The sequence below is a fragment of the Castor canadensis genome, chromosome X (assembly GCF_047511655.1).
Source record: "Castor canadensis chromosome X, mCasCan1.hap1v2, whole genome shotgun sequence".
In the NCBI taxonomy this organism is placed as follows: Eukaryota; Metazoa; Chordata; class Mammalia; order Rodentia; family Castoridae; genus Castor; species Castor canadensis.
In genome coordinates, this window is record NC_133405.1 from 84803149 (window position 1) to 85091506 (window position 288358).

At 38.0% G+C, this 288358-nt stretch overlaps 1 protein-coding gene and 1 non-coding gene across 2 annotated transcripts; both read right to left on the minus strand.

Annotated features, from left to right (window-relative positions):
* Positions 1-65891: 65891 nt before the first annotated feature.
* Positions 65892-232781, minus strand: LOC109675617 (androgen receptor). The gene is made up of 8 exons (XM_074064294.1): positions 230953-232781; positions 141691-141842; positions 100997-101113; positions 83939-84226; positions 78238-78382; positions 74304-74434; positions 73304-73461; positions 65892-72566 (listed from the first exon to the last, which is right to left on the minus strand). The coding sequence occupies exons 1-8, from the start codon at positions 232473-232475 to the stop codon at positions 72411-72413; spliced, it is 2670 nt and encodes an 889-aa protein (XP_073920395.1). The 5' UTR covers positions 232476-232781; the 3' UTR covers positions 65892-72410.
* On the minus strand, positions 189026-189101 carry Trnat-agu (transfer RNA threonine (anticodon AGU)). Its single transcript has one exon. It is a non-coding gene; the product is annotated as a tRNA-Thr (tRNA).
* Positions 232782-288358: the final 55577 nt, after the last annotated feature.

A 288358-nucleotide genomic window follows, 5' to 3' on the forward strand; every position in this document is an offset into this window, starting at 1 on the left:
TTTACTGCACCTTCCCCACAAGTTCTAGGTTTACTTGCTTCACTGAGATGAAGATTGTAGATGGGAGCTTTCCTGAGATTCAGGAAAATTTTAGAACTGTTTTTTTTTTTGGTGATACTGGGGTTTGAACCAGGGTCTCATGCTTGCTAGGCAGGGGCTCTTACCACTTGAGCCACTCTGCTAGCCAATCCCCATGAACTCTTGAATAAAACTCACATCTATACTTCAGAATAAGATCATTGCTAGAAGCCTACATTACTTATGCTCTGCCCGTTTATTCAACAGTTGTATAATCCCCTAATGTTTATATTAAAACCCTTCACACTTGATGTGTAGGTTACTTTTGTATAGTTGTGATAAAAGTACCTGACAGAACAACTTGAGAGGGGAAAGATTTCTCTTGGCTCATGGTTTTAGAGGGTTCAGTCCATGATTATTTGGCTCCTTCCCCGTGGGCCAAACACCATGATGGGCAGAGTGGATGGCACTGTAGAAGTTTTCACCTCATGGAACATGGGAACCAGAGCAAGACAGGAAGGGGCCAGAAACAAGATACCCCCAAAGTCCTACCCCCAGTGACTTATTTCCTCCAGCTAGGTCCTACTACCTGAAGTTTCCAGAATATTCCAAAATAGCATCAAGAACAGGGGTCCAAGAGTTCTAGACATGAGTCTATGGTGAACATTTCATATTCAAGTCATAACACTTAGAATCCATGGAGTGGCTTCATTTTCCTGACCAAACTCTAGTTGGTACTCATGCACCACCATCACATACTCTCTTTCATATTAATACTAATCATATATTTATTTACTATTAACTGATAATTTCTTGTTTATTTTTAGCTCATCTACCAGAATTGAAATTTTAAGAAAATAGGGACTTTTTTGTTTTCTACAGTACTGTATCCCCTAAATTAGAAGACAGCCCAAAACATAGTATGCTTTTACTAAATGTTTTTGAATGATTGAATAAATAATAGATAAACCTAGAAAATAATTTCTTCCATTTTTAAAACACATTAGGTTTCATTATTTTTTAAAGCACTTTCCTTCAGTTACCTCATTTCATCCACACAATAGTCCTGTGAGTTAGAAAGTGATCCTTATCCTCATTTTATAGGTGGGACAGTAAATCTTTGCAATGTATTCTCTAAACAATTTCTTCATGTTACAACAAGTGAGTGTCAGAGTTAGAAATTGAACACAGTCTCTTGACTCCTCTTCTAGTCTTCCTTTTCCAACTAAAAAGAAATACTAATCATGACAATGGGAAGAGTGAGGACAAGTTTTATCAGTGGATCAGAGAGCAGGGCATGATACCAGAATCTGATAAACTTATTGGGGCCTATATGTTCCCAAATTGGCTTAAAAGTAAGATCATGAGGACTCTCCAGGTCCATTCCAAACTAAAAGAGTAAAGAGGGTGCTAGTCTTTATCTTCACTCTGGGCTTCTTGCACTCAACATGTGGGTGCCCGCCATTATAAAGCTGTATTAGGCTTTGGACTTTCTCAATCTACATCCCCACCTTGTCATAAGTGCTTCCACCCCATTCTTTCATGGCATACCTGCTGGCTCACATTTTCAGTTGTGTTGATAATGCAAATAGCTTAACAGACCAACCTGCTGTCCACTCCAAAGTGGTATACTGGTATTTTAACCCAGAGACAATGCTCAAGAAAATAAGCAGAAACTATTTACATTGCAGAAACTATTCCACCACTAGTTGACAAAATCTTAACAGGTTAGTTTTTGTTTTATTTTATTATTTATATTTAGGAATGTTTAAGCACCTTGAAAATTCCTTAAGAAATGACATGTAGGCAGAAACCTCATTGGGGAGCTCCAACCTGGGACTCTTGCTCTTGAATACCCTCCTAACGGGCCAGAATGACTTTGACTTCATCTACCAACTGAACTTTTCTCACTCAGGTTAATCACTCACACTTACTGAGCAGCTCTTCTATGCCAAATTGGTGGTATGTTTAAAATCTTCCATATACACTTTTGTGATAGATACTGCCAGTTGTCTCATCTCTATATATTCTCCTTCTTTACATAATCATGATTTTGTTTGGGAAAATAATGTATCCATTTAAAATTCTCTCCTTTACAAGGAATGGCCATGTGAGCCATTGAGGCCAATGAAATATAAATGAAAAGTCCCTAAATGGGACTTCCAGGATAATTTTTTCCTTGATGAAAAAAACATTAAATGGGGACTGTGGAGGGTAGAGCAGCAACATGGTGGCAGCAGGAGCTGGTGACCATCTAGATGTGAAGAAAGGAAAGGCCCAGGAGCATTTCCTTGATGGGCTGGAAGATGAAGCCAAAGCCACCAAGCCTGAGCTCTAGCAATGGTGTCAGGACCCTGAACTGGATGGGCATTGAATATCTTCAGCTTACTTGAGCTCCCTCCCATGGTGGATGATGCCCCATGACCTTGCAGAAATTGATGCCTGCTCAGCATCACTGGCCTACTAACATCAGACCATGATCAAACCCCGGGAGCCACAGACTGTGCATTTGGCTACTGTCAATGGAATATTGACCACTTCACATGCACTGTGTCCACTTACTGAGCCCTTTGTGATTGTTTCCTTGTTTAAGAGGTATGCAACCTTGACTTTTCCCAAACTTTCTGATTTTGTAGTTTACCCCTTCACTTCTTAGGAGCCTAACTATAATGGGGGTGGGCGTGGTAGCTCTGTGAAGTGCTGGAGCATAAAGTGCGAAAGATGGGGTCAAATTAAGAATAATAAACTGAGTCATCTCTTCTGACAAAAACATTAAATGCACCTGGCACTCATCCTATGCTTTTTGTTTTTCTCCATTTCATGCTTAATGCTTAGAATGTGATGCCAACTTGATAGCATAGGAAGAAATGAAGGATGGTGGAAACAAAAACCACAAGAACTTGATGCATTACAACTTTGTGGAACCTCTGTTATAATCCCTTATGGCCTGCTTCCAGGCCTTTGTTAGTGATGTAAATAAAGTCCTTATATATTTAAGTCACTTTAGCTGAATTTCTGTTACACACAGACAACCCAATCTCCCTTTTTTTTAGTATAAATACAATTTTTATTGTAGTTGCTTGTATCCATGGGTTTGGAATCCATGAATAAGAATGACAAACTGTATAGAATATATATAAATATATATACATGTACTTATATTTATGCAAACTAAATTAACAAATAATTTCAAATAAATTATCAAATGAAGAGACTTAACATCTAAAAAAGTATGGAAAAAGTATGATCAAAGTTTTTTAAATTTTATTTTATTGTTTTTTACACTTACTTACATGTGTATACATTATTTGGGCCACCCTATCCCCCCACCTCTGGGCAGAACCTGTTCCACCCTCTTGTTCTCCAATTTTGTTGAAGAAAAAACATATAAGATAAAAAGAAAAACATGACGTTCTTGCTAGTTTGAGATGAAGATAGCTATACAGGGAGATTCCTTGTGCTGCTTCCATGCATATATGTATTACAACCCAAACTGTTTCATCTCTACCAGTCCTCTTCATTCTTCCCTAGTCCCCTTCCCGTAGAGACCTCTGCCTGTTTAAGATTACTATATTTGCTTTTCTACAGTGAGCATATCAACTACGTTCAAGTTTTTGATTTCCTTCCCTTTCCCTCTCCTTCCCATGTGCAGTCTCCAGACAATACAATCTTAACTAATAAAAAATCATTTAATTTAATCTTCCCAACAATAACGTGTGGTAAATTTTATTATTCCAATTGGACAGATGAGAAAGCAGAGGCTGAAAGAGGTTAAGAGATTTCTCTAAATTGCACAGCTTGTGTCAGAGCCTGGATCTAAACCTAGATCTGTCTGACTCCAGTTCCTGTGCTCTTTTTCTATACCATTGTATTCCAGTTTTCTTATGGGGTGTCCTACTTCTTAGAGGAAGAAAGTCTGTGTGGTAATGTGGGTATAGGAGGGAGAAAAGAGAGAGGAAAAGACACAGAGAGACTGAGAGGAGAGAGAGAGAGAAAGAGAGAGAGAGAGAGAGAGAGAGAGAGAGAGAGAGAGAGAGAGAGAGAGCATTGATTGGGTCATATACAAATCTGATATGTATACCAGGAAACCTCATTCTTGCCTTCCAACAGCTTCTTTTCTGAGATTAATACCCCTGTCCTACACATTTCTCTCCATTCCTACAGCACTGTCAGAAGCACTTGTGGCCATCATGTAGGTGTAACATTCATCTGTTTATCTATTCATTTAAAGAACATTTGTCAGGCACATTTTACCAGCCTGCCTCACTAGAAGCAGTTTGCTTTCAAGCTGAGTCTAAGACCTGAATCCTAGTCCTGGTGCCACCACTAACTTACTGTATGAATTCTGGGTATTAGTCTCCCTATTCGTATAAGAAAGACATTAGACTGGGAGGTCTCTGAGGAAACTGCACAGTGATAGGCTTGTTTCCTTTTAATTGACTCAGGTTTAGCAAGAAAGGTTTTAAGCCAGATCACAATAGATCTTATAGATTTTGATTATCTTTTGAAATGTCTGGGCTTTTCTGATAGGCAATAAGAAGCTGTAGACATTGCATGCACATACTAAAAGTTCATAATAAAATTCCTTTAAAATCATAAGAAAGTTTTAAAGAGGGGATTGAGGATGGGGGATAAAAAGGAGCAGTAGAGGGGGTGAATATCATCAAAAAGTATGTCATATGCGTGTATAGAAATACCACAACGAAACTCCTCACTTTGTACAACTAATACATACTAACAAAGAAGTTGTGGAAGTTCTTTGAGAATACACTAGGGTAAAGTTTCTCAGTTAAGATCGCAACTTTCAGTTTCCTGGTTGGGTGATTTGTGGAAAGTCCCTTAACATCTTTGTCAGTTTCTATAAAATGGGAACACCAATTGTACTTATGGCAAAGAATTCTTTGTAGTATAAATGAGAAATGAGCATTAAAAGCCCACAGTACAGTGCCTGGGAAATAGAAAATGATTAATTCATGACAATCATGACTACTATTGTTACTAGTTTTTTGCCTTCTAGACACTACCTCTATTTTCTAGTCAGGGCCTCTCTTGCTCCTTTTCCTGACCTGATACAAAGAAAACAACCTCACTTGTTAAAAGGGACCTCATAAAGCTAAAAAGCTTCTGTTCATCAAAAGAAATGGTCTCTAAACTTAAGAGAACACCCACAGAGTGGGAGAAAATATTTGCCAGCTACACATCAGACAAAGGACTGATAACCAGAATATATAGGGAACTTAAAAAACTAAATTCTCCCAAAACCAATGAACCAATAAAGAAATGGGCAAGTGAACTAAACAGAACTTTCTCAAAAGAAGAAATTCAAATGGCCAAAAAACACATGAAAAAATGCTCACCATCTCTAGCAATAAAGGAAATGCAAATTAAAACCACACTAAGATTCCACCTCACCCCTGTTAGAATAGCCATAATTAGCAACACCACCAACAACAGGTGTTGGCGAGGATGCGGGGAAAAAGGAACCCTCTTACACTGTTGGTGGGGATGTAGACTAGTACAACCACTCTGGAAAAAAATTTGGAGGCTACTTAAAAAGCTAAACATTGATCTACCATTTGATCCAGCAATACCACTCTTGGGGATATACCCAAAAGACAGCGACACAGGTTACTCCAGAGGCACCTGCACACCCATGTTTATTGCGGCACTATTCACAATAGCCAAGTTATGGAAACAGCCAAGATGCCCCACCACTGACGAATGGATTAAGAAAATGTGGTATCTATACACAATGGAATTTTAGGCAGCCATGAAGAAGAACGAAATGTTATCATTCGCTGGTAAATGGATGGAATTGGAGAACATCATTCTGAGTGAGGTTAGCCTGGCCCAAAAGACCAAAAATCGTATGTTCTCCCTCATATGTGGACATTAGATCAAGGGCAAACACAACAATGGGATTAGACTATGAGCACATAATAAAAGCGAGAGCACACAAGGGAGGGATGAGGATAGGTAAGACACCTAAAAAAGTAGCTACCATTTGTTGCCCTTAACGCAGAGAAACTAAAGCAGATACCTTAAAGCAACTGAGGCCAATAGGAAAAGGGGAACAGGTACTAGAGAAAAGGTGAGATCAAAAAGAATTAACCTAGAAGGTAACACCCACGCACAGGAAATCAATGTGAGTCAATGCCCTGTATAGCTATCCTTATCTCAACCAGCAAAAACCCTTGTCCCTTCCTATTATTGCTTATACTCTCTCTACAACAAAATTAGAAATAAGGGCAAAATAGTTTCTGCTGGGTATTGAGGGGGTGGGGAGGAGAGGGAGGGGGTGGAGTGGGTGGTAAGGGAGGGGGTGGGGGCAAGGGGGAGAAATGAAGCAAGCGTTGTATGCACATATGAATAATAAAAGAAAAAAAATTAAAAAAAAAAGAGAACCAATGGGGATGAGGCAGAGGATATGTTGGCAAGGAAACTCTGATTTGGATTAGGAATACCTCCTAGCCAGGCAAAATAAAACTGATGCTGATAGCACCTCTCCTCCCAGCCCCATCACCCCCTCTCCAAGGTACAAAGGAGGGGGTAGGAGGAAGAGAGGCTGTACTGGGAGCCAGCCAAGCTGAGCTCCCAGGCATCAGAGGCTCCTCTTCTTGAGTCCTTAGTGGCATCCACGGCTCACTTTAAGATGGCTACTTGGTCCACATTCATTTCCTGTTGTATGATTTTTTTAACTTTCGTTGTCTTCTCTGCCTGCTTTAATAGCTTCTCAGAACCAGCTGCTTTTCTGGAACGTTCATCATGCAAAAATGCTTTGAAATCAAAATCAAAATCATTGAGCTAAACCTCCACTGAATATATTCTTTGTGAAGGGTAGATACTTCATTGATGCCAGTCTACATTCCTTCTGTAAAACAGGTATTGGGTGTTACCTGTGAACCAGCATGTGTTTTCTTATCAACTTCACAAAACCAAACTGCTCCTGAATATAGAGTCATATACAATTCTTCAATAAATCCTATAGAAGTTAATTCCAGGCCTTTTCAAAAATGAAATGAGAAAGGCTTTTTATGCAGCCCATCCTTTAGCTTTTGCTGCCAATGACTCTAATGAAAATAGAGAAGTTGCAGATGAAGGTAATTACAACAAATGATGGGATCATAAGCTTATTAATTGAATGGGGGGGAGGGACAGAACAGTTTAGATAGGGAAGTAAACAAATAGAATTCCAAGGAGGTGAATGATAAAAAAAGATATTTATGATTTTCCATAGTAATGACTGTGATAAACCTAAGAAAGTTTCCCCAAAGTAAAATTGTCACACTTAATGCTTTTAACATTGATCTCATGCATGAAGAGGAATCTTTAAATGTTAAATATACAGACACTCCACTACTTACAACGGGTTATTTCATGATAACCCCATTGCAAATTGAAAATATCATATTGAAAATATATTTAATATACCTAACCTACTGAACATCCTAACTTAGCAACACAGCACACGATAAGAGTATTGGTGATTTTCCCTGGGGATTGCATGGCTGACTGGGGACCACAACTCATTGTCTCTGCCTGCCTACATTTTTTTTTTTGGTGGTACCGGGGTTTGAACATAGGGCCTCATACTTCCTAGGTATGTGATCTACTACTTGAGCAACACCTCCAGCCATTTTTGCTTTAGTTTATTTTTTGAGGTAGGGGCTTACATTTTTGCCTGGGGCTGGCCTCAGACTGTGATTCTCCTACCTATCTATGCCTCCCATATGAATGGGTTGGCTTATAGATTGTGATGGGGTCTTGTGAACTTTTTGCCCAGAACTACAAACCTCCAGATCTTTACCTTCTGAGTAGCTGGGATTGTAGGTGTGAGCCACTATGCCTGGCCTCTGCCTGCATCTTGGGAGTATCTTAACACATATTGGTAGTTCAGGAAAAGATTAAAACTCAAAATTTGAAGTCTGGTTTCTACTCAATGTGTATCACTTTGGTATAAAGTTGAAAAATGTGTACTGCTTTTGAATAAAGTTGACTAATTATAAGTTGGACCATTGTAAATTGGCCACCAATTATGCATTAATGAATACTGCCTACATTTGTATCTGGAGAAGGAAGGAATCTTTTCCTTGTAAAAGAATGAAGATTAGTCATGAGAGAGATGGACTGACAAATGCTAGAGAACTGGAATGTGACTCTGGAAGTGACAAGGTCAACGGCCCAGTAAGAGTTTTTTCCTTCACCACTTCTTGTGTGCCTAGCTCTACTACTCCAATCCAGCCTCCTCATCTTTGTTCTCATCCAGGATTATGAATGGAACCAGTCACAGTCCCACTGGTAACTACCATCCTTCCTTTGTCACTAAACATCAAAATTGTCTGTAACTGGGATTCTGTATTATCATCCACTTCATCTGGTTGATACCTGAGACTAAGAAAAAATATTAAATTCCTGACTATGTAGATATCTTTATGCCTTTATAAATGCTAATGCATATGGCTATGGCCCAATTTGCTTTCTTTTATAGTGACACTGAATTTAACTATAAATCTGTAACATATTTATGTATGTTAATTGAAAAGATTATTCCTCTAAAGAAATGTTTTTTCAGGAGGGAGACAATATTTTTTTGTGTGAACTCGTTTGGATTTTGAAATATTCTACAAATACCTGGAATATTCAACTAATATCTATATTATAGACCCTTGCATTACTCCTGTTATTATTCTGTGTTTTGAACCTGCAGAAACAGGTGCTTTTTATTTTGAAATTAAAAATAGAAATATGCATATAATGTTTCCATGTAACTGTGGAGAGTGATCTCTTGCATACTTAACAATTTTGATGTCTTTATTTCATTTTTACTTCTCTGGTGCAGCACATAATCAATCATAACAGTAAATTTCAGTTTCACAATTTTTATGCTTGAAAGTGGGTACTATTGTTTATCTTACTGATTTGTCTAAATGAGTCTCTTTTGAAATAATCAGATGACCTTATACTGCACAACATTGTATTGGTACAGAAACAGTGTTGATATATTTACAAATATTATAATGAAATTATTGATTCATGTTCTTAGAAATGGATGTTAAAATTCTTCAAACTAGTTCTATCTTCACAGATACCCTGAGTTCAAACTTTAAAATTCTAAATTCTATTCCATTGGAAGATATTGACAAATCATTTATGATGTTGGATTTTTTCCAGTAATACTTTTTTCACTTTTAAATTTATTGGGCAATAAAGAAAAATTCCATACTAATTTCCATAGTGGTTGTATTAATTTTCATTAACTAAAATAAGCCAGATTCAGAAAGACAAATATCACATGTTTTCTTTCATATGTGGATTCTGGACCTACATATATCTATATAGATATACATATATTCACATATAATATAAACATAAATGTGGGGCTGTTTGGGGGGTGATGAGAAGGAGGGGGAGAGGGAAAGAGAATGATGTGGGAGTAAATTACATCAAAATCTGTTAAAAAATGTGAGAGGAGGGGGAGAAAGGGCAGGGTTAATATGATCAATATGCATCTATGGGAATACCATGGTGAAACCCCTTTGTACAATTAATATACACTAATAAAAATAAAGAAAACTCTTCATAAAGGAATATGGAAATTATACTTTTATACTTCCCTAATTTTTCCTTTTTGTTATGGTATGGGTGTATAAAATACATATCAAAAACTATAATTATACTGCAGTTTTAAAATAAATTGATAAAATTTTTAAGTAAACCAACAAGTTTTTGTGTTTTGAAAAGATTCTAATATGTGGCATAGCATTGTTTTGGATTTAATAGTTACTTTAACAGTTATAAACAATAGAATAAATCTTCTTTGAAATGTCTGAAAATAGAAATAGTTTACTGTGATCTTCTTTAGGCATTCATTTTTAAATAGACCAAGCATGTTGAATTTAAAATATAAATAACTCCAACAATTTTCAGTGTATGTTTTGTTTTGGTAAAGTTTGTGTATGTTTATCACGCATTAGTTACATCTGAGAGTTTATTCTATATAAATATTATTTCAAGTTTTTATGGGAAAATTGTAGCTAAATATGTCATTGTCCCTAGTCTATAAAAGGAACACAATTCTATCACTTTGTCTTGCTTATCATCATTAAATCATTGCATTTACATATTTAAAAAAACTGGGAACATCCTAGGTTTTGCCAGAGAAGAGTTCTAAGAGATAGGGGTGTAGGAGGGAAGGTACAGCTTGTATCAGATGCCCATATTTTATCTCTTGAGTTTCACCCTCCCTCAAAGGCTCTGGTTCTCACTGCCACCCCTTGTAAGGGAACAGCCTTCCTGATTTAATCAGCACACAGAAATTCCCAGGTTTGGACAAAGAGTAGTTTAAGAAGCAAGGCCCGCAGGAGGGAAGGAGATGTTGTCTGCATCTTACTCTTCAGGATCACCTTTCTCAGTGTACGCTATGTTCACTTTTTAAACTCCAGTTCAAGAAAGTATGCAAACTATATCAATGTTTGATTGCATTTGGCTACAAATAACAAAAGCAAACAAAGAAATCCAGAGGCTTAAGTAAGTTAAGGAGTTGTTTTTCTCATATGAAAAGAAATCAAAGAGTTACAGAGTCTAAGAGCCGCTGGGAATCCAGCCCTTTGTGCTCTACCAGTCTTAACTTGTGCTATAATTTTCATGGTATAAGTATCCAGAAATCTACAAGACAGTTCTGTAGCTCTAGGCACCATGTCTGCATTGCAAGAAGAAAAACAGGGACACGAGAAGCCAAAGTTACATGCCCATTGAATCCACCCCCTTAAAAATCTTTGCTAGAACACCACACAGTTACTGCTGCTTCCATCTCATTGGTCAGAACTGAGTCATTTTGCCACCCCTCGGAAAGGCAAGGGAGACTGAGAAGGGAGTAGTGTTTTCAGCTGGGTGTTACTTCACTAAACAAAATTACAGTTCTGTGAGAAAGAAGAGGAGAATTGTTATTGAGTTAGGACAAGCAGTGTCTGCCATACATGTTTGTAGCACAGCTGAAAGTGACTTCCATTTCAGAAATGTTTATTAAATATTAAACCAGAACAAAGGAGGAAAATCTTATTAACATGGCTTTGTGGCCAGGAGACAAGTACCCAGGTGCCTTCATCATTTCAGTGACATCTCACTAGCACCACTTCTTAGGAAATCATATACCTGCTCTCCCAGCTTCATTTCAAATCACAAATGCCACTCCTCCTTGGACTTCACAAACTTTCTAAACCAAGGCCAAAGTCAGGGGTTACCTAGGACCTAACTCTTCAGTTAGTTTCCATCCTGCTCCATTCATAGCCCATTGGCTGGGGTTGGCTAACAAAGATGAGATTCTGGGGATTAGAGGCCCTTCTGTCATTTCATTGGACACTGCATAAGCCTCCTGGGTCCAGCCTGACAGGTTTTCAGTGATAGCTTAAGTGGAACAGAGATTCTGAGTAGAGTTGAATTTGCACCTGAGAGTCATTCTCATGCAAATGTCTTCCTCCTTCCAATGGCTCCTTGTTGTTCTTCCATATGGCCTGTTGATTCTACCCTCTCCACTCTGCTTCTTCCCATACTCACCCTCTGCCCTCTGCGTCACTATTCCTTCCAACCCCACATACTAGTCATTGATATTTTAAAGAAGCAATACTAATGTAGTGGTTAAGAGTCCCAGCTCTGAAGTCCAGCTACATAAGTACATATTCTGTCTCTACTATTTTCTAGTTAAAAATAGCCTTGGGTAAGTCATTTGACCTCTCTGTTCCCCAGCTACCCACCTACTAATAGAGTATTAATATCTGCCTCATAGGGTTATTATCAGATTTAATGAATTAATGCACAAAGCAACCGGCACATAGTAAGTTCTGAATAAATTAGCCACTGGCTTTCGACACAACTCTCCCTCTTTTATTCACAAGTTCATATTTGTCCTTCCAAAATTATCTCCTTTGTGAAATATTGTTTGAGTCTCCTAAGAAAACTTAAGGATTCACTTTCATTTACTCAACATTTTGTACATAGCCCTGATCTAATACTGATCACTGTATATTCTGTTGCTCTCACTAATCTGGGAACTCCTTGGGCAATGGTTTGTGCCTTCATTTTTTGTTGCTCTCATTATTTCCTTTTTATTTAAAATATTTTCATTATCATATTATTGTTTTACTGAGGATATATCGTGACACTTACAAAAATCCTTACAATATATTATAGTTGAATTCACCCCCTCCATCATTCTCTTTTATCTCCTCCTCCCCCCATTCTTGGAATTTTCATACATAATATTTCAACACCGTCACCCTCCTACCCTTTCCTTATATCCTTCTCCTTCTAAGACCAGACTCACAGAGACACTTGCTGGCTGTTTGAGAATAGATGAATGAATGGGTATTAAATGAATGCAGAACATGACAATGGACATCATTGTATTCTCCCTGCTGTAGACTTCCCAATGGCAGAGTTGAGAAGTCTTTCCACATACATATTACTTTTGTAGAATTTAATGTAACACCTTCTTTCGTGGTGTCCTGTGATGTATCTTTGGACTCTGTTTCATTTGGGACAACCTATGGGTGCAGGAATGCACTCAACTATCTGCAGAGGAAGCTGACAGTGAGGGAAAGTATTGGGGAAGGCAAGAATTGGGGGGAAGAAGGCTAAGATCTCCATGGATAACACATCCTAATTTATTTTTTCCCACTGGGGCATGTTCTTAGAGATGTTTCTTGTGGAGAAGTGGAACTCTCAAGACCTACAGCAGTTTCTTGCTGTGGAAAGGATGGGGAATCTGCAACTGATTATAGTGAGAGTCTGTGAACTCAGCTAGGGAAGTCATAAAATAATGCTAGAAGCTGGTAAAAACTCTTATGCTGTCAGACAGCTAGGTCTCAAGGAGAATCAGGTGTGGTTGGCAAGTGATTTGAACCACACTAAAGAAGTTGTAGGGCCACCTTTCTGACAATTACCTTTTTATCCAAAATTTGGTACTCATAGGAACCAAAAACACTGACAAGAATGACTGACAAACTAGAATACTGGGTGATAAAGGGGAGGGGATAAAGGGTGAAGGGTGAGGTATGGAGAATTTGGTAAATAAAACTCTAATGCAGTTGGGGCTCTTTCAGAATCTAGGAAGACTCTGAATTTGCTGACTCACTACATCACATTGGGTAAGTCTCTTTTTTTTCTCTAGGCTTCAATCTCCCCTTCTCTGCAACAAAGCAGCCAGAGCTGGTGATGTCTAAAAGCTCTTATGGCTCTGTAAATTCTGGCATAAAAAGTAGAATGAGATATCTAAAGACCTTTACAACCAGGAGAAATCTCATCTGTCTGTCTTGGAAGAAGAGACTGCCTAGTGTGAGGGCAGGGGGCTATCTAGGATGATTCCCTTGAGGGCTCAATGATCCTTAAATATTTATGTTCCTAGGAGGACTGGCACTAATTCTGAGCTCACTCAATTCCCCCAGCCTTTGTATTTTTCTGAGCGCCACCCCCAGGGTGAGGCCCCACCCTTCAAGAGTCTGGGAGAGGCCCTGGTTAATGAAGGCATTTCTTCCCTAGAGAGACTGAAGTGCTTTTCCTAGCCTGAGAGGTGATAATTTTCTCACTTAAACCACATTTGTCATAAACTTAAGTGGGGTTTATTTGGAGAATAATTTAGTTTATCACAACTGGAAAAAAAACCTGTTAGCAGTGGAGACTACTCCAAGCATCTGGCATTTTTATAATTCTTTGTAGCTGAGAGTGATGTAGCCAGAGGGGAACCATGGCTCCTTACCTCTGGAGCAGGGCCTGAGAATCTTCATGTTTCTCTCTGGGAAACATCCTTGAACTACAGGGAAAATGAATAGGAGAATAATAATGGTACAAGAAAGAGCACTAGGATCTGACTAGGAGAGAAAGGCTTGAGGTCATCTAGGGCTGTAGACTTGTGGGATTATAGCATTTTAGTACCAGAAAGGCCTTAAGCAATCACCTGGCTCAAACATTCCTATTTTATAAGTAAAGAAACTGAACCCAAGAGGTAGAGACATATCCAAGTTCATATGCATACATACACACTCTCAAACACACCTTACAGTTATGGAATGATAGATACACCATTCTGGAGCTGAATCCTTGTAAAACATCTTATCCAACTCCCCTTATGCTGTTAATGGGGACCCATAGGCTCAGTGAGGAGAAAGGATCAACCCTAGGTCACACAGTGAGTCAGTGATGAACTACAGAAAAAAGTAGTATTTGGAAACTCCCTCAAACATAAAGTTGGGGATGAGAGTAAAGGTTGAGGAGATTTGACACTAGGGGCTTAGCGAACACAACACCTGTAAAGCATACATTTATTCTAAGACAACCCTGTCTTCATGTCCAATATTGCTGCAGGATGAAGGCTCATACACTAAAGGCACAAAGAGAAATTGCTGTAGCCTCTAGTCCTTAGTTTTCTCTTCGTTTCTCCTGCTCTCTCTTGGCCTTCAAAATACCCTCTGGTTGCTTTCTGTCCTGTCCCTTATATTTTGCAATCACTATCTCTAGGCTCCATACTGGTTGTGTAGGTTGTGTCTATACCTAGCTTAGCTGAGTGGCACTTCTTGGAGTTGTAGTGTGCATCCTGTATAATGTACATAGCATTCCTGTCCACCCTCATCCACAACAAAGTGGATAAGGTAGATACATGGGAGGGAAGGCCTAAAATATACACTAATGATGTGTGCCTCACACCTTCAAAGACAGAGAGCTCATTACCTTCAAAGACTTTCTTATTGGTGAATGATTAGGATTGGGAATGGGAAGGGAGAAGAGGGCAGGCAATCTAGGGAGAAATAACTGCTTCTAATATCAGTCTATCATTCAGGATTTAAAGTTAAAGAATTATTTAAGTACAATGCTTATTACTGAGTACCCAATTTGTACCAGGTTCTGTTTTTGGTAGGGAAAGGGCATGAGAGTGAGAAGTAGTTGGAAAAATTTACACAAGAAGGGTCACAGAGAGTGGGGCAGATGACTTCTTAAGGAACTAATTATAACTCAATGCTAAAGGAAGTGTGAGCTAAACAGCTCCTTACAGAAACAAAAAGGAGGGGCAAGATATCTTATAGCTGAGGGAGAGTGAAGGCAACCAGGGAAGGCTGCAGGGAACAGCTTGTATTTCTGTTCTGCCTAGAAAGCTGAAAATGATTTACCCAAAGAGGGAGAGGAAAGGGAACAGAAGGAAGAGTAAAGGCCTAGAGGCCTGAAAACACAGAACATATTTGAACTTTGTAATTGGATACCTGAGAGGACAGGATAGATATGGTTTTACAGGTAAGGGGGACATAGAAAGGAGGCGTGCGATGCCAGAGTAAGGGATTTGTGCTTATCTTGCAGGCAATGGAGAGCCATTGAAGAGTTTTAAGTAGGTGAGTTCCGTGATCAGATTTTGCTGATTAAGGTTTGTTTCTTTGAATCTAATTATGGAAGCAGTGTGGAGAACTGACTGAAGGAAAGAAGTCTTTAGAATAGAGGGATCATTTAAAATATTTTGAGCATCAGACTGAGTGAGTAAAACAGGTAAGAAATATTTTTGGAAGTAGAGTGAACATAATCTGAGTAATATTGAATCAAGGGGTTTATCAATCAGCTGTCACCACTAATACTGCATAACAATCATCGAATCTCAATGCCTTGTAAAAATAGGGATTAATATCTCACTCAAAGGTCTGCAGGCCAGCTTCAGTGCTAATGATCTAAACTGAGGTTGCTCTAGATTGGTTAGAAGGATGGATGAGAAGATACACACAATATTTCTTAATACCCAGTTTCAGAATTGGTGTGCTGCCGCTTATGCCAGCTACTGTGGTTTGAACATGGTTCATCCCAACTGAAACTCACGTTGGGGCTTGGTCCCCAAAGTAATGCTGTTAAGAGGTGGTGGGACCTTTAAGAGGTAATTAGGTCATGGGTTTCCATCCTTACAAAGGGATCAGAGTGGGTTATTGTGATAGTGGGTTGTTATAAAGTGAGTCTAATACCTCAGCCACTCTCACACTTGTGTCTCTCTTTGCACATACCTCACAGACCTGCTTCTTTTTGCATACATCTGCCTGACCTATCTCGTTTCTACCATGAGACTCTCATCAGAAGCAAAGTAAATGCTGATACTATGCTCTTGGACTTTTAGAACCATGAGTTAAATAAGCATCTTTTCTATAAAGAAAAGATAGGTAATTTATAGAAATTACCTAGTCTTGTGTACACTGTTATAAGGAACAACAAATGGAATAAAACACCAACCTTCCACAGCAAGGATAGAGTCAGAGCAGAAGGGCATTATAATGCTACATGCCAGTTGGCGTGGATAAAGGGAAGTATGAATAAGTGAGGTAATTAATGCAATCAGTCTCTCACAGTTGGAGCTGAAGGATGAGGCAAAAAAAGGTGTAAAGAAATACATGATATATTTGAGAAAATTAAGCAAAAGGCTAATGTGGCTGGATTACAGAATATGTAGAGAGAGAGTGGTGTGATATAAACCTGGTAGAAACCAAACCACCTAGGTTCTCAAAGGCTGCATTAAGTCTTTTTTTAAATTCATATGTGCATACAATGTTTGGGTCATTTCTGCCCCCTTCTCCCACCCCCTCCCTTACCCCCCACCCCCTCCTTCTCCCTCCCACCACCTCGCTACCCAGCAGAAACTATTTTGCCTTTATCTCTAATTTTGTTGAAGAGAGAGTATAAGCAATAATAGGAAGGACCAAGGGTTTTTGCTAGTTGAGATAAGGATAGCTATACAGGGAGTTGACTCGCATTGATTTCCTGTGCATGTGTGTTACCTTCTAGGTTAATTTTTTTTTATCTAACCTTTTCTCTAGTTCCTGGTCCCCTTCTCCTATTGGCCTCAGTTGCTTTAAAGTATCTGCTTTAGTTTCTCTGTGTTGAGGTCAACGAATGCTATCTAGTTTTTTAGATGTCTTACCTATCCTCATACCTCCCTTGTGTGCTCTCGCTTTTATCATGTGCTCAAAGTCCAATCCCCTTGTTGTGTTTGCCCTTGATCTAATGTCTGCATATGAGGGAGAACATACGATTTTATTAAGTCTTTATTCTGAGAGTAATAAGAGCTACTGTAGAGTTTTAAGAAGAGGTAGAACAATCCTCCAACTTTCACCCAGGCATTTGGATAGGTCATAGTGCATTAGATTTTGAATTAGTATAAGTTAATAATATGAGGGGGCTTCATTGTGGTAATTCATGTGTATAACATACTTGAACAAATTCATCTCCTCCTTTATATTCCCATTCTACTCTCCCTCCTCCTCTGCATTCACAGTGTTTGGTGGGTTTCATTATGCTGTTTTTGAACATACACTTGTAGCATGTTTTGATCCTTTCCTTCCCTCTCAGTACCTTTTCCCTTCCTTCTCCCCCTCCTGTTGATTCTCTCTTCAGACTGTACCCCTTTTTCACATTCATGCTCAATTATTATCGTTATCATCACCACCACCATCATCTGCATATTAGGTCTAGGTTCCACAAATGAGTGAGAACATAATTTAAATGGAGATGTTGGATGAGAGTACTGGGAAGGCTTCTTAAAATGCGTAGGGTATATTTTCTCTTGTCATTTCCATCTTCCTTCTTAAATATTTTTATCATGACTGGAGCTCCAACAACCATTAGGATCTGTGTATAGATGGGCAATTCTTTAAGAATGACAAAGCAGAAGGCCAGAAGGATGTTAGATCTCTGATGACTTCTTGAAGCTACCATGTCATTCCTGTGCTGCCTGCCTCTGGGCTTCTATACAGAAAAATTATCATATTTAGTTCATCTGGTTTGTTTTGCTTTTCTCTGGTGTGAGAATCTGAATTGAATCCTAACTGAAAAATGATAAAGCATAATGGTGCAATTCTTACTTATAAAATATGAGAGGAAGTCCTTTGAGGAGCTTCTGGAAAATATCATTCTCTCTAAAAATGGGTTGAATGGAAGGATTTCCCCTCTTTCAGCCTTTGAACACTATTGTATGTAAACCTGATGCCTGCCACTGTTGTAGACATCTTTTGACCACAAGAGGACTAGCTGACATGTTGAGATGGAAAAAACGTAGATTCTTGATACCATTGAGCTTCTAAATTGACCAACACTGGAACATACTATCTCCACAGTGTTAAATACAATACATTTTAACCATAGTTTAATCAATTTTTATTTAAGTTTATATTAATTGTACCTTAAAAGCCTCCAAAATGATATAAACAGGTTAAGAAGGTAAAGTGATGAGATTACTCAGGCTATGTTGAATTTGAAAAAATAGGGGAGGCATGTAGTTTTTTTTTTTTTGTCGGTAGTGGGGTTTGAACTCAGGACTTCACACTTTCTAAGCAGGTGGTCTACCACTTGAACCACATTGCCAGCCCTTGACATGTAGGTTTTTGTCGCCCATCAAGCAGTTGGCTACAATAGGATTGAGCCCAAAAGAAGACATGAGATTGGCCTCAGTCCTGGTGCTCTTTGCAACTGGAGGCCTGAATATCCTCTGTGACCTGCCCCCCCTCAAATGGCTAATATATTGGCAGGATCATTTCTACTTCAGGGTCTTAGATAAATAGTGACAGGGAGCTACAAAAGAGGGGTAATGGATCTCATTAGAAATCTGTGATGGTATTTCTATGTCTGAAGGTCAGAGTTTGCTCAGGCTGACCTCAGAATGTTCTGGCAATGCTGAAACTCTCCTTCATTCCCCACACCTCACATTGTGAACTTATTTTATGGCAGTATCTCTGGGAAAAATCTGTGCATCTTGTGGGACGTTCCTTGGATGTGTTTGTTAACCAGATAGTTCCAGCCCTATACTGTCATTAAAGTTTCAGGCCTCTGGCCAAGTTTCTTTACATGCTCACAGCCACAAGAGGACAGTGTGGTCTGGACAAGCCTTGCCAGCCAGAAATGCAAGCTAGTCTTCCTGGAATCATTTGTTGCCTGGGTTTGAGACCCACCTACCACTGTCTTTAATTTTAGATTGGAGCTCAAGGGGCCTTAGGAAAGATCCTTAGAGACAACAGGTTTTGAAGAAGCTCTAATGCCTTGTTTTTGTCTTCATTATGCAATTCCAGGGTTTGTGGGGAAGCAAAAACTCCTCATGGTCTCAGTGTCATGTATTAAGGCCAAAAGCAGCTGGAAGCCAAGGGATATATTTGGAAGGTGGATTCCTCCTCTTCTTCTTCCGGAAGGGGAAGGAGGGTTTTGGCCTCATGCCTAGATCACAGAACCATAAACTCAGAGTTGAAAGAGCCCTTAAGCTATCAAGCAGAAATTCATAGCCTACTGGTCCATGAGTGGACTGAAAGCATATGCTAAATTGTGGCGTTTGCATTGATAGATTTTATCACATTCTCAGAAGCCTGAGATGCCACAAAAGGTTAAGAAGAATCACAAACCCTTTAAGCTACAGATGAGGCCCTGAGCGGGGAGGGACTTTCCCAAGGCCACAGAGTTAATCAGGAGTAGAGCTAAGACTCAAAGTCAGGTCTCTGATACCAAGGTAGACACTCTGCCCTTTGCAATAATCCTTTAAACATTTCTGTTCAAACTGTAATTCCATGAATACACAGGGGAATAGGAGCAGAGGGTGATGGCAGAGATTAGCTAGATCTGGGCAGCAAGTGCCACCCAGAGTGCATGTATAGGTGGTAGGATGGGCTGGATGGGGAGAATGTAAGGAGTGTCATTGAATCCTGAAGTCTGCTGGAGAAGTTACCAGAATGCCTTCACCATGTTTGTCTGAGACTGCCCCTTCCTTCTTCTGCCTGGCTCCAGGATTATGTGTACTTACTTCCCTTTTTCAACATGATCACTGAGTAAATTTCCTTGGGCTCCACCTTTATATGCCCAGATGGAGTTTAACAGTAGATGTGGATGCAGTCTCTACAGCTTCTTTCATTTTCTTTGCTTTCAATAATAGTAATAATAATAATCATGGAACCTTACAGAATTTTCTGAGTGACTATCCTGATTCTACTACGAAGATCAGTTACCCATAGAACATCAAAAGGGAAGAGATCTTAAAAAGTTCATCAAGTCAGCAGGGTGCCAGTGACTCACGCCTGTAATCCTAGCTACTCAGGAGGCAGAGATCAGGAGGATTACAGTTCAAAGCCAGTCCTGGGACAAATAGTTCTTGAGACCCTATCTTGAAAATACCCATCACACACAAAGAAAGGAGTGGCTCAAGCAATAAGAATGCCTACTTATCAAATGTGAAGCCCTGAGTTCAAAGCCCAGTGCCAAGAACAACAACAACAAAAGAAAGTTCATCAAGTCAAATACCTTGATTACACAGATGGAAGTCTACGGCCCAGAGAGAGCTAAGAATGGATCTGTCATCACCCAGAACTTGAGGATTTAGAATTGGAACCAAAGCATATATGTATCTTAGCTCTCTCTAGCATGCTATTCTTCGCCTGAATGTCTTTTGGACTCACCTAGGATGGTGCTAGAAGTCTTATTTTGAAGCTCTGCCCTGTAGGCAAAGGTGTTAGCCTGTGGGTTTCTTAGCCTTCACCAGAACCTTCCCTAAACTTGTGCTTAATAGAAGACACCCTCTAAACATTCCAATAGACAAATCCTCTGATCCTCACCTTTATAGTTATGTGCTTCTGGAGGCAGTATAGCAAAATGGAGAGTTCCACTCCATTCCACTGGGTTTCATTACCTGACAAGGAAGGCACTTCTCTTCTCAAAACTCATATATTTCCTCTGTAAAATGGGAACAGTACTTCACTGGGCACCCTTTTTTGTTGTTGCTTTGTTTGAGACAGGGTTTTGCCACATAGCCCAGGCTGGCTTCAAACTCATAATTATCCTGCCTCATCATTCTGGGCTGGGATTCCAAGAAAGAACCACCATGCCCTCCTCACTAGGTACTCTTAATTTCCTTTGTCCAGTTTTACATCTTTTCGTAGCATTTCTTACTTTCTTGCGTATCTCATATTTTCTTTGATTATTGTTTTCCTAAGTGGAATGAGTTTTGGTTGTTTTATTCACTTTCTGTATGCCCAGTGCCTAGAACAATGCTTCACGTATAGTGTGCATTCAGTGAAAATCTGGTGAACGAATTATTGAAGTTTAAGTAAAAGAATGTATAGGAGAGTGCCCAATTTACAGGAAAATACTGCCTTGAGAGTTCTCATAGTCTTCTCATGTGCTGAGCCTGGCAAGTGTGTTATGTCATTGAGTACCCATCCTCTGTTGGCCTGCCTTCCTAGTTTCTGTCTTCTCCCTGTACCCTGTAGCAAGGTGAGATTCTCACATTCTTAGTTGTGAGATTGGAGATCATGTCATGAGGCAGACTGGGAATTGGTGCAGGGGCTCAGGAGTTTGTGTCAGTATAGATTGTGAGATGTTTGTATTGGTGGGGGTGAGGGAATGTTATGGTCTCTTCTTGTGTAAAACAATGGCCTAACTTCCATGAAATATACAGGACTCGGAGCAACTGAGCACATTTGGTGGAATGAATAAAAAAGTTTTTCAGTATTTATGAACTTTTAGGAATCAGAGGTTATTTAATTACAAGTTCACTATGGTGAGAGCTTTGTCATTGTAATGAGAGGTCAGTGAATGTATAATTAAAGAAGCCAGCCTCTTAGATCCACTCCACCTCCTCTCCTCATCTGCCTCATTCTGATTTGTGTGTATCTTATCTGTCTGTCTACATGTCTCCCAGATCACCTCTAATCCTGCCCGTACTGGGTAATGTTTCTCTCTCTCTCTCTCTCTCTCTCTCTCTGTCTCTCTAATTCTCAGCTCTCATCCTGAGAAGTAGGCTTTAGAAGATGATCTTGATAATCAGGAGTGGTATAACTGCTTTGCCAGTAGGCAAGACAGCACATTCATTTCTGAGCTCCCAGAGGCCATGGAGCACCTGAGTCATCTGTGACAATAGTTAGTATCTAAATCTCCATGAACTGTTACACATTGTCATACTAAGGAAACTCCCAGCTGCACAGAGCCCAGCAAACTAGATACATTTAAGTAGCCAAGAAGCCACCTAGACTACCCATGTTATGATTCTCCTCTGCAATATCCTAAAGAAGCACTTGTCCAGGCTTTCTTGCACATCTCTCAAAGTATAGAGATCACTCCATTTAATGACAATCTGTTCCATCCATAGCCCACTCAGTTAGAAAGTTCTTTGTGTTGAATTAAAATCTGTCTCCTGTGACTTCCACTCATGGATCTCAGCTCTGCCTCTTGAAGCCTCCCATACTCCATCTGCTTTGTCTGCCACTGACATTTCCTTAGAGGTCTAAAGACAGAAACTACCTCCCATAAGTCTTCTCCTCTCCAGCATAAACAGCAACAGCTCTAACTCTTTCAGTCCCCTCTTTTGCATGTTCACTCCCTTCTGCATACATTCCACACATGACCTTCTTTAATGTATGGTACTTGGAGCCAGATACAACCCCTCAGTAAGGGTCTAATCAGGGCAGGGTAGAAAAGGACTGTTGATTCCCTTGACCTGGACACTACAAATATGTTAATGCAGCCTAAGTTCCCATTAGATTTTTTGGCTTTAACATCCCAATGATCAAGTCTATTAGGCAAAGTCTCAGGTCCATTTCCTATAAACTGTATAGGGCAGTCTCTTTCATCCTGTGAATAGTCAGTCGGTTTTCTGCACTTAAGTGCAAACTGCTCTATTTGTAGCTGTCAATCATCTGGTCAGGTTCAACCACTTATTTCAACCTGTTGACATCTTTTGTAGCCTAACTCTTTGACCTGAAATATTCCTCTTTTTCTTTTTAGCTTTTCAAATTTTAGTAGTAATTGCCCCTTTCTCTCTGTAGGTGAGCCCGTTTTGCTGTTTTGTTGAGACATTCTGTTCCTCATTCATTTCTTTAGGAGAGTGGGGGCTATCTTCCCTAGTGCTCCTGGGGGCTGTTCTCAAGGCCTTGCTATGGGAATGACCTTGATCAGTGAGCACCAGCACAGCCTTAGCTGAGAAAGCAGCTCCAACAGCAACCTCTCCCCCAGCCTAGCTGGGCCTCTTTCAGGGAAAACCCCACGCACTGACTGGCTCCTTCAGCAGTGGATGGAATAAGATTTCCAGTTGGCTGCCAGAGCTGAAGCCCTGGGATATCAGGCCAAGAAGGGGCAGATCAGTATACCAACATGATTTCTCCAATGGCTCAGGAGTTGTCAGATTCAATGGGCTTTCTTTAAGTTGCTAGGACCCCTTCTTTATTCCAGCCAGGCTAGCTTGACTCTAGTATTGGTACTGAGCACATGGCTTACTTTCTTCTTTTTAAAAAGTGACCCATCCCTGATGCTCGTAGAGAAAAGACTGAGGTCAGGAAGGACTGTGGTATTGCCAGTACCTTCTTCTCATTTGCCCCCTAAACAGCTTATTTCCTTTATGTTAATTCTCTTTTAAATCAGTCTTTCATTTATGGAAGTGCTTTTCTATTAGTGTGTATAAATTTACAAAGGGGTTGTGTTGTGGCATTTTCATAACAAATGTAATTCTTTATTATAAAATAGCACATATACACTGGAAAACATTAAAAAGGAACTTCCAAGATTTACAATCTTACCATCTAGGTATAATTCAATATTTGAAATTTTGTTGAAAATATTCTCATATAAACAGACACACACAAGAAAATTTTATACAAAGTGGATCTTGTTACATGTTTTTCTTTACTCTTTTAAAGCAATATCAAGAGCTCTCAGGCTACCCCTTATAGGGCATAGGACACTTGCCCAGTGCCTCTGACACTTCGTATTAATGCTTCTCATATCTCTGAGAATCTGGTGTAATCAGAAAGTCAGTGTTGGAGCCCAGCAGGTTTGCATAGGGGATAGTTCAAAAATATTTTTACTCTGTGGACAATGCAGGAAAATATGAAAGACTAATGTAAAGAATAGCTTAGGTAAATATGCATAGAGTAAATTAATGCACCCACAAAGGATTTGGAAAGACATCTTTGGTAGTTTGCCACAAGATATTCCTTCCCCAACCCTGCCTCAGAATTCTCCCCAGTAATTTTATCAATTGTCTTGTTGAGGATGAGAGAATGAACATGTTGATCAAAATCACAAATGTCAAGAAACAGGGAATGGATACAGCCAGGGGACAAGAGCTCAAGAGTTCTCAGTCCATGGAATGTGTGTGGAGACTGGAGTCCCTGTGCCACAGCTGACAAAATGTATTAATCTTATTCAAGTGCAAAGTCCTGCACCTTAGTTTCAAAACCCACCTGTAAAAGTCAATTAGACAATTGACATGAATTCTATGAAACCCTGAAGGAAGTTCCAGAACTGGTTGGGGAGACAGACAAGGGGGTAGAAAAATCATTGCCTGGTTTAATAAGTGATACTGTAGGGATAAATATATGGCCTGGGGGGAGCACTGCATTGAGATGGGGTAAACCATCCAGATGAGAAGGTGAAGAGAGTGTCAAGAATATGACCCACAATCAACAGACAAATATTCCTGCCTTCATGTAGTTGGCATCCCAGTAGAGCACAGACAATAAATACAAAAACAGTATATATTAAATGCTATGGTGGAAAATAAAGCAGGGAAAAGAATGGAATATGGGGGTATAATTTTAAATAAATAAAGTATAATCATTTAATGAAGACATGAAAAAAGTTAGTGAATGCACCATGTGAATACCTAGGGGTAGAATTCCAGGCACAGGAAGTGACAGGTCAATGTGGGAAGTACTTGTTATTTTCAGAGAATAAGTAAGGAGACTGGTATGCCTGAGGCAGAGTGAAAAAAGGTGATGAACCACAGGGCATATATGTCAGGGAGATTAGGATAATGGGGCAGGACTAGGGGTGAAGTATGTAGGGTTTTATAAACTACTATAGGCATTTTGTTTTTTACTCTGAATGTGGTAAGAGGCCACTGGATAGTTTAATCAGACATTAGAGGGACTTGAAAGTTGTGTTCAGAAGTTGGACTTCATTATAAAGGCTAAAGGGAGCCCTTGAAGAGTTTTGAGAACAGGAGTGACATGTGAATCTCTGTGATGAGGGACATATGAATCTCTCTGGTGACTGCAGGAAGTTGGGTTGAAGGAAAAACTCTGGAAGCAGGAAGACCCTGTCTCCCTCTCCATAAAATGCCTGGGATGGACAAGTGGTCATTTCTCATCTCAGTCTTTCCATTGTTATTCCTGCCTGTTTCAGAACAATGAGGGATTGAGAAAACAGATGACACTTCTCTCACAGTTTGGAAATCTCAAAGCCAGAAGAATGTAGGTGCATTAGAATGGTAGAAGGGAAACCTCTCAGGAGACCATTTCAATTATCCTAATATGATCAATGAGGATCTTGGGCAAGGATGGGTTGATTTGCTAGAGGGTAAAGGTAAACGTACCATCTCAAGGTGCAAAGTCAGAGTTTAGTAGCAGCAATTGTGAAAATGATGTTGATATTTAATAACCCCACTGAGTTCCTTTACTCAATAATGTAATGTAGATGCAACAAAAGATAAGTAAGTGATAGCTGCAATTATAAAAGCATCATGCTCAGAACAATGAAGGTTATCAACCGTTAGTCTATATTGATTGACATATCCCTTTTACCAACGTGGGGTTCATTAATCTTATTATGCTTCCATTTTGTGCCTGAAACTATGTGCTTAGAGCTCTACCTGGAGTTATCTCACAGAATAATCAAAATCCAGCATTTTATCTCCATTTTGTGGATGGAGAAGTTGAAGCTACAGAGAGATGACCACATCTTCTTCATCTCCTATCCTGCTTGCCAAAGCCTTTCACCTAGTTATGGGAAGTGGTTGAGTAATAATCCAAAAAGACTAATGATGACATCAAACACAAGGGTTATGTTTAAAACACAATCCTTTTTCTGTTAGAAAAACACTTTGAAATACTGATTAAGCCATAAGATGTGTAGAATTTGTTCTAAAACACTCCAGAAAAATGCAAGTAGAGGTGGTGGAATATGCAAATGAAATAAAATAGAAAACACTGATGAGTATCTGTGAGTTTATTATTTTGTTTTCTTCTCTTTTATGTAAGATTTTTTCCATAATGTTAACCAATTTAAAGTTAAAAAATAAAAGTAAAAGTCAGTTAACATTGTGATGTAATGATTAGAAAAGAACTTGGGGAGAGAGAGAAGGGAGTCATTGTAATAGATAAAGAAAGCTTTAGAAGCAGGTTGGCAGGCATCAGTTGGGACAGGGAGTGAGGCACCAAGACTTTCCTTATGCTCTAGTCCTGTACTGTCTAATGAGGTAGCCGCTAGTCACATATGGTTATTGAACTTGACATGCAGTTATTGCAAATTGAGGTGTATTGTAAGTGTAAAATATATACTGTATTTCAAAGATTTAGTATGAGAAAATATATCAGGGATGTGGAAGGGGAAAAAGGGTAGATAGGATGAGAAAGTTCCTTCTAACTAGTGACATCATATTGGTAACTATCTTAATGCCACAGCACAGCACACTACTTATGTGTTTGTGGTGATGCTGGTGTAAACTAACATAATGTGCTGCCAGGTACACTCCCAGGCCCTCTCTTTGTGTGGATAGGACATGGATATGTAAAGAAAGCTTAATATATATGTTAGAAAGTGATGAGACTCATAAGGGGTTAGAAAAAATATTAAGGTAGGATTGAGAAAGATCATGTCAATTCAGGATGGAGGAAGGTATTTTTACCAGATGAGTTAGAAGTTAAGTGGATCTTGGAAGGATATAAACACAGGGAGATAAGCTTCAAGTCCTGGAGAAAGGGGATAAAGATATTTTGACATTCCTAGCCTAGCTAATTGCTTACCCTTCTGTACTAGGAATTCAAGTAACAGTATTGAGCTCCTGACAGAAGGAATGATTGGCTATTCTTTTCTCACTAGGCCAATGTTATAAGTCAGGCATCCAGACTTTGATTAGTTTTATTGTTCTCAGAGATTCTGCCTTGGGAAATTATCGGGGAGAGTGGCAGATTCAGTGCCAGAAAGGCCCTGTTCTCCTGACAGTGACCAATGTCTTCTGCACATGGGGAGGCCAAGAAGGGGAAATGGCTGCCAGCAAACTAGGTCTTAAGAGGATTAGGAACTGCAACAACTGACTGGCCACTTACTTGTGCCTCTCAGGCTAGATTTACATGCCAGATATTCTTTATTCTACTTTCTAGCCATGTTTCTGGCACTCCCCAAGTACAGAAGTGCTAATAACAACTACATTTCATATAATCATGGGGGAAAGTTGATGCTTTCTGCTCTCCTAATATTGCAAGAACATTTTCTCCTATTCATAAAAAAAATCCATGCCAAGGGAAGCTAGTGTATACGTAAGTTGCTGGACAACCCAAACTGGTGCATCCTTACATGTGAGGTGGCACAGTAGGATAAGTGGAGCCCAGTAAACATTGAAGACTAAAGCATTGGCTCCCCAGTCTCAGAAACCCTAGTTGCTCCTTTCCCCTTTTACACATGATTCTGCAGCAAATTTCCCCTGCACAGACTTTATTCTTTAGGCAGGAAGGACCAGACTATCTAAAATCCAGTAGGACTGGTGTATAAACAGTCTCAGAACATTCTACAGATAATAGGGGAGGTTACTGCTTATATTAGAGAAGTAATGGTTTCCAAAAGGCCCTACCCAAAGTTGTCTATTCCCCTCACCTTGTGATCTACCTATAACTCACTATTGGTCCCTTCCTCCATTTGAGGCAGTGGCTTTCAAAAATGTTTTTTGTAACTCATGGTAGGGAATACATTTTATAATATGAAATAGTAAAAGCTTTTACTTGTGTGTGAATATACAATTACATATATATGTATAATACATATATTTGTGTGCATACACATATGTGCTCCTGTACATGGACATACATGTATGTATATTTTCATACACATCCAAATTGCCATTTTTATATATCAAAATTGCTGAATGTTGGCAATTTTACATTGTTCAACCTAACATAAGAAGAAAAGTTTCACTAAACAACTCTTTTTCTTTTTCTTCCTTCCTTCCTTCTTTCCTTCCTTCCTTCCTCTCTCTTGCTCTCTTTCTTTCTTTCACACTGGGATTGAACCCAGGGTGTTGAGCTTTTCTTTTTTATTATTTTATTTATTTATTTATCTTTTTTATTATATTATTGTTGTACTGGGGGTACATTGTGATCACTGTGATCTTTTCTATTTCAGTATATTGCATATTTAAAAAGTGCCAGTTGTTACCCACTGAATTGATTTCATAATTTGCCAGTGTAGGTTGTGGCCCACTTTGGAAAACATTGGTTTATGGTATTATCTCCTGAAGGCCCTTCTTAAAGCATAGGACCTTTCTCTGGGACAGTTAATGCCACAGGTTAAGTCCAGAGGGTCCCCCAGAGAGTGTATAGATGAAAGGAGAAAGGAAGGAGAGAAAAATCAAAGGGAAATGACTGACATCAAAAGAAGGATAAGCCAGGTCAGGAACTGTTGAAGCCACAAAGTAATAGAATTGAAAGAGTCTAAACCTGTCATTCTGCTGATGGACAAACAGATACAGAAGGAGATTTTCCAAAGTCATTTTCAAATGTTTCACAGAGCCAAGACTAGAACCTGAGACTTTTGACTTGCAGCCTGGAATCCTCCCTGCCAAGAGGAATTGTGGTAACACAGGGCTTATACCCACAGGCATAGTAAGCCCCAGGGACAAGAGCTGGCACTAAGTACCTACCAGCATTTGGGGCCTGGTGGAAGGAATGATGGACAAGACTTTAATCTGCCTTCTGCTGGATATTATGTAATTAGCCCTCACCTGTTTGACATAACTTGTCATCAGCAATCTATTTTGTTACTGATAGTTCCTGTTGGCAAAACTAGTGTCCAGTTACATGCTCATCTCATCACAGCTCAGTAAGGGCAAACAAGGAGAATGCAGTCTACAGGCATAGCTGTTCCACAAGTCAGCTTTGTAGACTGGGCAAGGAAGAAGTAGCTTGTACATTGATGGAAATAGCCACAGAAATCAAGGCACTCTGGCTTTCTCTTATCAGACTCTAGCTGGATTCCAGCCTCTGCTACTCTTCTCAAGAATAGCTAGGGCTCCTTGACTTGATCAGTAAGCCCAACCTTGCTTGGACTGGGGCTTTAGTGTTGTTTGTCTTCCTTTTGCTACTGCTATTGTACTCTCCTAAGGCTCTAAATGTGGCATTTGAGTTTCTGCCTGGGTCACCTATATTGTGCCTGAAGTGCCCTAAGAGTGGCTTAGTAATTATTAAACTGTTCAGGTAGCAGGTATGTAAGGTCTGGATCCAGGATATCTGATTTCATCTTCTAATACTTGGACTCTTGGACTGCTGTGAGGTCCTCCACCTAGCCATAAAAGGTTGAGGGAGACTGATAAGAACCAGTAGATTGGTACTGGAACCGTCACAGTAAAGTGGCAGATCAATTGGGACACTTTTGAGGGTAATTATTTGGATAAGATCCCAAATCAAAAAGAATTGGAATGGAATAGGAGAGAGAATATTGGAGGGGATGAACCAATTCAGGGTATAAAACATGTATATATGGAAATGTTACAATGAACCCCCCTGAATAACTATCATACACTAACAAGAATGTTGTCTGAAAAATAAAGGACAGCAAGGTAAAAGAGGTCCTGCTTGGGGAAGGGTTAGGGACCAGTGGTAAGGGGGAGGGAATAGGAAAGGGTGAAGGAGGGTGAATATGGTAGATGTATTTTATGTATTTTTGTATGCATGTATTAAAAGAGAACAATGAAACCTGTTGAAATTGTTCTATGAAGTGGAGAGAGGGATGAGAGAGAAAGACGGAGGGGGTGAATCTAATTAAGATATATTGTAAACAATATGTAAATGTCACAATGTATCCCCTTGTACAACTATAGTATGCTAATTTAAAAATAAATAAAAATGAAAACATGGAAAAAAATCCCAAATGGACAGTCTTTGTTTAATTGATCTATGGTTACCTCATGAGAACTGCCTGGTGGTTCCTCAAGTGCCAAAGCTTGTGGCCTTTGGATAAGAACAATGGACATTCTGGAGAAATATTTCTTTTATTTTTTTAGTGTAAGCAGAGAACTTGAAGTCCTGTTCTTTGTATTCCCCCCAAGGGAGGCCTCATTAGCACCCAAGGACCTTCTCTACTTGCACCTATCCTCCTGGAGGTGGTACCAAAGGCCACATAGAACTGTTATGCTATTTGTGCTTTATACAACAAAGATGCTCAGTTGAGTGGAAAAGCAAAAACTGAAGGGCAGACTTACCCTGTTTTGCAAATGTCTTCTCATAGTTTTGAACTCATCCATAAGGGACACTTTTGTGTACTTGCTACAGAAAGAGGGTGTCTATTTCTAATTCACATTGTATAGGCTGGGGCATCATTGCTGAGACCCTAAGAGATCCTTTTGAAATAAATACTTGAGAAGCTTCTTAGACAGGAAGGCAAAACAGGTCCTGTCTGGGGAGTTGGTACCAGTGGTTGGGAGGAAGATATAAGGAAAAGGTGTAGGAGGATAAATATGATGGAAATATTATGTACTCATGTATGAAAATGGAAAAAATGAGGCCTGTTGAAACTTTTCCAGGAATGGAGAGGGGGTGGAGGGATAAAGGAGAATGATAGAAGGGGGTGAATTTAACTATGATATATTGTAAGAACTTTCGTAAATGTCACAATGTACCCCCCACACAACAATAATAAAAAAATAAATAAATAAAAGAAACTTTTAGGGACTGAGCCATAAACAGAGCACCAAAAAGGGATCTCTGAGAACTGGTTCACCCACTTTAACTATCTGGCTTCAAATCTTAACATCAAAAGGCTTTAAGTCTTATTTCTATGTTGGTCCATCTTTAATCCAGTTCTTCAGTGTTAACTTCACTCCTTAAGTCCTGAAAAGTATTAGTTATCTATCTGCCTATCTTCTCCATCTGGTGAACACACAGGCATTTCATAATCAGGGTACCTTCCAAATCCTCTCCCCTGACAACATTCTCTATTTATGCTGGCCATTTTCTATTTGCTCCACCAGATCCCCTCTCTACTTTTCTCTGCTTTACTGTGTTTTCTGCCAACTCTTGACTTGTGCCTTTTTATTGCCTTCCCTTATTCTCTTGATTCTCTTTCCTTTTCACATGCATGTCAGAGTGCATGTTTTCTTTCTCTCAGCACTCTGAATATGGGATGAGCAGGTTGTGCATGTGAACATATCCTCTACTATAAAATGTTCTTTTTAATGGTAGGGACCAATGTCCTGCTCATCTCTGTAGTCCTAATACCTCCCAGAGGATCTACTATATACTAAGAATACTTAATTGAAGCTGATATTTTTCCTATTTCTTTTTCTTTACTTATTCTCTTTCTTTATCACAGACATGATAAAGGTGGGGCAGTGGAGAGTCAATCAATGCATTGGAGATTACAACAAATGAGGAGGGCACTAAAGAAGAAAAGAAGGAGTAGAAGAAAATTGATATCTAAGGATCACGTATCTTCTTACACACAGAGCCTTCTTATACACAGAGACGTTAAGCAACTTGCTCAACATCACAAGACTAGTAAGTATGTAGGAGAAAGTTGAAGGGAGTTGTAAAGGAGAGCAATAGATTAGGTGAACTACGAAAATACAGAAAGGAAGGAGAGGAATTTATGGTTGAATTGGCACATTGGTGCAGGTTCTGGGGTGCAAATATGCTCATGAAGTAGATAGGGATGAAGTATGGTAGCTAGGGAATAGGTTATGCATTCATATTTCTGGACCTCATTCTCCAGTGATTCTGATTCAGTGGGTGCAGAGTTGGCTCAGGAACACAATATTTCACATGTGCCTCACATGCTGCTAATGCACACAATTCAGGAACCACACTTTGAGAAGCACTGAGGTAGGTAGTGGGATCTGCTAAAGATTTTCTGAGTTAAAAAATCATTTAATAATTGAACCTCAGAACTAGAAGGGGAAAATATCCCCACTTGAGCATCCCTAGTAAAGGGCAATTTAGTCCTCTTCCCACACCACTAGTGTGGTACCTTTACCACCTTAGCAATGTATCCTAGTCAGTCTGGTACTAGATTGACAATCCAAATTATTAGAAAATTCCTCCTTAAATTGAATCTCAATTCTCTTCTCCATAGTTCTCATCCACTGGTCCTATCTCTGCTTTTTGGAGTAGCATGAAATGAGTCAGCTCTATAGGAAGGGCATAATTTGTGCCCCACCTCCAAAATCCTGGATATTTTAGGATTTGGAGGGCTTCCCTGGTGTGGATAGGCAGAGATGCTTGAAGAGGAGGGCTGGAAAGGGGTTCTAAGAAGAAGCTTTTGAACAGAGCTTCTTCCTACCTTTTGACCTTTGTGTATCTCCCAGTTGCCCGTAAGGAGATCTTTTTCATTAGTCATAATCACAGCATAGTAAGTTAGGCAGTTCACATTATAGAAATATAACACACGGATTACATGTACTAGAAGCTCTATAATATAATAACAGCCAATATTTACTAAACATTTTTCCATGGGTATGTAGTAGTCTATCTGCTAAAAATGGATGGGCCTATTTAATACTCACATATCTCCAGTGAGGTAGGTACTATTATTATCCCTATTTTATGTATAAAGAAACTGAAGTACAGAGAGAATTTCAAGTTATCACAGCTAGAAAGTGTCAGCTATAGTTCAAATTTGTGAAATCTGGTTGTATATAATAGAAGGAGCCTTTGTCTGAGGCAAAAGGATTAGAATTAAGCACTCATTGTGCCCATAAATCACTGTGCAGCCTTCCTCTTTCCTAGTCCCAAGTTCCATATTTGTAATATAATATGTATCAAAACGTGGATCAGAGAGGCATCAATTAGCTGACTCTTAAAGGTTATCCCAGCTAATTCAGTCAGTACAAAAATAGTCACTAACCACCTCCTCAGTGCCAGCCCTTCATTTGGGGAAGACACCATTTCTTCTTACAGAGCTTCTCATAGGGGAGACCATGCTAACCTTCTCTGAGTCTGGAGCTGTGTGGCCTGTGTGTGTGTGTGTGTGTGTGTGTGTGTGTGTGTGTGTGTAGGTAAGTCCAGAAGATACTAGAGTAAGGTTAGCTTGGTGCAAGTTCACTCAGCTCACTTAACTGGAGGAGGAGAAAGCCCAGGTGGTAGCCTTTCTTGCATTATCTGTGCCACATATATGCTTTCTATGATCTTACTGCAAAGATTTCTACTGGAAGCCACGACCACAGCTCAAATATTCTGGCCTCAGTGGAAAAACTGCTTCTTTGTAATAGATAATCACTTGGCATCTGTGAACAATAAATGTTCCTGAATCAAGCTCCTAAAAGGGTCTAGGATGAGGAAGGTAGGCTGGAGACACATCTGATGGCACAGCTGGAGATTTTGGCAGAAAGGAGCAAAAAATGAGGTAAGGAGGACAACTGCAGGCAAGAAGGAGATGAGAAGGAAGGGAGGTAGGAAATGAAAGGACAAAGGAGAGAGTTAAGGGAGAGAGAGAAGTCTTCCTAGCTGGTCTACAGAAGCTGCGATATCTCTAAAAGCTTCTGTATAGACTTTTGGTTCTTGAGGTCCATAGGCTTTAGGTGACTTGTCTAAGAATACAAGATGAATAGGACAATTAACAAATTTAAGAAAATTGAAATAACTCCCTGTATCTTGTCACACCACAAGGGAATAAAACTAGACCTGAACAACAGAAGAAATTAAACAACAGAAAATATTGAAACACATGAAGACTGAAAAACATGCTGTTGAATGAGAAGTGGGTTATCAAAGAAAGATGGAGGAAATAAAAAAATTCCTGGAATCTAATGAAAACAAAACCACAAACTGCTAGAACCTATGAGATACAACAAACACCATGCTAAAGAAAAAGTTTAAAGCTATGAGTGCCTACATTAAAAACACAGAGCAATCTCAAATAAATGACCTGACATTGCATCTCAAGCTTGTAGAAGAACAAGAACAAGCTAAACCTAAAATTCACAGGATGAGAGAAATAATAAAGAAAAAGACTGAAATCAACAAAATAGAGACAAAAAATACACAAAGAATCAATGAAATAAAATTTGGTTCCTTGAAAAGATAAATAAGATTGATAAACCCCTAGCCAATCTGACTAGAAGGAGGAGGGAAAAGATCCAAATTGATAAAGTTAGAGATGAAAAGAATACCAATGAATACCAGAGGATCATTAGGGTACACTTCAGAAACTTATACTGAAATAAACTCAGGGTTGGTGGAGTGGCTCAAGAGGTAGAGCACCTGCCTAGCAAGCATGAGGCACTGAGTTCAAGCCTCAGTACTGCCAAAAAAGAAAAAAAATAAACAAAAAACTGGAAAATCTAGAAGAAATGGATAAATTTTGAGATGCATTTGACCAACCACAATAACAAGAAATTAAATTGAAGCAGTAATAAGGAGTCTCCCAACAAAGAGAAGCTCAGGACCTGATGGATTCTCTGTTGAATTCTACCAGACACTTAAAGAAGAACTAAGACTAACACTCCTCAACATTTTCCATGAAGTAGAAAGGGAAGGAACACTGCCAAAATCATTTTGTGAAGCCAGAATCAGACTCATCCCAAAACTGGACAAAAGGACACAACAACAACAAAAACGAATTACAGACCAACCTCTTTAATGACCATAGATGACAAAATTCTCAATAGAATACTGGCAAACTGAGTTCAACAATACATAAATAAGATCATACACCATGATCGAGTCAGTTTCATTCCAGGAATGGAAGGATGGTTCAATATATGCAAATCAATAGATGCAAGATAGAATATAAACAGAAAAAAGGAGAAAAAAACCAAATAATTACCTCAATAGATGCAGAAAAAGGCTTAGACAAAATTCAACATCCTTCCATGATAAAAGCCCTCAAGCAACTCAGAATAGAAGGAATGTACCTTAACATAATAAGGGCTATATATGACAAACTTATAGCCGACATCATACTAAATTGGAAAAAAAACTGAAACCATATCCTTTAAAGTCAGGAATGGTGTGTCCACTCTCCCCACTCTTATTCAATATAGTTTTGAAACTCCTAGCTAGAGCAATGAGACAGAAGGAAGAAATAAAAAGAATTGAAATAGGGAAGGAAGTTGCAGATGATATGATCTTATACCTAAAAGACCCTAAAAACTTCACAAAATTCTCAGACATAACAAACACTTTTAGAAAAGTAGCTGATTACAAAATCAGCTTTTCTATGTACCAACAATGATAGAGTGAGAAAAAAATATTGAAACAATACCTAGGAATAAATTTACCAAAGAAGCAAAAGACCTCTACAATAAAAACTATAAACCATTGAAGAAAGAAATTGAAAAAGACATCAGAAGATGGAAATATCTCCATGCTCATGGATCGGCAGGATTCATATCTTGAAAATGGCTATACTACCAAAATCAATATATATGTTCAATGCAATCTGCTTCAAAATTCGAATGACATTTCTCACAGAGATTGAAAAATCTACCCTAGAGTTCATTTGGAAACACAAGAGACCACGAATAGTCAAGGTAATACTGAGCAAAGAGAGCCATGCTGGAGGTATCACAGTACTATACTACAGAGCCATAGCAATAAAAACAGCATAACACTGGTAAAACAGACAGCAAACAAACAAACAAACAAACAAAAACCAGGCATGAAGACCAATGTAACAAAACAGAAGATTCAGAAATAAGTCCACACACCTACAACCATCTGATTTTTGACAAAGGAATCCAAAACATGCATCAAAGAAAAGACAGTCTCTTCAACAAATGTTGCTGGGAAAACTGGATATCTGCATGCAGAAGATTGTAACTAGATCTCTGTCTTTCACCCTGTGCTAGTATCATTTAAAAATGGATCTACGATCTTAATGTAACATCTGAAACTGAAACTACTACGGTAAAGAATAGTGAAAACACTGGAACATGTAAGCATAAGCAATAACTTCATGAATAGAACTCTAATAGCTCAGCAATTAAGAAAAAGGATCTACAAATGAGACTACATGAAACTAAAAACCTGCACAGTAAAGGAAGCAGTCACCAGACTGAAGAGGCAGCCCTCAGAATGGAAGAAAATCTGCCAGCTACACATCTGACAAGGAATTAACAACCAGAAATTATAGGGAACGCAAAAACTAAACTACCAATGAAGAAATGAGAAAATGAACTGAACAGAAAGTTTTCAAAGGAAGAAGTATGAATGGCCAATGAACACAGGAAGAAATGTTCAACACCCTTAGCCATAAAGGAAATGCAAATCAACACCACACTAATACTTCACTTTACTGTAGTCAGAATGGCGATCATCAAGAACACAAACAACAACAAATGTTGGTAAGGATGTGGGGGAAGAGGAACCCTTATACACTGTTGGTGGGAATGTAAATTAGTATTACCACTATGGAAAACGGTGTGGAAGTTCCTCAAAAAACTAAATATAGACCTACCATATGATCCAGCTATACCACTCCTGGGCATATATTTGAAAGAATGTAAGTCGGGATACAATAAAGGTATATGTGCACCCACGTTTGTTGCAGCACCATTCATAATAGCCAAACTATGGAAACAACCTAGTTGTCTTACAACTAATGAATGGATTAAGAGATGTGGATTATACATACAATGGAATAGCATTCAGTCATAAAAATGAATTAAATTAAATTGTTTGCAGATAAATGGATGGAGCTGAAGATCATCATGTTAAAGCAAGCGAGGTTCAGGAAGACAAAACTCACATGTTTTTTCTCATATGTGAAAGATATATCCAAATACAAATATAAGCATGATCATAATAACATATATACATGCATATATATTTTATATATATGTGGAACAATGGAGCATGTTTCTAATAATGGGACTATTTAAAGAGACTAGAGGGAAGAGGAAAAGAGAATGATAGAGAGTGAACAATATTAAAATACATCACATCTGTGTAGGAAGAAGGTACAATAAAATGCACTGAAAGCTGCTGAATAATATGAGGTAAGGGGTACGGGGTAAGGAAGAGAAATAGAGGGGCTTAGACAGATTAAAGTACAATAAATTCACAGGTGAAATGCTATGGTAAAACCCCTTTGAACAATAAACATACAATTAAACAATGAAAGACAGGAATATAAAACAGGTCCCATTAAGGGGAGGGTTCTTCTGAGAGTAGAGAGGGTGAATGGAGAGGGTAAAGGAGGGTGAATATGGTCAATGTACTTTATACATTTTTATTGAAACTTGTTGAAATAATCTTATGTATGGGCAGGGGGTAGGGGAGAATGATGGGGATGAACCTAACTAAGGTACATTATAAACATATATAGAAATGTCACAATGAAATCCCCTGTACAACTATTAAAAGCTAATAAAATGTTTTAAAAAACCATACTTCTAAAATAAATAAAAAAGTAAAGCAGCAGATGAAAAATGCTAGTAACCCTATGAGCTATTGGAAAAATAGCACCACAGACTTGCTGGACTCAGAGTTGCCACAAACCTTCAATTTGTAACAAAATGATCTGCAAAACACAGTGAAATGCAGTATGACTGTAAAAGCAAAGAACACAAGATGATTTAAAGGAGAAAATGAGAGTCTACTCCAGTTCTTTCTCTTCTGTGTAGTAGCTTCTAGAGGGTAGGTTCTCCAGGAGACCCAGACAGGCACTGGACACAGCCTGCAGCTAGGATGCTTCATTTCTTTTCTGTGCTCTGAAATTCCAGCAGCCAGTGTTTATTCTATGTGACCCTACCAACCGGTTCCAACTGTTTCTCAATCAGTTCTTGCTATGATTCCTGCTAGTAAGTTGCAGGTTGTTCCCTGTGATTTTTCCAGATGTATGAATCCCCAATGGTCCACTATATAGCTTTGGGTTAGGTGGTGGGGAGATAGATTCTAAGACCTGCAATGATAATCATGTAATAAAGATCCTACTATCCCTCTTCCTATACCTGTGCAGAAAAACCATACCACTTACTTTCACGCCCCCCCTTTGGCAGTACTGGGGTTTGAACTCAGTGCTTTGTGTTTTCTACACAGGTGCTCCACTGCTTGAGCCACTCTGCCAACCACTTTTTGCTTTGGTTATTCTGGAGACGGGACTTTTTTGTCCAGGCTGGCTTGGAACTGCGATCCTCCTGATTTCAACTTCCCGTGTAGCTTGGGAGGACAGGTGTGCATCACTATGCCCAACTATTGGTTGAGATGGAGCCTTGTGAAGTTTTTGCCTGGCCTGGCTGCTGTTATCTTCCTGATCTTAGCCTACTAAATGGCTAGGATTGCAGGCATGAGCCATTGTCACCAGGCCACTTTCTTATCCAGATCTTAGATACTGCCTCAGAATCATTCCATGACAATAAATAAACATTTGAATGACAAGTATATCTTTTAGCAATCCCACTTAGGCCTGTAGATTATACTAAGTAGACAACAACCTGCTTCACATTTGCATAATTGCATCATTGGAAGTAGTATTCAGTCTACAAGGACTCATTCAGTGCATGATCTTCTATCAATCCTGAGCACTTCCCTGGAGAGAACCAGAAAAGAGAGCCCCCAGAGGGTCCTTAGACATCTCTTAATATAACTGAGAAACTTGTGCTGCTTATACTGAGAACACTAGGGCTTGAGTTTTCTAGATGCTAGAGTAAAAAGAGAAATTATTGTAGGAAATATAATTTCTATATTTGAGAAAAGGAATTCTTTAGGATAAATGTGTTAGCTGGTATTCTGTCACTGTGGTAAATAACTGAGAAAAACAAAGGAGGAAAGATTTATTTTGGTCTTGGTTTCAGAGATTTCAGTCGTGATCAGTTTGCTCCATTGCTATGGACTGCTGCTGAGGCAGAACATCATGGTGGCAGGAGGGTGTAGTGGAAGAAAGTTGCTCATGTCATGACTATGCAAGGAGAGAGAGATATATATATAAAGAGATAGACTGGGAGGGAGAGAGGAAGGGAGACATGAGAGAGAGAGAGAGAGAGAGAGAGAGAGAGAGAGAGACTTAGTAAAAGATATAGCTCTCCCCCAACAGGACACAACTCCAGTGACTCACTTCTTCAAACTAGGCCCTACCTCTAAATGTTTCCATCACCTTCTAATAATGCCATCAAATTATGAATCCACCAGTAGATTAGTCAATTGATTTAAGTTAGAACCTTCATGATCCAATTCCCCCTAGATTGGATCCATCATCTGGGGACAAAGCCTTGAACACATGAACCTTTGGGGGAACACTTCATATCCAAACCATAACAATACACAAAGATTTACTTTGATTAAATAGAAAGAGAATTTATGCAAGAAAAGGTTTATTGCATGTCTCCTAGGTTTCAACATTTTTTTTACACTAGTGGGGATTGAACAACAGGCCTTGTATTTGCTAGGGAATCACTTGAGCAATGCTCTAGTCTTTTTGCTTTTAGTTTGTTTTTCAGATAGGGCCTCCTGCTTTTGTCCAGGCTGGCCTCAAACCACAATCCTCTTATTGCTGTCTACTGAGTAGCTGGTATTACAGAGATGTACTACCATACATGGCTATGGTAGTCATCTTGACATGAATTACTACCTTTCAACTTTGTTACAACCTTGTGAGATAATAATTATTTGTCTCATTTTTACAGGTTTCATTGTTCTATTTTCATGCAAGTATACAAAGTACACAAAGAATATTCACCATCTGTTTCCCTTCTTATTGGCCTTCCCCCCTCCCACTAGTATCTACTCCCTAACAGGACCTATTTTACATTCTTGTCCTTCATTTATAAGTATATTCACTGCTCAAAGGGATCCACTCTGTTATTTCACCCACGAATATATTGTACTTTAATTAGATTAATCACCTCCATTACCCTCCCTTACCCTTTTCTCCTTCTGCCTATTATTCAACAATTTTCAGTGCATTTTGTTATGCCATCTTTCCATACAAATGCAATATGCTTCAATACTACTCGCTATCATTCTCTTTTCCTCTTCCTCCTCCATCTAGTCCCCTCAAACAGTCTCACTATTATAAACATGAATACATATATGTATTAGTCTCATTTTGCAGATGATAAAATTAAGGATCAGAAAGGTAAAGAATCCTGTTCAAGGTCAACAACTGGTACATGATAGAGTCAAGATTTGAGCAATATTTGATCAATTTTATTCTAAAGAACCTTTTTCTCCAAATGAATAAAGTTGGGCTTGGTGGCAACTGCCTGTAGTTCCAGCACTTGGGAAGACTGAAGTAGTGGGATTATGAGTTTGAGGCTAGCCTGAACTACGTAGTGAGACACTGAATTAAGAAATAAGTACCATAGAATAAAATAATGGAATTTTATTTCATTTATTCCATACATCTATATTGAATTCCTCCTATGTGCCAAGTACTCTTTTAGGCACTACACACAGGATGGATAGGTTCTTGCACTCATTAGCCTATGATCGGAGGCCTAGGAATCAAGTTGGATGCAGAGAGCACTCAAATTATTACTCAGAATATATTTTTGTGAACTATGAAAATGTTAATAAGTACAAAAATCTAAGAAAGCATATCACTGAAGGGATTTGCTATGGTCTGAGAGGTTTTGGTTGAGGTCTACAGGTCAAGGGAGGTAGGGAAAATAATAAACACTCCTGGCTAATGGAAAAGCATGTGCATAAACCCCTATGGTGGAAATGCCTGAAAAAAAGGCCAGTGTGGAAAATGGCTGACTGGGTGCTTCCTCCATTTGACTCTGTAAATGAGAAGAGTCAGGATAACAAAGAAAAGACTGGATTCTGAAGAGAAGAAGAGCTTTGGGAATTAGGGAAGAAGTAACAGTATTGAGGAAAAAACAGAAATAGAAAGACAAAAGAAAAAGTAGTAAACAGTCTGCAGCTTCTTCCTCACCTCCCCACTGGGGAGGAGAAGCTAAAGCCATAACCACAAGGTAAGCCAGACAGCCCTGGTAACAGGACTGCAGGATAAGACCAAACTTCCTATAAGCCTTAAACCCAGTACATGGATTTGGTGTGACAGTGACTCCTCCTATGGAGCAGCCCAGCCTTGGAGAAGAAATGTATTTTGTTGCCTCCCATTCTCAGAGAACTCTAGCAAGGTGCCATCTTAAGAAGGGGCTCAATGTTTGAGATTGGGCTACTCTGGGCACTTGAAAACAGGAACAATCTTGACTTGGATCATCTGGTAACATCTTGCCACAGTGTCTGGGTAGGAGATGGCCACAAGAGGTGGTCATGGAGAGAAAGATGGTCTGATGTGAATCTGTTGAGAAGTTTAAATGGCTGGGAGCTTGGACAGTGAAGGGCATGATGTTTGGTGGCTCTACTCTCCCTAGGGAGGAGCAACCCCCATTGCCTGAGGATTACTGTGGTAATAGAGTACTGAGCATGTGGCAGGCAGAGAACTTGGCCTCTAGAAGCTGCCTCTTGGCTCTGTATGTTTGCTGTGAAGCAGCAGCAAGAGCTGAGCCCAGGGCCTGTGGATCATGAAATTTCCCATCCTCCAACCTTCCACATGGTAGGTGACACCTGAAAGCACCTAGACTGCCCTCTGGGAGTTGTCCTCCTGGCTGCATCTGCTTGCTGCCAGGCAGGACTGAGAGCTCTGAGCTCAGGTCCTGTGAACCATATAATTTCCACAGTTGCATCTCTCCCATAGATTGATAAACTGCTAAGTAGGGTCTGAAAGTGAGACTATCTTCCCGGAACTGCCTCCTGATTGCTTGTGTTTGCTGACAGGCAGGGCTGGGAGTTCTGAGAGCAGGTCCAGTGGATCACGAGATTTCCCCAGCCTCCACCCTTGTGCAGGGGTGCTGAGTTGTATATCTTCCCAGTGGACTGATCCTTTACTCATTATGCAATGTCTATTTTTTTGTCTTTAGTAATTTTTTGCCCTGATGTCTTTAGTAATTTTTATCCCATATGAATATGACTATTCATGTTTTATAAATAATTTTTTCACCATATATCTTTTTCCATTATTTTACTTGCAAATTAGCTATGTCATTGCAGCTGAAATAAATTTTTTATGGGCGGTGTATTGTTAAATTAGTTATTTTTTCCATTCTGCAAATCTCTAGCTTTTAATCGTATTTAGGCTATTTACTTTTAAGGTAAATATTATGTTAGTCTGGGATTTTTCCTTGTGGGATTTCTCTATTTCTTGTTCCTCTGTTCCCTTTTTTATATTCTTCTGGATTACTTGATCATTACTTAGAATTCTATCTTAATTTATTTGTAGTATTTTGAATATATTGCTTTGCATCATTTTATTGGTTGTTTTAAGTATTATATTTTGCATACATAACTTATCATAGCCTATGGGTATCAAAGTTTTACTATTTTGAGTGAAGTATATAAACCAACTTTAGGTTCCCTTACCTTCTCCACTTTCAAAAAAGGTAATTTTATTTTATTTTTTTTTTTTTTACTGAAAACCACTTTTATTTTTTTTCCATTTATTCACATGTGCATACATTGTTTGGGTCATTTCTCCCCCCTTCCCTTCTCCCCACCTCAGTTCCAGGCAGGTCCTGTTCTGCCCTTATCACCAATTTTGTTGAAGAAATGACATAAGCATAATAAGGAAGACAAAGCGTTTTTGCTAGTTGAGTTAAGGATAGATATACAGAGAGATTCCTACTGTTGCTTTCGTGTAACCATGTGTTACGACCCATGTTGATTCAGCTCTAACTGATCTTTACATTGGTTCTGATCCCCTGCTCATGATAACCTCTGTCACTTTAAGTTTTTTTTTTTCATTTTTCTTTTATTATTCATATGTGCATACAAGGCTTGGTTCATTTCTCCCCCCTGCCCCCACCCCCTCCCTTACCAACCACTCCGCCCCCTCCCTCTCCCCCCCCTCAATACCCAGCAGAAACTATTTTTCCCTTATTTCTAATTTTGTTGTAGAGAGAGTATAAGCAATAATAGGAAGGGACAAGGGTTTTTGCTGGTTGAGATAAGGATAGCTATACAGGGCATTGACTCACATTGATTTCCTGTGCGTGGGTGTTACCTTCTAGGTTAATTCTTTTTGATCTAACCTAAAAAAGGTAATTTTAAAAGAATCTCTTTTATATACATAGGGTATCACATCAGAGATTTTTCATAATTTTTTCTTCAATCATCAAATATTAATTTGAGACTTTCATCAGAATAAGATAGTCTATTATATTGACCTGCATTTTTATCAATTACAATGTTCTTTTCTTTCTATGGCCCTAAAGTTTCTTCCGTTACCATTTACTTTCTTTTTTTAACACTTGGTTGAAAATTTATTCTGTGTCATAATCATACTTAAATGGCCACTTTTTGTCATTACAATTTACTGAAATAACCATGTCAACATTTATATTAAGAATTGTCAATCAAAACCATATATAAAATAAGAGTGAATAGGGAATAGAAAATTTCGATTGTCTATTAAGCAAAATAGAGAGTGAGGAGTTCACATCTTGATTCCCAGACATAATCATTCTGATTATGAGTAAAACAGCACGGCACATTTATTATTTCAGTGCCTCCCTTACATCTCATAAGACATTAATTAAATGTGACTAATTAGATGTGTGTTATAATTGCTTACCTATAAGGACACCCACAGCTGTGAGGTAATAAGATGGTGACCATACACACTTTGATTCACTTTCCTTTTGCTATAAATAAGTCCTTAGTTTGATGCTATATTATATGGAATAGACTAACATCATTTACTTTCTATTAAGAGAATTCATTTTAGCCATTTTTACAGTAGCTATGCTGGCAACAGTTTATTAATTTTATTTCACTTGAGAATGTCATTATTTTTGCTTCCATCCTAAAGTTCATTTCAGCTAAATACAGAATTCTGGGTCAATGGTTCTTTCAGTACTTGAAAAATATTTCGTTGCTTCCTTCTGCTCTCCATTTCTTGAACCTCAATGATACAAATCTTTTGTTATTGCCCTATTTATACCCAATACGCTGTTCATTTTTTTCAACCTGTTTTCTCTGTTATTCAGATTGTGTGAATTCATATTGTCTCATTCTGATTTATCCCTCTGTCGTCTCCACTCTACTATTGTGCTGAATTGGTGAAGGCTTTCTTTCCTGCTATTACATTTTTCAATTCTATAATTTTCAATTATTGCTTTTTATACATTGTCCTTCATATTGGGGTTTTCTATTTTTTTCATTTGATTCAAGAAACTTTATAATTGCTTGTTGAAACATTTTCTGATGACTGGATTAAAATCCTTGCTAAACAGTCCCAATATCTGAGTTATCTCAGTGTTGGTGTCATTTGATCATTTTTTCTCATTCATGTTGTGGTTTTCCTGGTTGGTATGATGTGTGATTTTTGTTGCATTTCTAGATTGTTTTGCATATAACATTATGCTATTCTGAGTTTTATTTAAATATTTTAATTGTTCTCCTTTTTAAGCAGGAAGCTCTCCTGTTGAGGTATAGAGCAAGGGTCAAGTGACTGTGTACTTTCAGCTTCTCAGTGAGCCCTGCTGATTCCATTTCTAAAAGGGTGCACTGACTCATTGCTTCATTGTGGATGGAAAGGGTAAGAAATTTCATTAGCTACTTCACTCCTCTCACGTCTTCCCAGTGAAAGCCGAACACTTATCCTGAGTGGGGTGTCAAATCAAGCCCTTAATGTTTCCGCTGCCCCCACTAGAGGGCTAATTCAAATTGCTGTGTTGCTGCTGGTTTGGGGTGAAAGTTCCACTTTCTTGAGACCCCGAAGACACAGAAGGAGGTGAGAGAAGAAGGAAGCAGTGTCAAGTAACCATGCTTTGCACTGCATCTTACAGATTCATTGCTGCTGGGTGAGTCTGAGGTTCAGTTCTTGCCACATTGAGGCTATACTGTCTTGACAGAGTCAGAGTATGTCTTTTTAAAAATATAACTTTATACTTGCATATACATCTACAAAATATGGTTTTACAAACTTTATACTATAGAATCACATATAGTGTATGTTTTCTTTTTTTAGTTAACATTATGCTCATAAGAGCAAAACATGCATATAAATATAGTTCCTTTGTTTCCATGCCATATAGTATTCTGTTATGCAAGTCTGTTTATCCATTGTACTCTATGCAAATATTTAGTTTCAAGATTGATAGGTGCAATTATGAATAATACAGATGACCCTCAAATTACAATGTAGTTACATCCTGATAAACTCAGTGTAAACTGAAAATATCATAAGTTGAAATGCACTTAATATACCTCCTGTACCAAACTTCATAGCTTAGCAACACAGCACACAGTAGAATATTTGTTGTTTCCCCTTGTGATCACCTGGCTGACTGGGTGCTCCAACTTGCTGCCACTGTCCAGCATCATGAGGTAATATTATATACTGCATATTGCTACTTTGGGAAATGATCAAAATTCAAAAGTGTGACTTCTATTGAATAAATATTGCTTTCATACCATTATAAAGTTAAAAAATGTAAATCGAACCCTGGTAAGTTGGGAACCATCTGTACTATAATGACCATTCTGTGGTTTACAGGTATGCTAGTTTTCAGGTCATTCAAATTTTTGTGGAATGTTTAGGTCATATGGTACTATATCATACGTCCAATTTTAATAGATAATAACACACATCTTTACAAAGTCATTGTACCAATTCATATTTACACCAATAATAAATGAGTGCTCTCATTAGTATAAATTCTCACCACCACTAGCTGTTGTCAGCCTTATAAATTTCCTCCAGTCTGATGGGTATGTTAGATGTGCACTTTTAAAATGATCTCCACAGCTACAATATGAAACATGCCTTGTAAGGAGAAAGAGAAGAATATACCTTCAATAGTAATTTTATGGATGACATAGACATATTCTTCATCTTATCTCAGATTGCTATTACAGCAAAGTACATGTTGGGGAAATACAACTGAGGAATCACATTTCGGCCAGTGAAGGGAAGAATTTGTTTCTAAGAACCAAATTATGAGCTCAGGTTCTTCAGGGTATCACATAAACTCACAGGGACATTTGGTATATTTTAAATTTTTGAGGGAAACACAGTGACATTCCCCGTTTGTCAAACATTCCATAAGCTGCTGGCTTGAGGTAGTTTGTAGATTCAATATTAGATTGTACTACATTCTTTATATGGCTCTTGTGATTAAAAATTAAGTACAGTGTGAAAATCTATGTGGAACAAAAAATAAGAGTGGCGGCATTTAATCTAATTCCAAGGTCTGAAAATTGATGCAGTATCTATTTAAGACTTTAGTTAAGGGGCTATTTAAGAAGAAATAAATTCTTTCTTTACATTAATAGGTGTATTAATATTTTCTTTCAATTTATGCATATCATTTTTAAGTGGCTAATAAGTTATTAAGTCATAAATGCTGAGTTGCTGGAACTTAAGTACTTAACAAATGGAATCATTAGGCCTTTTTTTGGTCTAGAGACACTGAAAAAATTAATGAAATGACAAGGGGTATTGGCAACCAAGAAATTTTTGGATGTTTTGATATAACCGGATAAAGAGAAATGGATGGAAAAGAAGACTAAATGCTTTCCCTCTCACCCATCTCCCAGTTTTGTAATAGAGGCAATAAGACAGCCTGGCATTCCCTTCTAGTTTTGATTTCCTTATATTTTAACCCCTTACTCTTTGAAAGATGGGCAGTTGAAGATGATAGGGTTTGAAAAGCATTTTGACACTTGAGCTGTCTGCAGAAGAAAAACTGCTTTGCCTGGATCCCCCAAATGTCTCTGGTAGTTTCTGATTTGAAGGTGGATTTTTTCATAAGCCATAATAAAATAGCTTCATCTGCTCTATTAGTAATAGTTCCTTATTTGGAAGAGAAAGATGTTATTTATCTGTTCTGCTTAACAATGGATTAAATGAACACATTAATTTACATTTTGAATTCATTTTATAAGAAAAAAAAGGACCACCAAAAGAGATTTCAATCAGAAAGTGGAATTACCATCTAGCTAATTGATCTTCTTTTCTACTAACATAATCAACTCTAATACTGTGAATGCTAGGTAGGGAGATAGAGAAAGATAGAAGTAGCGATATAGTTCCAAGGAGATATACAGAATCAAAACTTTCCACTGAGGAAAAAATATTAAACTCTTAAATGTTGTCATCAAGATAGGCAGGAAAAAAACTCAGAAGCTTAACAATAGTTTGGAATAAATATTGTAAAGTGGTAGGATGTCTAGTGATCTTATGGCCACATTATAGATGGGGATCTCAGAGACCTGGCTAGATTCTAACAATGGGAGTAAGTTTGGAGGGAGCAGGAGCTACAGCAAAGCCTGAGTCCTTGTTTGCTAAGGAATAAACATATAACAACATGCAAGAATTACTTTCCCTTTGTCACATGATCTTACTCTCACAAGGCTGCCACTAAAATCTCTTCATTAATGCCTTGGAAACCAAAATGTCAACATATTATCTGTTTTTAAAAATTAAACATTTTCCACATTGGGAGAATGTGTTTGGGAGAGTAGTTGCTATGCTTCTGGGGGATTCTGATACCAAGAGAAGAAAAAGACTTTTCAAGAACACATAGTCAGGATTAGAAACTACTGCTGCTAACTGGAAGGCCAAGGCTCTGTCCAGTCAGTCTTAGAGTCCTGTCTTTCCACACTGTGAGTCAAGAGAGTGATAATGCAAAGTGGTTTTCTGACTTTCCCTAGACTAGGAAACTCCATGAGCTCAGGCAGTTTGGCTCTTGTATCTGGTCCCAGGCTCAGTGCCGAGCATGCAGTGTTGGGAAACTTCCCAGACCGGTCTAGGGCTCTTGGCTTCTCTACTTAAGAGCTCAAGGGAAGGGGCTGGTAAATCCCTTGGGGTGGCTAGGATTTGCAGCCCATCTGGGAGACCTGTTGGAATGTTTGTTCCTAGCTGTCTCTGGAAGGAAATAAGGAAAGAAAGGAAAAGGAAAAGGGAGGAGGGAGGCAAAGAGGCAGGGAGTTGGTTTCCTTAACTCTCCTTCCTCACAGGTGCTGGCCAGGCCCATTAGGGCCAGCTCTTTCAACCTCGGGAAAGCAGAGATCTAAAGATTGCTTGCTGGCTGTGTTTGCCCCTCACCCCTACTCTTTTTTCCTCCTTCTACTCCTTGGGTTATGGTGACCTGAAATGTCTCTCACAGTGAGTTCTGAGGCAGCAGTGCCTGAGAATAGCTCACAGAGCAGCAGCAGTATTCCCCAACCTCTGAAAAGACAGGCAGGGGGAAAACTGGTGTGTTGCTCTGCTTACTCCATCTCTAAGTGAGTTGGGGGGCTGAGTCCTGGGGGTGGGGAAGTCATGACCTTGTGTTCCTTGATGTTATTTGATGTTAGTTTTGGCTGCATTCAGAGATCTAAGAAGCACATAAAAAACGAAGCTAATAAAACTGCAGGGCTACAGAATGGGCCAGGCACAGGCTGTGGACTCTGAAAGCAGCTGTGGCTGAGCTCTCGAGACTGGCTAGCTCACTATCCTTCCATGGTGCAGATTTGGGCCAGGTCACAACCAAATGGCAGAAATTATATGAGTTTGTTGGTCTATCTGATTTGTAAAGGGAAGAAAATGAAGAGCACAAGAGGTGGATCTTAAGGCTTCATTTGTGGCATCCATGGCAGCAGGACTGAGATTGGTTTCTTTCCAGACAGCATTTACACCAACCAGGCTAGATCAGAGTGCTTTTATCAGTGTGTGCACCAGGAGACTCTGTGCAAAGAATAAGGGAAAGAGCTGGACTTACCAGGGGGTAGTGGTATCAGGATGGGAATAAGGAAAAGAAAGTCTGTTCTTTGGCACCTGGTCCAAGCCTTGAAAGGGATTCTTTGAGCTCTAGAGTGGCAATGATAAACAGTCATCAGTATATTCCTGATTATGTGAGAATGGGGAGCAACAACCAAAAGAATGCCCATGTGAATGTAAGTGAAGGTGACCTGTAAGTGGCTCCTTATCTATACCATACATGGTGATCCATGTGTATATGAAACCAGAAGAGGATTCTTTGCCACATAGATATGATTAAAGTAGAGGCAGAAGGTTAAACTTTCTCAGAAGGGCTTTTAATGGAAAGGGCATTAAATTTGGAATAGGAAAGCCATAGTTCTGACTCTGCTGCTTCTTACTATGTTACCTTCAATGACTTCATCACTTTTCACTCAGCATTAGTTTTCTCAATCTTGGTTAAATGAGAAAACAAATAAAATGTGCTTGGCAATGTGCTCAGCATATGTTTGGTATTCAACAAATTTTAGCGTCCTTCAAGATTTACTAAAGTCTAGGTTGAAAGGACAAGTGGAGAGATTTGGAGCTAGATATTCTCCCCAACATAGCCATAAATGTTTGTACGATGAATAGAAATTTGGAGGTCTACTAGAGACCCATAAAAGATGGCTGTACTAGCCATTCTAATGAGTGGGAGTGGAGATATGCAAGAGGAAAGAAGAGAGAAATGGACACTAGGAATCTGAACTAGAAAACCCAGATGACTCAGAGAGGAACAGCTTCCACTTGATGGAGGTCAAGGGCCCTTCAGTGTTGGAAGTGGTAGAAATGGGGAGCCAGTAACAGGTGACTTTCCAGCTGCACTAGACATTCTTATAGCTGATACCTTCTCTTTATCCCACCTGAAAACAGCTTAAACTTGGTAATTTCCCCCTTGCCCTGATACCCATCCTATTTCAATTTTGTAAGAGTCACTAGACCCTTGTTCTGTTTATCCAGTAGAGAAATGATTCCACCCAGCAGCAAAGGTCAACAAGTGTTAAAATCTTAGGACTTCCTGAATCTGCCCCCTCATAGTTGACAGAAGACAGAAGACATCCAGGATTACATTAAAACCACTTACTTTGTAGTAACCTCAATGATGACCTCATTGATTAAGATTATCTTAAGCTTACAGAAGGGGAAAATGAGGCTCATAGAGATAAAGTGACTCACTGTCACCCAGTGATGTAATCAGGACTAGAACTCAGGTATGTCAGACTGTGAAGACTTCTGGATGAGTTGTCAAAAAGAAGACTCCATGTGGAATTACAATGTGGGAAACAGCAAGGCCTCCTCAACCCATTTCTCTTTATTAACCTGGATCCGTAAGTCCTTGTTCATAACATCGCCTGTGGCCAGAATTTTCATAGGCATGGGTCTTATTTACTGAGAAAGACAAATTTTTCTCTTGTAGTGACCCACGTGTATACCTCTGATGGAGAGTTCAAGCCAAACTTCTGGGTGTATATACAATCTCAGGCAAGTCTGATACTGTCACTGCACCATTGTCAGGGAAGGCTTGTTCTTCATCTAATATTCTCAAAGAAAAACATGGTTTCTGCTTGTAGGTTGGGCTGCCCACACCAGAGTTCTGGTTAAATCTGCCCCTCAGATAACTCTCCCTCTACTGAGTTGGATACTATTCTCTCCTGTTTCCATTACTCAAGTGTTTCTCTCAACTCATGTCTTTCCCAGATACCTGCCCCACTCTATTTACCATTCCCATTTCATTTCATTCTGGTTTTAAACAATGTAGTCCTTTCTCCTTGGCATACTCTTCAGCTTTTCTTGTTGAATCACTGTCCAGTGGTCTTTCTGGGATTCCCATTTGTCTTCTGTCAACTCTTTTGGTACAAATTTCTATATGCTGTTCTGCTTCTTAGTCTCTCTTTCTTCTTTTGCTTCTAGGCAGCATCTACTCTGTCTATGTTCTAATGATCAGGATGCATCTGCCAACTTTCCCTCCAAGAGTCTCTGAGCTACAAATAAGTTTCGGTGGCCCCATCATATTTGTAAGGATGCTTTCTGTGTTTACATTGAATATACTGAAATACTAAAGTTGAAGTCAAAAGTCCCCCTCCCCACCAACTTGATGAAATAAAGCAAGAATGATACTATACAAGGCACTAGGGGAGAGAAAAAGCCCTCTTTAGCTTCCCTGGGATCCCAAATGCAGACATAGTAGGGAGCTGGCCCCTTCTGTGGCTGATTCTCATATTATGGTACAAGTGGGTGGGTGATAATTATTGCAGTAAGAAGTGTGTGTCGAAATCATTATGCTTTGAAATGAAATATTTGTATGACATTTTTTTCCCATTTCCAATAAAATTAAGAGCTTTGGGGTCTAAATGCTATAACCTTCAAAAGATACAGTCTGAGCATGGTAGTGTTTGTCTATGTACCAGAATAAAGCTTATAAATTAGAATCTGTCAGTCAGAGTTCTCCATGGAAAGGTTATCCTGTACCTGAGAAACGTGTACTACCTAATTAATTCCTGTCTGAATTGTAGCTGCAAAAGTAAGATAATGTGATGGGGGAAGAGACTGGCCTCAGGTCTTCTTTTGAGGTTAAACTATGCTTTCCTCATTACTCAGCTATAAGACTTCTAGGGTTTCTGAGGCCTTAGTGACATGGGCTTGGTAGGGAGGAAATAGCCCAGGAGAATACTATTCTGGCTGCAGTGATAGAGCCCAGTAGATTCGCCAGTCTAGCAAGGGCAGGCAAGGAAGAATCACAGGTCACTTCATCACTTTCATGATAGATGATGTGACATCAGGCATGGTTAATGAATGGGAAAAGCAGGAGGCACAGGAATAGAACTTGTCCTGGGAAGAGGAAGGTGTGAGCATGTATTCAGAGACATAAGAGTAGAACTGTAGGAGGCAAGGGGACAGAATACTGAATCAATTCCCATGTCTTCCTCCTCACTTACAAGTTATCAGATTTAACTAGCAGCAAACAAGATTAGGGGAAAGTGAAGTCAACACCACACTCACCCAGTGTCAGGTCCCAGGTATGATCTTGAATCTGTCTAGTGTGTAATTTTAGCCATGCACCATTTTTCCCTGAACTTCACCTCTCAGCCTCTTTTCCTTGATTGTAAAATGGAAATAATAACCTCTTCTCTTTTCACAAGGCTGTTGTGAAGAGTCAATGAAATTATGTATAATAAAATCAAACATGATGTTTCATGCTTTATGAATATTTGTTGAATTGGAATATTCGAGGCAAAGTTTGGGATCTATTTGAGGTAAAGTTTGGCCCTTGTACAATTCAATGTTAACTGCGTTCTCTGATGGTTTCATCTATGTACCTAACAGTACAAAGCTTAAAGGCAGGACCTGGGAGAGCTTAGAGCTAAGTTTAAGAGAAAGGAAAGAGGGACTGAGATTGGAGAGATAGTGAAAGAGACTGAGCTGGGAGAAGGGGGTGAGGTAGAAGTGAGAAAAAATGAGATCATCAAGGGAAGGGAAAACAATATATAGAGAAAAAATATGGATAGAATGGAAGGTAAAAGAAATAGGAGGGGATAAGAAAGGCAGAAAGAGCAAATAAGAGAGAAGGGGCCAAGAGAGGAAAGAAAAGAGAGATGGAGACAGAATGAGAGAAAAGAGAAAGAAAATGAATGACAGATTAGAATCAGTCAAATTAAGTTGTCACTTGGGCATATCCTGCCCTGAGATCTGAAGAAGAGTAGGCAAGAAAGTGAGTCATAAAGAGGATTTTGAGAGAATGTAGGCTGTGGATTCTTGTCTATCTGATAGGATAAAGGGATGGCAAGAAAATTGTTCCCTCAGACATTTACCCCTCCCCCTCTAGTGTTAATCTAACCAGGAAACCAAGTATTGTGTGGCAGGGCTTCTCGTGCTCTTGGCTGCTTCTCATACCTCTCCTTCTAAGGACCTTTTGTCTCTCCAAGTTCTGTTCCCAACTATTCCCTCCTCCTCTCTCCCTAAAACTTCATTGCTGCTTTTCTGAATGAAAACCCAAGAGGGGACTTTCTTCTTCTTAATATCCCAAAGAGGAATGCCATACCTTCTCATTATTGTCAACAATCCCTTTAGAAGCAGGAGGGATAAGTTACAGTAGGCTTGGCACCAAGCCCAAGCACTGATGAGGGAAAAAAACAGACATTGAAATTTGCAAAGTGCCTTCTACTGACATCTTGAAAAATCCCAGTCTTGTCTTTCTTCTTAGCCATAAACTGAAATATTACCAGATCTTGTGCGGTGGAATCAAGGTGAACAGGCCCTGGAGATGAAATCTTTGGATGGTTCCAAAGATTGAGAAAAAATTTGCTGGAAGATAGGGTGATAAGCTACCAAACTGTTCTTTAATAGCATATCTCATATGCTTTACCTTCTTAGCAACTGTCACAAAGCCTAACACATACCTGATCTTGATGAGGATTTCTTGAAAGTAAGAATGAGTAAATGAATGTTCTTATTTTGACTGACAAACTAGCACACAACTGCTAAGTTGATGAGTTATATAATAAACACTGATTAGTTATTTCATTATTTTGATTCAAAATCTAATACCCATTACTGATAATAACAGATTCAATATATTATGTTAGCTGAAGGATTTGAAAAATCATATGCAATTGATTATCTACTAAATGGGATGAAAAAAATTTGTAGGCACCAAACATAGTGCTTTACACAGTATAGACATCCAAACTCTCCAATGGAATTGTCTCACAGGCATTACCAATGACATCTGCATTGCTAGTCAATCAATACTTTTATTTCTTATCTTGAAGTAAGTGATCAATAAATATCTATTGAATGAATACATGAATTTATGAAGATATTTTATTTCACTCTGTTCTAGGTACTAAACTAGGTGATGTGATGGGTACAGAGTTGGGCAAGTGAGGGAGATAAACCTATGTTTATGAACAAAATGAATTAGAAACAGGTAAGATTTAGAAGTTGAATACTTGGGTTTCAGTTTTAGCTTGGAGCTGGTTATGGGATTTGGTGTGGTTTTGGACAAGTATAAATGTTCTTCTGTTGATAATCCAAGTGTCTTCCACTTGAATTTGTTCCAATTCCTTCACCATGTGGGAAGTAACCATTTCCTTTAATGATTAATCTAAAAATAGAGTGATTTCCTGCAAAACCTGTCCCATTGAGCAATCAACTAGTACATAAAGGAAAATTTCTCTTTATAGAAATATGCCAGGTAGTAAATGAAAAATGATGGAATTTTAATGTTGTTATTTTTGAGATAGGGTCTTACAATACAACTAAGGATGGCCTCAAATCATGATCCTTCTGACTCAGTCTCCCAATACTTGGATTACAGGCATGCACCACCACATCTGGCTGGAATATTACCATTTTGCAACCCCTAATGGACTAGTGAGTCTAAGAAATGACCATCAATGACTGCTGCCACTGCAGGAAGATAATCAGGTATTTTGTGCCTTAGGTAGGCACACCTATGAAATTATTTTGTCAAAAAAGTCAAAACTGAATTTGATTATGCTACTAGCTCTAACTACCAATTTGCAGAAGATCCAAAGGACAAAGAAACTTGCTAAACTATACCAAGAGAAGGCCAACAGTAAAATGTAAATTGATTATATTTACAAGATCATCAAAAATAATAAAATAATTGAGAATAAACTTAACTAAAGAGGTTCAAGAAATATACACTGGAAATTCAAAAGTGTTGCTGAGAGAAATTAAGGACTTAATTAAATGGAAACAAATTGCATGCTCATGGATTAGAAGACTTAATTTTGTTAAGATGGCAGCACTTTTCAAATTGAGATACAGATCTAGGGTAATTTCTATCAAAATCTTGGCTATCATTTTTCTTCAAATTGACAAACTGATTCTAAAATTCATATGGTATTTTAAGGGACCCTGCATAGCCAAACAATAACAAAAAAGAAGAAATTTGGAGAACTCACACTTCCCAGTTCCAAAACTAACTAAAAAGCTATAGTAATCAAGAGAATGAGGCACTAGTGTAAAGATGGACATATAGAACAATGGAATAAAATTGAGAGTCTAGAAATAAATCCTGAGTTCAATTGATTTTTGTCAAGGGCACTAAGAAAATTCAACAGGGCAAAGAATAACCTTTCCAACACATAGTACTGAGGCAGCAAAAGAATGAAGTTGGACTTCTACCTCAACAGTATAGAAATTAACTAAAAATTGATCAAAGACTAAATGCAATAGCTAAAACTATAAAAAACACTTTAAAAAAATATAGGCATAAATCTTTTTGATGTTGCATTAGACAATGGTTTCTTAGAAATGACTCTCAAGGCAAAAATATCAAAAGAAATAATAAACAAATGGACATTATCAAAAGTAAAAGCATTTGCAGCTCAAAGGACACCATGAAAAAAGTGAAAAGACATTTCATAGAATGGGGGAAATTTGAAAAATCATATAAAGGCCTTATTTCCAGAATATGTAAAAATATTGTAACTCAATAATGAAAAAAATAACCTAATTGGGAAATAAGAAAAATATCTGAATGTACATTTCTCCAAAGAAAACATACAAACAACCAATAAAATGACATGGAAAGATGTTCAGCATCATTAACCATCAAGGACATGCACATGCAAATTACAATGAGATAGCACTTTACACTTATTGAGATGGCAATGAACAAAGACTTAACAGCCAACGTTGATGAGCATGTGGATAAAATGCAACCCTGATACACTGTTGATGGGCTTGTAAAGTGTTTCCAGCACTGTGGAAAACAAGATCGCAGTTCCTCCAAATGTTAAACTTAGAGTTACTCTATGAGCCAACAATTCCACTCTGAGGTACATACCCAAGAAAAATGGAAACAGATATCCACACAAAATCTTGCATATGAATGTTCATAGTAGCTAAAACATGGAAACAACTTAAATATCTGATTGGTGAATAGTCACAATGTGATATATCCATACAATGGGACATTTAGCAAAAAACCCGTGAATGTAAAGGAGGAATATTTAGGAGGAGAGCAGAAGGAGAGGGTGGTGGAGCTGACAGAATGGCTCAAGTGGTAAAGCCCCTGTCTAGCAAGTGTGAGGTCCTGAGTTCAAACCCCAGTTCCACAGAGAGAGAGAGAGAGAGAGAGAGAGAGAGAGAGAGAGAGAGAGGTGGGTGACTATGATCAAAGTATGTTATATGCATGTATGAAAATAGAATAATGAAACCAATTAAATTTTTTTAAAGAAGGGGGATAAGAAAGAGCAATAGAGGGAATGAATTTGATTAAAGCACATTATATGCATATGTGGACATATCACAGTGAAACCCTTTTGTAGAATTAATATATTCTAATAAAAAAGAAAGGTTTAAAGAAAAAGAAACGACATGGTGATACATCCTACAACATGGATGAACCTTGAACATACTAGGCTAAGTGCAAGAAGCAAGTCACAGGGGACAGCATATTGTATGATTTCATCTTTATGAAATGTTCAGAATAGGCAATTCTATAATGCTAGAAAGTAGATTAGTGACAGGTTAGGACTAGAGGCTAGGGTTGAGTACAGAGGAATTAGAGAGTGATTACTAACAGGTGGGGTATTTCAGATGGGCATGGTAGCTCATGCCTGTAATCCTAGCTACTCTGGAAGTAAAGATCAGTAGGATTATTGTTTGAGGGCAGCCTAGGCCAAAATTTAGTGAGATGCCCCCCATCTCAATAAAAAAGCTGGACATGATGGCACAACCTGTAATTCAAGCTATTCTGGAAGAACAGGTAGTGGGCTTGTGGTCCAAGGCTGGCCCCAGACAAAAAGCAAGAAACTCTATCTGAAAAATAACTAAAAGTAAAAAGGACAGGAGGATTGCTCAAATGGCAGAGTGTGTGCTTAGCAAGTAGCAGGCCCTGAGTTCAAATCTCAGTAGCACCAAAATAAAAGGAGGAGTGGAGTTTCCTTTTGTAGTGATGAAAATGTTCCATAATTGATTGTGGAAATGAATTCAGGAATAAGTGAATATGCTAAAGGCCACTGAACTACATATACTGTGAATGAAATGTGTGGTACATGAAGTATATCTCAATAAAACTGTTTAAAAAGGAAAATGAAAAACAGGCAACAGTGTGGATTTCCCTTAAAGGTTATAATTTTCTGACCTCCAGTCTACCACATAGGCTATTTGCAAAAAATACTCTGCATGTGTTTGAGATGGTAATACACTCTCCAGTGTTGGAATTTAAATCTCTAAATGTAACCAAATAAAATAGGCTTGTTAATTCCTCTTTTCAAATCTTACTGATCAGTAAGTATAGCTTACTGATTTTTTTGGTCTCATTAATCTGCTAATTTTTGAGTGAAGAATGTTAGTCGCTTACTACAATATCATGTGTATTAAGTTTTTCATGTAATTTCACAGATTGAGGATTGGTTACATTATGTATACAAATTTAAGGTTGTATTATCTTACTGGTAACCTGGACTTTTTATCATTATTAATTTATTCTCTATTTGTAATAATGCTTTCATCACAAAGTTTGTCTATTATTAATATAGACACATAAACTTTCTTAAAGTTAGCATTTCCTAACTTTCATTTTTTTCCATTATTTTACCTTCAGATTTTTTGGTTATCTTAGCAATTTTAGTGTAGGTACATAATAGAGTCTAACAATAATGGATACCCAAAATAGCTTTTCTTTAGGGTTTCATCAGTTTCTTTTTATTCAGTTTTAAAATTTTATTATTTTAACTTGCAGATAAAACATAAAAATGGGGTACCTTGTAATGTTTGACAAACACACACACACACATATATATATTTGTGTAATGTTTAAATCAGGTTAAACATTTATTTCCATTTCTAAGAATGTCCGTACTGTTTTAATAATGGCTGTACTATTTTATTCATTCCCAAGAACAGTGTGCAAGGGTTGTTTTCTCTCCATATCCTCACCAGCACTTGTTATCTTTAGTTCTTTTGATAACAATTCTTACTGGGGGTGAGTTTCCTCCAAAAATTAAAAATAGGATCACCATGTATTAACAGCTATCCTACTATTAGTTATGTGTCCAAAGGAAATGAAATCAGTATGTCAAAGAGAAATCTGTACTCCAGTGTTGATTGCAGCACTATTTCCAATGGCCTACAAATAGAAACAAACAGCATGATGAATGGATAAAGAAAATGTGGTACATATGAAGAATGGAGTATTACTCAGTCATAAAAAGAATAACAGCCTGTTATTTGTTGCAGTGTGGATGGAACTGGTGATCATTATGTTAAATGAAATAAACTAGGCACAGAAAGACAAGTATCACATGATCTCACTCGCATGTAAAATATAAAAAACCTTGATTTCATGGAAGTTGAGAGTAGAATGGTGTTTACCAGAGGCCAGGGACAGTATGAGATAAGAATGGATCAGGATAAATTGATCAATGGGTACCAAGTTAGAGTTAGATGGGAGTAAGAATTTCTGCTGTGCTATTGCACAATAGGATCACTATAGATAACAACAGTGTTCTGTACATTTCAAAAAGTTTGAAGAGAAGAATTTGAAAGTTCTCAGACTCAGATGAGATAAATGCTTGAGGAGATCAATGTGTTTAACATGCTATAAACATTGTGCAATGTGTGCATGCATTCAAACATCACATGGCACCCCATTGGTAAGTACAAATGTCATAAGTATCAGTTAAAACAATTTAAATGAAAAATAAAGTTAATAAATTTCTTTATGTTCTTCCTTAATAACTTGAAGACTTTAGAACTTTCTAACTCTAATGACCACATCAATGCAAAAGTTATTGTCTAATTCTTTAATTTTACCTTGCTATTTTCCCAAAGGTTACACTTTACTATTATTTTTGTATATAGTGAATGGATATTTAAATTTATCCATATGTTTACCAGTATCTTTGCTATTACCTCTTGCATCTCAAACTTTCCATCCAGATCATTCTACCTCTCTCTAAAGTGCATCATTTAGAATTTCCTTTAGCATGGGTTTGATCTAAAATTGTCTAACTTTTTTGAAAGGTAATTCTTCTGGTTACAGATTCTGTCAGCACATTAAAAGTATTTCCCACTGTCTTCTGCTGCTTTGTTATTATTATTATTATTGGTACGTTAAGCTTAAATATAATGGGCATTTTTGTACATCATGATCTATTTTGTTCTCATTTTCCCTTTCTTCTCATTGCAGCTTTTATAATAGTCCCTTTTTCTTTAGTGTTCTATAAAAGCACTATGATGTGTCTAGTGCTGATTTCTTTTTATTTACCTAGCTTGAGATTTGTCAGGATTCTAGGTGTTAAAAATGAATGTCTTGCAACCATGTCAAAAAATTCTCATTATGTCTTTGAATATTGCCTCCATTCTAGTCTTTGACTGCTCTGAACGTCTAGTTAGATGTATATTAGATCTGTCTTCTCTACTGTCATGCCTTTTAACCACTTAGAGTTTCCATTTCATTACATTTCAGTGCTACATTATGGATCATTTATTTTAATGTACCTTCTATTTTCCTAATTCTGTCTTCAGGCTATCAATATAGCTTTGGTTCCACTAGTCTTTTTTTCAGTTTTTTTTCTTTATTCATATATTCATATGTGCATTCATTGCTTGGGTCATTTCTCCCTCCTGACCCCTGCAGTCTTCTTTTTTAGTTCTAGACATTCTATTTTGTTCCTTTTGAGATATGATTGGTTTTTCTTAATAGTTTCTTGTTCCATACAGATATTTTAATCAGCTTTTTAAATCCCTATATCCACTTCTAATAAAATTAACTTTATATTCTATGTGTGATGTTTCTATATTCTGAAGTCTATGGGTCTGATTCTGATGATTCTTGTTTCTGTAGGATTTTACTAAGGGCATCTTGTTCTATTGTGTGTTTTGTAAATTTTGAATGTGAATTGTTAATTTTCTTTGTACCTGTAGGGATTTTTGAGGCATAGTGAAAACTGCATCTTTCCATGGAGGATTTGCCTTTGCCAATTGAGCATTGGAATTCCTGAGTTATGATGTCTGCTTTTGTTTTTTCAGACCTCATAAGTACCTTAAATCAGGACTCCAGAACCACATAAAGTCTACTTGTTATTACAGATTCTCATGAAAGGTTAATTTTCCCCCTTAAACTAGTGCCAAGGTCAAGCAAGACAGGTTTTCTTGCTATCCTTTTCTGTGACACAGCTTTAGTTCTTATTTATCCTTACACTGAGGGTAGCCCTTTAGGGTACCAACTTTATGTGGAAGTCTCCTACAAGACTCCACAGGTTAGGAAGGCCTTAGTTTTTATCTACAATTTCACTTATTTCTTATAGTCATCAGAATAGAAATCCAGATCCTCCCAAGATTTGGTAATCTGGTAAAATTCTCAGGGCAAGATCTGGCTTTGATACTTATTTACTTCCAGGGTTCCTACTTTCACTTCCTTTTTGGTCTCTCTTGGATTCCTTGCTATTATATTAGTTCAGCAATGAATTTTACAATTATTTTTATATTTCACTTAGAATTTTAGGTATTTTGGGGGAGGGCCATTCAGAGTTGCTAGCAAAAAAACAATGTTAGAAGTATAAGTCTCCAATCAACTTCTAAAGTCACAATTCTTCCTTCTTGTTGTATATGTAACAGAGATATTAATAGTTCCTGCCCTGCTCTCCGTACACGGTTCCCATGAGTCTACAATGACAGTGGATACCAAAGTGCTACAATGTATAAAGCATCAGTTAGATAGCAGCATGTTGTTATTATAACTAACTGCAAACCCATCTAGAGGTTTGGGCTTAAGAGAGGGATATTTCTTTTTCTTTTTCTTTTTGGTGGGACTGGGGTTTGAACTCAGGGCTTCACATTTGCCACTTGAGTCATACTTCCAGTCCATTTTGTTCTGGTTATTTTGGAGATGGGGCCTAGAGAATTTGCCAGGCTGGCTCTAAAATCATGATCCTCCTGATCTCAGCCTCCTGAATAGTTAGGATTACAGGCATGAGCCACAGCATCTGACAGGAGAGGGATATTTCAAAGTGTAAAGGAGAGCTCATTTCCAGTTGCAGAAATTAGGGAAATTATCCTGGAGCTGGCTTTTGAGCTGAGTGTTAATAGGCAGGAAGGATTTTCCCAGGCAGAAATGGAGGAGGGCATTTCATATGAAGAGAACCACATGAACAAAGCTTGGTATAATGTATTGCCCTGTTCCCAAAGGGAAACTTTTGGTCTAGTCTCCCTCTAATTAATGCTTACCAAATAGCATTGGTTCTTATAGATCTATACTTCCTCCATCTCAGGGACTCTTCAAGCAGCTACAGTTGCTCACATATATTCTGGATAGGAGATTTGTCTGGTACGGTCTTGGCCAGTATCAACATAGTCCAGGAACAGAATGGACCAACAAGCATTAGTAGAAATACATTATTACTGTTTATGACATTGCCTGCTTTTGAGTTCCTCAGGCCTCTTCTTTGCAATGACTTTGATAAAATCAACCAGTCTCTCAAGAAAGGTATAGTGATCAATATTGTAGACTTTGGTAATAATTGTTTGCGTTTGAGTTTAGACTGTATTACTTAGAAGTTATCTTGGGTCTAGGCCAAAAATAATATCAGCTCAGAGCTTCAGTTTCCTTACATAAATAAGGAGGGCCACTGTGCTCAACCCGTAGGGTTGGTATAAGGATTATATAGCATATACAGTGTAAAGAGCTTAGCAGTAGCATTTCCTGATGCATACATTTTATTATTTTATTATTGTTATTTTCATTGCTGTTAATTATACTCTTGAATCAATCTGCTTCAAACTATATTATATTCTTACACAATAAGGTTTAGCATAACTTCCATTTCAACAAATAATTGTTACAACTTTCTTCAAAAATCCTTAGTTATCTCAACTGAAAACAGTAATTTGCTGATAAGATTTTATATATTGAAATTCATGGATAATTTTCTTTAAATTTTTTTCCTTTTAATACTATCAGTCTCATTTGCACTTGTATTTGCTTTCTAAGTGGGAGAAAAAGGAGCTAGGTGATAGCTAGCTGTATCAGGTCTTGCACACAGTCCTAGTGCTCCCTTGAGAATATGTCACATGTAAGATCATTATCTTTTACATGTGGCAGATGAGAATACCTTGACTCTAGAAGAATTCTACTTGTCAGTAGGACACATGAGGCTGTTCACAATGGGCGTTAGCCTAGACTCATCTCCAACTCTTACTCCTCAGTAGTTCCCATTCGCACTGACTCTCCCAAAACAGGAGTCACACTCTTTCCTGCCTCTTGTGTGCACTATTCTCTCTGCTTTGCTTGCCTTACCAGCCACTTTCCTCTCCTGCAAAATTTCATTTCATGGTTCAGGGCCAGAGTCCGATATTATCTCATGTAGGAAGGTAGAATGCTGTCTCCTCTTCTCTAGCATTTTCTCTAATTTCCTCTTTGGATGAATGAATGTGTCCCCACAGTCCGCTGAGCACCAATTTAGCTGACTTCCCAGAACCTCCTTTATGCCTTAAAACAATGATACTGTTCTCTGGAGTTGTCTGTCTACCATTTTGCAGCCCTTTGCCACTGTTACTCTAGGAAGGCCATGGCAAGTGCAAGTGGGATAGTAGACAATGGGCGCTGTCATCACAGAGACACTTGACCATAGGCATTTCAAAACCTGCACTTGCAGGTCCTGAGGTCTTTGATAAATTTGTGCAATGTGAGAAGACTGAGACTGGAAATCAGGAGAACTGGGGCTTCTGGTTTAGACTTAGGGCCATTGATTTCTCAGGAGCAGCTTTTGGGCAAATCGCTTCACCCAGATGGGTCTCAGTTTCTCTCTCTATAAAATGGTTGATACCTGATCTGCTTGCATCCTCAGAATGTTATGAGGTTTAGATGAGTTCATGTGTCTGATAGTGTTCTGGGAATTGAAATTCTGGCAAGGGCTTCTACGGCTCCCTTTTGCCCTTGAGATAAAGGCCAAACTCTCTTTAGCTGGCTTTGCTTGTGCCTCCTTCTCTACCCTTATCTTTCACAGTCACACCCTTCTTCAAACTCTCCCCTCAGCCTCAACTAAAGTATTTTGGTTCCCGTACAAGGCTGCTAACTTTCAGCTGAGGAAAAATTTTCTCTACTGCTGACTCCATGTATATTCAACTTGAGTCACAGCCTTGATTTCTATGAGAAGCCTTCCTTGATCCTCCCATCAGTAGGTATCCTCTCTCTGTGAGAATTATAGAACCCTGAGGTTCGTTGCCATAGCACCCATTACAGGATATTGCTATTGTCTAGATCTTTGCCTGTCTAGTACACTAGGAGCTACATGAGGATAAAGACCATATTCTGTCTTGTTCCTATACAGGGTGCAGAATGGTTGTACAAATAAGTAGCTGTTGAATAAGTGAAAAGTCAAATGCATGAGAGGAGTATTAGATAATGGGTCCATATGAGGAGTCCCCAAAGTCTTTTGAGGCAGCAGGACTCTCCCACAAAGTTAGCCTATCCCTGACATTAGCTACCCTTAGCACTGTGTGCATATTTCAAAACGGGTATCCTTAATTTGTGGAGAAGTGCCATTGCTTAGGTGGTAAGTTATATGTGTCTGTCACAGCATCTACTTGCTCTGCTGGCCCAATTTCTGGTGTGATACTTGAAGCCCTCCAGCAGGAGTGTAGGAAGAGCTGTTTTTCATAGTCTGGATTAAACCAGTTTGCTGTCCTGGACAGCAGCTAGACTAACTCCCCCAAATGACCTTTTTTCACTTGAAGCCACATGGGAGAAGAATCTGAGGGAACAGGGAAAGTTGTGGCCTGAACAAAAAATGGTGGCAAACTAATTTGAGGATTTGGATAATCCATATCTGCCTATTAACTCAGAAAGCTATTTTCATACCTCACTATCTTTTAAATGTCTCTTATTGCTTTTGCAATCTCTATTCCAGCTCACCAATTCTTCTCTTCCTCAATCACACCTACAGTGACATGAAGAAAACCTCTGGGAGTGGGTAGAAGGTCATGTAGTTTCTGACATTGGTTTAGGGATTCTTTGTATAAGTGGAAGCCACACAAGAGGTGGAGGCTTGCTCATCAGGGCTCTGAACTATCATGCAAGGGGATGGTAGACATTCTCAGGAGCCCCACTAACTTAGCACTGCCTACGTGTACATAAAGGGTCCAAGAACTGGGCTCTAAGACTGGTGCCTTTCCAAAGACCCTAGTTCATAATAACATTCAGAAAATATTTTGGTTTAGCTTTCTCATGTGAATTATAATAAGTTTGGGATAGACAATGTTTAAGAGCCCTTCTAGAGCTAAAACATCAATACTAAATCAAAGTTTAGGCCAGTCTTTGGAGGAAAGGATGGGAGAGGGTTGGGGATGGGCATGATGGGTTGAAGTTCCAGACTGGTCTGTCCTAAGGCATTTAATAGACTGTAAACTCACTGAAGGCACAGACAGTACATGGACTGGGGATTATATAACTCCTACTTACCTCTGCTATTTATGACATAATCTCAATGGTAAACACATTTCACTTTTGAGTCTTTTCCCAATCAAGTGGTGGATAGCATCTGTTACACAAGACTCAATTGTTGTTTTGACCCTGTGACACTCATTTTTCCTGTAAATGTTTGTTGAGTACAAATATGGGGATTCTATTTCCAAAACTGTTCTGAGGTTAGTAAAAATCCTTCTTTTTCCTCTTAGGTCATGATTAAAAGGAACTTCCAATCTCATCTAGCTCCACATGCCTTCCAACACACATTCATTTTATCAACAAGAGTTCTGTAAAATGATGTTCAGAAAAGGGCAGTAGGCTTCTCAGTATTACAGAGTGAATTTTAAGGCTGAAATCCTAGCTGTATACTAGTGGCATGACCATGAGCAAGTCACACAAAGCATTCTTGTCTCCAGGATCTTTTCAACCCAGTAGGCGTCCTCTGTTCCCTGACCTCTGTGATTGTGACTCCTTGGAAAACCCATGGTAGATGCTAACCATCTTGCCTCTTAAGGGAGGATCTGATTGAGTTGTGAGTGAATCCAAGTATGGTGGCTGTTGGTCATTCTCTGTAGATGAAAGAGAAGAGGACCTAAGTGATGATGGCTAGAGAACTGCTCTGGAGGCAGGCTATGACCTACTTACACAACGCACAGCTACACATCCCAAGAATCTTTGGTTTTCCCCTCCTTTCCATCAAGCATTGATCGCAGGAAAAATTTGAGAAATCCATGTACTTGGAGGTGGTCAATGGTAAACAGAGTTTCGTGTGGCATCCTTCTCAGGGATTCTGGAATTTCAACAGGGAGCACAGCCAGAGAAATTAGCCCACCAGCTGTGTCATGTATGTTCTCACAGAATCTCCAACCCAGCTCAGGAAGGAGGCATTGTAACAACCCCTATTACAGGTGAGGACACTAGGCATAGATAATTTTCTTATTATGCATTATGATACCTGTGACATCTCATTGATGGCTTATATCTCAAGCCCAGAAATCCAATTTGGTATCTCATAAGCATTCATACTGAGCCAACAAGATAGAGCCTTGTTTGAATTGAAGAAACCCCCACCCCAAAAAACTGGCTGAGATTTAAGGACAGTATGGCTTCAGAAAAAGTGAGGATATGAATGTGCCCATTCCTTATCTGAAGCTTGTTTCAAACTGGGCTATGATGACAACATTTTATGCTCCCATAAGGATGAGGATGTAAGGGTGAGCAGCTGGGCTTTGTGTAGCTTCCTTCTAGTTGACAAACATGGGCTTCTTTTTTTATGACAGGTTGTGATAGGCTGCCAGTGTCCATCTGTGCTTTCTAGCCCAGATCCTTTGTTATTTTGGTGGTCTCAGGTCAACCTATGCTAAGGCCAACACAGGGCAAATTTATAACCTCTGTTCTAAGATTTTAAAAAAATATATGAAAATCAAAGTAGCATAAAAGGCCACTGGGCATGATACCAATTCTTGACTTCAGTAAAGACAGCTAATAAAAAGAGCTAATTAAAAGAACTCTGATGACATTCATCTGAAATTTTAGATTGTTTTATGTTTTAACAAATTAACAACAGTGATAAGAAGACATTAGCAGCTTTTCTCAGGTCTCTGTGTTAACAATAACTTGAGCCTGCAGGCACAACAGGGGCTGTGGCCAAGTTTTAGCTGGCAGACCAGTAAGCCAATATTTTACACAATGGATGACATTTCTGAAACCAGACGCAGAGACAAACCAAGAGTCACACATGTAGTCCAACAAACAAGTTTCTGCCATTTTTAATTGTATTTAGAGCAACAAAAGATTTCAAGATTACAAAAAGAGAACAGAACACTAGCGCTTGGGGCTGGTCCTGCTGCCCAGTAGTGGCCAAGTGCTGCTGTGAAAACTGAAGCCCCATCAAAAGAAGTTTCAAGCAAAATTAATTGTTTCTTTTAATAAAATTTTGAATAATGCCTTCTCTCTTTTTTCTCTCAATATCCAAAATTCTTATCTCTGGTTACATAGTCTGCTCCCTTCTGCTGCCAAATTAATCTCAAGGACAGCACAAGAATGTCATACCTGAGGCACTCCCTAATCAATGTCCAGTCTGGGGGAAAGCAGAAAGGTGTCATGAGGTGATGTGGGGGCTCCTTTTTTCCCCTTTGGGTCATCCTAGTGGTGGCTGCTCTCAGCACCCACATGGATTAGGGAATAGGCTAACCCCATAGGCAATTCACTGCAGGACAGTTAGCACCAAGGGCTACGGTTATGAGAGACTGCAAGCCTGGCCCACCTGTTATGGAGAGTACAATGAGGCGGTAGCCAAGGAGGGCACCATCAGAGAAGCAGCAACACTGTAGAATTGTCTCTACTTTGGAGTATGTATATGTGTGTGTTCCCATCCTTGGGGAACAATGGAATCTGCAGCTATATAACAATCTTGCTGAGCACCTTACGTGGTAACTGTTTTAGGCCCCATTCCATAGCTTCTCATTTAACTCCATAAAAGGTTAAGAGACAAGTAGAGCAAGAAAAGGAACCAGAACCCTTGTTATAATGAATTGAGATTAGAATGAATCCTTTTTTTTTTGGCAGTACTGGTGCTTGAACTCACAGCCTCATGCTTCCTAGGCATGTGCTCTAGGCAGGCACTCTACCACTTGAGTCATTCCACCAGTCATGAAATGGGATTAGAAACCAATCAGTAGGTATTATCTACTTTCTGGTAAAATTAAATGGAATCAAATTAAAGCTGAGTCAAGGCTCTAAAACTTCACCTGCTAAATTCAAATATCGATTACTCTTTTGAGGGGGCAGGAAAATTCCAAGTAATTTGTTAGTTTAGCTGAAATGTCTGAAGAAAGTGGCAAATGTTGATTTTTCTGCCTTCACCTAGAATGGTTAAGGGTTGGGAGGCTCTGGGCAACAGACCCCAGTGTCAAACTCTTAATTGAAGAAAAACACCACTACCTATGTGTAGAGGTGGATCTGTACCTACAGAGATACAACTTCTAGTACACTGACAAAGTTTTAATAGAGAAAAACACATTTTCAATTATCAAAATCTTTACAGAACATATCTAAAACCAGAATTAAAGCACACAGACACCCAGTAGCAAGAGCACCTCAATCGCAGGGGAGAGAATTGGTGTGAAAGATGGAGCACTTGCTCCGGGTTCCCAAGTGCAGGCAACTGCCCTTCTATAAGAATGGTGAAGACCAAGGAATACCCTTCCTTCTCCCAGTGGCTCAGGTCCCATGAGGGGGTTCCCGGCCAATCATTTGGATGGGCATTTGGCCCCAAGTCTGGGTCTTCCCTATGGTAAATCCCAGATAGTTCCAATGATTCTTCACCACCCTTTCCACATTCATCTGTCTTAGGCTAGTAAAGTGCAATACATCATGTATCTTAACCTTTCCCCCCTCTGCCCCTTTGTAAAGTCTATGCATCAGGACCAACAGAGGCAGAGATCTCTTAGTTATCTAATCAATCCAGGTGTCTTGTTCATTCTGAGAGAGTTTCCAAAGTGTAACTGCAGCCTCTCTCATAAGTACATGGCATCAGATATAACCTGGAACCAAATACAAAGGTGCAGAGAAAGGTAAAGCTATCAGAACACATTACATCTCTATATATAATTCAAAATTGAAACATGGATACAAATACTCATTTACAGTATATTTCAACCTTCTGCCTTAAACTGCAGAGAACTTTTTGTGCTGTCCAAACTGGGCAGAAATGAGGGTTTCTGCCTGCTGTCCTTCTAGTGCAAAATCTAGTCTTTTAAATGCTCCCCTTCTCATCAAGGGCTTCACATTTTCAGATAAGCTAACGTGGGCACTAACAAACACGGTGGCCAAGACCAGCTCCATTTCCAACCATGCAATGATGGAGCTTCAAGAATTTGCTCAGCAACTATGAGAGAAAAGCAAAGCTAGTTCTGCTTATAAAATCACGTAGTGAAGGACCCTATAATCCCATTTTTCCAAATTATCTTCAACTCTTCTAAATATGTAAATTGTGAGGGGAAACAGCCCCCACTGCAAAACTCTTATAAGTCAGTCACCAGCAAAATCCTTTAGTCTGTCTTTGGATAGTTTACCAAATTGGCACTAATACTTGTCCCCTCCCTGCCTTTAAAAATTTTTGTGTCTTAGCAGATACAATGTAATCTTTGGTTACATAATATGATGCTTTCATATTATGCCTTAAAAAACTGCTTTCAAAATTTTCAACGATATCAGTGGAGAGAACAGTTCTGCCTATAAAGGCAGTAGGGGTAGAAACTTTCTTTTCAAAGAAATTTCACAATCGAAATGGTTTCTCTTAACTTTAAGTTTGGGATTTTATCTGGTGCTTTAGCATTCCTATTTCTCAAAATCCCCTACAGTGGGTCAAGCATGAAGACTAGGCCCTTGGCCCAGTGCCCGCTCACCTGGGCAACTGGCACAGGATAATCAGTAGATAGCCTCTTGTTTAATCAGGGCTATGCTGGGGTCATGCAGGGATAGTTACTAGGCTGTCTGGAGACAGTCTCCTGAAATGCAGTGCTGGCATAGGGCTGGCAACAGGCAGAGGGGTGTGGCTTGGGCCTTTGTGCCCTGCCAACTATCAAGGTCGAGAAGGGGGCAAGGCCACATCTGTGCTGTGCCTAATGAAACAAACACTTAGAAGCTACTTGAAGCTCAAAGTCAGGTCATTTGTGTAGTGTCAGTATCATGTGGATGGTGGACATATTTTCTTTTAAAGTACAAGTTGAATACATCTTGTTATATATGTCTATGTGTATTTAGAAGTAGAGTATGGACAGACAGGGACTCGAGCATCAGCACAATATTTTTCAACCTGGACAATTAACCTCAGCAACTACCCAAAGGACAGTGTGAAGCTCTTTTTTTTTCTTTTTTTCTTTTTTTTTAAGTGCCAGTGAACATACATAAAAATATACATATTACTGATTTTTTGTTTTTCAAAGATATATGACAGAATCCTTCAAAAAATCCCTTTCTCAAAGTAATTTAAAAAAATAATGAACTTTCCAAGAACAACAATATTGCCTGTGGCATAGAAAATCTATGGAACAAAGAATCCAACCCCCATGTCAGCTCCGACCCAGTGAGCTGCTCAGTGAATGAGGCTGAAACTGCCATACGACTCTTTCCTTGGACCATAGAGTTTGTGACCTTGGCAGCTGTCTGCTGCCCAGCATAGATGGGGCCTTCTCCACGGGGCTCTTTTTTCTCTTTCTCACTCTCCATCCCCACTAAACTTCTTTGGAGATGATCATCTTGACTTGTCCCATGAGTGATCTTCATCTTCTAGCTCCCCAGGTGAGTGGGTCTGGGTAGCCAGTCCTTCACAGGTGAGCAGTGTACCAACCATATCAGCTCTGTAGAGCAGAGTGCTCACAAAATGAGACTTCTGTTATTCACACTGGCTGGAACATCAATGGCCACAAGAAAAAAAATCCTCCTATTTTTATCTGTGGGAGAAAGAAGCCAAGCTGAAACTCCCTTCGTTTACCCAAACCCCAGTGCAGAAACACTAGGTGTAAAGCCTTGTTTAGGCTCTTTTTCCCTAGTTTTGCCATTTGGAAATTTGGAGTAACCCACTTGCTGTTGTTTTTAATTGCACTGCTGTTTCACTGATTTTTGGCTTTTGCAAATGAAAAAACACATACATTCATAAAGACAAGAGTCACAATTGGGAAATCCATAAAGATAAAAATTTGATAAAGAAATGAAAAGGAGAATCTCTAATATTTACAAAGAAGCATTAGAATGATATAATCGAATCTGTGTACCACAAAAGATGAAAATCACTTCAAAACAGATGTAAAGAAACTATTAAAATGTAACCAACTTTAACTGAAAAGAGTGATGGATTTTTTTTTCTGTTGAAGACAGTTAAAAGTGATCCTGTATATAAGCCAGATGGTGTCATTACACAGAAAACCAGAATCTGTCTGTCCTACCCCAGAAAGAGAATCCGTCAGAGTGTTTTTGTCCAGCAGGCTTGGATTGGCATATCACCCATCTGAGATTCTCCCTCCCTTGTTATTTAAAGAGCTGTTTTGCAAGTTTGTTTAGCTATTAATATCAACACAGAAATCAGGGAAGGAAACTCATGTGGATCATATCACGTCACTCAGGAACTATCTTCTCAACAAACTGAGTTTACCAACTGAAAAGGGCAGCTTGGTGACTGGCCCTTGATTTCTTGAGTTCAACAGATAAAGAACTTAGTGAGGAGGCAGTGGCCAAGATGTGAGAGTAGGTGGACATCCCCCCTGAACTCAGGGTTGGGGAACAAAGTCCACGGAAAAGAGGTGTGCCAAAGGACTATAAGAAACCTGTGACCCAGGGGCATGCCCTGAGTTAATGGGTGGCAGCCTACTGCAGCCACACCAGTCAGACCTTTCCAAAAGAGGCTGTATTGAAATTCTCAGTGGTTCTGCACTCCCCTGACTGAGAGGGAGCAACAACTGTGGGAGATCTGAGTGAGTATGCACAATGTCAGCCCAGAATCAGCAACAGAGGATGATGAGTGCCCTGGTGCTCATCTGGCTTTAGGCTTTGCCTCTGAAGACTTCAGTAGTGAGAGTCTCCTCTTAGGGCCTTTTCTCTTCTTCTCATGATTTCTGCAGGTGGATACGCTGGGTGGCAAGGAGAGTATTTCAGTGTTTCTGCTTCTAGTGCCTTCATTCTTCCCACCCTGGTTACTGAGTATCTTTTTCACCTTGATCTGAGTAGCCCCTTTAGCTGCTTTGAAGGAAGAAAGTGGGCATTTCTCCACTTGGTGGGAGGGTATCATCTCTGGGGGACAAGGGCAAGACGCCTAGTTTGTCCAATCCCTTTGATGCCTTCTTTCCAGTTTTTGTAAGGGCTCCAGCGATCTGACTGTTGGTGAGAAACATTGAATAAGATGTCTTTCAGACTGTGGGCATCTAGAGATACATGTCAGGATTGCTGGCCTGCTAACCTTCATGGAAGTGTGTGTGTGTGTGTAGTTTAGCAGAATCTATGAATGTGTTCAAAGAAGTGAACAAGATTTCCCATCATGGCTAAAATGCATTGTTGTGAGGTTCAGGCCCACCAAACAGAGGAGGGAAGATGGAGGGAGCTTGTGGCTGCATGGAGTCTGCAGGTCTTTTAAAGGTGGAGGAAAAGGTGCTGGAAGTGAGGGGTCAACTATTCAGTGCCCTAAGCAGGAGAATAGCCAAACCATCACTTCCTTTTCCTCTGACTCCAGCTACAAGCTCCTCCTTGGCTGACACATGGAAAAGCAGACCTAGATCTGAATGGAGCCTTCTAAAAGGTCAGATTTCTCCTTTCGTTCTTCTCACTGATCTGACTCTTCAGTAGGAGTGGCCAAGTTTTGGCTAAAGAGAATATTTAGCTCAAAGTTCTTAGAAAAGCTATTGAAAGTCAATTTGAGAGTAGAGGCAAAGGCTGAACGACTAAAGGGTTTGAAGGGGGTGGCGTTCACATGCACACAAGTTGTCAAAAAAGAAGCACATTTTAGTACAATGAATTGCACTGCAGTTGAGCAGTCTTGCCCTCAGGCACCAAGGCTGTGGGCAGGTACAGGTAATCTGTCTCCCCTACTTGTCCTCTATTCTGTTTACCCCATTCCCAATAAGCTCTGGGGTCATCCTGCCTTCTAATGGCAATAGCCATTGGCAAAAATTAGTCTCCCAGGAAGGGAGGGGATGACTAAAAACAGTGACTACTCATGGACCTGCAATTTTCACTTTCTTCTAGTCACTGTTGGCTTCTTTGGGGATTTCTATTTGTTTGTTTGTTTGTTTCCTTATTGAGGAAACAAGCCCAGCAAGCTTTTTTGCCTTTTCTTTTTTTTTTTTTTTGGTGTTTGTTTTTTACCCCAGATACTTTTAGCTCTCTAGACTTCCCGTGGCATAAGTTAAGTAAACGTTTGTGTGGCTGGCACACAGTGCAGTGCTGTAAACAAGCACAACTTGACACTGGGCCACATAAGGCTCATCATCATCAAAGAAATACTACACCATCAAAACACAGATAGGAGTCACAACAGGGAGAAGAATCTGAAGGTGCCATGGGAGGGTAAAATAGAGAGGGAGGAAGAAAAATAGAGGAGGAAAAGAGAAAAAAGCCCATCAAATAGAACTCAGGAATATGTTCTTGACAGACTGTACATCAATAGAGGAAATTCCCCAAGGCACTGCAGAGAAGTAGTGCAGTTAGAACAAGCAGAAGACATCTGAAAAGGAGTGTGGGATGGGCTAGGGAAATGAGAGCATCCAAAGCTTCACTGTGTGTGGAAATAGATGGGCTTGACTTTTCCAGAAAGGATCTTGGGCACTTGCACAGAGATGATCTCTGCCATCATTTCTGGAAAGTCCACGCTAACCATATGGGACTTGATTAGCAGGTCAAAGGTGAACTGATGCAGCTCTCTTGCAATCTGCAGGAGACAAATAAGAGAGAGAAGAAACACAGTTGACAAAGAGTTGCCTTCTGCTGGACTCTCCCCCCGCCCTCTGATTTCCAATCTTTTTAACATATTGTCCCCTTGTCTGTCCTTGTTCCTGCTCCATGAGGTTGTGTGTTCAAGTGCATGTGTGTATGAAAGAGAGAAAAATAATCTCCAGGGAGTTACTGGGCTTGCAAGAGATCTCTTACACCATTGAAAGTTCTTTAACTCAGGACTGGGTACTCCTCCCTCCCCGGTATACAATTTCTCTCTCAGCCTTTCTCTCTGTCTCTCTCTCTGTCTCTGTCTCTGTCTCTGTCTCTCTCTCTCTCTCCCTCCCTTCTTCTCTCTCTTTCTTTCCCATTCTCTTTCTCTCTCCTTCCTCCTCTCTCCTCTACATACACATACAGAGGCAAACTCACATGCACACAACTCCAGCAAAAATATCCAGGTCTGTTTTGTCTGCCTGGAGAATTCATCTGCTTTAAGCTTCATCCCTGAGTCCTAACTTTTCTGCTCTCAACTCCTCTACTCCTTTCACAACATCGAACTGGGACATTGTGACCTGTGTTCCTTTCTTCTCTGTTGCATTTTCTTCCTGAACCATACTCAAAGCCAAATGCAAATGGAAGCACCTCCTAAGTGGTGCTCAATCCTAGAGGAGACTATTATCCCTTGGTTCTATCAGGCTGCTATCCTTGATAAAGCACCCTCCATCATTTGCTTACAGGCTGCACAGAATCCAGGAGCTTGGTGAGCTGGTAGAAGCGCCTTGAGCAGGATGTGGGATTTTTTCTTTTGCATGCAATGATACGATCAAGTTCCTTGATGTAGTTCATTCGAAGTTCATCAAAGAATTTTTGATTTTTCAGCCCGTCCACTGGAACTGATGTGGGATGAAGACAGAATGGGGAAGGGAAGCATGCCCACGAAGAAGCATTAGACAAAGCACCAAATTTTCTAACCACAAACTTGACCCCCACACCCACAGGTTGGGAACCATCTACTTGGCTTTCTGTCAAATTGAAGTTTGTATTCCTGGGGCCTTCAGTCTGCCAGGGAGACATCAGGGAAAAGGACAGTAGCTCCCAAATAAATAAAACTTATTGAATTTTTCCTTTTTCTAGTCTTCTAATGAATCCATTTCTCAGGACCCAAGGTTTTATATTATTCACCTTCCAGCTGTGATTTGGACAATTAAAACACATGGCTTTGAACATCAAATTTTAGCTTCTTTGTCCCTCACAGAAACACACTCTGACAGTACTCTGCCTAGAGAAGACATTATAGAAAGCTTCCATAGTTGCCAAGCAACTCAGTCTGAGTTGCTTACACAGACCGCCTATCATTTGCAGAAGAGGAAATACCTTCCAGGAGGCAATCCCTTCCTGCTCTACTGCTCTGCATGGAATACAATGTGGTTTGTGCCTATTTCTAAAGAGGAAGCTATGGAAAAATTCTGAAGCCTGCTACAACCAACCAAAAAAGTGTAGTCCCAAAGAGAGACGGGGCATGTGAGGACCTGATGGAGACTGGATGCAACCAAAGAAATTGATGTCTAGCCATAAAATTGATCTTTGTTAGGAGAAAGAATGCTAAGCGAGAGTAGAGGAGGAAGAGGAAAGAGAAAAGGAGACTGTCCAGGATCTGGTTTCTCCCCAATAACGTTTTAATAGAAAAAGTGGCCCCCTCAGAGCTTCTGTGCTCCCAGTGACCCCACACACTTACTAATGCTGAAGAGTAGCAGTGCTTTCATGCACAGGAATTCCTGGGGAGTGATTTGGAGCCATCCAAACTCTTGAGAGAGGTGCCTCATTCGGACACATTGGCTATACATCCGGGACTTATGCATGCGGTATCTAGGGAGAAGACATACAGAGGAAGAAGAGTAATGGGGAGGCAAGTTTCCAACAAGCTCAGAGCAAATGTTTCTCATTCCCCCCACCCACCCCCAACCAGGTTCTCCAAGAAATGCTTGCTATTTCTCCTGTTGATGCTTCAGTGACAAGAAACAAAGTTGTTCTTTCTTTTTTTCTTCCAAACTCCTGATATCCTGATAACTACTCATCTTTCCTGGCAAGGATATGGGTTAGCACATGGAATTTCCAGCTCTACATGCCCCTTCTGTTTCCTGAGACAGAGACAGGAAAGCATAACCAAATGAATACAATGGGGCAGGCACATGGTCTCTCTGACTACAGGTCTAGTATCCCAGCTACAGCCAGAGCCACAGCCTGGCTTCCAGGCAGCCTCACTTGGGAAGATTTGTGGGAGAAAGAACCCAGCAATCAGCTCTTGACATAAGGACACCAGGACTTGCAGTGACCACAGGTGTTTATCCTGTCAACACCCCTGCCTGCCATTTCCCATGATAGAAATTTAATCATTTCTTTAAAATCTCCTAGCGATAGCGATTCAAAATGGTCCTTTCAAAATGAGTCCCAGTGCTTTTAAATCTGCCAGAGAATGTTTCTGAATGTCTAATTTAAATGTCCTGTGCTGAAGGAGAGCCCACTCCCTCATAGACTGCCTGTGCCTTGCCAGTTTGGGAGCTATAAACACATGTGAGCTGCTTTTTTTCACAGTCACTTGTGAGCATATTATCATGTTATCACCTATAAAGTATAAGTAAAAGTGACCAAGGCTTGGACAGCTTTGGGAAGGGGCAACCTCTCTGTTCCATGACTGGCCATGACATTCTTCTAAGAGAAAACAAATCTTCCAAATAAATAGGCCTTCTGTTTTTTAGTACTTCAGAAATCAAGTGTGTGTGTGTGTGTGTGTGTGTGTGTAAGACAATAACTGATTGTGTAGCATGTGAAGAAAAGAAAGGAATTTGACACCCACTGAAGTGGTCAGGACAAAGATCTCCCAGAAGCAGATGGAGCCTAAAGTCTGTGGTTTGATATTTTGGTTCCTAAGCCACTAGCCTGGTCCACAGGCTAAACTGGGCTAGCATGTCCTGGGTGGAAGCTCAGCAACCTATTTCAGAGAGACTGTGGCTGCCCTGTAAAAAGAGAGAAGGGGGAAGATGGTGTAGTTATTCAACTCAGGCTGAATTCCACCTGGAAAGGGGAAGTGTTTTGATAGTATCACAAGTCAGTTGACCAGAACAGTGCTGCTCTAAGCGCTTTCATCCTTGAGAATTATTTTTGGAAGTACAAGGATTTGAACTCAGGGCCTTGTGCTGGCTCGACAGGTGCTCTACTACTTGAACCACACCCTCAGCCCTTTTAGTTATTTTTTAGATAGGGTCTCGTGCTTTTGTGCAGGGCCAGACTCAGACCATGAGCTTCTTATCTTTGCCCCCTTGGTATCTCAGATTACAGTCATGTAACACCACACCTGACTTGTTCTTTGAGATAGATTTTCTCTAACTTTTTTGTCCAGTCTGGCCTTAAACTGCAATGCTCCTTTGTCTGTCTTCTAAGTACCTGGGATTACAGGCATAAGCCACTGTGCCCAGCTTCCTAGAGAATTTTTGAGTAAGATTTGCTGCCCCTGGAGCCCAGCCACACTCTGGTTTTCACTGTACTTGCACATCTCTGTTGGCAACAACACTCCAGTAGTCTTTCTATCATTGAAATCAAGGTCCAAGAAACCACAGAGGATTCTTAGAGTATTGCTGCAGACCCCTGAGATGGAGAAGGTAAGAAATGGAGAGGAGAGAAGGTGAAAAGGTAAGAGAAGGAATTTTGAGGAGAAGGGAACAAGAAGTGGGAGAAAGGGCAAAAAGAATCAGGAAAGAGTTAAAGGAAGAACAGCAGAGGGTAGAAAAGAAGGTGCAGGAATGGAATTCAGAGGAGAGCAGAGGTAAGTAGGAATAAAAATTAGTGGATAAGAGGGGAAATGAAGATTGGAAAACACTAAGCACAGTTCCTGGCCCATGGTAAATGTTCAACAAATGACATGTAGGAAGGTGCTATTGTGATATTTTTGCCACTCTACGGTTGAGACTTGAGACTGAGAGAAGTTCATTTTCCCAAGATCACACAGTTTGGATTCAAGCCCATTATTGTCCCACCATGTGCTTTCCACAATGAGGAAAGGAAGGAAAACTGTACTGATGATAGGGTTTGGTATCAGAACAGCACATGAGTTAGCCCAGCTTGCACAAATCCTAATCTCTTTCTCTTTCTGCCTCAGTCCCCCCCATTAGTACCTTGAGTAGGCTGGCAGCAATTAGTGGCTCTCGACTGGAGAGTACTATCTTCCCAGTGGGTGGTAGAAATGTGGGGGGAACAGTTTGGGCTGTCAGAGTGACTGGAATCTTATTTAGTATGTAGTGGGCAGGTACCAGGGATGCTAAACATGTTCGAATATGCAGAATGTCTTGCACAATAAATTTTTTTCCTCCCAAAATGTCAACAGTATCCATGTTGAGAAACAGTGGTCCAAATGTTTCTATGGACTTCCAAAGCTCTAATATAGTGGATTCTACAAGAAGAAGGGAGCCTGTTGCTTCAGAAGCTTTGGGACTTCAGGGTGTTTAGACCTCTGACTACGGGAAACCCCATGACACTTTTTGATGAGATGGATGGACTGAGCCAGAAAGCTTAAGTTAAGTGCCACATGCTTACTTGGGGACAGAGAAAGAAATGAGGACTGAGAAAAGTACCAATTTTCATTGTGCAAAACTTCAAAGGTCTCGTGCTTTGGGAAAGGTGTAGCGGGTGCTGAGAGACTTGATTGAATCATTCAAGTGCAGGTGGGGTTTGGGGGCGGTAGAGGAACACTTAGGGAACTTTTCAAGGTCTGCCCCGGAAGGTGGCATTGTAGGTAACTCTTTGAAAGGTTTGGAAACCACAAGGAAATACTTGCCAAAATCCCATTGGCTATTCTTAGCTTCTGGCTAGCAGGGCTGGCAGGGTTGAGAGAGGGCAACTGGGGATACTTATTCCCCCTTACATGGCACTGCTGGACTGTAAGGAACCACTGGCCTGTAGATTTTATTTGATAGCTCTTCTGGGTTAAAGGCTGAAGGAGATAGAAGCTCAAGTTTTTGTCCTGACCAAAAGCATTCTCTGTGGTGAAACTAGCTCAAGGTTCTTGGGAAGATTATTCTGGTCCACTCCCCTCACAATGCCACTGAGAAACCCCAGATAGCTGACATAGAGAGGACTATCACTATTAGGAAAAGAGGGGATCAGAAAAGAAGGATTTCTTTCTTTTCTGTTTGTTTGTTTCTTGCTTACCATGGGTCACACACTCCACATCCATCAGTTTCCATTTAAGGAAGTTCTGTTGTTCTTAACAAATGAGGAAACTGAAAGTTTAGGGAAATCAAAGGTCTTGTCCAATGATTATGAAATAAGAAATGTATAACTGAGCTTTTAGTGTAGAAAAATGGAATTACAAAATCGGGTCCTTGGCCAAATTCATGAAGGATAAATACAGCTGGTGTCAGGGCAGGTATGAATTAACCGTGTGTAGGAATAGGGATCAAGGTCACTTTATTTTGCTGCACCCGATCTCCACATCCATAAAAAATACAGGATGATCTATAAAAAGGAAACATAAGATTACCAATGGGACTCAAAGAGATAGAATTTTGAAAGTACCTAGCATAATCCTTGCACAAAGCATTTGCTCAGCAAATGGTGACCGACAATAGCCCTTAGTAGTAGCAAAGGGATCGATAGTGGGCTCCATGAGCACTTACTCATTGAAAACCAGATCAGGAGCAAAGTAGAGCATCCTGGAGTTGACGTTGGTGAAGGACCGCCAGCCCATGGCAAATACCATGAGTCCCATCCAGGAGTACTGAATGACTGCCATCTGGTCGTCCACGTGCAAGTTGCGGAAGCCTGGAGAAGAAGAGGCAGAAGGCATGGTCAGCCCAGGCATTGATGGACTGAGTTCTGTAGGGGCCTCTGCTGAGCTGAAAGTCTCTGGCACCTTGAACAGCCACCAAGACCATCAGTGGTGGCTGCTGAGGGAGGGGTGGGAGAAACAGAACAAATTATATGGTGGACTAATAGTCCTTGCTCTCCTTACTTCACTGAGTTGTTCAAATGAGATCATGAGAGAGACAAAAAGGGCAATGCCATTTGCAAGAGAGCAAGAATCTAACATTTATTGATTATACTGAATGGACTCTTATAAGCCTTTTACTTAAATTGCCTCATTTATTCTTCACAGTGAATAAAATAGGTACTCTTATTATCCCCATTCTGTGAATCTTTAAAAGTGCGTCATGGGAAGGTCAAGTACTATGTCCAAGATCATATGGCTAGTAACTGGCTGACCAAATTCCAAAGTGATGGAGTCCGACTCCAAAGCCCATGCTCTTGATTACTACACCTTTGGAAAGATGCAGTGTATTACCATTTCTCCTACACAGACAGAGCTTCTCCTTTTACAAAGTTCTCTTCTAGCTATAATCTGATTTGACCCTGCTAACAACCCTGGGACGGGGATATTATTACATGTTAGCAAATGGGGGGTGCCTTGACAGCCACTGCCTTCTCTCCACTACCTCCAGGCTCCTTCTTTTTTCTCTGACCCTCTTTCTGCCCCACACTTCATCTCCATTCTTTCCTACTCAATAGGTATTCTGGCCCTGCTAGTTTCCTACCTTTCTGCCATGCCCACCTTACTGTTCTCATACACAAACAGGTCTTGCATTACCTGCCTCCCTACACTAATTTCTTGCCACTTTCCTTCTGATAATTTAGGTCCCAGCCATTCTGAAAAAACTTATAATTTGCTGAACACTTCAAGCTTTTCAAAGTTTCTGGGAAAGCTCTGCTATCTCTGCACAGGCAGTTGCCTTTATCTAGGATGCATTCCTCTTCCTCAGGCTTTCCATCTGATAAACACCTCCTCATCTTTCAAGTATTAATTCAAAGACCACCTCCTCTGTGAAGCTTTTCCAACTCATCCAAGCAGAAGGTTTAATGATTCTTTTACTTTCTCACTGCGCTATGTGTAGCCGTAGCCAAGTGTAGAGCTCATTTCACAGCACTGGGATTTACACACACATCTGTCTCCCCCACAAGACTTGGAGCTTCTTGAAGACAGGGGCCATATCTTCTTATTCATCTTTGCCTCCCTACTACTGCCAGGTATTTGACTGAGCACTTAAGAAATATTAATTAAATAAATGGGCTAAGGACCCTTAATGTTTTTCCATTTTGCAAAATAACTTCCCTTAAGTTCAGAAAACAGAACCTCACAGCTGCTACCTCTGCAAGAACACATAGGTAGGCCACATTCTGATGGAGGTTTCTAAACATTGGATGCTTAAAGTTATAAAAGTATCACCTCAGAACTCATCCCTACCAGTACCCTATTTCTCTTCCATCCAGCAAATTCAGAATTATCTAAAATTTTATCTTGCTATACTTCATTAAGAATGCTTCTTTGAATTTAGACCAAGTTGTTCACTTCCCTGTTGATCACCTCATTTAACCCTCATAATAACACCAGAGGGTATGTAACATGACACTTATTTTTATCAACATGGAATCTGAGGATTAGAGCAGTTAACTGACTTGTCCAATGTCATATAGTTGACATGGGTTGAACTGAATCTGACATTCAGGTGTTTTGACCGTCTGTTCCAGTGCTTTTGTCACTCCACTGTTGAAGGTAACAGCTCAGGAGCCAGAAAGTCACCAGCTTTCTTTAGCCATAGGCTCAGGTGCAAAGTCTTCACTATCCAATGTTCTACTTGGTTGGTCCTTGCCTACCCATACACTCCCATTTCCTTTTGCTCTTAGGTCTCAAGTTTCCTATTCATCAATGACTCTAGAATCCCTATAGTACTGTCCTTGGCCCTGTGCCACTGACCTTCACTGTATTGATATGCTAAGAGACTGGCTGGAGCCTCAGAACCCAGAGTATTTCCTGCCTGGAGCCTTCCTATAGCATAAGATGCCTGGGACTTATCTTTCCCAGTAGGAGACAAGAATCAGGGTCCAAGTGGGTAATAATATACAAGGATCACATGGGAAAGAGGCCTAGGAATTTGAACCCTGAACCTTTGTGCTGGGAGGCAGTTGGCAGCAAAAAAAAAAAAAAAAAAAACAAACAAACAACAAAAAAACCAAAAGCCTTGGCTAGTAAGCCTTGATCGTCTAGTGGAGCATGTGAATGTATATGGAGGGAAGAGGATTAAACTGTACATATAGATGCTTCCCCAAACCCTGAGAAACCAGAGAACTAACAAACAGGTGAAAAAGGGAAAGCTTAGTTTGGCTGTAATACTAATTAACAGACAGAGCTGCTTAGCAATCCAACCTAACAGCTGAAAACATCAGTAATGTAGAGGGCTCATTGCCCTTCAGGGCTAATCTGATTATACCTAACTATTCTCTAGTTCCCGGCTTTGGAAGTAGCTTTCTCTAATAGCATAGTTAGCAAAGGATGACAAATTTCCTCAGGCATACCTATTTGTCACTGTGTTAGGCTATTCTAGAGAAATAGAGGAGAGACATTCTCAGGTTTTGAAACACACCAAACAGGCTAGGGAGTAGAGGTACTTTCTTTGTTTTTTCATTACAATCTGCTGTGGAAACATGTAGTCCCCTATCTAGTCAGGGACGGTCCCATATCTAGTTGGGGACAACAGGCTTAAAGCAAGGCCAATTTGGAAATCTTTGCTGCTCTAGTGCACTGGCCAACCAAGAAGGCAGTTCAACCTTGGGGTCTATACATGAGTTATAGGCAAGGCTGGTGTTAGCTTACATTAAACTTGTGAAAATGGTGGTTTAGCACTCCAGTCTCATGATAAAAAACTACCATTCATGGAGCAACTACTATGTGTTGCTCTCTATGGTGCTCTACTATGGTACTCTCTGTTTTGATGACAGTTTTCAAAGTTAAATTATTCTACCATCTCTACAAATGAGGAAAGAGAAGCTCAAGGAAGACATGTGATTTGATTTGCTCAGGATAATACAACCAAGTCAGTTATATCTGATTCTAAATATGCTATGTACATATGATCTAATCACCTGTCCCAATTTATGGTTATGATTTATTAATGTAGTAGGGGCCAGATAGCCCCTACTAGGCAATTTCCAGGTAATTTCACCACCATAGAAAACTTACAACAAAATTTATCTGACTAGGTTTTCAGCACAGTGCCTTGTAAAGAACAGGAACTCAAATCTGTTGAATGAGAAAATTATTTGAACGAATTGGTGCTTATTGACAATATGAATAACAGTTCTTATGAATGTAGTAATCAGCCTTCTTCTGAAGCTATTCTTTTAAATGACTCAGAGTCAGAGATCATTTACTCTGGGGCAAGCTACATGGTGAATTGATTTTGGCCTTGTTAATGTAAGGAAAGGGCTTCCTATCCTGAGGGGTGGGCCAAGGAAAGCCAATGATTTCCAGTCATACAAATTCTGCCATGGTGATATGCATTAGGTTATTGTCAAGACCACCAAATTAGAAATTAGCGTCTGAGTTCAAGCTCTGGTTCCCTTTATTAAGTGGCCAAGAGATCAAGTTAATATATTTGAGCTGTGGCATGGGAAATGGAAATAATAGAAATTGGAAATATGATTTGTAGGACTGTCTTGAGGATCATATATTTGAAAAGGTCCTCAACCTATAAAGTGAGTCATGTTAATTATTTGAAAACTGCTTGGGAAGATTAAACTTTGAATCTCTATTGAGCATATGATTTTGAGACATCCAGCTAAAGAAGTGATAAGAATTAAAGCAGCTTTTTCTTTCTTTCTTTTTTTTCCTCCCTGTGTGAACTTTCAGTTTTGGCACAGTGCACATCCAGCCAGAGTCCTTGGGCCTCCTTCCCAGTGATCTTTATTGGCTAGTCAACCTCAGCTTCCCAAGCTGGAAAAGTGGTAAGGACTGTCTAGCGGCTGCCACAGGGCCTTGTGAGTTAGAAATACAAAATAGGGGCATAACGGCTGACATGCAATGTCTTCAAAAGTAGCAAGCCCATCATATGACCCAAGTGTCTTTCAATGAGGCTTTGGACAGTCACTGTAAATCCCCTCAGAGGTACAGAACTGTAGGGGCACAACAGATTTTAGGTAGAGTGGAAGGAGGAGAGGATTTGGAATCAGGAGAAGACCTAGGCTCAAGTTCTGGCTCTGCTACTTTCTGGCTGTGTAACTGTGAGTCAATCACACTTTTTCTAAAAAATTCATTGTCTTTGCAAAATAGGGGAACACATGACTACTTCATAGGATTCTTATGAGAATCAAAATAGGTAATACATAGGAAACTGTTTTTTTCACTATACATTTCCATCTGAGTAGCAATTATTATTAGAAGGCAGGTTAATCTCTCATTCCAGGGGAAGAGATTTGGTTGTTGATTTTTCAAAACAATCTTTGAATTATATAATGTCAGGATTAGGCGAACCTTTAAAAAACATATGCTTCACTGGTTTTCAAGCTGTGTTCCCTAGAACCACATGATTTAGCAAGAGAGACCTGAGACTTACCTGGGGTAGCAAGGGAAGAGGCTGAGTTGGTGATGACTGGGCAAAAGATTCTGGCTTTACATCAACCACTATCACTTGTATCTCTGTGCAGTGCTTTTGAGAAATAAAGCATTTGGCTGCTAAAGGAAAGTCTGTGACTCTTTGGATAGAGGATCACTAAGGCTTCTGTAAGCTGTCATATTTTAATAATCAGATCAAATGTGTTTAAACAACAGATAGTCTAGGAAGGAAGTGAGTTCCCCATCACTGGATTTATCCAAATAGAAGTTAGACAATCACTTGGTAATTCTTACATTATCACCTAACTTTTGCTCCCACTATGATTTATTCTGAAGATAGTTTAAAGAGCACTAATGGTTCCTTAAAGTAAAAATTTAAAACTAACAGTTTAGTACAAACCACCATTTATACATACAGATGTAGAAACAGAGCCAAAGGGGAAAGGAATCACACAATGTGTTACCAGCAGAGATAAGACTAGAACCCAAATGTTCTGACTCATAGTCACATGTTCTTTCTACCATACTATATTATTAGAGTTCCTGAGGTATAGCTCCTGAAGGTGACACCGAAGACAGAACGCCAGTCAGGCTTAAGGTTATCTTTGGGATGAGACTATGTAGAAGAACATCCTAAGGCATATGTAGGTATAGCTATACGATTAGTGATTATGAGAAAATTTGCTGACTATATCTGTGAGTTGAATGAGAAAGTATGACTGCTTTGCATCAGTGTGTGTCATATGGGACACTCATGCTGATTTTTCTTTGCTTTCTGAGTTCTCAAATCTTTTAGTGTTTAAGGTGAGGATTATACTAATTCTTTCCCTATAGGGCTGTAGTGAGAACTGCGCTAGTTAATGAGTAGCTGATCCACAAGAGCATGCACTAAATATGATCTCCCTTATCCATGCCCTCATTTTCCTTTTCCTTACCAGGCAAGGCCTTGGCCCACTTGACTACATGTACAAGCTGTCTCTCGCCCAGTTCATTGAGACTAGACAGCAAGGCTGCAAAGGAGTCGGGCTGGTTGTTGTCATGTCCAGCACACACCACGCCTGGCTCAATGGCTTCCAGGACATTCAGAAATATGGGTTGGCACTCATATCCTTCAATGTGTGACACTGTCATCTTCTGGGATGGGTCCTCAGTAGGGCTGCTGGCACTGGAAGTCTCTCCTTCCTCCTGTAGTTTTAGATTGCCAAGTTTCTTCAGTTTACGGGCTATTGGGAAGGAAGAGAAACTTGAATTTATCAGCTGCCAAAAACACACAGCAGAGTTATCCTGTTAAGAAAACTGCCTAGGCTAAGAAAATAAAGATGTTCATCCTCCTTGGTCACACACTTTAAACTCCTTAAGGACAAGTGTTCATTCAACACCAGTTGAACAAATGATTCATCATCCCAAATCCCTGCTAAGCCCAAGCTTTCATATCTTGCTTTCTCCCCTGGTCCTCATGCCAGACTAACCTTGCATACCCTTGGATTAGGCTCTGCCTGAATGTAGCCTTCAGAATTTATACCTGGGACATTCAATTAATTCATTTATGAAAACATTCATAAGTCATTCATTCATTCAACAGGCTGTTTAAACCTAGTAAGTGTGTTTTTTTATTATGCATGTTTCCATCATTTGTTTGTAATATATTTTTTCACAAAATGATTTTTATAACCTTATATCAGTTGTACAGGGGAGTTTCATTGTGACATTTAAATATGTATTTACAATGTACCTTAATTAGACTTACCACCTCCATTATTCTTAGAACAATTCAACAGGTTTCATTATTCAATTTTCATACATGTATACAAAGTACATCCACCATATTCATCCTCCCTCACCCTCTCTGTTTACCTTCCCTCCTTTCGCTGGTATCCACTCCTGGACAGGACCATTCAACACACTTTTGTTAGATCTTTTTTATGGATGACAAAAAGGACATAGATGCTGCCCTTGTCTGTTGGGAATAAATAAATGCCCACAAACAATTCTAGAAAATGTCAGGTTGGTAAATATCAAAAAAGGGGGGAGGGGCAATAATTTCTCTGAATGGGTGGAGTTAGGAAATTCTTTACATCAAAAGGTGGAATTTGCCCTAGAGCTTGAAGACTGATGAGGATATCACTAGGTATAAATGAAGTCACTGAGTATTTGGGAAAAAAACTAGAGATCAATGTGGCTGGAGTATATATGGCATATTTGGGGAGACTAGCTATTTACAAAGTTTAAAAGAAAGATGGAGCCTGATTTTAAAAGGGCTTGTATATCATATTACAAACTTCAGGCTTTATCTTATAGGTGACAGGCAAATATTGAGTATTGTAAATCAAGAGAGTGATGCAAATGTGTCTATGTCTAGTTTGTCTAGTAGACTGCTAAAGAAAAAGATCAGAAAGGCAGATCTGTTGAAGACAGACTAGACTTATTCTTTGGGTGCCTAGAGGGTACCAAAAAGTACAGTGACTTGGAGAACTTGGAATTTAGTACCTCTCTACACACATTTTGATGGTTAAAGCTCTATGAAGATGGAATGCTTTTCATGCACTCAGGTTACTGTAGATGATCAGAGACTAGATGCACAACAGTTGAGAATTAAGTGTGAGATGAGAATGAGGTTTTAAAAATGGCCTTGAATGTCCTTTTTTAAAATTTCTTTTATTCATATTTGCATACAATGTTTGGGTCATTTCTCTCCCCTTCTCCCCGCCCTCTCCCTTTCCTGCCGCCCCTTCCATCTCCCCCCTATCCCCTAATGTCCTTTATATCCTCAGACTACCAAATTTTATCATCCCACTTTTGGTACAATGAATAAGAGTTTTCTGGTATTCTATTTCCCAATGAACACTATGAAGAGTCTCAGATGTTGAAGAATTATACTCATAGTTGGGAGAAGTTGAAGAGCTACAATCCGTAATATTATCAAAGAAATGACAGAATGTCTCTGCCTATAACCATCTGTCTATTAAATGGGATGTATGCAAGAAGGCAACATTAGAAAGGATGGTGGAAATAACATTATTTAAAACAACCACAATAATCCAAAACTCAAACATTAAGCACCATCTTCCCAAAATGCTCTTTTCTCTCTCTCTCTCTTTCTTCCTCTCTCATACACACACACACACACACACACACACACACACACACACACACACACACACAATTTAAAGGTCCTTAGGCATCCCAATGTTTATTTTCCCTAGCATTTGCATTGACATAAGTATAAATAATTGAAGATGTCATAACTCTGAGGTCTAGTATAGGTAGATGCATTAAGGGCATACCATAAACCACTTTTTCTCTAATTCTTTTAAAATAATAATAATAATAAGATATAAAAGAGGCATAAAACAAAGAGTTGATCTCTCAATTTAAGTGGATAAATTCATCTAAACATACTGCTCATCTGTTTCTGGCTCTTGTTGAAAAAGATGCATGTCTGGAACTCACTTTAAGCTCTAGTTAGAAATATAAGCTCCACATTTCAAACTCCAATCATAGTGTCACTCAGAAAACCAATGCAATAATGATTCACATTTTTGCATCAATAACTAGGGTAGGGAAGGGGAAAGTGGTGAGATTGGTGGTGCAAGAGGAGTACAGAGAAGAATTGAGGGTGAAATAACAAGAAAGTCTAGAAAATAACTGAGTGCAAGATAACCTTGCTCAACAATCATCTCTGCAGGGATTGGATAGTCAGTAATAATGAAATATGCGTACCCACTACCATCTCCCACCTCCCACCAAGGAAATAGGGTGAAAAGCAAGGTGTGGGCCAAGCCACATCGTCTCCCAGTGCTAGAGGTCTGGGTCCCACAATAACTTGTCACCTGATGTCACATTAATAATATTGGGTTCTTGTACACAGCTCCACAGAATAGTGATGCCTATAGGATCTGGTCTCCTGGTGCCGTTCTTAAAAGCAAGACCTCACTCTCCTCATCACTGGTACTTTCTGGCTATGACTTAAGAAGCTGCCAGATACTCTGTGTCATGAACTGGAATGAATGCATTACTGCCTTCCCACTCCTAAAAGGCATTCATACAATACATAAAAATTATTCTGAAACTTGTGTATCCTACTCTTAGCTTTCACTTTTGGGCTTCTGACAGTAGTCTAAAATTTCAAGTCAAAGATGGGGAAGCTGAAGCCAGAAAGGGTGAGGTAACCTAGTGGCAGAGCTGGGATTAGAACCAGAGATCTTATTTCTAATTTAAAATTCTCAATTTAATTTTAAATTGGTTCTCTCTTTAACTAAGTCATTCCTGCTCTAATTCAGTACAAGACTCTCTTGTGCTCCTTTCTAGACCTGCACTGTCTAATGTATAGTAGCCAATAGTCATGTGTGGGTGGGTATTTACTTTTAAATTAATTAAAATGAAAGAAAATGTAAAATATAATCCCCTGGTCTCACTGGACATTTTGATAGTGTTCAAAAGACACATGTAACCAGTGGCTGCTAAATTGGAGAGCACAGTTATAGACATTTCCATCATCTTAAAAAGTTATATTAAATAGTGCTATAGGTATAGACTGCTCTTTGTGACCACTATTTCATTTGCCATACCATACTAAAGCTATTGATAAAGAAGAAGAGAATCCAAATGAATGATATACAGATGAATCAATTGGCTTTTTCAAAAACTGAAGGGACACACAGAGCAACTGGTTGTCTGGCGTGAGATATGATCTGTCACCTCAACTCTTCCACCAATGACCTAGATCTCAGTGAGGTGATGACTTGTGGACATAAGCAAATTCATTACAAGAAAGATCAATATGTGCAGAGACTGTGGGGAGAATCCATCAAGATGAAATAATTCCCCTTATCTTGCATAATGCCAATGAGAACTTGGCTGGCATTTTTACCTCCTCTCCTAGACCCTATAAAGCATTGGCTTGAGGAAGAGAGGCCATATTTTCACTTTCTCCAGGACCCTGGTAATGTGCTGTCCCTATGGCCACAGTGGCCCAAGCTGCATCAGGTGTTCTGGCCTCTCTGCCTAAAGAGGGTGACTGTACTGAACATAATTGAAATCAGATTCCATTCATTTTGCCAGGGAATCCACTGTTTTCTCCATGTGGCAGAGGCCAGCATGTTGCTAGATGACTTGGAATGCTGGACAATGAGACTTGCTAGTCTCAGCTGTTACTCAATGCCCAAGGCCTTGTTTTCTTCCAGGAAGGCTGCTTCCACTCCCCTACCTTTCCCTGCACCTGAGCCCCAGAATCGAACCTAACTCTTCCATGTGAGTTACAGGCCAGTCAGCCACTGTGTCAAGGCCGGGGCTCATTAGCTTACTTAAACTGAGGGATTAAACTAGAAAACAGGGGCAGTAAAAGGAGATCAAACTAATGGTGTGTGAGCTGCTCTGTCTTTTAGTCTTAGGTCAGAGCAGTGACAAGAAGGGACCTGTAAAGGTACTTAATCTGCTCTTTTTGGGCCCGATACAGCTGGATCCTATGGGGAGCTCATTTTTCAGCCTTGGGGCACTAGAATCTGGGGAGAGGCATCAGTACAGCACCAGAGAAAGTTTTTCATGTTGTATTTCTGAGGAAGAGCAGAGGTGATTGATCTGTAACTCCTCTAGGTCCTGTGACCTTTATGGACTGTCCCAATCTCACTCCTTCCTACCTTAAGATATATCCCTTCTCACATATGAGTAAGGAAGAGGTTTAGGTGAAGTGAAAAGTTTTCCAAGTCTTAGAAAGTTCTGATGTCTCTGCTTAAGATCAAGGCTGCCTTTCCTCCCTATATCTCATCATGGAATTTGGAATGTAAAAGAATCCCCTTCGGTGGGAGACTTGCTTCTAAGATGGCCCTCAAGACCTTTAAGCCTTTGAGAGTATATACACTTCCTTCCAGTTATGCAGTCAGGCAGTAATCTAGATTTGTTGTGAAAGGACTGGGCATATATATATATATATTTAAGGTCCCAATTCAGTTACATTTTGATGTTGATTATCCTTGATGGGCCTCACCTAATCAGAAGAGCTCTTTACTGGCCTCTTACTGGGAAGACCTTCATCAAGTGAGGAGATTTCAATACAGGGAAGATTTCCTGTTGCTGGCTTTAAAGGTGTTGAGGTCCACATAGAAAGGAAAGAGGATATCCTCCAGGAGCTGAAAGTGGCCCTTGGCTGATAATCAGAAAGGACACAGGAATGGAAACCTTAGTCCTGCAACTACAAAGACCTGAATCATGTCATAATCATACAAGCTTGGCAGAGGACCATGAGCTAGAATGCAGCCTGGTCAATGTCTTGATGTCATCCTTGTGAGACCCTGGATTGAGAACTCAGTTGTGCTGTGCTAGGCTTCTGACTTACAGACTTGTGAGTTGATGCATGGATATTGTTTGAAGCTGCTAAATTTGTAGTAATATGTTATGCAGTAATATGAAATGAGTATACTTCCTTAAAGAAGGTGGTATAGGGCAAAAAAGTAAGCATTAGAGTCAGACAATCTTAGGTTCAAATCCTGGCTCTGCCAATTACTAGCAATTACTATTGCCAATTACTATTCTTTGGTTAGCTTCTCTGAAATTCAGTTCTCATTTATAAAAAGAGGGTTCTGCCTCCTATGTCTTAAGCCATTTATGAGGACTAAATCAAAGAATGCTGGGCACAAAATGGTTTCTTCACTCTCCATCTGTTTCTGAAGAGTACAGAGTGAATGGTTTGTAGGCATCCTAACTCAGCATGCGGAAAGGGAGAAAGCAGGAGTGACTGAGGAACAGATATAGCAGGGGAGGTAAAGATAACACATTATGAAATGAACAATAGTGGAGTGTTTTTTAAGTGCATGACGGCCTATAAAACTAAATTGTGATTTAAAATGCAATTTTATTTTATTTTATATATGTTTTATTACAGTATATTAAATTGTACATAGTAAAGACTTTCATCATGACAATTACATGTAACTTTAAATGCTAAGTAAGCATAAAGGTATGCTTGGTGAGAAGCTGCAAGTTCTGTGAAACCAGACTAGGCTGAATTTATGTGAATGCATGTGAACAAGTGTTTGTGCAGTGCTTATATTATATATTATAATGCTTAAATCTAAGGGTCATGAACCTTCATATGTCAGGCAGATAGATAAATGAGTAAAAAATTCTGGTAAATATAAATAGGAGGGTCTGGGGACAGTGACAGTGACTGATGCCCTGCCTAGAGAACACCTATGTCAATTTTCCAAACAAATACTATTCTGGACAAACAATTCTGCAGGTGAATTTTGGCTTGGGGAAAGACAGTTCATGGCTCCTGGCTTCAATCATGTCATCCACTTTCCCAGGATTAGAGTCATATCTCACATAAGTCTTTAGGATTAGAACATCAGAGGAATACTAGATTAGGAACCAAGGGAACTCCTGGGGGATCTTGGGAATGTCCCTTTCCTTCTCTGATCTTAGCTTCCTTATCCATGTATAAGGTAGTTAAGAGCAAAGACTCTGGAGTCAGACCATCTCATTTGTAATCCTGGTTCTATCGCAAACTAGTTGTGTGACTTTTGGCAAACTTCTGCCTCTCTGTACCTCAGTTAATTCCTTTGTAAAATGGGGACATCAGTATTTGATCTGCCAGATTTTTTTAAGGAATATGGACACAGTGGTGGAACCTGAGAGTAGAAGGCAGATTTTATTCCACAAAAAGAACTCTTCAAGACTAAAAAATGCACTGAACTCAAGGAGGCAGAATGTACTAATGATATTGAAGTTCTAAAATGCTACTCACAATAAAAGGCTCATTATTGGTTGATGATGGTATGAGAGTTGACCTTGAACAAATCCCTTGATTTCTCTTATACCTCAGTTTTCCCATGCATATAATGGTGACAATATGACCTGACTAGTGCACAGAACTGTTTTTATGAAGAATAGAGCTAATCGAGTGAAAGCTCTCTGAATCCTGTGAAAGTGTATGCTAATGGAAGGCTGTGATGTTTTTCAAGAATGGATCTCTACTCAGAAAACGTTCTGAAAAACTGCCTACAGGCACCTTCCATCTTAGACATAGCACCAAGGAAAAGGTTGGGGAGTCAAGCGGCTCCAAACACCCCACCTTCTTTCAAACCAGAGTAGCAGTGGTTTATTCTACACCTACATTTGGAACTCCACGTCAGATTTTGTTGAAGAAAAGATTCCACTTCCCAAAAAACAGAGCCTGGAGGCTTGGATCTTGCCTATCTCTTCCTCTCCCCTCCAAATCAATACTTATTTTATGGATGGGGATGCTGAAGGCCAAAGATAAGTCCTGTTCAAGGTCACACAGCTAGAAAGTGGCAGGTATCTTAATCCCTAGTGTGGCACTTTTTGCTTTTCCTCTGGTTAAGTGGCATGTAGCTTAAGAGATGCGCCAGTGGTGGGAGTTGGAGTTGGGTGGGGAAGAACTATGACAGGGACAAAAGGCAGGGAGCAGAGCCAGTCATTGGCAGGCATGGAGTGAGAGACTGGGGGGTGGAGGTGGGGAAGCAACTGAGTAGGATTAATAAGTGTACACCAAATTCCCTTAGGCAAGGAGACTCCTTGGTCCTTCCCCCAACAGCCCCATTCTCCTCCTAGTCCCAATTTTGGGTCAGAGGAATAGCCAGTGAAAGAATATCAAATTTTATCTTTCAAGGTTTATGCTGGACTATTTAGTCTAATGGTTTTAGTTCATGGAGGAGTAAACATAATTAATAATAGAATGATATGCAATGCTGCACATCCTTGCCAAAGCACCGTATCTGGCGGAAACTGTTCCCAAGTCTCCTTTCTCTGACTACCGAGCCAGAAGAAAGGGGTTCACTGCCCAGATGCCATCCTGAGGGGCACAAGGTCATTACCAAAAACCTGCTCATGTGAAATTGCAGAGCCTGGAAACGCTTTTGCATACCAGGCTTTTCCACTGGAAAAAGTAACTACATGAATTTAGAGCATACATGCTTTTACAATTACATTTAAACCGACATTAAAAACAAATGTGAAACAGTCCATGATGAACAGGTCAGCATGACCTGGAAACAAAGAGAATAAAAAAAAATAAAATAAAATAAAAAAAGAAAGAAAGAGAAAAAGAAAAAGAAAAAAGGCCCAATGTTAACAGCATTAATTCTGTCAGTCTGTTGTAAGTAAGAAAATGCCATTGGTGTATTAATGGTTTTATTAAAGGAAAGTTTCACTAGAAGAAACACAAAACATCGAAGCAAATAGAAAGCAGTTAAAAAATAAACCACATTAGCCTTTCAATCCAACATTAGGGAACTTCTTTGTTGGCCTGGAGATTAAGATTCTGCCCAACGGAGGGGGAAACTCTCCTTCTAAAGTCCTTGCTTGGCTTTTTTCCAGAATGTTGCTGACTCAGGGGAAAAAGAGAGAGAGAGAGAGAGAGAGAGAGAGAGAGAGAGAGAGAGAGAGAGAGAGAGAAGAGATGGGAGAAGGAAGAGGTGGGAAACTGCAGTCCCCTGGGAGACCTGCAGTTTCCCAGGCAAGGCAGGGAGAGCACTTTTGACTTTTATGTTTGTTTGCCCCTGACTTCACAGACTGCATCTCCACCAGAAGGAAACTGGTTTCATTATTGAAGCACTGAGGCAGATAGAGCAAGATATTACAAACTCTAAGTGCCTCTTCTTTTACATCAATGCAGTGTTTGAGGCTGGCTTGGGAAGTCTCACACCTCATGCAGAGGCAAGTATGTGACTGAGGGAGTAGTGGTGGAGTGTGGGAGCACAAAGACCAGAAGTAAGAGGGAAAGTCAGATCCACTTTTCTCCACCATTCTAATTTTAGCAGAAAATAAGAGAAGCAGGCATTGCTTCTCAAATTTTGCCTTCTTCTTCCTTACGAAAGGTTCAAGTGTGTGGGCTCCTGAAAACAGTCACCTTGACTCTGTTTCAGAAGAGAACTGTCTGACTCTAGTTTCCTCTTGTGTTTTAAGAGACAGCTGACAGTATCTCTTCCAAGAGAAGCTGAAATCTGGTCCTTATTTACTGAATGCCTGTGGATCAGCTACTGCCTTCATTTCAGTGATGGGGACTGACAGTAAGAGCTAGGTCCTTGGCAGGGATCCAGAAAAATGGAAAGGAAGGGTGAAACTCCACGAATTGCCCAATAAACTAGTAAAGATGGCCACAGGAACCTCAGACAGGCACAGTAGCTTCTTGTCCACCGTAGCACCTACTGCCATCAACAAAATTTCTTCCCATCACCACATCATGAAGAGCAAGCGCAACTGAGTCAGATTTTTACTGTATTCACCTGAGTCAATGCCTGGCTGTCCTCAGATACAATCAAAAGCACAAAGCACTCTGCCAATTCCAAGCTATGTTACAAGAAGCAACAATCATGAATATGTACAACTAGACAAATAGCAACTGGTGCTCACATTCCTGTGAGATAAGGAAGACACTATCAGCCTTGCTGGAGAAAGTCATCAACCAAGAGAGTAGCTCCCAGCCCCAAGGTGGAGTCTGTGTTGAGGAGCGAAGGCTCAAGTTCCTAAGCTTCAAACTCTAGGTTTTTCCAGACTATCCTTTAGAGCCCTCATTTTGAATGAAGCAGGTCACCCTTTCTTCAGTGTCTGGTTCTTTTGAAATGCTTGCAATTGCCAAACTGGAACTTTTCTAATATGAAAGAGAGACACTGTGTAGTGTGGCAGCTTAAAAATGAGCTGGCACCTAGCAAGCTCCATAATCAGATGCCCGAGTCAGGTCCTCTGACAAAGGAGGCAACATAAAAATTTGGGGAAAGGAGGTGGTTGCCATTTGTAAAAGATATTCCAATTTCTCATTTCCTATCTACTTGTAAGACAGGAGTGAGACAGGGAAATGGAAAATTGTTTACTCAGAGTTTCCCCCTCTTTTCTGCTTTATTGACAAATATACTAAAGAATTTTTATATGTGTGTGCATGTCTCTGCGTGCAATGGGCAAGAACTTATTTTGGGAAACTTATGTGGGTGGAGAGAAGAGAGGTAGAGTTTAACAGTTTTGTTACAGCCACTCCAACATCAACCAAGACTCTTTATTGGTGGTCTTCTGAATTTCTTGCAGCAGTCAAGCAGTCCCATGACACTGCCAGCATTATTACTGAGCCTGGAAATGGAAATGCTTAGAAATTAATGTCTGTGTGCCTATCAGCTCATTAATCAAAGTTTCTTTGCCTTATTTTTCCATCCTGGGGAAGAGTGCTAAGTCTCTTTTTGTTTCATTGTGGCTGGCAAGACACCTTGCTGTGCAGATTTGGGCCGGTAACCTTTCATTTTGGTCAAGCTCTAGATTTTCTTCTTAGTCCCAAATGCTAGCCCAAGTTTGCCGTAGGTGCTTGGTGTTTACATGTTTTTTAATTGCTGACTGCTAGGAGGCTGAAATGTTCCTCAACAATTTATTCTCACTTCAGTCAGGAAGCATTGACCCAATGGGCTATTAAGCTGGGGCAAAGAGGACATTGATATACCTGTGTTAAGACATCTAAAAAGTTTAGCACAGATTAACTGGACTGAGAAGAATGGAGCCAGATTCTAAAAGAGGTGATCCAGGATAATAATGACATTTATAGTTTTCTTTCTAGATATGGAAATATTATCAATAATAGATAGTCTGAAGGTTCAACTGGTTTCTGGATGGTCATGTATTTTTTTTCCCTTAGTACTACTTCTAAGCACCATGATCTCAACAGATGCCTAAAATCTCTTAAAAGCTAGCTTTCTCAGGTAAACGATCTATATATAAGTTCAGTACAATAACAAAATATTTTAAACCTTTGTGTTTTATTTGTTTTGTTGTGGTGCTAAGGATGGAACCCAGGGTCTTGAACATGGTAGGTCAGCACTGTACCACCGAGCAACAGTCCCAGCCCTGCCTTTTTACTCCTTTTTTTCTTTTCTTTTTTGTGTTACTGGGGCTTGAACTCAGGGCCTTCACCTTGAGCCACTCCGCCAGCCCTTTTGGTGATGGATATTTTCAAGTTAGGGTCTCATGAACTATTTTCCCAGGCAGGATCAGGTACCTGCAGCCATTACGTAATTTGGGCCATAACTGTGATTTGGCCTAGGTTGCCTTTGCATCCTATGACATCCTATGATAAAAATGCTACAGACATGATCTTTAGTAGATTTAGTAGCCACTGGTAAATATTCTTGAGATGCTTAGGATGGTTTGCTGTTGATCATTAATACATTCTTGTTTGATTTTCCAGGTAAGAAATGATATACACATCTACAAAATAGACTGTCTAGGCTAGATGATTACAGGATAGTCTTCATCTACACCTAAGTCATCTAAGGTATATTCCAGAGAACAATGTTTTGGTAGGAAGTAAACAGGTGTTCTGTGAAAAATTGGGATATGTGGTTTACTTAACTTTGGGAATCCTGAGTTACAAAATTCTCCAGTTTACTGCAGTACTCAACAGACCTGCAATATGCTAATATGCACAGTAAACCTTCTCAAGAAGGACCGTAATATGCAAGTTTCCTTCACTTATTTGACTATAGAAACCATTTTTCATAGAGCACGTAATAGAAACTTTTCTCAGAACTCAAACTGAGAAACACTGTCCTAGACCAAGGCAACTGGCTTTTGGTATACAGGTAGACATCTCATACAAACCACTTGCCTTGATCTAGTCAGATGTGTCCTTATGTACATGGTCAGCACTTGCAAGTATCAACAGAAGAAGTGGCAACTACACTCAGGAACCAATCTTAGATATTTAACAAAATTTGATGCTAAAAATTTCTCTCTACATGCCCTACTGTCTCTTTTTCTCACTAGTACAACATTCATGCTGCCATCAATTCTCTTTACAAAACCATACAGGCAAACAAATAATATGATATGTGGTTGTGTCTCTCTGGTGGTCATAAATCTTCAACTGTTTGAAGGCCAAACTTCTAAGCACAATAACCAACTTCATTTTCAGTATGGTTACAGCTTGCCTTCCTCATTTTACCATCTCTGACCATATTAAATTACTTGCTGTTCCTCAAACCCTCGTTGCATTTTTATGACCCTATGCTTTTATTCAAACTGTGTGTGCTCTTTGCCTTGAATGTCCTTTCCCTTTTATTTCACTAAACTTCTTCCCAATAATTTCAAATTTATCTTTTAAGGCCAAAGTGTATTTATTATCACTCTCTCCCCTTGTGTAACTTTTAAAGCAAGGATCATGTCTTATTTGGTTTTCGTTTTCCCAAATACCTAGCATAGCATCTGATACATAATTGGCACTCAATAAATATTTGCTAAATGAAGGCATAAACGAATGTATGGATGGAAAGATGAGAGCACTAGTTTCTTGGCTGACAGGAATGATGGATGGATAGATGGATAAATAATAGATAAATGCTGTGAAGAACTATGCCATGAATGGTATTTCAGCATTGGAATCAATCTCTTACATTCAGGACATGTGATCTAGAAGTATCAACCCTGGGCTTCTCTTGTGCATGGTAAATGATGAGATAGCTGGTATCAGGACTATCTTCAACACTGGAAACTGCAGAATGTTCATACTGTCCATGATGACATCAGACCATGACTAGGGTCTCCCTGAGCTATCTTAGCAACTACAGAATTCAAGGAGGTTATTAAACCTGCAGATATGTTTTTATTGTCATATGCAAAGTTAAGTCTCCTAGTAGGAAGTGGACTTCTCAAATAACCTTTGAAGGAAATGTTGCACACCTCAGATTTTCACATGCTCGGGAGATCCATAGTCTTTCTCTTCTTCTGGGGTTTGGCTGCCACCTGAAATTCCCAAAAGGCCCACAACCTTCCATGGATCAGAAGAAGGAATAAAGAGGGGCAATGCTATTTACTAACATCTGAGAACTTAAGAATTGCAAAATACAAAAATAAATAATATTTGGGGAGGCATAGGAGGGCAGGTGGGAAGAAGGAAAAGGTCAGGACAGAAGATGACAGAGGGGACAATTCTTTTGTCCTCATTCCATCTTGGAATCTTGGAAGTGCAGAGAAAAGTGAGAGATGTCTGTGCATTTATTCTAATTGTGTACTGTGAAAAAGTCACAGCTAATTCACTGGAGGGAAGATCCTTATCTGGACAGTTATATTTATATGTGTTTTCTGAAATGAAAAGTAGGCAAGAATTTAAGTTCTTGAAGCAATTAGCAATATGTGTTTTTCAAAAGCAGCTAGAAATGAATCATGTAAAAAGAAAAGCCTATCTTTTTCCTCAATGGGCAGCTGAGAGTCTGCAGGTAGTTTTTAAGGGAGCCATTCAAAGAATGCAACCACTTGCAGGATGCTTTCAGAAACACCACAAAGAAAGAAGAAATGAATGGGTAGGTAGGACCAGAAACAGGAAGGAAAAGACTATATGTATTAAGCATCTCTGAGCTGAGGAGCTCCCGTCACCAGTGAAGGGAACACTACAGAGACAGCTGGGTTAGAGATCTTGAGACGTCACAACCAGGCAGCCATCAGCTGCAGAGTGCCTGCTTCTCTAAGCCCTTCTGTCCTCCATTCCCTCATTCTATCCATCCTGTCTACTTTTAGACATGTAATGTAGCTTATGTAGGTGTGAACGGAGGTAACTAAAATTACCATGCAAATCAAGGCATTCAAGTCTCAATTACTTGTATTTCTGGCAGCAGAGAATACGTAATTCAAGGAAGGGCTGGTAAACTTAGAGTTCTTACTATTCTAGCCACAGAATCACAAAATGTTAGTACCGGAAAGGTTCTTGGTGAAGCCCACTTGCCCAACTTTTTGATGTTTGCAGAACTGGGCCTCAGAGGGAGAAGAAACTTGGCCATGCTCAGCCACATTCCTATCTGCTGCTTTGTGAAGTATTATATAATTTTGATTTAAGGGATGAGAAGAAAAAAATGAAATTATATGAATTGTTTTTCAAGGTGATCAAACTGTCTAAGCTAGATCAAAATCTTATGAAAATGAGAGTCTATTGCTAAAGTAGTCAGTCACAAGGATCCCTGTGTACTGATGCTCTCTTTTTTCCTCTGTTGTTTGAGAAAAGGTTGGTATATGCTGAATTTATGAATTGACAATAGACTTTGGAAAGGATTTTGTAAGGAAGGCAGGGAATGTGAGGATAAGTTCAGCAAAATGTAGAAGTTTGTATTACTATCATATACATATAATACCATATCATATAAAAATAGTGAACAAAAAAGTTTCTTTTTTGAGCTGTGGCTTAAGGAGGCAAACACTTTTTTTTTTTTTTTTTACTGACATGATATAGCATACAATTTTCTTAATTACTAGAGTTAGCTTCAAAACAGGATCCTGGTGGTGATTTTCAGCTTGAGGTAGTCAAGAGTGATTTCTGGTGATCCTCTTCCTGTTGGAGCTGTTACATATAGGGCTAGCCAAGCTACTCAGGGTAAAAACCATTTAAATGTGCTATGATAATTTTCCCAGCTGACAGTGACCTCACTGTCATAACAAGATCCCCACATTTGTCTAGCACTTTGTGATTTATCAAAGATGTTCATATTCAACTTGTCATCTGATCCTCAATGTAACTATGTAAGGGTAGTATCTCTGAATTATAGATGAAGAAATTGAGGCTCAGAGGGAGTACACAGTAAAGAATGGAGCTGGGCTTTTGACCTAGGTCTGTCTGACTCCAAAGGCAAAGCCATTTACATGAAATCAAGAATCTGTAACTTGTGGGAGTTTCTTGACATTTATCAGCCTGAAGTCTTAGTGCCTAGCACAGTGATTGTACACAGGAGACACTCAGTAAATATCATGGGAATGGAACTGAAATGAAAGCTAGACACAACACTTCTCAGTTTATTTTCATTGTATTGATCAAACCCACTCAAATTTGAGTACAATTCCCAATAAACCAATATGAAAACTTACTTTACAAATTTTTGTCTGATTGCTGTACAGTATAGTGAAATTTTCCGTTATACACAGGTTTGTTTTTAAAGGGGTTCACTATAATTAGGTTATAAGACTTTTTCTTTTTCCTTCCTTCCTTCCTTCCTTCTTTCCTTCCTTCCTTCCTTCCTTCCTTCCCTCCCTCTGTCCCTCCCTCCTTCCCTTCCTTTCTTCCTTCATTCCGTCTTTTCGTTTGTTTTGTTGAGGCAGTGTCTTACTATATAGCCCAGGCTGACCTTGAATTCACTCTGTAGCCCAGGCTGGTCTTGAACTTGTGATCTTACTACCTCAGCTTTCTGAGTGCTGGGAGTAACACCATACCCAGACATCAGACTGCTTTATAATGGAGGATATAGGCTAAGACATGGAACTAATGCTTAAGATTTAGACCTAAATGTAAGGAGGGCTTTTGTGACTGTAAAAATTTACCTGTATCAAACTGGACTTTGATACAGGTCTTGTCATCAGATGGCAAGCCAGGAACCACTATCTCTTACATAGGATTCAATGAAAGCTAAAAAAATTGAGAGGTTAAGTGTAATAGAATACTTGCCATGGATTTGCAACATTCATATGGAGGAAAGTTCCTTTTTCTCTATCTTTGCCACCTTTCCTGGCTTTTCCTCTGCAATCCCTACCCATCCAGTCTTCTTCCAGACTACAATTATAGGATTTCTTTAGGGTTCACCAAGAAAGAAGAATCCAGGTTGATTTTCTCAAATATTTGAATCTTATTTAATGTGGTTGCCTGGAAAGTCACTCAAGGGCTTCTGCCTGTGATAGCTGAGACTACTAGATATTACTTGAGATGATTCTGATCAAAACTGCCTCAGATTAAGCTTTGGTCAATCTGTTTATGATATTTTGGTCTGTATAAAGAACACTACTGTGCTGGGGGTATAACTCACATGGTAGAGGTCCTATCTAGCAAGTGCAAGTCCCTGAGTTCAAACCCTACTACTAGCCTATGAGGAGGGATAAATAGGATATAGTTATCTACATGGAAACCCACACATGACCCTGATCCAGAGTTAGAAAACAAGTGAGTGTCTATAAATGTGCACATAGGCAGACAAGGTGTTAAGTACCTCATAGAAAGCTAGAGATGGACAATTGCTCTAAATTAGCTTTGAGAAGGAGGAGGGAGGGTTGCATTCCAAGCACTTGGGTTTTCCAAGCTGATAATAAATAATCAAGTATGAGACTACAGTTTCAGGTACCCTGAAATAGGCTTGGCTTTCTTTGAGTTCCATTTCTAAATCAAAGTATACTAATGAGCTTGCTTTTCTAATGAAAGATTGTATCTTTTAGGAAGCAGCAGGCAGCAGGGAGAACCCTGGCACTGAGTAGGTGCAAACATGAACAGATGAGAAATTTGGAGAAGGAAAATATAAGTGTCAGTCAACTGGTGTCAAGCCATTCTGGAACGATGACAGTGCTCATGGTAGACACAGGCTCAAGGGACAAAGAGCCTTATGAGAGAGGCTTAAAAGGGCTGTATCTTCCTTTTATCAAGCTACCATACTACTGAGAAAATGATTTTGGAAATGATCAATAGATTCGGAAAGAAAAGGAAATGATTAAAAGGCCTCTCATCCCTGGGAGATGTAGGATTGGAAATTGGCTTCATTTGGCAACCTAGTCATAGGATCCAAAGAGAAGCAGCTTTATCATTCCAGGTGGCTGGCTATACAACATACACAGCAGTAAGCTGAGGGATACTCCTTGGTGTTCAGAGCCAGCCTGTGCCTCGGTCGTTCTGCACCTGTTACTGATTTGAATTCATTAGTTCCCTCATCCTAGCTACTATTGAACAGAATCAGGCTAGTACCATTATGTACCCTTGGAAACTCTACTCAGTCAAGTCCATCCTCACTTACCCTCTGGTGTCTCCTGACCTCTGCTTCACACCTCCTGCTCCTATGCTGAACCCCAGAGTGGGGACTAGCATAGTTTAGGATAAAGAAGGCACAAACTGGCTGATGGCCACATTGGCTATGAAAGGCTCAGCTAGACTCTATAGCTGGGTCCCCGTAAAAGCATCGCAGAGGAAAATCAGGTTTAAGGAGAGAATTAGAGAGCGAAAGAGGGAGAGAGATGGAGGATAAGGAGAAAGAGGAAGAAAAGTATCATACCTCCCAGAGTCATTCCTGCTTCATAGCATTTCCGCAGACGACAAGATGGACAATTTTTTCTTCGGAATTTATCAATGGTGCAATCATTTCTGCTGGCACACAGGTACTTTTGTTTCCCTGGGAGAACACATACAAAAATATCAGACTTAAATATGTTTCCAAGTCTCTTTCCTTGAGCATTTCTAGGCAAAAAGGCATGAAGATATATCCTACCAGATGACAAAAGCAGACAATCACCCCAAACAATTTGAACACACAGAATCTAACTATTAAAATGGTGTCATTTAATTGTGTGCTATATTGCTTGATTTTCATATGTGTGTAGGCCCTGTTGATATTGTCATTATTAGGATTAATCACTGGTTTTTAAAAATAAGATGCTCTATCTTGACTAAAAGCCAATGAATGCCCATGAGAAGATGATCAATTGAGGAATTCTCACTCCTTTAGCATGGCACAGCAGGGACTTAGGATCAGCTAATGTATCCTCCTACTGACATCTGTATTTATACATAGAGTCATACTTGAAGTAATAAGATGTTTATTTTTCATAACACCAGTATAGGTAAAACTTCCATAAAAGAGAACTCTATGAGCCTAATGGCTGCTTAAATTGCTATTGAGCATATTCCCAATCTTTCAGGTTACAAAAATCAAAGAGATAAACCCCACTCTTTATGTGCTGAGTCACAGCTAACGAAAAGAAGTCCTTTGAAGCCAGCAGAGGAGCAAAGATCACTATTGTGCACAGCTGGAGTCATTACAGATACACAGAGAAATGCGCACGTGCACACACACACACACAATCCTCATGATAACAGCCACTCAAAGAAAGATGTGGAGTTCCTCTCAAAAACATGTATTTTGGCTGGGTATTGGTGGCTCAGGCCTGTAATTCTAGCTACTCAGGAGGTGGAGATCAGAGGATTGTAGATTGAAGGCAGCACCTGCAAAAATGCTCACAAGACCCTGTCTTAAAAGCTCGGTGTGGTAGCATGCATCTGACGTTCCAGCTATTGAGGGAAACATAAATAGGATTGTGGTCCAGACCAGCCCAGGCAAAAAACAATACCCTATCTCAGGTCTGGAGGCATGGCTCAAGTGGTAAAGCACCTGCTTAGCAAGCACAAAGCCCTGAGTTCAAACTCCAGTACTGACAAAAAAAAATCCCAAAACTTATTTTGCTCAATGCTTTGCTCCTTTGCTCCCAGTACAAGCCTGGCACACAGTAAGCTCTCAAGAAGCAGGGATAGACTGACTGAATACACACGTGGAACAGAGAGATACCCAGATAAACAAAGTCACCAGCAGAAACAGACAAAAACACGTCTTTAGCTGCTTTCAAATATGCAGAACCTCTAATGCCTATAACCCTTCTCCAGCTTAAGCTTGTGTATTCTCCTCGCTCCATCCTTTTATTCTCCATGACCTTGGTATTTTTTCCTCACATTTATTGCTATTCATTGGGATACTGGATAGAGTGGGACTTAGGAGAAGCTTCTTCTGTCAAAGGAGAAATGTTTGTGGTAGGTAAGAGAAGGAAGAAAAACTGTAGAGCGATTGCTATTTGGAAGAAGGGGGAAAAAACCACAACAAAACACAAATTTAACTACAGCTCAGAGTTTTTCCCTTTTCCAAGTCTAAAATGTACAGATCAGGTGCAGAAATACATCTGCTATAAGAGGTTATTTTATGTGGGAGATTCAGTAGTAACCAACTCAGCAAAGCACTGCTTTTAAGAGCTACTTGCTAGAATATGGGGTTAGTGTTACTATAACAAAGGATTCTTTTCCTTCCTCTCCCTTTTTTTGTTTCCTTTTCTTATTTTTCTCTTTCGTCTTTCCTTCTTCCCTTTGTCAACGAACTCCAAAATGGAGGGCTTGAAGGAACTGTTAAAAAAGCACACCAGCACAACCCTTTCATTCCAAGGATGAATTCTGGGGAAGTAGTTTTCCTGAAGAAGCACACTGAATCAGAGGTCTCTGAAGAACAAAACTGTCATTTATTGGGCACCTACTGTGAACTAGGCCATTATTAGGGGTTTACATATGCCATTTAAGTGAAACATATCAGCAGCGCTTTGAGGTAGGTGCTATATTCACCTTTATTTAATAGATGAGAAAACCAAGGCCTTTAGGTCAGTACTCTTTCCACTGTGCCAAGAGATCTTATTTGTATAAGCAGAATACCTAATTTGGTAATAGCTTTTTTCTGCTACAAACTGAGGACTGTAATATATGCACAGAAATATGGTTCTATGAATGCCATGCAGACTTTGGGTGTCAGATCCTAGAAAACAGTCCCTTTAGTCAATTCCAGTAGGTTCAGTTCTAGCTCTGTGGGTGTTCTAGAAGTGAGGCACCACCACAGTATTGGTGCTGCTATGTTCCTCAAGAGTAGCTCATCACACTGATTACAGAAATAAGCTCAAGCTGGAAGTATTTGACTTCTTTGAGAAATCTTGTCTTCCACAGGTTACTAGCTCCTGGGCCTCAGAGGAGTTCTAGATTCCACTTCTGAAAGAAAATCAACATGAGCGAGGTTACAGTGAAAAATACAGAAAAGTGGGCTCATTCAATTTGGAATGCAAATCATTTCTTTAGTTCATACCTTTCCTAGGGTGTATTTTGGCTTAAAACAAGGTGACCTAAAGCATATATATCCTTGATGGTTTACTCAGGTAGAAGTCCAAAGTTGAGTACAACCAATGTAATTGAATATGAATTCAACATTTACCGAGCATGTATTATATGCCAGGCAATGTTCTAAGTGTTGATGTTACAGAAGAAAATCTTTACTGGACAAAAATATTCAAGTCCCAGTTTAAAGGACTGGCCCGGAAGTCACAAAATCTGGATCCTTGTTAAGCCTTATCATCAGTTTACTATATGACCTTGGGCAAGTCCTTTTCCCTTTCTGGATTTCATTGATAATATGAAATGGATTGAACTAGAAAGTCATTAAAAGATTTTCTAGCTCTAGCAGTCTTGAAAGCTGTCTAGATTTTATCTGCAGCATGAAATTTGCAGTCTTTCCTCTGGTGAACAAGAAATTATGCAAAATAATGGTCTCTTTTCTCTTTACTGTGTCCTTTTAGGATAGTAACTTACTGCAACGTTACTTACATCTAGAAACATTTACCCTGTACTCTTTGTTTTTTAAAACCATCCAGAAACATTTAAGATGCTTTAAAGTAGCACTGATGTTGCAAGCTATATTCAACATAGGCATAAACAACATGCTTATGCACAAATGTGTATTCATATGTATGTTAATGCACAGGTGTGTGTGTGTGTGTGTGTGTGTGTGTGTGTGTATGTGTCTATTCTGGAGTTCCTGAAAATGAGACCATGATCCACCTGCACAATTTGGGGCAGAGGCAGGAGATGGAACTAATAGCCTCTCAAGGTTTCTTCCAATCCACTTCTTTTATCTGAATGATCACTTCACCAAATGATGGCAGATCCAATGTAAAATCCCCAAGTTTCTATTGCTCCTTTCCTATTTATTCTATTTCTCTGCCTATATGGCTGAAGTATTTAGGGTTCTTAATAATAACATTAATTCCTCTCATTTGAATTTTAAACAAAGTTTAGTAATAATCTCATACAAAGTAGTTGAATTATTCTATATCCTATTATACAATAAAGAAAATGAGGCTCATTAAGATGAAATCATCTAATACTTCCAGCATTGTGTTGACTAGAAGTGGTGAGAGTGGACATCTTTGCTTTTTTCCTGATCTTAGAGGAAAAGCCAAAACTTTTTCCCTGTTGAGTATAAAGTTAACTATAGGTTTGTCATATATGGCCTTTATTTTGTGTCGAGGAACAGTCCTTCTATATCTGATTTGTTGACAGTTTTATCATGAGAAGATGTTGAGTTTTATGAAATGCTTTTTTGCCTCTATTGAGATAAGCATATTGTTTTTGTCCTTAATTTTATTGATGTGATGTATTACATTTATTATTTTCATATGTTGAACCATCCTTGAATCACAGGAATAAGTCTCATTTGATCATGATGAATGATCCTTTTAATTTGCTGTTGAATTTAGTTTGCTAGTATTTTGTTAATGATTTTTTTCATTTATGTTCATCAGAGATATTGATTTGCCAGGCATCACATCCTTCATTTGCTCCAAACCACAATCTGTAAGGCTATGACTCTAAAGGATTGGAAAGAATTTTGAATATTGTCTGGTCACATTATACCCACTTCTCCACATGAGACTTGAATTCCCCCGTAGCATCCCTGCAAAGTGATTGCTCCACCTTCTCTCGGCCCATCATATCTCTGGGTTCTGTTATAAGACTCTCTCTTCTAGCAAACTCATCTGTCTATAAGCTCTGGCCAACTAGACCTAATTAGAAACAGAATCTCTAAATTGTAAAGGGCCTTGCAAGATTTCTAATAGAGTGCCTGATGTGATAGTTGATTCCTCAGTTACAAAAATGGACACAAAGTATTGAGATGCATCAAGCCACAGCAAACTGGTGGTAGAACCAGCACTAAATCTGGAAATTGCATCTACTGGAGACATATTGTAGGTGGTTATAGACTAACGACAAAGCATTCTGAGAGTGTCAAGCATCTTTGTTTCTTATAACCTATTATTTGTACAAAAAGCTTTCATTGTGGTATTTCCATACATTAATATAATGTACTTTGACAAAATTCATCCCCCTTATTACTTTCTTATCTCCCATTCAGAAGTATATGGTCCTGTGGGTACAGTCTATATTCAGCTGACAGAGAAGTATGTGTGTAAGTGGGATCTGGGCCTGCTCCAAGGTGGTTCTACAAGGTTCTATGCTTCCATGCTATAATCTAGGTGACTGGATAATTAACACAGAGAATACAAACTCCTACCCAGGTCCCTCATGTCAGATATTACAAATATTAAACTTAGCTCTTTGACACTTGAATTTCAACAGCAAAATTGTATCAACAATCTATAACCAAGTTCTCACAAAATGTCATTGTGAAATGACTGGCAAAATGCAAAAAATCCTCATACATGCTGAAGCATGCAAGATCATACTCTAAAGCTACAAAAACAGACCATTCATTAAATCCTTTATAACTGTCTCATTAGAACAACCCCAAAGTTTGACTACTGTAAATGGTCAGATAATGGGCTGCCATGAGGTACTGCGCATGTGAGCTGTCTCTCAAATTTTTGACTGCCTGGTGGTGTTCTGCACCTTTCTTCATAGTCCTATTCTTTCAACATAAAACTTAAGTACAATTCAAAGCCCTAGCAGGAACTGAGGCTATGAGACAGTCTTTAGATTTTTTTTCTATAGGTTCCCTATTTCTATCAACCCTATGATTTTCCCATGCAGATGAATTGAGACCAATGTGTGATTAGGCTTCTTTCCATTTGTTTATTCTAAGAACTAGCATTTGCAGTAGAAAAGCTAAGGCAGGCTGGAGTTACCCACTAGTAGTGTCGTTGTATCATGAAAACAAAGAAAGGTTCTGAAGTATCATCCTCATTACTAACTTATAGAAAAGACTGATGATGAATGTAGAATTTATCATATTTTATATAGAGAGTGTTACTGAAGGACCTATATGAATGAAATAAAAACTTCATTGAGATATGTAAGAGAAGACCTGAACTAAATGGAAAGATGTATCATGTTCCTAGACAAGAAGATGCAATGTTGCAAGGATTTCAGTTCTAACCTCAATGAATTCCATAAGTTTAAAACAACCTAAACAAAATTTTGATAAAATAATCCCAAAGTTTATCTGGAGAAATAAAATGTGTGATAATGTCTCCTCCAGGCATTTAAAGTATTACTAAGTCATAAAATTACAATAGTTTGATAATGACTCCAGTATAGGTGTGATAATGTCTCTACTAGGCATTTAAAGTATTATTAAGCCATAAAATTACAACAGTTTGAAATTAACTGCAGCATAGATCAGTTAGCAGAAGAAATCAGGAAAGCAAAAAATGTACATAGTGTATGAAATACATCGTTGCAATTCAGTGAAGAAAGGATGGATTATTTGCCAACTTGGTGTCAAAACACCAGCTTAATTATTTGGAAAAAACCCAATAGCCTAGTAGTAGCTCTCATGCCAGTAATCCCTGCTACTGTAGACGTGGAGATCAAATAAGACTGCAGTTTGAGGCCAGTCTGGGCAAAAAGTTAGTGAAAATAGGTACATGCTTCTCATTCCAGCTATGCTGGAGAATTTAGAAAGGAGGACTGTAGTCTGAGGCCCACCCAGGAAAAAGGGGATTCTATCTGAAAAATAAACTAAAGTAAAAAGGGTTGGAGGCATTGCTTAAGTGGTAGAGCATTTGATTAGCAAGTGCAAGGCCGAGTTCAAACCCTTATATTGCCAAAAATAATAATAATAATAAAAATTAGGTTAAATTACTGGTTAAAATCAAAATAAATTTTAGATGATTAATCATGTTAATGAAAAAACAAGGAAATCACTGAAGTACTGATAGAAAATACAGGTGAAAAAGAAAGAAAATGTGAAGGTCACAAAAGAGTTTTTTAAGGCATGACAATGAAGGAAAGATAAATGAACATTTTGAAAGATTTAACTAGAAAATATTTAAAATTTCTTATGTTACTGTAAAATAAACATCATAATAAAATTTAAATAGAAACGACAAACTAAGAAAAAATGTTGCTATCAAGTATGTAAAATAATGGTCAATATCTTTGATATAAGAAGGTAAAATAGAAAACTAGGGAACAGAATGAATAGGCAATCTCATGAAGAAATACAAGTGACTAATAAACATAGGAAAACTGTCCACTTCCCCTGAAAATCATATAAAGACAAATTAAATATCATTTTTACAAGTCAGTTTGGTAAAGGTTAAATACTAAAGTGTTGGTGAGAGGTATTGTTGGTGGCAGTACAAATTCTTTAGAGAGTAATTTTGTAATATGTTTCAAATAATTTAAAAAAGTGTAGAGCCTTTTACTAGAAATTCAACTTCTAGGAATATTGTATAAGAAAATAATCAGACAGGCACAAAAGGAGTTCATTGCAGCATCATTTAAACAGGGAAAATTTGAGACATTTAAATGTTTATTAGTAGGGGAATGATAAATATATTATTCATATTCACGCAAGGGAACACTGTGCAGTTACTAATGATGATCTCAATGTCTTTTTTTGTAACTTGAAAGTATGTTTATAATATACCATTTTTTTAAACAACAAAAATGAAGCTATCAAACAGTATATTTGGTTGGAATCCAGTTTTAATATGTAAAGCCTTAGATACTATCTACTCAAGTTTGCATTAAATTGAAAAAAATTTGGTTGTTTCCATAATTGGCTATTGTGAATAGCGCTGCCTGCCATATGATCCAGCAATCCCACTCCTGGGGATATACCCAAAGGAATGCAATACAGGTTACTCCAGAGGCACCTGCACACCCATGTTTATTGCAGCACTATTCACAATAGCTAAGTTATGGAAACAACCAAGATGCCCCACTATTGATGAATGGATCAAGAAAATGTGGTACTTGTACACAATGGAATTTTACTCAGCCATGAAGAAGAATGAAATCTTATCATTTGCAGGTAAATGGATGGAACTGGAGAACATCATTCTGAGCGAGGTTAGCCAGGCTCAGAAGACCAAAGATGTTTTCCCTCATATGTGGACTTTAATCTAGGGCAAATGCAGCAATGTGGTTGGACTTGGATCACATGACAAAGGGAGAGATCATACGGGATATATAGGAATAGGTAGAAAACCCAAAACATGAAAGCGTTTCATGTCCCCACTCCAGAGGAACTAATACAGAAACCTTAAAGTGACAGAGGTTAACATGAGAAGGGGATCAGGAACCATTGTAAAGATCAGTTAGAGATGAATCAACATGGGTTGTAACACATGTGTACACGAAAGCAATGCTAGGAATATTTCTGTATAGCTATCCTTATCTCAACTAGCAAAAACACTTTGCCTTCCTTATTATGCTTATGTCTTTTCTTCAACAAAATTAGACATAAAGGCAGAACAAGTTCTGCCTGGAAGGGAGGGGGAGGGTGGAGGGCGGGGGAGGGGGGCAGGGGGGAGATATGACCCCAACAATGTATGTACATGTGAATAAATGAATAATTAAAAAATTGGCAGTATTAGTCTTTGAACTCAGAACTTTGAGCCAAGCCTCCAGCAAGTCATTAAATTTTTAAATTGAGAAATAACTGTACATATTTATGGGGTATAATGTGATGTGTGTATATATATGTTCATTGTCAAAAGATTCAATGAAGTTAATTAACACCCATCATTTCACCTAATTATTTTTGTTGTGAGAACATTCAAAGTCTACTCTCCTATCAATATTAAAATACACAATTCATTATTATTAACTATGCTTACCATGTTGTGCAATAGATCCCTAAAGTTTATTCCTCCTGTCTAATTGAAATTTTGAATTCTTTGATTAATAGCACTCCTTTCTCCATCCACTGGCATCCATTACCAGGCAACCACCATTCTATCTTCTGTGACTGTGAGTGTGATCTTTTTTAGCAACATTTATAAAGGCTATAATGTGGAAACAAACTAAGTGTCCATCATTGGATGAACGGATAAACAAAACGTAGTACATTTACACAGTGAAATACATTTAAAGGCTATATAAGCCTTTAAAAAGAAGGAACTCCTGCCATTTGCAATATCATGGATGAACATGGCGGATATCGTGATAGGTGCAATAAGCCAGGCAGCACAGAAAGACAAATGCTGCATGACCTCACTTATATATGGAATGTAAGAAAATACAACTAATCAAGGTTATTTTCTCTTTTGCAGTGAAATCTTTTTACAAACAAAACATGACATAGATATATAAAACAGTTAAAATTGAACCTAATATATAAAACATAAAATTAAATCTAATCTGCCTGAAGCAGACATGGGAAACTCAAAATTCCTTTTGCCAAACCATTCCATTTTCCCATTCTATGCAGGCAGTTTCAACCCAAGATGCCGTATGCTTTCTACTTAACCACTATAACTGAGCAAATATTTTATTTTCCTCTCTCCTGACTTATCTGCCTTGTTTGCTTTAAACCCATCCATTACCTCTTCAAAGTGACGAGGAGTAACACTTCACTTGCTTGAGGAGAGTAACTGAGAGAGGAGAACCTGCTATGGTTTTACTGGTACTCTTCAAGGTGACTGTGAAGATGCTATCTTATTTAATTCTTTCAAGATCTTTTCCAGGTAGATAACATCTTTATTTTAGAGATGAGAAAAATCAGATTCAGAGACGTTGAGTGAGTGGCACAAGCAGGATTGGAATCCAGGTCTGTATGACCTGTGTCCTCTGAAATGGGCCCTGGCTCTATGCTTCCAAGACAAAAGTAACAGTACAAAAGAGCATAGATCTGGAGGGAAGAAGATCTGAGAACCAGCTTTGCTGCCTTGGTTCCTCTAATCTATTATAAGAAAGGAATGTGGGTATATTAAGAGAATTCTAATGACCAACAAAAGGTGGGCTCAGGAGTCTTCTATTCACATTAGAATTTTTTCTGGGACTCTCATATACTTGAATGTGACTCCAGGAGGACACAAGTCAGCCTGCATTCATAACTTGCTACTGTGTTCCTGGGAAGAAGGGAGCAAACCACAGTGAATAGTACAGCCAAGGGCCTTATCTTCAAGTTAGGTGCCCTTTTGGTAGATACCCACAAACAATAAATGAGTGATAAATAATAAATTCAATCTTTTCAGATGTTGATATACACAACTATAAAATAGGGTGATATGATGGAATGGGGGATGGGCTAATTGAAGTAGACTGTTTGGGGGCTACTCAGAGGATGTGGCAGGTGAGTTGAAACCTGGATAATAGGAAGGATTAGGCATGCAGGGGCAGAGAAGGAGCATTCTTAACAGAACGAACAGCAATGCAAAGGATGATAATCATGAATGAATTTGGTGTGTTCTTGGAATAGCAAGGTGGTCAGTGTGACTGATAACTGATTAAGGAGGGGAGACAGCAGAAGAAGTTGATTAGATGGTAGGACCAGGTTGTGTGGGGCAGTAATTCTCAACTTTGGCTATAAATAGGAATCACCAGGGGGACATTTATAAACTACTGATGTCTGTTCTCACTGCTGGTGGTTCTGATTTAATCAACCGGGGAGTAAAGTGTAGGCAATGCAATTTTTAAAACTTTCCTCCACAGCTTGTAATGTTTAACGGTGAGCCAATTGCTCATGGGGTGTTCCAGCTGACACAACATTCATAATAGGATGAATATTTGACACTGGAAGCACACCTGCCAGTGCACAAAATTCCCTGCCTCCTTTTTACTCCTCTGCAGACAAGTGAGGTTCAAACCACTTAGATAAGGAGTATGGAGAACACCAAACGGATGTTGTTCTTCAGTTGGTATTAACACCATGAGGAATGGCCCAGCTCGTTTCTAACAAGATTATCTGCTACTAGGCCAGACCCAAATTTTATGTTCTCAAGCTGCCTCCATTTAGTGGTGTGCTGGAACTGGCTGGTATCAACTTGCAGAAATGAGCTCTGAACATCTTTTCCCAGATTCATATTCAGCATCATCACATTCATAGTTTGAAATTGGCCATGATAGGAACACCTACATTATGGAAATCAGCAAGCACTGCAAATCAGCCCTGCCCCTGGAAATCAAGAACTATAGAAATCAAGTCCAGGTTTCTGCCTTGTGGTAGCTTTACTCCTTCTAGATGTGTCTGAACTTCTTGTTTTTTTCTTCCTACACTTTCATCTGAGCACACCTCTGGGGTTTGATAATATGATTAGAATCACAGTTTGTGTAAACTCAGTTGCATTTTAAAACCATATTGCCATCTTCACATGCTTTATACAATAGATGTGGTCCTGAGTAGCAGTGTACAAATCACATCTCTTGAAACTGAATTCTCATTTAAACATACAGCAGTGATTAATCATTTAAAGAACTTCTGTTAAATACCTCTACAAGGCCAACATAATGGTTCTTTTGTAAAATGAGCAACAACTATTTCACTTATCAATTTTGTCAAATCCAAACTTGAATGATAATCTTACAACCTTTGTGGAGGGTATATATATATATGGTATGTGTGTGTGTGTGTGTATGTATAACTCAGCACATGTTCACGTTTGCCAAGACATTCACTGTAGCATTGTCTGTAACAGCAGAAAATTGTAAACAACCTAAGTACCTATCAATAGAGGTCTAGTTAAATAAAATTCTGATATAGCCATACACTATAGCCATTAAAAGTGATTCACATATACCAACATGGAGTAATCTGTAAGATCCACTGAAAAGGAAAAACCCTAAAGCTACAAAACAATACAGAACACTAGTTGGAGAGATAAATTGTATATTCTTGTACATGTTTATAAATGAGTATACTATGTCTACAAGGGTACACAGAAACTAACAAATAATGGTTGCCTGTAAGAAAGAGAACTGTGTATCTGTGGGATGGGGATTATTTTTCATTGTTTAACCTTCTATAATTTAAAATTTTTGTACCATCTACATGAATTGCCTATCTAAATATAGTTTAAAGAGTTCCAGTTCTGTTATAAATGTCTCAGTGACAATGGGACAAATCCCTTTCCCCTGTCTGGGCTTTGATAAGTATACCCATCTACATAATAAGGATAGATTCTGTAATACTTCAGTGAGGAAGCCAAGAAAGCACATCCTAGTTTCGAATGTACAGGCACCATTCACAACACGTGTGTTGTCTATTCAATACACTGTGTAATCAATGGAATTTTATGCAGCCATGAAGAAGAATGAAATGTTATCATTTGCTGGTAAATGGATGGAATTGGAGAACATCATTCTGAGTGAGGTTAGCCTGGCCCAAAAGACCAAAAATCATATGTTCTCCCTCATATGTGGACATTAGATCAAGGGCAAACACAACAATGGGATTGGACTTTGAGCACATGATAAAAGCGAGAGCACACAAGGGAGGGGTGAGGATAGGTAAGACACCTAAAAAATTATCTAGCATTTGTTGCAGAGAAACTAAAGCAGATACCTTAAAAGCAACTGAGGCCAATAGGAAAAGGGGACCAGGAACTAGAGAAAAGGTTAGATCAAAAAGAATTAACCTAGAAGGTAACACACATGCACAGGAAATCAATGTGAGTCAACTCCTTATATAGCTATCCTTATCTCAACCAGCAAAAACCCTTGTTCCTTCCTATTATGGCTTATACTCTCTCTACAACAAAATTAGAGATAAGGGCAAAATAGTTTCTGCTGGGTATTGAGGGGGTAGAGGGGAGACGGAGAGGGCAGAGTGGGTGGTAAGGGAGGGGGTGGGGGCAGGGGGGAGAAATGACTCAAGCGTTGTATGCACATATGAATAACAAAATAAAAAATATATATATTATACAGTTATAATTTAAAAAAAATACACTGTGTAATTATGGATGTTGCACTTCTGAAAGGGTCAGGAAAGTTTTCTGTGTTATTGCCTAAAACATCAATTAGTCAGTTAACAGGTGCTTACTGAAAAGCCCAATGGTTCAGTTTTCTGCAAAAGTCTGTAGGAAGCTCTACTCAGAAGCTTCTAGACATCATCAATAGCTATAGCAAGGTAGCAGGATATAAAATCAACATAGAAAAATCATTAGCATTTCTATACACTAACAATGAGCAAACGGAAAAAGAATGTATGAAAACAATTCCATTTACAATAGCCTCAAACAAAATCAAATACCTAGGTGTAAACCTAACAAAAGATGTGAAAGACCTCTACAAGGAAAACTATATACTTCTGAAGAAAGAGATTGAGGAAGACTATAGAAAGTGGAGAGATCTCTCAAGCTCATGGATTGGTAGAATCAACATAGTAAAAATGTCGATACTCCCCAAAGTAATCTACTTGTTTAATGCAATTCCCATCAAAATTCCAATGACATTCATTAAAGAGATTGAAAAATCTACTGTTAAATTTATATGGAAACACAAGAGACCACGAATAGTCAAGGCAATACTCAGTCAAAAGAACAATGCAGGAGGTATCACGATACCCGACTTCAAACTATATTACAAAGCAATAACAATAAAAACAGCATGGTACTGGCACAAAAACAGACATGAAGACCAGTGGAACAGAATAGAGGATCCAGATATGAAGCCACACAACTATAAGCAACTTATCTTTGACAAAGGAGCTAAAAATATACGATGGAGAAATAGCAGCCTCTTCAACAAAAACTGCTGGGAAAACTGGTTAGCAGTCTGCAAAAACTGAAACTAGATCCATGTATATCACCCTATACCAAGATTAACTCAAAATGGATCAAGGATCTTAATATCAGACCCCAAACTCTTAAGTTGATACAAGAAAGAGTAGGAAATACTCTGGAGTTAGTAGGTATAGGTAAGAACTTTCTCAATGAAACCCCAGCAGCACAGCAACTAAGAGATAGCATAGATAAATGGGACCTCATAAAGCTAAAAAGCTTCTGTTCATCAAAAAAAATGGTCTCTAAACTGAAGAGAACACCCACAGAGTGGGAGAAAATATTTGCCAACTATACATCAGACAAAGGACTGATAACCAGAATATACAGGGAACTTAAAAAACTAAATTCTCCCAAAACCAATGAACCAATAAAGAAATGGGTACGTGAACTAAACAGAACTTTCTCAAAAGAAGAAATTCAAATGGCCAGAAAACACATGAAAAAATGCTCACCATCTCTAGCAATAAAGGAAATGCAAATGAAAACCACACTAAGATTCCACCTCACCCCTGTTAGAATAGCCATCATCAGCAACACCACCAACAACAGGTGTTGGCGAGGATGCGGGGAAAAAGGAACCCTCTTACACTGTTGGTGGGAATGTACACTAGTACAATCACTCTGGAAAAAAATTTGGAGGCTACTTAAAAAAGTAGACATTGATCTACCATTTGATCCAGCAATACCACTCTTGGGGATATACCCAAAAGACTGTGACACAGGTTACTCCAGAGGCACCTTCACACCCATGTTTATTGCAGCACTATTCAGAATAGCCAAGTTATGGAAACAGCCAAGATGCTGCACCACTGACGAATGGATTAAGAAAATGTGGTATCTATACACAATGGAATTTTATGCAGCCATGAAGAAGAATGAAATGTTATCATTCGCTGGTAAATGGATGGAATTGGAGAACATGATTCTGAGTGAGGTTAGCCTGGCCCAAAAGACCAAAAATCGTATGTTCTCCCTTATATGTGGACATTAGATCAAGGGCAAACACAACAATGGGATTGGACTTTGAGCACATGATAAAAGCAAGAGCACACAAGGGAGGGGTGAGGATAGGTAAGACACCTAAAAACTAGCTAGCATTTGTTGCCCTTAACACAGAGAAACTAAAGCAGATACCTTAAAAGCAACTGAGGCCAATAGGAAAAGGGGAACAGGTACTAGAGAAAAGGTTAGATCAAAAAGAATTAACCTAGAAGGTAACACCCACGCACAGGAAATCAATGTGAGTCAATGCCCTGTATAGCTATCCTTATCTCAACCAGCAAAACCCCTTGTTCCTTCCTATTATTGCTTATACTCTCTCTACAACAAAATTAGAGATAAGGGCAAAATAGTTTCTGCTGGGTATTGAGGGGGGGGGAGAGGGAGGGGGCGGAGTGGTTGGTAAGGGAGGGGGTGGGGGCAGGGGGGAGAAATGAACCAAGCCTTGCATGCACATATGAATAATAAAAGAAAAATGAAAAAAAAAAGTCTGTAGGAAGAAAGAGCAATTATAGCTCCTACCTTTCAGGAGCTTGCAATCTAGTGGAAAATAACATAAATACACACAACGTTGCAATAATACAAGAGAATGAGAGTTCTAGAATGAGGCAATGATGTCTAGGTTTTGGCTTATCTCCATTGGCTAATTGTGAGGATGTGGAAAAGTCACTGCTTTCCTTTGAGCCTTAATTTCTTCATAGAAGATGATGGCTGGGTGAGATGAATAAAATAATCTTTCAAGAAGTTAATATTTAGTTCAGAGATTAAGACGCCATCAGGCATACATGGTAAATCCTATCAGTATCATGGTATAGTGTGGTGGCAGGAGCACAGACTTCGGAATCAGAAGACTGGCTTAAAATCTCAGTAATGTCTTTTACTAGGGGCAAACAGTGTAAATTCTCTGATTTGGTTTCTTCTTTAGTAGAATGGGCAGTATTACATTTACCTTGTCAGAGCTGAGATGTGAAACATCTGGCAGATTTTAGGCACTTGATAAACCAGAACCACTAGAATGATGAGCATTCTTCTAGAATCACATGGTACTCAGGAAGAGTTGATCAAGGCTGAAGTGGCTGCTGAAACAACTTGGTGTTGTTTACTTATCAAGTGCTCCACAATAAAGAGCTTTAATCAAATTATGCAGATTTTTTCCTATATAGTTCTAAAATATAAAGTCACCTTGAGATCAAATTTGAAAACTGAAATTTAATCTGCAGTATGGAGACATACCTGCATTGTGCTCTGCTTCTGGGTGCTATTCTGATTTGAATCCCTAAAATTTGAAAAGCTATTCAAGATGATTATAGTGTGTCCTTCACAAAGTGTACATGCTTCTTAACAATGAGAGAGAGAGAGAGAGAGAGAGAGAGAGAGAGAGAGAAGAAATGAAGGAAGAGAAAGAAGAGAAGGAAGAGAAAGAAGAGAAGGAAAAGAAGAAGGGAAGGGAGATGGGAGATGACAGTGAGGAAGAGGAGGAGGAGAAGGCACAGATGGGGAGAAAAAAGAAGAGTTTAGAAAGAAAAGACTAAGCCTTGGCCCTATTAAGGAAATATTGACGTGTGACAACTTCAAGAAAAATTAGAGAAGCCATTATCTTTATCCCAAGTTCAGGCTTACTGGCTTCAGCATAGTCAATTACGGCACTGCCATATCCACTGAGACTGTAACCATTTCTGACTGGAGGAGCAGATGGGAGTCTGCATCCCAATTATATCATAGTCACTTTCTCTTTTTCCTAAGGACTGTTTTGAATGACTTCCCCTTGGGAAGTTACACTGTGATGGACCCACAATACTAACAAGCCAAAATTCCTTTCTTATTCTGAGAAAGTCCTACTAAGATGCCCAAAGATTAAGATGTGACACTCATAGAAAAATTGGTGGCTACAGAAATAGAGAGGAGCCACTGTAGTATATTCAGGAAGAAATGGGTCATGGTAGGTTCATCGATACGTATTTACTTCCTTGTTCTGCTTCTAACTAGTTACAACTTGGTGCATGCTACTTGACTTCTCTAGACCTTAATTTAGCCTGCTATAAAGTGGAGCTAATACCACATAGATTTGCCGCAATATTTAAATGAAGTAGTATATGTGAAGCACCTGACACAATGTCTGTCACACACATGCATTAACTATATACTGTAGTGAGAAATACAAATAGAAAAGGTAGGTGAGTGAATTTTTGAAGTTGGGACCTAACAAATGTACAAAGAACTGGGCAAAAGAGGGTAGCAGTTCTTATAAAGTGTCACAGAAGATAAAATAAAAGGATAATAATCTGTATAGAAAGAGAAATGCTCACAGTTAACAAATGTTAAACTCCTGAGATGAAAAAACGAGGTAGAAGTTGCATTTCACAGTAGTATTCTTGATGGAAACACAGAATTTTTCTAAGTAAATAAAGTATTGGTAGGGCATTCCAGGCAGTGAATATGATGTATTTGAAAAGGCATGGCTGTTTGGAAAGAGCCAAGATTGACACATAAAATAGGTTATGAAATTGATGACTTGTTAGTCATCAAAAATTCTAAAATATTAAATCAGCCTTCAGCAAGCACAGACTCTTTTTACTTTCTACTAAAAACAATTTTTTCTTTTTTAAATTAATTTTTTTGAGACAAGTTCTCACTACATAGCTCAGGTTGGCCTGGAACTTCCTTTGTAACTCAGGTTGACCTCAAACTCATGATCCTCTGCCTCAGCCTCCCGAGTGCTGGGATTGCAGGAAAACTTTTTTTCTTCTTACAGCTACCTTATGTCAGATAAACAGGTTTGACTGTTCCTTATCCTAACTTATATTTTGGCCTGCACTTGGGTGATTATTACCTGTTAGACCAGTTGCAGGAACTGACAAACTGGCATGACCAGGAAAATGCCACCTGGAAAGTAGTGGAGCACTGCTACCACTGCAGGTTGAATGCTTAGTTAAAGCACTCCTAGACTTTTCCTTCCAAACATCAAGGACTAATGAGGCAGGGAGACTGGATCCCTGGAGAAAAGCCCACCTAGACCATCAATTTGGATATGAAGATAATGTATTTTCCTGCCATATATTTGAATTTCTTAAGAAGAATTCCATAGGGGGAATTAGGTTTGGTTTTCTATAGCACAGCAGGATGACTGTTGCTTACAACAATTAATGATACATTTCAAAATAAGTAGAAAAGAAGAGTTTCAATTTCCTAATACATGGAAATTATTAATATTTGAGAAGACAGAAGTGCTTATTATGGACTTGATCATTATATGTAGCAAATAATCATACTGTACCCCATAAACGTACACAAATATTACATCTCAATAAAAACTACATTAAATAACAGAAACCAGGACTGTAAAATAGGTACAGTGTGTGTGGGGGGGAATAGTACTAATGGGAGGGGGTGGGTGAAAGGAGATTAAGATGACAGTATATGGTAGATGGACTTCATATACCTATATGAAACAGAACTAAGAAGCCTCTTGCAATTGCTTTAAGTGGGGTGAGGAGGTGGCTGAGTGAAAGAGACAATGGGGGCAATGTAACTAATGTACAATATAAGCTTAATCAGAATTGTCACTATGAATCCCCCTGTATAATGAATATATCATAATAAAAATTTATTTAAAAACTTCATTAAAGTATTGATTAATTTCCACTCAAAATGTTGATACCAACTGAATTATTAACAAAAATAAAGGTTACTGTCAAAATGGAAAGTCTCCCATGACAAGCAGATTAAAATTACTCTATAATATACAGTGAATAAATTACTCCTTTCCATTTGTGATTTAGAAGGTTAGGAGAAGTCAAAGATACATGAACTTAGCTTTTCTTGATGGAAAAATAAAACAAAAAAGCAACCCTGCTGACAAAATCATACCACGGCCAACTTGAATAGCATCGGCTGACATACAGTTCTGACTTCATCTGTTAATTTTTCACTGTCTCAAAGAGTATCTAGGTATCTGAGGACCTGTGCATTCTGGATCACATTTTCAGCACCAAGGGCACCATATACTTTCCTGGAAAACAGAAAAGTCATCCTGGCTCCAAAACATCTATAATTTTTAAGAATCCAGAGCCAAGGAGACTTTCTTAAGTAGGCTGACTTAAAATATCAGGAATGGAAGTACACTCGACTAGTGACAGCAATAATAATGTTATTCAGACTCAGTTACTATCATGTTGAGTGTACCCCTTTTTTGTTTTTTATCCCCTAAACACCTACACACAGGAAAGAGTTCATATATATTCAGTCCTATCCCAAATCATAAACATTTATATTGCTTGCACTTACATGTAGCTTTATAACTAACAGATAGTATTCCTATGAAATATCTTCCTTGAACTTCATACTAATTTATGAGCTATTAATGGTAGCTATAATTATCATTTTACCTATGATGAAACTAAGGCTCAGGCTGGTTAACAGAATTGTCCATGCTCATACAGTTAAATAAGAAATGAAGATAAAGAGATGAACTCATTACCACAACCAAATATTCTGACTCTTATTCCTATCCTTTTTCATAACTTCTCAAATATCAACAAAAATGTTAAATTGCAGTTACTCTGCTGTGCTCTGGAAGGCATGCGAAGCAATTTACCTATTCCATTAAGAGATATATAAAACTATTAAAACCTGGATGCTTTGGAAATCAGTTATCTGGGAAAGTGCACTTAAGAGGTGGAACATTTGGTTTACCTGATAATAATAGATAAAGTGTTGGAAATGGGGCATAATACTTATTATACCATTCAAATAAAAATTACTAAACACCTACTAAGTGCCAGAATGTATGTTACAGACTGCTTTCCTTGCATACAAAACAAACAAGATATTTAGAAAAATCCAGGTATAATTAAGAAATTCAACCATTCACATATGCATGCATTGATTCATTCAATAAATAAATACCTACTCTGTGCCAGGCAATGTTCTAGATGCTTGGGATATGTTGGTGGATAACGAATCAAAAATATCTATCTTGAGGAATATCCATTGCAATATATCTTGGAAGTAGAAGGTTCAAAAGGGGAGAGAGTAAGCAATAAACAATAAATCTAATAAATTAGAAAGTTAATCAGTATGTTAGAAAGCAATAAGTGCAATGTTCAAGAATGATAAAGAGGATGGGAGTGGTGGAGAAGAGCAATTCTAAAATGAGTAATGAGGACAGGCTTCATTAATGTGAAAGCAAAAACTGGAAGAAAGTTGGGGAGTGAGCCACACAGATACCTCAGGGAACAGTGTTACAGGAAGAGGAAACAGCTGATGCAAAGGCCCTGATGTGGGAGTGTGCTTACTAAGTTCAAGGATTGGCAATGGTGCCAATGCAACTCAACCAGTGGTAGGTGGTAGAAGATGAGGTCTTGCAGGTCATTAATTTATACATCAAAACTGTAATTCTGAGTGAAATGGGGAGAATGTCTTCCCATTTGTCCTGGACACTATTTGTTTTGGACACTTTTGATATTAAGATGTTTAAAAGTTGAGGAGGTCTTAGCTTGTAATGATGTCAGTGAAAATGGTAAAGAGCTCTGAAAATTTTCTCTTCCATAAAAGCAAGAAGAAAACAATGATCAGAGTCAATATTTTTAGGACTCTAGAAATTAGCTAAAGGCTTTCAATAATGTGGGAACTTTAGTTAAATCTTGATAAACACATTAAATTTTTGGCATTTTAACTTGCCCTACATTGCCCATCTCCACTATCCAGCTGCACAGTAGTGTGAAAACCAATAGCTTATAATGTTGGAGAAACCTAGCAGCTTAGTAACCACTTAGGGTTGGAATGTTTTAAAAGCCCTTTTTACAGAAAGTTTTCATTACTTGACTTGTCTAGTCATTTTATAGAAGACTCTACTGAAGGATGTGTTTAACTAAACCCTGAACTTGCCCAGTGTGAACAACTTTTTCTCTGGAGAATTCATAAAAGTATTAACCAGAAGGAAATGTTGAATGTAGAGACTGGCTCAGTTGGTGTGTAATATTTGGGAAAACAATGAGCTAATGAAAAAGCTTAAAAGGAAAAGCTAGGAATGAAGTATCCACAGAGGGCTTTGAAAAGCTCTCTCATATTCTTAGGAATCTACAATTAAGTTTTTAAAAGTCAATACACAAACAAACAAATTCAGTGAGCAACAGCAGCAACATAAACCATGAGTTTTGACAGGTGAGAATCTTGCCTTAAATGTAAATGGATTTAACATTGTCATTAAATTAAGAGATTTGTAGAATGGATAAAAGTCATGATACAACTATATGTTGTAACCTAGGTACATAGTTAGACCCCATCTCAAAAAACAAACAATGAGAGAGAGAGAAAGAGAGAGAGAGAAAAGAGGAAGAAGAAGAAGAAGAAGAAGAAGAAGAAGAAGAAGAAGAAGAAGAAGAAGAAGAAGAAGAAGAAGAAGAAGAAGAAGAAGAAGAAGAAGAAGAAGAAGAGGAGAAGAGAAGAGAAAGAAATAGATGGAAAAAACACACTTCATGCAAACAGTAACCAAAGGAAAGCTGGAGTGGCTATGCTAGCATGAGACAAAATAGATGTTAATTCAAAGATTGCGACTAGAGACAAAGATGGTTATGTTATAATGGTTATGGGTTGAATCCATTAGAGAGCTATAATAAAGATATAACTTAAAAACAGATTGCCTCAAAACACAAAATTGGCAAAATTTAATGGAAAAATAGACAATCTGATAATAATAGTTGGAGTCTTAAATATCCCACTTTCAATAAAGTATAGAAAAGCTAAGCAGAAGACAAGAAAGTCATGAACAACACCATAAACAACAAGACCTATGTAACAGTCCACTGTAAAACACAATACTCATATGGACTAATTCTCCAGGAAAGACCACATTTAAATCTCATTAAATTTAAGTAGATTGGAGTCATACACAGGATATCCTATAAAAAGTCAAATAGAATGAGATTACAAATAAATAACAAAAAGAATTTGAGAAATTTGTGGGAAATTAAGTGACACATCACTGATAATCGAGAGGCCAAGTAACAAATAGTAAGAGAAATAAATACTTTAAGATGAATGGAAATGAAAAGAAAGCATGTCAAAATTTATGGAATTCAATGCAAGTGCATAGAGGGAAATCTCTTACCTGTAAATGCCTAAGAAGAATGGTCTCAAATAATAAAACAACCTTCTACTTTAAGATACTGAAATAGGGAAAGTAAATGAAAGTAATGCAAGCAGGAGGTAGAAAGAAATAAATGAATTAGAGAATAAAAAAGCAAGACAAAATTTACAAAACCAGTAGTTAGTTCTCTGGAAAAGATCAGCAAAAATGGCCATTGTTTTGATTAGACTGACCAAGAAGAAAGAGAGAAGATTCAGATTAAAACTGTCAGGAATAAAAGATGAGACATTATTAAAAATTTTATTGAAATAAACAGGGGATGCTATCAACAATTATGACAACAAATTGAATATCATAGATGGAATAACATAGATGAAATGAAGAAATTACTGAAAAGTTATAAACTATCAAAACTGACTCGAAAATGAATTGACCAATAACAAGTAAAGATGTTGAATTAGTAATCAATCAACTTTCTAAGATCATTAGGCTTTGCTAGAGAATTCCATGAAATGTTTGAAGAACTACTAATACTAATCTTTCACAAAAACCTCCAAAAAAGAGGAGGGAACACTTCCTGACTCATCTTATAAAGTAATATTGCCTTGGTAACAAAGTAAGACAAAGGTAGTACAAAAAGAAAGGTACAAACTAGTATTTCTTATGGACATGGAGGTAGTAACCTGAACACAATATTAGCAAGCCAAATCCAGATATATATATAAAGAATTACCCCCCATAATTAATGGAAAAACAGACAACCTGATAATATCAGATTCAATCAGTGAAATACATTGAAATAAATAAGACATTTTAATGGAATAAAATACAAAAACCACATAATGTTCTAAATATGCAAGAAATAGGGCTGGTAGAACAGCTCAAGCAGTAGAGCACCTGCCTAGCAAGTGTAAGGCCCTGAGTTCAAACCCCAGCACCACCAAAATAATTAAATATGCAAAAAATAAAGTTAGACCCCCACTCTCATTAGATACAAAAATAAACTCATAATGAATCATAGAACCAAATGTAACAGAACTATAAAATTCTCAGAAGAAAGCATAGGTATAAATATTCATAAAATTTAAGCAATAGATTCTTAGGCATGACATGAAAACACCAACAAAAAGGGAATAAAGATAAAATAGACTTCATCAAAATTAAAGAGTTTTTCTTTAATGAACACCAAGAAAAGTAAAAGGCAACTTAGAAAATGGGAGAAAATATCTGCAAGTCACATATTTGATAACAGACTTGCATTCATTAGTTATAAAATACACGTATCCCCCAAGACATATAGCCTAATTAAAACAAGGGCAAAGAATATGAATAGCTATTTTTCCATAAAAGATATACAAATGATCAAAAAGCAAATGAAAAAATGCATGATTTTAGATTTTGTCAAAATGCTAATCAAAACCATAGTGAAATATCACCACTTTATACCATGTAAGATGGAAATAATAATAAATATTATTTATAATAATCTAATATAAAATATGAACAATATATATTATTTATATAAAATATAAATAAGAAATAATATATAATATAATTTATAATATAATATAATATTTCTTATTATTATAGAAATAATAATACATGTTGGCAAGAATATGGAAAAATTAGAATCTTGATATACTGTTGATAAGTAATGTAAAATGGTACTGTTGCTGAAGAAAATTTTGGCAATTCTCAAAAAGTTAAACATAGGGTTATAGCCAAGAAATTCACTCATGGTACATACACAAAAGAATGAACATATGTGTGCACACAAAAACTTGCACATGAATATTCATAGAAGCATCAATCATAATGAGCAAAAAGTAGAAAGAGCCTAAATTTATACTAATTGGTGAGCATATAAACAAAATGTGGTATATCGATACAATGGAATATTAGTCAGCTACAGCATGGATGAACCTGGAAAATATTATGCTAAGTAAAATGATTTGGATATAGAAGGCCACATATTGTACTGTTTCATTTATATGAATGTCCAGACTTGACAAATCCATAGAGACAGAATGTAGATTAGTGGTGGCCAGGGGCTGAGAGGAGTGGGAGTTGGGAGTAATGTTAATGAGTACAGGATTTCTTTTTGTGGTAATGAAAAATATCTGGAATTAGACAGTGGTGATGTTTGCACAATGTCTTGAACATACTGAAAACCATGAAATGCTATACATTAAGAGAGTGACTATTATGGCATGTAAATTTTATCTTAAAATTTAAAAAATCCTAGAATGCCTGCCTTTTTCTTAGTGTCTGGGAGAAAGGTCAGAAAAAGAAATAAAGAGAATCTTGTAAATTGTAACATAACTGACCTAATTTAAAAGCATCGAGAGGTCTTTAAGGTCATTCCAGGCATTTATAAAGGCAGTTCTATCTTTATAAGGTCTTATTAGCAATCTCATACATTTTACAGATATGTTGCCATTGGTAAATCCCCTCATGGGCATCATCTCACAACATACTCACAAAGTAGAAAGGGCAAATCCCATTAATGGCTTTACTGATACAGAAGAAAAAGTCCAAAGAACCTTAGTGACTTGCCTGGAGTCACATGGCTAGCCTTCTTTTGTCTGGTGGTGACTTCACTCTGCCATAGTTCATAATGTAGACCCTTTGCTAAAAGAAAATGAACTCTAACTCTTCCCAATTTCTCATCTCATTCATTTTTTTCTATTACCCATTCTATCACCTCCAGTGACAGCAAGAATATATTATCTGAAGTGCCATGGGGTGGGATTTCAAAATAGACCTTTGAAACTTCAATCCAGTATTTCAAAATGGAGTCTTAAGAGTGGCGATATCCACATTCAATCCTTCTTCCCCTGGCTCTATCTACTTTTCAATCATTTCCTTGTGTCATTACCATGAGAAGATATCCAGCAGTGTATGAAATGTTATAGGTCACTATAAATTGAAAGAATGGCTCTTTCCCTTACTAAATTTGTAAGACATACTCCTTTTTGTCACTCACTGTCTAGCACACTGGAAATTCTCAATATATGTTATTGGAATCAATAATTGATTGATATTTTAATACGTTGGTGGACAAGAGAGTGCTCTATAACATGCTTCTTAAGAAGTAGCCCGTGTCCTGCCAGACCATGAGGTTTTAATATTTTCCTAAAGAAAAGCAGTATCTTTCTGGAGTGAAAATAATCAGCAGAGACAATACAGTGGTTTTGCAAACCTTAAGTCTCACCCTTTCCCCTTATAATGGCTGTTTGGAATCCTGCCTTTCAGTATTAAAGTTTTATAAGGCCACTGTGTAGAATGCTGACCTGAAGTCCTTTGGATGACAAATTGAATAGGTCAAGGGAGGCCAGAGGACTAAGGTCAGCTTGCTGCCACCTCATTTACAGCCCACTACCATTGCTACTTTCTTCCCCTGGCAGCTGGGCATCAAGAGAAAACAAGAAAAAAAAAGGATCTTTGAAACAATTACACAATGTCCATCTGTCAGCCAGCCAGGAATGTCCATTCATGAACTCAAAACTGGCGCAGTAAAGGCAGAGGAGACAACATCATTGGGAGATACAGATAAAGTTTCAAGGGAGATTGGATTGAAAAAAGGCCCATATAAGTTAGAACTAATAAACTCATTCCAATAAGATGACCACTGTCTCTCAAACTGTACACAGCAACTTAGGAAACTACCCTGCTGCCAATTGCCAGATTAAAGTGATGTTTGTCAGAAATTAAAAATACTAGACAATGGAACAAAAGTTTGCTCTTGGAGAAAGTTTGGCTTCTGCCACAAACCTTGTAACTTATCTGCACATGCTTTTAGTAACCTTGCAAGTAAGATCCAAGGTTGAGCTTTGATGCAAGAGTTGTTGGATATATTGTCATTTCATTTGTGGGTTATCTTTGTATTGCACTGTTTTTGGTGGGGTAATACAAAACTCACTATAAAGAGTCCTGAGAGGCACTTCAAAGAGATTATCACTCTGATGTGAGACAGATTGGAGGAGGCATAGCTTATATATTAATAAGCTGCATACAGAGAAAACAATGGGATGATTTTCAAATAAAACTATTTCTCTAAAGGTATCTCTTTGCAAAATGTTCCAGAATGGTCAGAGGCAAGTACTTATTTATTTAAAAATAGACATGATTGTCCTGCACAATGGCAAGGTGACCTCCTAGAAATGTAACACTGCAATTTATACATCATTTCCACAAGTATTATCACTTTTCTTCTTTTCAATTACTATATTATTTCCATTTTATAGAGAAAGAAATTAAGGTTTACAGAAGTTAACTGAATTTCCCAAGGTAAAAAATTAACAGGTGGATTTCCTGACACCCAGTGTCCTTCCCTTCTACCACATCCTTACTTCTTCAAAAGCTATTTGAAGCTAGTCAGAGGAAGGCTTATCTATAGGTTTCAGGCTCTGTACATGCTCCCTTGTGTGAGTTGGAAAGCTCTGGAGTTATATTTCCTAGAACAGTGGGGGTTACTTTGAGGCAGTATAATTAATCACATTTTGTTGTAGAGAAAGATCAAGTCATTTACTGGCAACATGTGCATCAAATGCTCACTGCATTATAAAAGGACTTGCTGTGGAAAGTGACCTTTCCCCCCTAAGTATGTGTGTATATTATTGTTGTTTACCTAGGACCACATAGGAGCACAGAGGATGGTTTAAAAAACAAGGAAGAAGGGCTACTTCTTGTGATGACTTGGCCAAGCTGACACAGTTAGAAGCGTCGCCTTGTTGAAAGGCATCCAATGCCCAAAGTAAGATCTTTATTTTTCTATTAGGGTTTCAAAGGAATAGAATCCTATTTCTATTCTCTGCACTGATTTTCCAGTTTGTTCTCTCTCCATATTTATGAATGGGAATTGTGTTCTGAGACCCTAAAGAATGTTATCTATACTTACATATTAAGAATAGATAGGATAGAGAACAGTATGCAGTTGTGCTAGGAACCAAAGTAAGAGAAATTAAGTCTCAATGGAGACAAGGATTCCTGGAAAATCCTATCCAGATTCTTGTACAGCCCCTCTGTCCTCAACTGCACAGGGTTCTATTCTCTATTCTAACATAAGAAGCCTGGTCTTTTCCATAACAAATTAAAAGTTCTGTAACAGATCTTGCAGTCTCCACCCAAAGAAGCGAATCTGAGTACCTGAAAGCCACAATCACTAAACCATGTTAGTGATGTCAACCACCTATAAACTCTGCTTCCCTCCAGTTCCCTGCACATGCCTATTATTCCAAAGGGCTTGCTCATTATACAGCAGGACCAGATAGTCTCCATATCACAGAGGTAGTCGTAATTATATCTGATGACTGGTGTGAACCTACTTGTTTGTGCTGTCTGCAGTGCCATCCTCAATTCTCCTGCCCCTGGTAGTTTTCTGGTGTCCAAATCTATCAAGGTTTTCTTATGTCCCAAAGAAGCTGACTTAGACCAAGATGTTCCCTGAGGCCTTGATTCTTACAAATCTAACTAAAGACAACTAATGATTATCCAAATGCACATTTCTGCCTCCTTTAAAGCTATCTCACAGCTTGTGTTGTGATCACAAGTCAAACATGACTCCATGTTAAATGGGTGAAACTTTCTTTCTTCACAACCCCTTCCTCAGCTTCCCTTTTCCCCTTATGTTCTTTCATCTTACTAAGTGTTTAATTCTTTCATTTGACCCCTGGCTCTTCTGAGTTTGACACTTTAATCCTGTGTCGATGGCTTCTGTGTCCAGATAAGTATTTTTTGTTCAGAAGTTGTCCTGAACCACAACTGTTTCAAAATAGGAGACTGGTATCCTATTCCTCCAGAGTCCTGATAAGGGACATACTGACAATCTAATTTCCAATATTATTTCCTAATGATGGCTGAACGTGTCCCATGAAGCAAAGCCTTCCAAAATAATTCTATATATGATAGGTGTTTCAGAAGCTGTAACAAATCATGAATATCAAGATATTTTCAAGAAGTGAGGGCTTTCATAAATTCATAAGTCATAACATTTGATTACATGCTCATTCCTGCCTTTTATTATTTTTTATTGACACATGACCAGTATTTCCACTGGTGGAAATAGACCCTAAGGAAATTTTAAAAAGAAAAAAGGAACATACGTGAATATAAACTAAGTACATCAAAATGATCTCAATCTCCAGCAATAGATGCATGAGCAAAACAAAACAATGTATAAATTATGCATGTATGAAGGTCAGACCTAAAGGAAATAAAGACTGTTTTAATTTGTTGTGTTACAGTGGTGGGGTTTTTAAAAAGCCATCAGTATAAAGTGTAAATCTCCAAACAAGTGATGCATTTCATGTGTTTAAGATTCAAAAGTGAAGCCCACCAAGCCCAACACACTCTAGAAGCTGTTTTGATGCATTTGAAATAAAATGGTTTCAGCAAAATAAGCCTTCCACTAAGGAGCTGAGACTAGTGGAGGAAAAAGATCAGTAAGTACATTACTAAAAGATAAGTCAGGAAGTGGTAATAACCACAAAAGAGATACCCATGAAGTGCTGTACGAGTACAGGAGGGGACGGGGTAATTTTTGATGGGGTAGAGGCTTCATGGAGGAGGAGGCATTGAAGTGGGCCTGGAATAAAGCAGGACTTAAGGATATGGAGATTTGGAGAAAAAACACTTGAGGTTGAAGAGAGGGTCCTAGTAAAGGTGAGGATTAGGGGAGTATGGGAATGCACTGAGGTAAAGGTATAGTTCAACTATCTTGTGGTTCCCTGTAGTATCCTGGTAAATGTGGGTGAAAAACAAATAGTGCTCATCCATTTTAGGGGTAGAGTGAAAGAAAGGAAAACTATCAACCAAATTGAAACAAAATTAGAATATGCAGTTTCTTTTGAGCTTCGATGTAAATTAATCAGTTGCTCTATGATTCTCATAAATATTGTTTCTTTGGGGGCTCTGACTTAAATCAGTAAATTGCTGCATAATCTCTCTCCCATTTTGTACTTATCTCTCTTATAACTGTTATCACAGTGGTATTTAATCTTTGTTTCCACATCTATATCCTGCATTAAACTTTGAGACCTTTGAGGGCAGTAGAGTGTCTGCCTAGCAAGTGCAAAGCTGAGTTCAAAACCCAGTATTGCCCCTCCCCAACAAAACAAAAAAAACATGAACTTTGAGACCTTTGAGAGAAGGTATGTGTCTCCTTCACAGAGTTTCCAGCTCAATCAGAAGCCTTGAAATATACTTACCTGTGGACTGTGTTTTGCTCCTACTCCACTGAGGCCACGCGCTACTCATTTCTTTTTCCCCATCACCCAGCATGGGGCCTGACATATAACAGGTGCCAGATGTATGATGCTTGCTGAACTGAGGTGAACTGCATGCTCCCTGTCTCCTTAGTCCTCTGTGCCTCAGTTTTCTCATTTTTAAAGAAGGCTAGTAAGAATATCTACAACCTGATAGGGCTGCTGTGCAGATTAACTAAGCACTCGGTGTAGTACCCAACACATACAAAATGCTCAGTAACACTGGGTGCTGCGATCATTTTTTTTGAGACAGTCTCATCATATAGCCCAGGCTGATCATGGAATTCACTATGAAGCCTAGGCTAGCTTCAAATTCATGATCCTTCTACTTCTGCCTCATGTCTGCTGGGATTACAGGTATGGCACTCCTGGCTGGGAGCTTGATTATTATCATCATCATTACTGTTTGTTGTTAAGACTTCCAGACCTGGTAATGGGGATGGGTCCTTCAAACTATGCTAGCCTCGGTCAAGGTCAGGGATTTTCCTGGCTTCGGGGAGAGGGCTGTGCCTATAGATTTTTCTTTCCGATGTTCCATCCTATTACTTCTGCTGTACTTTAGATACTCTTCAGTGTTAAAGTTGCAGCTGAACTTGGAGATCATGCCCACTGGACTGGAAGCTCCCTGGGGACATGGAAGGTTCAAACTCATCCTTGGGCCCACAAAAGACCTGACACAAAATATGTTTATTGAGAAAATGAGCGAGTGAAAGCTACTTACCTCTGGCCATTTTTTCCCTGCTGCTGGACTATGAGAACAGAAATCCTTAGAATTTGGAGTTTCCTTTAGCAAGAGCCCAGGGCCACAGAAGCTCTGTCCTGCCTGATTTGCAATGGCTGTAACCAGTCTTCCTTACTTTTAGGTACTTGGGAATAGACTCACATATAAAAGTGCAAAATGGTTCATGCCTGGAAATAATTATTAACTGTGTAAATAGCAACGGGTGGATTACTTAATTCACTTTAACATTTCTACAGTAATGTCACTGGAGACATAGAAAAGTAACATAATTTGATGGAGGACTGATTTCTCATTCTTGTACTAGGAGGCACTGTTAAACAGGGTTTGGTTCATTTTATTCTCTAAAGTCTGGCTCCATGCTAGGAAATTTCAAGTTCCCTTTGTTCTCCATATAACTTCTCTAAGAAGGGTTATCATTATCCCCATTTTATGGGTGAGACAACTAAGACTGGGGATGATTGCAGAGGCAGTAAGGCACAGCTTCCAGTCAGTCACAGGATCATGAGAATAAACAAATGACACTCTATGGTGTTCTGTATTGTTAAGCTTTGATGTTTAGTAGGGTAGATCTATTAAATGCATTTCAACTTATGATATGATTTATCCAGATGTAAAACCATAAGTGGAAGATCATTGGTTTCAAACTCAAGATCCAATCTTTTATCCCTACATCACTAGGATTCCTGTATAGAGAACATATTAACATTTATGTAGAGCCTACTAGGTAGGTAAGAAATCATTCCACACTTCCAAACTGCTTTATTTTGTTAGCTATAGCTACCTTTGCTCATGTACAACTATAATCTATACCTAAACTTTCTGCCTAGCTCTCTGTTTTGGTGGAACTGGGGTTTGAACTCAGGGCTTTGTGCTTGCAACCTCCAGTCCCTGCTGCCTAGTCCTTGTCAAGCTGCAAGAGACAAAAACTCTTTTTATGTGATTTGAACTACAGAGGAATTTCTGGGGAATTGAGGAACCCACAGACTAGTGGTGTGGCAGAAGAGACCATACAGGAGAGTAGGAAGAAGGAGGCTTTAAGTCATAAGTAATACAAGTGAAAGATCAACCTTGTTTGCATTCTGAAGTTTGAGCAGAGCTAAGGACCAGATATCAGCTTACTGATGGCCCTCAGGGCCCTTGGCAGTGAGCTAACCCAGGAGAAGATTTGAAGGTGATATACATAGGACTCAGAGATATCCAGTATGTACTTTCTGGTTTTGGTTGACTTCTTTTTAAAAGCATCAAAATTCAAGAGTGTGGTGGTGGTGGACAGATATAAAGCCAATCTATGGGAAGCAAGATGAATTTTAGTATATCACTAAGTTTCATTTTAAACACAGCAGTCATAGGTCATACCAAGGCATTACCCTGATTTTGAAAGAAATACCCCTCTTCCTCAAAGGCAAAGAAAACAGTATCACTAAGCCACATTCCTCCAAGAAGTCCAAAGCACTAGCAATGTAGGAGATGGCACTCTAGATAAAAGATAATCTGGCCTTTTTAAAAAAAAAAAACAAAAAACCATCCGGCTTCAGGAAAAGAAGCCTTAAAAATTATTTACACAGGTGCTGGCTCAGGTTTCTATTGAATCTGGCCTCATCATACTTTCAGACACGCCTCTGGCTGGACAAGGGAAACCAATGGCTGAAGAACATGGAGGATAATTTATGGTCTTTGTTAGCTTTTCTACTGGCCTGGAGCTTGGGATTTGAATTTGCTGGGGGAGGCCTATCCTGTTGTGGTCAAAGATACACAGAAGGCTCTAACACCTTCAAGTCCAAAGTCTAGAGGCCAGGAAAGGCAATGAACATATGCTGGTTGGGTTTCCTGAGGAATACTACTCACAGCGTCCAGGGAGGCAAAGAAGAAAGAGGAATAGACTGACCTTTGCTATATCCAGTACAAATGGTATTGGCCTTTCTGCTCATTAATTAAATAAAACTGAAGACAAGTGGTTGGCTGGGAATCCTACACCAATCTTTGGTCTTCTTTAACCACGATGGATTCCATCTCCCATTTTTACTTTCTGTCTACCCTGGGGACCTTAACTATATGTGTGCCAATGACCAAGATTTCACTTTAGGAAAAGGAACCAAAACCTATTACATATCAGGAGCTGTATTACTTATTGTTTACTTCTTCCAATAGTATTGTCCTCACAGAGGCATAGAGAAACTAAGTGATTTTCTATTAAAGTCACATATCTATTCAGTCTTGGACCTAAGGACTGAGCTCAGGTATGCCTGTTTCCCAAGGATGATGCATACAAAATTAACCTCTAGCCAATGGACACATCTGTGGTATCTATAACAATGTAGATATTTATTAATAAAATTTATTATTAAAGATTCAGACTGTTACATATATATGTATTTATTAAAATATTTAAGATTGTTCATTTCAACTATTTCATTTATCAGATAGGAACATGCAAAAAAAGGAGTGAGTCATGCCAAAGGCCACATGTAAATCAGTGGCAGAGCCAGAGCCCCATCTGGTGCTCTTACACTGCATCTTGCTTCACTACCTGGATAGTAGCCTGTTTCCTAAAAGCCCAGAAACTAGATAATAATGCTAGGGAGCTATGCACAGCTCAGTATGGGGAAGGAGCTAGGCATAAAAGGTCAACTGAAGGTCTGTGAAGGAGTTTTCTGCCTCTGGTGATATCCCCCCACAGGGACCTCCAGACCTCACAATGTTTGCCAAACAAGCCTGCTTTCATCACAAGACCTTACCCTTTGCTCAGTCTTTTCCCTCTTCCTGAAGTTTACTTCCCATCTTTTTGTGTCTGGCAAACTTTTGTATCCTCAAAGAACCTAGATTAATCTTTAATCCCTTTGTGAGGTCTTTCCAAATTTTCCAGGCAAAATTCTCTCATTCTGTTTGCTCACAGAATTTTGTATCTAATTCTAGTACAAACTGCTCTCACTCTGTAATGTTGATAACCATGTGTCACATTCCCTTCATACTAACTAGTTGTATGACTTTGGGGAAATCACTAATTTTGTTGTCTCTCAGTTCCCTCATTTGTAAATTGGGGTTAATAATAATAATACCTACTCTGCAAGGTTGTTGTGAGGATTAAATGGAAAATGTCTATGAAGCACCTAATGTACTGAGTGCTCAATAAATAGTTTTTGTTGTAATCTTGTATCTCTTACGCTAGTGCCTGGTATAGGTCCAGTGTATGCAATAAGCAGTAACTGCTGAATAAATGTATATTATGTGAGAAAAGTGTCAGTCACCATATAGCCTTGGTATCACTGTTGTCAGGATATTCTCTTATAAGTCTTATTTCTTATCAAAAAGTAGACCAATGTTCTGTAATCTTGAGTTACACATCATCTGAAAACCACTTGAAAACTTACCCTAAAAATTCATACATTTACTTACACACAAAAGACCTTGTAAGAATTCTCACATCAAGAAATGTCTTACAGAGCCCTCCTACCATGGATTACCATTATCACTCATTCCTCTGCTAGGTGGGAAGATACATGGATATAGAAGATGCTCTCACACAATGACACAACAGAGTGAATTAACAGTGACTGAGCACCTTCTGGGAGCCAAGCACCGTGCTAAATTCTCACTATCTTGCCTTGCGTGATTCCTGGGGGTTCCAAGCTAACAATTTCCAAGTCTCTGTTGATCAACTGTGTGACAGAAGATTCCCTCAGACAAGAAACATGAATGGCAACAAGACCCTCTGTTTTTGTAATTATTATATTAAATGAAACTGGGAAAGTCACTTCTTCTCTGAGCCTCAGTTTCCTCATTCATGAAATAACTTGGTTAGATGTTTAGATTTCAAAGTTTCTTTTCTTCACGTTTTAACAGGTTAACATTTAAAACTCCTGTGATTCTGAGCACTGCAAATCTTTTAAGAACTCTCATTAAACAACCTGTTCTGAAAGTAAACGAGCCTGTTTGTGATCTAGAGGAATGTGCTTGTCTAATGTAAGGAACTGTGAGAGGTTCACAATCTCCAGAGTCCACATTCAGATACCATAATGAAGGAAAGGCCCATCCACAAAATGAGGTGTTCCAAGAATTTTAAAACCCTGTTAGAAAAAAATGGGACTTTGTGACTTTTTAGCTCTCTAAAAGACAGCATTCTCTGCTTTCTGACATAAAAGAGGAGAGGAATGGGTTTCTCTTGCCCCTGGCCTTATGGAAAACACTCTGTAGCATGCCTCTCCAAAGGCTCAGAGCAAAAGGCCAAGGACCCAGTTGGTTGATTCTTTGTATCCATACCTCCTATTTCTGAGCTCTTCCCCCTTAGCTTAGTAATGAGCATAATGCTTATGAGCACGTGTTAAATTGTGGTTCCTATTCTGTGGTTGTGCGATTAGAGTAAATTAAGAGCTACCAGGTCTGGTATAATCAGAATCAGAACTTTGCCTACCTAAGAGAATGAATGGGTAGAAGGATGATGGATGGCCTACATGTCCCTGGCCTCACCTAATGAGAGTTGCTGGTGAAGTATCAACACTGGGCACTTTCTTAGGAAGGAAGATAAACTCCCTTATGATATCAGTGCTGCTTGGTGGCTCCTCAGTTTCACTTCACAGTACTTATGTTTTTGTTAACTTCTTTCTTTTCTCATTTGACTCTGTTGTTCCTCTTCATTGTTGCCTTACTTGTTTGCCTAGGCATAATACTTTCTACTTTGGGTTAGTATATTTATATATTTGAGGGGCAGCTGTGGTATAGCAGAGTGAATGCTGCCTTTGACCCAGAAAGACCTAGGTTCAAATTCTAGCAATAGCACTTACTACCTATCTGTTGATTAACTGACAAAGTCTCAATTTGCCCTTTTGGAAAACCAAGAGAATGACCCCTCTCTCTGTCCCAGGTGAATGGGAAATTCAAATGGATAGTGGATATGGTGGACCTTCATTCACTTAAGACCTTAAAGGTAGCCAGGGTTATGATTACTAGACTGTATGGTCCTAAAAGCATTCTCTGTGGCTTCAGTGTGTGAACCTCTTACTCTATATGTGATAAGCACTTGGCAAATGCTTACTGACTGACTGCGTGAGTACTTTACTATTAGGCCCACTCTTATGAAGTACACCACAGAAGATAGGCACTAGTCCAGCCAGGAGGTATAGTGTTTTCACTAGAGTATGTTATGAGTCACAGCAAAGTCTGGAAGCAAAAGCACTGAGACATGTTCCCTTTATAATAGTTATTCTCCTAATCTCGGTTCTTTCCTCTACATGTTTGAACTTACAAAGCTCACTTGCCTCCTTGGAAAGCTGAGAACAGTTACATAGCTAAGAAGGGGCAGGGAAGGTGTGTGAATACCTAATAGATTCCAAAGTATGCATACATGTTCATTATAATGGAGATATCTTTTACAATGGCTTCTTGAAGAGTTCAGTTATCTTGAGGGACAGTACATTTCCTGCTATGGGACTAGAACTCAAAGAGGATACAAATAACCTCTATCTCTGAAGAGAAAGTGGGTCTAGCACTTATCCTTGCAATAGTAGCCAACTACAAAAATGAACCAACCAGAATTTGACAGTCATCAAGAGCTTCTCTTGAGAGATTGAAGAAGCTTCTGGAAGTAATTTATACACATGCACACAAAAGATGAAAAAGGACTGGGAATCAGTAAAATATGACAGAAGGAGATGATAGACTTAAGAGATCTTGCAAGTGTCAAAAGTCTTGTAAATATTATAGATATTTAAATAATGGAATAAGTGCTATGTAAATTTACTGTTAATTACTATTTAATAAAATGAGCAGGCTATAAATAATCAGGCACAGTGCACTAAAGAGCATCAGTGGCAAATTCTTGGCATGGCTCCCAAACTGGACACTGACAGAGACTTGGGTGGGCACCAACTGCCATGAGCTATAGAACTAAATTATTCTGTAAGCCTATTGTCTAGTCTTGGGCTTCTAATGGAGAAGCCCAGAATTAAGCCAGAAAATGTGTGAAGTCAGAGAATCATGGGGATAATATATGACAGATCCACAACTCAGGTGGCCACCTGGGCTTTACTTTTTATGGGACAGAGAATTTTCCATAACATTTGTTACTAGATAGTTTTCAAAGCCCTTTTTCCTTGTCATCTGGAAGCTATATGGTATTCAGAAAAATTCATTCATAAATATATGTTTCATAGTTATCCATATAGTAAGAAAGTTTAGAAAATGTGTGAAATGTTTTTAGTTTCTTTTCTGGATATTAAAAGAGGGAGGGATCAACTAGTTCATCCAAATAGTATTTTCTTCTAGCATTAGATTTATTTTTTTCTCCTATATAGTAAAAAGCTCAAGAGGCCATCATACTAGGCATTCTATGCAAATTTTGGCCAACTGGGAAGAATTTTTAAAATTATATCATCTAGAGTGCGACAAAGGTATCAGGAGGCTAAAAAAGAGTAAAATTTATTATGCAGATTTGCAAGCACAAGAGAAACCATCTGAAGCAAGGGTCAACAAACAACAGCCCTCAAGCCAAATCTAGTCTACCACCTGTTTTGGGAGGCATAAGAGCTGAGAATAATTTATATACATTTTTAATGTTTAAAAAGAGTCAAGAGGGGGTTGGGAGTGTGGCTCAGGTGATAAAGCACCTGTGTTGCAAGTACAAGACCCTGAGTTCAAAACCACAGTACAGCAAAAAAAAAAAAAAAGACAAAAGAAAAGTAATATTACTGGCATGTGAAAATTAAATGAAATTCAAATTTCAGTGCCCACAAAGCTTTATTGGAGCATAACTACCCATTAGTTTGTATAAGGTCTATGGCTGCTTTCACATAACGAAGACAAAGCTGAGAAGTTGAGGTGGAAACCATGTGAGCTGTAAAGCCTAAAATACTACCTGGCCCTTTATAGAAAAAGTTTATCAACTTCAGATCTAAAGCCTGGCAGTAATATTTAAGGGAAAAAAAGAGATAGAATGATAAGAGGAACTTTGTGGAAATATCTCTAAGGCTCACAAAGTTGATGTCAACTCCTTGGCCAAAGGTACCTGATCAAGTCTTTGTTGAAGCTAGAAGCAGAACCTCTTAGCAGAGTTAATTTGCCCCTGGGAAATGTTACTCAAAAAGTCAGGGAAGTGAAGATGATACTGACATGCACCAAAAACTCTTTCCACATCAAGAGATAACATTGAATTCCACATGAGTTGAAGTGGGAAAGAGTGGATTTAAAGGACAGAAAGAGTTCAATAAGGGTTCAGTTGCATTTCTTCTCTCACAAAAACCTGGAGCAAGAGAGAGAATCAAAGCCATACTTACATAAAATTTGCCAAGGAAACTAAATCAGGACCTACTGTAAACATCAGTGAGGATGGTGTAATTCTTTGAGTTCAGAATGTAAACTACAGTTTCAGTTTTATGATGTGTACCAAACAGCGCTCCATGTGTACAAAACAAATGGATGTACAATCTCAGATGTTTTACTAGAAAATGTCTGAAAAATAGTAAATTCTTTAGCACAAAATGCACATGATGAATTAATTAACCCTCTTTGAAACATGATGAGATGGAGATGGGGAGCCACATCCTGATTCTCCAGATGAGAAAATGGAAAAGAAAGGAAGTTACACAGCCATGGTCACAAGAGAGAAGAGCAGAGTCCTGGGTTTTAACCTAGCCCATCTGCAGTGCACTCTCTCATGTGGTTCCAGCCCTGTCTGAAGATTGATTTCTTTTTATTGATTAGGACTTGAGATTTGCCATCTACTATGAAGGCAAAACCCCAAGTGTACGCAGGTATAAATGCATGTGTGTTTGCTGAATTAATGGTGATGATGTTTGTAATTTGTAGAATTGTCACACAAAGTATAAACAGGAAGACATTTTATTTTATTTGTTTTTTTGACACGGGGTTTTGCTGTATAGCTCAAGCTGGCTTTGAACTCAAGATCCTTCTGCCTCAGCCTCCCAAGTACTGGGACTTAACAAAAGGTGTGTGTCACTATGCCTAGTGTGGAAAGGCATTTTAAAAACCTCTAGTTCAACTCCCCTATTTTACAAACATCAAACTGAGGTCCAAAGGGTATCTAAGGCTACATAACTAAATCTATTTGAGCCCCTGGGTATGGACATCACCTTTTCTTTGACTTTCTGGTCCCTTAGATCACATCCAACAAGCCTTCCCCTTCACTTTTCCACTTACCCTACGTACTCCACAAATATATTTTCTTTGCATGCCTGTATCTGACCCACAGACTATCCCCCAATTACACCCACTCTCATACTCATGCCCTTATCTCTCACATATTCCTTCACTAAGTTTCCTTCAACTAGATTTTAGAGATTTTTGCCCCCATGGTTTAATACTATTACGATTTTTCTCAAAATATGCAGATCCACTGGAGGCATGGCTCAAGTGATAAAGCACCTGCCTCACAAGCCAGAAGCCCAGAGTTCAAACCCCAGTACAAACAGCCTATGCAGATCCTTTCCTGCTCAGTCTCACTCTCACCACAACCCTCCAGTGTTACTAACTATGAGAAAATGTAGGACCTTCTCTCCCTGCCCCTACTCTAGAACAACAAAAAATCCTGTTCAGATTATAATCAACTCTGCAGAGTCCTATACCAGTGAAAGCATTAAAGCTTCAGGTTTTATGAACCACCAAAGCTAGAAATGAATTTTTGTATGACATGCCAAGCTTTTAACTCTTGTACCTATGCCTAGTCCAGTGATTTTGAAAACTATGACTACTCAGTGTCTGAGTTAACTGACAATAAATGAGAGAGAGAAAGCTTTGTGTTCCTACTCTCTCCAAGGCAGGTACAACTTCATGTTTCAACAAGGTAAACTCAGAACTATCTTCAGAAAGGCCACTTGGTCAATAAAGATACATTGTAAAAATTGAAAAATAAACAAATCAATAAATGTTCTCTTTGAGTAATGACAGCCCTTGTCTTCAAATTTGGATAATGATGTACTGTCAACTCAAGCCACCTAGTGTTGTGTGTAGGAGAAGAAAGAAACAACAAGTATTTTTGCTTTGTTTTCCTAAAGTACCTTTCTCCTGTCCCCAAAAGGGCTCGGAACTGAAACCTGGGGTAATATTCCAAAGTAACCAAGGGACTCACAAGGTTTCCTCTGTCTTTGCAAGGAATTCATTGCAAACCTATAGAGGGTCATTTTCTCAAAGAAACTAATACTGAGTTTCACTAACTTAAGTGACTGTAGTACCAGAAGCATTTTGAGACCTTGTTGGATTTCTAAGTGCTGTTGCGTGATTTTCTCCACCCCCTTCCCTCATCTCTTCTCTTCCCTGTTCTCAAATAGCCCAGGATTTACATCATAGCAGAGCTCCTCCTAGGCAGCACTGCCAGCTGCTCTTCTGAGTACCTCCTTCCTTCAGCCCTAAGTTCTGTAGAAAGCTCCATGTAAGATGTACAATATGATGACAAAATCTTTTCTTTCACAATATGGCTGATCGTCTCCCCCTTCTTCTGAAGACAATTCGGTGACCTAGGTTTGTAAAACCCAGAGGCAGCCTGAAATATAATCTAATTTATCTGACTATTGAATTTGTTAACATCATCACTTGAACTCATTTCTCATCTGATATGGCTATTACCGTGATGTCATGCTTGGTGACACTTTAGTTCTAGATGGGTGCTCTGGTTTATTACGTGACCTAGAGACAGGGCCTGTGGGATGACAGGATATGGGGAAGCAAGAAGGTCTCACTGTGGAAGTTGTGATCTTAAGTCCCTGGAGCATCTCCTCACTTCCTTTTCTGACAGTCATACTTTCCTGACTACAGTTAGGAAGGGAAGGCAATGCTCTCAGACCCTTTCTAAACTGCCTAGGCCTAGTTACTAGGACCTTGAACCTTATACTACTCCAGCATGAACAGCAGCAATGGGCAACTTGGGGTTATAGGTGAAATATGCAGCACAGTTTCAGGAATATAAAATGCTAGTTTCTTCCTTTTGACTTTGGAAAATGGAAGAAAATAAAATAATAGCTTTCCATTTATATGTATTCCAGCCACCCAGCCAAAATGTTAAAGCTAAAATCATTATTATGATCAATAAGAAGACCAGTTAAACTGCATCCACTTTCTACCTTTTCTCTCCATGCTAAGAACTTGCTGGTACTTCTGTCATTCTCTAATGGGCATCCACATATTCTTGGTGAAAGGTGTGGCCTATCTACCGTTTTTTCAGACTGTTCTCAGGGTTTATAGCCTTTAAATAAGGATGGGCTCTTTGTTTTGATTCTGACTTATAACTCAATTCATTCAGGCCAGGAAGAAGGAAGGAGGTCTTGGCAGGAAAGACCTCCTTTGTGGGAAGGGGGGGCAGTGTTGTATGTTAGAGTTTAACAATTGGGTCTAGTCCCATGGCAGAGTATCTAGGGGCTGCTCCTCAGTGTCCCTTTGAGAAGAATGCCCCTATTACAGGGAGGGGAATTAAGTGGATGAATAGGAAGTTTAAGTCCAAGATTGTACAAAAAAGGAAGGAGTTAATATAATATTGTTTTAAGAAAGGTGAGTGGGGAGATGAAGGAGAATGATGGAGGGGGTGAATCTAATTAAGATACGTTGTAAGCACATATGTAAATGTCACAATGAACCCCCATGTACAATTAATATATGGCAATAACTTTTTTGAAAAGAGGTGTGGAAATGGGAGTTCCTGCTAGAGGATATATATAGGCTGAGCATCTCTGGCTGGGGCTGAGTAGATATGTGCTGTTCTAAGAAGGACTAAACATCCATGGCTTAAGCATAGTTAGCTAGATATAAAATGCTACTTAGCTTGGGATTTTGGACCAATGAGGAGGCCCTGAGGGAAGGCTTCTGACAAGGAAAGTAAAAGTGTTGCTTCCCTCTGGGTTCTTATTTACCTAGGAGCTATTAATGCAAAGAGAGGAGGTCCCAAGGAGGCAGCAACAGGAGGGAGCAGGTGCAGAGACTGATGGTTTGCTGAACAGTGAGAACACTTCCTTTCTGGGGCTGAGGCTATGAAGCCTTTGCCAAGTAACAGTCAGGTATTCACCACAGAGAACAGCCTGGGGACTCAGTTGGGGCTTCTCCACTTCTAACCTCTCTAATAAGGACAAGTTTTTTCCTCACTCAGCAGTAGAGTGGAAAACAAGAAGGGAGAAAATTAAATTTTCCAAATCATTAATTTTTTTTCATTTCTAGGACCCACCAAATACCAAGCACCAGCTGGGACCACCTTCATTGCCTGTATTAACCAAGGCAGTCAGAGGCAGGAGACCAGCAAGTATGAAAATTTGCTTCTCCAGTCTTGTACGCTCTATGAGAGTGCCCTGCCAGTGACCCTGTTCCTGAGATGAACCCTGAACCCTGAGCAAGACTTTTTACCTTCAGCAGCTCTTTTGAAGAAGACTTTGCAGCTGCCACAAGTGAGAGCTCCATAGTGACAGCCCGAAGCTTCATCTCCACAGATCAGGCAGGTCTTCTGGGGTGGAAAGTAATAGTCGATGGGCAGAACATGGTCCCTGGCACTCTCCAAACTGGGAAGACACAAAAACCAAAGCAACATATGTCATTGGGTGGCAGAAATAGCAGGGCAGAATTTTATGGTCTTTAAGAGTGAACTTTATACATAGATTGTTATTCATTGCTGAAGAGAGTCAGCATGAATTTGAATTTTCCTGGTACCTGTCTTGAGGTCGATGTGTGTAAAGTTTCCCATGGTGTGGACAGAACCTTTTTGGGTCCTGTCAAGGGATTAGGGAAGTTCTCTGGGATTAGCCACTCTTATAGATTCTGTCTATATGAGGGAAACATGAAGGATGAGGTTAAGGTATCTAAATTAATGTGGTGGTCAGGCAACATTTTCAGAGCAATAAATGGTATGAACTCAATCTGACGACATTACCTTACCCAAAGGGAGACCTATGACCTAACCAGATCAAATATCAAAAGAGCTGACATGCTTTGCTTTAGATCTCTGAGCCTCTGTAAAATAGGAATAATATCATCCATTCTACTGAGTTGCTGCTGTGAGTGGCAAATGAAACAATGAATAAAAGGTCCTTGAGATTAATACACAGTAAAGGATGATAATTAGTATTATCACACCAATCTTCATTGTCCTTTTATTTCTTTTCCTTCAATTTCCTTAAGAGTCTTTCTAGATCATCTGGACATGTCTCTGCTTCCATTCTACAACATAAACTAGCATAATGACTATGCCTTTTGTCAGGAAATGTTCATAGTGATGTAGCTCATCTTTGGGGCTGCTGTCAAAACACTTGGCCATTACAAAACTCATGATTTCTTTGGGCAAGGGTGGTGCTTCAGAAATCATCTGGTCTAAATACCTATCTTCAAGAAGATCTGTGCCTAAATTCTCCCAGGTGAATGTGAAGGAGAAGGTCCAGAAAGCCAATCCTAAAACCTCCATGGAATAATAATTCTCAATCTCTCATAGAGATTAATTTGAATTTGAGCAAATGGAACATGGTTCTTACTAACCAAAGGCCAACTTTTGTCTTTCCTACGTCCTATGTCTAAGCTTAAACAAAACTCAAGTGACCTCTTGGATTAATGTGCCTCAGATAGATGACAATTGTCCACACTCTCATCCACAGGAATGTAAGTGTACATGTGTACCAGGAGGCATGTGCAGGAGATTCAGAGCAGTTTTGTTCATAAAAGCATAAATGGTAAATTTCCAATGACGGGAGATAAGATAACTAAATTATGGCATACTCATTCAATAAAACATAATTCAGCAATGACAACGAATTGGGTAAAACTAACATATAGGTTAATCTCATGCTAATGTTTTGTAATAGTCCAAACTCACAATTACATACATATAACTCTATTATATAAAGTTCAAAAAGAAGTGAAAGCGAGCAATATGCTACTTAGGAAAGTATGTGTAGAAAAAATATTAAAATAGAAGAGAATAATAAATCCCAAATGTAGGAGAGTAGTAAACTCTGAGGAGTGGCTTGGGGGTGATGATCTGAAGAAGGAGGATACAAATAGATTTATACATTTATTAAAAGTCACCATGAAACCCTTACTACATACCGGGTACCTAGCAACCAAGCAGTTAACAAAAAAGACAAAAATGAATGCCCTCACAGAGCTTGCTTTCTAGAAGTGTTGATGCAATGGTGCTTTTAACATTGTTGGTTCTTTAATTAGAGCTCCCGAGTGTCCATTTTATTGATATGCTGTATAAATTAAGTTACACATATACTTTTGTATGAATATAACAGCACATAATAAAAAAATTAAAAGAAAATCTCAAAAGTTTTGACTATCCTCCTAAAACATGAGAGCAGAGGTTTGTATTGAGAACAAGTGCAGAATTTTCATGTGACACTGTATTTCTTTTCATCTCTCCTTGGTTACACGCTTACTTAGCATCCAGAGGCAGTGCAATAAGTTTTACTGCCACATAGAATTGAAAGTTTCCAAACCAGAACACCACTTGCTGTTCTCAAAAAGTTGTACAACTAATAAAGTGAAAGTGGATTGCTACAACCTATCTGCAATTGCAACCGCTCAACCACAGGGAAGTTGGGCTTAGGGACCCTTAGAACTCAGCTGAGTTTTCCAAATCTCTCTGTCCCTTCCTTTTGACTCTTTTTTTCCTTCTTCCTTCTTCCTATTCTTTCTCCCAAAGAGGGCTTAGGGATACTTTGAAAAGTGTGACTCATTTGAGCAAATCCTCCAATAATTGTGGAACTGTGATGAAATGCAAAAGTCATAGACCAGTTTTCCTAGTTTCAGAGAAGAATGTCAACTCAGCAGGGCATTGGAGGTGGCCAGGCCTCAGGTGGAATTTGGCCTCTACCACTGAACTTTGAGCAAGCTCATTAAGACTCTCTGAGTTCCACTGGCCTCATCTGGAGAGTTGGGGATACTTTCAATGCTAGAGGGTTTGTGAGAATTACATTAAGAAACACATGTAAAGGACTTCCATCCCTATGCCTACCACATAGTAGGTACATTGTAAGTCTTGTTTACCTTCAACCTTTGAATTAGAAAAGGAAATTTCTAATATCCTACATTTTTAAGAATTCTTCTTGGCTATAAAGAGATATCAGAGAAAAAGTAAATACATGAGGAGAAAGAAGCTCATTGTCATGATTCCAGAAAAGAACCGTGTACTAATTAGCAGCCATTCCCCATCGCACCCTGGCAATGCTAATTTCCTTTCTGTCCCTAAAGATTTCTCCTTTTAGGGGCATTTAATGTAAATGAAATCTATAGTATGTGGCCTTTTGAAACTTACTTTTTTCACTTAGCATAATGTTTTCAAGGGTCATCCACATTACAGTATGTATCAGCATCGGCACTGCACTTATTGTTATTGTCTGATAATATTCTATAGTATGGATATACTATATTTTGCTCTTCCATTCATCAGTTGGTGGACATTTCTTTGTCTATTATGAATGATACTGCAATGAACATTTGTGTAAAACTTTTTGTGAATATGTTTTCATTTCTTCTAGGTATATACCTTGGAATAGAACTGCTAGATCAAATAGCAGCACTTTAAGAAACTTATAAGCTATATTCCAAAGTGGCTTTATCATTTTACATTTTTATGAAAAATTCATAAGGATTCCAATTTCTCCACTAACATTTTTTTCTGTTTTTTTACTATAGCTATTCTAATAGATGTGAGATGGTGTCTCAATTTGGTCATTTTTATCACCATATATTAATTATACAAAAGGGTTTCCTTGAGATATTTCCATCATGTATATAATGTACTTTGATCAAATTCACCCCCTTTATTACTCTTTTTTAACCCCTTCCTCCATTTTAAAATAATTTTAGTGGATTTCATTATTTTATTTTTATACATGTGTAAGAAGTACTTCAGTTACATTCATCCCTCATCACTCTCTCCCTTTGCTCTCCCTCTTCTCACTAGTACCCCACCCCCAAACATGCAATTCTTTTTTTTTATGGTCACGTCATTTATTTAGGTTAAGATTCTGCATGTGAGAAATGACATGCAATATTTTTATTCTGAGTCTGCTTCATTTTTCTTAATTTGTCTCCAGTTCCATCCATTTTTCTGCAAACAACATAATTTCATTGTTCTTGTTTTTGGCTGACTAATACTTCTCAGTTTGGTCTTGATCTGTATTTCCCTAATGACTTAGAGGTGTTGAACATTTCTTCATTTGTGTATCTTCTATATAGAAATGTCTATTCAAATCTTTTTCCCATTTTAAAATTGAGTTATTTGTCTTTTGTTGTTGAACTGAAAGTTAGTTAGATATTCTGGATTCAATACCCTTATCAGATATAAGAGTCGTAAGTACTTTCATTCTATGTGTTGAAATTTCACTTATTATTGATAGCATTTGTAACATGTTATAGCATTTGATGAAATACAACTTATCATTTTTCTTTTATTGCTTGTGTTTTTGGTGTTATATTCAAGAATTGATTGTCTAAACTAAGGTTATTGAAGAGTAGCCCCCATGTGTTCTTCTGAGATTTACTATCTTAGCTCTAGTATTTGGGTGCATGATACATTTGATATTATTTTTTGTAGGTGTGAAGTGGTCTAAGTTCATTTATTTGCACTTGGCTATCCAGTTGTTACAGCATGATTTTTTGAAAAGACTATTTTCCTCCCATTGAGTGGTCTGGACAGCATTGTTGAAAATTAATTGACCTTAAATGTAAAGGTTAATTTTTAGATTCTCAATTGTATTGCATGTATCTATGTGCCCATCTTATGACAACACCAGACATTCTTGATTACTGAAATTTTGTAGAAAGGTTTGCAATCAGGAGGTTTGAATGCTCTAACTTTGTTCTTCTGTTTCAAGATTGTTTTATCTATTCCAGATTCCTTGTATTTCAACAGGAATTTCAGGGTCAGCGCTTCCATTTTGGCTAAGAAGACAACTAGGATTTTTACAATTATAATCACTAACACATATTGTAAAAAATAATGGGATTTACTATGACATTTCCATTCATGCTTGTGTTGTACTTTGATCATGGCTCTCCTCCCTGAGGATTTTGATGGAGAGTTCCTTCAATCTTTGTGAAGTATTGCTATCTTAACAATATTAATTCTTCTTATACATGAACATGAAATGATTTCCCATTTATTTGGAGCTAAAAATCCTTTCTATAATATGTTGGAGTTTTCAAGTGGACTAGTATTGCATTTCTTCTGTTTAATTTATTTGTAAACATTCTGGCATTTGGATTGTATTGCGAATGAACTGTTTTCTTAATTTCATTTTCAGATTATTCATTGCCAGTGTATACAAATATAAGATTTTACACATTGATCTTATATTCTGCAACCTTGCTGAACAAATTTTATTAGTTCTAATAGTTTCTTGTGAATTCCTTGAAATTTGTCTACTATATAAGATCATGTCATCTGTGAATAAAGATCATTTTACTTCTTTCCTTCCAATCTGGAGGTCTTTTACTTGTCTAATTCCCTGGTTAGAAGCCCCAATAGAGTGGTGAATATAAGTGGTGATGGTAGTCATCTCAGTATTGTTCTTGATCTTATAAGTAAAGATTTCAGTCTTTCACTATTAAGTATTGTGTTAGCTCTATGTTTTTTGTAGATGTTCAACATGTTGGGAAAATTCCCTTCTATGCCTAGTTGTCTGAGCTTAATCATGAATTGTTGGTGGATTTTTGCCAGCTTTTTTCTGTACCTAATGAAATAGTGATCATAGTGCTGTTGTCCCTTTTTCTTAATATGGTGTATCATATTAACTGACTTTCAAATGTTAAACTCACTTTATATTCCTGAGATAAATCCCAGTTGGACCAATTTTATAGCTCTGTGAAAAATTTCTCTCGGTCATTGCTTATGCACTTTTTTGTTAGTGGACTCATTTTGCTAGTTATTTTGTCTGGATTGTTAGAAAAAATATCTAAATTAAAAAATGATATTAGTCTGTAGTTTTTCTTTTTGTGTGATATCACTGGTATCTGACCTCACAGAATTAGTTGAGAAGTATTCCTGCTTTTTTTATTTCGGGGAGAATTTGTGGAGGATTGATATTAAATCCTCTTTAAGTATGTGGTACAGATCATCAGTGAAGACATCTGCATTGAGCCATTTTGCCAGCCCTGTGTGGGAAGTTTCTTAATTACTAATCCATTGCCTTTCCCTTTTATAGGATTATTTATATTTTCTCCTTTTTCATGAGTCAGTTTAGATAGTTTGGTTCTTTCTGGGCATTTGTCCATTTCTTGTAGGTTATCTAATTTTTGGTATACGGTTGTTCATATAATTTCCTTTTAATCTTTAAAAACTTTTTTTGTAGGTTCATTTCAGTGCTTTGAACCTTCTCTCTTCTTATTCAACCTGACTAAAGGTTTTTAATTTTGTTTATAGTTAAAAAAATCGCTTATTTAATTGATTTCTATTTTTCTTCTCTCTTATTTATTTCTACTCTAATCTTTATTAATTTTTCTTCTTCTTACTTTCTTTGTTTTTAATCTGCCTGTCTTTTTCTAGTTTCTTATGGTGAATAATTAGGTTATATTTATGTGTAAGGAAATTTATAGCTATAAATGCATACATTGACAAAGACAAAAGATCTTAAATCTGTAATCTAAACATCCATCATATATTTCTAATTATTTCCATTATGATCACAGAACTTACAGCAGTTTTTCTTGAATAAATGTTCCTCATATTTTTGTAAGCCTTTGTTTCCTTTCCAGAGCTCTAGAACAGTTGATTTTTACAAATTTTGCTAGTGTTTTCATTGTTTTTATGAAAGTACAGATATATGTAGGTCCTCACTCCACCATTCTGTAACTCTTGCCTTCTAAGTCTGGTTATATTTTAAGTGATACAAAATTCACCAGCCTATTAATTCCTATCATGAGGGAAGAGACATCACTTAAATTCTTCATTCATTCACTCATCCACTCATTCCTTTATTCAGTAATTCCTATGTTCAAAAAGAACAACTCTACTAAATGATGGGTATATAAACATGAGAAAGACATAGTCCCTGTTCTCAGGGAGCTTTCATAAACTCATCCAGAGCTAAGTTCAGCACACAAATAATTAATGCAAAGTGTGGCAAGGGAAATGCTGTAAAAGGGGTCAAGTTGGTGATTACTATTTGAAAAGAAAATTCGTTTTGTCTATAGGTAGTAGAGGGTAATATCCACCATGTACTGAGCCTTGCTACTTATCAAGCTAGACACTTTTATGCATATGAAACATTTACTCTGAAATCTAGATACCAGATGGTGAGGACCATGGCTCTAATGTATATGGAAGCCTCAAACCTGATATTCAGCAACTGCTTTGTGCAACACATAAACATGAATAGAAAAATAACTTGTTACTATGCATCAAGCAGTTACAGTCTTTTTTAAAATTTTATTCATATGTGCATACAATGTTTGGGTCATTTCTCCCCCCTTCCCTCCACCTCTTCTCTTATCTCCCCCAAACCCCTCGCTACCAGGCAGAAACTATTTTGCCCTTATCTCTAATTTTGTTGAAGAGAGAGTATAAGCAATAATAGGAAGGACCTAGGGTTTTTGCAAGTTGAGATAAGAATAGCTATACAGGGAGTTGACTTGCATTGCTTTCCTGTACATGTGTGTTACCTTCTAAGTTAAGTCTTCTCGAACTAACCTTTTCTCTAGTTCCTGGTCCCCTTCTCCTATTGGCCTCAGTTGCTTTAAAGAATCAAGCAGTTACAGTCTTACTGGAGATTTCCATTTTCCTGAATATTAAATCACTGATAAACACACCAAAACAGGATGTTATCAAGACTACTTTTATCACATGACAGATCTGTACTCTTCTCCCAGTATCACTCTTAGAAATGGAACCGAACAGACAAATTCTTATTATAGTAATACTCTTGCATTCTCAAGCTACATCTGCTGTTTGCTGTGAGTCCAAATTTTTCCAGTTGCTTTCTAACCATAGCCAATGGGCTGTGGAAGATATTAGCCAGATTTGTTTCCTGCACTGCCATCAAATTTTAAGACAAGAGGTGTTTCCACATTCTGTTTCCAGAATCCATTGTCAAGAAGACAGGGAATGAAAAAAACAATAACAACAAAAAAAAACCACCCCCCTAAATAAAACTTGGTTTCAATTTACATGTTAAATCTTACTGGAACAATATTTTCCTCATATCCTGCATTTGAACTTTTGATACTAAGAAGACTATTTACTGAGGGCTTACTATGTGTAAGGCACTAGCAAGGGTACTTAATCCCCACAATTATTACTGTAGGATACATAGTATATTTCCATTTTACAAATGAAGGAGCCAGAGGGACAGAAGCATTTAGTGATGCTTTAGGACCACACAACTAACAAGTAGCACAGCCATTGAATGAATGCCTGCTTGCCTAACTCCTAAGCCCCATGCCGTCATCACCAAGCTATATAGTATTGCCTCTTATTGACTATCAGAGTTGGACAGCCCTTAAAGATCCTCTAGTGCAGTGTTTTTCACCCTTGGCTGCAGACTGAAGTCACAAGTGAGTGGTCTTAAAATAACCAATGCCGCTTCCCCATTTCCCTTATTTTGATTTAATTGAATTTTGGTGGGGTCTGAGCATCCATTTTTTTCATAATTACTCAAATGATTTAATGTCCAGTAAGAGCTGAAACTTAATGACCTACTCCAACTCTTTCATCATTCAGGGCAATATTTCAGGCCCAGAAAGGCATAGAGAGCTGACCAGGAGAAACAGTTATTCAGAAGCAGGATTGACACTGGATCCTAGGTATTATGATTCCTATGCCAGGATTCTGTTGGAGGACAATATTTCTAGTCCCATTCTTCTCATTAAGTTCTCCCTGAACTTAGAATCTGAAACAGGCAACCTGTGAAAAATCAATATACAATTCTTATCAACCAGTCACTCAGCTATGTTCCAGAATACATTTTAAAAGATGGTAAAAGTATTAAACAGTATAGCAGCCACCAAGATGTATCTTATCCACTATGGGACTACCCTCTTGCAGAAAGAGATCACCTAATATTTATTGAGTAGCCTATTATGTACCAGGCACTGTGAGGGGAACTTAGAATACATTAAAGACCCAAATATGCAAATATCCTTGTCCTTTATTCTAAATCTGATCTGACAAGACTTACTGTCATTCAAAGCAAGTGATAAATAGTGCCATTTGACATTTGAGGTGAATGAGGCACTCAAAATTACATATATCTTCTAGGAAGTTACAGCAGTAAAAGAAGAAAAAGCAAGACTCTTAGGGATAGAGAGAGTTCTAATTCCATAATTACTGATCACTAGTCATGTGAGGCTGGGCACAAGGTGAGCCTAACTTCCCTTCCCATCATTTTTAACCATAAAATGAGTAGAATAACATTCCAGGCTCAAATAGGTATTTTGACAAAAGCATCAGACAATACATGAGAAAAGGCCTGGCATGACCAAAATAAATGTGTTCCCCATCCCAGTCCAACTTCCCCCTAAAATTATAATTTAGTACCTGACTCCCAGACCAGTGAGTTTTACAATCATCATGCTGTCTCTTATGTCAGACACTACTGGTTAAGGCAGAAAAGCAGCAGCTACCACAACTTCCTTACCCCAAACTTGTGAAAACACCAGGAAAACCACTCTATTTTAAAGTCTTTTTAAAACTTTGTTTGAGACAGGGAAAACACAGATGATGTAGCTTGAGAGATGTGAAAAATGTTCAGACAACTGTCTGAATGGTTCAGAAACCCAAAGAAGAAAGATAGCACTATGTGAGCAGACACAACTTGGGTAGCAGTGAATTGCTGGTGAGATTCCAAGCTCAGTCTACAACCAGGAAGCCAAGGTTAGATGTTTAATGTTGGCTCAGAGAACCTATGGGAGCAAGAAAAACAGCCCCATTGTGTTACTCACCAACAACAGAGTTTATACTCTGATTTCTTAAACTGATGTCAAGTGAGGGCTGGACTAAGGTAAACAAGGCCAGGCATTAACTGAAACTTGTAAAAAGTGCCCTATTCCCCAAAATAAAGGTCCAATTTTGATTGTGGAAAGGAAGGTCATTGGCAAGATGAAAAATCCCAGAGTTCATTTTACTGCAGTATCCATTACAACATATAGCATAATAGTAACAGCCGACATTTACTGAGTTCCTGTATGTCCTAGCTACTCTACTATATAATATATAGTTTATCCTTGTTTAATCTTTACAACAAATGAATGAGGTATGTATCACAATCCCCATTTCATAGAAGGGATTATTGAGGTCCAGGAATTTCAAATATTATGTCCAAGATGCATGACAATAAACAATGACCTCACAATTTTAACTATTAGGTTCTTACAGTGATGGAAATCCTCAATGATTTAACACAGAAAACCTGAGTCATCCTGGACTTCATGTAACACACTTCCTCAGTGTACCCCACCTACTACCACCATCTAACCAGTCAATCAGTGACTAATATCCGTAAATTTTACCTCACCCCCCCACACACATATCACAGCCTTGCCTTCAAAATAGCAGCAACTATCTTATTCAAGTTATTCTGCTTCTTGTCTGATTCTTACACAGAACCCTAGGGGAATCCTTCTAGAAACATTTACTTCTGTAACTCCTCTCTAACAGTTATGAATAACTCCCCGTGGCTTATAGCAGTGGTCCTAACTCACTGGTGTATGAGAAGCACCTGAGGAACTAATTAGTAATACAGAGCTCTGATCTCTCCCCTAATGAGCCCAGATTCTTCTGAGTCTGAATTTATAGGTCAGACCTGAGTACCTGTAATTTTATTACATAATCAAGTAAAAACCACTTGGCCAACAGAATACAAATTCAAAGTATTACCATGGCATTCAAATGTTTATTTCTAGCTCCTTCCACAACCTTTTCCATATGATCTTCTAGTGGTACCATCCTGTTGTACTTCTCCGGTCTAACTCTGCTATTTCAACACCGTGTCTTTATTTACTCAGCCACTTCATCCAATTTGAATGACTTTACCCTGCCCCAAACATCTGTCTCCTTTGCTACATCCTCTCATAATTTAGGTCTGAGCCTAAGAGGCTACTATCTCCTTCATGGAGCCATTTCTGGCTCTGTAACCCCTAGATAGAACATGCTCATGCCCTCATGTGTACAGTCTTATTTCAAAAGAATCTATAATCTTTTAGATCACAGATGCATGTTTCTGGTTCCTACCCACCATGTGGCTTTCATTATGAATTTCTGCTGTTTAGTCCAGACACAGTCTGAACACTTCCTTTTCATCTCTTGCTCCTCTTAGGCAACAGAAGAGATTTTGAAAACAGTCATACTACCACTCAAGGAGCATCTTAATTTGAAGAGTAAGACAGACCCAAGAAACTTGATTGCTAAATTAGGGCACTGCTAAACTATATCAGACAAATTTATCTCAAAATACATAAGATTTCACAATTTCATTTAGTTTCAATACCTCCCATGTCTTTGCCATGAATTTCTTCCTCATAGCTAGCTCAAATACTTCAGATTATTTTTTCTGTCCTTTGTAGGAATGGAGAATAATCACTTTCTATACTTTTACCTTACCTATCTCTCCTGCTATGTTATAAATAAACACAGAGGTGAACAAAATGTAATCGAGGATAAAACCTGAGAAGGAAAGTATGTCATGCTTGGCATCTTTTTGAATTAGGTAAAAGTGAAGTGGCACAGAGCTGGTGGGACTGTCATTGTTAGATAAACACATATAAATCATTCAATTTGATGAACAAACTCTTTCCATTCTGCAAAGTGATCATGTGATACCTGGCACAGTACCTTCCTCTTTCCTCTGTGCCAGTGCAATGAAGAGTCAAACTGTAGTCAGAAGCAGCCTGCTTTCCCTTAACCCTGGTCAGTACCTACTCTCTTTCATTTTTTCTGTTCTGGAAGTTGCCTTACTGTACTAGACTTGGGGCTGGAAGCCTGAGACTCCATTAGGAATTCTGATACTAACCTACTGTGTGACCTTGGGTCAACTTATTTCTTGACCCTCAGTTTTCTCATCTTTTAAAACTCATATTTGCAGTGCACTTCAAGCACATAAAATATATACACATACATTTATCTCATGGAATCTGCACAAACACTTTGTGAGGCAAACAAATGAGTCAAAAGAAGTTTATGGAGGTTAACCTCTAAAGTGGAGTGGGTAGAAAGAAGCAGGGTTGCAATTTGAACTCTTTCTGATATCTCAACTGCTTTTTGGTATCTATAAAACAAGAGGTTGGACTAGAGGATCTTCTAAAATACTTCAATTTAACAACAGGTGTCCAACATTTCATAAATTCAAAAATGTCTGCACCAATTCATTATCACACATTCTATCTGAAAAATGTATTCAGTACCTACTATAAGCCAGGCACCATTAGATGCAGTGTGGTGATACAGTAACAAACAAGTTAAGAAACTTAAGAAAGTTTCTATTTGAGGAAGTGGTACATGAAATAAGCATAGAAAGTGATGAAAAAATAATTTCAGATATGGCTAAATACAGCAGGGTACTGAGTGACTGAGCAGTATCTTATTTAATCCTCCCAATATTCCTGCCACAAGCAGGAATAGGCAAAAGAAGGCAAAGGAGTTAAGTGATTTAGACAGCCAGTGAGCAACACAGCGGGGTCTGGATACTACAGTACCAATTAGCTAATTTCAATTAGCTATTAGTTTCAATAAGACCCTGTTTCTAAAAGAGGATGACAGAGAGAGAGAGAGAGAGAGAGAGAGAGAGAGAGAGAGAATTTTTCAATGGAAAGGAAGAAAGTAAATATTTATTAACTCTTACCACACACCATCACTATAGTACTTCCAGTCACATTTACTGAACAAAAGCAGTTTCTCATCTATCAAATGAGAATAGTCACAATATCTACCTTATCAGTTGGTTGTAGAGATGAAGTGAGCTACTCCATGTCAGGTGTTCAGTACAGTGTCTGGTATGTAATATGGATGCATCACATAACCAAATCAGCTGCCACCAATATCACTGCCATCATTATCATCATCTATGTGCAAAGTTATACTTTAGGTGTTTTCATATCAATCAGCATTTGTATCCTTCCCACAACAGTGCATGGTAGAGATTATCGTTACTATTTGATAAATAAAGAAACTGAAGGAAGTATAAGGAAGCATGGTACCTTTTCTAAGCTTATACAACTAGGAAGAAACACAGCAAGAATTAGAATATAGGTTCAGTTGACTAAACCTTCAGTGTATCACACGAAGCTAAAATAAAACCTCACAACTAACACCTAGTCATAGATGACAATAAGTCCTGATTGACTTATTCTAATTTCATCTGTATACCAATATTGGAAGCAAATGTAATTACACCTTGAAATTTCATTTTTATTCCTTGTTGAGCCAGTATTGATGGCTAAAGGTGAAAAAACAAAAACCATCGAAGATACTGTTTGGCACTTGGGAGGAAAAAAGACATACACTTTTAAAGGTATAAATCAAAACTGGGAGTTTTAAGATAAGCTATTCTAAACCTCACTTATGCTAATGGAAGCACATTTTCTACTATGGCCACAGAACTGACCTTTTATAGATTTGCATCTGTAAAATATAGATATAAATGTTACATCCTGTATTGGCTATAGCTTATTGCATTTCCCAGTTTTCACACCCATTCAAAGGGTGGCAACCAAATCCTTCCATGGGCTAGGCCCATAGAAAGGAGCAGGCCACAGATTCTGTCTCTTGAGGCAATGACAGACAACACAGTTATTAAAATATAATTTGAAAGAAATTCATAGGCTGGAGGTGTGACTCAATTGGCGGAGTGCCTGCCTAGGAAGTGTGAAGCCCTGAGTTCGAACTCCAGTACCACTGAAAAAAAAATGAAAAATTTACAAGTGAGAATGATAACAGAGTGATATAAGAATGAGGAGCATTAATGAGATGGAATTTATGCAATGCAATTTCATACAGCTAAAGTGTATAACCCAATTTCAATAGTTTTCAGTGTATTTACAGAAAGTCGAACAACTATTACCACTATCCAATTCCAAGACAGATTAATCACCTTAAATGAAAAACCCATACCCTTACTATCCTTTCCTTGGTCTGCTCTCCCTGTAGTCTCTGTGAACCTAATCTCCCTTTCTCTGTCTAATGGATTGGTCCACAATGGACATTTTATACAAATGTAATCACACAATACATGGCTGTTCATGACTGATTTCTTTCTCTTAACATTGTTTTCAAAGTTCAGCCATGTTAACTTCTTGTTTCCATCTTATGCATAAGCAATGCTCCATTATATGGCTATACCACATTATGTTTATCTGTTCATCAGTTGATGAAACAAGTTGTTTCCACCCTGTAGCTAGTATTAATGCTGCTATTAACATCACATTCAAGTTTTTATGTGGCCATATGTTTTAATTCTCATGGATATACAAGTAAGAATGAAACTGTTAACATTTATAATACCTAGAGGTAAACTGTCATAGAGTAAGTGTATGATTAGTTTTTGAGGGACTTCCAGAGTGTTTTGCCAAATTAGCTGTACCATTTTATATAAGCAGTGTATGCGGTCCTCATTTCCTGACACTCTTACCAACATTTGTTATTTTCCATTTTATCATTATTTTGTTAGTATAGTCATTCAAGTGATGTGCCATGTGGTCTTGGTTTTCATTTCCCTGATGATTAATTATATTGAACATCTTTTCATTTGTATATTTGCTTTGAAAAAATAACTATTCAAATCCTTAACCCATTTAAAAATTGGATCATTTGTCTTTTTTGCAAACTTTTCATTATTTGCAAGAGTTCTTTATATATTGTGCATACAAGTTTCTTATTATACATGTGCTTTGTAAACCTTTCAGTTGGATTTTCACTTTGATTGTGTAGTTTGCAACACAAAAGGCTTTTCTTATGACCTATGATATGGTTTCCTCTGGATAATATTCCATGTTTACTTGAGAAGACTTTGTGTTCTGTTGTTGGGTGGAATACTCAATAGATGTTTGTTAGGTCTAGCTGTTTCACAATGCTGTTCAATTCTTCCATTTCATTGCTGATCTTCTGTCTAGATATTCTATCCATCATTGAAGTAAAGTATTAAACTGTCCAACTATTATTGTTGAGCTTTTCTTCTGGTTCATAAATTGTAGGACTCTGTTGTGTTTTATATATATATATATATATATATATATATATATATATATATATATATATATATGTAAAATAGATAAATAGAGATATAGATAGGTAGATAGAGATATAGATAGATAATTGTTGTATCTTCTTTTTTTAATTATTCATTTATTTACATGTGCATACATTATTTGGGTCATTTCTTCCCCCTGCCTCCCTCCCCTCCCCTCTCCCCTCTTCCCCCACTCAGTTTCAGGCGGGTCCTGTTCTGGCTTTATCACTGATTTTGTTAAAGAAAAGACATAAGCCTAATAAGGAAGACAAAGCATTTTTGCTAGTTGAGTTGAGGATAGCTATACAGAAATATTCCTAGCATTGCTTTCGTGTACACATGTGTTATGACCTATGTTAATTCATCTCTAACTGATCTTTCCATTGGCTACTTGATATCCGACTCTATCATAATAAAATGCCACTATCTCTATGATAATAAAATGTCATAAAATCTATTTTGTCTGCTATTCGTAGGAGTCACTCTAAGCTCTTCTTTGGTTACTGTTTGCATATAATTCCTTTTCAGTCCTTTCACTTTCAATCTACTTGGGTTTTAGAATCTAAAATGAGCCTTTTATAAATGGCACACACTTATGTCTTGTTCTATTTATCCACGATAACAATCTCTGGTTTTTAATTTGATTGCTTAATGTTGTTATTGGTATAGTCAGTTTTCCTCTTCCATTTTGTTGTTTTTATATTTCTCTTTACTGCTTTGTTCCTCTGTTTCCTCCTTTACTATTTCCTCTTTTTAGAAAGTTAATTTTTCCTATAAACAATATTAACCATGTTTTTAACTTTCTAAACTATATTTTAAAATCATTTTCTCAGTGGTAGATCTGGGGCTTTTAACATATATCTTAAATGACCAGAATCTATCTCAGATTTACACTAACTGAATAGCAGTAAACTGTAGAAACTTTACTTCTCTATTGCTCCATTCTCACCTCTTGTACAATTATAACCCATTATACATAATTTGTCTATGTTACCAATAAAACAACACATATTTTAAGTACTGCTTTTTATAATACATTCCCCTAAAAGAAGCTAATAAGGGAGAATGCAATTAATTTAAAGAATTTTTATGTTTAATCTTCATACTTACCATTTTTTTCATTTCTTCCTGTGGATTTCATTTGTCAATTAATACTACTACCTTACTATCATTTAGTGTATTCCTTCTCCCTTCCTTTGCATTTTATTGTTAATTATATTACATTTCTATATGTTACAGGCCAATAATATAATTTTACATATATTATGAAATGTATTCTAATAATTGGAGAGAAAAAGAAGAAAGAAACCTATAACTATATCTTTTAAAATTATCTATACAAGTATTTTTACAAGAGCTTTTTGATTTTTTTCACACAAATTAAAATGATTATCAAATGTCACTTCATTATTTGCTGCAGGGCATGACAGTTAACAACAAATTCTCCAAGATTTTGTTTATCTGAGAAGTCTGCATTTCATCTGCACTTTTAAAAGATAGTTTTGCTGAATATAAGATTCTTGATTGACAGTTTTATTCTTTCAGCACTTAGAATTTGTCATCCCACTGTCTTGTGTTCTCAGTTACATCTGATGAGAAGTCAGCTGTTAATCTTTGTGTGGTTCCCCAGTCATTTTTCTCTTGCTGATTTTAAGATTTTTCTCTATTTGACTTGAAATATTTTGATAATTTGTCATTCTCTGCATTTTCCCACTTAATTGTTTTTAATACTTTCATGTGCAGCTTAATGTTTATTGTCAACTTTTTGAAGATTTTAGTCACTGTTTCTTCAGTCTGTGACTCTTCCTTTCTTCTCCCCTTCTGATACCCTTCTCCTCCATGTGTATGTTGGTGTGCCATTAAGTTCTCACATTTCTTTGAGGCTCTTCATTCTTCTTCATTTTACTCTATAAAATGTATAATCTTTTTTGGTCTAAGCTCAGATTTGGTTATTCTTTTTTCTCCCAACTGAAATCTACTTTTAAGCCCCTGTAGTGAATTTTTCATTTCAATTTTTATGCATTTCATAAATAAAGAAGATTCTTTATAATTTCTTCATTGACATTCTCTATTTAGTGATGAATTGTTCCTATACTATCTTAGTGTTTTAGATATTTTTTCATTTCTCTGAATATATTTAAAATAGCTGATTTAAGGTCTTCATCTATGTAAGCTCAACATTTGTGTTTCTTCATGGCTAGCTTTTATTTAAAAATCCTTGTGTATATATTACAAAGCAATAACAATAAAAACAGCATGATACTGGCACAAAAACAGACATGAAGACCAGTAGAACAGAATACAGGACCCAGATATGAAGCCACACAACTATAACCAACTTGTCTTTGACAAAGGAGCTAAAAATATACGATGGAGAAATAGCAGCCTCTTCAACAAAAACTGCTGGGAAAACTGGTTAGCAGTCTGCAAAAAACTGAAACTAGATCCATGTATATCACCCTATACCAAGATTAACTCAAAATGGATCAAGGACCTTAATATCAACCCCAAACTCTTAAGTTGATACAGGAAAGAGTAGGAAATACTCTGGAGTTAATAGGTATAGGTAAGAACTTTCTCAACGAAACCCCAGCAGCACAGCAACTAAGAGATAGCATAGATAAATGGGACCTCATAAAACTAAAAAGCTTCTGTTCATCAAAAGAAATGGTCTCTAAACTGAAGAGAACACCCACAGAGTGGGAGAAAATATTTGCCAACTATACATCAGACAAAGGACTGATAACCAGAATCTATAGGGAACTTAAAAAACTAAATTCTCCCAAAACCAATGAACCAATAAAGAAATGGGCAAGAACTAAACAGAACTTTCTCAAAAGACGAAATTCAAATGGCCAAAAGACACATGAAAAAATGCTCACCATCTCTAGCAATAAAGGAAATGCAAATTAAAACCACACTAAGATTCCACCTCACCCCTGTTAGAATAGCCATCATCAGCAACACCACCAACAACAGGTGTTGGCGAGGATGCGGGGAAAAAGGAACCCTCTTACACTGTTGGTGGGAATGTAGACTAGTACAACCACTCTGGAAAAAAATTTGGAGGCTACTTAAAAAGCTGGACATCGATCTACCATTTGATCCAGCAATACCACTCTTGGGGATATACCCAAAAGACTGTTACTCCAGAGGCACCTGCACATCCATGTTTATTGCGGCACTATTCACAATAGCCAAGTTATGGAAACAGCCAAGATGCCCCACCACTGACGAATGGATTAAGAAAATGTGGTATCTATACACAATGGAATTTTATGCAGCCATGAAGAAGAACGAAATGTTATCATTCGCTGGTAAATGGATGGAATTGGAGAACATCATTCTAAGTGAGGTTAGCCTGGCCCAAAAGACCAAAAATCATATGTTCTCCCTCATATGTGGACATTAGATCAAGGGCAAACACAACAATGGGATTAGACTATGAGCACATGATAAAAGTGAGAGCACACAAGGGAGGGGTGAGGATAGGTAAGACACCTAAAAAAGTAGCTACCATTTGTTGCCCTTAATGCAGAGAAACTAAAGCAGATACCTTAAAAGCAACTGAGGCCAATAGGAAAAGGGGAAAAGGTACTAGAGAAAAGGTTAGATCAAAAAAGAATTAACCTAGAAGGTAACACCCACACACAGGAAATCAATGTGAGTCAATGCCCTGTATAGCTATCCTTATCTCAACCAGCAAAAACCCTTGTCCCTTCCTGTTATTGCTTATACTCTCTCTACAACAAAATTAGAAATAAGGGCAAAATAGTTTCTGCTGGGTATTGGGGGGGGGAGGGAGGGGGCGGAGTGGTTGGTAAGGGAGGGGGTGGGGGCATGGGGGAGAAAAGAACCAAGCCTTGTATGCACATATGAATAATAAAAGAGAAAGGAAAAAATAAAAAATAAAAATAAAATAAAAACTCAAAAAAAACAATCCTTGTGTATGAAGCATACTTTCCTTTCTTTGGATGTCACATAATTTTGTGTTGAAAAATTAGATAACTTAGATAATTTAAATATAAATTAGATAATTTAGATATTATATTATAACAACTCTGGATGCCAACTTTCTCCTTTCTGGAACTTGTTCTTGATTTTTTTTTTTTTGGCTTGGTCATTTGTTTGTTTAGTGTTTTGCTGAACTAATTCTGTGAAGTCTGTTTCCCCAACATTATGGGACCTCTGATGTTATTGCTCACATGATTCCTTGTTTTTAATCTTTTATACTATCTTTTCATTGATCAAATTTGAATTTACATAAACTACTTTTTGATTGGAAGTTGCTTTTAAGCCCCCTTAGTCAGTCAGATTTTTACTCTTTGCCATTAGATACTACTTTCACAAGTTGGGGACTTCAGGATTTTGTCCCACATTTAGCCAGAGACAAGTAGATCAAAAGTTCTCCTTTAGTTGTTTTTCAGAGGGTATACTCTTCTATTACACTAGAGAAATGTAATTTTATTGTTAAGTCTACCATTGTAGAAGTTGCCCTTGGCTCAAAGTATCATATTGTCCTGGCAGTATTTGGTCAGAAATTGGATCTTTTCATCCTTAAGCCTTCTGTATTTTACTAAGTTGTCTATGTATGCCTTGAGCAATGCTTTAGATCCTACCTCACATTCTGCTCACATGCTCTTGAGTGGGGATAATTATGTATAGTTTTCCACACACCCAACAATGAGTGTAAGGGCCTATCTCAGCTGTCTTGTTCCCTAGCTCTGTGGTAAACTTCTAGTTGGTCTGCTGTTTTTCTTGTTGCTACTAGTATCAGGGAGCTATTTATTCACCAAGATCTCAATTACTGATAACTAGCTTTTAGGCATGAACTTTTTCATGTCCTGTTTCAAATAAAGTCAGTCACCTCAGAAAGAGCTGTTGAGCTCTCCAGCCTAATGGCCTCCTCATCCTACCCCTGCCATCAGAACCTTTGTTTCATTGTAGTGAAGTTGAAACCAGGGACAGTGATCTACTTATCCAAGAGTGATTTTCTCACTTACTCTACAAGTAGACTTGGGGGATTATGGAAACTTTTAGTCCTCTTGGCTTGCTTTTTCCAGTATGGAGGATTTACTTTATATGTGAGCTAGAGTAGGCACAGTCAAAAACCCAGTATTCTTGGCTTACCACCACTGGGACAAATCTCTTATGAGTAGAAACTGGATAAAAGAAAGGATCTCCAGTCCCTTTGACTATGCTTGCTTAAAATAGTGCTTCTTTAATACAGGGTTAGGAGCATAATAGGTACTGATCGATAGCCCTCTGGGGTGAAGCCATAGCCCTAGTGCAAGAGTCGGGAGGAGAGGTAGCCCTCATCTTCTTGGTTATATCTGTTTAAAGAACAGCTTCTATCATGTGGAGCTAGTAGTAGGGATGAAAGTAGATAATGGTTCAAAAATAATAGCATCTTTCTGTTCTTACTGAAATATAATAGATTTTCTTGAATTCCACACTTTGTTGTATGATCTTAGAATCCTTTCAGGAGATTTAAATTGATTATTTTAATAATTTTACTAGTGAAATGGTTTTTTTGGCTGGGTCCATCAAGATCTGTCATTCGAGAAGTCCTACCTATATGAACCTCATAGTCTTAGAGTGGGATGATTGGGAAAGGACTCCCAGAAGTTAAAGTTATTTGAATAGGTTTTGCTAGGCAGGCAGATGGGAAAGAAGAAAGTTGCCTCACACAGGGAAGTAGCATGTGCAAAGAGAAGTGTAAAGAAGGCTGGAAGACTGTGCATCGGTGCTAGAGATTAAATGGCTGCAGTGAGTAATCTAGGTTAAGGAAACTTGGACCCTATCCTACAGGCACTGAGTAGCCATGAGAGGGCTTTGGAATGAACAATGATCACAGTTCATACTGGTGAATGTCTTGAACAATTTAAAAAGAGTTACATTTAATCCCAGACTTTGCTAAAGCTGGGAAAGGAAGGTGATAATGCAGTTAGCAGTCAATCCAGTACTTTTCAGTTTTCATATCTATTGGATTAAAAATCCACTTAATTCTTGTTAAGTCCACATTTCCAGTTCACAACCAAAATAAGAAGGTAAAAATGGATATGCTCCTTTGTTTCAAATATTTGCATGTTTGCTCAACTAGATAACCCAAACATATATGTGATTTATGTTGAACAATACATACTGATGCTTCTGCAAGTGAAAATTAATATGAAAATACCTTCATTTGCAAGTGTGTTGTGTCCTTTCTTTAAAATGAACCCTATCACTGAGTTGCTTAAGTATGTGTTTTTAAGAAAGCTCTGTTTTGTTAAACATAATGGTCACTGGACTAGGACTCAGGAGCTGGGAGTTGCAGCATCAGCTAACTGTGGAATCTTTAGAGTCTATTCCCTTCATTGAGGCTAAATTTATTTTCCTGTATTAAGAAAAATTACAATATAATAAAGAAAGAGAGGGTGAATTGGGCAATCTAAAAGATCCATGTTAGCTTTTATATCCATTATTAAAGAGTATTTGACAAAAATATTAGCAGAACACAATTTAAATCAAACCTACTTAGAAAAAGCCATGAAGAAAAAGAACGATGAACTTAACTTCAGTAAGTAATTTAAGATTTCTGGGTAAGAAAACACATAAACAAAATTGAAAGATAAATAGGGAAAAGCATTTGTAACACTTATGACAAGGAGCCAAATTCCTTTATATACAAAGAACTCCATAAGTCAATAAGAAACAGATGAAGAGCCAAACAGATGAACCACCAATGTGCAAAGGCCAAGAACAGGCAGTTCACATGGAAATAAATATAAATGTCCAATAAATGTGAAAAATGTTCATTTTCACTGATAATTGAAGAGAAGCAACATGAAATAATGAGAAACTATTGCTTTACCTATTAGAATTACAAAGATTTAGAAGTATAATAACATCCAATGTTTTAGTATACTCCTTTATCTGGGTTTGGGTTACATGCCTGTAATCCCAGTTACTTGGGAGGTGGGAAGTAGGAAGATCAAGAGTTTGAGGACAGCTTAGGCAAAGTTAGTAAGATCTTATCTCAAAAACAAAATAAAAACAAAAGGGTGTAGCTCACGTGGTAGAGCACGTACCTAGCAAAGTTGAGACTCTGGGTTTAATCTCCAGTATCACACACACACAAAAAATGTATACACACTTTCTTTCAACTATTTAACTAAAAGTTTGTCTAATGTACAAAAGCATGCTAGTAAAAGTATACAATTATGTTAACTAACAAATACATAGTACTTGCTGTGCTTCTCAATTATAAATTAGGTCCTAATGTATATCATTAATTTATTAAAAACTCATACCCACCCCATAGGATAGAGACCATTATTATCTTTATTTTTCATGTAAGGACACTTAGGCAAAAACAAATTAAGTAGTTTGTCTATGATCAGACAACAAGGACAGCAGTCTTTATGAACCAAACTAGTCTTGCTCCAGAGCCATTCCTCTCAGGTACCATGTATACTCTTGAAAATGGCTCTTGAGGATGTTAATTGCAACACTATTTTTAATATTAAAAAATTTAGGAGAAACTACTACATATCCACTACAAAATAAATTACAATTTATTGATACATTTGAAAATTGTGCAACCTTTTTGAGAATTAACATAAATCTATCTACTGTATATTGCAGAATATTTACTGGTGTATACTAACCTATACATACTGATATATTCACTTACACTGATATAAGTGTTGAATTCAAATTGTAGAACAGTAATTATAGTGTAATAGTGTTTGTGAAAATATATATATTTAACTTTATAAGCATATTTTTAAATGCACATAAAAATCTGAAATCATATACAAAGAACTGGTCACTGTGGTTATCTCTTAGGAAGGAAACTGAAGAGAGTCACAAGTAGGACTTTTACAATTTCATACACCTTTGTTCAACTTAATAATTTTACTATGAGCATGTATTACTTTTATTAGTTAAAAAACAAATAAAGTATCAAAACAACTTGAAGAATCCTACCAAAAGTTCCCATTTGCTTCCTTTGCTCCTATCAGGAAAGAGTCTTTTGAGACACTAATTAATTAGTATGATGTATGAAATTCTCCAATACTAAGCTACAATTCTATTGACTTCCCCTTTGGATCTCTCAGCAACCAGGTCCAGGACCACAAAAGATTCTGGACACCCTTGGACCTGGCCCCAATGGAATAATACAAGCATTTTCTCTTGGATGGAACATGCATTGTGTTATCCCTCAGGGATATCAGATGTGTCATAAGTAGAAGGAGCAGCTAACTAAATCTGAAATACTTAAAAGGATGGAAGTTCTAAGTTTTATTTCAGGTTAGAGGATTAGTAGCACTTAAAAATGAGGAATCCCTCCCTCCTGGATCTGTAGCAATCTACATGTCTCCTGAATTTCCAAAGGGTTAAATGGTCATACCTTTTATTGAAAAAGGATTTAACATTCACCTCTTCTTATAACCCTTAAGTTAACATTTAAAAATGGTAGAAAATCTTTCAAAAATCTTAAAACTTTTTGAGTTTATTAAAAATATTCTAACATTTTGAAGGATACAATATTATTATTGTGTTAAAAACTATTTTGTAAAGATTATATTCATGTAAAAATTGATAAATTATTACACAGAGAGGCTTCACTGAAATTGATAGGAAAAACACTAAGAATCAAAACTTAAGTGTCAAAAATGTAAACATACGGTTCCATGCAAGAATAAATGAAAATAAGAAACTGCATCATTGCCAATAATAAACAGAAAGTGCAAAGTAAATCAAACGTAAGCAATGTTCTAATGAAAAACAGAGTCGAATAAAAATTTAAAATTGACGTGCTTGGTTTTACTGAGATTACACTGAAACTAGTACAATTATGTTTCTAAAAGGACTTTTAAGTTGACATAAACTTTTTTTGAAGAACTGTGCCAATACACTACAGGTTCCAAAGAATCTGTTCATCTCTCTGAACTAATAACACCACTTTTGAAATTGATCAAATAAATAATACAGCCAAAAAAACCCAGCCATGGGCAGAGCATAGGTTTATTCACTGTCAACACATCCATAATATTTAAAAATGAAAAAAAAACTTAGATGTTGAGCATTAAAAATGAAAATGTTAGAGTATAATTTTAGTACAGAGTGGCATATTCACTCTCTGGCAGTGCTTCCCACTAGAACTTTCTTTATTGATGAAAATGTTCCATATCAGCACTATTCAAAACTGTAACCTCTAGACATCTGTGCCTATTGAGCTCTTAACCTATGGCAAATAAGTTTGAGGAATTAAAACTTTAATTTTTCTAAATTTTAATTAATTTAAATTTAAATCTAATTAGCCACTTATGTTGGACAAAGTAGATCTCTGGCATATCAGGAAGCAATTAAAATTTAAAAACAACATACAGCATGTCAAAAGAAACAAAGCAAGATTTAAAAGGAATAAACCATGATATAAAACCATATTTTATATAAAGACATGAAAGCACATATAGATGGACCAATATAGAAAGTAAAATTGGTTAAATGTACAAACAGGAAAATGAATACTTCCAGGATGTTTAGATAACCAATGATATACCTTACCTGCTTTAATTTTTTTCACTATTTTTCAATTTTAAAATAAATAAATGGCTGGAAAATATTTTCTCCCATTCTGAAGATTGTCTGTTCATTCTTTTACTTGTTTCCTTTGATGTGCAGAGCCTTTTAATTTGATGCAATCCCATTTATCAACTCTTGCTCTTACTTTGTTACTATGGCTCTGTAGTATAATTTGAAGTCAGCATTGTTCTTTTTATTTAGGATTGCTTTGGCTCTTTGGGGTCTTTTGTGCTTTGTCTGTATGACTTTTAAGATTTTTTTCCATTTCTGAAAAGAATAATATTGAAATTTTTATGTGGATTGCAATGAATCTATAGACTTCTTTCAGTAGTATAGCCATTATCACAATATTAGCTCTGCTTATCCATGAATGTGGGAGATCTTTCTATATCCTAGTGTCTTCTTTAATTTTGTTCTTCAATGTTTTATAGTTAGCATTGTAGAGGTCTTTCATCTCCATAAGTAAGTTTATCATTTTTATTTTTTTGAGACTATTGTGAATAGGATTGTTTTCCCAATTTCCTTCTTAGCCTGTTTATTATTGTTATATAGAAAAGCTACTGACTTTTGTTTGTCAACTTTGTATCCTGTTACTTTGATGAAAGTGTTTATCATATTTAAGAGGTTCTTTTTAGTGGGGTCTTTAGGGTCACATAAATACAGGACCATATCTTCTGCAAATAGGGATAATTTGACTAGTTTCCCTGCTTGTATACCTTTTATCTCATCCTCTTGCATTATTGCTCTGACTGAAAATTCAAGCAGTATATTGAATAACTGAAGAGAGTGGACACACTTGCGTCATTCCTGACTTTAGAGGAAGTAGTTTCAGTTTTTTCCCATTTAAGTCTGATGTTGGGCATAGATGTATTATGTATCTATTATGTTGAAGTCTGTTTCTTCTATTTTTCAGGGCTCTTATCATGAAGAGAACTTTGTCAAAGGCCTTCTCTTCATCTATTGAGATGATCATGTGATTTTTGTCCTTTATTCTATTTATGTGCTGTATTACATTTATTGATTTGCATATGTTGAAGCATACTTGCATTTCTGGAATGAAACCAACTTAACTGTGGTCTTTTTAATGTATTGTTAAATTCAGTTTGTGAATATTGTGTTGAGAATTTTTGCATCTATGTTCATCAAGGAAATTAGTCTATAATTTTCTTTTTATTATATTCTTACCTGGTTTTGGTGCTAGGGTAAACTGGCTTCATAAAATGAATTTGGTAGCATTCCTTCCTTTCTGTCTTATGGAATAGTGTGAGGAGCACTGATGTTAGTTCTTTAAAGGCCTGGTAGTATTCAGCAGCCAATCTGTCCAGGCCTGCTGGGCTTTTCTTTGTTGGGAGATTATTACTGCTTTTTAATTTTTTGTGTGTGGATAACCTGTGTATTGGTGAGAGTGAAGTATTGACATAACCCTTTGTTTTGTATTTTTTTTGTATTTGTTTGTATTTGTATTTGTTTTGTATTTTCTTTGCATTGGAGTCTACCTGTGCTTTTATATCCAGTAAGGTTTGTTTCATGAAACTGGGTATGTTTGGTGCATATGCATTTATAATTGTTATACCCTTTTGATTGATTGTTTTCTTTATCAATATGAAATAACATATTTTTCTGCCCTGACTAATCTTGCTTTGAAGTCTGCTTACATAAGTATAGCTAGTCCTGCTTGCTTTGGGACTCCATTTGATTAGTATGTCTAATTCCATTCTTTCACTTTAAGCCTGTGCTTGTCTTTGACAATGAAATACATTTCTTATATGCAAAAAAAAGTTAGGTCTTGTGCTTTAATCCAGTCTGTCAATCTGTGTATTTTGATTAGAAAATTGAGACCATTAACATTTAGTTATTAGTGAAAGGCACATAGCAATACCTATAATTTTGTTTTGTAGTGTTTGATTCTTATCGACTTCTCATTTTGTTTATCTAGTTGTTTCATGAGATTTTTTTCCCTATATGTTCATGGTTTCATTTATTTTCCTCTCTGTGTGTAAGATTTTGTCAAATATCTTCTATAACGCTGCCTTTGTGGTCATGAGTTCCTTTAATTTTTGTTTATCATGAGGGGTTTTTATTTCTCCTTCAATTGTGAAGGATAGTTTTGCTGTATACAATAATCTAGGTTCAAGGTTGACAGATATTTCTTTTCAGGACTTGAAATACATCATTCCTTGTCCTAAAACATGGCCTCCTTGCTTTTAGAGTCTCTGTTGAGAAATGTGCTGTTATTCTAATGGATTTGCCTTTATAGATGACTTGATGATTCTCTCTTGCAGCATTCAATGTTCTTACCTTCTTCTGTATATTTAATATTTTAACTATAATATGATGTGGCAAGGTTCTTTTCTGGTCTTGCTATTTGGTGTCTCAAAAGCCTCATGCATCTGAATGGTCATCTCTTTCTCAAATTTGGGAAATTTTCTACTATTGTTTTATTAAATATGTTTTCTATGCCTTTGACTTACACCTATTTTCCTTTTGCTACGCAAACAATTCATAAGTTTGGTCTTTTAATTGTATCCCAAAGGTCTTGCATCTTCTTTCCATACTTTCTTTTTTATTTTCTGTATCTGGATATTCTAATTCACTTACCATGTCTATGGGGAACAATAATCTTTCTTCTGCATAGCTAGTCTGCCATACAGAAGTAGTCACTGTCACACCATAATCCCCACACGGTTTTAAAGTGTGAAGGAAGTGTGGACTTATCCTGCAGCTAGAATTGCCAATTTGTTTCCAGGGGCACCTGGCTTACCTTGTGGTTGTGACTTCAGCTTTCCCTCCACCCCAAAGAGCAAGGGTTGAGCTGCAAACTGTTTTTTACTGTTGTCTATTGCCTTTCTGTTTCTCTATGCTTTTCAGCTGTCTGCCACCTCTTTCGTAATTCACAATACTCTTCCTCTCTTTTTTTCTTCAGAATATAGTCTCTGTTACCCTGACTCTTCTAACTCACAGAATCAAAACAGTGGAAGCTTCTAATCTGTATTCTTTCCCCACCTTTTACTCAATTTTAAAAATCTTTGAAAAGTTATAATTGCAGGTCTGAATTTCAACTCTTATGGTAAAAAATTCTCAAATACACATTATATTCATTAATATTGTTTCATCATGTCAGCCAATTTCTTTAGATGATTATAAGCTTCACTTCCTTGTCAGATGTGGAACCAGGCTCTCCTAACCTTCCTATCTTTAAAAGTAACAGTTTATGGCACAAAAACAGACATGAAGACCAGTGGAACAGAATAGAGGACCCAGATATGAAGCCACACAACTATAACCAACTTGTCTTTGACAAAGGAGCTAAAAATATACGATGGAGAAAAAGCAGCCTCTTCAACAAAAACTGCTGGGAAAACTGGTTAGCAGTCTGCAAAAAACTGAAACTAGATCCATGTATATCACCCTATACCAAGATTAACTCAAAATGGATCAAGGATCTTAATATCAGACCCCAAACTCTTAAGTTGATACAGGAAAGAGTAGGAAATACTCTGGAGTTAGTAGGTATAGGTAAGAACTTTCTCAACGAAACCCCAGCAGCACAGCAACTAAGAGATAGCATAGATAAATGGGACCTCATAAAACTAAAAAGCTTCTCTTCATCAAAAGAAATGGTCTCTAAACTGAAGAGAACACCCACAGAATGGGAGAATATCTTTGCCAGCTACACATCAGACAAAGGACTGATAACCAGAATCTATAGGGAACTTAAAAAACTAAATTCTCCCAAAACTAATGAACCAATAAAGAAATGGGCACATGAACTAAACAGAACTTTCTCAAAAGAAGAAATTCAAATGGTCAGAAAACACATGAAAAAATGCTCACCATCTCTAGCAATAAAGGAAATGCAAATGAAAACCACGCTAAGATTCCACCCCACCCCTGTTAGAATAGCCGTCATCAGCAACACCACCAACAACAGGTGTTGGCAAGGATGCGGGGAAAAAGGAACCCTCTTACACTGTTGGTGGGAATGTAGACTAGTACAACCACTCTGGAAAAAAATTTGGAGGCTACTTAAAAAGCTGGACATCGATCTACCATTTGATCCAGCAATACCACTCTTGGGGATATACCCAAAAGACTGTTACTCCAGAGGCACCTGCACATCCATGTTTATTGCGGCACTATTCACAATAGCCAAGTTATGGAAACAGCCAAGATGCCCCACCACTGATGAATGGATTAAGAAAATGTGGTATCTATACACAATGGAATTTTATGCAGCCATGAAGAAGAACGAAATGTTACCATTCGCTGGTAAATGGATGGAATTGGAGAACATCATTCTGAGTGAGGTTAGCCTGGCCCAAAAGACCAAAAATCGTATGTTCTCCCTCATATGTGGACATTAGATCAAGGGCAAACACAACAAGGGGATTGGACTATGAGCACATGATAAAAGCGAGAGCACACAAGGAGGGGGTGAGGATAGGTAAGACACCTAAAAAACTAGCCAGCATTTGTTGCCCTTAACGCAGAGAAACTAAAGCAGATACCTTAAAGCAACTGAGGCCAATAGGAAAAGGGGAACAGGTACTAGAGAAAAGGTTAGATCAAAAAGAATTAACCTAGAAGGTAACACCCACGCACAGGAAATCAATGTGAGTCAATGCCCTGTATAGCTATCCTTATCTCAACCAGCAAAAACCCTTGTTCCTTCCTATTATTGCTTATACTCTCTCTACAACAAAATTAGAAATAAGGGCAAAATAGTTTCTGCTGGGTATTGAGGGGGGGAAGATGGAGGGGACGGAGTGGGTGGTAAGGGAGGGGGTGGGGGCAGGGGGGAGAAACGAACCAAGCCTTGTATGCACATATGAATAATAAAAGAAAAATGAAAAAAAAAAATAAAAGTAACAGTTTAAAAACATGACATAGTCCATAGAAGCCAAAAGCCAGAGCATCTTAAACTGGCTCCACTAAAATTAAAATCAAAGAGAATGAAGATAAAATGACTATGTAGCTAGAAATATATTTCTGTTACCAAAATAAACAATGGATAAAAGGGTACTCAAGGCCTCTTTATCTTGGAATTTTGAGGGTGGAGTGGGAACTGCTCTGATTTCTCACCTTTATCTTCCATCTCATAGATACCAATGGTTGAATTTCTATGTGGTCCCTAATTCCACTGAAATAGCAAACTGTGGTGGGGTTTGCCTGCTAGGTTACTTCCACTGATTACAAGCAGTATTAAACTAGATTTACAGATCAAATCTGGTTTCATGCTGATTGTTGACCTGTGAAAAACCTGTGACACGGTTGGGCATCAAACTCAAAGATTGGCATGTCTCACCAGTTTGAAGGAAATGTGGGATTCCTGTTTGATCTGAGAACTTGGGTCCAAATTCAGCATGCATGTGAGCAAGAGAACTGGGTACAAGGTTGGTAGCAGCTTATGCAAAATGGATGTCCTGCTATTCCCAAAGCCAAAATTTTACAGGGAATCTTTTGGTCTTGTTTGACTCAGTTACATGTGGAACTCTAGCCCGCAGAAATTAAGCAGAGGTTCTATTTGCACAGCTCTGAATGAGCACATGAGTCACAGTGGAAACAGAACATCTGGATGGAGAATGAATTGTCCTCTTTTATTATTTTTACTAATTCCTAACATCTGAATCACAGTTTAAAGTTAGCAAAATGCTTTCAATCCATTACCCCATTTGATGTTCACAACAACCCTCTGAGGTAGACACAATACTCAGTCCATTTACAACAGCTGCCTCATGAACCAATATTTGTATAACACATTGTCTTTCAAGGGTATTGTCTCACTTGTTCCTTATAACTCAAGGAAGTAACTAGACAGTTTCAATTTTCCATTTTATGACAGAGGAAATAGAGGCTGGGAGAAGAAGGGCAAGAAGATTCCTAAGGATTCACAGCCAGTATGCAGTAGTGCCAGGGCCTGAACCCTAGTGGTCTAACTCCAAGCTCACAATTCTTTCAAAAACACTATGTGGTCTTTTTGTATTCATGTATGTTGATGATATGTATAAAAAGCCAATAGAAGGCTTCACTAAAGTTCCATGTATTAGCAGTCCCCAGAACCATCCAACACATATAATGTACATTCTTTTCTGCCCAACTACTACTCAGTATAGGCAATAGCCTCCTGAATGGTCTCACTACCTCTGGTTTTACCACACTGTGTATCGCTACCAGTCTCATCATTCTAAACTGCAAATCCTACCAGGGAATACCTCTGCTTAAAATCCTCAAAATAAACTGAATTTAAAATAAACTAGTAATTGCAAGCCTCAAAGAGGGTAGCTAACATTGGAAGAGCTAGTACTCATTTCATGTGAAGGATACAATTTGCTCAATAAACAAAAAAATCTTTTAAAAATCCTTTTAAGACTATTTACAGGTCAAAGTTTAAGATCTTCAAAGAGTACAAAGTTTTAGTTAGACTGGAAGAATGCTTTGAGATCTACTGCATAGCAAGGGAACTGTATTGAATACTAATGTACATTTCAAAATTGCTAAAAAAGTAAACTTCAAATGCTCTCACTATAAAAATGTACATATGCATATATCATAACACACATTGTATCCCATAAATAAATACAAATTTAATTTGTTAAGTAAAATTAAAAATAAATAAAAGACTTTCAGAATAACATCCAAGGCCCTTTGTAATCTAACATAGTATTACTATCTACATTCTACCGAAGCAACAAGCACTAGGCTATGTATCATTCCTTAGAATTCAATGTACTAGAGTCCCTCTGTTGCAGGTGTCTTTCTTCCCTCTACTTAACTTCCTCTAAGAACCATCCCTTATTACTCTCTTCCCTCAGAATTAATCACATATTCAGCAACTTAAATACTTTATAACATTCATTTGTCTCTCCTATGACATTGCAAAATCCTAAAAGACAGAGATTTCCCTCATTTCTGTTAATAGAATGCCTAGCACAGTGCTTGGCACATATTAGGCTATTAACACATGCTTATTGGATTAATTTACTTCAATGAAGCAGTGCCAATGATCTGTCTATCATGCTACAAACAAACAATAATGCATGTCCACTTTGGGGCAAATACAAACCAGTAAACCTCAGATTTGATGAAAGGTCAAGTATAATCCATCATCAGTCTCTGAATAGACAGATGAAAGGAAATTACATGGCTTCCCTGAGTTACGCCTTCTGCTGTATGTCAGGCATGAAGATAAGAAAGTGAAAACTGCTTTTCTCAGACAAATTAAGAGGCCAGATGACCATTTCATAGCCTGCAGAGTAGCTGTAAAACAAAATGGCAAACCACTCAACAAATGTTTTCTCATAAAGCATGCTCCAGGGTGGAATGAATACAGATGTGCACGCCAAGCTGGTCCTACAGAGAGTCTGTCTACAACGAAAGTGGAACCATCCAAGCAAAAAGGATGAGTCATTCCATAACCACGTACGCATCTACTCTCATAACTAAGAGGCAATTCCAACAATGACCTCTGTAACACAGGCCAGTGGGAGAATTCTTTGGGAATGCCTGAAGCTGAGACTTTGGTGCTTTCCAGTGCATCCAGATTCCTACCAGACTGATTCGTAGGAAAGGAAACACCTTCCTAATTATTTCTGAACTTCACTTAACCAGTTCCAGGGTGTAAAATTCCTTTTCTCACACTGGTCACTGAGGAAATAAAGTGAAGGAGATTATTCTAAAGATGCCATGGCAATCAACCTGGGAAAGAAGTTTCAAAAAACATCCTAGTTATGACGACCACACCAAGCCCCCTCCTCTAGCAGCAAAGAAAAACTACTCTAGTACAAACGTAAAAATCTTTACAGAAGGAAGAGAAATATAAAGAACTTGTCCAATTTCCTCATCTGGTGGATAAATAAGCCAATATTAATGTTTATATAATGGAATCTTATTACAGTCCCACACAAGTTATTGGGAATTGAGGGAAATACATTTTAACAACAGTAGAGATCTACACTCATTCTTCAGGTAATTGATGTATATGTACTAGTAATTATAAATAGGGTTAGTGCAGGGGAAAATATGTCAGAATTCGTGGGAGAAGGTGTCTTTCAGGGAAATATATTCAGTACTATAATTGTTTTGATACTCTGTTACAATAAATAATTTATTTGGAGATTTCAAGCATTAAAAGAGGTCATGAAACTTTCATGTTATTGAAAAAACATCAATGCTTATTAGAAATGTCTATAAACATTCATGAGACTTAGTAAGTCTGAAGTGAGGTCCAGAAATCCATATTTGTAACAAGTCCCCTGCCAGAGGACTCTATATCGGCAGTCTCGGGACTGTTTTAAATCCTGCCATTTCCTAACACATCAGTCTATACATGCTTGGAGTCAGAGAGTGACCAGCAGAGAGTTGGCAAATCTTCAGAACAAACAAACATGGTTTCTGAAAGTAACCCTCAAGCATAGTTAAATGCAGTCATTCTATCCTCTCAAAAGTCCAAGTTTGTATAATGTGGTGATGCCAGGAGAGCTGATCCATGCCTTTGAGGCCTCTGCTTGGAGCAGGTGAGTACTGGCAACTTGCAGACTCCACTGCAGTGGCTTTGTCTAATCCACTTCCTATCCTTATTTCCAGGAGTAACATGTGCACACACACAAACACACACAAAACCCCACTTCCTAGACTTCTTTTTAAAATTGTTATTAGTATACATTAACTGTACAAAGGGATTTTACTGTGATATTTACCAGTTCCTAGCTTAGCTGCATATTGTTCCTGTAACATCCAAAGGGCTCATTTCCAACTACGATTGTTGGCTACCCTCTCAGGATTGTATCATAATGCTTAAGCACGAGTTCTAGAGATAAACTGCATGGGTACTAATCTTGACTTTGACATTTGACCTATCTTAGCACCTTACAAAGCCCTTTGTAAGGCTCATTTCCATTTATTTCCTTGACATCCCTAAAATATTTTCCCTCTTCTTCTTTTCCAAAACCACTCTCCTAACTCATGTCTTTATCTTCTCTCACTTTCTTTCCCTGCTAACTGGTCTCCTGGTCTACCTTACCATTCTCCATACTTCACTATCAACTCTTATCTACACTGCTGCCAGAATTTCTTTTCTGAATCACAGGTCTGACCAATTCACTCCTCTGTTCAAAAACACATGATAATGTTTAAATTTCTTAGCTTGAAAATCATGGCCTTCTATGACTGGCCCAAGTTATTCTTTCAAACCTATTTCCTATTATACTTATTTTTATGCATCCTACACTCCCCAGTATACTGGACTAATTGTTATATCCCTGATATGGCCTGCAAGGTTATCTAAGCTTTAGCTTGTACTCGTATCTCTATCTGAAATGCTTCCCTGTAGTTGGAATCTTAATGATTCTTGAAGGCCAGTTCACAGACAACCTCTATCTCAAGGCATCCAGTAGTTTCCGTCTTAAATATACAATTAGTATGAAACTTATTTTTTCTCCTCTACTACACTATAATATAGGGCAGAGACACAAAGTCTAATTCATTTCTTCTTAGTGCCTTTTCAAAGCTTACTATACTGTTAAGTGCAGAGTGAGTTTTCAATATACATGTGATGCAGATGGACAGTTTCACAGTCTCCATAGTTTGTCTTCTATAGTAGAATGGTAGAGCTATAACCCAATTATCTTAAAAATCACACTGTGAGAAAGTCTATTTAGGACCAATTTATATTCTTTTACTATTTAATTGTCAAAAGGATTTTAACGGGAGAATCAGAATCATTATTAACACCACCAAAAATAATAAGTCAAGTCAACTCTTGCTTTGGAAGCCATGTTTCACAACTACAACTTCACAGCAGTACAGATTATTACCATTATATCAGGCAAAAACAAACTTACGTGAGGCACAAGAGGATAAAATGGCTTGCTTTATATACCAAGTGTATTATTTTTATTCCTGTAAAATAAATTATAACAAAATTGGCAGCTTAATAAACTACCCATTTATTGTCTCATAATTCTGTAGGCCAGAAGTCTTGGGAGATTTCAGCTGGGTTCTATGCTCAGAACCTCATAAAGCCAAAACCAAGGTATTGACCAGCTGGACTCATGGAAGTTCTGGGGGAAGACTCCACTTCTGAGCTCATGGTTGTTCACAGAATTTGTTTCTTTATAGCTGTGGGTGTAAGGTTCCAATTTTCTTGCTGGCTATTAGCCAGGAGTCACTTCTAAATACTCCTGTCCATGTGCCCCCCTACATCTTAAAGCTAGTATTGTCACATTAACTACCACCCCCCTCCCACAGCTTAAATCTCTTTCTTCTCTGCTACCAAGTGAAGACACTCTGCTTTTATGGGACTTGAGTGATTCGTTCTTTTTAATTTAAAGTCAACTGTGCCATATAACATAAGGTAATCATGGCAGTGATATTATACTCACAGTTTTTACCCTTACTTAAAGAGGAAGAAATCATACAGGATAAGGCCATTGAGGTTATGTTAGATTTTTTTTCTACTATAGCAAGTTATTAGTGAAACTATGATTTTAGCTATGTGGGTCAGATGAAAATATTCTCAAAAAATATAAAAATTCAATCCAGGTAAAATATTTTTGTATTAAATTGGACTGAGTACAGATAGTTTAGTTTGTTATTCTAAAATAAAAAAGAATATATGAAATGAAGATTATCCTTTGTAATTATATATTATTTATGGTCATGAAAACTTTCTAGAAAAAAATTTATAAAGAGTTCTTGGCCTTGCCTTCAACTTTATCTATTGCTATATTTTCAGGACAAATTATATGGTCAAGTCATAACTATTGAAAGGGATTTAGCAGTGGTGTGACTATCAGCACAGGAATCTCACTGAAATGGAAGGCTGAGGACCCAATTATGTCCACCTCTGACTTCTTGTATTTGAGAAAGCCTTTCCTTCTCTTTGGGCCTTAGTTTTGACATCTGTAAAATAAGGGATTGAACTGAATTATCTACAAGCTCTTACTTATTTGAAATAGTTTGTGGTTCTACTTCAAATTCATCCTTTTCTACCATTCTCTGGGTTGAAGGTGAGTCTTGTAAGAGTCTGTATTTCATGATAGAAGATGAGAAGTGAAACCAATAAAAAGGTCAATCACATAAACTCTTGAATCTAAAAAATACATTTTTCAGTTTTCTATAGGTCTATAAAGAGTAAAATAATAAATTTAAAGTACATACTATAGGCTCAGAAAAACCTCCTTCTAAATAATTCAACAACCACACTGTTGGGTATCGTCTCTGTGCTTACTATTTCCTACCACAAGAGAACATCAAGCATCAGAAGACAGGTTGTACAATGTAGCTGGCATGTGAGATTTCTTACAACCCTAAAATGTTAAGAGATATATTCTAAGTTATGAGATATATAGCATTTAATACTAATCAAATCATAATCGTACTGGAGAAACAGGAAATTATTTGGGAAGTAAATGGGCCAAAAATGTGTTTTTCTTCCCCAGTTTATGAGTAAAGTACAGATTGTTAGCTACTATACAACCCATTAGCGCATGTGTTTTCATTATGAGCTGGCTGAAGCCATCCATTTAATTTACTCTTAAAAACACAGAGAATTTATGCTTGAAACTTAACAAAATATAAAAACATATCTTTTTATTTAAAAAAAATCACATGTTGCCAGAAAAATTTATGCAAATAAGCAGTTAGTTGAATAATTTTCTTTTTCAAGTACTACTGCTGAACTAATAACACAAAATGTCTCCAAAATAGTCAATTTAATTAAAGATTGTTTTCCTCAAGTTTATTTTTGTTTTGTTTAAAACGTGCAATGAATCCCTCTATTTTTGCTTTGAGAATTTGAAAAGTAAATATTCTAAAAAGTCACAAAAGTAATTTATAACCATTGTTTTGAAAAATCAAATAGTACAGAGATATATAAAGCAACAAACCTAAATTTGTACTCAACTCCCTTTTATCTTCCTTCTCAGTGGATTCACTTTTTAACAGCTCCAAGTATATTCTGTAGTGATTTTTCTATGTACATCTAAACATATACCTATAGGTACATTCAAATAGAGTGGTTTTTAAGTAGTCAAATAATAATAAGCATAGTGATTTGAACTTGCTTTTCTTATTTAACTATATATAATATGTAGGCACACACACATTTGCCTGATTTGAGGACTACACAGGATTCTGTATTATGAGCATATCATAATATATAAAATTATTTCTCCCAGACAATGATATACAAAAATTGCAAATTTGGATTTAAAAATTAAATAAATATAAACAAATCATTCATATTTGTTATGTGAAATCTCTGAAAGCAAAAATCAATATGCAGTTCTGGGTGATAAAAATTGACTTTAAAGAATGGAGTGACTCAAGTGGTAGAGCACCTTTCTAGCAAGCATGAGGCCTGAGTTCAAAACCCAGTAATGCCAAAAAAACAGACTTTAAAATTGGATTCATTTGTCAAAGAATAAACAATGTGGAGTCCTATTTATTTTTACTGTAAAATGAAAATTGGTTGCACTACTGTTTGGGGCCAGACACTGGGATACGCACAGAAAGAGACAGACATGTAGCTTCAGAGATTAACAAAACTCCTCCCTCTCTCACCTCAAGAAGCTTACTACTGATATGCAGATGACAAGTTTAGGTTTCAACATTCAAAACACAATGCTGAGCTGGGTTCCAGTGGCTCATGCCTATAATCCTAGCTACTTGGGAAGCTGAGATCAGGAGGATCTCAGTTCCAGGCTATAGAGGCAAAAATGTTTTTGAAGTGCCCATCTCAATGGACAAAAACTGGTCATGGGTGTGAGCACCTGCCATTCCAGCTACAGAAGGATGCAAAATAGGAGGAAATGGCTCAGGTCCGCCAGGGCAAAAAGTGAGACCTTATCTCAGAAATAACCAGAGCAAAAAGGACTGGAGATGGGACTCAAGTGGTAGAGTGCCTGCAGCACAAGCACAAAAGCCCTCAGTTCAAACCTCAGTACCACCAAAAAAAAAAAGGGACCTACAATGCTGTTGGTTTAATAATTGCCCCCAATGGCCTTTCTTAACCAAGGAACTGAATCCAGTCTTTCAAACTAGTCACTGAAATCAAACCCATTCTTAGGGTCTGATTTCAGCGGTAAACTCAATGGACTGTGAACTATCTACTGAGCATATTGTAGTTCTCATGCAGCAAAAAGGACCAAATTATCCTCTGTGTCCTGAATAATGTTTAGATGAGTAGTTATTCAGTCTACATTACTGAAACAAAACATGTAAAAACATTAAGTACACAACTATAAAAATACCTAACTATAAAAACCAGAGGATATAGGAACAAGTAACACCACACATACCACTCCTGCCTCCCCAACTGTAAGTAGGTTCCTTCTCTAATTAATACCTGTTTCTGGTTTATATGTGCACCTTTCCTCTGGGTAGTTCCCGCTAATTTCATTTCTACTCCTTCCCTTATGTTTCCATTTGAACTAGTGACATTTTAAATGTTCCATTACCACATGGGGCTATTTGTTGCATATTGAACTGCATGGATCTAAACTAAGCTCTCTTGAGGACAAGGATTCTACTTTATCCATCACACAGTTGGGCACTGAGGAAATGCTTGGTGAATAAACTACCATCATGCTTGTTTTAAAATCACAAGACATTCTTTGTCTCAGATTTTGCCATGAGCAGAAAAAGGTGGAAAAAAGGGGATGGGGGATGAGGGGCTAAGGATTGTGCCATCAAATGGAGTCACATAATTTTGCATTATCACATTTTAACTAATATTTCCAGGATGAACAGGTACCCTTATTGTGTATAAAATCAGCAAAAACCAAACAAAACTAAAGATTGCTTTTCAAATCAGAATGAAAACTAATTGCTACCAATCTGTGCAAAAGCGGTAAGAGGTACTTATTTGGGCAATAGATTTTCAGCCCTTTCTGTACCTCAATGTCTCATTTATCTCAATTCTTTCCTCATCTTCATATGGAGTGGTGCTGGACACTAAAATGCTTTCATATCCATTATTTCATTCAGTTGTCGTCAGAACTCAAAGAGGTAATTATGATTGTCATCCCTATTTCAAAGGTGAATACCCTGAGGCTGAGAGGAAAGTTACTTGCTCAAGTCCATAAATAGTGGGTTTCAGCTGGTAGTAAAGGCAGCCAGGACTTCAAACTGTTGTTTAGGTGTTATATCTTTGCCTGAAACAGGCTGCCTTTTACCAAAATTATTTTTGGTCTGCTAAAATTTTTTGTATCCCAAAAGAATTCATTTCCAATCATAAAGTGGCAGTTAAGTTGGATAATTCTGCTTTTCCTTTTCCAGCTTGCCCTGCTAAAACACATTTATAGTCTAAATGCAAGAGGCACCTGTAGGTTTTAGGACGTGACAAGTAGACAGTTCTCTATAGAAAGGATGGGACATCTATTTTCCTGGGAAATAGTTATGAAGGTAGTAAGATTGTTCACAAGCCAATATAAGCCAACTGTTCTCCATTTGATATCATATAGCTCCCGTGAAAGCCTGCAAGGTGTGTTTATCAAGGGGCCCAAAGGTGGGGCTACAACAGAGCAATTCAGGACATAGCCTACGCTGTGGAGAAAAAGTACGAGAGGTTAATTTCCAGTGACCCGAGGATCCCAAAGTTATAAATGCTCTTACTACAAGTATCTACTATAATTTCAAACTTAGTTATCCTCTCAAATGGTGAGAAGGGGGTAATGGAGACACCAAGTCATGGGACTTTAGAGAATCGTTCAACAGCTTGTTCTGCAGACTACAGTCCAAAAGCCAAATCTTCCCTATTGCCTTTTCTGTAATGTGGTATTGGAACATATCCATACCCGTTCACTTCAGTATTGGTTATAGTTGCTTTTGCACTACAAGAAAGTAGCGAAGTTTTGACAGAGACCATATGACACAAAATGGCTGAAATATTTACTATCTAGGCCGCTGCAAAAAGTTTGTTGGCTCCGGCTCAAGTGAAGTGCCAGAAGCTCTTTCTACATTTCAATGAAATGACTTTCTAAATGTTTCCACACTGAGAAAACCGCTTCCTAGCTATGTCAGTTGAGGCAAGTCACTTCCCTCTTCTATTTCTATCCCTGCAAAATGACTGAGACACAGTGCGTAAGGCTCACTATAAAACCTAGCTATTGTTTCAGTGCATTGAACACTAGAGAGCCAGAGAGAATTAGAACCACTACCCTTAAAGGAATATGTACTTTTCCATGCAAATTAGGGACTACTGTAAGGCTTGACTTTGCTGAGAAAACATCACCACATATGGTTTTTCAAGAGTCTTGTGGCCATGACCCAACCAGTTTCTCTGGATAAATGGCCTGTTATATATGGTTCTCACTAATCTACCTATGCTTAAAATAAGTGTGCTAAGGTCATGTGGCATGATAATCTAATTACCCACCCGACTAGCTTCTTACAGTTTGGGAGAACTAAATACACATAGCCTGAACACATCAAGGAAGGCAGATTCATCAAATCACACAGTATGCTTACAGAGTGGTTCTTCTTTAACTGCTTATGGAGGCCAAGGTAGATTTTAAAAACCATTGTAAAAATCAGATATTCAAAATAATCTGAAACAGAACTTTAAATCTGAACTGTTTTGTGTAATATAGATTTCTGAAAATTTTTCCTTATATATTTCAGTGTAAAAATAAACATTAATTGAAAACAGTAAATAAATACACCATCTAGAAGGATACACAAAGATATAGGGTTACTAAAGTAATTCTCTTCCTGGTAGGAAAGAGGTCATAATGATATTTCATAGATTGATAAGGTTTTCATGCTTGAAAATTCTTTAAAATCATCTAATTCAGTCTACAACTTTGTAAATGAGGAGGTTGAAGCCCATAGGCATGTTGAATGATTTGGTGGTCATTGGTAGAGTTCAGACTGGATTTTGCTACACTTGGGTTTCTCACTCTCCACACTATTGGCATTTTGGGTGAGATAATTCTTGTTGTGGGTCCTGTCTTGTGCATTGTAAGATGTTTACTAGCATCAGTGGCCTCTACCTTCTAGAGAGCAGTAGCACTGTCAGCATCCCATGCTTCAGATCTTGACAAAAATATCTCCAGACACAGCTAAGTGTCCTAGAAGTGTGTGTGTGTGTGTGTGTGTGTGTGTGGTGGTGGGGGGGGGGCTCATCAAAATCAAACCCAGTTAGAAATAATAATTGACCACCTCATCCCTGTTAGAATAGCCATCATCAGCAACACCACCAACAACAGGTGTTGGCGAGGATGCGGGGAAAAAGGAACCCTCTTACACTGTTGGTGGGAATGTAGACTAGTACAACTACTCTGGAAAAAAATTTGGAGGCTACTTAAAAAGCTGGACATCGATCTACCATTTGATCCAGCAATACCACTCTTGGGGATATACCCAAAAGACTGTTACTCCAGAGGCACCTGCACATCCATGTTTATTGCGGCACTATTCACAATAGCCAAGTTATGGAAACAGCCAAGATGCCCCAGCACTGACGAATGGATTAAGAAAATGTGGTATCTATACACAATGGAATTTTATGCAGCCATGAAGAAGAACGAAATGTTACCATTCGCTGGTAAATGGATGGAATTGGAGAACATCATTCTGAGTGAGGTTAGCCTGGCCCAAAAGACCAAAAATCGTATGTTCTCCCTCATATGTGGACATTAGATCAAGGGCAAACACAACAAGGGGATTGGACTATGAGCACATGATAAAAGCGAGAGCACACAAGGGAGGGGTGAGGATAGGTAAGACACCTAAAAAAACTAGCTAGCATTTGTTGCCCTTAACGCAGAGAAACTAAAGCAGATACCTTAAAGCAACTGAGGCCAATAGGAAAAGGGGAACAGGTACTAGAGAAAAGGTTAGATCAAAAAGAATTAACCTAGAAGGTAACACCCACGCACAGGAAATCAATATGAGTCAATGCCCTGTATAGCTTCCTTATCTCAACCAGCAAAAACCCTTGTTCCTTCCTATTATTGCTTATACTCTCTCTACAACAAAATTAGAAATAAGGGCAAAATAGTTTCTGCTGGGTATTGGGGGGGGAGAGGGAGGGGGCGGAGTGGTTGGTAAGGGAGGGGGTGGGGGCAGGGGGGAGAAATGAACCAAGCCTTGTATGTACATATGAATAATAAAAGAAAAATGAAAAAAAAAGAAATAATAATTGAGCAAATTCAGCTACACTATTCTAGTAGTAACTTAGTTTTAATCACCTTCTTTAAAATGTTTTCACTCCAACACAAAAAGAGACTTTTTAAAATCACACTACTCAAAGCAAAATAAGGAAGAGTGAAGGTTCTCCAGATCTCCAGGATTACTACAGCACAAAAAGAAGGTAAGATTTTATCTATGGCAATTAGAATGAATAGATAATGAAAGGCTTCTATTGCTTGAATGTAAATGAACAGATAGCAGTCATCTCTCTAAAATTCATTGCTAAGTCAGAAATTTCATGACCTACAGAAGTGAAAAATCAATCCTATGAATTTTGTGAATTCCATGGGAAATATGTGGTAAAAAATGAACAGAGAAGAAAAGATCATTTAGATTTAAAATAATCTTCCTCCAAGTTAGACTGTAGTGTAAAGATAGCTTTACATAACTAAGGCTATACCTTCTATTACACAGTATTTACAGAAGATATAGTCCCATAATCTTTAATAAATTTAAAAAAAAAAAAGCTGTCACAGCAGGACATGATTTTTTCCAAGATCATTTTATTTGTAATTTGTCAAAATTCAGTATGAGGGTTTTCTAAACCTTTAATTACTAAAGAAGTGTTAACACTGGCAGTGCACCCATCAAGAATCCTTACACGCACACACACACACACAAAACATGTTTGTAATAGCAGGACTATTTGAGGGGACTAAAAGGAGGCAGGAAGCAGGAGAAGAAAAAAGAAAGATATAGGGAATAATATCGAAATACAATGCATCAGTGTATTGAAGATGGCATAAGGAAATGCACTAAGAGCTGGTGAATAGTAAGGAGAGAGGAATAGAGAAAGAGTGAGTAATAGAGGGGGTTAATTTGAATAAAGTACAACATATTCATGAATAAAATACTATAGCAAAACCCCTTTGAAAATGAATATGCACCTAAAAATGAAGGACAGAAATGTAAAACAAGTCCTGTTGGGAGTGAGTACTAGTGGGACGGAGGGAGGGTGGATGGAAAGGGTGAAAGGGTGAATATGGTCTATGCACTTTGCATACTTGTATGAAAACAGAACAATGAAACTGGTTGAAATTGTTTTAAGAAGGGAGGGGGAATGAAGGAGAATAATGGAGGTGGTGAATTTAACCAAGGTATTTTGTAAGCATATGTGGAAATGTTACAATGAAACCCACCTGTACAACTAACATGTAATTATAAAATGTTTTTTAAAAAGAATCCTTCCAATAGTACTCTCTTAAGTGCTCAAGCTAAAACGTTTCAAGGAACCTATTTACTAGGGATATTTTAGCAACAAGGTCTAGAACTGATGAGGCTCACCGTAATTTAACACATATTCTAGTCTAAATCAAATTAATGATTTCTGCAGATTTGAAGTGGTAACTTTCTTTCTTTGGGATCTATTAAATTCTACACTGGAAAATTATTTAGGGATTGAAAAAGCGAAGGTTTTTAATTTCTTAATTAACAATAGATAGGAAGAAGAAGCTAAAGAATGAATTGGTCCCATAATCAGTATTATTATTTTTCACACTAATTAGGATGAAAATTTATGTAGTGATTTTGTTGTTCTTATTATTGTTTAAAAAGCAACCAACACCATTATACAGTTTTTGTTTGTTAGTATATAGGTGTTTACCTTGTTTAAAAAATTTACATTTGTTGCTCAAGATGAAAGTAGCCTTTTCAGTTATATTAAGATAAAATATTATAAATAACTGCTTCTTTGATGGAGGGGTTGTGGTTTACCTCATATATTATGGTAAAAAACAGCCCCCAATAGCCATAATTCTCCTTTACATTGGAATTCTCTTCCCAAAGCTTGACAGAGATCTGAAATAACCAAATTCTTCTTAAGTTCTTTCTGATTAAAGACCTCAGGTTAAGTGCATAGATAGAAATAGTCACTTTTTTGAAAAATAATCTGAAAAAATTAATTAACCACTGCCTTAAACTTATTATGTACCTTCTAAAATTGAAAAATCACACTAATCTAAGAGTTGCAAAAATATGTTCAATGTTACAAAGATATTTTTTCACTTATTGAAGAAAAGCATTTCTAACTAAGGATAAATGAATTTGCCATCATTTTATGAAATAGTTTAACATTTTGTTGCCTGTCTGACAAGATAGTGTGTATCAAAAAAAAGTTTACTAAGCGATCACCTATAGAAAACTTATTACTACTACCAATTATGGTAGATCCAAGGCAGTTAGTCTAAGAAGTTCAGAAATTCAAGTAAGAAGAAGATTCAAGAGAAGAAGCTAATGATAAAGGTCTATTTCAGACAAGATCTGGGCTTCAATGATAGGGATCCTTAACTCAGCTAGCAAAAACGCTTTGTCTTCCTTATTATGCTTATGTCTTTTCTTCAACAAAATTAGAGCTAAGGGCAGAACAGGTTCTGCCTGGAAGCGCGGCGGGGAGTGGGGGAGAGGGTGGGGGAGGGGGGTGGGGGGAGAAATGACTCAAACAATGTATGCACATGTGAATAAATGAATAATTAAAAAAATAAAATAAAATAAAGAAAAAAAAGAAAAGTTTAAAAGGTTCAAAAGAAGTCAAATGTGAAGGGGGCTAAGGGAATTTAAGATACTATACCTTTGAAGAACTAAAGTAAAAAGCAAAACAATGGTGTTAACAAGGATGAAACATTGGAACTTTGATTCCTAAATCAGCTGGGTGGGAATAGACTGAAGTAGAGTCATGATAGCATTATCCAATTGAAAATTATGTTGTAGAGTTTGGGGGTAATTATAGTCTTTTTCCTTGGCACTATTTTACTTGTTATTTTTTAAATAAAATGCTAGAGTGTCATTTCCTTGGACTTTTAATCTTGCTTTTTAAAACATATCCATTCTGCTATGCTATCAAAATAAGAAGCACCAAAATCAGTTGCTAGCAATGATTCAATGATTTAGTGATACGGGGTAGCTAACCATTCTCTTTAGGATATGTTCAAAGACCTACAGTGATAAGAATACCATGAAAGTAGTTGATACTGTCATAATTTCAGTAGTTCAATATTCAGTCTTACCTATAACACCTACTAGATTATTAAAAAATTTTTTCCCAAGAATATTGTTAAAATAAGAACAGAAATCAACAGGGAACATGATGTAAAATGCATTAATTCCATAGTCAGTCTCTCAAACATGACAAATGTATAAAGGGAATCATATCTTCCTCTAAAAGTTACAGAATTATGTGTTTTTAAAAGATTTTTCTTATATTTTTGAATTAGCATAATAATATGAAGCGGTTTCATTGTAGTGATTCCATACATGCATAAAGTATACTTTGAACAAGTTCACCGTTCGCCATTACTCCTTGCAGAAAGAGAAAAATAAATCCTAAAATTCATAAAGAATCAAAAAAGACCTTGAATAGAAAAGGTAATCCTGAGCAAAAAGAGCAATGTTGGAGGTATCAGAATTACATGTTTTTATATACTAGAGATAGGCCTAAGAAAGGTAAGAGAACCTTAACTGTATATAAATCAATATTTGAAGAACATTTAGGGAGTGTCCTACTTAAAAGGGACCTTTTTCAAATCTTTTCTGGGAGTGAAAATGAGGATAAAAGTTCCCAAATTAATCCTTTTTATAAATCTGGATTGTCCTACATCATGTTTTCTTAGCATGTGAAATAACTGTGGAACTAACATTCTTACCTATGGTTAGCTCCAGTCTCTGCCTGCTCCGACCTGCAGCAGAGGTTTCATTTGGTCATAGATCCTTACACCCCACATAAGCTTTAAGTAGCTGATTTTGGAGAACCACATTTCTCTACTAATAAACCTATAGTCAGTTGAACAGAAGAGTAAGTTATCCAGAGGGCTGTACATCAGCAAAATACTGCTCTTGAACATATCACTTTAGTTTTGTATTTGGCTAAAACACCTTTCAAATCCAGCATATATCTCCTGGCTTGATTATTTATGTCTCCTTGCACATCCTCTACCTTTGTAAAGAGAATCATCCACTAGGTAAAAACAAACAAACAAACAAAAAAAAAAGAAAAAACTCCCATTGAGGTTTCTTCTATTGAACTCTTCTTTGGTTATTAAGAAGATTTTACCTCTTGCTTATGTAGGGAAGAAATGATTTTAAAGATGGTGTAATAGAGGGAACAAAGAGGCAATGATAACTCAGAGGTAAACTGAGAAATGGTGCTGCTACACACAGTCCTGCCAGCCTGGGGATTGTATTTCACAGATCTGTAGGAATACTCCTTTCAAGCCTCTTGGAGGATTTTTGTTTGGTTAATCAATTCTAAGACAAGATTTTTTCCTTGCTCACTTTCACTTAATGGGAATGTATCCTCAGGAGCCTGACTCCCTGTTTTGGTTTGTTTCATGGTGCTGGGAATGGAACCCAGGACTTCGTGCATGCTGGGCACTCAACCACCATTCTGGGAGCTCACCTCCTTAGAGAGCCCCATCGGGCCTTACTGAGGTAGCAGAGCGGGCACAGTACTCCCAAGCGGCAAAATTTATCCAGATAAGGTCACTTTAAGGATTCAGTTTTCATTTGCCTTGGGAGTGGAATAAGGGGACCAAGGCTGTTGCATCTGGAGTTGTCAAAATCTCCAGTTTATTTCTCACACTCTGATATGTGATATCCTGTTACCCTTAAACACTCATTTTTCCCCTCTGTGTGTTTCCTTTCACTTTCTTTTTTCTCAGTTTCACAGAGACTTGTATTTTGACTTTACCCTCTCCCATCAGCAAAGCTTTCCACCAATCCATCCTACCCTTATTGGTGGCCACTGGTTGATAGGTCACTTTTCCAGGTCCACAGCTGTGGTTCCAAATTCTGTTTTTAGTGGCATGCTTGTTTCTTTCCCATAGCTTTGACATTTTCCCCTCTCAGGATAATTTCTTTCAGGCTCAAGGCTAATGCATATACACGTCTGAATTAAAATTTAATCTAATACCTGGCAGAAACCCTATATAAAGCACAAAAGCAGAAGGATATCCTGAGATAGGTGTGAGGTTGCAGGAGCAGAAAAATCAAAGGTCACAGTGACCATCCAGGCTTATTGTTACCCCCAAGTAAAAATAGGATTCAGAACTCAGCCAATTTCCTGTCATTTGCATTTTACTATTTATTTGAACAATGGTCAGGCACTACCACTTAATGGAGGAGCACTATCTCCGATTACACATTAAGAGACATTATCAAAACTGATGAGTTCCAGATTTCTACTCGGTTTTATAAGATGATTTTCTCATTTGGGATAGTCTGGAAGAGGGGAAAGCATAGTTAATTTACAAACTCTTAAAGTGGAAGAGACCTTAAGCAGTCATCCTGCCCATCTCAGAGTTATACGCAAATTATTCATGCTGTACAGAAGTCAAGAGAATAGAATTGTTAGGAGAATAGTGATAGGAAAAAACAATCACTTTTAAGATATAATAATTTACCATTTACAAAATGCTTCTGCATTTCTTATCTGACCTAATTCTCTATCAAGCTAGTTTTTTTCATCAATCCCAGTGAGGTAATAATTGCTGTCATCATTTCCATTTTACAGATGAAGAAACTGAAGTTTAAGTCACATGCCTTTAGATCATAAAATAGTGTTGCCAGACCTTGACCTCAAACCTTCAGATGAGAGAGCCTAAGCAATTGCCACTGCAGCAAATACTTAGTCTTTGCCAGTGATGTGACAATTCAAGACTTTCACTCTGAGATATAAGTTCTTTTTGCTTAACCCTGAAAGGAAAAAAAAAAAAAAACTTCACCTTCCCCACCTCATCCTAGTCCTTGAGTTCTCAGAGTTTTTTTTTTTTTTTTGTCAGTACTGGGGTTTGAACCCAGGGCTTCATGCTTACTAGGCAGGTGCTCTACCATTTGAGCCACTCTACCAGCCCCTGAGTTCTCAGAGTTTTTATGGCCTAAACAAAACTTCTGGCTCAACAACTGTCTAGGGTTGAGCAATGAGGCTCTTGATGGTCATCAAATACCTAGGAAGATGGAGGAAATAAAACCAAAAGGAAAGTTAAAAGGATGAGTTCAGGTAGTTTGAACTTTGTAGCTTTAATATAAACTCAAAAATCAACTTTAGGGAAAAGAAAAAAAAGGTTTCTTCAAGTCCCAAGTTTCTCTTTTAGAAATTTCAAACTTCAAATGAGAGTGGCAACCTAGAAGTGTTCTAAGTTTTGCTACTGGAATATTAAATAGTCACTCAGCAAGGGCCAGGAACCATTAGGCATGTTGAGAGTACAGCTCCTCCCCTAGACTCAACTCCACCCCTGAGCTGTGTAAGCCAGAGAGGAAAGAGAGGAGAAACTAGCTGCCTGCATCCCACTCGCAGGCACTCTAAAAACACAGCTGCCATGTCTAATTGTAGGCCTCTCTGCCTTGAGAGTGCTCCTACAATTCTCTTTTTAGCAGAGTGCAGGCAGTGATCTCTGGGAGGCAGATGGGGAAGGCTCAATCTATTCAGGTTTACTCTGGTTGAGTCTGCCCTCAAAATGTGTAAAAATGATAAACTTTCCCCGTGCAACCCCTGTGGAGAACAGCAGTGAATACAACAGTGAAAGGGAACTCTGTTAACAGATAGGATGGAGGCCAATGTAAGTGTAGTCTCAAATCCATACCAATTAGAAGGCCTTGGGGAAGGGTGGTTGAATTATTTTAAATGTATACTAATTTGTTTTATTTTATATTAGCATATATATATTGCACAAATAATGAGTTTCATTAAGACACTTTCATACATTAAACATACATTCTTTGCAAGGCTTTTAGCTAAAGTTTGCTCTGGGGAATATGGAACTGAAAACAAGGTAGACTACAAATAGATTGAGTTAGCTGCTTACAAGGAAGGCAGGAAATAAGATACTAGCAACGGAGTTCTTAAATACTTATTAATTTATAGTTAACAAACATTTTTAAGAACTTGCTACGGGTGCTTTCTAAGAGAGAGGAACACAGACATGGCCCTTGATTTTATTAATCTAAATTGAATCAGAAAGACAAGTTCGAACATGTAGTTACAAGTGTTGGGTGCTACTAGTGGGAAAGAAGCCCAGGGTACTATTGTAGTTTCATTTGAAAATTTCTCCTTTATATAGAAGCAGTGCTATTATGGTGAGGGATGAGAAAGGGGGGAAGAATAGGGATCATCCCAAAATGACACACTGTTTTCTCCTTTGCTGACCTCTACCTGACAACACGGTGATGTGAGAGGGAAAGAAGAAAGAAAGCTAGAAAAAGAACATATGGTATAAAAGGAGGTAAAGAATAAAAACCAATCATAAGGCCAAAGCTACTTAGTAAATGTTCAGGGGTATCATCCTGGCTTCAGCTTCACCCCTGCTTTTCGCTTTTTGATAGTGGAAAATTTGTCTGAGCTGGTTATTCAGGTGAAATTTAAAGAGCTAAGGGCACTTTCATTTCAAGGGTACATGGGGAAACTGCCAACTGACATTCCCTCCCTCTCTTGCTCTTCCAATAAAAACAGGCTTGATCATCCCAGGCTGGGCATGACTAATTGTGAAGTGTTCGGTGGCGGCTGCTGCACTGGCCAGTGTGGCCCCAGTGCTTGTCAAATTGGTTTGCAATGAGTCTTGGGATTCCTTGAGGACAGAAGTTACCACCATTCACTTTGATTGTAGTCTACATAAAGTCTAATGGGTTTAAAGCACATAATTTTAATGGTTTGGGGACAAGGGAGAAATCTGCTCCTTGGACAAGTCTGAGCCTGGGCTTTTCACTCTGGAGATGGATTTGGGTGCAAGAAATAGTGAAACATACATGGGCTCCATGACCTGGAGTGTACCTTCATATGTAGCATGTGCAAAGAGCAGCTGGGACTGCTGGCCAGGAGATTAACAACCTCTGATGTGACACAGAACATCCTGTACCTGCCCACTATGGAAGCCCCCAGAATTGGGAGTGTAGCAGAACACAGGAGGCCTTGAAAGAGAGAAAAATAATTAGTCCTTATGGAAGCTGTGAATCTCAGCATGGAGCAGTAGGCAGACGTCTACTATCACCTGAGGGGGCAGGACTGGGGTGGGAGGAAAGAGAGAAATAATATTTACTGAGTGGCTTCTATGGTCCTCATTTTCATTCTTACAACCATTGGGCAATATAACAGTTTTAAATCCCACTTTGAAGAATAAGAAAAGTGAAGTTCTGAGAAGTGGAATAATTTTTCCAGGGTCACGTTGTGAGTGACTATAACCCAAATCCATTGAGTTTCAAAGTTCATTCAAGTTTTCCCATTAAAACAGGCAGCATTCCCATAAGCATTCTAGTTGAATTCCTTAATATGTCATCTGTGGTGATGATGCTTTAGGAGTTTATTTAAATCAGAAAACATCTGGAATCCACAAATTTTTTCAGTGGTTCTTTCAAAAATGTCCATCCATGTAGATACAGTAATGAATAAAATCTTCTACCACTAACAAAATGTGTTTTTCAAGCAGGCAGCGCAACTTTGAAGGAAAGCACCCAAACTTTATGACTGTTTTCTGCACTTGCCTTAGCTTGTCTTTCCCCTGGAAAGCATATGGGTAACCAAATAAATGAAAGGAACATTACCGAATACTTATCCAGCAAAAATCATGGCTGGCTTCCAGCAAGGATGTACACATTTTGGCAAACATCACACATGGTGCCCCATCCCCCATGTGGTTTTACTACCTATTCACTGATCCAATGCTCCAGTAGACAGAGCAATGCTCTGGGAGCTATGAACACCTGAATTCAATTCCTGCCTGTCCACTTCTAGCTGTATGATCTTAAATAAGTAACTTTGTCTAGTTGAGCCTTAGTTCCCTCGTCTGGAAATTGACAATGCCTATTAAATAGGGTTGTTCTGAATATTAGATAGCATAATGGGAAGGAAGCATCTTCTAAGTGACAGAGCTACATAAAAGTGAAAGGGTATTAACACTCTCATCAGGCAAGCTAGGGAAATCAACAAATGTACTGAAATTGACAAATGTGAATCCCTGCCTTTAACAAGGCAAAAAATCAGGAAGTGTCACTTTTTAGCCCTGTCTTTAAAAAGAAGCAATATAGTTTAGGTCAACTCTGTAACAACTAGGTCTGTTGTGGCCTTTAACTATGTTTAGAACCACTCCTGTAGTAAACTTAACAAACAAAACTTACGTAACTCATGATGCCTCAATAATATCTGGTCTTTGCATATATCTCTCAACCATCTAACCTCAACTTCTCAATTTAGCAGTTTTAACAGAGAAAACTGGAAGCCTGAAAGGTTGAAGGCCACTCATTAAATCATTTATTCAACCTTCAAACATTTATAAATGTCTACTACATGCAAGGAACATAAGATCTATAGATGCAGAAGGCATTTCCTTCCCTCATAGAAATGCATCAACAGACAAATAAAATCACCACAAGAAGAGGGATAGTAAAGGAGGTATGGTAGGAGACCTCTGAATTGGGATTTTTAAAGTGAAAAAAGGAAAAAGTAGGTATAAGGAGCAGACCATGCAGAGCCATAGAGAAATGAAATAGTAATTTTGAATGATTGAAGTACTGTGTGTGTGTGTGTGTGAGAGAGAGAGAGAGAGGGAGGGGGAGAGAGGGAGAGAAAGCGAGAGAGAGGAAGAGAGAGAGAGAGAGAGAGAGAGAGAGAGAGAGAGAGAGAATGAGGGAGGAGGGATAGAAAATGAATGATCTTACATGGAGGTGGAAGAAGAGACTATCATGTCCACCCATGATTTGAGGGGAATAAATGGGTGATTACTCTCCTCCAAAATATCTACTCCCAGACATTGCTAGTTCTTAGAATCTCAGCCTAAGTAATTCATTCCTTTGGATTTTGAATGCTTTGTCTCTTCTTCAAGAGTCTTCTAAAGTTATGCACGGAACCATGACATTTCAGTCAATGATGGACTGCCTATACAATGGTAGTCCTATAAGATTATATTGTCTTGTGATATCCTAGTCATCTTAGCTTCTGTAAGTATAATCTATGATGCTTGCACAATGATGAATGCACCGAACAATGCATTTCTAAGGACATATACTCATCATTAAGCAATGTTTGACTATATTAAAATACAAGTACCCTTAGGAAAAGTTACCAAGAGCCACAGTAGGAATTATAAGAATACTCAGATGAGAGCAAGGAGGACTGATAAGAAGAGGACAAAGGAAAGACGCTTTTCACTAACTTTCTTAGTTTTTCACACAAGACAAGTGCTGATGAATAATTATAAATTTAGACTGGGTACCAGTGGCTCATGCCTATAATTCTAGCTATGCAGGAGGCAGAGATCAGGAAGATTGTGATTAGAATCCAGCCCAAGCAAATAATTTGTGAGACCTTATCTCAAAAAAATGCTTCAGAAAAAGGGCTTGGGGAATGGCTCAAGGTGTAGGCCTTGAGTTCAAACCCCAGTATCACAAAAAAACGATTATAGATTCAATGTAGTACAGGTGGTGATTCACATGTTTTGTGTATAACAGAGCTCATTGGCTGTGCTATGGGCTAATCACTGTTCCTGACCTACCTTGAGCCATTCATGTACTCCCTCCCATCTTCAAACACTTGGGATTCACATCAGGATGTGATTTCTAAAGCTGCTTTCTGGTAGCAGGGGCTATGGTCTTGAAAGAAAGAGAGAACGAGGTGCCACAGGCATGATGCAAAGCCTTTAATGCCCTGGCTTCATTAAATACTATACAGCAACCTCAGTGCTAAGTACTAGCTTGCACTCCCAGAGCTCAGACTTCTCACTCTGGAGGTACACTTTACATGGACAATGAACAGACCAGGCCAATCATTTGAATCACATTAATGTTCACTGTAAATTACCAACTGATTGATAGAGCTGAAGTAATTGGCAATAAAGGAAGCCAAATGACAAGTTAAATTACACCATGATCTATTTTACTGTTCCACCTCACAAAAATTTGATCCATATTGCTATTGTTATTGCTAATAGGGATGAAATTGAGTGACAAAGAATTGTGAGGTCATTATGTAGTTATTTTGTTATCAAGTCTTATACTTTTAATACGGGGTAATTTCTCATTGTTGGAAGTAATTCCAGTGATGTTACTGTGAGTAAAGTTGGCTGAGAACTAGAAAACAATGATGTTGACTGTCTAACCCCCAACTAGGTACAATGAAAAGGAAAAGGATCATTGCTACCCCTCAAAGAGTTACATAAGTCAGCTTTGTAAGCAGAGAAGCCTGGAAGAGTTGGAAGATGATATCAGAAAAAATAGGAATATGCCTTTTGTTTTTTACATTTCCCCAGTCTCTATCCTGAGAGGCTGATTCCTGAGAAAGGTTATCAGTGGATTCCAGGTTATATAATGGAGACTACTGGACAGTAGAAAAACAGAGCTGTTAATTTTCATAGATTCAAGTATTTACTGAACATATGGCTCCATAAACCATCTTACTTACAAATAATCCGTAACCAAGCTTTTATAAATAGCAAAGCCAAGAGTTAAATGCAGATCTGTGTGAATCCAAATCATGTACTCTTTGAATAGAGTCAACACATTTAGGTGTTCTTTGTAGATCAAAACTGAAACATATTTTTCTTCAACCTTATCTTCAGAATTACTTAATCAAAATCTCCTCCAGACCCTATTCAATTCACTTTCCTCTGGAAGACCATAGCCAACATTGTTTCTAGACCTCCTCTTACACTCTTGGCTTGAAATCCAACTCCATCCTTTAAGATCTACCTCAAAGTCTTCCATACCTATAAACTGTCCCCTGGGTCAATGAATATGGAGAGTGGTGGAGAGAAGGAGTTTTGAGTAGGGAGGCCTTAGTGAATAGTGGACATACACACTATGAATTCTTTTCCAGTATCCCCAGTAAGTAGTAGCATATGCTAGCCAGTTAATAAACACCCAGCAAATATTCATGGAAAGATTGGAGAATTCCCTGCCTTTCTATTGTTTTATATCTGTTAACTTATTTCTCCTTAATCCTAGGGCCAAACTAGTCCTGTGCCTTACTTACATTTGCTATATAAATAAACATGAACTAGCAGTATTTCATGGGTAGTTTCTAAACATTAAGATAAAATTGACACCAGAGAACCTCCACCAGGATTGTCTAGGGGTCACACAATACCTCAAAATTTACACATCACATGTGCCTTCCTAAATTCTACCTGCCAAATGTAGGATGCAGCACACAATTCATTTTTCTTGGTAGTGGGAAATTATATAGCACTAACAACTACACTGACACAGTACTTGAGCACAAATTATTTTCCTTGTGGTGGCTCAATACCTTCTGTGTATCATGTTTATGCCACAAAGTGCAGAAAGACTTGAATCTGAGCATTTATCTAAAGTAGAACCAGGGTGGTTATCACAATGACCAGTGTCAGACAACATTCAAAATCAACATCTTTATTCACAATGGACAGTTACCTCCCAAACTATTCCATCAGCACAAACATAGACTTATCTATCACTAAGCAAAATATTAAGGACTCACACAGAGTGTGAACCATGTAGAACCATGGCAATATAATGACCATATAAATACCAAAGAGCTCTTATAGCAAATACCATTTTCCTTTTATAACTCCTTGACTTTTGCAACAGAGCTGGAAATCACCGCTTTGTAAAAGAATACCTTTAGGAACTTGGGAATGTTGCATAGATCAAAATGAAATGGAGGCATTTGCTACAGAGAAAAACTAATAAATGAAACTCTTGAAGATATAAGTAATTCTGTTACTCTTCAAAGCCTCTAGCTGGGAACAGAGATTTCACAGTGGCCTATGATTGAGAAGTAAATCATCTTTATAGTTAAGAATTTCTTTATAAGCAGTGAGATTTATCAGGTGTTCTGTACAAAGTTATTCAAAGTTGATGAGTACCATCTCTTTTTCCTTTATCCATACATGGATACTATTATTTACAATGACCAAAGATGAAGCTGTCATTTCTCTTGTTGGGAACCTCTACCTATTGTCATATTTTTGAAAGTTTTTCTTCCAAACTCCTGGAAAGTTTCACTTCTGCTCATATTTTTGTTTTGTTTTATTTATTTGATCATTTATTATCATTTTTTGCACTGCTGGGGATTGAACCCATGACCTTGTGCATGTTGAGTAAATGTACTTTATTATTAAGCTATGTCCCCATCCCTCTACTCATGTTTTAATATTTGAATCTTACATTTTCTTCAAGGACAAACTCAAATGCCACATTTGGGAAATCCTGCTAGGGGGTGGACAAATTTGATCACAGGTTTTCAGTTTTAGCTATGTATCAAAATCATTTGAGTAATTTTTTCTTTTTTTTTTTGAGACAACTTCTCACTATACCCAACATGATGTGACTACAGGCTGCAAGTTATGGGTCAAAGAAAGCATAGAAATTTTAGGTCAAACCTTACTACTTTTTCAAACTGAAAATAAATTTACCTTTATTTTTTCCAAATGTAAAGATAATAGATACTAAAACAAAAATATAGAAACAACACAGGATAGCATCTTGAAGAAAGTAGACTTTTGCTCCTCCAAAAATCACTCCACCTCTAGAGATGATCATGTGAACATTTTTTTGAGACAGGTCTTGTTATGTAGCTCAGGCTGGCCTCAAATTTGAGATCCTCTTGCTTTGCCCTCCTGAATGCTAGAATTACAGGCATGTGTCACCATGCCTGGCTAGTTAAATAAAAATTTTAAATACATATTCCTGGTCTTCATTCTGGATAAAATGAATCATAATTTCCAGAAATAAGAGCTGGTATAAAGGAAGGCATAGTGGCATACACCCATAATCCCAGCACTCAGGAGGCTGAGGCAGGAAGATTTCTACTGAAACAGATGAAGTCAAAGGCCATTCTGTCTATTTATGGTTGAGTCCACAAGATTCACTTTGCCAAAACTGATACATATAAAGCATCATTTTCCTATGGAGAAAATATCACCTGATCATTTCGGATAATCAACAGACTCCTACCCAAGGGCTCTGAGAGATTCCAGGTTCCCTAATCAATGTGATAACTGAGATAATGCTAGAACAAAAGAGTGTTATGTGGTGTTGCTCTTGGTCATCAGCCAAAAGGAGCAGGAACAAAGATGAGGAAACTTAGTCCTTGGAGTGGCAATATGTCGAACCTTTCCTCCAAAGAGCCCATCACATTTGTACAGCCAAAAAAAACCCCAGTCAAATTAGGAAGATGTCCTATGTGTTTAAGTGTGCATACATTTGTCATTAGAGCTTTGAAAAATAGATAGGATTCTAAAATGTAAGGAAAGTAAACTTGAACTGAATCTGACCTTGCCACTGACTTGAATCACACAATTGGACATGCATTCCCATACTGGGGGGACATTTTTCAAACTCTGGCACTCCAGCTAGTAATTGGGAAATACATCTTTCACATTCTCTCTTCCTAGTCTTGTAAAATTGTGTCTCTTTAACTTCTGCTGTATGCTGTTTTTATTCCTCATCCCCACTCCCAACCAATCAAGGCTTAGTGTTTGCTGGCTATGTGAACTAACCTCTCTGAGGTAAGTTTCCTAATTTAAAAGGGGGATGATATTAACCATCTTCCAGTTTTATTGTGATGATTGCTACAAAATGCCTATCACAGTGGTTGGTATATAAGAAGTGCTGAAAAACCATAGTCATCACTATGTATTATTTTAAGTGAATAATTATAGCAACAATCCTGTTCCTACAAGGAGGACAGTACCATGGCTGAGAGTCACATGCTAGGAATAAGATTTGAATGCAACATAACTTTATAAGTTTTGGCATAATATGAAATTTTGTACTTTCAATTTTATGAATATTCAGTGATGATTTTTTACATTGAAATTTCTTTTGTGTGTGTGTGTGTGTGTGTGTGTGTGTGTGTGTGTGGTACTGGGGATTGAACTCAGAGCCTCCCACTTGAGCCATGTCCCAAGTCTTGAAATTTCTTCTCTGTTTGTGTGTGTGTGTGTGTGTGTATGTGTGTGTGTACTGGGGTTTGAACTCACAACCTTGCATTTGATAGGCAGGCACTCTACCACTTGAGCCATGCCCCAGTCCCTTTTGTTTTGGTTATTTCTGACACAAAGTTTTGCATTTATGCCCGGCCAGCCTTTACCGCAATCCTCCTATTTATACTTCCCACCTAGCTGGGATGGACAGGTATGTACCACAGTGCCCAGCTTTTTATTATTAGAGGTGTATTCTTGCAAACTTTTGCCTGGACTGGCCTCACCCACAATCCTGCAGACCTCTGCCTCCCCAGTGGCTAGGATTATGGAATGTGCTACCACGCCCAGCTTTTTAAAAAAAAATTAGCATATATTAATTGTACAAGGGGTTTCATTGTGATGTTTTCATATATGCACACAATGTACTCTGATCAAAATCATCCCTTCTACTATTCATTCGTATGCCTCCTCCCCACTTTTAAACAGGTTTCACTATTCTATATTCATACATGTGTATGAATTACTTCAATCATTTTTACCCCCCATTCACCCTCTCTGTCATGCTCCCCCTCTCGTTGGTTTCTATAAAAACACCGCCCCTAGATTCTGCATATGGGACAGAAAATGGGATATTTGTCTTTCTTGGTTTGGCTTATTTGGCTTAACATGATGATCTCCAGTTCCATCCCTTTTTCTGCAAACAACATAATTTCATTCTTCTTTACAGCTGAATCTTACTCCTGAAAATTTTTCTAAAAAATGATGCCTCTTAAAATCTCACACTCTGTAATGGGTGACTGAAAACTTCTTGAAGGCAATTGGTTCATTTTCATAATATGCCCTAGAAATGCCATTGTGAATTAGTTTGTAGTTGAGTGATACTAACCTCAGCACTATGAGAGAGGAGAGGAGAGAAGAAAGGACAAGGAAAGGGAGGGGAGAACAGAAAGAAGATTGATTCTGGTTGACTGACTAATACCAATACTTAGTGACTGCTTATTATATGCCAACTACCTTACTAGACATTAGGCCTATAATAGTTCATGTAACTAACATAAGCAACACTGTGAGTTATTATCAGTTATACTTTACAAATGAGGAAACTGGAGGGAAAAAGAAGTGAAGCCATACAGGAAGTAAGATGATTTCATACTGTTTAACCAGTGGTTTTCAGGATTCTATATAATAGAACCTTTTTAGTTTTATATGTGTGTGCATGTGCATGTGTTGAGGTTTAGACCTGTAGATTATGCAAGATTAGATTGGTATAGCCTTGACACTGTTTTAAAGCTCCATTAGTGATTCTCATGTACCACCAAGGTTGAGAGTCTCTGGCTTAGACTTATTCAACTCAGAGCTTAAAATATAAACTCTTTCTTATGATTTGCTCATTTCACAAATATTATTGAGTATCTTCTATGTGCCAACACTCTGATAGTATGATAATGTATATAGCAGTAAAAAAACAAAATCACGAACCATGCCCTTACAGAGCTGACTAGTGGAAAAAACAGATAATAAACGAGTGAACAAACAAGCTCATTTATAATGACAAATTGGAATAGGTACTTCAAAGGAAACAAACAGGATGCTACAACAGGGAATAATGAGAGAACCAGCTTGAAATAGGATGGTCAGGGAAGGCCCATCTGAAGTGAGGGCTTTCAAGTTGAGATCCAAAGAGGCAGAGAGACGAACCATAGGAAGAGCCAGGGAAAGATGATACCTTTAGATTCAACAAAAAGTACACCAAACACTCAAGTTGTATCAGTAACTAGGGAACAACTCTTTACCCCTTGGTCAGAATAATAGTAACAGTTATTTATTTATTTATTTATTTATTTATTTAATGTTTTGGCAGCACCGGGGTTTGAACTCAGGGCCTTATGCTTGTTACGTGGTCATTATTATGTGCAGTATAATCATTAACACTTTGTTACACCTCTTCCTGCAAACACGATAAAGATCAAATGGAAGGAAGGAGTTTTTGGTTACAGTTTGGGAAGAAATTTTTGTCAGTACTATGAGATACTAAATTTCCCCTGGAAATGCCTTTTCCTTGGGGATCCTCAGGAAAAAGACAGTCATTTGTTTAAGATGAATTAAGAACTCCTGTGGAGTTAAGGGAGAAGGCTCTGACAACTATGTCTGAAAACCTTTGAGTGGTGGCTAAAGAAAAGTTAGTAAAAGACAAAAAATGGCCAAACCATTAATAATTTAATGTCTGGATCATGCGTCAATTGAGAGGAAGAGGAGTAAATTGAAAACCTATGGTGCCTCTCACAGAAGGAATTAATTCATCTCCTTCAACCTCCTAGGTGCTGCCACTTTGTTTTGCAAGGGCCTGAACTAACATACGAAAATTAAAATGTTTGCAGTAATGACCACTGAAGGGAAACAAACTACATAGTGCTTTTAAGCAAAATTGAAAAAAAGAAAGGAGGGTTTGAAAGAAGAAGGGAGAGAAGGAGGACAAAACAAGTGAGAGAAAACTTAAAGGAGATTAAATATGCTATAATGACTGCATAGAAACTTGAAGCTCATGAATTTTCCTTCATGTGCCTAGGACGACAGAGATCTGCAGATTTATGAGCTTCATGTTGGAAATCTATAGCAAAATCTTCAACATTGAACTGACTACTTGACGTTAATGAAAATAATGCAACACAATCATCTACCCCCTTTTGCATCCATGTTTACAGTCCTTACCTCATCCAAAGTGCCTATTTTGACCTCAAAACACTCATTGGAAGTAGTGCTTTTAGGTAATACAAAGTAACATTGCAAATAGCTTCAACAGAAAGTCAACCAGCCCTGCAAGTGATTGGTGTCTGCCCACCCAATCTTTTACAGTTCCTTCCAATTGTTAGGGTCTTTTTGAATGAAAAGCTACTCATGAGTACCAACAAGAAACAGTGCTATAGGCACACTAACAGACACTGACGTATGAAAAACCTTGCCAGAGGTAAACCATTAAGGATGTTCAAGTGCCAGGCATAGTGGTGCATGCTTGTCATCACAGCTACTTGGATGCTGAGGCTGGAAGATCATGAGTTCAAGGCCAGCCTTAGTGAGACCCTGCCTCAAAAAAAAGAAAAAAAGAATGAGTGAATGAAAGAAAGAAAGGAAGGAAGGAAGAAAGAAAAAGAAAAACAGAAAAAAGATGGTCTTCAAGCTGGTAAAGGAATATATTCCCACTATGATTGACATAAAGGGAGAGAAAAGAGCTATACTTGGAGATAAGTAAGTCCTGGAGTCTTGTTCAGACTGTCACTGAAATAATGGGTGAATTAAGACAAGTCACTAAATGTCTTTGGGCCTCTGCTATCTCATCTGAAAAGTAGAATTGATGATGACCTGCTTCACTATGAATACATAGTATTCAAAGTCCTTCTAAAGCACAAAGCAGTATATAAATGTAAGAGATTATTATTGTTATAAGAAATTTCTGTTGGGTAATAGTCTCTTCAAAAAATCAAATAATCAAGAGAAAAAACTATCAGTAATCACCAAGCACTTATGTCTAGAAAAAGCGGAAAATAAATGCTCAATTCCTTTCATTTTCCCATCCAATTCTGCCTGTGGACTCTCTAATGCCATCCCAGAGGTAACTGTACCAATGCACAGTTTTGTAAACCCACTATTCCAGCTATCCTCAACTACAAAATAGCAAGTAGCTTATTGAGTATTTATTATGTGATGTTCATTATTTCATTTTGTCCTCACAACAATTTGAGGTCAATTTTTATATGCTTCACTGATAAAAAATGGTAATTCAGAGAAGCAAAATAGCTTGCAGAAGGACACAGCTAAACAATAGCAAAAATCAGTATTTAGAACGGAGCTGTGAAATTTTAAAATCCATTCTTTTTGTTCTGACATGGGGTTCCATGACTTCATACTTGAAGTTATTTCATTTTGAAGTCACTGATATTAAATTGCTTAAAACAAAAAAATTCTGCAGCTTTACCCAGAATTACATAGAGCCTAAACATAAAGTAAACACAAATAGAATAAATCTTGTGGGTACTGGCCCATCACACAGACCAACATGGATATGCCAATTTGAATAAAATGTATTCAATTTGCTATCACCTTTAGATATCCTTTTTCTCCCCTGCCCCTGCTTAGGTCTCCATAAGGCAAAACTAAAAGTAGAGGTCTCAAGTCCAAATAAGTTAAATTCAAAAAATATATAAAAGTATAAACCTTAAATGAAGATTCTCCTCATCTCAGATAAGGGTGGGGGCTGGGGACTAAAATGGCAAATTTGATACATTTCTGATAAGTTTTTGGGCCTGGCTGCATTCTCAGCAGAGAAGCCAAGGTCACTCAGATTCTGCTGGCAAATGCTGCTAAAATATGTAACACAGCTAGAATAACACAAATGCTTGGAAAAAAAACAACATAGACAAACATATCCAAAATTTAAACTTTTCAACTCAATAATAAAAGCTGAAATTAATTGGAAATGACCAAAAGATCAAAAAAAGCATACATATACCCAACAAGCACATGAACAGATGCTCAGCACCATTTGCTATTAGGGAAATGCAAATCAAAAGTACAATGATATCCCACTTCACTCCCACTAGGGTGGCCATTATAAAGAAAAAGTAAAAAGGCCAATAACAAGTGCTGACAATATGAAGAAACTAAAATTCTCATATACTATTGGTGGAAATATAAATGGTTCGGTTGTTTTGGAAAAATCTGGCAGCTTCTCAAAAGATGAAATATTGTTACCATTGATCAAACATTCCCCTCTTAGATATATACCCAAGCTAAATAAATACAAGTGTTCACACAAAAACTTGTATGTGAATATTCATAGCAGCATTATTTATAATAGCAAAAAATGGAAACAATCTCAATGCCCATTAATTGATGAATCAAAAAACAAATGTAGTACATTTTTACATGAAGAGGAATGAAGTACTGATACATGCTACAATGTGGCTGAATCTTGACAATATTATGCTAAATTAAAGACTCCAGATGCAAATGACCACATATTGCATTATTTTGTTTACATGAAATGTCTAGGATAGACAGATATGTAGAGACAGTAAGTAGATTCATGATTACCTAGGGCTGAAGGGTGGAGGAGGAATGAATAATAGGGTGATGAAAATGTTCCAAAATTCACTTTGGTAACTGTTGCACAACTCTATTAATATACACAGGAAACACATACTACATAGGTAAACTTTATGGTATATCAATTTGTATAAATAAAGCTATAAAAGACAACATAGCTCATGTGAAAACTTGTCACCAGTGTTTTCCAGAGAGAGAAGGAAAGCAGAAAAAAAAAAAGGGCTATTTTCAGTCAGGATGTATAGAAAGAAGAAAGCCACAAAAGGAGCACTCTGTCATTCTACCAGCAGCCATACTCTTTGGCACATCTGCTTGAATAGAACCTACCTACAAGCGCTCATCACACTAGCTCCAAAGATCAAACTCTAGAAAATAAAATCTCTACTCCTGCTGGCCATCTTGCTGAAAATATGACCTCTGAAGCTAAAGCCAAGCTATCCAACCTTATAAAAGTGTGTCAGTAGGATAGTACTCACCAGCCTTTCTTCCTCTCTGTGGTTTTCTTTCTTTCCAAAGACAAATTTCACTAGGTGAGATAAACAGTCAAAGTTGAAGATGAAGCTCCCAAAGCATCAACTCATGATTTAGTTCATGAACACAATTTCCTCCACAAGCGTAACAGGAGATAGGTGTAGTGTCAAAGAAGTTAGGCAGTAATTAGGAGCAAATTGCATTTGACAAACTATACAATGAAACCATGCAGGGCATAGTTGTCCTCACCACTCTTACTACCAATGCTCTCTGGGGAAAAGAAAATTTAGAGTACCACTGAGGGCTGAAGTAAAAGCCCAATGAATCTACAGAGTGCAAAACATACACCCATATTCCAATTTTCCATGAAGATTTCATGGTCGGCAGCCATGTTGCTGACATGGGAGCACACCAAAAGAATACTTTTGGTCACATGGTTTGGCAATCAGATACATAAAACCCCACAGGTTCTCTGGACATTATAAAGTGTTTCTTTGATTCTTTTTGTTCACCATTCTGCTTCTGACAGGTTTTTCTCTTCCTTTGTCTTGCCTTTATTTTCCATGTAAAATTTAAACTAATCAGCTTTAGCTGAAAAATGAGGTGACTTCTACCCATAAACAAGATAAACTAGTATGGTTAGTAATATAACCCATCCCGAACAGCCATTCCAAATGTAAGAGATTAAAAAATAGCATCTGAAGTTATTGGCAAGCTAAGATGTTGCCAATTACAGTTCTGACATGCCAATTTCTTTTCAGTTTGACTTACAGGGAGGGGTTCATTCATATTGCTAATTTTACAGTAGTTAGCTCTTCTGAGCATCTCAGTATATCAATAAAGGTCTGAGTCTTTAAAAGTCATTAATGCCCTCTTTAGTATCTGCTCACAAGCATTTCATTTCTTCATTTTTTTAACAAAAAAAGCATTACTGTTGGGTTGAAGGTGTAGCTCCCTGGTAGAATACTTACATAGCATACATGATGCCTTGGTTTGGTCTCAGCACCCCCTAAAAATTCATATTTCCACTATTAATGCTATTTTATTTTGATAATTCATGGATTCTTTAGATGTATCCTTCATATCAGTAGCTCCAAATGTTAAATTTCTGACCACAGCCAGAGCTAAGTTGCCTAGAATTATTCTACACCCCCTGAATATTTGATAATATTTTGCAAAAGAAAACTCTGATTTCTACAACTGTAGGGTAAAAACAAACACTTAAAAAGCAATCACTTTTAAGGATTTCTAAGGCTTTTTGGACCTCTTTCAAGGTTTCTTTTCAGTGGAATGATGACCCGGCTTTTCCTTTTCTTTTTCCCTCACCTTTTAAAATCTAAATTACAAATACATCTTCAATATCCCTACACTACTCTCCTCCACTGCCCACTAAGTTTCTTTATAGAGCTTCAAATATGTACCCATTCGTGGCAGCCAGTCTTTCTCTTCTACATATACTCATTGTGCTTGAAAGTAGGCCCATATACCATAAGGGCCCTGTGAATCGACAGAGATCCTATATGCTATCCATAATTCTTAGATTTAAAAACCACTGTCTCTTCTCTTTCTTAATGTCACTAGTCAGAAGATGTCACACCTATATGAAGAAAGGAAACCCTATTGACATCTCTTCCTTTTTTTGGATTAATTGTAGTACTTCTCTAGAATTTGTCTTCTAAGTTCTAAGGAACAATTAGAAGGTATCTAGTAAACACTACATTGGACTCAAGCTCTTTTTAATGCAACACTACTGCCAAGGTTCTGGGAATGACAGACCTAGACTTCTGCTACAAAACTAAGGTGAGAGGCAATAAAGCAAGATATGATGGCAATCATTTCCCTAGGCACCATGGCTGAGTGATATAAATACAGGAAGTCAGGGAGTGGGCCTAAGTCAAAGCTGAGAACACAGAGCATGTACACGTTCAAACTAGCCCAATAGGACATTGGGACACTTGAAGTATATTTCCATTTTCACAAAGGGCGTTCTCAGGAATACAGTCTTATGGGAAAGTATATAAATGCCTCTGTTGTTTGAGAGGGTGGGTGGAGAAGGGGAATGAAAGCCAAATGCAACTCTGACAAAAAGCTGGAACTCATCACCTTCTAGAAGACATGTTAGGAAGGAAATACACTTAGTCATTAGTATTTTTTCAAACTACCCTCTATGGGTGGTGTCCCATGGGCACTTCAGGGACCTAAAGTGAAGCAAGCTACCACTTAGAAGAATCATAGGTACTAATGTGTTGACAGGGGCCTTAGAGATCACCAGCTGTTATTCTCTCTACACTTCCATTAAGTTTCAAAAATGGGGAAAATAGGACCCAGAGAATGGGAAGGGATTTTGTATAGCTCTTCAATAGCTGTAATATCTAGGTCAATGTTAACCCAGTTCTGAAGTATACACTACTATTAGGATGGTGAAATGAGTTTGGGTGGTGTTGCAAGAAACTTTATTTGAAGTAGTTATATGCTTATTTCAATCACTAGAAGTTCTAATTATTATTTCCAAAATTTTCAAAATAAAGTAAAATGTTAAGGGTAAAGCCATGTGTTCTACAATTTCAAACCTTGATATATACTCTGACAATAATTAGCCTTGTCGCCCTGGGGAAGCCCCTTTGCCACTCTGAGCCTCAATGGTCCCTATGTACAATGAGGGAGTGCTAATACTATTCTCAAATGGTAGGTCAAAGGGTGAGGGAGCCTAAGTCCATATACACAGTGAATCAGCTTGCAAACACACAGATTTGAAGGGTTGCAACCCTCCATATAATGCCTCTGAAACCTAATGAATTTGTGCCACATCTGCAGTCCCCAAATGGAGAAACACTATGAGGCCATTAGGAACAAACAGGACTGTTGGCTTAGATGTTCAAAGAGCAAGATAAATAAATACCAATCCTGGGAAGAACTGGTTCCTCCATCTTTACCCCACCTCTCCAACTCAAAGACAAATGAGCCAAGTTTAAAAGTTTCACAAGTACTTTCTGAAGTACTTTAGTTGAGGTATTTTAGTTGTATCTGTTTGCTTTTCCTTAACTTGAGCATTGTTAATGGACCTCTGAAAGTGTAGGCATTTCATCTGTATGATCTTCCAATTTCTGCTCCGTATGATGGTTAATATCAGATAGCAGATGAAGGTGACTTGCATATAATAATAAAACAAATACCTATAGGTAGACAACTGTGTGCTAGGTTCAAATCCTCAACTCTATCACATATTCCAATGGCAGTATCCTAAACAAGTGAATTCGTGTCTGTAAGTCTTAATTTCTTCTTCTATAAAATGAGGTTAAAGATTGCTACCTACCTAATCGGGCTGTTGTAAGGATCAAAATATCAGAGCATTTCACAAGTACATAAATAGCTTTTCAATAATGGAGCTGGGATAGTCCTGGCAAGCACTTTAAGAACAAAGAAAAATTGGAATGCCAATTTGGGTATTTGGCTAATTTTTGACTAATATATTAAACCTGGCAAATACATGGCAGAGTTTACTAAATGAAAAGTGATGTATTTGATAGACTGGTGAGATTACTTTCATTCCTCAAGGCTCAAGGTTTACCTTGCAGTCTAATGATCTATTTACAACTCAAAATCTAGATTCTCTCACACCAGTAAGAACAGGAAAAAACTGAATTCATGTTTCATAGAAAATCACAATCAACTACAAGAAGCTGTCTTTTCTTTTGTTTAATAGTAGTATAAAATCTAATATTCTATCAATAAATAGGCCAACACCTAGAACCTCGACTCTTAGAGAATATTTAAAATATTTTATAATAATAATTTTAAATAAATTTTACCAGATATAGTGATTTAGATTTCTTTTTACAAGTATGTAAAAGAAAATAAGGAAGTCACTACACACTCGAGGTTATAACAGCTGCTACTTAAATATTTGTTGATTAACAAACAAACTGGATACTTTTTTCCATATGTGCAAAACATTATTGATTTTTACCATGATATCTGAAAAGTAAAAATCTGAAAAGTGAGTGCTTCCCCTCAACTCAATACTCACCATCCTTCCCTAGAAAAGGCAGGCTCAGACCTGATAAATACCTCCCTAAATGAAACAGACTGGCCAAGGTTTGCTGCAAGAGACAATCTCAGAATATTACTTTATCTGAGTAAAGTTTGCATTGTGAAAAATTCACCCTATTTTTCCCTAAATAACTGGAAACTTGTATGCAATCATTTGGTAGCTACTGAGACAGGTTTTGTTATTACCATTATGCGGATAAGGAAATTAACTTTTGAAGTTATCAAGGTTGGTGAGAATGTGGAGCCAATCTACAAACCTTCATCTTCTGGCTGGAATCCAGTACCTCAGACTCCTCTGTATTTAAATCAACACTACAGAATAAAAACTCAACTCAAGTGCCTGAATTATAAAATATGATAGATTTCCCAACTACCACTGCTCTTTCTTTTTTATTTGCATTAATTAACATTCAATAATTCAATCTAAGCTAACGAACCTGCTAATATAAAACAAATATGAGTTATTTATCATGTTAATTGTATGTAAATAGTATATCTGTACTGTCTTTAGAACATAAAACATCTGTACTATCTTTATTGAACATAAAGCAATTGACTTCTAGATAGAGGTTTCCTTGGCTGATTACCAAATTAATTTCTTACACTTATAGAACTTACATGTTTCCACTGAGCTTAATCTTCATTGGTGACTACTTCCCTCTCTGGGCTGCCATAGTTGAGAAGGAATTATACTCTCAAGAATTCTGTGTATATACTAGACAAGTGAACACAGGCTGTTATGAGAAGAATCATTATTATGCCTAGTAAGCACCACAGATATCCTGCAAAGGGTGTATATCTGGCACAAAAGGCCCCTGGCCATATCAGTGGATCAACTTATAAGAAAGTTGCAGTGACATTTAACAATCTCTAATATCTCGAAAGAAACAAGTATAATACCCAGATAAACCACATTTGGAATTTCCTTCTTGCCATGACAGAACAAAAACAAAGAAAAAGGATATCAAACAAAGAAACCAAAAGAAGAGAAAATGTAAATACAGGAGGTATCCTTTCACTAGAAAGAAAAGGGAGAGCTAGCCTCCTCCTCATCTCTGTCTCTTTCCTACCACCTTCTTTGGATGGACACAGTATTCCAGGACAAGGAGAGATGGGGCTCTGCTCAGTTTTTCTCCTTGACCCTCATCTCTCCATTTCTTATGAACTCTATCTTGGGCTCCTGACTCAACCCAGAATGATGAACATGTCTGTCTCTGTCATTTTTCATTTGTGTCTTTACTCCATGTGCTCTGAGGCAACCTCAGAGCTCCAAAGCCCTTAAGAGGCTTTGGATGGCCCTTAAGAGGCTTTGGATGGCCCTTAAGAGGCCATCTGTGGTAACTCTTCAAACAAAAAGCCAAACAAAACCAGAAAAGTAAACTCTTCTAACACAGTTATGAACAACACAAATAAGACTTTATGGTAAAAATAAATGCTTTCTCCACCATCAATATGCTGAGTTTCTGTAAGGGCACATAATTTCTTATTCAGCCAGAAACTTTAAATTCACTGACATACTGAAATTAACATGAAAAGATTTATAATCTAAACACCACTCATTTTTCAGGAACAATTTCCACATATAACTGTCCTGTTGATAAAGATAGAATATGTACAATTTTAATTGACTCTTGACATAATGAATGAATAATTATGCACACCTAAGTACCAATACACACCTAAGTACAATGGTGATCACAAAGCCAGAAGATAAGCAGGAAGGTCAAAAACAAGACATGAATTATCTCATGAAAATAATCTAGTAGTAGATTTCTCAGAAAACAGATAGATTTCTTACGAGATTAATGGGCACATATGCATAGGCATTTAGCCAATAAAACAGAAACAAACAAAAGCTGACACACTACATAGAGATATATGGTCACACAGATACTGAAAGATACACCATTAGTACACACACAGTCAGATGCATACACAGGACACACACAAAGAAAACCACACAACTTATTGTTAACATAGGTAATTCTGTTTCTCAAAGTCAGAGTAATATGTCCTGACACACACAAGCTAAAATGAAGGAAGATATGTTAATGAAAGAGGTGAATACATTAATTCTGATTGATATATACAAAACATAAATAAGCCTGAAATTACAAGATCCAGACAGCAAGACAGAGATGCTTGCCCAGAGAAATCATGAACAAAGTAGATGCATCAAAACACATGACAGACACATGAAAACAGTATCCTACAGACAAAGAAAAAGACACACAAATAGATGCACAACTGTGTCACAACTGCTCAGAAATGGATTTACAATAACAGGCACACATGTTCTGGTACACAAATAGCAAGCCAAAACACGTGTGTGAAATCTCACAGCTGTTCCTTACACAAAGGCTGAAATCTGGTAGACACCAGGTAAATTGCTTACATCCTCTAGGGATCCTGCTGGCAGGCAGGCCAATATGCATGAAAAAGGGAAACTAGGCATAGGGGATTAATTGCTTTTTTCATGAAAATAATTGATTGCTCTAGCCCCTCCCTCCCATAATTCCCAACCCACAAAGTAAGTCTACCCAAATGACTGCATGCTAAAATAGTTTACAAATCAAGATGGTCTAGATGCCTGATGGATAATGCCATGGGTACATTTTACAGGTCATAGACCAAACCTTACAGCACTTAATATCCTAGAAACTGAATTCTAAGTTTTCAAATGAAGAACCTCCCACCTGTGAGGCCAGCGTGTCATGGGGAAAAGTGACAGGGAGTGTCAGGAGCATTCTGCATTCATTTCCCTGGTGCCCAGTACAAAGTCCTGTGCAAAGCCAGCCCCTCTAGCAGTGTGGGACAGACTTTGGCACAGGCAGGACGATGGAGCAGTGCTGAGGAGCTACTCTGCTCTCAGCAACTAAAGGAAAAAGAGCAGTTGGCAAGTCAGAGCTGATAAAAAAAATTCTGTTGTAAACAGTGGATGGGCATGGGGGAGGGACAGGTAAGCAAACGTACCCTTGCCATGCTAGTCATTGCTTTATTAATTGGTAGAATTCAAAATATGATTTTAATGAGGACAGTGGTGCAAAAATACTACACATGGATATTGAACTCTCTTGTACTGCCAGGCCATGGGAACAAAACAAAAAGGAAGGGAGGGCACATATTTCCACTTTAGTTACATTTGTGACCTTTGATCCTATTGTCCCCTGGTGTGTAGGAGGAAGAGTCAAAATTATTGAGATCAAAGAACATCTGAACTAGAAAGGACATCTAGAACTGACCTGGGAGCAGAAACCCTAGATTTCTGATCTGAATGTGCCAGTGACATCCTTGGCAAATTTGGTCTAATCCCTTTTCTGTCTGGGTTCCAATTGCTCAGTCAATACAAAAGGGACTGACCTTTAGGATACCCTCTAAATTCTGACCACTTCTGATTCTTTGGTGTAAGCTTGCCCTCTTCCAACCCACGATTTTGAACTCATGTCTCGAGAGGCACAATTAATCCTTGGAAAAGGAAAGAAGAGTAATGCTTCTCTCTAAGTCAACAAATGACTGATATATACAAAGAAGGAAGGGGGAAACCACCAGGTCAGACATGCCCATTTGAAACATGCTTCAAATATTGTTTGACTAAACAAGAGGCAATTTGTGGAGTGGGAGGGGTATTTGAGGGGGCCCCTCTGTCTGCTATCTGCCCACCTCTGAATGTATAACCTTCTTTTCTCACTGGCTCAATGCATAAATAGCCCACTGCCCTCAGCCCATAGTTACTACAAATGCTCAGACTTGTAGGAAAGATAGGAAAGTGTTTCATAACTGAAATATGGTATTAGTTTGTGATAATAAAAACAGCTATACTTTAAATCTACATGTCCTCTCTAAGTTTGCAAAATACTTTTAGATTTAATGGTTCATCTATAAAATTAGAATTTCATGTTCCAATTTACAGTTGAAAAACATAGATAGTACCACACAAAGTATGGACACAAGCTCTGGAATTTTAAGTGTAGGCCCACTGCTCTGTCAAGGAGCCCAGTCTTCTTTATTCCTGGTCCTCTTGCTAGCCATTCAACTTTGCCTCCTACTTCAGTCCAGCCAGAGGGAAGGAAAGCCCTGGCATGAACTCTGGGCTGAAAGGAGCTCATGTCTAGCTCCCACCTCCATCTCTGCACAGAGACTAGGAAAGCAGAAGGAGGTGTGGCACTCGGCTGAAGGACTCTTGGAAGGGAAGAGAAGGAAGCATTTCTCCATCATCTCCATTACTCCTAGTCCTCAGGGAACATTGTGGGTAAGTTTATGAAGCTAAGGAAATAAAAAAGAGATGACAAGTTGCCCAGGAAATTCACATCCCAAACTCATTTTTCCTGAATTAGCTGTGACTTTGATTTTCCATTTTACAGTTAACCAAGGCACTTAAGTGCCTGGATTAAGACTCTGGGCCACAGTACCCAGGAAGGCTGTAAAACCTTTTCAGAGGATTATTAAGAACATTCTAGAAAAGAGTTATGTTGAAGGGAGGCAAGAAGCTTTGGCTAATGGAGGGTAGATTTAATGACCTCTATGAAAAATAAAACTAAAGTGGTTTGGAATAGTGAAAACAGCATTGAGGCCAGAGGACGAAAAACTGAAAAATCAAAATTCAAATCCCAAATCCACCAAGGTACTCACTACGTGACTTTGAATAAGTCATTGACCTCTGTGAAATTCTGTACCTAATCCATAAAGTGGAAAAATAAGAACCACTTAGGATCAATGTCCAGATTAAACAAGAAAATAGCAAACATCTCACAGCACCAACCACTAAAGAGGTAAATGCTCAAAAATGTAGTATTTGACCAGAAATAGTTTGCCAAATGTTAAGAAAGATTCTCGAGTGTCAGATGTTCAAAGAAAGTATAATGATGATTTTCCAAATCTGCTGGACATTTACTTCATAAAAATCTAAATTCAGCTTTCATAACAATAATCTAGCATATACCCAACACATACATAAAGGTTTGAACTCACCAGGACAACCTGAGTCACTCACAGTACTTCTTCAGCAATTTCTCAGTTCCTATCCATTGTCACACACACAGCCCCCTCTCTCTGTGTGTGTCTTTCTTGCCCTGTGTGTATGCCTCCCCACACAAAGAGAGGCTGAATCATTTTACGTCTCTTCTTTGGAAGACAGGTTAGATTAAAATGCAATTACTCATAAGGCTTCATCTTTATCTGCTCAAAATAAAAGACACTCCCATGTTTAGGAGGGCCATACTCACTAACTATGAGGGATATAACTTGAGAGTTTTTTTGGTACTGGGGATTGAACTCCGGGCCTCATGCTTGCTAGGCTGGCACTCCCACTTAAACTACCACCAGTCCATGACTTGAGATTTTGCTAATGGCATTTCATAAGCAGCTGCTCATATGCTTACTACTGAAATGTTAGTCTCTAGTAAGTGAGATCTTTGAGGTCTGATATGGTTTATTTCTTTTTGTGTCCTAAAAATCTAGCACAAAGTTAGCTTTCAAGAAGTATATTGATGAATAAAAGAGTTATTTAGTGAATTAATGAATGAAATGTTCATCATGTAGCTAGACTGACATTGCTGAGAATTAAAAAGATGTTCCAGGATGACATAGTGTCTCATGTCTATATGCTCAGCTACTCAAGAGGCAAAGATGGGGAGGATTGCAGTTTCAAGCCACCTTGGGCAAAAAGTTAGTGATACACTATCAAAATAAATAAGCTGGGTATGGTGGTGCATACCAGTAATCCAAGCTATGTGGGAAGTATAGGTAGGAGGATCATGGTCAAAGGCTGCTCCCAAGTAGAAAGTGTCCCTATTCAAAAAATAACTAAAGCAAATGTCACAATGAGTCCCCCTTGTACAACTAATGTTGCTAATAAAAATGAGAGAGAAAAAAACAAAACATAACTAAAGCAAAAAAAAACTGGGATCATGATTCAAGTGGTAGAATGACTGGCCTAGCAAGCATAAGACCCTGAGTTCAAAACCCCAGTACCACAAAAAAGAAAAGATGTCCCATAAGGGCCGGAGAAACTTTTTAACCAAAGGTTGAGAAGAATATTCTAAATCACATAGGTACTTGTTCATTTGTTTATTCAGTAGTTAATCTGCTGGGATGGAGGTATACCTCAGTGGTAGAGCACCTGCCTAGCATTATGTGAGGTCCTGGAACTGGGCACCAGCACTGCAAGAAATAGTAATTCTGTGGTAGTGCATTTGGAAACCATTGTACCCACTATCACATGGTCCACATCCTAGTTCTCCTACTTACCTCTGAGTTACCTTGGAATTTCCCTTAGTTAGCTCTAGTCTCAGTTTCCTTATCTGTCAGCCGGAAATGTTGGTCCCTGCTGTGCCTACCTTCAAACTGGTTTTGAGAAACAAAAGAGATAATGTGTCTCAAAGTTCACCAACTATGGTCAGGCACAGTATTCTTCCTATACTTCTTGAATATGCACATTGGCTCCACTCCCATCTTCCAGGCCTGCATCATTTCTCATACCAACTGGCACCTACTAGGTCCCCTGAAAACCATCTAAACTGATTGGAAAAGGGAAAGGGAGGCAGAGAACTAGGTCTCCTGCCTGATCTGAGCAACTTTTAGCTTACCTGATTTCAGACTGTCCATGGCTGCCAGAATAGATCAGTGTTACCTCTGATAAAAGAAATCATTCAAGAATTTTTTGGGGTTTTCCTCTGACTCCTCTGCCCATAGGTAGTTTCAGTAAAAGGAGAGTTTGTGAGGATGGATTTTGTGTCAGGGAGCTAGGCGACATGGTGAAAGTGGAGTGGAAGGCTGTGGCATGCAAGGGAGACAGACTGAGGAGCTAGAGATGGGAAACATAGATAAAGCCACATGGTGTAAGCAGCCAAAGAAGTGAACGATATCTCAGTAGAGAAAGGGGCTTGAAGTCTATGAAATAGGGGTCAAAGAGGCCAGGGCCAAGGACTGCAGCTTTATAAAGTAAAAACCATGGACATAACTGTCTCCACGAACACCCTAGTGTGTAACTTGAATGAACACTTGCTAGCTGTTGATTTCTACACTAATTAATTCAGAAATGCAGTGGAAAATAAAGTAAGAAGAAATATATACTACTTTCCAGCAACTGGCATGTGCCATGGTAACAATGTACCTGACCAGAAATTGAAAAAGAAAGTGTTTTGGAAATGAACACGTCAACCTGACACTTTCATGTTTCTCTCAGCTACCAATAGCAGGGAAACTTATAATTTCAGTCAGGAGACACACTGGTGTAAATGCTTCCTCTCTCTTATTCTTATGATTTTACAAACTGAGAAAGAGTCCAGATAGAATAGGAAGTCACAATAGATGATTTCTAGACTTGTAGGGGCTAGAAATGTGTCATGTTGTTAGTGCCTAAGGGACAAAGCTAACCAGATTTCATCTCTCAGCTTATTCCCCCATAGACTGGGGTATACTCCTTGCCTCTTGCAATCTCTGAGGCTGCTCTTAAATGACTCAGCAGATCTTTAAATATATCTAGGCAAGGAGCTGCTTTGATATGATACAGCTTGCCATTAAAAATGTTTTAATGTGTTTGGAGTGCTGAGAGGTGGTCTGGAAGGCCCTTTGTTAACATGAGGTTCCCATGCAAATTCAGCACTGCTGTGAGGCTCACTCTTAATGCTGAAAGACTTGTTTTTGTTCTACTGTCTGCCATTTGCCAGCTGTGTGGATCACAAGAATGAGAAGGGGGATGGTTCCAGGCCATGGAAGGAGTCAAGAAAATTCCTGTCTAGTGATTCTGTTGGGGCAGTAGACCAATGTGTGCAAATGGAGTGACTGGTTGAAACACAGGGTCCCCAAATTCAATGAGGGCCCAGACTATGCACCGGATCATTTTGTTCCTTGTGGATGACCATGACCTCTGGCTGAGGAGATTCTTCTCACTCTCACTCTCTCTTCAGACCAGCTCATTCTTGCACTCTGAAGCAAGCATCAATTAGTAAAAAATTTCAGCTGGGCTGAGGGAAGTAACTTAATAACATGCATTACCAAAGCAGATGAAGCTCCTTACCTGCAATGACCTCATGCTTATATTCCAGACAAAGCATTTTGGAAATGAGGAGCTTTGTGGATGGGAAGGACAGGCAGCAGTGGCCTGGGGAAAAGTCCGTGTACTTCAACAAGAGTTATATTCTGAAGCTCTGCTTGTCTGGTCTAATAATAATAATGATTATGATAATAGCTACCATTTATCAAGCTTTTACGATGGGCAACACACTGGCTAAATCTCACTTATGTTTATAAAAAACCAACAAGGAAAGGATTAGTATTTCCATTTTAGAAACAAGGAAATAAACTCAATTGAAGTTGCCCAGAACTCACAACTTGTGTAAGAGCCATGATTTACACCAAAGACTGTTAGATGTCAAAACCTATGTCAGTCAACACATTTACTTTAGTTCCAACACCAGCTTCTTTCTCAGGAGCCCGCCAACATCTTTGCTAGTCATTAAAAGTCCCTAACTGCACAAGGTATGGCTAAAATTATCCACATGGGATGATTTTGGAATCATTTATAGGCTTTTGAATGGTTAGGAAGTGACTGTGAAAATCATCTATTTTTGAGTCCAAATCTCTGTCCTGTACGTGGTTCTCACCCATTTAGTCTCTTGTTGAATGCCTTCAGTGACAGTGAATTTACTATTTATGCCCTCCTGTCAATAGACAGACAGGGTGTGATGAATAAGATGGGAATTAATATTTCAGCACTTAGTAAAGTGCCATGCCCTTTAGTTAAGATGACTATTTAGTCCTTCCAACAAGGCCGTCAAGAGAGTGTTATACAGGTGAAGAACCTGGGGATAAGCGAGGTTAAGTTACTCACTTGAGGTCATATGTCTGGTAGAATGCTGTGTCCCAATTGAAAGCTATGTTTGATCTAGTTGCAGAACCCCTTATGCTTTTTTTTAGCCCCTCCTATACAAGGAGCAAAAGCTTGTGGAGGACTGAAGGCTCTGAAGATTTTCCCAGGTCCCTGATCTGACAGGGGTGGCTTATTCAAATGCCTATAGGGGTCAAGAAGGAAAAGTAAATGAATAAAGCAGGTTAGTGGGTATCAGGGCAAACTGGAAAGTGAAAGCTCCATCTAAAGGAGCTGCTGCTTTTCACCTCCAGCTGATCACTGCCTGGCAGAAAGGAAGGCCCTGTATTACCAGGTCTTCATTCCCAAAGGCAGAAATCTGAATTTGCATGTGCAATATTAGCAAGTAATTCAATCAACACATACATGGGAACACTCTATAGGATAAAATTAATTTGTTCCTCAATGACAACTTTTGTCTAGGGCAAAACCACTCTAAGAAAAGGCTTTTCTTTCACTAAACTATAACCTGTCCTTATTGGTTTTGACCTTTGTAGTACTAGAGAAAAACATTTAACTTCTTTATTTCAGGAAAATCCCTCAGATGTATTGAGACAAAAGTTGTCTCCACTGGTCTTTGCCTCTCGTATCATATTTAACCCAATATCTCAGCTGCTCCATGCTTTATAAGAGGTGATGTCCATGAATAGTGGAGTTGAACAGCACACTACAACATTAGAATTTAAAAGAGCAGCACAATAACTTATTTTATTCTGAATCCTGTATTTCAACTAAAGGAATTCAGGATCTATCAGTTGTCAGTCACTTAATTCTGTTGACCCAGAATCACTTCGTAAATACTTATGGAATATCTATTGTGTCCCACACTGTATGCTATGTGATTTGGAGATCTTATATAGAGATATCCAAGAAACAATCTTTTCCCTAAAAAAGAAGGCTGTTTATTTAGAAGGATATACCAGCCATGTATACAAATAATTATAATTTCAGGCATTAAGTACCATATCGATAATGAAGGAATAAAGGGATAAACCTAAACTGATTCTTGATGTGTACCTAGCATCCATCATCTCATCTGATCCACTGCCCTCAAAATCTTATAAGCTAGAAATTTCCAGCCCTGGTTTACAGATGAGGAAACTAAAGCCAACGTTTTTTCAAGCATATTTAAAATATTGATCTTGTATTCCTGCAACCTTGCTGAAAGAATGTGAGACTACTACTTCCTGGGTTGGGAAATGAGAAAATTCATCTTGTAGGAGCTATATTTGAGCTAAGTTTAGAAAAACAGACAGTATTGAAATTGGGAAAACCTTCAAGGCCAAAGGGATAACAGGCAAAATAACAAGTTCAAAGAACAAAGGAATAAAGATGGCTTAAAGTGATAGTGACTAGATTCATTTTGAGTAGATTACAAAATTTTTGGAATGAAACTGTAGGAATTCAAGTTGGAAAAATAAGTGAAAATCATGAAGTAACTTTAACATTGACTTATAGAATTTGGACTTTGATTTATAAGCAAAAGGGGAGGAGCTGATTTTTCTTCTTGCTTTGTGGTGCTGGGGTTTGAACCCAGGGCCTGTTAGGCAAAGCACTCTACCACTGAGCTACATCTCCAGCCCAAGGTGCTGAAATTTTAATCACGCATTACATAACTGCTAGCAAGGCTTGCTTTGTGCCTTGAATAAAGAGATAAGTCAGGGCACCAACCCTCAAGGAGCTTGTAGACTGATGGGTGTTTGAAGCAGGGTGCTGACAAGACTGGAGCTAATCTTTGGGAAGACCTAGTTACATGGATACAATATGAATTAGAAAGTACCAGAGAGTTGGAAAGAGGAGGCATAAGGTCACTGCACTAATCCAGGTAAGAGGTGATATGTATCTGAACTCAGTTAAAGGTAATAACTGAGAAGGATTTGGGAAACAACGCCTTTTCTCAGACACTGTCAAGTCATCTCTGATGGAAAAATCTGAACCCGGAAGGATAGAGATGCCCACAGAGAAGAGTCTACCCCATTCAATTCCACATCTGACCTGGCATATTTTGAGTCAATCCAGCACCTCAGTGAGGCCCAGCAAGCATCCAAAGCAAACAACATACTATCTGAAAATATGAGCATTGTTAAGATTTTTGGTCTATTATTAGACAATTGGTAACTGGAATATCGCAGTCTAACTTGATATTTTTTACTTAAAAGGTTGCTCAAACAGATTTCAGATGAACAATTGGAAACTCCCACAGACTACACACTTGCTAACCTTGGTTTTCAAACAAAGTGAAATGGAAAGAGAAGTGGGCAGAGTAAATAGATTCAAAACATGTTTTGGAATCCTTTTTGCACCCAAACATGAAATGTTTCCATCTTTACTCCCAACTCTCAGTTTATATGATCTCTTCATGTAATTAAAAGTTAGACAGTACTTCAGAGAGGTGGCACATTATGACAAATTTGGAAAGGCCCTTTTTCTCAGGCACTGGGAATTTTCAAAAAAAATGGCTAAGTAGTTATCATTTATGTGAGTGGCAAGATTGCAGCTTCTTTAAAAGAAAATCTGGAGCTTCCATTTCCACAGTAACATAAATGTTATGTGACATCCATGTTCACGACTTCCTATGGGATGCAGCACAGCCCATTTGGGTTTAAAGTGATGAAAACAGTATCTTGTAAGCACTGGGAAATTCCCATTCTTATTGAATGAAAATCCAACATTCTGACATTTTTTTTCCTGACGTTTATTTTCCTTTGTCCAGTTTCTTAAAGGAGATGGGATCTGCTCATTCTCCAAATTCTGTCTAATCTTGTTAGTAGAGGTAGTGAATTTTTTTTAAAAGTAAGCAGGAGTACAACACAAAAAGAGTTATATAGAGAGACAAGTGATTGTGAGAAGGAAGCCAGAGTGATAGGGTGGAAGGAGATCTGGCAGTCTGGAGTCTCAAGTTCAAGCTCTGGTGTGACATTGGTAAGTATCTTTCTCAGAGCCTTTAAAAGAACTGGTATATGTTAAGCACAAGTGTTATTCAATGTCTGAAGTTCAGACACAACGCTCTTGAATTTTAAAAACCTTCTGTAGCTTGGGAAGCACACCTTTCCTAAATGTAGTAGAAAAGAATTTAAATTGTGGAGCTGGACTTCTTGTATTCTACTGTAGGCTTTTTTGCTTACTTGTTCTATAATCTTGGATATTTAATTCCTCTGTGTCCTATCTTCATCTGTAACATGAGAATAATATACTTACCTCAGGGAGTTATTTTGAGAATCAAGCAAATTAACACATGTCAAGTACATAAAAAAGTTACTGATTCTAAAAAATGGCTTTTTTTCTTACCTTGGTAGTTCTGCTATTTAAGCAAGCATTGAATTGCCCAAGTTTGTAGTGAGTTTTAAACTTTCAGCCACATTAGGATCTGTATGCCCTTGTCAATAATTCCTATAATTCCATTTTCTAATCTCTATCGTAGGCTATCTACTTTTCAGAATTTATTTCTATCCTGAAACCCCCTCTCTAATCTCCAGGCCACTCAACTATTTGGTGAGCAGCAGAGGAGTATAATAAGGGCAGTACATAGCGAAGCCACCATAGTCACTAGTATTTTGGGATAATAAAGGTGAATGGCTGGGTAATCTGAGAAGCTGTTGATATAGGACAGCTGTTAGAACCTTCCTGGAGTGCCCACAGTTTCTGTTACTTCTTTACTGTGTGACAGTTGGGCAAGTTACTTAACCTCTTTAAGACTACATTTCAAGGCTGATGTGAGAATCGAATATATCAAGCCCATGTAAGGTGTTAAAGTTTACCTCACAACAAACAGCAAGTACTGTAACTATTATTACTATTATTATGATTCTTCGTTCTAAGTATAGAATCGCTTTTCTTCTTTTTTATAGTACTGGAGTTCGAACTCAGGGCCTCATTCTTGGTAGGCAGAATGCTATACCACTTGAGCTATGCCTCCAGTCCTTTGCCCTTCACTGTTCCAATGTAGACTTTTCTAAGGAAGTAACATATAGCTAACCCTCAGAAGATTCTCTGACTAAGCTTGGGCACCAACTTGCTATCTGGCCTTGGCTAAGTCCCTTTCCATATCTGTGCCTCATGCACCTTACCCATAAGATGAGGTAGCTGGCAAAGATGATCTCCCAGGTTCTATGAACCCTAATAGTCTAGAATTTCAGACCATCTCTGTTCATGTCCCCTGTAGGTTCCAGCTTTGATCAAAGTTCAGTGCTTTTCAGGGTTAATAGTAATAATATTTTGTTTTGATTGGGGGTAGCAGCTAATTTGTGTGGTTTTCCAGTTTGGGACTTGTTATTTAATTTGATTACTTGGTTTAAAGTTTGGACAAAGCTCACGCTTTCCCCCAATGAAGCCTAAGAATAACACTGAGAAAAGAACCACTGAATCAGATTCTAAAAGAATTGAGTTTGCACCCTCTCTCTATTCTAGCTTGTTATTTCACCCAGGATAAGTCTCTGACCCTTTCTTCTTTTTGAGGAAAGGATTGCTGGACATGGTGGTACACATCTGTAATGCCAGCACTTGGAAGGTTGAGGCAGGAAGATCAAGAGTTTGAGGCCAGCCCGAGCTACAGAGCGAGTTTGAGGCCAACCTGGGATGCATAGTGAGACTGTCTTGAAAAACAAAACAAAAACCAGATAAACAAATAAATAAATATGAAGAATGGAGGGAGGATGGACAATCTCTCAGTAAATGCCATTAGCTCTACCATGAAAACACATCCCAAATCCAGCCTCTTCTTACCTCTTCCACTATTGTAGCCTCAGCTACCATCATCTCCCACTTGGATCACTACAGTAGTCTTGCTTCCCTGCTTCCCTCTTTCTCCCACAGTCTTTTATCCAGACAGGAAGTTAATAAACAAATGCATAATTATGTCAGAGAGTGAGAGATGTTAAGAGGAAGATGGATCCTATAAATTGTAAGTCAGATCATGATCCTCTGCTCAAATTCACATAGTAAATCCAAAATCTTAAGGTGTAAAATCCAAAGTCCTAAGGAACACATATGATACCCTCCTTAACTCTGATGCTATGTTGGACTGCTTCTCACTTATGTAACCCAGCTAAAAAGGTCTCCTTGCTGTCTTCTATCACATCAAGTGTGCCCATGACTCAGGCCCTTTGTGCCTGCAGTATTATAACCCTGGATATTTACATGGTTCACTTTGTTTCCTTCAGGTCTCTGCTCAAATATCACCCTCTCAGTAAGACCTTCCCTGACCAACAAATATAAAATACTCCCTCCAAATTAATCTGTATATCCAATACTCTGCTAAATTATTCTACATGCCAGCTGCAAAGAGGGAATTTTGTCTGCCTTTCCATTGCTATATCATCCATGTTTAGTAAATAATTTGGCATATAATAGATGTTCAATAAATATTTGTCAATAAATGCAGTCTGTAAAGTAGAATAGAAATGTCATTAGCACCCAGAATTTCTACATAACCAACCCATCAATCTAGTGGGTGGTTAAAAGACCTAGAAGCCTTAGGAGTTCCTTCAGGTTTTATTATTGATATCAGTTGTGTTCCTTTGCCTCTCCAAGTCTTGTCTTTCTTGTCTATGAAGTAAAAAGTGTTGTGGGATGAAAGCAGGAACACATGACTCGAAGAAGAAAGAGTGAGACTAGAATCCCATATCCACCACTTTGAGGTTGTTTGGCTGTAGGCATGTTATATAACCTCTCTGGACATGTTTATGAACAGTAGTATAATATTTTAAAATACTAGTTATTTTTACAAGATAGAAATGAGATTTAAATGCAATAATGGAATATAAAACTGCTCTGTAAACTGCAGTGCTGTTGGAATATATCCAATGTCACTGCTCTTTAGTCCATATGCACAAAAAGATATCAAGGTATCAAATACTGTTACCAAAACTGTTTGGCACTTTAGGAAAGAACATCCCAGATGAAATGCTAAGTACCATGGTACTTAGCATTATCTGTGCTACGTGGTTCTGGCTCAAGTTATCCTGTGATTTGGCCTTGGCTGTCATTGAAACCACCAAAGGAGACTAATCACTCCCAGGAAAACCCTGCCAGGGGACCCTGTAGTCCCCCTAGCAGTCAGATAGTGGAACTACATTTCCACAAGCAAGGAACCTACTGGAACTGCAGACAACAGAACCCATGATTAGGGGATGGGCCATTTCAAAAAACTACATCATTTAGTTCTGCAGGTCCCTTAACAGAAAGTATTGTCATGTCTCTCTCTTTTTCTTCAAATTGTTTGATTTGTGCCTCTCACTTTCCTCCCTTTACCAATATCTTGAAAACCCATTTATTTAGAACCTCAAAGTGACCCACCAAGATTAATGGAAACCTTAGAGCAGAAGAATAACTCTTGGTCTGATAATCACACTGAGCAACTTCAATGGATTTCATACCAAACACAAATTTTTTAATCACCTTTCATTTAATTCATTATTCCTATTTTTGTAGACTTGTTCAGTCAAAGACATCAAAACATGTTCCCAGCAATTATAATGATATAGACAATGAAACTAGTAATAAACTTGGCTGGAGTGGCACTGTTGAATAATCAGTGTAGTTCACACTTTATTGTCTTTCTAGAAGTACCACATTCAATTGTCTGAAATATCCATCAAGACCTATAACCTATTGCTTGAGTTCAGTAATGTCCCCACCTATTTCCATAAAGGATTAGAGTTGGCCATAGGTAATAAATATTGCTGAGCACTTCAGCCTCTATTGAGCCATTTCTTTTCTTTAATGCCTGCATTTAAAAATTCCATACTAATAGCATTTCATCATATCTTTGCTTCATGGCTGTAGAGTGCATCACTGAAAAGAAACCTTCATTTTATGACAAATAAGCCATTTCTCTAAGTAGAAATATACGCTGGAAGGAGTAGTGGCATTTACTTTATCCAAAGGACAACACATAAAACCATAAAATATAAAATTATGACTTTAGTTACTTACACAAACCCAAACATAAGCCAAATATAGCCAATGATTTCTGTGGCCTAGTTTACCTTTGTCACCTCTTCATGTTTGTTTTGTATAGAGGAATCACAATCATTCCTCACTCCCGTGCTAATAGTTCCCAAATTTAAATTTTAAAAAGAGGATTATTAACTGTGTAGACCTAAGTAGACTTTTTACCTGCAGTTTCCAAAGAGCTGAGTGTTCGGCGACACTCTCTTCTTTATCCAAGAAAGGGATGGCATTATCAATTCCAATTCACAGCTGAGTAAAACTGAGAAGAGCTTCCCTAGAGAGTTTCAAATAGGATAAAGTCTACTTTAACTTTTAGGGCAGTAGCTGAAACTGCAGTTCTGGAAGTTCCAGAAGTATTTACAGCTCACATACTTTCAGCAAGGTTGCAGGACACAAGATCAATATTTTTAAATCAATTATATTTCTACATATTAGCAATAACAATTTGAAAACAAAATCAAGAAAACAATTCCATTTATAATAGTGTAAAATACTTAAGACTAAATGTGACAAAAGTAATGCAAAAATGTATATTCTGAAAACTACAACATTGTTGGTAAAAAACAGTAAAAAAAAAGACCTAAATAAATGAAAGGGCATCCATATCCATGCGCCAGAAGACTTAATATTGTTAAGATGGCAATACTCCCCAAGCCAATCTACAGATTGGACACAGTCCGTATTAGAATCCCAGCTAGCTTCTTTGTAGAAATTGACAAGTTGATCCCAAATCATATGAAAACTCAAGGGACCTACAACAGTCAAAACAATCTTGAAAAAAGAATAAAGTTGGAGGGCTCACACTTTTTCATTTCAAACTTACTAAAAACCTACAGAATCAAGACAGTGTGATACTGGCATAAGGAAAGGCATATAGATCAATGAGATATAGTTTTGAAAATTCAGAAATAAATCCTTACATTTATGGTCAACTGATTTTACACAAAGGAAGCAGAGATAGTTAAATGGAGAAAGATTCAACCGATGATGCCACACAACAACTGGATATCTACATGAATAAGTGTGAGGCACTTCACATCATATATAAACATTAAATCAAAATTGATCAAGGACCTAAATGTAAGTAGCTAAAATGATAAAATGCTTAGAAGTAAGCATAGGTATAAATCTTTATGGCTTAGAATTAGGCAAAGCCTTCTTACATGTGACACCAAAATCATAAGTAAAAAAAGAAAATAAATATAAAACTGAACTTCATAAAACTTAAAAACTTTTGTGCTCCAATGGATACTATCAAGAAAGTGAAAAGACAACCTACAGTATGCAAGAAAATATTCGCAAATAATAATCTGTCAAAGGACTTCTATCCAGAATATACATATAAAAAAACCTCTTACAGCTCAATAATAACAAGACAAATCAACTAAAATCATCAAAGCATATGAATGGATATTTTGCCAAAGAAGATATACAGTCAATAAGTATGTGAAAAGATTCTGAACATTATTAGTCATTACAGAAACGCAAATCAAAACCACATTGAGATACCACTTCATACCCACTAGGATAGCTATAATTAAAAGAGATAATAACAAGTGTTGGCAAGATGTGGAGAAAATGGAATTCTCAAATACTATTGGTGGGTTTGTAAAATGGTGCAGCCACTTTTGAAAACAGTTTGGCAGGCCCTCAAATATGAGATGGAGAGGTATCATATTATCAAGAAATTTCATCGCTAGGTATATAACCAAAGAGCAAAAAAAAGTCCCCTAAAAAAACTTGTATGCAAGTGTTCACAGCAGTATTATTAATAATAACAAAAGGTGGAAACAACCCTAATGTCCATCAACTGATGGATAGATAAAATGTGGTTTATTTGTATGATGGAACACTATTCATCTACAAAAATAAAGAAAAATTCACAGCTGTTCAACATGGATGAACCTTGAAAACATTATTGTATATGAAAGGACTTAGTCACAGAAGACTCCATATTGGATGATTCCGTATACATGAAATGTCAGAATAAGCAAATCTATAAAGATGGATAGAAAATTAGTGGTACTTCAGGGTTGGGAATAGGAAAGGGGGATAACTGCTATAAAGGGCACAGAGCTTCCTTATAGGTTGATTAAAATGTTCTAAAAATTGATTCTTCTTAATGGGCACACAACTTTGAATACTAAAAACTGCTGAAATGTACATTTTAAATAGGTGAATTATATGAATTGTGAATTATGTCTCAGTACACCTGCTATTAACAAAATAAAACTCAGATACTATGTAATCTAAATTGACAGCATTCACCAGTGACCAGCAATTTAATGCTATATATTTATTAAGTGAACCACCCTCAACCCTGATGTGGCTGCAGGTTGGCAGCAGGCATCAGTATGAAAGAGAAAGGTTGGCATTCCTGAACTATGCAAGCAATAATTTGCATCCTATCTTCTCTTTGAAGCTGCCACTGAGTGTAGCCCTTACAGAAAAACAATCTAAAGCATTAGTCAGGTGGAAAGCTTTCAGACTAAAAGACTATAAATTCTTCTCTAGAGAAGTTTCCTCACATGGTAAACAAACATCACAGAAAATACAACTATTTCTATTCCCTCAACTAGCAAATGGGTAATCACTAAGCACTCTGCTGGCATACTGAAACTTATGGCGAATGCCAGTGAATAAACTGGAAAACTTTGGGTGTTTTCTTCAAAAAAGCTTCTACGTAACTATAAGATTTCATAATTCCCTTCCCAGTGATGAAAGGCAACAAGCAATTTTTAAAACATCAATTCTGTGTCTAAGATGAGGATAACATTCCAGAACCTGTTGAAATTCTGGCAAGGGGAAGTTTGAAGTAAAATAATTTCTCTAATATTTTCTTTGTTTTTAAATAACTGATTTACATGACCAGTAGACTGAGCACCCTCACATGCAGATTAGGTGTTGCTGGTGATAGTACTGCTCCCATGTGACCCAGACAGAGCTGTCTGGAATGGGAAAGGGTCCAATTATTCTCAGGATCTGAGAGAAGATTATCAACAGAGTCAGTAGATGGAAGGAGACAGAGATCAAGAGAGAGACAGAGACAGCAAATGGCAAAATGCTTCATTAAATCTTTGAGTCCTCAAGCCGCCTATATAATTCCCTCAGCAACTGTTGAATCAAGCTTTAACTTCAAGGTAAAAAAAAAAGCTGGCTATTCATTCTGCAATCCCCTCATGTCATCTAGTCTGCAGAGGTGCTAGGGTTACCCTCATCTGTTATTCTCCAGATTTTTTTTTAAAAAAGAATTGCTTTAGGAGCATGCCACAGGTGTAATGAGAAAAATATCCTGAGAAGTAGAAAGAAGAGTCTATAGTTCAATGTAAAAAGCATGAAAGGAGTGGAGTAAAAGAAAATCGGGATAGGCAGCACTCCAGCAAGCTGTAAAGAGAAAATGGTGAAGGTAGGGGGTGGAGAGATTTCCTTTTCTCTCTCTGACCAACCTCACAAAAGTCGATTTTTTGTTTGCTTTTTATTTTTAAGAATCATAATTTCAGGTTTGACTATAAAATAAGCACCTTTCTTTGCCACGCCAGCCCGCATTCTGCTCCCTGCTTGAGCAGAGTTCCAAGTGAAATTGTGGTCTTTATCACCATTAGCAATAATAACAACGACAGCAATAATAATATTGTCTATGTCCAGCTCATACAATCCCACCAAGAGCAGCCACTGTACACGCATGAGTCAGGAGACCGAAGAATACTTCGTTTTAAATGCATATACCTACATCAGATGAGAAAATTACTATGGTGAGGAAAAATACTTAACAAAGAAAATTAAATATACCAGCAAATTCAGTATACTATTTCAAAGTTTACAGCTCAAAGAATAAAAGTCTGATGCAGTAAAATTAGCACTGGCAAGAAAGCACCCCAAAGTGACCCTGCAATTGGAAGGGTGCAAGCTCCTTTGAAAACATCTCCCACAGATGTTAACCTACGGCCGAACTGAGAGAGATGGTCTGTGAACAAGCAAGAGAGGCCTTCCACAGCTATATCCTGTCATACTGTGGCCGCCTACAAATGGGGTGCCACTCGGTGTGGCTATGTGGACCTCAGGTTCCGATTACCCAGACAAAACTCACCAGCCAATTGAGGACCACTGGGAAAGGATGCTTTCCAACATACTAATCCCCAAAGCCTAGGGACAGAAAGCCTCGCTCTAGATCCCAAAGCAAAATTTTGCTTTTCAAAACAGACAAGCTGCTTCTTATAAGATAGAAAAAGCTGCTTGATAACTGGGGAGATGAGTGGAGATGAAAAGACGAATTAATAACATTCCGTATTTTGAAAAAGAAAATAACTAAAGGCTGGACTTTCCAATCTCAAAGCAGTACTAAAATAGTACCTATTATGGAAATCAGAACATGCTCCCAAGAGAAAAATTAAAATTTCATTTTGCAACTGAATAATTTCACTAACCCCCAACTCTAATTCCTACACGGGCTCTCTTGAGCCCCAACTCCCAAGAATAAATGTTTGCCATACTTTTATACTGCGTATTCTATAGTTGCTGAGATATAAGATGCCTTACTTCTGTCAAGTGGGCCAATGGTCAGTTAACACACTTATAATCGTGTTTGATCTCCCAGAGAAGATAGCTCCATAAAATTATCAGAGTTGCAAACAACTCCACCAGTTTTCATTACTCCTTCTGTTCAAACAAAGTGCTAAATTAAGTAAAACTAGGACTATGTTTGGCTTCGGCAGAAACATTGTTGATACACAAGGACATAGAGTTACTGCAGAAGTTACTGAAGTTTAAAAATCCCTCCACCCAACTAACTAATGTGCATGAAAACACATACGCAATTGGAAAAGGAAGGAACCCAACGGGTTATTGGAAACTTCTAAAATTTTGAGATTTTTTAAACTTAAAGTTAGCATGTAATACATGCAATACAGACAGTGAGGATGCTCTGGCTTCCCCTTAAAAGAGTCTTTGGTCTTTTATCAAGTTGTGCCTCTAAAATAAGTAAAGGAAACAAAGAGAAAGTAAAACTGTATTTCAACTTTTATAGGAGTATTGGTTGCATTCTGCATAACCTTTCAATAAGCCAACTCAAAGATTTCCTATATCCTAGAAATGGAAATTATTTGTCAATCCACAAGGCAGGGACACCAGTTTTCCCTTTTACTAGATTCGTCTTGACCAGTGTAGCAATTACAAACCAGGAAAGATTAAATTGTCTACTTTCTTGGGGTACTGCTAAATTCTTATTAGTTGAGCTCATTAGTTCGAAAAGTGTCAAGGAGGCATCAAGATAATGATGGTCTTCATAATAGATAAATTTTTTTTCTATCACAATCTAGGGTACAATCATCAAGCTAACTGTATACCTGATGGGAAGAATTTTTAGCCACTCGTTCCATAAAAATTTGGGTTGTATTTTCAAAGATACGTATCCCTCTTAAGTAAGGGGAGCATGTAGAAAATAGAAGATTCCAGGGACTAGGTTTTGCATCATGGTAAATTAGGAAACACCTTAGATATTCCACCACCACCACCAACAGTTTATAGTAAAAGAGGGACTCTGCTCTCTAGTGACAAGCCTAGAAAAAATTAACTTTACCAAGTAAATCTGTTCTCATAAAATGAGGAAGACCTTTTACCCATCACAAAAATAAACACTCTAAATTAACTGGAAAAGACAGACTATTTCAAAAGAATCCTTTGACAATCCTGCAAGACCAGCCTTAAAAATTTAATAGAATGGAAAGTCTGATGAAAAGCTGTTTCTTCAACAACCCAGAAAACAATATTTTATGAAATCCTACCCTCCTCTTTCTTTTCTGAAACTGTGCTATCAACCTTCCAAGAACAGAAGCATCAGGAAAAGGAGAAAAATGTTTAGAATTAAAGTACCAAACATGTTGAGGTTAAAAAAGAAATTTTGGAGAAGTCACAGATAAAAGAAAACAGCTCTAGAAACAGGATAAGACAGAAGTCTACAGGGACCTCAGTACCTGATCCTGAGGGACCTGAGAAATTAATTCCCTTGTTGGTACTCCCTCTCTCACCAGAGAAACCAATGTTTTAACATGCTGGCAGAAAAAAATCTTCAACATGGTTTGAGAAGCTCAAAAACTGCAGTAAGGAAGAATTTTTAATAAGTAAGATGAAATTGTCTGCCACTTTTCTGTTGTCCTAATTAAAACTCTGCTGGGGCAAGATTATGGCTCACAGGTTGCTAGGAGTCATTACTCAATTTGATAGCACTAACAACTCGTATTTTTAAATGTAAGCATGTCCTTAAAATGAGGGAATATAATGAACAGCTCCTCCTCCCTCCGCGGTACACATTTCTGAACACACTGGAACAGCAGGAAATGCTTTGCAAAAAATTTTTGCAACACTTTTATAAGTCAGACGCAAACCTAGCTAAGATGTTCAGTAAAAGTATATTCTCCTCTTCATAGATCCGATGCAAACCCAAAGTACGGGGCTGTGGATCTGTTATAATCCACAGTGGGAGGGAGGAACATTTTATAAGAGAATACCAATCAAACAGCTACTTCCAACATAGTCAACTAACGCTGAGAAGCCTGTGAGGGCAAATCTTGCACAGTCTCCCCTCTACCTGTTCTAAACGTGCCTGGTTGGACTCTCTTAGCTGACCTCCAACCCTGGAGCAAGTCCCCAGTTGCTTCCAGGTAAGGAACTGCACTGTCTTACACCAAGGCCCTCAGCACCCAGACACCTCTTTTTCTTTCTTTCCTTCTTTTCTTTCTTTCTTTTTCTTTTCTTCTTCTTCTTCTCTCTCTCTCCCCTCCTCTCTTTTTCTTTCTTTCTTTTTCCCTAACCGGGGATTTCATTGTATCTCTTTGGAAGAGGCGGGCTGAGAGCCCTTTGGGCCAGTCTTTTTACCTCTATTCTGCCGAGACCAGCCACAGGCTGGAAGGCAAATTCTAATAGACCCAAAGAGGAGAAATCGTCAGTATTTTTGGTGAGTTTGTAGGACTTTCTGGAGGGAAAGAAGAAAAGATGTGGACTGGACGGCTTAATGGGTTTTATCTCTGAAAGTGGCCCGTGTAATGGGATTTAAGTCTGGAGTCCATGGGACCTCGAGTATCAGGAAGTAGCGAGGATTTTAGGCAACTGGGGAAGTCATCGAAGAATCAAGAAGGGCAAAATCAGCACCCAGGGCGCTGCAGCAAGGCTTTGAGGCTCTCAGGTGAACCTGTGGCTGGCCGAGAGCCCTCGCAAGGGCTCCAGATTTAGGGTAGCCCTTCCTAGGAGGGAAGGGAACCGGGCTGTTCTGTCCTAGGGTTAGTCAGAATATTCGCGCGGGGAGGAGTGGCTACATAGCCCAGATCGCAGAGCGACTCTATTCCCTTGGTCAAAGGCAACATTTCTGGCAGGAGAAACTTACCGCATGTCCCCATAAGGTCCGGAATAGCTCTCCATCCAGGGTCCTATCTCGCTTTTGACACAACTGGGACTGGGATAAGGCACTCTGCTCACCACGCCGCCGGGGTACCACACATCGGGTGCCGGGAAGTCGCCTTCCTGGCTCGCCAACCCCTGAGGTGGTCGAGCATAGCCATAGGGGGCTACTGCCCCTGCCTCGCCTGCGCTGCCACCCCCGCCCCCGCCACAAGGCCCATATAACTGGCCATCCTCGGCTGTGAAGACAGTGTGCCAGGACGAGGAGGCAGTGGCTGAGGGAGATCCCGAGCTAGGTCCCGCGGCACCCCCGCCATGCAGGTTTGCCAGGTCCCCATAGCGGCACTGCGCTGCCGCCGCAGCCCAGGCGCTGCCATAGTCCAGTGGGTTCTCCAGCTTGATGCGGGCGTGTGGATGGGGAGGCGGCGGAGGGGGCGGCGGCCCGGCCAGGGCCAGTGGAAAGTTGTAGTAGTCGCGATTCTGGTATGCCGCTGCCTCTTCCAGTGCTCCGGACTTGTAGAGAGACAGAGTGGACGGGAGTTCAAGTGTCCCAGAGCTCCCAGCTTCGCTGCTGCCAGAGAAGCCCAGACTCTCGCCGTCCAGCCCTTTGGAGTAAGCTCCCTTGAAAGACGAATACTCAGCAGTATCTTCAGTGCCCTTGCCTGGGCCGTCGTCCAGCAGAGGACCTTTGCATTCAGCCAGTGGAGCACAGGGAGTAGGACGCACAGCGGGTGGACCTCCCAGGAGCGGCGCGTACATGCAATCTCCCCGAAGCTGTTCCCCAGAACTCAGATGCTCCAGTGCCTCCACACCCAGTCCCATGGACACAGACACTGCCTTACACAACTCCTTGGCGCTGTCAGATATGGTCGAATTGCCCCCTAGGTAACTGTCCTTGGAGGAGGTGGGAGCCCCAGTGGCCTCCCTTGCTCTTGCGCTGCTGCCGCCTTCCGATACTACCTCCTGCTGCTGCTGCTGCTGCTGCTGCTGTTGAAGGAGTTGCATGGTGCCGGCCTCGCTCAGGATGTCTTTAAGGTCGGCGGAGCAGCTGCTTAAGCCCGGGAAAGTGGGGCCCAGTAAGGACAACGTGGACGGGGCAGCTGAGTCATCCTCGTCCGGAGGTTCTGGCGGCTGTTGTGGCAGCCCCTTGCTGGTGGCCGCGGCGGCTCCTGGTTCCGGGAGGCAGCTGCTCTCAGGGTGGCCCTCGGGGGCTGACTGCGATTGTGAAGGCTGCTGGTTCTCGTCCAGGGCCAGGTAGCCTGTGGGGCCTCTGATGTGAGCTTGAGGAGAGCCATCCTCACCCTGCTGTTGCTGCTGCCGGGGGCTGGTCTCCTGCTGCTGCTGCTGCAAGCGGGCGCCTGGAGGTGCTGCGCTCGCCGCGTCAGGGTGCCTGGGGCCGGGGTTCTGGATCACTTCGCGCACGCTCTGGAAGAGATTCTGGAAAGCTCCTCGATAGGTCTTGGAAGGCGGCCTGGGATAGATCCTCCCCAGCCCTAACTGTACCTCCATCCTTGAGCTTGGTTGAATCTTCCACCTAATTCCCTTACCCTGCCTTCCCTTCTTTTGCTCAGGAGAGTTCAACAGGCTGCGATGATGCGGTAGTCGCTGCAGCTAGCTACCCACCTGCGGGATGCTCCAGGGAAGAAAACTTGCAGGAGAGAGGAAAAGAAAAAAGAAAAAAGCGCTCTGACAGCTTCAAAGTCTCGTGCAGAGGAAACACCCTCTGGACAAGATCTGCCTTACTACTCTCACAATCTGTCCCTGAATACTTGAGGGGTATATTCAAAAGATGCTCAAATCTTGGGGGTAAGGGGGTTGGAAGAAAAGTCCTCTGTTTTCCAAATTCAATGTCCACTGAAGCAGGTGGAAACAAGAATTGGGTTTTTTCCTTTTTGTTTTGTTTTGACTTTTTGTTTTGTTTTTGACTACTGAAGTCCTGACTGCCTTTTCATCTTTTGATCTCTGGCTCTGTAGTTGGGTGGGAGTGGGGGGCAGACAGGAGGAGGTGGAGGAGAGTGTGGGGAACCTGGGGGCCCTCCCGGTGTGCTGCCTAAGGAGCCAGGTCCTGGCTGTAGTGCTGAAGCCGCTCCCCAGTCGCCCGGCTCCCAAGAGCCTTCTTTGCAACGTGCAGCTAGCTTGCCCGCTCGCAGCCAAAGGGAGTTACCTCTCTGCAAACTGCCTGGCAGCTCCGGGCCCGACGAGGGGTGAAGAGGAGGGGGGAGCTGACGCAGAGTAGCCAGAGGAGGCAGCTGCGGGAGAGGGGACCCGGGAGGGGGGTGGAGGGGAGGAGGACAAAGGCAGCCGTCGGTCCTACCCGGCACTTTCCTTGCTTCCTCTGAGTCTCTAGCAGCTTTTAGAAACTTCACCGAAGAGGAAAGGGCAGCTCCGGGGCGGCGGCTTCGAAGCCGGCGCGCTGCAACAGGCGTTGACTGTCGCTCGGCTGGGGCCGGCGTGGTGCGTCCCTTCAGCTTCTGTACTGCACTGGAGCGGCTAGCTTGGTCTTTTTCCCTCCGTCGCCTCTAGGCTTGCTTCGGACCCTCGGGCTCTCCCAGCAGGCTGGCTCCCCGGGATCTCGGAGGGGGCGCTGGGAGGTGGAAAGCAAATGCAACAGTTTGCTAGTCGGTCCCGCCCCCGCGGGCCAGCCTCCTTGCCTTCCCACCTCCTTTCTCCCTCCCCTCCCCTCTCCTCTTCTCCCCTCCCCTCCCCTCAAGCTAGCGCCTGGTGGCTTTGGAGAAACAAGTGCTGGCGCTGCGTGGGCGAGGGCAGGAGGGGCTCGCTGTAGCGCGGGGGAGCCCCTGTTCCCTGAAATCATTCTGCTTTCCTATACCCAAGTCTAGGCTCCAGAGCAGCAGCTTTAACCTAAAGCTTTATTTTGAGGACAGCGAAGGATCTCCTGAAGGCTGGCATTCACCAGATTTGATTCCAAAACCTAGTCCCCAAACAGACGGTGTGAGGGAAGGGGCGATAGAAGTAGCAGCTACTGATCACAAGCTGCCAGGAGTTCTTTTCAGGGCCAATGGGAACAAGCAGAAGGGAGAATCCCCTACAAATTCAGGAACAAGCTACTACAGCCAGGCCAACCACTACTTACCGAAACCTTTGACATTCCTCCTTAAGGGTGGATTGGCCTTGTGGCACCATGCCATTTGCTCTGAGAACCCTCAGCCCCAGGAACCAGAGGTCGTTTCTACCCTCTTCTCTGCCCTTCTTCCTGTCTGGAATTGCCAGCAATTCTCACCTATCTAGACTTGCAAAGACGAAATCACCCAGACAAGCAAGCAAACACACAAACATCAGAAACACTTGCTGTGTACACACGGGCCCTTGATTTTGTCCAGAGCTTTGCAATCGTTTGCTTGTATAAAAGCCTTTGTGTTTCTTTAAAGTTTATTTTTTGCACACTCTAAGCTTTCAAAGTGCACTATCCAAGGAATAGAACCTATGTAGTGCTGCTGCTTTTCTTCTTGAAAGAACAGTTAGGAGTGAAGCATTGTATGAGGATACTGCGACTGTAGAGTCATCCCCTAACCCCTGTGCAAAGAGAGAGAGAGGCAGGAGGAACTGGGAACAGAAAGGTAGAGGAAATGGAACGTAGACCTATAAGGAATGTTTCCTTACAGAAAAGACCCTGGGGCTCCCTATCTATTAAATTCCTTAAACCTGTGGGTCTGGGCAGGATCTTTCTGTCTCAGAAGCACATGGAAATTTTTACTTAAAACTCTTCCACATTTACAGGCTTCTATAAAGAAATATTGCAGCATTATTCTGTGCAAAGTGAGACATTATGTACATTTACTTACCTTGACTAAAACCTAAAGGCAAAAAAGAGTGGACATGATCAGCTCTCTTTCACAGATGAATAAGCTGAAGCAAGGACATAATTTGTTCTATGTTCCACATTAGTAGACCCTAAACTAGTCTTCCATACCATTGCTATTTTAGCTAGACTCATCAATCTCATGGGCACTTGGGAAATGGCCATAAATGAGCCTTCCAGAACACAAAGGCCTGAGGACTCTTTCACTTGGGGAGGTGAAAAATTATCTCTAAGATTTTAATGGTTGTAGCCCAGTATGGGCATATTCTAATTATACCTCTTTTTTGGTGAGGAAGTTCACATATTAAAGAAGCAGTCTTATTCATAAGATGTCAAATTGTGGCCTGGCTAATTCTCAATACTCTGTTGTAATGGGAAACAAATATATACTCAAAATGCAAAGATACTTTAAAAACCTTCTTTGAATAGCCATCACAACCTCCAGCCCACCAAAGCTTTTAACTAGTGTTGCTCAAAGGAAATTGAGTTAGCTAGCAGGTTGGTAGAATCTAATAAACTTAGGTCTCATAGCCAGGAAAACTATTTGCCTACAGACCCACAATGAAGGGGGTTACTATGGCAGGAGGGAGAAGGGAAGTTAGGAGAAAAATTAAGGTTAGATATAATTTTTGTTTCAATAAATGGCAGCCTAACAGATATTCAAACCCAGGTCTGAAGGGCACCAAAGTTTATGTGGCTTCCACAGTACCAAAATTGTCTTTTGTTTTCTTCATTGAATATTGTAGCTAATGATACCCTCAAAGGTTGATGTGGCAGTTAACAGAGATAATGTATAAAGAACAAATTTGTTACTAAGAAAGCAATCTAAAGGTCACTTCTTTTTTTGTTATTGTGGTATGGGGGTTTGAACTCAGGGCCTCATGCTTACAGGTGCTGTTACTGCTTGAGCCATTCTCTCTACCTGCTCTTTGTGATGGGCTTTTTTTAAGATAGGGTATTGGGCCTGGCTGGCTTAACTGTGATCCTCCTGATCTCTGCCTCCTGATTAGGTAGGATTACAGGCATGAGCCACTGGTTTCCTGCAAAGCTCACTTTTTAAAAAGTGGAACAAACTGTCAACAATTATATCATTATCAAAAAAGTTTAACTACTTGCTATTGTGAGCATACTAGGGGCACATACTTTATTTAAATTTTGAACCCTGATCCCCCATCTTAAATCTTATTTTCCTCCTTTTTTTTTGTGGTACTGGGGTTTGAACTAAGGGCTTCAAGCTTACAAAGCAGGTGCTCTACCACTTGAGCCACACCTCCAGTCCTTCGTCCTTGTTTTTAAGAAGATTAAGAGACAACTTAGCAGTCCAATAGAATCAGTGGTGGTCTTTCAAGTCAGGGGAGTGGAGGGTAAATTTCTCTGCAACTGGGAATTCCTCCAGCTCCTTGCCCTGGAAAAGCAGAATAAACTGAGGTTTGGAAAATGGTATATGTTTGTAAAGTCTTGTGAGTTTTAGTTCCTAAATATCTCGCAAATCTGCTTACTTCCCTTCATGGTGCTGCTGCCAACATAGTTTGAGGCACTGTCATTTCCGAATTGGACCACTGTAAATGGTCTCTCTCTTTCCACTCGTATGTTACCCTAGACAGTTCTGCATTGAGTGGGCCAAGGAATTTTCTTAAACAGTCTTATCAAGGTAAAATTGACCTGATAAACTACATACATTAAAGTCATACACACTTCAAAATTTTTAAACATTTCTATTAGTTTATAATAATTGTACAGAGGATTTCATTGTGACATTCCCATAAATGTATATAATATTCCCAGGTTTGGATTATCCTCTCCATTGTTCTCTGTCTTCCCCCGCCCATTCTTAAAATGACTTTGGCAAGACTTCCTGTCCTTCATTGTCTAAGTGTCTATTCATTGGTCAGTGGGGTTTTATCTTGGTATTTTACCTGTAAATATATTGTACTTTAGTCAGTCTACCCCCTCTATTATTCTTCCTTACCCTTTTCTCCTTATCCCATATTTTCCAAATTGGTAATTTTTGAAAATTATAACACATGCATACACACATGAAATTATCACCCAATCAAAGTAGTAAAATTATTTATCTCAAAATTTTCTTTTGTGGTTCTTTGTTTCTTCCCTCAACCTCTCCTACACTATACATTGGCTCCCTCAGGTAGCCAATGGTCTGCTTTCTGTCAATATAGATTAGTTTTCATTTTCCAGATTTTTATAACAATGGAATCATACAATATGTACTTTTTGTCTTACGTGTCTTATAAATCTTTCACTGAGCACAATGCCTTAATATCCATCCAAGCTATTATGTGCGTCACTACGTGACTCTTTCTATATTACTAAATAGCTTTCCATTATTGTGCTGTCCCCATAGTATGTTTATCCATTCACTTGTTCATAAATATTTGAGTTCTTTTTTCTTTTTTTTGGCAGGGGAGGTAGATACTGGGATTTGAACTTAGAGCCTTGCACTTGCTAGGCATACCTCCAGCCCTTTTTGCTTTAGGCATTTTTCAAATAAGGTCTTGCATTTATGCCCAGGCTAGCCTGGACAGTGGTCCTCCTATTTAGGCTTCCGTGTAGCTGGGATGATAGGCATGTACTGCCACACCCAGTTTTTTATTGGTTGAGATGGGGTCTTGCTAACGTTTTGCCTGGATTGGTCTCAAATTATTGGGATCTTCCCAATTTTTGCTTTCCCAGTACCTAGGACTACAGGCATAAGCCACTGATGGGTTGTTATAAATGTTCATACAAAAATCTTTATATGAACATGTGCTTTAATTTCTCTTGAGTAAATAAATACTTGGTAGTGTAATGCATGAGTCACAAGGTAGGTATATATTTACCATTTAAAATTAGTTTTATTATATTATTGAATTAGCATACATTAATAATATGAGGAGATTTCATTGTGATAATTCCATACTTGCATACAGTGTACTGTGGACAAGTTCACCCTCTCCATTATATTTACATTCTTTCTCTCCCTCTTGCCCCTTTTTTTCAAACAGTATTTGTTGGGTTACATTGTATATGAAGACATATACTATATATAAGACATACACTATATATACATATATACACACATATATGTATATACAGTGTACAATACACACACACATATATACATATATATCTATATATACAGTGTACAATCACCCCTCAATATCCTTTCCTTTCCCTCCCCCTCCCACTAGCTTCCCCAGACAACTCCCCTTTCATATTCATGTCCCATCATCATCATTTTTAGGTCAAGGGTCCACAAATGATTGACAACCTGTGATATTTGGTCTTTTGAGCTTGGCTTATCTCACTTAATATGATGATATCCATTTCCATCTATTTTCCTGCAAATAACATAATTTCATTTTTCTTTTTGGCTGAGTAATAGTCTATGGCAAATATATATCTTATTTTTGTTATCCATTTATCAGTTGTTGGGCACCTTGTCTGATTCCACAAGTTTAATTATTGTGAAAAGAGCTGCAATAAACATGGGTATGCAGGTCTCTTTCTTGTATATTGGTTTACATTGCTTGGGATATATGTCCAAGAGTGGTATGGCAGGGTTGTGAGGTAGGTCTATTTTAGTTTTTGAGCAACTCTGGTACTGGTTTCCATAGTGGTTGCATTAGCTTACATTCCTAGCACCAGTGAGAATATTTTTTTCAGTCTACAGTTTGCTTTCATTGTCATAGTAGTATATTTTGCCAAGCAAATATTTTTAATTCTGATGAAGTCCAATGTATCAATTTGTTCACTTATCAATTATGCTTTTGGCATCAATTGTCATGAAATACTTTTCTAATGCAAGATCACAAATATTTCCTTTTATGTTGTTTTCCAGACGTTAGATAGTTTTTAATTTTATGTTTAGAACTATGATACATTGAGTTAATTTTTGTATATAGTTAATTCAGTTTTCTATATAGAATGTCCTACTCTTTCAGCACCATTTGTTGAAAAGACTATCCTTTCTCTACATAATTGCCTTTCTTCCTTTATCAATTACCAATTGTCAATATATGTTTGTGTACAGGATTCTTTTAGAAAGTTCAATTTGGTCATAGTCATTCCCCTACTTAAATCCTGTCACTGGCCTGTTATTGCTCTTAGTATGAAAGTCCAAAATTTTAACCACACCCTACATGATTTGGCCTCTCTCCACCTCTCTGATCTCATCTCATCTCCTTTTCCTTCTGCTTTCTGAACTTCACTCACCCTGAACTTTATTCAGTTCCTCAAATGCTGCATAGTCCTTCCTGCCTTTGCATATGTTATTCCTTCTACCTGAAATGCTGATACATCATTCTCTCTCTTCTCCCTATTAATCTGGTGAATACCTATACATACTGACAGTTCCAGAAAGACTTCCTGGACCTCCTAAGCTAGCTCAAGTCCCCTACCCCCACCTTTAATGTGTTTTAAAAACACCCCGTATTTCTCCTTCAGAGAACTTCTTGCAATCTGTTTTCCTCACAGACTATAAGTTTCTTAAGAGTAGATTAAATTTTCTAAAAGAACCCTGAATACAAACTTAAATAGACAATTGATAATTGACAAAGATCCAAAGGATAATATTTTCAACAAGTGGTACAGATAGAGTAGGACATTCTATATAGAAAACTGAATATCTCTATATAACTCAGAATGAATTATAGACCTAAATGTGAATGGTTTGTGTTCATCATTGGATCCTTAAGACTCAGACTGGTGGTGTACATGTTCATTGCTTGTTTAGTCAGACTTTTCCTTGCCGTGAAAAAATATCTGACAGAACAACTTAAATGGAGGAAAGATTTTTGTCTTATGGTTTCAGACCATGGTCGGCCTGCTCTGTTGTTTCTGGGCAGTGGTGAGGCAGAGCATCATAGCAGGGAGGATGTGAAGGAGCAAAAGAGCAAGGTCACCTAATGGTGGCCGAGAGAGAGAGAGAGAGAGAGAGAGAGAGAGAGAGAGAGAGAGAGAGAGAAAAGAGCGGGGAAAGGGGAGAGAGAGGGAAGAGGGGGAGAGAGAGGGACAGGATATAGTCCACAAGTAATATCTCCAATAATTTGCTTCCTTCAGTTAGGCCCCAATTCCTAAAACTTCCAGACCCTCCCAAAATAGCATTACCAAGCCTTCAATATATGAGACTTCCGAAGGGACATTTCATACTCAAACTATAACTGTGCTTAATAAATATCTGTTGAATAAACAAACAGATTTTTTTCCACACAATTAAAATTCTATTTCCAAATTGGGAGTTTGGCTTTGGGGACTTGCAAAAACCCCTGTGGTTTCAGCATGCTTAAGAATATAAAAAGTCTTTTATTTCAACTTCTAAGCAAAGTAAAGAATTTTTCTAATTCATGCATTGAACAAATATTTATTAAACAGTTATTATTTGACAGGCTCTATGCTAAGCACTTGGGATTTACTTTATACATATGACACTGTGGACCCTGTCTTTGAGCAGTTCATTCATGGTCCAGGAAGGAGAGTAAAAAGCCATGTAAATAACTGCGTTTGAGCTGGGCTGGAGATGAGGATTGAGATTTATGAGAAAATCCTCAGAATTCTACCCTCTTCTGATTTGTGGGCATCTGTTATTTCTTTCACTTAAAGGGTTATAAAGGAATATTTCCTTTTGTCATATTTTCTTCTTATCCCTCAATGTTAGAGTCCACATATTATCTTAGCCTTTTCCAGAGCTCCAGCTTTAACTCCCCCTTTCCCCTGGCTCCCCTTTTCTGGGCTATTTTCAGCAAAATTGGAATCAGAGAGTTCTTTCCAAAATAACAACTCTGATAGCATTGGTCTTCTGCTCCATAATCTTCAAATGCCTACATCAGGGTTTTCAAGCCCAAATGTTTTCTGAGTAACAAAAAATGATTGAAAAGAGCCTGGTATTAGAGAGACAAAAGATTGTGGAAGAGACTGTGGCCAGTTAGAGAGCAGATGTCCCATGTAGAGAAGACAGTCACCACTCAGCTCTGTTTGCTGTCAGGTAGAAATATAGCTTCAGTGTTCCAGTTGTACCATCATTCTCAAGAACAAGAGCACTTCAGATTTTAACATGAAATCTCCTGATTTTTAAATTTTTGGCTGCTAATTCAGATGGTTTAAAAACATCATGTCAGCCAAACTTCTGCAAATATGTTTGTGGACAAGAATCAGTTTGTAGGCTGCCAATCTGCTACCCTGTGGCCTGCAGGTTCAAGTCCAGGTTCCATAGCCTAGGCTTTTAAACCCTTCGCAATATGATCTCAATTTCTCTCCACTGCCACTTTTCCAACTTTTTTCTCCTGCCAACCATCCTCCTCTTCAGCCACACTTGGGTTCTTTCTGAACATATGTCCTGACTATCTTTGGGCCATATTGTTTCCTTTTACTGAGAAGTTATTCCTATTTTCCTTCATGACCAAATCCAATTTTATCTTTCAAAAAGCAATATAAAATCAAGTTCTCTAGGAAGCTTTTCTAGATATTCAAAGGATAGTTAATTCATGCAGTACTTTACTCATATCTCTTTTAAAACACTTAACACCATTGGATATGTATTCTAAGTTATAGATAGTCCTTCTCCACCAGGTAGTATTCCCTCACTTTCATTCAATGCCATTTATTCATGTTTTTGTTTGTTCAAAAAATAGGTGGAAACTCCTGCTTTGTGCCAGGTACTTGGGTAGGCACTGGAATTAAGTATTCTAAATGTTCCATTTAACCAAAATATAGGAATAAAATGTAAAATGCAAGCATATTATTATAGAAGTGTTTTAAGAAAGTGTGAGATTTGTCCACACCTCTGCTGTTTGGCTGTTAATGATAATTTACTAGGCATACACTTGGCTATATTGGCATTGCAGGCCATTGATAATTACTTACTTTTGCATGTGAAAGCAGCTGAGTAGAATTATCCCTTTTTGTAGATGGGGCAATTGAGGCTCAGAAATAATAGTAATTCTACCAAGGTCAGGAGCTTGTAAGAGGCAGGACCAGTACTATGAACCTAGATGTTCTATTAAAAGGCAACTGATCTCTTATCACTTATTGCACCTCAGTTGCCTCTTTGAAACTACTGCAATGTGTCTTGTCCATTCAGAATATGTAGTCCAGACATTAGATCAGCAAGGACATTAGTGAATCTTTGGCATAGCAAGGCATTCATTTTGTAATAGTATGTTACAGTTATATTTGATAAAAAAATGCAAATACTTTCTACTCTGATTAATGTACCATGTGACCTCTAGCTTAATCTCTTCATCACTTTGGACTTCATTTTACTTTCTGTAAAATGGAAGTAATAATTTCCTTCTTGATGATTTGTTGTAAAAAAACCAAATAAAATAATGAATATAAAGAAAATGTATGATAAAGATTACTATAATTGCCTATTATGTGATAATGTGTATACTATTTGTGTTCCTTACAATAGTTCTCCAAGGAAAATATTGTTATTATTTCTATTTTTTTCAGGGCTGGGGATCAAGTGCAAGACCTTACACATGCTAGGCAAACACTCCAACACTGAAATACATCCCTGGCCTATTATTCCCATTTGAAAGATACAATATTGAGGCAGAGAAAGAGCTTGGGACCTGGCCTGTTTTACAGAAAACAGAATGTTATATTGCTTCTTGGGCATTAGGCTATAGTTATTTACTGGTATTATCTATACAGTGGTATTTACTTGTCAAAATGCCCAAGGACATTTGACCCCAAATTCAGGTGTCAGAGACAGCATTGGGATCCAAAAGTTAAACTAACTGCTTAAAAGATTTCAAAACATATGAACAGGGGTCAACAGTTGGAAACCTTTTTGTAAGACCCTTCTTTCTCCCCATTCACATCATACCCTTCACCAGCATAAAGGCATTATCCAAGTCTATTCTAGAAATGTCCGTGGTAGCATTCTTTGCTGAAACAAAAATGTTTGTAGATGGCAACATACAGAAATCTTGGCTCATACTCTTTTTGGCTCCACCTGGTACTGAGGAGGGAATCAATAGCTGCCAAAAGCAAAATAATCATTAATCAGATAACATAAGTTACTATAGGCCTTTAGGAACAGAGTATTCTGCAGCTGGGCATGGTGGTGCATGCCTGTAATCCAGCACTCAGCAAGCAGAGTCAGAAAAATCAGAGCTTGAGGCCAGCCTGGACTACACAGGGAGACCCTGTTTCAAAACACCAAACAACCAAACAAACAAAAAACATGGGGTATTCTGGAGAAATCAAAGCAGGTCCATGTGATATAGTATCTGTCCATATTACTTGTTTGGATTAGCAAAAAGGGGCTACCTTTGTCCTACCTCTGCACCTTTGCTTCCTGGCAGCAAATAATACCACTGAACCTTTATATAGAACAATGTGGTGCACAAAAGAACATTTGTATATAACCACTCAGCCAGTCTTCACAGCAACTTCTGGACTTAAGTGTGGACTATTATCTCTATTGCCCATAAGAAGAACATTAGCCTCCGAAAGCTGAAGTGAGTTTCCCAATGTCATCTAGCTATTCAGACAAAGAGAAATATGGAGCCCACATTCTCCTTGGTCAGAGTTCTCTCTTCCACACCACGCTTTCCAGTGATTAACCCACCTCATTGAGTGATCTCCCAGTCCCAGACACACAAATCATTTGCAGTTAACTGAAAACTGGTTGTGGTTGAACTAGCTCTATTTTGAAATTGGGACAAATTATCTGTAGTCCAGTTTCCTCACAACTGCTTCTGGGAAAAGGTGAAAGTGAAGACATAAAGGGGTGGCATTGAGATATGTTACAAATGGAATCATACAATCTTTTGCTACTTCTTTCTTCGACATGCCTCTCCCTTGGAGAAGTATGACATGTTTCACAAGCCCCTAAGAAAATGACCCCGTGCCCTCAGATCTACCTGATCCAGGGTAGCTGACTACTTAAAATAATATGAATCAATCTGTGAACATCAAAACTTTCTTTAGCTGGCAGAGTGACTCAAGCAGTAAGAGCACCTGCTTAACAAGTGTGAGGCCCTGAGTTCAAATCCCAGTGCCACCAAAAATAAGAAAAAAAATTCTTTAATTTGTAGCTGAGTTGGAATGTAAATCAATGAAAAGAACAGTCATCATTTTCTCCTATCTTGGAAAGTGTAGGGTTATTAGTAGGAATTCTCAAACTTTATCTAATGAATCACAAACAGTGCTCTTCTATTTGTCAGTTGAAAGTATGTTACTTAATTTAGATAGTTGATTCAAGCTTGTGTATTTTGAATTATGATGATGAAAGCCATAGAGAAAGGCAAATAGTATTTTCCAGCAGACCCAAACTGATTACATTCTCCTATAAATGCGTGGAATACCAATTCTGACTATTTTCTTTCTTAAATAAAGTTAAATGTGGGAGTAAAGTAGATTCAAATACAACAATCAAATACTGGCTTATCAGCAATAGTCCCTTTGTCTCCTATCCAACTTCACCACTCCTTAGTCACCTGCTTTCCAATGCTGGCCAAAATGCAATTGTGTATGCTATGGCAGTGCCCAGAAAACTTGTCTGCAAAGTTGTTAAAAGCTGGCTCTGTCACAGATAGGAAACTAGGACAGGGATATAGACACAAAAGTGATATAATCTTGGAAGAGCAATTGGATTGTGTGATTAGATTGAAATGGAAGAGACTGATCAAGAAATATCTAGCCATGGTGCAATGGCTCACATCTATAAATCTCAGCTACTCTGGAAGTAGAGATTGAGAGGATCACAGTTTGAGGCCAGCTGAGGCAAAAAGTTAGTAAGACTCCCATTTCAATCAATAAGCTGGACATGGGGGTATGCGCCTGTCATCCCAGCAATGTGGGAGGTGTAAATAGCAGGATCACAGTCCAGGCCAGCTTCAGGCAAAAGCATGAGACCCTATTTGAAAACTAACTAAAAGCAAAAAGTGCAGGAGTCGTGACTCAAGTGGTGGAGTACTTGCCTAGCAAGAGTAAGGCCCTGAGTTCAATTTCTCAGTACTACTCCCCAAAAAAGAAAAGAAAAGAAATATATAGGTTGTAGTTCTATTATTTAGAGCATACAAGACAAACTATAACAATAGCTGAAATTTATTACACACTTACTATGTGCTAGACATCCTTCTAAGATCCTCAGATGAACTAACTGACTTAATAGAAACAGTGGTTACTCTGTATTCAGCCATTATTCTAACTGCTTATGTGCATGAACTCACTTAATGTTTGCAACAATCCTGTGAGAAAAGTACTACTGTTACTCTTATTTTACAGATGATGAAAGAGAAACTCAGAGAATATAGAAGTGTGATCATGGTCATACAAGTAGTAAGTGATAGAATCAAGACTGGAACACCTGCACCTGGCTTTTGGGCTTATATTGTTCTGACACCTAAATGATATTTGTATATGATCTGTGTGGGACTTTCCTCATTGTCAAAATGCACAGAAACCATCACAAAAAGTCATAGTACCTACTATGTGTTAAACATCTCAAGAAGTTCACAATATAAAATGAACCAAACTTGTCATTTTCAATGTTAGTGGAATACATTTTTATTTTATTGAAAAATCAACACAATTGGGACATGTTCAGCATTTTAGGATTTTCAAAGCTTTTTTCCCCCCATCTATTCCTATGAGTTCATTTGGAAAAGCTTTTTTCTTCTCTCATTTTTTGTTTTTCTTTTTTTTCTCCTCCTGTTCTCTTTTTTTGCCCTCTCTCCTAATAGAAACTTTTTCAGGTTGTTGCACCAGCTCAGTGGATCATTTTGATTTGTCTTCCTTATCTTCCAAGGCCAGAGAAGTCCTCACTGACCCTGTCTGAGAACTCTATGTATGCAAACTCTTTGGGATAGCCCTTAAATCTGTCACAGAGTATGGTAACATGAGTGACTGAATCACTGAAAGTGTGCTTCCAGCTCTTCTGCTATTGTGACACAGCCTTCGTTGTTCCCTCAAAGGATATGATCACTGGGATGGCATTGCCTAGAAGTGAATTTATATTCATTTATATTCATCTGCTTCTCTACCTCACTCTTTAGCTCCTTTAGCCTTTAGTTCTCTGACTTCACTTTTAATTGCTACCAGTTCTGGTTCCTCAATGGCCCACTTCTGGGTCACTCTCCACCAGAGCTAGAAGGATCTTAAGTATCAATGTAAAATAACAACTCTGCTTTGAAGGAAATAAGAAAATAGGTTATTCTAAGACAAATATGAGTAGTCATGGCCCAGGAACATGAATTCAAGTCACCCCAAATGGTATGTTCCTCTGTTAAAGAGGTTTCATGAAGTTTCATAGCAACAGAACAAAGAAATTTATAAATCAATACATTGGTGAGTACATTAGGTTGGTGAGCTACAGAAGTGCAAGGGAATCTTTTCCATAGGTTTCAGATGTTATTTTAAATCATTCTTAGATTAGTGATAAATATCTAAGGCTTTTACCTAATATTCATCAGGATGTTAGGTCAAATACAGAGGTTGAAAGTAAATGACTAGTAAAAGGCCTAAGATTGTCCAAGATAATTTTGGCTCTAGACCAACATTCCATCTCCCTACAACTATGATGTTCTAGTTAGATAAGGTCAAGCAGTCTGCAGGATTTTTAATATCAGTGTGACTTCTTCAGAGAACTTTAGCTGACATAAGCCAAACCTAGGGCCTAAATTTCTTGGAAGGGCAGCAGGTTCAAGTGATACCTCTTATGGTTCAGGCTCCTGGGATCTAGCAGCAGTTAGGTTAAAAATTTCTTAGGCTCTGGATGTTCCCATAGCACCTCTCTCACCACATGGCTGCTTTTGCAGCCTCTCAATGGGCAGAGGCAGAAGATATTGCTACCACCAAAGCCTATAGCCCAGACTGCATCTGCCCCCTTGAGAAGGTACTTTTATTCTCGTTTCACAGATTGGGAAACGGGCTCACAGAGTTTGAATTACTGGCTTGCAGTTTGAACATGATGGATTCAAGATTCAAATGCTGTCTCACTCCACAGCTTGTGTTCTTAACTACTGTAAGACGTATTGCATGAAATGGATGTCTTGACCACCTTGAAATCAGAACAGCAACGCTCAAATGATATGGCAGCAGCTTTGGGCCTAGGTTCTATTAGTAACTTGTTTAGAGAAAACATTTGACTTTTAAAAACCGCCATCTCTGTCAGTGACAATCACTAGTCAAAAGTCAACCCCCCTGCCTCCTACCTTGAGGTGACACTAGAAAGTTCATGAATGACCCCAAATCACAATACCTTAATATCTAAATATGTATTCTGATAATGATTTTCGATTGGTGTGTGTATTGCTGTATGCCTCAGTTTCTACAGGTCTCTTAACTATGTAAACAGTATCTTGCTTACAAGTTCTGTCATTTGTAAATCATGTGACAAATAATATACATAAAAGCAGAAAAACCTACTTGTAATAGTAGGATTGTGTGAATATAAAAGCTACACAATATAAAATACAAACAACGACTTGCCTTTGATTTTGTAAATATTGGAGTTTATTAGGAGTTTTGAATCCCTCTTTTTTTGATGGTACAGGGTTTGCTATGCAGGCACACTACTACTCAAGCCATGCCCCCAGCTGATAGTAAAGGGTTTGAACTCAGGGCGTCACACTTTCTAGGCAGGCACTCTACTACTTAAGCCATTCCATCAGCTAGTTAGGAGTTTTCATTGTAATAAGAGAAGCCCAGTTGAGCTTACTTAAATCAAAAAAAAAGGAAAGAAATTTCATAACTTTAGAATTTAGGGATGTCTAACAGAACCAGAGTTACGTTGGGCTTTGGAAATAATTAGAATGAGGGATTCAGTGATGTCAGGACTCTCTTCCTCTATTGTTTCTGCTTCTTTTGGCATATGTGCTCCTTCTTTGTCTATGGACCACTTTCTTCATTTGAGGTTCACATGGGAGAAAGTGGCAATTGTTAACATCTCTACAGATCGAGTTAAAAGCCAAACTGAGCTGAATAGTACAAGCTTGGGTCAGATGTCTATCCTTCAACAGGAGTAGGATCTCACATAGGAACATCTTAGCCCACAGCATGTGAATGGGAGAGGACCTTTTTGGAGAAAGTGAGGAACAGTTTCCTTCAAATTGGGTTTCTAGGAAGGCAATCATATAAATCATTTACTTCCATAGAGGCAGAAAGTATAGTTTTTGCCAACTAATGCAGCCTGAGGACTGTACTAATGAGATTTGGAGATGGTTTTCTCTCAATGTATCAGCAGATCTGTGTCTGCCCTAAACCCTAACAATGGTCCACAAAAAGGTCTATGCTTTGAGACTGCTAAGCAGGATTTCCAGGGACATTAACCATCACTTCTCCATCCTCTTCCTTTGAAGAGTGTAAGAATGATTAGTGTTCTAAGGAACGTAATTTGAAAAATCATTTAGCTCTGACATTTTATGGTTCTATTATTAAGTCTCCTATAGTGGCATCAGTTTTCATCCATCTGGTGGGATTTCAGAGGAATCTAAGCTTTATTTATGCTGCCCAGAATTACACTACTGGATCTCTATTTGTTTGTCTTAAGGCTAAGCCCTCTTTTCTTGGAAGTGCTCATTCATTGAGTCTTCCATCATTAATACATCAATATAAATGAGTTGACCAGATAATTTCCTTACACCAGGTTTCCTTAGAGGAGGAAGAGGAGAGAAAATTGGAAAGACATGTGAATATGGGCTTCCTAGCCTGTACATTGTACAAAAATTAGGGTCATGTTTTCTTTGTTTACTGCTGTATTGCTGACTTCTTGCACTGAGACTGACAGTTAGGGGGAATGCAATTGCAACTTGTTGAATGCATGATGAATTCACTTTACTTGGGAATATAATATATCTTCTCTGACTCCCAAATCTATGCTGCATAATGTTAGGGAACCAAGAATGAACTGATATTTGATATCAGTTGTTTTGTTTAATCCTCATGAGAATTCTGCAAACTAGTAGGGATTAATTATTCTTTCTCTCTGAGGTTCAGAGACTTGTTAAAATCTCATAGTAGGAAGTTGCAGAGATGGTATTTTGAACCCAGGCATTTTGGCTGTGCAGACTCCCTGAAGACTGCCACCCCATTGAATTGAAAAGTCAGTTCCTCTCATTTCCCAGAGTTAGAGAGAAAACACAATGAGTCCATGCAAGTTAATAAAGGGTTCAAAATGCTGTGCAAAATGAAAGATAATTATTAATATTGCTGGTTCATTCTGTCAAATGTTATTTTATTTTTCTTAATAAAAATTCACCTTTCCAAAATCCATTTCCTCCAAGAAGTTTGTTAAGTGCAAAAGACTAATAGTGCCTGAAGTCACTCACTAGCTAATTCAGACTCTTCCAAACTTCCAATAGGCTCATGCTACATGAGATGAAAGAGTTTTCAACTTGTGTATTTTATTTCCAAAGGCTTTCTGGGAAAAAGTTATACCTTTGTTTAGTTCATAGAAATGGTCACTACTCAATTAAAATCACTGTGTAGCAGAATAACAATAACACTGACAATTATATTTTGAATCACTTCTATGTTCATTGTGTTTTACAGTTTATAAAGTGCTGTAACTTCTAGTAACTCATTTCAAGGACTTGGTCTCCCACTCTCATACCTCGCTATCACCTTTCAATCCCCAAGACCAGCTGTGTCTTCACTTACCACATTTTTTTTTTCAAAAGTTTGTATCTTACTGTTGATCCAAACCAATGATGCCTGACCTGGTTTCGCAACACCCTGAAATACTTTTGCTCACTTTATTTCCTTCATCCTCTCCCTATACTTTTTACTAAAATCTTGCCTGTGTTCCAAAGCTTACTTCAAATTTCACCTTTGCTGTGAAATCTTTCATTCCACTTCAATCCACAAAACTCTTGTCTTCACAGAAGGCCTGGGCTACTTCTGACACTCACTTGCCACTTAGTAGAATATGCCTATTAGTATTTGTATTTTATATACGTTTTTCTTATCTGGCAAACAATTGATTTCCAATAAATGTTTATTGGTCATATTGATAAAGATCTTAATAATATACCATGATTGTTCTCAAATGAATGGAAATGCAATTTATTATTTTTCAATGAACAAATAGTTAATGTTTACTTTCAGTGAAGTATAGCATGTAATAGAGAGAGGCTTTGAATGTATAATGATAGACCTGATTTGGATCTCTAGGTCAGTCATATTTTAGCTATGTGAACTTGAATAAATAGTTTTATCTCACAATTTTTCATTAGTTTCCTCAACTGTCAAAAGAGGTCAGAAATAACTTCCTTGTACTGACTGATAGGTAGAACACTTTCAATAAATATTTTTGAAATATATAATCAATACTTTTTTCACAGTATGGGCATTACTGCTTGAATGATTTTGTCACTTCCATAATTTATGCTGAAATTTAATCTCCAGTGCTACAGCATTGGGCAGTGTGACCTTTGGGAGATGATTGAGTCATGAGGGCTTTACTCTTGTAAATGTGATTAGATGTCCTTATAGAAGGCTAAGAAAGCTGTGCTGAAAGGTGCCCATAGTCACAAAAAGAGAGGAAGAAGAGGAAGAAAGAAGAAAGAAAGAAAGAAAGAAAGAAAGAAAGAAAGAAGAAACCCTGCATGTCACCCACTTTCTGGTGGCTCAGGAAATTGAAACTCCAGAAGTAGCCTAAATATCCTTGGAAGTGTATAGTTAGAAGAAACAAGATTGACCGCTATGCATCATCAAGTTCTCCCTGACCACTGAATCTGCCATAAAGAAGATAGAAGACAACAACATGTTTGTGTTCAGTGTGGATGTCAAGGTCAATGAGCACCAGATCATTAGCTGTGAAGAAGCTCTACAACTGATATGGCCAAGGCCTATACTCTAATCAGGCCTGATGGATAGAGGAAGGCATGCTTGACTGACTCCTAATTTTGATACTTTGGATTATCAACAAAATTAGGATCATCTAAACTGAGTCCAGCTGGCTAATTCTAAAAATGCATTTTTTCACTATAAAAATGGGCATCAGAATACAGTGGAAGAATATATCCATTGTGTAATCAAGAAGACCTGGGCTCAAATTCACAATGCTGTTTTTTAACTGTACTTCCCTGATTAAGTTATTCAGTCTCTTTGAATATCATCTATAAAGATGAGAAAGGTAACACCCTTCTTTAATTAATACTTATTATGCACCTTCTATGTGCCTCACCCTGTGGTAGGTGCTAGAGACACAAGGGGAGGATGTTAGTTAGGAAAAACCAGCTGGTCTAACAAACACCTCCCAAAATTTCTGTGATTTAATGTAAGCTTATTTCTTGCTCTCATCAGGATCCAGTACATACATTTTCTGCTCAGTAGACAACATTTCTCCACACAGTATTCTTGGGATCCACAAGCCATTCTCAGGTAATGTTTCCTCAAATGTGGATACCCATTAAAATCTTCTAATGAGTTAAAAAATACTGAAACCTAGGTTTATACTTCCAGAGATTTGATTGGCTTGAGCTGCAGCAGAAGGTTCAAAAATGTTAATTTCCTGGGTGATTTTAACACATAATCAAGTTTGGAAACTGGTGTCTCTATGCCCAGGCAAGAAAAGTACAAAGAGAAGATAATGAAGGTTCATTTTCTGTTTCTTGTTTGTTTTGCTTTGTTTCAGATAAGGTCTTGTCATGTTGCCTGGGCTGGATTTGAGCACTTGGGTTCAAATGAGTCTGCTGTCTGTTTCCCAAATAGCTGTGACTACTGGCAAGTGCAACCATGCCAGTCTGTATCTGCTTTTTAACTATTGTGGCTGGGAAGTGACACGTATCACTTTTGTTCATAATACACTGGTAAGATCTGATTGTATGCCATGCTCCCTCTACCCAGATAGTAGGAGGGCTGATAAATATATTATCATATAGTATAAATATAGTATTTATAGGGTAAGCATTTCTCAGCAACAATTTTATAATTATAGAAATGTAATAACCAAATAGCCATTCACTTATATGAAATTGCAATTATGATAAAGAAACGAAGAAATTTACCTGTGCCTTGAGTGTATTATAGAGATTTGGAATGGGTAGTGAATCTAGGGAAAGTTTCCTTAATAAAATGACCATTGAGCTGAGATCTGAAGCCTTAGTAGGCAAGGCGATAATAGATGGGCAGAATGGTCCAAGCAAAGAGGATAGCATGTGAAAAAGCCCTGAAACTCACCAGAACATGGTTATTTCAAGAAACAATTAAGGTGATTTTTACACAGAAAATTATAACTGTAAAACATAATATAATTGCTATCATTTAAAATTATTTTTATTATTTATTTTCACACATTCTTTGGGTAACCTGCTACTCATTTCTTTTGTATTTATTTATGATTCATTAACAGTACAAGGGGGGTTCATATGAAAATTCCATACATGCATATAGGATATTTTGAGCAAGTTCACCCTCTCTATTGCATTCCCTTAACCCTCTCTCTCCATCCTCTGTTTTGAAAACAGTATTTGGTGGGTTTTTATGCTATCTCTATACATATAAATGTAACATACTCTGTACTGTACATTGGCCCTTCTGTACTGTCTCTATTTTATCTCCCATGAAACCCTGCCCCTCAGTGTCCCTTTCCTGCAGCTAATTTCTTTGGGGCTCAGGCAACACAACTTTTTTCCAAATTTGAAATGGAAAATGAATTAGGATTGTAGAACTTTGAAGGTAGAAAGAAATGAGTCAGAAACCAACTCAGGCCCTGCTTTCACAGTAAATAAAAAGCATACAAATTAATACTCGCTGACATTTTCTCTTAGCCATCATTTTTGAGGATGTTAAACTTTTTTCCTTTGCTTCCAGCTAGATAAGAAAGGTCCTGGTAATATACTTTATTCCTGCACACACACACACACACACACACACACACACACACACACACACACATTATTTCTTACCTGGCTTACACCATTGTGGCTTTGGCTTCACAACAAAATCCAGGATAATAACTACCTTTTCAAGAACGGAGACTACCAGAGAGCAGATCTCTTTGGGTATGAAAAATTACAAACAAATGAATGTCTACCCTATGGAATTTAGTTTACAAAGCTCATTTTAGGGCATCATTTGTGAGTGCTTTCTTGGGGTAGGCAAAGTCAAGTCAATGCAGTGCAAAATGCCTGTAATCTACCTACTGACTCTTTCTTTGGATACTCAAATTAGAAAAATGTTTATATATTACAGAGAGATACAGAGCTAGAGCTAGAGACAGAATGATCTGTGTTTTCATTACAGGTGAGGCGATCTTGCATACCTTTGGTGGTAGTCACCAACCACAGGAACTTGGCAGTTCTAGATGTGAGTGCTTTATACATTCTCTTGGCATAGTGTCTGTTTACCTCTAGAAGTAAGAATGAGGATCACGTGACTGACATAATCCTAGAAAATTAAATCTAGGATGGGAGAGATTGATAATCTTTTAGAAGGTCAATTGGACCAATATATAGCTTGGGACTCTGAGGCCCAGAGATAGAAAAGAATGACTGTAGTAAGTCTAAAGCAGGATGTTGGAATACGAAATCCTGTCTCATATCCCACTCCTCACTTGTGATTGGTGCTCTTTCTGTTACATCTTACTAAATGGCAATTGAATTTCTTCAGTACCAAAATGACTGTTTTCAACTCTCTATTTCAACCACTTGATTCTTAGATCCTTTCAATCAATATTTATTGAGTGTGGACTATGTGAAGTGCTTAGGATGTAGCAATAAATAAAGCATCTTGGTTTGCTTTCAAGCAACTCAAGCCAAGTGGGGAATAGTTGGGGAAACAAACATTACAACACTTGTGTGATAAAGGTTATAGGGCATGAACAGAGTACTATGGAAAGACAGAGGAGAGGGAGTAGCCAGAAGTCAGGAAAGGTATCTTAGAGAAAATGATGACTGATCTTGTTCTTAAAGAATGATCCAGTTCACCAGAAAAGGGCAGAAGAAAGGGGTCAACTGGGGATATGGGCTTTAAATTGGTGAACAATGAATTTTGCATGACTAGAACACAGAATGAGTGGAGAATAAAAATGTTGGTTACAGCAGTTTATAGAGAGCTAAACCAATTAATTCAAGCTTTATTCAATAGGCTTCTGGGAAGATCATTACACTTTCAGGTAAAGCTGTGATATAGATTTGTTTATTCATTTGCCTACTGACGGGATTCCAAAGGATCTTTCTTTTTTAATTAAAAAAATTTAGTTGAGACAGTAATCGCATATATTTATGGGGTACCAAGTTCATTTTGATACATGTATATACTATGCAGTGATCAAATAAGGGTAATTAACATGTTTAGCACCTCAAACATTCATCATTTGTCTGTAGTGAGACTATTCAAAATTCTATCTTCTAACCAGGCATCTGATGGCACTCATCTGTAATCCCAGAATTGGGGATTACAATCATAAATTCCTATCACAAGTTCCTGGCCAGCCTGGGCTACATAGTGATACCTTGTTTCAGAAAGTCAAAAAATCAAGCACTCCCTCCAAATAAAAATCAAAAACCCATCTTCTACATATTTTAAAACACACATTACATTGTTAACTATGGTCACCCTGCTGTGTTATAGAATATCAGAATTTATACTCTTATCTTATTTTTACTTTGCATCTATTGACTAACCTTTTCTCATCCCTCCCTTCTCCCTACTCACCTCTGGTAAGTATTCTTTGCTTCTATGAGAATAGCCTTTAAGATTCCACATGTAAGCGAGATGACGTGGTATTTGCCTTTCTATACCTGACTTATGTCACTTATAATTATCTACAGTTCCACTCAGTTTGTTGCAGATCATAGACTTTCATTGTCTATGAATGAAATTTTACTCTGTATTGTGCATATGTATCACATATTCTTTATGAGTTCATCAGTTTGATGGACACTTTGTTTCCATTTTTTGGCTATTGTGAATAGTGCTACAATGATCATGGGAGTACAGGTATCTCTTTGACTTGCAGATTTCATTTCCTTTGGATATATACTTAGTAATGGGATTTCTGGATCACATGGTACTTCTAATTTTAATTTTCGAGAAACTTCTATACTGTTCTCCATAATGGCTATACTAATTTTCATTCTTATCAATGGTATGCATATGTTCCCTTTTCTTTACATCCTCACCAGCAGTTATCTTCTGAATTTTTGATAGTAGCCAGTCTAACAGATGGGAGGTAATATTGCATTGTAGTTTTGATTTGCATTTTTGTGATGTTTAGTGGTATTGACCATTTTTCATGTATCTGTTGTCCATTTGTGTGTCTTTTTTGAAAAAGTTATTAAGGTCTATTTTTAATTTGATTTTTTATTTGCTATTGAGTAATTTGAGCTCTTCTTTATTTATACTGGATATTAACACCTTGTTAGACGTATGTTTGCAACTTCTTTCTTCCATTCCATCTCTATGCTATGCAGGTATTTTGGGTTGATTCTGTACTTAAAAGTTCTCCCTACTAACTTTAGAATGTAAATTAGGGTCCTTAATGTAACACTCAAGACTCCCACGAGTAGACCGTCATCCATCTTATTCTCCAGCTTCACCTCCTACTCCTACAAACCTTGAATTCAAAGCTTTAGAATCCTGAATAGTAGTTCCTTGAGCATAGAATGCTTTTAGATACTCCTTGCCTTTGCTCTTGCTGTTTTTTCTTTGGCATTTATTTCTCACTATTTCCCCCCTATCTAACTCCTTTGAACTTTACCTGATGACCCCTCATACAGGAAATCTTCTTTGATGCCCCTTGGTTGGATTGGTTGCTTCTCCCCAGTGCTTTCAAGGCATGTAGTTCTCATCTCTAGCCTATCATTAATCACATTGTATTGAAACCATCTGTTTATGCCTCTGGCTTTTTAAACAGGCTACAAGGTCCTAAAAAGCAGGGATTAGGCCTCATTACACTTTGTACCCCAGTTCTTCATAATGGCCTGGCACAGAGTGATTGACTTAGTAAATGCATGTTGAATTGGACTGAGACTTGGCTAGTTTGAAGCTTTTGGTAGCCTATTAAGTTCTTTTGGCTCTTTGAAATCAATTCAGGTCTCCAATGTCCCAGAGCCAAGCGCCAAAGTCAATATAAGACCTCAAGCCATGCCTGAGAAGCTTCTGCAATCAGATCATTTTAAGAGTAAACTGATTATGATTAAGGTCATCTGGCAGCCTGACACAGATAAAAGCCAGAAGCTGAAGAAATGCCTTCTCTACCCCATCCTTTGCTAAGGACACAATTGCTAAGATGGGTTGGTTAAGGCAGGCCCACAGCCTATCCAGGAAGCAGGTTATGGAGTTAATGGAGATGTTCTCAGTTTCAGACTTGGGCTGAAGCTAGAGCCCCAAGCCAAGCCCGAAGCAGCTTACACTACTTCAGCTCCCTGCTCTCAAGGTACTGTAGCAAAGGCTTATGTCCGTTCTCAGCAGGCCATAGTTATACTTGATGTGAAATTAGAGACTTAGATGTCCTACAAGTGCTTTTCAGAAGTTCTGGAGAAAATAAGAACCAGCTTCTTTCTTTCCTCACAACTCCTACTTGTAGCTAGGGCCTTCACAGAATCAGAGTAACTGGATAGAAAATGATAATAAAATCAGTCATCTTGTCCTAGAAACCAAATGTATCTGTGAAACTATTGTAATGTTTAGTTTTTTAACCTCTGCTTTTTTTCTAGATTTTAGTAAGATAGGTTTCTGTGCATAGATAAAATTGAAATGCTGACCCCAGACAAGATATTCTCAAACATGCTTCTCTTTATAGTATGAAGTGCTTCTTTGCTAAGGATCATGTTCAGAGCATGGTGTGGATAAGTGGGGTTGGAGGGGGAGGGTACAGAAGGGCAGAGAGATGAAACAGGCAGCACTTTTCTTCCCAGGTAATCCAGGCATTCAGTACCAAAGCCAGGCAAAATCCCATCAGATATTACAGCTTCTTTCTTTGACTTTTGCTATTTCACAAAAAGGAAAGTATCACAAATCTGTCAAAGATCACATTGTATAATGGTGGCAGTTCTAAGAGGAAGCCCAGACTTCACAATTCTCTGTTTTACCTACATCCAGTGTTTTCTCTATCCACCAAAGATTTCATCTTCAAAGTATATTTTATAAATATTAACCAGTGAAGGCTCCAACCTAATCATGTGGTTTGAAAGCAGCAGTCATGCACTGATCTGGTGAGTAAATTTGAGGCGGCAACAAGCCAAGATGGACTGTTAATTTTGGTCAAAAACATGCAGGTCTTTATCAGGAGAAGTCAATGAAGATCACAGAAATAGTATTCTTGCAAAAGACTGACCAAAGGTCAGAGGTCATCTGTATCTAGGCAGTTAGCTCCTAACTTAGTAAAGTCCTCTAATGGTTCTTTACTGTCATTGGGTGGCTTTTATTTTCCATTTTTGCAGCATTCTACTATGTCATATGTAATCATCAATCATATAATATAACAACCATTAAACCTATCCAGTTTTCAGATGAAGGAGAGTTTGAATTTGTGACTCAACAATATTTAATAGCCTCTGTTTAAACAGGGAACAGGGATAGCTTTATAGGCAAGTATCCTATGTAGTTACACTGAGCCCCATGATTAGGAGGACCCAGGCATGAATTTCATGATCTGCTATCTTTATCAAAAAGTTAATATTTTAAAATTAGAAATCCCACATTCTCATTTTGAACAGGGCTCTAGGCAACATACATACCCAGTCCTGGTAGCTTTGTACCCTCCCCAACCCTTTACATCTTTGCTTTCCCAAAAAATACCATGCCAACCTGAGCCCATCTAGCATGGGAATTATAGGAAATATTATAAGACTTTAAAGACACGTCGGAAGACATTGAAAATCTGAAGCTCCTCTCCCAGATAGAGCGCTGCAGAGAGAACAGGTGTTGATCATTTCAATTTAGGCACAGCTTAGGGTAGTTATGGCCAGATATGAGGATCTATAAAAAACTACTCTAGTGTTTCAGACTTAACCTCTAGTCAGTCCCATTTTGAACTCCTCTAGCAAGTCCCATTTTGAACTACTCAGGTACACATTGAAGCATGAGAAATACCTAAGTGCTAAGCTCCTGGGGCTCTCCAGTCCTGTGAAAAATATATACAACTCTTTCCCCTTTGTACTTTGATTAGTGGGAAAATTTCTAGAAACTGATGCTGGCAAAGCTTTGGGGTGGTACAGGAAGCAAAACCCAACCCAGCTCACTCTTTTCACAGCTGTCTTGGCCCCTGACAGCTGCAAAAATTTGTTTTCGTGAAGTATGCAGATCCGATTCCAAATAATCCTTAAAAGAAACAGGGCCCTGGAAAGCCAGTTGCATAGTATTTAGCTCCTGACCGCAAGCCTTCTTGATACTCATAGTTCTTCATCAGACACCGTTCATACTATACCTGACAGTTAAACTGGTTCTGCTTGGCTTGTTTGCTAGAGTAACAAAACAGCAGCAGGAAGATTTCCAGGCAAGGCACAATTAACTACTGTGAAGGTTTGAAGGCATTATTCCCTGCAAGTGGACTATAGACTTAGGCTTTGGGCAGGAGAAGAGGAGAGCCAGCCAGTACTTTCACAGCTTTCATTTTTATCTGCCTTAATTAGCAGTTTTTCTATGTATAAACGTGTCCTAGATAACTTTGAGTGGCTTTTGTGGCTATGGAACTCTGATTGATAAATGATAAACCTGAGATAACATAACGTGGCTTGAGAAGTCCCTGAATCCACACCCAAACTTTTCTGTTTGGGTTCCAAGCCATATCCTTATCATTTTAGGAGCTCTAGTGTGTACTGGGGGATCTAGGAGACATGAGGAAGTAGTAATCTTGTACCACCCCATAATTCCTACTGTCATTAGGAATGCCTGGGAACTACCTGCTCCTGGATATTATGCTTATAAGAAGGCAGGAATCCAGGTTGGGTACTCAGAGCTTTAGTGTCTTAACATCAAGTGAAAAATGGACATTAACTTCCAAACTTGGTGGGTCCCGGAGGGCCACTGATTTTGTCTTGGCAGACTTCGGCCAAATGTCATCTTTTGGCATTCTTGGCAAATAACTTCACTTAGTACCAACTCTGCATATGATACATTGTCAGATCTTGGTCAGGGTATTTCTCATTTCTTGGTCTTTGTTTATTACCTGGAAACCTCTTCCTAGCATATGAGAATAGTTATGCAAGAAATTTTATTTCTTAATATCTAAATGCAAAGTACCTTTTGGTATATAGGAATGTGAATACAAAACAGAGTTGAGGCAAGAGCAGTGGAAAGAGTTCAGTTTAAATCTTTTACTGTTGGGTCTTGGATAAGTCTCTTCCCATCTTAATATTGGAATAGGATGGGATCATGCTGAATTAGAAAATCTGTAAGGACCTCACAATATGGGCATTCTATAATTTTGTGCAATAATGTTAATGAAGAAAGGATATCATGAAATTCATGTATATGAATAATTATGGAAAGGCATATATGTGAGCACTGCCTAGAATTAGAGGAGAATCTAGACAGATTTAAATAACTCTATTAAAAGTAGTTGAGATTTTTTCCACTGAGGCATACAGTAATATTAAAAATAATAAAAATTTAATATGTATGGGCAGATTTGTAAAGGCTTACTCAGTTATGATATTCTAGGATTTAATCTTATAGTACATTTCTTTGGTAAAATATGAGTGCTCTTTCTGTATATACATCTATATGCCTCTTCTACCTTGAAATATCTTTATTGTAGGATTTGTAATAAAACTTTTAACCTTGAAAATTGGCATTTTTTCACCATCTCTATCAATAAGGAAATGCAAATTAAAACCACACTAAGATTCCACCTCACCCCTGTTAGAATAGCCATCATTAGCAACACCACCAGAGAGGATTCCAAGATGGCAGCTAGAGGTAGGAAGCAGAAAGCGACCCTCCTATAGTGAAATCTTGGAGACACTGGAGACACACTTTGCAGGCATAATCACTGAGAAAAGGCATAACTTTGACCCCTCCACATCTCCAGCCAGTGCAGAGAATCTCCACTTCACGTTAAACGGAGAAACGAGGAGGGCCCCTGGGGCCGCCAGTGGCCGGCGCCCATATGGCTTGGGAAGATGCGGACCAGGTGAGCTTTGCGGTACTGCGGTAGCCCCACAGACAAGACTGGGCCAGAGCAGCATAGCCCCCTGGACAGACTGACTTCCATCCGGGAAAAAAAAAAGAGAAACTGAGTAATAAGCAATAAGAACAGTTAAGACACGCTGGAAAGAGGGTGGGGCGCCCTGAGCGCTGAAGATTGGGGGAAGGGAATCCTTCCCGGAACTGTAAATAAACAAGCCAGGCAGGCCAGAGAGCCTCTGGCGGGAGCGGGGCGTGCGCCCAGCAACCAGGAGTGGGGAAGCTTGTGAGAGTGGAGGAGGGAGGAAAACTCCACAGGAGAGGAGGGAAGACCCACTTCCCACGTGAACTGTAAACAAACATGGCGGCCAGCAGGAGCAGCAGCACCGCCCAGTAAGCAGGAGCAGGAAAGCTTCTGAAAGTGGCAGTGGGAGGAAAACTTCAGAGGAGGGGGGGAAGACCCACCTCCCACATGAACTGTAACACGCAGGCCTGACAACGCGGGGGCAGTGTCACCTTTCCCAGTGCTTGGAAAGGGGAAAGCCTGTAGCAGAGGCTCCCGCACAGGAGAACTCTGAGCAAACAAAGCCTGTGGGACCAGGTGAGTGCTAGCTCACCCCAGAGATCTGCATAAATAACGCCGCCAGCTACAGGCTGAGAGAAGTGGGCAGGCAAGCCACAGTTGCAGATACCACTCTCAGAACTGTCTCCAGACGCTTTTTTTTCTTTTTCTCCCTACCTTTGATGAGAGAACAACCGAATTACACCTGCAAGCCGAAAAACTTACTGAAACTGTATTGCATTTGAACTGGGGACACTTGGTGGGGCTTTTGTGTGTGTGTGTGTGTGTGTGTGTGTGTGTGTGAGTGTGTAGTTTTGTTCTACTTTATGCATCCCCTTTGATGAGACAACTACAGAACAACATCTGAGGCACCAACTCCAGGACTAGAGATTGAGACGGACACCCAAATTATTAAGACTGAAACTGCATTGCATATAAACTTGGAAGTCTTTTTGGTTTTTTTTTTTTAATCTTCTATTTTCCATTTTATTTTAATTCATTTTTATATATAGATATTACTTTCATTTGCTTATTTTTTTTTATCTTTGATTTTCAATCCTCTCTCTGTCTCTCTAATGTCTGTTCAGCTTACTGTCGATTAGTACACTAACACTCCCTGTTTATACCTTTGAAACTCTCTTGTCTGATACCTTGTTCTGCTTTTTCCCTCTTGTCTGTATATTTGTTTTCCCCTTTTCTTTAACTTCTTGCTTTCCATCTCAGCTCACTCTTCCATTCTAAATATTACCATTGTTATTATTACAAGCTAGAAAATACTTAATTGCACACAGTACAGGGACAGTAACAACACCAAGGACAATGACGGGAAGACAGAAAAAACAGGGAAACCAGTTTCCCCACAGCAAAAAATTAGTACAGGAACCAGAGGGGAATGAAGAGAACAGAAACTCAGATCCAGACTCCAACAAAATGAAAATAAACTATGCCAAAGGACCCAATGAAGCCCACAAGAATAATTTAAAAGAAGACATACTACAAGTACTCAATGAGAATTTTATAGACATGATACTGGATATGATCAAACAAAATGTACAGGAGACACTCAAGAAATTCCAAGACAATAAAAATGAGAATTTGAAAAAGCAAAAGAAGAAATAAAGGAAACCATAGAAGCACTGTATAAACACCAAAGTGGAAGAGAGAACACAATGAATAAATGGATAAATGAACTCAGGACAAAAATAGACAACAATAAAGAAGAAAATTGCCAGGATATGGAAAACCTCAGAAAAAAGAATGAAACAGAACTGCAAAACAAAACGGAAGGCCAATCCAGCAGAATAGAACAAACAGAAGACAGAATCTCAGAACTTGAAGATGAAATGGTAATTAAAGGAAAAACCGAAGAACTATTAATTAAACAACTCAAGACCTGTGAAAAGAAAATGCAAGAACTCACTGACTCCATCAAAAGAAAAAACTTGAGAATCATGGGCATCGAAGAAGGAGAAGAGGTGCAAGCGAAGGGAATGCGTAATATATTCAACAAAATAATAACAGAAAATTTCCCAAATCTAGAGAAAGATATTCCCATACAGATGCAAGAGGCCTCCAGGACACCAAACAGACCAGATCAAAATAGAACTACTCCACGACATATCATCATTAAAACAACAAGTTCAGAAACTAAGGAAAGAATATTGAAGGCTGTAAGAGAGAAAAAACAAGTAACATACAAAGGTAAACCCATCAAAATCACAGCAGACTTCTCAACAGAAACATTAAAAGCAAGAAGAGCGTGGGGTGAGATCTTCCGGGCACTGAATGAAAATAACTTCAACCCCAGGATACTCTACCCAGCAAAACTATCATTCAAAATAGATGGAGAAATAAAAGTCTTCCATGATAAGCAGAAACTAAAACAATATGTGACCACAAAGCCACCATTACAAAAGATTCTGCAAGGATCCTGCACACAGAAAGTGACACCCAACTTAACCATGAAAAGGCAGGCAGCACCAAACCACAGGATAAGAAAAAGCAAGACAGTAGAGAGTAACATCAAGTTAGGTACACACAATCAAACCTTCAAACAACTAAGACAACTAAATGGCAGGAATCACCACATACCTATCAGTACTAACGCTTAATGTTAATGGACTTAATTCACCCATCAAAAGACACCGTTTGACAAAATGGATTAAAAAAGAAGATCCAACAATTTGTTGCTTACAGGAGACTCATCTCACCAACAGAAATAAGCATATGCTTAGGATGAAAGGCTGGAAGAAGATTTACCAAGCCAATGGCCCCCGAAAACAAGCAGGAGTAGCAATACTTATCTCTGACAAAGTAGACTTCAAACCTACATTGATCAAACGAGATAAAGAAGGACATTCCATACTAATAAAAGGGGAAATAGACCAAAAGGAAATAATAATCATCAATCTGTACGCACCCAATGTCAACGCACCCAATTTCATCAAACATACCCTGAAAGACCTAAAAGCATATATAAACGCCAACACAGTGGTTGTGGGAGACTTTAACACTCCATTATCATCAATAGATAGGTCATCCAAACAAAAACTCAATAAAGAAATCCAAGATCTAAAATATGCAATAGATCAAGAGGACCTAGTAGATGTCTACAGAGCATTTCATCCAACCTCTACACAATATACATTCTTCTCAGCAGCCCATGGAACCTTCTCCAAAATAGATCATATCCTAGGGCACAAAGCAAGCCTCAGCAAATATAAGAAAATAGAAATTATACCATGCATACTATCTGACCACAATGCAGTAAAAGTAGAACTCAACAACAAAAGTAAAGACAAAAAACATGCAAACAGCTGGAAACTAAATAACTCATTACTTAATGAAGAATGGATCATCGATGCAATAAAAGAGGAAATTAAAAAGTTCCTGGAAGTCAATGAAAATGAAAACACAACCTACCGGAACCTATGGGACACAGCTAAGGCAGTCTTAAGAGGAAAATTTATAGCCATGAGTGCATATATTAAAAAGATTGAAAGATCCCAAATCAATGACCTAATGATACATCTCAAACTCCTAGAAAAACAAGAACAAGCAAATCCCAAAACAAATAGAAGGAGAGAAATAATAAAAATAAGAGCTGAAGTCAATGAAATAGAAACCAAAAAAACCATACAAAGAATTAATGAAACAAAAAGTTGGTTCTTTGAAAAAATAAACAAGATCCATAGACCCTTGGCAAACCTGACTAAAATGATTAGAGAAAAAACCCAAATTAGTAGAATTAGGAATGCAAAAGGGGAGATAACAACAAACACCATGGAAGTCCAGGAAATCATCAGAGACTACTTTGAGAACCTATATTCAAATAAATTTGAAAATCTAAAAGAAATGGACAGATTTCTAGATACATATGATCACCCAAAACTGAACCAAGAGGAAATTAATCACCTGAATAGACCTATAACACAAAATGAAATTGAAGCAGCAATCAAGAGTCTCCCCAAAAAGAAAAGTCCAGGACCTGATGGATTCTCTGCTGAATTCTATCAGACCTTTAAAGAAGAACTGATACCAACCCTCCTTAAACTGTTCCACGAAATAGAAAGGGAAGGAAAACTGCCAAACACATTTTATGAAGCCAGTATTACACTTATCCCAAAACCAGGCAAAGACACCTCCAAAAAGGAGAACTATAGGCCAATCTCCTTAATGAACATTGATGCAAAAATCCTCAACAAAATAATGGCAAACTAAATCCGAATTCAGCAACACATCAAAAAGATTATTCACCAAAACCAAGTAGGCTTCATCCCAGGGATGCAGGGGTGGTTCAACATACAAAAATCAGTAAATGTAATAAACCACATTAACAGAAGCAAAGACAAAAACCACTTGATCATCTCAATAGATGCAGAAAAAGCCTTTGATAAGATCCAACACCATTTCATGATAAAAGCTCTAAGAAAGCTAGGAATAGAAGGAAAGTTCCTCAACATTATAAAAGCTATATATGACAAACCTACAGCCAGCATTATACTTAACGGAGAAAAACTAAAAGCATTCCCTCTAAAATCAGGAACCAGACAAGGATGCCCACTACCTCCACTCCTATTCAACATAGTACTGGAATTCCTAGCCAGAGCAATTAGGCAAGAATAAGGAATAAAAGGAATACAAATAGGTAAAGAAACTGTCAAAATATCCCTATTTGCAGACGACATGATCCTATACCTTAAAGACCCAAAAAACTCTACTCAGAAGCTTCTAGACATCATAAATAGCTATAGCAAGGTAGCAGGATATAAAATCAACATAGAAAAATCATTAGCATTTCTATACACTAACAATGAGCAAACGGAAAAAGAATGTATGAAAACAATTCCATTTACAATAGCCTCAAAAAAAATCAAATACCTAGGTGTAAACCTAACAAAAGATGTGAAAGACCACTACAAGGAAAACTACACACTTCTGAAGAAAGAGATTGAGGAAGACTATAGAAAGTGGAGAGATCTCCCATGCTCATGGATTGGTAGAATCAACATAGTAAAAATGTTGATACTCCCCAAAGTAATCTACATGTTTAATGCAATTCCCATCAAAATTCCAATGACATTCATTAAAGAGATTGAAAAATCTACTGTTAAATTTATATGGAAACACAAGAGGCCACGAATAGTCAAGGCAATACTCAGTTAAAAGAACAATGCAGGAGGTATCACAATACCTGACTTCAAACTATATTACAAAGCAATAACAATAAAAACAGCATGGTACTGGCACAAAAACAGACATGAAGACCAGTGGAACAGAATAGAGGATCCAGATATGAAGCCACACAACTATAGGCAACTTATCTTTGACAAAGGAGCTAAAAATATACGGTGGAGAAATAGCAGCCTCTTCAACAAAAACTGCTGGGAAAACTGGTTAGCAGTCTGCAAAAAACTGAAACTAGATCCATGTATATCACCCTATACCAAGATTAACTCAAAATGGATCAAGGATCTTAATATCAGACCCCAAACTCTTAAGTTGATACAAGAAAGAGTAGGAAATACTCTGGAGTTAGTAGGTATAGGTAAGAACTTTCTCAATGAAACCCCAGCAGCACAGCAGCTAAGAGATAGCATAGATAAATGGGACCTCACAAAACTAAAAAGCTTCTGTTCATCGAAAGAAATGGTCTCTAAACTGAAGAGAACACCCACAGAGTGGGAGAAAATATTTGCCAACTATACATCAGACAAAGGACTGATAACCAGAATATACAGGGAACTTAAAAAACTAAATTCTCCCAAAACTAATGAACCAATAAAGAAATGGGCACGTGAACTAAACAGAACTTTCTCAAAAGAAGAAATTCAAATGGCCAGAAAACACATGAAAAAATGCTCACCATCTCTAGCAGTAAAGGAAATGCAAATTAAAACCACGCTAAGATTCCACCTCACCCCTGTTAGAATAGCCATCATCAGCAACACCACCAACAATAGGTGTTGGCAAGGATGTGGGGAAAAAGGAACCCTCTTACACTGTTGGTGGGAATGTAGACTAGTACAACCACTCTGGAAAAATTTTGTAGGCTACTTAAAAAGCTGGACATCAATCTACCATTTGATCCAGCAATACCACTGTTGGGGATATACCCAAAAGACTTTTACTCCAGAGGCACCTGCACATCCATGTTTATTGCGGCACTATTCACAATAGCCAAGTTATGGAAACAGCCAAGATGCCCCAGCACTGACGAATGGATTAAGAAAATGTGCTATCTATACACAATGGAATTTTATGCAGCCATGAAGAAGAACGAAATGTTATCATTCGCTGGTAAATGGATGGAATTGGAGAACATCATTCTAAGTGAGGTTAGCCTGGCCCAAAAGACCAAAAATCGTATGTTCTCCCTCATATGTGGACATTAGATCAAGAGCAAACACAACAAGGGGATTGAACTTTGATCACAAGATAAAATCGAGTGCACACAAGGGAGATATGAAGATAGTTAAGACACCTAAAAAATTAGATAGCATTTGCTGCCTTCAACGCAGAGAAACTAAAGCAGATACCTTAAAAGCAACTGAGGCCAATAGGAGAAGGGGACCAGGAACTAGAGAAAAGGTTAGATCAAAAAGAATTAACCTAGAAGGTAACACACATGCACAGGCAATTAATGTGAGTCAACTCCCTGTATAGCTATCCTTATCTCAACTAGCAAAAACTCTTGTTCCTTCCTATTATTGCTTATACTCTCTCTTCTACAAAATTAGAGATAAGGGCAAAATAGTTTCTGCCAGGTGTTGAGGGGGTGGTGGGGAGATGGAGGGGGCAGAGTCGGTGGTAAGGGAGGGGGTGGGAGCAGGGGGGAGAAATGACCCAAGTATTGTATGCACATATGAATAATAAAAAAAAATTAAAAAAAAAAACAAAAAACCCAGTACCGGCAAAAAAAAAAAAATTGGCATTTTTTTTCCTTAAAGGGCTCAATAATGAATTCTTTAGACTTTGCAGGAGATGTAGTCCATTTCAAATACTCAGCTTTGCCAATGTAGTAAAAAACGTGTTAGAGAAAATACATAAAGAAACGAATATGACTGTGTTCCAATGAAACTTTACGTATAAAAACAGGTTGTGTCTGTAGGTTTCCAATCCTTGAAGTAGTTAATAAAAATTATAGAATAGTTAGCAAAATGTTTAAAACTTATAAATACCATGAGTGTCTTTGAGATTTAAAGATTCAAAAGAAAAACTATCATAAATGTATATTTTTATATACAATTTAACATTGTAATCAAGTCTTTTCTAACAAAATTTCCCAATAGCTACAGTGTGCAATTTATGGTAAGGTTTACACACTCATATCTAGATTGCTGATCATGACCCTCTGTTACTGTAGACTGTAGCACATTTGAGTAACACAGATTTCCAAGTAGAAGCTGAAAGAAAAAACATTTCATAAATGCCCTTGGTATCTCCTGATACTCATTCAGGGAAATCATCAATACTTTTGATAAGAAGTTCACCCGGTCAAACTAAGAAGTGACTTGTGAATTTACCCCACAATTTGTTGAAATGGGATTGTTGATTTATTTAAGCATCTATGTGTCACCAAAGTTCTGTGCCACTTTGAGTGTGGAAGATAGTTGATATGTAGTTAAGAAGATGTGGTTTATATTATAAAATATTTGAATTTCTGGAACATTTTAAGGATTTACAGAGAAATCAGGAAAGACTAGTAGCAATCAAAATTTTCCTGAATTACTACAGTCTTTAAATTTTGCTTTATATTGTGTTATCCTTTTCAATAGACTATAGGTTCTTTGAAAACAAGGATGGTGTCTAATGCTTCTTTTATACTTAACACAGTGACTAGCACTGTATTAAACACATGGTGGGTGGTCAGTCATTATTTTTTATTGAATACCCAAATAAGCCCACTACCTGGCACATAGGTGAGGTTCTCAACAATAAATTGGATCAAGTGGAAGTCAGATTATCAGGGTTGGAAGACCACATAGATGAATTAGAAAGATGAGAATGTTCAGACAGTGCTAAGAAAATAGGAGAAATTATGAACATAATATGCATGAACTTTGGGATACAATTAAAGCACTAAACTTATGCATTTTGGCATAATCAGAGGCAACTAGAGTGAAATTAATGACATAGAAAATCTATTCAGTAAAAAAAGTAGCACAAAATTTCCCAAAATTTTAGGAAGATATGAATATCCAGGTACAGGGGAAATTTAGAACCTCAAACAGACGTGATCAAAAAGAACTTCCCCATGTCACATTGTAGTTAAAATGCCATGAGTACAGAACAAAGAAAGAACATTGAAAACTGTGAGAAGTGCCAAGTTACTTACAATGGCAAACCCATCAGATTAATAGATTTCTCAGTAGAAACTCCAATGGTCAGGAAGGCATGGAATAATACATTTCAAGCCTTAAATAAAACAACTGCCTACATGGATTACTACAGCCAGCAAAGTTATCCTTTAGTATTGAAGGAGAAATAAACATCTCTGAGATGAGCACAAACTAAGGCAATTCATTAACACCAAGCTAGCATTGAAGAAGATACTTAAAATAATCCTACACACAGAAAAGTAAACAAAAGCATGAGTGCAAAGGAAAGAATAGATCTCACTAGAAGAGTAGATAAGCAAATGAGACTTGGGAAAGAATCAGACATTAGGCAAAACAAGAAAATGACAGGAACTGGTACATACATTTCAATGATAAACCTGAATGTAAGTAGTATTAATTCTCCAATTTAAAAGGTATAGACTGAATGGTTTGATTAATAAACCAAACCCAACTATTTTCTTCCAGTAAGAAACTTACATCTATTGTAAACACATATGCAAATATCACAATAAAAATTTAAATAAAATGGTAAATGGAAAAAAAGAAACTTACCTCTTTGGTAAAGACATATACAGACAAAAAGTGAAAGAATGGAAAACAATATTCCAGGTAAATGGAAACCAAAAGTGAGAAGTAGCTATATTTATATCCAAGAAAAAAGACCTTAGGCCAAAATTAGTACGAAATGTCAAAGAAGATCACTACATATTGATTAAGGGAACAAGCAATAAAGAGGAAATAATGATTATAAATATGTAGGTATGGAATATGGCTGCATCCAATTTTGTAAAAATCACTATTGGACATAGATACATAGAACTCAATGCAATGATAAAGAGTTACTTCAATACCTACTCTCCCCAACAAATAGGTCATCCAGACAAAAATTCAACAAAAATACAAAAATACTACATAATCAAACATACAACAGACATCTGCAGAATATTCAATTCAATGGCTGAAGACTCCACATTCTTCTTAGCAACTCATAGAACTTTCTCAAAAATAGATTGTATCTGAGGACATAAAGTGACTCTTAAAAAATACAAAAATTGAAATAATTTCTTGCATATTATCAGATCATAATGGAGTAAAAGTAGAAATTACCAAGAGAAACCGCAGTAATTAAACAAACACACGGAGATTAACAATGCACTTTTGAATGATCATTGAGTCCTTGAAGAAATCAGGAGAAAAAATTTTTAAATTCCTAGAATCAGATGAAAATGGGAATACAACATATCAGAATCTGTGGAAGACAGTTTGCAACTTTGAGTGCCTATATTAAAAAAAAACAGACAGAGATCTCAAGTAAATAACATAATGATACATCTTAAGGTCTTAAACAAACAAGAAGAAACCAAATCCCAAACCAACAGAAAGGAAGAAATTGAGCCAAGAAGATATATTAACCTAAATATATCTAGAATGAGCAATAGTATTGATACAGTAGTAAAGAATTTCCCAAAAAACAAAAGCCAAGGACCAAGGATTTATTGCTGAATTCTACCAGACCTTTAAAGAACACCAATGTTCCTCAAACTATTCCATAAGAATAGAAAGGGAAGGCATGCTTCCAAACTCATCTTGTATTACTCTAACACCAAAACCAGATAAAGATAATCAGAAGAAAACTATGGAGCAATATCTTTGATGAACATAGATGCAAAAATTCTCAATAAAATACTGGAAAACCAAATTCAGCAGTGCATTAAAAGAATCACCACGATCAAGTTAGTTTCATTCCAAAGATGTAGGGATGGTTCAACAAATGCAAATCACTAGATGTAATAGAGCACATAAATAAAATCAGGGAAAAAATAACAGGATAATCTCAATAGATGCAGGAAAAGGCTAAAAAAATTCAATAACTCTTCATGATAAAAACAATGAAAAAACCAGGAATAGAAGGATCATAGTTCAAAATGATAAAGGCTATATAAGACAAAGCTGTAGGCAACACTACAGTAGATGTGAAAAACCTGAAAGCATTTCCTATACAATCAGGAATTCAAGACAAGATTGTCTAATCTCACTACTCTTATTCCATATCATTAAAATCTTAGGCAGAGTGAGAATAGGAAGGAAAAAAGTCAAATTATCCTGATTTACAGATGATATGATCCTATACTTAAAAGACCCAAAAGACTCTACCGAAGATCTTAGATCTGAGTCTAAAAACAACTTTCAGGAAAGTAGTAGACTATAAAATCATCATACAAAAATCAGTAGTGTTTCTATATACTAATAATGAGGAAAACAATTCCATTCACTATAGCCTTATAAATACTTAGGAATAAATCTAATCAAGGAGTCGAAAGACCTCTAAAATGAAACTATAAAATACTGAAGAAAGAAATAGAAAAAGACACTGGAAGATGGAAAGATCTCCCGTGTTCATGGATCGGCAGGATTAATATCGTGAAAATGGCTATACTACGGAAAGCAATCTGTAGACTCAATAAATTCCCATCAAAATTCCAGTATTATTCTTCACAGAAATAGAAAAATCAATCTTAAAATTCATATGGAAGCACAAAATACCCCAAATAGTCAAAACCATTCTGAGCAAAAAAAAGTAATACAGCAGGTATCACAATATTTGACTTTGAATTATGCTACAGCATGGTGGTAAAAAAAAAAGAGCATGGCACTGGTACAAAAGCAGACACAGACCAATGGAAAAGAAGACCCAGAAATAAACTCACAGAGTTATAGCCATTTGATTCTTGACAAAGATGCTAAAAACATATGTGGGAGGAAAGACAGACTCTAATCAAATTGGACATCCACATGAAAAAGAGAAATTAGAACTCTATATCTCACCCTGTACAGAAATCAACTAAAAATGTATCAAAGACCTTAATGTGAGACCTGAAAGTTTGGAACTACTGGAAGAAAACATAAGGCAAACAATTCAAGGTATAGGCATAAGCAATGACTTCCTGAATGTGACTTCAAATGCATAGTAAATAAGAGCAAGAGGTTACAAATGGGATTGCATCAAACTAAAAAGCTTCACAATAGAATATTATTCAGTCATAAAGAGGAATAAAATTACATCATTTTCAGGAAAATGGATGGAACTGGAGATTATTGTGTTAATAAGCCAGACTCAGAAAGACAAATATCACATTTTCTCTCATATAGAATCTAGAAAAAAATACATGAAAGTAGAAGGGGGACTATTAAGGAAGAGGAATTGGCTTAGAAAGAGAGTTAGAAGGATGAGGAATATGCAAAAGTATGGTATATGCATGTATGAAAATGTCACAATGAAACCCATTTTTGTGCAATTAGTATATGCTAACAAAAAGGGGAAGAAAAGGATCCATTATTAGATTATTCCTGAAATCAAACTGTTTTTATCCTAGCTCTACCATTTCTTTGCTGTCTCCTTATACAAGTTATGTAACCTCTCTTGTGCTTAAGTTTTCTATCTTTAAAAGAATAATAATAATAATACCTGTTCAATGGGTTGTTCTAAGAAATAAATGAGTTAATATGTTCAAAAGTACAGAGAATGGTGCCTATAACACAGTAGATGCTATATGCACTTCATATTATTATTAATATTTGTTGAAAAAATAATTGAAGGAATGATAAATTTCTAGTTCTTATGGACTTGACCATCAACCCTATTCATTATCTTTTAAAGCATATGACACAGCAATGACTTGAATAACATTTAAATTTATCAATGGGAAAGATGTTTTTTTGGTGATATTGGTGGTTTAACTAGGGCCTCACACTTGTGAGGTAAGCTCTACAACTTGAGCCATGTCACCATTCCTTTGTGTGTTGGTTATTTTTGAGATAGGGTCTTGGTTTGTGCCTGTAGTAGTCTGGATCATGAGCCTCCTACTTGTACTTCCTTATGCAGCTGGGATGGCAGGCATGTACCACCACACCCAGCCATTGGTTGGGAAGGAAATTCATGAGCTTTTTCCCTGGCTGACCTTGAATTGAGATCCTCCCAATCTCTGCCTCCCAAGTAGATAGTATTACAGGCATGAGCCACAGTGCCTGGCCAACAATTTCTCATGAATAACTGTCTTCTGTTTTCAAAACCTGAGCTGTGGTATATTTGAGAAATGGCAAGACAGACAGAGCTTGTTGATTGACATTAGTTAGAAAAGAAGGGAAGGAGAAAAAGTTTGTGTGTGTGTGTGTGTGTGTGCCTTGCAGCAAGGACTTGGAATAGTCCAACTATTGCAAATATACTCTATGAATATCTGCAACTGCAGACCAAATGGCAGGTTTTCCATATGCTCAAAAGATAAAAGACTTCCTAGTTGCTCAACACATTTTTTGTTATGCTGGGTGGTGGTACATTGTGGAATTTTTAAAAAGTTCTTACTATGTATCAAATATATCATACTTGAATTCACCCCCTCAACACACTTTTTGTTCACTTATAAAAGGTAGTAAGTTTTTCTTTTTTGTTAGTACTGGGGTTTGAGCTCAAGGCTTTGTGCTTAGACAGGCACACTACCACTTGAGCCATACCTCCAGCCCTTTTACTCTGGATACCTTTTGAGACAGTCTCACTTTTTGCCAAGGCTGGCCTGGATTGTGATCCTTCTATTTATGTTTTCCACAGTAGCTGGGATGACATACGCATGCCACCATGTCCAGCATTTTCTGTTGAGACAGTGTCTCAAGAACTTTATGCCTGGGCTGGCTTTGAGCCCAATTCTCCCAATTTCTGCCTCTTAAGTAGTGATTCTTAAAAGTGCTGCAATTTTTTTATCTCAAAGATTAAGATAGGTGCTCATGTTCTCTCTTCTCTTCTCTCTAACATATTTCTAAATGTCCACTTTTATATTCAGTAGTGTATTAGGGTGGTTTAGTGAAAATTTCATAGGCTGTGCAGTTATTTCTCCTTCTCCTTCCTCTTCTTCTCTTCTCCTTCTCCTTCCTCCTCCTCCTCCTTCCTCCTCCTCCTCCTCCTCCTTTTCCTCTTTGTCTTCCTCTTCCTCCTCCTTGTTCTTCTAGTGGTACTGAAGATAGAATTCAGGGCCTCACATAATGGGCAAGCATTCACCCACTGGAGCCACACCCTCAGCTGAAATTGGTTTTGAATTCTAGAACTGTCACTTATTGTCAACTACATAAGGTAAAATATGACCTACCTCAAGATATGTTATGACAATTGAATGTGGCATGATGATCAAATACTATGTTGTGTTCATATTACGCAGGTTAGTGGTTAATAACTTTAGAGTCAGGCAGCAAGGTGTTGGGGACTTTAGAAACATCTCATTTAATCCTCTGAGTGCCCCTGTTGGGTGAGTGCCATTGTTATTGATATAATATTGAAAAGTAAAGGTTATTAAAATCTTAGCTCATGAAAGTGATAAACTAGGGGGTGGTTGTTTACTTTCCAAAAATAAGTCTACTCTTATGAAGCATTGTAACCATGAGCACTATCTCAATCAAGCAATTTCCTTCTTAGAGTGTGGAACTCAGAACCAAGCATATATAGTTGGTATGGGCAGATTAGCACAGAAGATACAATTGTCAGTTCTCTCATTCTGGACCCTCAGTTTCTGCTGATGGCCTAAAGTCACACTATGTTTACTGGTCACAGCACATTGCTGATTAAAAAAAGACTTTCAATACTATTTATTAAAGCTACTAAGCCTTTCAATATGTGCTGGGTAAAGCATCATCTCCTTGCCTTCTTAGGTAGTTATTTAGAGCTCTGGGAAGAGCTATAAAGGTATTCTAACTAAATCTCATGTTATTATATTTAAATTAATTTTTGTAGTCACATTTAGTGATAAAATAGCCATCTATTAGCTATCTTTCATCTATCATCTGCTTAGATGTCTATTGACTTTCCCCCCTCCAATTCATTAACATTTACTGAGCACCTACTATATGCCAGGTACTCTTGATATACTTACTAGAGATTGAAGAATAAATGACACACCTGGAATCCTGAAAGACTTCCTTGGTTCTTAAGCAGGACTTATTATACATAGTTAATTTGACAGCACAGTGATAGGGACCACTATATCTGTCCAGAGTAAGGTATGGGGTACTAGAAATCCTCATAAAGTAGAGGCTTTGAGAATAATAATAATATGTTCTATTTATTCATTCAATATTCACTGAATAAATATTTACATGTATTTGATGAACACTTACTAAATGTAAGTTATGTTTCTGGCACCATGTTGGGCACTATAAGATACAGTGGTAAATCACACAGACCTAGAGCATTGAATCTAGTATCATTACATATTATAGTGGTTAAAAGCATGGGTTCTTGGACCTAGGTTCAAACCCCTAATTCCACCACTTATATGACCCTGTTAATAACTTACCTCTCTTTGCCTCAGTTTTCTCACATGAAAAATGAGAATAAGAATATTACCTACTTCATGGGATTATTGTGAAGGTCACATTGGGTAATAGAGCTAAAGTACATAGAATAGTTCCTGGAATATAGAAAATGCTGTAAAAATGCTTGTTAATATCATAAGTGCACAAAATACAGCAAAGAAGAAATACATGGAACCTTACAAGTATGTATCATATAACAAAAGAGGGGGCACCCTAGTTTGGTGATTCAGAAAATGCTTCTGAGGAAGTGAGATTTAAGCTAAGACCCAAATCAGGAAATGCTGTTTAGAAGAGGGAACATGAAAATTGACATACTTGAAAGAATGGTAGGAGTTAGCGATGCCAGGTCCTTCAGAGTAGCATTAAAGATATTTGTCTTTGTTAGAAAGAAAATGAGACACCACTGATGGATTTTAAGCAGATGAGTGACATAAAGTAAGTTTTGTTTATTAGAAAAATTATTTTGGCTGCTGCATGAAGTAAAAATGGATTTGAGCAGGACAAAAGTGGAAGTAGGGATACTAGTTAGGAGCTGTGGTAAGATACAGGTGAAAGATGATGGTTGCTGGAACTAAGAACAAGCAAAAGAAATGAAGAGATGTAGCTAGATCCAAGAGATATTCAGGAGATAAAATGATAGAATTAGGGAACTCAATAATTGATTGATTGATTGTAATTCCATGACATAGGGGGTGATGAGAGAAAATGAGAAGGATTAAGTAAGATGTCCTATTTTATTTATTTTATTCATTTATTTGTTTTTTCTTTTAAGAACTCTTTTTTTTTTGGTAGGACTGGGGTTTGAACTCAGGGCTTCGCACTTGAAAAGCAGGCCCTCTACCTCTTTAGTCATGCCTCCATATTTTTGCTTTTAACAACTGAGTAGATGGTGAGGCCATTTATTGAGGAAAGATAACTTTGATGAAAACAAACTTATGATGAAAATAAACGGGGAATTCTGTTTGTTGAGTTCTTAATATGTTCCAGATATCATGTTACACACATCTTATGCATTGTTATTCAATTTCAGCATCCCTATGAGGAGAACATTATCATTTTTATACTTTATGTATTTGAATACCACAGTTTAGAGCAGTTAAGTTAGGTATTCAGGATCACGCAGTTAAGTGATTATGAATCAGGGCCTGTTCGGCTCAAGGCCCATATTTTTCTACACTTCCCAATAGCTTCAGAGGGTGACTTGGATAAACCCATATAACCTCAGGCAGCACAAAACACTCAACTTCTTTTTTTCTCAATATCTACCTCAATGACCAAAATAAAGGCCTTAAATATAAATAAATCATCCAAGCTAACTAGGTCAAGTCTGATTTTGCAACCCAGAAAGGGTGTGAAATAGGAGGAACCAAAGTAATGACTTTAAACAGAGGAGTAGTATAAATACCTCTCCTTTTACCAGCATTGCCTGTTTCTGACAGCAAAGTCAGTTTTCTTACTGGTACTCCTGATTCTCTGCTTTTATCCTTTCGTACAACTGCTGGCAAAACCATGCCTCTTATCAATGATGATTATTTTCCAAACCTTCAAGTGGCACACATATTCTGGGCAAAGGGATTTTGTGTTATGTCCAGTTGTAAAAGAAAAATCTGGTGGATGTCTTTTGGATGCCAAATTTTTGGAATTTCTGGGACACTTTGGTGGTATCTGGGGACACTGGGACAAAATAGTTGAAATCAGATCTGTTCTAAAAAATTCAGGCCAGTTGCCTTTCTTCATCATACCCATAACTGAAAAGTAGATGATTAGGCCTTTTTGATTATCAGCCAAATCTTGGACAAAACAGCTAATAGGCCAAGGTCAAGGGCTTTTTAAGTCAGGCTCATTGTCAGTGTGTTGTTTACTCATCATTTTTTTCAGAGTTGGTCCTCAGTTATGGATGCTAGCAGTATTCCTCTGTAGCCTGGATCTGAAATTATTAGCATGAGAGGGCTTGCCAATGCCTTACTGAAGTCTCACATTCTATCCCCCTGTGTGGGTGCCCTGTTAAAAATATGAGCAAAATCAAACTGGGTTGGTTTGTCATTATGTGTTCAATGTGCTTTGGTCCCAAGCATATTTCAAAGTTTTCATTTTTGAATCCCATCTCACCAGAGATTAAGAGGTTCATTTGTGGTTTGTCAAATATATTCTCTTTCCCTTTCAGATAATAATTACTTTGGTTTTGTTGTTGTTGTTGTTTTGTGGTACTGGGGTTTGAACTCAGAGCTTTGAGCTTGCAAGGCAGGTGCTCTATTGCTTGAACCACACCTCGAGTCCTAGATAATGCTTGCTATGTCTAACTGTCTTCAACTTTCCAACCATCCTCCAGAGCTGCTTAATACCCAGTGGTTTAACATTTACTTACAATTTCTTGGTATGTGATTTTTCTGGTTTAGGAGCCTTGAACTCATTTAAAGCAATTACATCCTCTTTTAAATTCTCCCTGTCACTTGAATTTCAAGTACTTCTAACCAATGTTCATTTCACCATCCTTAGACCTCAGGACCATTCTCCTTGTCACTCTGTTTAATGCTAGTTGTAGGAATTCATGTCTCAGATTAGCTAGTTGAAGGAGCTGTGCCCTGAGTGATGAGATAGTGTATTAAGTCTACAGAAGCTCTGAGAATTGTCAGCAGGGCAGCACCTTTGTATGCATTAGCAAAACCCATCCTCACACTCCCCACTCTCATCCCAAGCAGCCCTATCTCTGCCAGTGAATTGTTTGAAGACAAGGCTATACCATTTTGCAAATCAGCAAAATGTACTCCTTCTTTGGAGAGATGCAGATTGAAACCAGGGCACATAGTGTGAATGGAATAGGAACTGGATTTCAGCTGTCAACCAAGCATCCTTGTACAGTGAATAACCTGCAAAACTGCACATGGCGAGTCCTGTCTGTGAGGGCAGGAGACAACACTAGTAGATAGGATAAAATTTCTCCACATCATTACTACTAATGGCTATGTCAAGGCACAGAAATTTAGTTTCATCTTAATTTCCTGGAACTACATCTGTGCTTCCAGAGAGTTTCTCTGTGAAGGATTTATCGCACAGTAATTTACAGAGATGTTAATTCTAAGCAAAATGGACAAACAAAGTTTTATTTCCAAACAATGATCCAGATAATGTCCTGCAAGGATGAAAAGGGGATCATTTAATGGGACTAGACTGGCCTGTCTGATTGAGATATCTCCTGTGATTTTGTGGGCAAATGGTTAGAATAGAAGAGATGGTCCTTTCTAGTGGTTTTAAGGGTTCAAAGTCAAACCACCTGGGTTTAAAACCTCTCCCTGTATTTCCTAACTATACATCCTTGAGCAAGTCAGTTGACCTCTATATCTCAGTCTCCTTTTGAGCCTAATGAGGATAAGAATTGATTTTTTGTGAGAATGAAATGAATTGATACATATTAAGTGCTGAGTGCAGTGCCTGAGACATGGTGATCTTGTAATAACTATTAGTTATTATTATTAGGCAGCAAATGTCATAGAAGTACAGATTATGAAACCTGGCACAGAATGCAGAGGGATTTAGCCCAATATTTACATTGAACAGAATTTCAGAGACTGTCAATGTGTAAAGCAGAAAGCTCAATTGTATAGGAAATTGTATCTTACAGCTGGGAAGAGAATCAGTCTAGGTCACTCAGAGAGGTTGTAGTAGCTGAACTAAATGTTCTTGTCTTCTAGACCAGGGTGTTTGACACTACATAGTTTTGAACTGAGATTAAATATTTAGAGGGCATATGAAAGAGATTATTTAAAAACTATAGCTCAAGGGGCCCATTATTCTTTTTTCTAATTTTCCTCATGGACCTCTTTTCATTACCTGAAGGCAGACACAACTACCAATGACCTAATGGTTTCACTGACCAAAAGGTGAATCGTGAAGAAAACATGGGGTTTGGTTGTCTGATTCTGCCACTTAATCAGTTGTGTGACACTGGGACAAGTGCCATATTTGGAGTTTCAGTTTTCTCATATGCAAAATGTGGATAAAAATAACTGTCCTGCTTTCTTGATGGAATTCGTGGAAAACTGAATGTGATGATGCATTCACCAAGTGCTATACAAATGTTGATTTTTAAATTGATCATATCATGTTAGTGCTGGCTGTTTATTACATTTCCCAGGATTTGTTAAAGTGCTTGCATGGGTGGGGGGCTTTTCCAATTATGTAAACATTCTTCTTAACTTGGGGGGACTGTGCTTGATTTCCCCCATGGCTGTTATCTATCACTAGAAATGAGTCTTCTCAGTGTTTGTGAGGGATCTCTAAAGGGGATCCTTTTTGCTTTGTCAAAATTTTGGTTTCTGGAGCTCAGGGATCCCATTCTGCTACATATATGTAAATGAAGAGGGAACCCAAACTCCCAATAATATTCCCCACATGTAATCGTTTAGCAGTTTGGAATATTTTTTCAGGTTTGTTTTATTTCTAATACATATTAATATGAACATGTTTTTATATTTGCAGAAAAAGCGTTTTAGTTTTCCAAAAATCATTATACCATGGTAATTTTTTTGACATTCTTTTATCTACTTAATGGATCTTCAATACATTTTCATTAAAGAGCATATAGATTGGGTTCATTCATTTTAATGATGGCATAGTATTCCTCTTAATCAGTCCCTTATCAATGGACATTTAAGATGTTCCCAGCTTCTTCTCACAATGCTAAATAGTTCTGCAACTGGAGAATAGTTCCCCATAGTGTGTGTGTGTGTGTGTGTGTGTGTGTGTGTGTGTGTATGTGTGTGTGTGTATCTTTCTACATCACTCAAATATTTCTGTCAGATAAATTTCTAAACAATTACTTGGTAAAAGTGTGTGTGCACTTAAAATTCTGGTAGAAACTAGTATATTGTCCAATTTATACTCCAGTCTCTCTAGTCAGTGGTAATACTGGATTCTGCATGCCTTTGGCAACATTAGATGGTTTCACATTCTTTGTGAGTTTGATGTGTGAAAATTTTCATTATTGTTCTAACCTAAAATTAAATATGTGACTTGACTATCTCTTCATATATTTAATGGTTATTTCTATTTCTTTTGTCAAGTTCTTATTTCCATCTTTTTTCCCTTGATTTTAAATTAATTAATAATATTTCTTACATAGGTTTCAAACACACTAAGATCAAAATGAGAGCTTGTCCATATGAGAGAAAAGTGACTCAGATGGGAATCAAGGGACTTGAGTTTAGACACTAACTTATTGTGCAATCTACAGCAGTTCAGTTAACTTCTCTGTGCTTCATTTTCCTCAACTTCAAAATGAGATAATAGTGACTATTTCATTTTCTTTGATTAATAGCATTCCTATGAAGCGCAGGTGAAAAATCTTTGTGCAAGTACTTCACAAATTGAAGAATTCCCTGAAAGTATAAAGCAATATTGTCAAATAAGATTGCCAGCCTGAAGGCTGAGAGAATAACCAGAAAAGTGCAATTAGACTTAAAAAACCTTATTTTCAAAGGTTTTATTACTTTAGGAAATCTGTGAGTTAAAAGCAATTAATGTATAGAAACACTTACAAAAGTGTAGAAACATACATACAGATGTTTAATTATACTTGTGAAAAATTGGAATTCTCAAAGATAATGATTAATAGGACATGGTTAAACATACATATCTCCACAAGAAAGTACTCTGCAGTCACTCAAATGGAATGACATCGATGTATATATGTTGACAGAGAATGATATCTAAGATGTCGAATTGCCAAAAGCAAGTTGTAAAACATGTATGATCATGCATTTATAAAACATGTGATATGCATATGCATATATAGATAATATTACATATAATACTTATGCTTTTAGATTACAAACACATATACATGTATAAATAATCTACAATAATACTCATCAAACAACAGACCATAGGCCAAATGTAGCCTTGCCACCTTTTTTTTGTGGTGCTGGGGATTGAACGCAGGGCCTTGCAAATGATAGGCAAAGTGTCTACCATTGAGTTACATCTCTAGACCCCTGCTACCTGTTTTTATAAATAAAATGTTAGTAGAATCATCCATGATGACTGGGGCCTGGCCCACAAAGCCTAAAAACTCACTCTTTGATCTTTACAGAAAAAGTTTGCTGATCCATGACATATATAAAAATACACTATACCAGTAACAGCAATAAGTTACCTAAGGTGGTAAAACTATGAAGGAAATTCATTTTCAAAGACTTGTTTCTTCAAGGGAAGACTGTACCATTCTTCTAGTTTCCTTAAATGTTTTAATCTAATGTCATAAAAGTATGATATATTATGATCAAGAATTTGATATTGGTAGAATGTGTATCTAGTTCTACATCATTTTGTTACATCTGTAGTTAGTTCTGTGTACAATTCCTGTAATCAAGACTCCACTGCCACAAAGATCTCCTTGTGCTACTTCTTTACAGTCACACCCAGCCCTTCCCTCACTACCACCATCCCTAAACCCTGGAAACAACAAGGCTATTCTCTATTCCTATTATTTCATTATTTCAAGAATATTATGGGTATACAGAACATAAATGGGAAATATAGTATGTAACATTTTGGAATTGGCTTCTTGTACTTAGCATAATGCCTTTGAAATTCATCTAAGTTCTTCTTTATATGCATAAGTCAATCTTTTTAAATTGCTGACTGACATTTGAGTGTATCGATGTAAGACAGTTATTTATTTACTCACACTAATGGGGAATATATATGCTTACATATATATGTATATTTAACACACACACACACACACATATATATATTTAGCTTTTCCATTCTGTTCAGAATTAACATTTTGCCACTTTGAGGGTAATGTAGAAAACCTACCACACTGTATATCTATTTATTGTTATTCTTTATGCTGTAGGTGTCTATATTGTATCTACATACATTATAAACTCCACATGAAATTATTGAAGATTTTTGCTTTAAATCACCCTACATATTGTATAGAACTTTAAAAGAGAAAGATGGCTTGTTATATTTACACAGATATTTATCTTTTTGCTAATTTTCTTCATCTATGATGTTCTAAGTTACTCCTTAGAATTATTTCCTTTGCATCTGAAGAACATCATCATTTCTTTTCGAGATAGTCAGTTGTAGTCAGTTGGTGATAAATTCTCTTATTTTTCATTCTTCTCAGATTGTCTTTATATCAGCTTCATCTTTCAAGGTTAGTTTTACTGAACATATAAGTTGACAGTTATTTCATCACCTTAAGGATTTTTTTCTTGCCTCCATGGTTTCTGATGAGAAATTTGCAGTACTTTGAATCTTTGTGCTGTAGTTTGGATATGGTTTACTCCCCAAAGATTCATGTGCTAGAAGTTTGTCTCCCAATGTTATGGTATTGAAAAGTGGTTGGGACTCTTAAGAGGTGAGCCTAGTAGGAAGTGATTAGGTCAGTGGAGCACCACCCCCTGGATTAATATCTTCTTGAAGACACAGGGTTAATTCTCTTGAGATGACACTGGATCTCAATGTAGTGAGTCAGGTCCTGTGGGATTGAATTTGCTACCTTGAGAGTAGGTTGTTGCAAGTGGGTCAGCCTCTCCTGTGTCTCTCTTTCTCTCACATATACTCCTTCTGCATGTGCCTGCTTCCCCATTTTGCTTCTGTGCCATGATAAGAGAGGCAGTACAAGGTCCTCGCTAAGCCTCACTAAGCTGAACAGATGTTGGCATGATGCTCTTGGACTTTACCACCTCCAGAACTGTGATCTAAATAAACCTATTGTCATTATAACTTACTTAGTTTTTCGTATTCTTTGTAGCAACACAAAATTTACTAGGACATTTTGTTTCCCCATGTACAATATATTGATTTTCTTTTCTTTCAAGATTCTTTAAAGCATTGGTTTATAGCATTTTCATTGTGGTGAATCTACATGCAGATTTCTTTGAATTTATCCATTTGAGATTTGGTTGAGTTTCTCTTATCTGTAAATTTAAGTTTTTTACCAATTTGGGGAACTTTTCAGCCATTATTTCTTCAAATGTTTTTCTCTTTATCACAATTTCCCTCTGGGACTCTAGTGACACGAATATTAACCTATTGGGTATTGTCCAACATGTTTATCTTTTTTTTCGCTCACTTTTCTTCAGATTGGATGGTTTATATTACTCTACCTGCAGATTCACGGACTCTTTTGTGTTATCTTCAGTCTGATATAGTACTTTCAGAGAATCTTTTGTTTTAATTGCATTATTTATACCTAAAAACAGGTCTAAAATATCCATTTCATTATTTTAAAAATGTATCTTCTATTTTTCTGCTAAATCTTTCTATATTTCCATTTCATTTCCAGGGTATTCCTATTTATTCTCAAATGTTTTTCTGCTAATTGTAAAATGTAGGTCATCTTGGGGTTGGCATACTTTGATTGTTTTTCATTCAATTGCAAATAGTTGAGATTTTCCTAGTTCTTTCTATGTTGAGTAATTTTTATTGTAAGCTGGACATTTTAAACATGCTATGAAACTCTGGGCCTTGTTCTAACACTATTGACAATGTTAATAAATTTTTGTTTGTTTTTCATGTGTCAGTTCCCTTGTTTCAATAGGCCTGTAGTTCAACATCAGTTGAATTTTCACCAATTTTGCAAAACTATTTACATTCAACTCATGTATGCACCACTCAGGGGCCAGTGCATAACCCAGGCAGTCTTCTTCTTTATAACATAGCTCTCAATTCCTTTCATATGCTTTTTACGATCATACCCACACATGCACAGCTTGAGGGTAAGTCTGCAATTTCATAAGCAACTTAACAACATATTTCCCAAGCTCTCTTCTCTTCATGATCACTTCTCTTCAGATTCTAGTGTCCTCTTTTCTGGTCGTTCTGCAAAAAAAGGCCAGGGCTTTTAAATCTCTCTACTACGCTATGGTCTTCCTGAGGCTGGTTCCACCTCTAAGCTAAACCAAGGAAAAATCGAGTAAGAGAAAAGGCAATAGAATTTCCCTTCACATTCTTTAAACTATAATTCTTGTGGTCACTTGGAGGACCCTGGGAACTGTAGTTTGCTGCTTAGCTACCGTTGCTATTACCACAACTGTGACTTTGCACCTTAAGATCTAGGCTTACTTAGATGCTGGAGTTAGAAAAAAAGAAAAGTAAGACCAACAGGGTACTTTCTATACTCACTTAATCTCTATAGATAGTCTCATTCATGGCCCTTGAACCAAAAATGTAGGGCTTCTTATGGCGTTCTTTTAATACCTGTAATGTATTTCTGGATTTACTTGACATTGCCTTTGAGCCCACCGTAGGTGATACAGGAGAAGAATACAGGAAATTTGATGGTGAATTGGTTGTATTTTTAAGAATTTGGTTTTCTTTCACAATTTACCTGCGACTATTTACTTTGCAGAATTCTGTTTCTCCACACATCCTGTACAGGAATTTTAGTTGTATTCACTGGAACAGGTAGAATAATGGAGTATATTTTATGATTTTAACCAGAAAAAGAACTTCATTTACTTTAATATCAGAAATAACAAAATAACTGACATAAATAGCACATGGCATACCAACTGACAAGAATAATATGCAGCCATTATAATTCTAAATAAGATGATATAAAGCTTTGGGAAAATGACTTAAACACAAAGGATAACAACATTGTAAAATTCATATGAACAAAATTATAAAAATTTTTAGGAGTCATAAAATTGTGGCTTTATTTTAGTGGTTTTCCTTTAAAGTTTGCTTTTATATAATTAGAATGATAAAAGTATCATTGCTATGTCATAAATTAATGACCTACCATAAATGCATAAATCATAATAAACTATATTCATTTAAAAATTATATATTTGGGTCTTTATAACAGTAAGATCAATTCAGCTATCAGTTTCACATGAAATTTTAAAAAGTTACATTTTTTGTTTTCTTGATCTCAAATCCTTTTTTCTGCAAATGGTTTAGTTTTTGCATATGACATTAACATAAGAGGCAAATTCACTTTGTAAATTCTGAAGCAAATTGTATAGCATTTTGACAGTCTTCCTCTTGTCTTCTTCCTTCTTCCCCTTCAATCTAAATGAGGAGGTTTGTGAGCTAGGCCAGACCTTTCAGGGTAAAGTCTGCTAAGTAATTTAGGTGTCTCTGCTTGGAAGATCTCTCTTTAAATAAGTCTTTACTGCTTGCTCTGCATGTGAGGGAGGATAACTCAGTCCCTTAGCTGGAACAGAGACCAAGATCCAGGATGCTCATCTCTGGCAAGATGCTTCTGAACCTTGATACTTTGTTTGATTGATTTTTATGTTAAACTCTAATCTTCCAGGGTTATTTTTTTTCTCATAACAACTTTTGGATTAGCCCTTGGAAAGTGACTGCTGCATACACCGGGTGATGGTCTTGTAGATCTTAAGCTGTGTGTACCAATTGTTATTCACCACTTTGAGAATATTTGTTTTCTCTCTCCTCCCAAAATATCCCATTCTGAAAATAATACTTTGGCAAGTAAGATGACTAAGAATGAAAGCTACCCATAGACATTCAAGAGATATTCTACAGTCCCTTTTTAAAATAAAATGTTCAACTTTGCTCTTCCCAGAAAGGAGTTTTGTTAATTTTGTTTTATTTTGCTTAGTTTTACAAGATAGGCATCATTTACTTAGTTTTATTTCCCTTTTGTGCAAGAAGTTAGCTTCACTATGGTTTCTTGACGAACAGACATTTTAAAATTCAACATTTCTCAAACTACGCTTATATTGCCTCTCAAAAAAATGAGGGCCCCCAGAATTAGTCACAATTTGCTTTAACATATTTATCATGTTTCTACCATGTTTAATTGACAGCTCCTTTAGTATAGGCACTGTACTTTACTGTCCTCAGAAACACAAGGCGTTTCATACATGTTTACTTGAGGAGAATTCATTTGTGGGGTTAGGTTAACTTTAAAAATGATGGAGGGGATAACTTCAACCATGACTTATTATAAGAACTTTTGTAAATGTGACAATGTACCCCAAGTACAACAAAATAAAAAGGCATTATAAAGAGTTGATAGACTTTATTTAAAAAATTATTTTGGATATACTGAAAATATTGAGAAGATAGTACAGAGAATTCCTACATAGCCATGCTCAATTTCCTGATTTATTTACAGCTTACCTTAGTATGGTACAGTTTGATATATTATTAACTATGGTCCAAAGTTTATCCAATTTCCATCTTTTTTATGTAATACATCTTTTGTGTTCTAGGATCCCATCCAGGATGGTAGACTGCATTCAGTGTCATTTTTCCTTAAGCTGGGCTTTGAAAGACTCTCAGACTTTCTTAGATTTTGAAGACCTTGACAATTATGAGGAGTACTGTCTGAGTATTTTGTAAATTGTCACTTAATTTGGATTTCAGTTTTTTATACATTGTTAGATTCAATTTTGTCCAGGATTTATATACTATATTCATGAGAAAAATTGTTCCATAGTTTTTCTTTCTTGCAATGTATTTGTCTGTTTTGGGTATTAGAGTAATGCTGACTTCATAGAATGAGTCAGGAAGCATTTCCTTTGCTTTTATTTTCTAAATGAGATTAAAGAGAATTGATACAATTTCTTCCATAAGTATTTGGTGAAATCAACCAATGAAACCATGTGACCCTTCGGCTTTATTTTTGGAAGATTACTAATTATTTATTCAGTTCCTTTAGTAGACATAGTTATTTTTCCTTGGGTGAGTTTTGGTTGTTTGAGTTGTTTCAAAGAATTGGCCCACTTCTCTCAAGTTATCAAATTTGTGAGCATGTAGTGTTTTGTAAATATTTTTAATTATCTTTTTAATATTCATTTGATCAGTACTTATGATCCTGTTTCCATTTTTGGTGTTCATATTTGTATCTTCTCTGAACTTTTCTTTGCTGACTAGAAGTGACAACTTTATTGATCTTTTTTCTGTTTTTCTGTTTTCAGTTCCATAGATTTTTGCTTTAATTGTTTTATTATTTCTTTTCTTCTGTTTGCATTATACTTTAATCAGGATTCTATCACCATTTTCATAGGTGGAAGCTTAGATTGTTGATTTTTAGTTAATTTCTCCCTTTTCTTGGTTCCTAGAAACAACTAATTCACTTTCTTTGTAAATTTGACTATTCTGGATATTTCATATAAATGGAATTCTACATTATGTTGCCTTTTGTTTCTGCCTTCTTTTATTTAGCATAATATTACCAAGATTCCTCCATATAGCCAGGCATGGTGGTGCACACCTGTAACTCCAGCTACTCAGAAAGTAGAGCTGGGAGGATCTCACTTTGAGGCCTGTCCAGACAAAAGTTAATGAGACTCTATCTCAAAAAGTAAGCTGTACATGGCGATGCATGCCTGTGGTTCCAGCTACATAACAAGGCAAAAGTAGGAAGATCATGGTCCAAGGCCAGACCAGGCAAAAGTGCATGACCTTATCTGAAAAACAAACTAAAATCAAAAGGACTAGAGGCATGACTCAAGTGGTAGACCATTTGCCTAGCAAGCACAAGGCCCAGAATTCAATTCCAAAAACCATTAAAAAATTGATTCTTATTGGAGCATTTATCCACACTTCATTCCTTGTTATTATCCAATGACATTCCATTGAACAGATATAGCACATTTTGTTTATTCATCTCTTACCTGACAAACATTTTTGTTGTTTCCACCTTATGGTGACTGTGAATTATGCTACTAAGGACACCTATGTACAAGCTTTTTCTTGAACAGAACAATTTTCTGTGGAATTGTTAAGTCATATGCTCACCTTAACTTTTTCAGGAAGTGCCAAAATTTCCATAGCAGCTGCTCCATTTTCCATTTGCACTAACAATTAATGAGGGTTCCAATTTTGTCACACCCTGATCAATGCTTATTTTCTATTTTAAAAATTATAGACATTTGATGTATGTGATGTGTTATTATATTGCAGTTCCTTCACAATAATGATATTGAGCTTTTTTCATGTTCTTGTTGGTCACTTGTACTTTTGTTTTGAGAAGTGTCAATTCTACTCTTTTATCCTCTTTAGCTTGCTTTGCTTGTCTTTTTGCTCTTAAGTTTTAAGAGTTCTTGATATATACTATATACTAGAACCTTATCATTTTATAATTTGAAATATGTCCCCCATTATGTAAATTGCTTCTTATCTTTCTTGATAATGACCATTGATGAAAAAAGATTTTAATTTTGATGAAGTCCCATTTATCTATAAATTTCTTTCTCAGCTTATTTTTTGCCACATTTTTTAGATGCCATTGCCAAATTCTAGGTTATAAAATATATAACTAAATTTTATAATTTTTATGTTTTATAGTTTTAGCTCTTTTGTTTAGTTTTTAAACCTAATTTGAGTTAATTTTTGTATATGGTGCAAGGTAAGCATTCAATGTCAGTCTTTTGCATGTTGATGTCCTTTTGTTTTTATTATTATTATTATTTTTAAGACCTTTATAGTTTTAGCTCATTTTTTAGTGGTACTGGGGTTTAAACTCATGGTTTCATGCTTGCTAAGCAGGCACTCTACCACTTGAGCCACTCCACCAGCTCTTTTTTTGTGTTGGGTATTTTTTTATTATTATTCATTTATTCACATGTGCATACATTCTTTGGGTCATTTCTCCCCCCTGCCTCCCATCCCCATCCTGTCCCCCCTCCCCCCTCACTTCCAGGCAGAACCTGTTCTGTGCATTTCTCCAGTTCCTTTGAAGAGTAGAAATAAGCAATAATAAGAAAGACATAGCGTTTTTGCTAGTTGAGATAAGACAGCTATACAGAGAGATTCCTAGCATTGCTTTCATGTACAAATGTGTTATATCCCA

What these genes read in the sequence shown, in the direction of transcription:
- LOC109675617 (XM_074064294.1), bottom strand. Translation starts at nt 232,475, where the DNA reads ATGGAGGTACAGTTAGGGCTGGGGAGGATCTATCCCAGGCCGCCTTCC. An exon ending in CTTCAAAAGAGCTGCTGAAG is followed by an intron (nt 101,114 to 141,690) that starts GTAAAAAGTCTT and finishes GTGTTCTCCCAG; the next exon opens with GGAAACAAAAGTACCTGTGT. An exon ending in TCCTGGATTCTGTGCAGCCT is followed by an intron (nt 72,567 to 73,303) that starts GTAAGCAAATGA and finishes TGTCTCCTGCAG; the next exon opens with ATTGCAAGAGAGCTGCATCA.